The sequence below is a fragment of the Loxodonta africana genome, chromosome 8 (assembly GCF_030014295.1).
Source record: "Loxodonta africana isolate mLoxAfr1 chromosome 8, mLoxAfr1.hap2, whole genome shotgun sequence".
Classification (NCBI taxonomy): Eukaryota; Metazoa; Chordata; class Mammalia; order Proboscidea; family Elephantidae; genus Loxodonta; species Loxodonta africana.
The window spans coordinates 36,395,280-36,646,673 of NC_087349.1; the positions used below are offsets into that span (position 1 = coordinate 36,395,280).

A 251,394-nucleotide genomic window follows, 5' to 3' on the forward strand; every position below is an offset into this window, starting at 1 on the left:
TGTGTTGTAAATCCTATCATTATGATGTTAATGAAGTGGATTAGTGGCAGTTATACTGATGAGATCTACAAGATTAGATAGTGTCTTAAGCCAATCTCTCTTGAGGTATAAAAGAGAGAAGCCAGCAGAGAGACAGGGAGACCTCACACCACCAAGAAAACAGCACTGGGAGCAGAGCACGTCTTTGGACCTGAGGTTCCTGTGCTGAGATGTTCCTAGACCAAGGGAAGATTGATGACATGGACCTTCCTCCAGAGCTGACAAAGAAAGCCTTCCCCTGGAGCTGATGCCCTGAATTTGGATTTGTAGCCTACTGAACTGTGAGAGAATAAATTTCTCTTTTTTAAAGCCTTCCAATTGTGGTATTTCTGTTAGAGTAGTACTAGATGACTTAGACAGACATGTGCCCTTAGTTTGTACGACAGAATTTTCCAAATCCTTCTATTTTCATTTTGCACAGTTCATTTTCAAGTCCATCTCTTTCCTCTTGCATTTTACTATAAGCTGCAAGGAGAAACCATGCAGCCCCCCTACGATCTTGCTTAGAAATCTTATCAGCCTGATATCCAAGTTCATCACTTACAAGTTCTGCCTTCCACCAAACATCTGAACATAATACAGACAAATTCTTTGCCTCTGCATAAAAAGCACTGCCCTCCTTCCATTGTCCAATCACATGTCCCTCATTTTCTTTTCACCAGAAGCACATTTAACATCCACATTTCTAGCGACATTCTGTTGCTGCCACCATATGTATTCTCTAAGATGACAGGGGCATTCTCTATAGCTTTACTCACTTCCTTCTGAGTCCTCATCAGAATTGCCTTTGATGTCCATAATTCTACCAACAGTCTCCTCAAGGCAATCTAGGCTTTTGCTATTAGGCACCTTAAAACTCTTCCAGCCTCTACCCATTTTCCAATTTCAAAACTGCTTCCACATTTTAGGTATCTGTTAGAGCAGTACCCCACTTTTCTAGTAGCAAATTCTGTCTTAGTTATCTAGTGCTGCTATAACAAAAGTACTACTATCGGGTGGCTTTAAGAAACAGATATTTGTTTTCTCACAATTTAGGAGGCTAGAAGTCCAAATTCAGGGCACCAGTTTTAGGGAAAGTCTTTCTCTGTCAAATCTGGAAGAAGGACCTTGTCTCTTCTGAGGTTCTGCTCCTGGGCGATCTTCATGTGGCTTGGCATTGCTTGCCTAATCTGCTCCTTTTATCTCTTGTAAGAGATTGACTCAAGACACATCCTACACTAACGTTGCCTCATTAACATAACAGAAAACTCATTCCCAGTTTGGGAATAGAGGTTAGGATTTACAACACACATTTTTAGAGACACAACTCAATTCATAACAACAGTAATGAAATAGAACCAGTCACTAACATGGATGTAATTTTATATACATAATACTGAGTGCAAGAAATCAGGCCTCAAAGAGCATATATGGTATAAATCTATTTATATGAAATAAAAAATAAACAGAGAGGGCACAAGATAGCTCCAAATAGTCTATATGCTTATCTGGGTGGTAGCTACATAGATGTATTAAAAAAACCCAGTGCCACGAGTTAATTCCATATTTAAAAATTTATGCAGCTATACATTTAAGATTTGTGAACTTTTCTGTATATGTTATACCTCAATTTTTTGAAGTCTTTTTTCAAAAAATGAATGCTTTATTGAGTTGGCCAGCACTGTAGGCAACAGATGCTCAATCCTTCTGGGACCTTCTAGGAGTTGTTTAGAATGAATCTTAAAATTATTCACCTGAGAAATGAGAGAGGGTAGTATTTATCTACTACATCCCAGCCCCTATTGTTTGAGGCTTACCCCATGATGCATAGATTTCCACCCCAACCCCCACCCCCAGCCCGGCCATGCAGGAGTGCCAAGAGGGCTCCCACAGGCATTCACACCATCGACTCAGATGAGCCCCAAGAAAGAAAGCAAGAGATGTCCAGCTCATGCTTAAGATGAGGCACTGGCAACACAGGAGGATGGAAGTCTATACAAAACTTCACCTCAGGGCTGTGGCTGGAATCAGAGGTAAGGCTGAGGAGATATGAAGCTGTGATCAAGAGGTATCTGATCCACATGAACTTCCACCCATGCCTGGAACATCACACGTCAGGTGAAGCATAAGTGCCATGTCTCGATGGGTACAAAAAGGGCAACCTTAGCGAGAATTTTTTTTTTTTTTTTTTTAACGAGAACACAGAAAAAAAATCATAAGACTACAAGATTATGCCTTAAATACAACATATCCCACTTGATCTTGTGATGCTTTAAATTCATTGATCCCCTTTAGAAAAAGTTTTAAGTGTGCAGGGTGAGGCATGGTAACAGGGAGGTAGAGGGGTTGTAGTGCATTCTTCACAGGCTTCCCTTTTTACATTGAGACACTGGTAGGTCTGTAAATGGATGCAGCAAGGTCCATATCAATGGAGATAAACTGACCAATGAGGAGATGCTGTTAATGACAGGGTTAGAGAGCTGAGAAAGAACTTGGGATTAATGTGAAGATTTCCCAATAATCAAATACCCTGCAATGCAGGCACTGAAATTTCATTAACTATTTATGAAAACTCCCTGTGCAGCAAATAACTTTGAGCACTTTGTAACCTTCTTTAGAGAAGGGGGAAGGACTGAAAAAATGTGTTCCTTATCAATGAAATTAGGGATATTTATATAAACTGGTCTGTCTAAGGAACCCCAATTATATCACTGGCTTGACTCTCTGTTAGGACTCGGCTGCTAGAATAACACCTTAAATTCCCTATAGCAAAACTTAGAGTTGACAGAGAGAATAACATAGACTGCATCAATCCATATAAACCAATGTGTGGATATTATTGTTGCCTGACTGCAATCAATCTCCATTTCCTCCTCCTCCTTTCTTGCAGAGAGCCCTTCAATGAGCAGCATAGATGATTCACTTCACGGGTGGCTCTACATGGCTTAACCCAAATACAACATTCCATTCTCTTAGCTTTTGTTATTGACTGGGGAGTCTCTGGGTGGTGCAAATGGTTAATACTCTTGGTTGCTAACCAAAAGGTTGAAAGTGTGACTCCACCCAGCCATTGTAAACCCTATGGAGCGCAGTTTTACTAGGCCACACATAGGGATGCCATAAGTTGGAATCTACTCAATGGCAACAGTTTTTTTTTGTTTCTTTTTTCTTAATTGATTCAGAATCTCATATGACTATGCAGCAAAATCACTTCCTCTTCTTCCTTGGATATTTCCTGGGTGATTGTGAAGCCAGGAACTGTAGCTACCAACTTATTTATAACCTGAGGATGAACTACACACAGGGAGGCAAGTATAGCCAAGAGAACACGGGTGGAGGCAACTCCAAAGCCAACAAGACCTCTGGACTTCGAGACATGGAACCAATGACTTTAGAGGTTGTTTAAGATAGTTTGAACTGGATTTTCTGTTGCTTACTACTGAAAGCATTCTGATTCATGTATTGGGATTTGTTTCTATTCTTAATGACTTTGAACCTTTACAAAATAAAGGCTGGATGAACCAAATATCAATCTCTTCACTAAAAACAAGCAGGGCACCCTGACATTTCTATTCTTTAGTGAAGTTCACTGTCATTTTCTATACTTTTTGTAGCTATATAGGCATTTCAAAAAAAAATTGAAATAAAATACATTTTTTCAGATATACTGGCTTGCTCACTCACTCGTATTCTGTGTAAATATTGTAAGAAATTTCAGCTTCAGTAAAGGGCCTCTGAACCTGCCCAAATTCATTCCCAAACAGCTCTGAGGCCCTAGGTTATAGCAATATGGTGGCCTAGAATTTCATGTAAGTAAAATCAGAAAAGTAAAAGATGTATTATTATTTCTTTTTCCATTTGTCTTAGACAATCTGAGAAACTAAATATAAATAAGCATGATTCTAGATGACATCTGAACTTAAGGTAAAGGAAAATTTTTTCTCCTCACTCTTGCAAAGCCTTTCACTTAGGATTTTTTTTTTTTAATGCTATTAAACTAAATTGAAAAAAAAAAAATTAGAACAAGGACCAAAAAACATCTTATTAGAAAGTCATATTTGTATACAAAACTATTTAGGTTCTTCTGAAAAACACGTATATTTGTTTTACTAAGTGCAGCAGTCCCTACATATTGAAATTGTTTTTAAGTGGATACTCGTTGTCTGCTTACAGGATTTTACAAAATCACTAATTTTCACGTATTTTTATCATGAATCAAAATCTGGTCTTCCACCTGCCTGCTCTGTGTTCTTAAATTTCTAACTGTGCCTTGATGTTTTCATAGAAAAGCAAGTCTTCTTGATGCCTTCAGGAGTCCACAAGTCCTTCCTTCACTTTGGATATCTCTCCCTAGCATGTTTTTAACTTTTCATTCCACTATAATTTAGGAAGGGAATATTCTACTGTAGATTTGTAGCAATAAAAGATTCCTTTGTCAATGGCCTACTTGTCCTTTGCTTTTTTAAAAACTATTCAACACAACATACTGGCATATTCTTGCATATTTCAAGAAAGCTATTGACTGTGAGTCATTCTTGCTTCTGTATGGAGAAAAAGCAAAATCCTGAAATAAATGAACATGCCAGTCATTTCTTCTGCTTTCAACAAATTGTGTAAAATTAGTGAGTATGATTGATGAGCTAAATTTAATTTAAAATAAATACTAATTTCACTGTAGAGCTCAGCTTAAAAGAATTTCCTCTTTGACTTCTCAGAGAAAATACAAGCCACAATTAGATCTTGAATAGACAAGGTTGTGCTGCATTAACAAGCAATCCTAAAATCTCAGTGGTTAAAAAATAAACCAGATATATTTTTCATTCATGCTACACATCCTTGGTCAATCAGTTGGCTCTGCTCTACACTGTCCTCACTCAGGATCTTGGCTGATAGAGTAGCCACTATTTAGAGTGCTGTTAATCGCTTTGGCAAAGGGAAAAAAAGACAGTTCAGCAAATCATCTACTGGCTCTAGAAGTTTCTACCTAGAAGCTTGCTTAAATTTTAATGGCCAAAGCATGTAATATGGCCACTCCAAGACAGGAAGAAAGTATAATCCCAAAGTACCTGAAGGAGAAACTAAAATAACTGGTAAACAGCACTAACTACCACAACACCAGACTTAAATTTTTTCACTTTCCTGCTACAAATCTAAAACTTGCCTCCCCAGCCATTTTTTCATCCTTTTCTACAGTAACTTAGAAAAGAGACCTTCCTCGTGACTAAGACTCACCCCTCCTCTTCAGTCTTTGTCATCTCAGGAACCCAGCTCTATAAATTATCCCCTCTCACCTATGTCTTCAACTCCTTGTGTCCTCCTGGCCCTCCTCGTCAGAGTTCAGATTGGTTCTATCTTAACCCCAAACCTGTTGCCATTGAGTTGATTCCAACTCATAGTGACCCTATAATTGCCCCATAGGATTTCCAAGGAGTGGCTGGCAGATTAGAACTGCCAACCTTTTGGTTAGCAGCTGAGCTCTTAACTACTGCACCACCAGGGCCCCATCTTCTGTCTTAAAGAATAAAAAATAAAAACTTGCACTAAACCTTCCCAATTCTATTTCTTTCCAGCCATCATTATCTCACTCCTCTCTTTCACAGCCTCATGTCTGAAAAGAGATCTATGCATCCCCAGGGTCATTTCCCCACTCCCCTTCATGCCTCAACCCACTGAAACCATTTGGTCTTCACCATCACTTCACCACTTTAGCAAAACCATTTTCATTGAAACCCAGTGACCTCTTTGCTGCTAAATCCAATGAGCATGTTTTAGTTGTCATGTTACTTTCCTCTGGAGTAACACTTAAGTCTCTCCTCTTAAAAATTCTCTTTTCAAATCTTGGCTTGTGTAGTACTTTCTTGACTTTTTTCCTACCTCTCAGAAGAGTTCCATCTCAGTCATTTTTGAATGAACCTCATCCTCTACCTGCTCTTCAAATGTTGATATTCTGGAGCTTTCGTTCTAGACCCTCTTTTCTTTTCACCTGACATCAGTCTCACCCCATTCCCACGGCTTCATTTATCATCTATATGCCAATGACTCCCAAATCTGACCGCAAAGAGCTGATACGGTTTCATAGTCCTCTTGCATAGGACACTTTCTTTGCATTTCTTGCCTATATCCATGTAGTAAAGTTTTGAAACACTGCATTTCCTCAGTAACAGGAACAACAGAAGTGTTTGGTCCTCTGTGGCAGCTCATCCCATCCCTCTCCTGGTCTGCCTTCTTTTTACTGGGCTTTGTCATTCTGCCCCTGACTGCACAGGCTCTGTGCTGAGACCCACTCCAGGAGTATAAGTAACCTGGGGCAATTTCCTTGTCTGTCTCAGTTATCGCTTCCAGCTCTGGTTTAATGAGTTAGTTTTTCCACATAGACTTAGCAAATCACTACTCTGATTCAGACCAAAAATTTGAATTCTGTCATTGAAAAAAAAAAACGGTAGGTTTTCACAAGATCCTATATATTTTGTCACTGCATTTGTATCAAATATATGACAATTTTGAATTTTTGTATATTTTTATGAAATGCAAAAATATGATTTTAAGTATGTTATTGCCATGGATTGAATTGTGCCCCCCCGCCAAAATATGTTTATCAATTTGGCTATGCCATGATTCCCAACATTGTGTGATTATCCACCATTTTGTCATCTGATGTGATTTTCCTACATGTTGTAAATCTTACCTCCGTGATGTTAATGAGGTGTGATAGGCGGCAGTTATGTTAATGAGGCAGGACTCAATCTAGAAGATTGGATTGTGTCTTCAGCCAATCTCTTTTGAAATATAAAAGAGAGAAGCGAGTAGAGAGACAGGGGGGCCTCATACCACCAAGAAAGCAGTGCTGGGAGCAGACCATGTCCTTTGGACCTAGGGTTCCTGAACCTAGAAGCTCCTACTCCAGGGAAAGACTGATGACAAGTCTCCTCTACAGTCGATAGAGAAAGGCTTCCTCCGGAGCTGACACCCTGAATTTGGACTTCTAACCTACTAGACCCAAAACCCGGTGCCTGTAAGAGAATAAACTTCTATTTGTCAAAGCCATCCACATGTGGTATTTCTGTTACAGCCGCACTAGATGACTAAGACAGTTACAATACAGAACAATATTGTTGATGCACTTTTCTAAATAAGATTGGCAACATTGAACATCAAGAAATAAATGCTCTGACATATAACCAAAAAAAAAAAAATCCTGGGCTATACTGGCAATGAGTTTATTATCACTTGTAAAAACAAAAAATGGAATATGCAGTTATGACTTCCATCCCTTGGACACGTAGAATAACAGTCCTAATTTAAATTTTGTCTACATGGAGCCCAGACATGAGGGATGTGACCAACAGCCATTCTGATAAAGACTTTTTGGATTTCGCTCCCATCTAAAAAAAAAAAAAATTCCCTGGTTAATTCTCTAATTAATCTAAAAGGTAGCATATTATAGCTCAGATTTGGGAACTCCTGGTCCAAAGAAAATATAGTTTCTGATGGAACAGCAGCCCTGGGGCCAGATTACCAGAGGAAGCACCAAGCTTCCCAGAGAAAATACAGAATTTATCAGGGAGCATTTATGGGCATACTTCTACCCTTTGGGAAGCCTCCAATCCCAGCAACTGCTGCCTCCACCTCCTCTCCTGTTTCCTACTTGCCTTCCTACTTTGGTCTCTGTCTGTCTATCTGTGTTGCACACACAGACAAACTGTGCCTCAGACTTCCAAGTAAGAATAAGACTGCTAGGAATGAAGACTTCACCTAGTGGTATCAACCACTCCGTGGGTACTGTGTTCATCTAGTACGGTTGAGCCATATACATAGTGTTGGCAAAGTGTAAGTCATTATTGTTATTTATAGAAAGCAAATGGTAAACAATAGGAATAGATTACTTATGATAAACCTGTCCTGCCCCCTACACATAACCCACTTTGTAGGAGAAGAACCTGGTTACATCTCAAAGGGGATCTGTTTATCCTTTCTCCAAATTACCCCATCCATACTTATGTCACTGGGCAGGCACATCGTGGTACAGGTCAAATGCTATGTTTATGTCACCACTGCCTCTGGCTTCCACCATGCCACCTGGGCTTGCGTGGCTCCAGTCATGCTCTGCTCTGCCACTGGGCTTCACTGGGCCTGGTGTCACTGGCTCTGCACTGCCGTAGGAAGATCCCTGCATAGGATTTTCCAAACCCCTGCCCAGGGGTGCCCGGCTTCTCTCTGTGAGCCAACTAGCTCACCATCTTTCTCCGTCTTCAGTGTTACAGCCTTTGACCCATATTATAGCCTTTTATTTGGGTCTGGGAGGTTCTCAGTGAAGGGACTCCAAGTCCAAAAAGACTTATTCTGCTCCAGGCTCTTGATGGTCATGAGGTTCCCAAAAATCTCCGTGCTATTCAAGGCATGGCCCTCCCAGCAAGACCACAAACTGACCTATCCACTAAGCAGTCTGCAAACCACTCAATCCTACTGGATGAATTACAAGCCACTTATGTGGCTAGTACTAAATAGACCAATCATTGTGGCTCTACCAATTATTTTGAGAGAATCACAAACCTAGGGCCAGGAAGGCCATACAAGAGAAGCCCATTGCACCACGATCTCATGACTATATAATTGAGTATTCCATTCTCCAGCCCATTTACTAGCCCTTTTAGAACCTTCTGTTCTTAAGAGATTGACCAGTATATCCCCTTGGTCTCACAAGTGGCTCTGGTGTCCATCCACTTGAAATGAATCCACTTGGCACCAAAATCATTGTGGATGATGTCTTTCCACAGTTGCCTCACCACAGTGCCTCAGGCAGCGGTCATTCATCCCATGACCCCATGACCACTGGAGCTCTTCTGTAGGGCAGCAGAGAGAGAAAGAGGATACTTTATTATGATTGGGTTTGGTTTCAATTTTTTGTTTCCATCTCTGGGCTCTGCTCCATGAGGGAATTGTTTTCAGTCATCCTCCCTCTCTCCCCAGTCAGTGCAACAGTTGGTGGCTCACACCCCAACCCCACTCTCTCAGCCACAGACACACAACTTTTCTGGCAGTGCCCTCTTCCTGCCACCAAAAAGCTGAGCCACTTCCACCCTGAGTCTTGTCAACAAAATTAACATCAGGCTTGTGTTTTCTTTTGTTACTTAGCATACCTTCGTGACTTTCCATTTCTCTAAAGGTTTTCTAAACTCTTTTGTACTTAAACCCATGTTGTAATGTTGCAAGCCATTAAAGCAAGACAAAACAAAACTGTTTCAGGGTGTTGCTTTTAAAAAGCCTAAAGAATGAGGTCAAAACCACAGTTTCCAGAGTGGCTCATTGGGGAGGTTCCGTACCGCTGACATCTTGAAGTATATATACACAGTCACTCCACCTCAGAGAGAGGCATCCCATAATAGCTCCTCTCTCTGCCGCTGTCTCTCCCAGCAGTTGCCTCCCCTGCAATGCTGCCTGCTGCCTTGCTCCTGCATGACCTTGGAGGAGGTCTCTGTCCCTTCCCTCGGAGGCACCCACTTCAGTTGCTGTCTCTCTGTGACTGAGGTGTTCAGCTGTCACTCATTCTCCTCATGTATCCACGAGTGTGATTACGATGCAGTTCACACTTGGAATAAATAATGTAGGTCAGCAGGTTTCTGAATTTGCCCCATGGAGGTCAGTTCCAGAAACATTTTCTTCTCTCCACAAAGCTTCTTTTCTCAGACTTGTGCAAATAGCTACTGCTTACCTATCCCTCTTGGAGAAGGAAGGAAAACATAATAATAATAATAAAACACGTATTGATGACATATCTGAAGCCAAGCAGTGTGTTCGGCGTTGACATATACGTTTTTATTTTTGCAGAAACTGAGTCTCTGATTTGAGCCCTGTGTGATTCCCAAATCCACACTTTTCCCAATACATCATGCTGTCATGTACCATGCAGAGCTATGTCCTTTTAAGAAATAGATGAAGAAACAAGTATGGGATGAGTAGTCATTTTGGGAAAAAGAATAATTGCCTGTGACTCCTCTATGGCTGCTCCAGTCACTCACTGACCTCACCTCCCCACGTCTCTCGTTCATTTATTTTTTTACCTATATATTGTGATCTGAGGAACCAAGTGTCTCATCCACCTTTCCATGCTAATGCCTGAAACTATAGACTTGGTACCCTCCACTCTTTTGGGATAAAGGATTTGTAGCCATTCATAATTATTATTTAAAATAAAATTACTATATAGATGCGAAGATACAGTTGCTGAAACCAGATAGGAATACCTGATTGAGCTAAATATTCATTGGGTTGGCTCGTTGACAGAGTGAACCTCGGTAATAAGATGTTGGATAGCTTAATTTTGATGAGGAAGAGAAAAAAGAAGAAAAAAATCTGAAGCCCCAGGCACTGACAAAGGTGGCCAACTCGGGGAGGGCAGCCAAGGGGAAGCCCAACTCAACTGGTAAAAAACGGGTGGAGGTGAAACCCCAAGGCAAGATGAGTAAGTGGTGAGAGAAAAGTGAACGGTACCAAACCCAATCTTTGCCTAAGGGGCAACTCCGTCTAAGCTGTTTGGGGAGAAGAGCTAGAAAAAGAACGATAAGGAAAAGGTAAGAGGAAAGAAAAGTGTGCACAGCAGTCCCCTGAGCTTATCTCTATTATAGAACACTTATGTTCTCTGCTGAAACGGTCTGTTAATACAGGAAAACCAAAAACCCGGTGCCATCGAGTCGATTCCGACTCATAGCGACCCTAGAGGACAGAGTAGAACTCTACGGGGCAGTTCTACTCTGTCCTACAGAGTCACTATGAGTCGGAATCGACTCGACGGCACCGGGTTTTTGGGTTTTACCCTCCTTTAGATTATGGGCTTTTAGAGAACAGGGACTCTGTGTCTATTTTATTTGTGTAGGGCCAGAGGCTACTGCACTGCCTGGCATGTAGTAGGGGCTCAATTCATGTTAGATGGATGAATGAATGAAATCACTTTCCTTTCTTTTCTATTTCCCATGCATAAAAACTTTGCTATGAGGCATGAGATATACTTCATATATATGCTGCTTCACCTGTGTACCCAGGATTCTCAGAGGTGCTAAGGTTCTTTAGAAGTATGCTGCATTGTGTCATTTACAGCAATCCAAATATCTTTACTCAAAACAGTGGCAAACATGTCCATTATCTAACGAACACTCTTTGGTGATCATAATTGTTATTTGTAACAGGCATTTTATTTATTTTCTAGGGCCCTTATTTATATTTAAGCATGCTTCCTTACATATTATATTTTCATATAAATCATTTAAATCAAACTCTATCTTGACTTGTATTACATTTACTTCCATACATGTAAGTCAGATGAAATATAGCTAATGATTCCAAAATAGTTTCTTTAGCTATGGTATACATTTTAAACTTAATTTAATTTCCTTATGTACCTGGGGAAAATGTATGACTTTTTTTTTTTTCAAGCATCTCTCTCTCCTCATTATCAAAGTATTCATCCTGAATTATTATAAAAAGGCAGCATTTAATAGTCAATCAAATAATGAGAGTGTGTTCTTTCCCAGCAGATTAATAACAATTCTTGCATCACCAACTCTGAATATTCATGTTGTGGAAATGTGTCCTACTTCTATAGATTTCATCACTGTCAGCTGGTGCCACAGCAGAACATGAGGACAGTTAGTCAGTCTTAATACATTCAGGATTTTAGCAATTACCAAATTGTCTTCCCTGACTTATCATCAATAATTCAACCTTTGAGGAATATAATACTGAGAACCAGAAGGCTGACTGATAAATATTCTGCCATTCTTTGGAAAACAGAAACCTACCTGCACAAAAATGTGATATCACTTGAGTCAAGCCTTACTTCAGTTATAGGTATATGACATGAAGACAACTGGTCAATTCCGTGGGGGAAGCGATCGAGCCAGTTTTCTTTTGTTGTTTTTTGCTTTGTTTTGTTTGGCTTCAGGAAAATCAACCTATAGAATATTTGTTTTTTTCACTCATTTCACTTTTAGAACATAGCTTGTCAGTGATCTGACATTCATTATCCTCATCCCTCAGAACATGGATTAATCATGCCTGAACCTCGGTTCTCTTAGCTGTGTGACCTTGGACTGGTCACTTAATCATTCTATGATTCAGTTTCTTCATCTGTAAAATGAAGAGATTAGATTAGGTCAGGGTAGACAAACTTTTTTTTTGTAAAGGATGGGTAGTTAATATTTTAGGCTTTGCAGGCCATATGGTCTCCATCACAATTACTCAACTCTGCCATTGCAGTGCAAAAGCAGCCTTAGACAATATGTAAATGAATGAGCATTTCTGTGTTCTGACAAAACACTATTTACGAAAGCAGGAATTGGGACAGATCTGGCCTTTAAGCCATAGTTCACTGACCCCTGAGATCTTGTCTCAAGTCTTTTACAAATCTACGCATTTATGGTCAGAACATAGAAAGTACCTGAAAATCACCAGGGGAATGAACCCGCCTCAAGTCCCTCGTGACCTAGAATTAAAGGTAAATAGGAATTCCCCTTCACAGAATAATCCTCTGACAAATGAATGAGGCCTAAGTAAATCCAGGTAATTAACAGATTAGCAATTCAATCCTGGCCAGTAAACACACATTTCATCGGCGGCCGTAGGCTACACAGATGCCATAAAATCCAGGCCTAGTTTCCAGGTTGTTTCTGGATTAAGAGAAGAATATACACATTATCCAGCAAGAATAATAGCGTTTCACTGAAGGTTTTGTTGCTTTTGACAGCACTGAAGGAACTGAAGCATAAATATATATATTAAATAAATATTTATAAATATAAATATACATACAGTATATATATATATTAGTTAACATTGTAGCTTTAAGCTTATAGGCAAAGGAGAATCATTTTGCACTTCTGTATACAGTACCTATCTCATTGAGTAGCTCAGACTGTTGTTATTGGATGCAATCAAATCAATTTCAACTCACAGCAACCCTATGTGACAGAGTAGTGTTGCCTCATAGGTTTTTCTAGGCTGTGATATTTACGGAAGCAAAATGCCAGGTCTTTCTCCCACGGAACGGGTTTGAACCACCAACTTTTACGGTTGGTAGCCAAGCTCTTAAACATCGCACCACCAGGACATCTTTGGAGATGATTAGGGCCACAAAAGTCAAGGGTGTGTGCTAATCCTTTGTAAAGGTCTATAGTCTCACTCAGGAGCCTGGATGGTGAAGTGGTTAAGCGCTTAGCTGTTAACCGAAAGGTAGGCAGTTGAAACCCACCAGCCACTCCATGGGAGAAAGATGTAGCAGTCTGCTTCTGTAAAGATTACAGCTTTGGAAACCCTATGGGGGCAGTTCTACTCTGTCCTACAGGGTCGTTATGAGTCAGAATTGACTCAACAGCAATGAGTTTGATTTGGGGTTAATAGTTTCACTCTATTCCACTACTATGAACTGCACATACACATACACACACACGGAGACCACAGAGCTAGAGAATGCTATACACTGTACATAGCCAAAGAAGCCCTGGTGGCACTATGGTTAAGCACTTGGCTTGAAGGGTTGGGGGTTCAAACCCACCAGCGGCTTCTCAGGAAAAAAGACCTGGCAATCTGCTCTCATAAAGATTATGGCCTAGGATATGCTCTGGAGCAGTTCTACTCTGTTTGATAGGGTCACTATAAGTTGGAATGACAGCACACAACAACTTACATAACCAGAGACCTACTGGATAACTGTGTCCTGAAAGATGATTCTGTTACATTCAAAATAAGTTTAAAAGGCTTATACGGGTGTTTCAACTGCCCAAGAAACATGTCCATGTAATAAAGAATCCCAGGATAATAAAAATAATGACAGAGTCCATTTGGTTTACAGCATAGTTTTTCAACCTCAGCACTATTGACATTTCAGGCCAGATAATTCTTTGCTGTGGGCAGCTATGCTGTGCTCTGTAGAATGTTTAACAGCATCTGCAGCTCTACTCACTAGATGGTAGTACAAATAACTCTCCCTTCACCCCCCTCACCCCCTTCACCCCAGCCTCAGCCCCCAGCTGTGACAAAAATGTTCCAGACATTGCCAAATGCTCTCTGGGGACAAATCGAGAACCATTGGCTAGTTGAGATCCATTGGCTTACAGAAACTTAAATTATTTATTTGGCCATAAATTATCTCCCATGCCTCAGGAGTCAAGTAATATCCTAGAAAAAATCTGATATTCACAAGTATTTTTATTACATTGACTTCCTATGTTCCCTTCAACTAATTCTTTCCCCCTCCCATAATATCATAGCTATCCCTCAGACGACAACAAAAAGAAAAGGGGAGGCGGGGCCAAGATGGCGGACGAGGTGGACGCTACCCCGGATCCTTCTTGCAACAAAGACTCAGAAGAACAAGTGAATCGATCACATACATAACAATCTACGAACCCTGAACAACAAACACAGATTTAGAGATGGAGAACGAACAAATACGGAAAGGCAGCGATTGTTTTCAGAGCCTGGAGCCAGCGTACCAGTCAGGCGGCTTCATTAACATCCGAATTGCCTGAGCCAGAGGGAGAATTCTGATAGGGATCTGACTGCATTTTTTTTTTAGCGGATTTTCTGGAAAAACTAGTTTCCCAGTGATGGCTCGGAGACAGCAGTCCATATCAAACCACATAAAGAAGCAGACCATGACAGCTTCTCCAAGCCCCCAAACAAAAGAATCAAAATCTTTCTCAAATGAAGATACAATCCTGGAATTATCAGATACAGAATATAAAAAACTAATTTACAGAATGCTTCAAGACATCACAAACGAAATAAGGCAAACTGCAGAAAAAGCCAAGGAACACATTGATAAATCTGGTGAAGAACTCAAAAAGATTATTCAAGAAAATAGTGGAAAAATTAATAAGTTGCAAGAATCCATAGAGAGACAGCATTCAGAAATCCAAAAGATTAACAATAAAATTACAGAATTAGACAATGCAATAGGAAGTCAAAGGAGCAGACTCGAGCAATTAGAATGCAGACTGGGACATCTGGAGGACCAGGGAATCAACACCAACATAGCTGAAAAAAAATCAGATAAAAGAATTTAAAAAAATGAAGAAACCCTAAGAATCATGTGGGACTCTATCAAGAAGGATAACTTGCGGGTGATTGGAGTCCCAGAACAGGGAAGGGGGACAGAAAACAGAGAGAAAATAGTTGAAGAACTCCTGACACAAAACTTCCCTGAGATCATGAAAGACAAAAGGATATCTATCCAAGATGCTCATCGAACCCCATTTAAGATTGATCCAAAAAGAAAAACACCAAGACATATTATCATCAAACTCGCCAAAACCAAAGATAAACAGAAAATTTTAAAAGCAGCCAGGGAGAAAAGAAAGGTTTCCTTCAAGGGAGAATCAGTAAGAATAAGTTCAGACTACTCAGCAGAAACCATGCAGGCAAGAAGGGAATGGGACGACATATACAGAGCACTGAAGGAGAAAAACTGCCAGCCAAGGATCACATATCCAGCAAAACTCTCTCTGAAATATGAAGGCCAAATTAAGATATTTACAGATAAACACCAGTTTAGAGAATTTGCAAAATCCAAACCAAAGCTACAAGAAATACTAAAGGATATTGTTTGGTCAGAAAACCAATAATATCAGATACCAGCACAACACAAGGTCACAAAACAGAACGTCCTGATATCAACTCAAATAGGGAAATCACAAAAACAAACAAATTAAGATTAATTTTAAAAAAATAATAATAATACACATAACAGGGAATCATGGAAGTCAATAGGTAAAAGATCACAATAATCAAAAAGAGGGACTAAATATAGGAGGCATTGAACTGCCAGATGGAGAGTGATACAAGGCAATATAGAACGATACAAGTTAGGTTTTTACTCAGAAAAATAGAGGTAAATAATAAGGTAACCACAAAAAGGTATAACAACTCCATAACTCAAGATAAAAGCCAAGAAAAACGTAACAACTCAACTAACATAAAGTCAAACACTATGAAAATGAGGATCTCACAATTTACTAAGAAAAACGTCTCAGCACAAAAAAGTATGTGGAAAAATGAAATTGCCAACAACACACATGAAAAGACATCAAAATGACAGCACCAAAAACTTACTTATCTATAACTACGCTGAATGTAAATGGACTAAATGCACCAAAAGAGAGACAGAGAGTCACGGACTGGATAAAGAAACACGATCCATCTATATGCTGCCTACAAGAGACACACCTTAGACTTAGAGACACAAACAAACTAAAACTCAAAGGATGGAAAAAACTATATCAAGCAAACAATAAGCAAAAAAGAAGAGGAGTAGCAATATTAATTTCTGACAAAATAGACTTTAGACTTAAATCCACCACAAAGGATAAAGAAGGACACTATATAATGATAAAAGGAACAATTGATCAGGAAGACATAACCATATTAAATATTTATGCACCCAATGACAGGGCTGCAAGATACACAAATCAAATTTTAACAGAATTGAAAAGTAAGATAGACACCTCCACAATTATAGTAGGAGACTTCAATACACCACTTTCGGAGAAGGACAGGACATCCAGTAAGAAGCTCAACAGAGACACGGAAGACCTACTTACAACAATCAACCAACTTGACCTCATTGACTTATACAGAACTCTCCATCCAACTGCTGCAAAATATACTTTTTTTTCTAGCGCACATGGAACATTCTCTAGAATAGACCACATATTAGGTCATAAAACAAACCTTTGCAGAGTCCAAAACATCGAAATATTACAAAGCATCTTCTCAGACCACAAGGCAATAAAACTAGAAATCAATAACAGAAAAACTAGGGAAAAGAAATCAAATATTTGGAAAATGAACAATACCCTCCTGAAAAAAGACTGGGTTATAGAAGACATCAAGGAGGGAATAAGGATATTCATAGAATGCAACGAGAATGAAAATACTTCCTATCAAAACCTCTGGGACACAGCAAAAGCAGTGCTCAGAGGCCAATTTACATCGATAAATGCACACATACAAAAAGAAGAAAAAACCAAAAGCAGAGAACTGTCCCTACAACTTGAACAAATAGAAAGTGAGCAACAAAAGAACCCATCAGGTACCAGAAGAAAACAAATAATAAAAATTAGAGCTGAACTAAATGAATTAGAGAACAGAAAAACAATTGAAAGAATTAACAAAGCCAAAAGCTGGTTCTTCGAAAAAATTAACAAAATTGATAAACCATTGGCTAGACTGACTAAAGAAATACAGGAAAGGAAACAAATAACCCGAATAAGAAACGAGAAGGACCACATCACAACAGAACCAAATGAAATTAAAAGAATCATTTCAGATTACTACGAAAAATTGTACTCTAACAAATTTGAAAACCTAGAAGAAATGGATGAATTCTTGGAAAAACACTACCTACCTAAACTAACACATTCAGAAGTAGAACAACTAAATAGACCCATAACAAAAAAAGAGATTGAAACCGTAATCAAAAAACTTCCAACAAAAAAAAGCCCTGGCCCGGACGGCTTCACTGCAGAGTTCTACCAAACTTTCAGAGAAGAGTTAACACCACTACTACTGAAGGTATTTCAAAGCATAGAAAATGACGGAATACTACCCAACTCATTCTATGAAGCCATCATCTCCCTGATACCAAAACCAGGTAAAAACATTACAAAAAAAGAAAATTATAGACCTATATCCCTCATGAACATAGATGCAAAAATCCTCAACAAAATTCTAGCCAATAGAATCCAACAACACATCAAAAAAATAATTCACCATGATCAAGTGGGATTTCTACCAGGTATGCAAGGCTGGTTTAATATCAGAAAAACCATTAATGTAATCCATCACATAAATAAAACAAAAGACAAAAACCACATGATCTTATCAATTGATGCAGAAAAGGCATTGACAAAGTCCAACACCCATTTATGATAAAAACTCTCACCAAAATAGGAATTGAAGGAAAATTCCTCAACATAATAAAGGGCATCTATGCAAAGCCAACAGCCAACATCACTCTAAATGGAGAGAACCTGAAAGCATTTCCTTTGAGAACGGGAACCAGACAAGGATGCCCTTTATTACCGTTCTTATTCAACATCGTACTTGAAGTCCTAGCCAGGGCAATTAGGCTAGACAAAGAAATAAAAGGTATCCGGATTGGCAAGGAAGAAGTAAAGTTATCACTATTTGCAGATGACATGATCTTATACACAGAAAACCCTAAGGAATCCTCCAGAAAACTACTGAAACTAATAGAAGAGTTTGGCAGAGTCTCAGGTTATAAAATAAACATACAAAAATCACTTGGATTCCTCTACATCAACAAAAAGAACACCTAAGAGGAAATAACCAAATCAATACCATTCACAGGAGCCCCCAAGAAGATAAAATACTTAGGAATAAATCTTACCAAGGATGTAAAAGACCTATACAAAGAAAACTACAAAGCTCTACTACAAGAAATTAAAAAGGACCTACTTAAGTGGAAAAACATACCTTGCTCATGGATAGGAAGATTTAACATAGTAAAAATGTCTATTCTACCAAAAGCCATCTATACATATAATGCACTTCCGATCCAAATTCCAATGTCATATTTTAAGGGGATAGAGAAACAAATCACCAATTTCATATGGAAGGGAAAGAAACCCTGGATAAGCAAAGCATTACTGAAAAAGAAGAAGAAAGTGGGAGGCCTCACTCTACCTGATTTCAGAACCTATTATACAGCCACAGTAGTCAAAACAGCCTGGTAGTGGTACAACAACAGGCACATAGACCAATGGAACAGAATTGAGAACCCAGATATAAATCCATCCACGTATGAGCAGCTGATATTTGACAAAGGACCAGTGTCAGTTAATCGGGGAACAGATAGTCTTTTTAACAAACGGTGATGGCATAACTGGATATCCATTTGCAAAAGAGTGAAACAGGACCCATACCTCACACCATGCACAAAAACTAACTCCAAGTGGATCAAAGACCTAAACATAAAGACTAAAACGATAAAGATCATGGAAGAAAAAATAGGGACAACCCTAGGAGCCCTAATACAAGGCATAAACAGAATGCAAAACATTACCAAAAATGATGAAGAGAAACCCGATAACTGGGAGCTCCTAAAAATCAAACACCTATGCTCATCTAAAGACTTCACCAAAAGAGTAAAAAGACCACCTACAGACTGGGAAAGAATTTTCAGCTATGACATCTCCGACCAGCACCTGATCTCCAAAATCTACATGATTCTGTCAAAACTCAACCACAAAAAGACAAACAACCCAATCAAGAAGTGGGCAAAGGAAATGAACACACATTTCACTAAAGAAGATATTCAGGCAGCCAACAGAGAAAATGCTCTCGATCATTAGCCATTAGAGAAATGCAAATTAAAACTACGATGAGATTCCATCTCACACCAACAAGGCTGTTTTTTAATCCAAAAAACACAAAATAATAAATGTTGGAGAGGCTGCGGAGAGATTGGAACTCTTATACACTGCTGGTGGGAATGTAAAATGGTACAACCACTTTGGAAATCTATCTGGCATTTTCTTAAAAAGTTAGAAATAGGACTACCATACAACCCAGATATCCCACTCCTCGGAATATACCCTAGACATACAAGAGCCTTCACACAAACAGGTATATGCACACCCATGTTTATTGCAGCTCTGTTTACAATAGCAAAAAGCTGGAAGCAACCAAGGTCTCCATCAACAGATGAATGGGTAAATAAATTGTGGTATATTCACACATGGAATACTACGCATCGATAAAGAACAGTGATGAATCTCTGAAACATTTCGTAACATGGAGGAACCTGGAAGGCATTATGCTGAGAGAAATTAGTCAGAGGCAAAAGGACAAATATTGTATAAGACCACTATTATAAGATCTTGAGAAATAGTAAAAACTGAGAAGAACACATACTTTCGTGGTTACAAAGTGGGGAGGGAGGGAGGGAGGGAGAGGGTTTTTTATTGATTAATCAGTAGATAAGAACTGCTTTGGGTGAAGGGAAAGACAACACTCAATACATGGAAGGTCAGCTCAATTGGACTGGACCAAAAGCAAAGAAGTTTCCAGGATAAAATGAATGCTTCAAAGGTCAGCGGAGCAGGGGCGGGGGTCTGGGGAACATGGTTTGAGGGGACTTCTAAGTCAATTGGCAAAATAATTCTATTATGAAAACATTCTGCATCCCACTTTGAATTGTGGCGTCTGGGGTCTTAAATGCTAACAAGCGGCCATCTAAGATGCATCAATTGGTCTCAACCTACCTGGAGCAAAGGAAAATGAAGAACACCAAGGTCACACGACAACTAGGAGCCCAAGAGACAGAAAGGGCCACATCAACCAGAGACCTACATCATCCTGAGACCAGAAGAACTAGTTGGTGCCCAGCCACAACTGATGACTGCCCTGACAGGGAGCACAACAGAGAACTCCTGAGGGAACAGGAGATCAGTGGGATGCAGACCCCGAATTCTCATAAAAAGACCATACTTAATGGTCTGACTGAGACTGGAGGAATCCCGGCGGCCATGCTCCCCAGACCTTCTTCTGTCGGCACAGGACAGGAACCATCCCCGAAGACAACTCATCGGACATGAAAGGGACTGGTCAGCGGGTGGGAGGGAGATGCTGATGAAGAGTGAGCTAATTATATCAGGTGGACACTTGAGAGTATGTTGGCAGCTCTTGTCTGGAGGGGGGATGGGAGGATAGAGAGAGAGGGAAGCTGGCAAAATTGTCATGAAAGGAGAGACTGAAAGGGCTGACTCAATAGGGGAAGAGCAGGTGGGAGTACGGAGTAAGATGTATGTAAACTTATATGTGACAGACTGATTGGATTTGTAAATGTTCACTTGAAGCTTAATAAAAGTTAATAAAAAAAATTAAATTAAAAAAAAAAAGAAAAGGGGAGGAGACATTATGTGGAGAAAGTGTACTTCTGTCTTCGTCCTTTGCCCTAAGCAGTTTCCAACCTTTGCCCAATGGAAATGTATCATTTCTAAATTTTACACACTATGTATTTTACACTATGTATCCCACTTAACCCTTAAAACAGTGTTCATCATTGCTTTATCCAATTACTGGTCAAAAGATCTTAAGGAGCCTTAGTCCATACTTCAATGACCCAGCACTAAATCAGCCTTATGAACTTGGACTCTTGAGTCCCTGATTTCTGTTGGCTTCTTTCTTATTCCTATAACACCTAAATCCCTACCTGGCTTCTACAATCTCTGGCTCTGTCTGTACTCCAGACACCATTGCTGGGTCCCTACTACCTGTCACACATTTTCCAACTCATAATCTATTGTTGGGACTTCGTAAGTTCATCTTCCTGCTAATATCTTCCCCTGTCTGCCCTGTGCTTATGGTTCTACCCAATCTCAGTGTTCCATTGTTGGATTCTGGTCATAAAATGTCTACTTATTCATTTTAAAGAATCAGTAATCATAGAAAATGCATGCAAAAGATGGACAAGGCATGCAAAAGATGGACAATGAATAAGGAAGACTTCAGAAGAACTGACGCCTTTGTATTACTGTGTTGGCAAAGAATATTGAAAATACATGGACTGCCAAAAGAATGAACAAATCTGTCTTGGAAGTATAGCCGGAATGCTCCTTGGAAACAAGGATGGAGAGACTTCGTCTCACGTACCTTGGACATGTTACCAGGAGAGACCAGTCCCTGAGAAGGACATCATGCTCGATAAAGTAGAGGGTCAGCAAAAAAGAGGAAGACCCTCAACGAGATGGATTGACTCAGTGGCTGCAACAATGGACTCACGTATAATGATTGTGAGGATGGCACAGGATGGGGTAGTGTTTTGTTCTGTTGTACATAGGGTCACTGTGAGTCAGAACCAACTCAATGGCACCTAACAACAACATCATAGAAAAAAGATGTGAGAAGCAGCTGTGTGGTTACTACAAAAGCATTCCACCTTGAAGAGTTTCCTAGTATAACCTGAAAACCAGAACTCTGATTATGAAAAGAAAAACCATCATAGAAAATATTGTTATGTTGTCTTGCTATGATTTCAGGCTTTGCAGCATTCTGAGCCATATGGGAACTTCTGCTCTCTGACATTTTAGGTGGAGAGAGAACAAACAGAAAGAAATCAGGTGATACCAGTGACCCATTAATGGTCTTTCTCTGCATAGAAAAGAAAAATAATGAAGACAATAAAAAACAAAAGGTAAACATGAGATATTAATTTTAAAAATTGCATAAAATCATGTTTTCCTTCAATTTTCAGGGCAATAAAATTTTGTTGTTGTTGTCAGGTGCCGTCAAGTTGGTTCTGACTCATAGCAACCCTATGCACGACAGAACGAAACACTACCTGCTCCTGAGCCATCCTTACAATCGTTGTTATGCTTGCACTCATTGTTGCAGCTACTGTATCAATCCACTTGGTTGAGGGTCTTCCTCTTTTCCACTGACCCTGTACTTTGCCAAGCATGATGTCCTTCTCCAGGGACTGATCCCTCTTGAAAACATGTCCAAAGTATGTAAGACATAGTCTCGCCATCCTTGCTTCTAAGGAGCATTCTGGTTGTACTTCCTAAGACAGATTTGTTCTTTCTTTTGGCAGTCCATGGTATATTCAATATTCTTCGCCAACACCACAATTCAAACGTGTCAATTTGAATAAATAAATAAAATTAGGTCATGTTTAATTACAAATATAGCCATGTCTATTAATGTACCCTTCCTTCAGTAGTCATATATCTAGGAAAAGTTTATTCAAGCAAAAAGTATGACCAGGAAAATTTTATTTAAGCATGAATGATGATTTTATTTAAGCATGAAAGATGATTTTATTTCATCTCTGAGATGAGAACAAGGAGGAAATCTGTTTACTTGGCTCGTACTACATATAATGAGGCACCAATAAAGAATATTTGAATTATAAATGCCCTAAATTGTGCAGCCTTAACTGTAAGACATGTTGGATCTCCAAAGGCTGGCAGAAGAGAAGACCATGAGCCAGAACATAGGGGGGCAGAGAAGAGGGACAGTTGATAGAGTTGAGGTAGGGATGGTGGAAGCTAACCCAGCTGAAGGTCTACAGCATGAAAGGCTGCCTGCTGTGCAAATCTCAGTGACAAAGAGGATTGTCCCAATGCTCAGGGTAAGGTCACTTCCACAGAGACATATAGGGTAGAGACCCATGGCAAGTGCGACAAGGGTAATGCCACGGTTCAAAGAGGGTCCATCTGGCTGGAAGCACATCCCCAGCCAACAGACCAAAGGGTGTAGACAGAGAAAGGGACAAAAAAGGTGAAGTTGACAAGTTCTGGATTGACTGTCAGGCCTCAAACAAATAGGGTTTCAGATCAAGGCTTGAGTTTCAGGTGCAAGCAGAAGTACAAATCAGGAATAAGGCCAAAAGTCCAAGACATCTATTTCCACAATTCAACCACTGGAAAGTACGAGGTTCTACTATTTCCAAGCCTCTTCCATCCATTCACTCATCTAATCCTTTGTTTAATAAATATATACTAAATACCTACTATATGTGAGGCACTGTGCCTACCCCTGTGGATTCAATGGGAGAAAAATAAACATGGTCCCTGCCCTTACAAAGAACTTTGCTGGCATTGCTTCAGGGTTTGGACAATGAATAAGGGAGACCAAAGAATTGACGTCTTTGAATTATGGCATTGGTGAAGAACACTGAATATACCATAGACTAGCAGAAGGACGAACAAATTTGTTTTGGAAGAAGTACAGCCAGGATGTTTATTAGAAGCAAGGATGGCGAGACTTCATCTCACATAGTTTGGACGTGTTATCAGGAGGGACCAGTCCCTAGAGAAGGACATCATGCTTGGTAAAGTAGGGGGCCAGCGAAAAAGAGGAAGACCCTCAACAAGATGGACTGACACAGTGGCTGCAACAATGGTCTCAAGCGTAGCAATAATTGTGAGGATGGCATAGGACAGGGCATTGTTTCTTTCAGTTGTACATAGGGGTGCTATGAGTTGGAATCAACTCAACAGCACCTAACAACATAACAACAACAAATATATAGATTGAAAAGCTTCATCGAGGCAGGATTGATGGACATTCCCAGAACTAGCAAGACTGAGCTACTGGTGCCCTTGGAAAATTCCACTCCAGCCCACAGGCAGCTGGATTGGTAACAAGGAAACATAGTGGATTTTGGATTCAGAGAAATGTGGTTCTACCACTTAATATGAACATACAAAATACTCAATAAAAGGAGGCCATTATTATTATTAGCAACAGTAGCAATAATAAAATTCCATTAGGATTCAGTCAGGAGACAGAAACCATACCAGTTATTAAAGCAGAAAGAATTTAAGATAAAGAATTGTTAAGTCAGATCAAAGTTGTTAATTGGGCACAGTAAGAGAACATTAAGGCATCACTGAGGAAACAACAAGAAGCAGCTACCATCCCAAGGGCTAGAGGAACACAGGGAGGGAGCTGAAGGACAGCTTCTTATCAACACTTAGCGGCCTGGAGGACAGCCCACAGAGCTGAACCTGTGACTTTTGAGAAAGGAGGAAGCTCAGATCATGCTGAGGCCCTGAGCTCAGAGGGAGGAGGCGGTCCATGGGGCAGGAGCCCAGGCCTCCGAGGAGATTATTCCAGCAGCTGGTGCTGGGGTGTCTACCCATTGCCATGGAGTTGATTCCAACTCATAAAGACCCTATAGACAGAGTAGAACTTCCCCATATGGTTTTCAAGGAGTGGCTGGTGGATTTGAACAGCCCATTTTCTTTCGTTAGCAGCTGAGTTCTTAACCACTGTGCCACCAGAGTGTCTACAGAGGTGCAGAGAGGCTTGTTCTATAAATGTTGGTAAAAACTGAAAACTGGACTCAACTGCTGTTACTGGAACAAACTGCTGTTGCAGGGGTGAAGAAGCATTGCTGGGGCAACGCTCGTGGGAAAAGAAAGCAAATAAGAGGAAAAACAGGGACAACAGCAAACAGGAAGGAGTATGTTCCATCTGCCTCCTTCAGCTTGCCGTCTCCTTCAAACACCCCTACTGACAGAGTGTAACCACCTGGCAAAGCAGAAATGTGATTTGCAAATGCCCATCCCCACTATTAAGGAGCGTTGGTGGCACAGTGGCAAGCAATTGGCTCCTAACTAAAGGTCAGTGGTTTAAACCCATGAGCCAATCCGCGGGGGAACAAAAACCTGGTGATCTGCTCCTGTAAAGATTACAGCCTAAGAAACTCAATGGGGCAGTTCTACTCTGTCCTACAAGGTCTATGAGTCGAAATTGACTTGAAGGCACCCAACAGCAACATCCCCACTATTAAAGAAGCAAAATATAGAAGGGTGGGTATGAAGCTGAGAGAGATAACATAATAACAATCCCGTAATCTAGGGGAAATTCTTTACCTGAGACATGATTCGTCGTAAAATAAGGATAATAGAGATAGTGCCTACCAAAAAAGATGTTTTGAGAATAGGAGATAATGTATATCAAGCACTTCACATAGTGCTTGACAAATAAAATGCATTACTTCTCAACAATTAATGGTTTCTGCTGGGTCCTGATTCATCCTTCCAAGTACATCTGCCACCCCCAGTGCCTTCCTTAAAAAACTTCTTTGTAGAGCCCTGTGTGTGGCCTAATCTTTTGCCGGAATATATCTCAGCAGGAAACCCTATTTATAACGCCTCAGCCAACAGGGAGCTCTTTTAGGTTGGGGACCATGTTTGGATTTTAGATTTTTTACTTTCATTCCTCTCTGTCATCCTGAAAATGTGGCAAAAAATATCACCTAGGTCCTACTTTTTCCTTACCCCCTTCAACCCAATAGGCTAGCTGCCCTGATCCATGAAGGCACATTCAAGTTTCTTCTTTCTTCTCCATGATTAGTTCTAGCAAGACTTCAACTTGATCCGACATCTCCTCACCCTAAAAAATACCTTGTGACCTGGGAGGATCGTATACCCAATATCATGATTGAATTATGTCCCCCAAAAAATGTGTTTATCAACTTGGTTAGGCCATGATTCCTAGTATTGTTTGGGTGTCCTCCATTTTGTGATTGTAATTTTATGTTGGGAGGATTAGAGTGGGATTGTAACACCACCCTTATTCAGGTCACCTCCCTGATCCAAGGTAAAGGGAGTTTCCCAGGGTGTGCCTTGCACCACCTTTTATCTCACAAGAGATAAAAGGAAAGGGAAGCAAGCCAGAGAGTTCGGGACCTCATACCACCAAGAAAGAAGCACCAGGAGCAGAGCACATCCTGTAGACCTGGGGTTCCTGCACAGAGAAGCTCCGAGTCCAGGGGAAGATTGATGAGAAAGACCTTCTTCCAGAGCCAACAGAGAGAGAAAGCCTTCCCCTGGAGCCTACACCCTGAATTTGGACCTGTAGCCTACTAGGCTGTGGAAAACAAATTTCTCTTTGTTAAAGCCATCTGCTTGTGGTATTTCTGTCATAGCAGCACTAGATGACTAAGATACCCAACAAGTGGACATTGGAACGTTTCACCATTTTTCTGATGTTCTCCATTTGGCAGCCACCAGCCCAGACAACAGAAACCTTAGGCCTAGGAAGGACAATTAATGAAAGCAAGACAGCATCAGGTGCCATGTGGCACATTTTAAAATCAAGAGCCACCATGTCCGTGAATAGCCTGTAACAACCACCTCCTGCAAAAAAGCAAAATTTAGAGCTTCTATAATCTTGCCTGATATAATTGGTTCTTACCACAGTTCCTTCCCTTTCTGATCCATGGCTCATGTGATTCTGCCTTTATTTATTTAAATAATTCATTTTTTATTCTGGTGAGTATATATACAACAAAAGCATTCTCATCTCAATTTTTTTTTACGTGTACAATTCAGTGACATTAATTACATTCATCATGTTTTACAACCATTAGCACTACCGTTTCCAGTTTTTTGCCTCACTGTTTGAGACATATATTAGCTTGACTGCTCATTTATCTTTTTTTTATGATTTTATTTTGTCATCGTTGTTGAAAATATACATAGCCTAATCTTGGGAAATTTTCTTAACCTTGAAGCCTCACTTAATTCCTTGTGAAATGACACCCATAATAACTATCTCACAGGTTTGTTGTAAGGATTAGTTTAAAAATATATATATATACATGTGCATCACTCATCACTAGCCTGGCATGCATTGAGCATTTAAATACCTGTGAGGTTCTGTGCGGTTCCTCTCTGAGTCTCCCAACAGTCTCCTGATTTCAGCCTCACCTGCACATGAATTTCTAATCATAGAATCAACTTTTTGTTTGCTTATTGGCCAGAACTGACAAACCCAGCTCCTCTAGGGACTAGGACTCTGCCTCAGCCCCAAGTCATGCCTGGATAACACCCAGCCCACATAGATTTCTCTTCCTCTGAATGCTGTGGGGACTTCATCACGTTTGGTCCAGTACTGCTCCTTAACAATTCTGCATGGGCTCTCTTTATCTTGCAAAATGGAGTGTCAGCTCCTGAACAGAAGGGGCTATGTCTTATATTTATTTTATGTTCCCCCTTAGTGCCCCTTGCAATCTTTGCAGTACCTATTGGCTGGGGTTCTACTTCAAATAAGAGGGACACTGGCAGAGCCAAAGCCTTCCAATTCCATTGCCTGCTCTTGGGTTCCATGTATCACCATCAATCAATCATCATCACTATGTCAGTTAATGCAGAGAGCTCTATTAGATCAGAAGGTAATCATAGGGGAAGACAGGAAGAAAATAAAAAGATATATGACATGATTATTGTCCTCAAAGGTTTACAATCTATTGGCACAGAAAAAGCAAAAATAAAGAGATTGGTAAAGCTACAGGTAAAAAATGACAAGTGTCCATGAGTGTTACAGATAGCCCAGGAGTTTAGGCGGCCATGGGTGCTTTACAGAAAAATTCCACAAGAGGTTAGCTTCAGAAAAACACAAGCACTAGGGTGTATTTTCTTTGGAGTTAAGATGTTTCTTCAGGAAAAAAAAAAAAAAAAGTATCTGCCTACTAACTCTGAGATGAAATTATTACATATTTTTTCAAGATAGTAATAACAACAACACTTCAGGCATTACAACAGATTCTACATACTATTGCTAATGTTAAAAAAATTTTTTAAAGGCAATATTCCTACTTATAGATGAAGAAACAAAGAAATTATGTTACTTGTCTGCAGATATAGAGCTAGTAAGTATTGGATTTGAACACAGATTGGTCTGATTCCAAAGCATGTATTCTTCCTACTATACAACTCATTCAGTCATCAAATATTTATGGACAAGTATTATGCTGAATATATAAAACTAAAAAAAAAAAAGCAAACATGATTTCTTTCTTCAAGTGGCTCAAAGTTGGACGGGGAGACAGTTACATAAAGAGGCCATTCCAACAAAATGTGATGAGTCCAACAATAGATAGATAGTAAAAGAAATGATGTAGGACATAGAAGTTAAACCTAATCCATTCTGACAAACCCTGGAAAGTTTCCTGGGGGAGTAGAATTCTTTGTTCAGTCTTAAGAGATAAAATAACAATAATAGCTTATATTTGTATACTTACTAAACCCGTTGCCATCTATTTGATTCCAACTCATGGTAATCCCACATGTTACAGAGTAGAACTGCTCTATAGGATTTTCTTGGCTGTAACATTTTCAGAAGCAGATCATTGGGCTTTTCTTTTGTGGCACTGCTGGGTGGGTTTGAACCTCCAACCCTTAGGGTAGTAGTCAAGCATAAATAATTTGCACCAGAGGCAGATACCATTATTAGCACTGTTTTACAGATGAGAAGGAGTCCCTGAGTGGTGCAAACTGTAAATATACTCAGTTCCTAATCGAAAGGTTAGGGGTTTGAGTCTACCCGGTCGTGCCTTAGAAGAAAGGCCTGGCAGCCTACTTCTGAAAAATCAGCCGGTGAAAACCTTAGGGAGTACAGTTCCACTCTGACACACATGGCATTGCCATGAGTCAGCAACTGGCCAAACTGAGGCCCTGAGATACAAGCAACTTGCCCAAGCTTAAAAAGTTTATAAATAAGTGATAGAACCAGGATATTAGCCTGTTCTCTCTTAATCTAAATAAGTCTCTTATCTAACGGAGAAGAGATTGACATCATCAAGGATTTCATTTTACTTGGATCCACAATCAACACCCATGGAAGCAGCAGTCAGGAAATGAAACAATGTATTGCAATGGGCAAATCTGCTGCAAAAAAAAAAAAAAACCATTGCTGTCAAGCACACTTCGACTCACAGCAACCCTATAGGACAGAGTAAAACTGCCCCACGGGGTTTCCAAGGAACAGCTGGCGGATTCGAACTGCCAACCTGGTTAGCAGCCAAACACTCACCCGCTGCTCTACCAAGGCTCCTCCTTTTTAAAGTGTTAAAAAGCAAAGATGTCACTTTGAAGACTAAGGTGTACCTGACCCAAGCCATGTATGCGAAAGCTGGACAATGAATAAGGAAGACCATAGAAGAATTGATGTCTTTCAATTATGGTATTAGTAAGGAATATTGAGTATACACTGGACTGCCAAAAGAACAAACAAATCTGTCTTGGAAGAAGTACACCCAGAACGCTCCTTAGAAGCAAGGATAGTGAGACTTTGTCTCACATACTTTGGACATGTTGTCAGGAGGGACCAGACCCTGGAGAAGGACAACATGCTTGGTAAGGTAGAAGGTCAGTGAAAAAGAGGAACACTGACAAAGTGGCTGCAACAGTGGGCTTAAACATAACAACGATTGTGAGGATGCGAAGGACCAGGTAGTGTTTCATTCTTTTGTACATAGTGTTGCTACGAGTTGGAACCAACTCAATGACACCTAACGACAATAACTCTTAATCTCTGCAGTATGCTATATATGAGTAACAGTTTGCCAGGAAAATGGATGAAGAGGAACATTCTTTGCAACAGAGAAATTCAGAGCACAGCACAAAGCAATACATTGGACTGCACGAAACCACATAAGAAAGTCCAGTATGGTTAGAACAGGAAATAACAAGAGATGAAATTGGAGAATTAGGGGCTAGGTCATGAAAGATCTTGTATACTATGCTAAAGATCTTAGAATTTCTCCTATAAACTACAAAAGCACATCTTCAGATTTGCACATTAATAAATGATTATGTCAGCTAACTGGAGGATGCACTTGAGGGTTTAGAGGACAGGGGGTCTGTTAGGAGGCAGTTTTAAGAGTGCAGAAGAGAGAAGCTGAGAGTCTGGATTTGGGCAGAGACAGGGAGATGGACAGGTAGGGAACAAGACGTGTCTAGATGGCAAAATAGGCAGAAGTTGGTGGTGACCTGGATGTGCCTACTTCCCTGGCCGTTAGAGTTTTTGGTTTTCAATAATTTGTTCAGGAAAAAAGGAAATATGAATATGTGCATATATCATTTCTGAAGTGGCTGGGCAGGATGCTAGGCACTGGAGCACTGAGAATGAATAAGAGGCAATTCTCATCCTAGTAGCACCTACAGTCTGGAGTGCAATGGAGGGGAAGGACTTGTAAACAAATGCAATAAAATGTTAGGTGGTTATGCAAGAAACAAGTTACCTGTACTAGAGGCCCAGGGAAGGAGCAGTTAGCCCTAACCAGGGGAGATCAGGGAAGGGTTTAGAGAGGGGATGACCCAAATCAAATCTCACAAAATGAACGGGTACTTTCTAGTGGATCATGTATTACTTGAGCTGAATGTTCCTTCAGTGTAGATACAGTGGCAGAACAAATAGTTTCAATGAATTATGCAGAAGAGGTGAGGGAGGGTGGAATAAATGTGTGAACCCCTGCAGGCATCAAAAGTAGAGCAGGAATTTGTTAGCTGCTAGTTCCTCTATTAAAAAACCTAAGGGAAAACTGGGGCCGCAGAAAGATGGATTTGGGAGATAAGACAGGAGTCTGCCATAAAACTACGAGAAGCGCTATGGCTTTATACTCCTTCCTGTGACCTTGGCATCACACTCCACCTAGCCCCACTGGGAGGCGCAGAGTGGTGTTCATTATGCTGGAGATGTGTATAAGTCCATTAGTTTCACCCTAAACCCTAGCATTACCCATAATCATAAGGATGTCATCTTCAGAGTCCCAGTTAGGGGTCCGTGCATCAGGCAGTTCCTATCGCTTTTCTAGAGGATTTTAAGGTTCACTGATTCGGCCACAAATATTGATCTTTTTGAGTGTAAGTGCCTACTTTTTTGATAAATTTATTTATACGGACATTATTTTCTTCTAAACGCAATGCCCAGTACCAAAAGGACAATGTTACTTATGAATATACACTCAAACTTGAAAAAGTACACCTTTGCTTAACCTGTTTAATATACATCCAGGCGAACACTTTCTAGATCTCAGGCATCTTCCTGGGAATGGCTACCTATTGCTTCTAAAGTCAGATGTCTACAGCTCTCCCTAACAATGAAATAAGAAAAAAGAAAATTCAGTTATTGAAATTGATTGGGCACTTCCTAGATGACTGGGTCATCAAACATGCTCTCCCCAACGCAGCAGCATCAGTTTTAAACCTCGTTCTTACTTGGATTTTGAATACTCTCGGTATTATCTGGGGGAGGATTAAAATTTTTTCCTTAAGAAAAATAATTTGTTTAGCAGAAAAAGCACTTAATAAAGTCACTTTAATTAGATGTACACATTAAAAATGAACTTGTGCAAAATAATTATAGTGACATTTCTCCATTGATCATAATGAAGCCCATAGTGGGAATGGTTAAAAAAACAAACCAAACCCATTGCCATGGAGTCGATTTCGACTCATAGCGACCCTATAGGGCTGAGTAGAACTGCCTTATAGAGTTTCCAAGGAGTGCTTGAGGGATTCCAGCTGCCAACCCTTTTGGTTAACAGCCATAGAGCACTTACCCACTCTGCCACCAGGGTTTCCACTGGGAATGTTTATAATTAAGACATAGTAAACAGATCAGAAAGAATATGAAGGTCAGTGTTATCTGGAGTAATTCTAGCATGATTTAGTAAAGATTGAGTCTCCCAGAATAACACAACAGGTTCTCATTTTGTTACGGTGACTTTTTGGAATTGAGAACCAAAAGCTGTTTATCTCTTGTCATCAGTCAACTCCAGCCTAATCCATGCATCCAGAGTATCAAAATCTCTGATTACATGCCAAACTTCAGATAGATGGTCATAGAGCTTACCCATATTCAATACCTGCAATAAAATAAACTGGAGTTATGACATTAGAAAACAGTAGGTTAAGGTCTATGGTAAGTTAGCCCTGCCTTTTCACACATAACAGTGGGATGTCTATTCATCCCACTGTATTTCTCCAGTTGCCCGGAGGGAAAATACTTAAGTTTCATTTGCGAAAGGTGGCTGATCCTGAAACTTGTGGAGCAGTTCATGAGGGTTTACAGCGCTTTTAGATTGCTGTTTAAATCTTGTGTGCCGGGCAGTGATCAGGACAAAATGAGGCAGAAGAGTTTGATGAAACAGAAAATAAGTGGTTCTACAGCAGTCATGCATTAACATGACAACGGGTGTATCATCAACCTTTACATAAACGTTTTAGCATATGGCCTATATATTTCAAATAATGCAAACAGAAAAGAAAAGGCATTTAATACCAATCGACCAGCTTCAACATTGGAAAAATACAAATTAACCAAAAAAGAATTCAAAGAGAAATTAATAGATCCCATAAATGTCTCAAGGGCAAAAATATTACTTTCTTCTTAACATAGAAAAGAAACAATTTTTGTAATGAATTCTACCAGACAGTATTTTAGTGTCATGTTATTTCTATTGTGTTTAAAAAATGTATTTTTAATTGTCTTACGGATTTCCTTAAGCATTAGAAAAGAAATCAGAGACTCTACTTATCATAGGCTACCCAAACACTGTAACCATTGCTAAAAATATTTGAAATGTATACCAGCATAACCTGCAAGTCAACTGTCCCCCATAAATGTGCTCTCACCATGTTGAGGTGTGTGATGGTTGAGATCGTGTGTTAACGTGGCTGGGCTGTGATTCTCAGTGGTTTGGCAGTTATGATGCAGTTTGGCAGCTAGGTAGTGATGTCATTACCTCCATAATGAGATCTGACATAATGTGATCACCTCCACAATGAGCTCTGCTATAAGCAGCCTACCAGTTGAAAGGGAGTTTTCTTGGGGTGTGGTCTGCATCCACTATATGTGGATTTTCTGGCAAAGCTCATAGGCTTTTGCTCTGGTCTGGATCCTGCATCTGACTCCTGTTCATCTGATCTCCAGTTTTTGGGACTTGAGCTGGCAGTTTGCTTGCTGATCTTGGGATTCATCGACCCCTGCAGCTATGTGAGTCAAGACAAGCCTCCAGCCTAACCCATGAGCTTGGGACTTTCCAGCCTCCACAACTGCGTAAGCCATTTCCTCGATTAAAAAAATCTCTCTCTGTATATATAGAAGCTATATACATTTCACTGGTTTTGCTTTTCAAGAAAACCCAGCCTAAGACAAGATGTTTTCATAAGCAACAGAATTCAAAAGAAATAGAAGTCAGAGCTGCTTTGCAGGTTCTCAAAGCATGATCTACAGAGAAACTCCCCCTCCCTACGCCATGAAGGATGATCGCCACTGAAAGCTGGTAGCAATAATAATACTAGGACAGCATCTGCCTGCACTTACTTAAAGTTATTTAAGTACCTCCCACTGATGTCTAATATAGTGGTCTTTTTTTTTTTTTGTCTTGTTAATTCTAATCAGATCCCCTACCTTCTTTCTTCCCTTTCTTTCACACTTTCTCACTCTCTCACCAGCTTGTCTTTTCTTTTGTTCAATAATAATAACAATAAAATGGGAGCTAGTAAGACCATGAGTCTACATGTACCCCAGCCCTTACCTCAGTCTGCATTCAAAGACCAATGGACCATCACAGAGAATAAATCCATCATCTTTCCACACACTTCACCCCAGAAAAAAAAAAAAAAAAATTCTATTTGTTATCTGGAAATCCTGGTGGCATAGTGGTTAAGTGGTTAAGTGCTGACCAAAGGGTCAGCAGTTCAAACCTGCCAGGTGTTCCTTGAAAACTCTATGGTGCAGTTCTACTCTGTCCTATAGGATCGCTATGAGTTGGAATCGACTTGATGGTACTTGGTTTGATTTTTTGGTTTTTATTTGTTATTTATCTAGGTGCCTACATCAAAAGTGTAGGTAGCAAGAAGGAAACCAAAGACTCAAAGAAACTAGTCTACATGACAAATAGTCTCACTTTTTTTTTTTTTTCACCCTGGGACCAGAAGAACTAGATGGTGCCTGGCTACCACTACTGCCAGTTTTAATCAGGGCCACAATAGACAGACCCTGATAGAATGAGAGAAAAATGTGGAACAGAACCTCAAATTCCTAAAAAAAAGAAAAAGAAAAAAAAAAAAGACATACTGGACTGGTTAAGACTGGAGAATTCCCCAAGACTATTGCCCTAAAATACTATTAAAGCTTGAACCAAAACTAACCCCGGAGGTCACCTTGCAGCTAAATAACAGATTGGCTCACAAAATAATGAATATTGCCCATTCACCCATAAGTATTGTGTTCCTTTAAAAAGTCACCTCTATGAGAACAACAAATGGTCAACAATTACTTTAAAACAAAATGAGAATGTAAGGGGGTAGGGAAACTAGATTAATTGAAACAGAACAACCAGAACAGAAGTAATGAGAATGTTCATGCATTATGAAGAATGTAATTAATGTCACTGAACAACTTGTGTAGAAATTGTTACATGGGAAACAAAACTTCTATGTAAACCTTCACCAAAAACACAATAAAATATTATTTTAGAAAATAAATGTAGGCAGCCTCACCTTTGCTTTTCACCCCCCACAACCAATGGGTTGTCAAAACTTATTATGTATTTTTGCTAAAGGCCTGTCAAATCTGTTAACTTCCCACCATCCTCACTGTCTGCACCTTAACCTGGACCACCACAATCTCCTCCTTGTCTCCTCACTGGTGCTGATGTCCCCACTCTTGGCTCCTCCAGTTGCTCTTCACAGTGCAGCTAATCAACCTAAGATGCAAATCTGGCCAAAGTACTCCTCGGTTATTTCATGGCTTCCCGTGTTCTTAGGATAAAGTCTTACATGTTCAGAGTATAAGTTTTGTCATCAGACCCCTGCTTACCTCTTAACTTCCTTCCTAACTCTTAGGTATTCTGTGTTCTAGTGATCATGAACTGCAGGCATGCTCTAAGATCTTTGCACCCTTTGCCCCTTCTTACTGGAAAACCCTCCCGGCTATCTTACTGCCTTTAAGGTGACTGATTCATGCTCAATTTAAAAGACTCACCTCAGATGTTGATTCCTTTAGAAGGCCATCCGCCCTACCTTGTTTGATGCTGTCATAGAAACTGAATATCACACAACTGTATGGGGTATTCACGTTTAGCTTTCCCAACACATCAGGGACTGTTCCCATGCACCATTGTCATCCAGAGGCCTAGCATAGCACCTAATGCAAACCAGGCCCTCAGTAACCTACACTGAAAGAATGGAAAAATCCAAATCATTTGGTTGTATGACCAGTTTGGTTGTGGCACTTGTGTATAAAGATCAAAGATGCTAACAACAAATCAAGGCGCTCTGTTTTACGTCCCACAATCTAAATGTTTGGCTGCACATACACCCAGGCTATTTTAGCTCTATACTATGAAGGGTTGACCGGGGCCCTGATATCATCAAATCCAAGTCCTGTAAGTGGAAAGACAGGTTGATATTTTCCAGAAAACAAAGGCTTGAGTTTGCTAAGAGAGTTGCCTAGACTTTTTAAATAAAAAATCAACTTTCATTGTTTCAGAATCACCCCACTGACTCATAACTGTCTGAAAGCTGATCAGCTGCTTCCTTCTCACAGTGGTTGGTAACTGCCTGGCTAACAGAGGGTGGAGCACTGCACAGCTCTAAGATGTTTAATATTATCTGAACCTAAGCCAAAGAACTTAGCTAAACAAGTGTGATAACTGGAAGCAAATTCCGTCAAAAGAAATATTACCACTTTCTCAATGATTAACATAAAACTAGTCATATAACAGAAAAATAAGGAGCCCTAGTGGTGCAATAGTTAAGCACTCAGCTGCTAACTAAAAGGTTGATGGTTTGAATCCGCATAACAGCTCCAGGAGAGAAAGACCTGACCATCTGCTCACATAAAGATTACAGCCTAGGAAACCCTACAGGTCAGTTCTACTCGGTCACATGGGGTCTCTATTAGTTGAAATCGACAGCACCCAACAAGAGAAAAATATTTTCAAAACCCATTGAAGATGACTGGCAATTTAAGAGTTCTTAATGTTGATACTGGAAAACCTGGCAGCGTAGTGGTTAAGTGCTACAGCTGCTAACCAAAAGGTTAGCAGTTCGAATCCACCAGGCGCTCCTTGGAAACTGCATGGGGCAGTTCTACTCTGCCTTATAGGGTCACTATGAGTCGGAATCGACTCGATGACAGCAGGTTTGGGTTTTTTTTTTTTTTTTTAATGTTAACATTTAATGTGTTTAGAAGTCAATTGGCATCAAGATAAACTCTGTCTAATTTAGAAGAGTCTCTTGAACAAGAAATCTGCAGTTGAACTCTCAAATACAATGTCTAAACTTTGATTTTGTGTGCAAGGAGTGGAGAAGAGGGTACAGGTAAGGTGTGAATATTCTCTGATTACCCTGGTGATCTAGAGGAAACAGGTATTGGTCTTGCCAAGAACAGGGTCTATAATCCACAAGGACTCACCTTCCCTGCCCAGCTGTTATTCCATACCCTGTATGAAGAACAGGGGAATGCTGTGCTACCCTACCAACTGTAGTTGGTACTGTGACGCTCCACCTGTTTCCCTTCTTCAGGGTTAGAGCACCCATTCCCCAGCTGTTAGGAATACCATCTGTTAACAGCTCACAGTTGTATCACTGAGAAATGCCCTTGGCTGCAAGGAACTACCTCATCTAAAGTTTAATCCACTCTCAGGAAACAGCCCCAGTCACAGACCCACTCAAGACAAGGTACAAAGGATCCTTGCCTCAGTTTGTAGCAACTCAAAGAGCATCCCAGCTCAAAGCTCCCTGTAGGCTTCACTGAGGCTTCAGATACATCTGCGTTTTGGTCACCCTTCCCCTCTGCCCAGTCCTGCTGTGCTTTCTTCCTTACAGGTGCATCTCTGGAAACACTCCTCAAAAGACCTTCTAATGTAACTCTTCATCTCAGAATCTGTTTCTAGGCAACCCTATCTAAGACCCAAGGCAACAATCACTTAGGCAAATTCAGCAGTATACAGTTATCTTGCTAACTTCATCAGTAACTTTAAGTTCTCAGACTTTGACCTTCCATTAGAGGTGTTAATCTATTAATTGAGACAGAGTCATAGTCTAGAACGTAATTCATCCTGTTCAACTGCAATAAAATTTAGGAACTAAGTCATTGGTATTAAAAGTTACCTAATATCTACCATTTCGCCCACATGTCTGTCAGTTTGTCTTACTGTGAGGGCTTGCATGTTGCTGTGATGCTGGAAGCTATGCCAACAGTATTCAAAAACAAGCACAGTGATTCTCGGTGGACAGGTTTCAGCTGAGCTTTCAGACTAAGACAGACTAGAAGAAGGGCCCAGCGGTCTACTTCTGAAAAGAGATAGCAAGTGAAACCTTATGAATAGTAGCGAAATGCTGATATAGTGCCGGATGATGAGCCCCTCAGGTTGGAAGGCGCTCAAAAGATGACTGGAGAAGAGCTGCCTCCTCAAAGTAGAGTCAACCTTAATGACGTGAATGGAGTCAAACTTTCCGAACCTTCATTTGCTGATGTGGCATGACTCAAAATGAAAAGAAACAGCTGCAAACATACATTAATAATCAGAACATGGAATGTATGAAGTATGAATCTAGGAAAATTAGAAATCGTCAAAAAACATGGAAGGCATAAGCATCGATATCCTAGGAATTAGTGAGCTGAAATAAACAGGTATTGGCCATTTTGAATTGGACAAATAGTCAACTATGACGGGAATGACAAATTAAAGAGGAATGACATCTCATTCATAGTCAAAAAGAACATTTCAGGATCTATCCTGAAGTACAACAGTGTCATTGATAGAATAATATCTATAGGCCTACAAGGAAGACCAGTTAATACGACTATTATTCAAATTTATGCACCAACCGCTAAGGCCAAAGATGAAGAAATTGAAGACTTTTACCAACATCTACAGTCTGAAATTGATTGAACATGAAATCAGAATGCATTAATAATTACTGATGATTGAAATCCAAAAGTTGAAAACAAAGAAGAAGGATCGGTATTTGGAAAATATGGCCTTGCTGATAGAAACCATGCCGGAGACCACATGATAGAATTTTGGAAGACCAGTGACTTCATCCCAATATGTTTTTTCAACAACATAAAAGGTAGCAATACACATGGACCTCTCCAGATGCAATATGCAGGAATCAAATCAACTACATCTGTGGAAACAGATGATGGAAAAGCTCAGTATCTCAGGGACCAACTGTGGAGTAGACCATCAATTGCTCACATGCAAGTTCGAGTTGAAGTTGAAGAAAATTAGAACAAGTTCACAAGAGCCAAGTACGACCCTGAGTATATCCCAACTTAATTTAGAGACCATCTCAAGAATAGATTTGACATGTTGAACACTGACAGAAAACCAGATGAGTTGTGGAATGACATCAAGGACAGTACACATGAAGAAAGCAAGAGGTCATTAAAAAGATAAGGAAGAAAGAAAAGACCAAAATGGATGTCAGAAGAGACTCTGAAATGTGCTCTTGAACGTCAAGTAGCAAAAGCAAAAGGAAGAAATGACAAAGTGAAAGAGCTGAACAGGAAATTTCAAAGGGCAGCTCCAGAAGACAAAGCAAAGTATTACAGTGAAATGTGCAAAGATCTGGAGTTAGAAAACCAAAAGAGAAAAACACACTCGGCATTTCTCAGGCTGAAAGAATTGAAGAAAAAATTCAAGCCTCAATTTGCAATATTGAAGAATTCAATGGGGAAAATATTAAACGACACAGGAAGCCTCCAAAGAAGATAAAAGGAATACACAGAATCACTATACCAGAAAGAATTGGTCGATGTTCAACCATTTCAGGAGGCAGCACATGATCAGGAAGTGATAGTACTAAAGGGAGAAGTCCAAGCTGCACTGAAGGCATTGGCAAAAAACAAAACTCCATGAATTGATGGAATACCAACTGAGATGTTTCAACCAATGGATGTAGAGCTGGAAGTGCTCACTCATTTATGCCAAAAGTTTGGAAGACAGCTACACGGCCAACCGACTGGAAGAGATCCATATTTGTGCCCATTCTAAAGAAAGGTGATCCAACCAAATGTGGAAATTATCTAATAATATTACTAATATCACATACAAGTAAAATTTTGCTGAGGATCATTCAAAAGTGGTGCAGTAGTACAACAACAGGGAACTGCAAGAAATTCAAGCTGGATTCAGAAGGGCACGTGGAATGACAGATATCATTGCTAATGTCAGATGGATCCTGGCTGGAAGCAGAGAATACCAGAGAGACGTTTACTTGTGTTTTATTGACTACGCAAAGGCATTCAACTGTGTTGGTCATAACAAATTATGGATAAACATTGCAAAGAATGAAAATTCCAGAACACTTAATTGTGCTCACAAGGAACTTGTACATAGATCATTAGGCAGTCATTTGAACAGAACAAGGGGATACTGCAAGGTTTAAAGTCAGTAAAGGTGTGTGTCAGGGTTGTATCCTTTCCCCATACTTATTCAATCTGTATACTGAGAAAATAATCCGAGAAGCTGGACTGTGTGAAGAAGAACGGGGCATCAGGATTGGAGGAAGACTCATTAACAACCGGTGATATCCAGATAACAAAACCTTGTTTGCTGAAAGTGAAGAGGACTTGAAGCACTTACTGATAAGGTCAAAGACCACACAGCCTTCAGTATGGATTACATCTCAACATAAAGAAAACAAAAATCCTCACAACACTTTATTAAGCAACATCATGATAAATGGAGAAAAGACTGAAGTTGTCAAGGATTTCATTTTACTTGGATTCACAATCTACTCCCACAGAAGCAGCAGTCAAAAAACACAACTCCTAAATAGATCAGAATACAACAGCAAAAAAAAAAAACATGATGTGCATCCCTTTTAAGAAAATATAACAGAAAAACAAAGACTTGCCTTCTGTTTCCCTGAAGTAGTTAGCTCTCTCTAGTACAAGTAAATCCCTGACAGTGGTTTCCTATAACTGAATGACAGGACCCTATTCATGTTGGGAGAAAAAAGCCAATGAAAATGAGGGCAGGAACCCGTTCTTTTATATTTTTGGAGAGCTTGGGACTTCTCAGCAGTCAAGCAGAAGTTACCTGGAAAAGCAATTGGCTCTAGAACTCGAACTGCTTTGGTGCACTTAGCCAGCTTTTCACACTCCCAGGTGATGGAGAAGCCATCAAACTTTGCCTCCTTGACTTCCTAATGCACCAATAGTAGCTCAAGACTGGGACAGGCCCAGGAGTCCACTGCCCCAGTACTCAAGTGCATCCCATTTCCTCCCAACCCCAGGGGAAACCTAATGCAGCCGGGTAGAGGAGCCTGGAAGGTTTCCTGGGCCCCATCTCCTCCCACAGGGCTCCAGGTAGTGGCTGCCACATCCAAGGAGGATTTTTGAAAAGTGCCTGCACCGGGTGCAGTGCCTCCTCTTCGCTGCCTACCCAACTCGGTGCTGCCAGCTGTGGCTTTGAGCCCAGCCTCAGGCATGTTGGGGCATCTGATATAAAATGGAGCCGCCTTTCAAAAGCAGGGGGGAAAGTTACCATTATTGAACAAGGACTTGATTCACCACAGCCTAACCTAGGGTTGACTACATGGACATGTAACCTGTACAGTCACACAGGACCCCATGCTTTGCCATCACTGTCTTTAATGTTCTGCCATCACTGTCTAGAAACTCTTCATAGTTTTTGAACAAGAGGCCCATGTTTTCATTTTGCATTGGGCCGTGAAAATTATGTAGCCAGTCCTGACCTGGCCTTCACTGAGGCCATATTTGGAAAAAATAATTGCCAACTAAACAGATGGCAAAGAACTGAATGGCTATGTGTGTGAGTGTGTGCGTGTGTGTGTGTGTGTGTGTGAGATGAGAAAGTGAAGAAATTTTTGTTGTTTTTGGTTCTGTTTTTTAGAGCACAGAGTTGCTTTAAAAATATATAAAGCACTGTCGTTAAAAAAAAAAAAATCGTTAAGTACCGTCAAATCAATTTTTGACTCATAGTGACCCCCTGTGACAGAGTAGAATTGCCCATAGGGTTTTCTAGTCTGTAATCCTTATAGAAGCAGATCACCTGGTCCTTCTCCCATGGAGCCGCGGGATGGGTTCAAACTGTCAGCCTTTCCATTAGCAGCCTTGCTCTTAACCATTGCACCACCAGGGCTCCTCTATAAAGCACTAGACCAAGGGGTTATAGGATAGGAAATTTTAAACTAACATTCAGTGTCTAACACCCACTTGAAGATCAATCAGAAACAAAGAGAAAGCCATCTTTGAATACATAGTGTAAATCAAAGAGAAAATGTTACGTTATACAGAATCTTTGGCACACACAGCTATATAGGAATGCCTATCTTCAATCCAGCAATGTACCCTATTACTCTAACTTTTAATGGGGCAATAATTACACTTTTTCTTTTTAACATAAGCATTCAAGCTACATAGTACTCCTTACTCCATAAGACAAGCCGTCAATTTTTCATACTACTGGAGAAAATTGGCTAAAGCTAAAAACTTTCAGGATGTGGGAAGAATGCTTGTCCAGGGAAATGCGAGCCTAACTCTGGTAATGTGAGGTTGTGTAACAAAAGGCCTGACAAGATGAATCAGGTGCTGTTAGTTTCTTGCTGGGGCTCCAGGATTATGGCTTGAAGATCCTGTATTAACCTCAACTGTAAGAAAAAAATGTTTAACTTTGGCACTTAGGGGGAAAAAAGGAAGAGATTGAGAAGAGTCAAAGCAGCACGCTGGGTGAACTATGTGTAAGCTTCTTCTGCTTGACTTTATCTCTTTGAAAAGAGAGGCTGTCAATTCCGGACAGAAATTTTTTAGTCATTTAAATTATGTTTGTCTCCCAGTATCCGGGTGTTTTATTTATAAAATGCAAAACATTTCATATTATTCAACAAGGACTGGTCATGTTATTAGTTATATATTACTGATTACTTTGTTGATATCTTTTTTTTAGGAAAATTACTTTTTTAAGGAAGTAGAAAGCCTTGTCCTAAAAAAAAAGGGGGGGATAACAAATGAATAATGAGAGAGAAAAGGAGAAGAGGAAGCATTCTTCTGTCCCAATTATTTGGTAAAAAAAAAAAAAAAAATTTTTTTTTTTTAACCAATTAACTTGGTAGGAATCAAGGATTAAACTGATCCAAAATTAATTTATTCTCGTTTCAAATGTTTAAATTCCCAGAGAACTGCATTTATCCTTGAAGGAAACATATCAAGAACAAACTAAAGAGTAGTGCCAATTAGTATAAAGCAATCTTCAAATTCTGGGAGAAGTAAAATAATATATCTTTTTCTTTCCCCCCCAGTGATTTGAACTTAGACCAGTGTTTCCAAATTATTTGATTATATATCCTAATGAGTAAAAATATTTTAAATATTTGTCTCAGTATTACTGTATTAAAACCGTTAAAAAGTCCATCGCCATCGAGTAGATTCCGACTCATAGCAACCCTATAAGACAGAATAGAACTGCCCTATCGAGTTTCCAAGGAGTACCTGGTAGATTTAAACTGCTGACCTTTTAGGAGCTGTAGCACCTAACCACTATACCACCAGGGTTTCCTTTACTGTACTAGTAGGTACACTTTCAAAATATACAAAAATAGAAATGTTAAAAGAATGAAATAAAATTTATATAACTTGAGTTTGTTTAATGGTCCAAAAATCTTTTTGCTCCCACTAAAATATTCTTAATAATTTTTAAATTAATATCAATGTACTCTAGTATACATTTCTTTTAATCTTGTTTTAACACTTACTGATACTGTAATTCAAAAGTCCAGTTCTAAGTTCATTTATAGGTATCATAAGCTAAAAAACCATGCTGTACAAAGTTAATAGATCCAAATGGGTGAAGCACATCACTGTGTTTATCAAATCATGATATTCATTTTACAATCTTTTGAGTGATTAGTATTATATTCAGTCCATGGTTTCTCTGTGAGAATCTTTGAAATCACTTATCCAGTGGCTTATTTTAGTTAAAACTAGATAGCACAGGGGGCACTGAGCTTCTGTTAAGAGTGATGGAAAAATTTTGAAACAGATACACATAATGGTTATACAACATGATAAAAGTCATTAATGTCATTGAATTGTTCATGCAAAAAAAAACCTGAAATGTCTAATTTTACATGTGTACATACCACAACAAAAATATTTAGAACAAAAAAAAAACTAGACAACACAATCTGTTCGTCCACTTACCCAGACACCCAGGCACTGCAATACATGGCTGTATGCTAAAAGTGAACAAATAAATATGGGACCATGACTGACTCCCACTCTTCCCTAGAGTCAGTTGTGATGTTGGAGAAGAATATTGAATACACCATGGACTGCCAAAAGAACGAAAAAATCTATTGCGGAAGAAGTGCAACCAGAGTGCTCCTTAGAAACAAGGATGGCAAAACTATGTCTCACATATTTTGGACATGTCATCAGGAAGGATCAGTCCCTGGAGAAGGACATCATGTTTGGTAAAGTAGAGGGTCAGTGAAAAAGGGGAAGACACTCAATGAGATAGATTGACACAGTGGCTACAACAATGGGCTTAAGTACAACAACGATTGTGAGCATGGCACAGAACCGGGCAGTGTTTCACTCTGTTAACTCTATGAGTCAGAATCGATTTGATGGCACCTTACAACAACAGCTTCCCTGGAGTAGCTAGGGAACTCTTCAGAACACATGATTGTTTGACATGTAGACAGAGCAAGGTTAAACCATATAATAAATATTAGTAATTATATATTTCTTCCTTATTTCCAGAGAAAAACTAATTACAAAAAGAATTTGAATATTTTATTCCCACACCCCTGGGCAATCCAAGGAGAGCGCCTCTAACCTAACAACATATTTCATTGAATTGCTTAGAAAAGAGGACATCGCAAATTAAGTCTTTGACTTTGTCTTTTTTCAGGTTTTGCTTCCCTAACTAAGTAGGTAATCACAGAGATAACATGATAAGCAGTGTCAACATGCTTTATGATCTCTATACTGCACATATTTTGGTCCCTGGGGGGCACAACAGCTAAGTACCCAGCTGCTAGCCGAAAGGGTGGCAGTTCAAACCCACCCAATGGCTATGTGGGAGAGAGACCTGTCGATTCACCCCCTGTAAAGATTATAGCCTAGAAAACCATATGGGCCAGCTCTACTCTATCACATGGGGTCACTGTGAGTAGAAATCAACTCAATGGCACCTAACAAAAACAATATGCTTAAATGTGAAATAAATTTTGATGTTCAATATTTAAGTGATTTCCTCACTCAGAAATTAAATCAAAGTAGCTATCTCCCAGAAAAGCATAATGTGAAATTTAGAATAATAAAAAATATAAAAATTTACTTTTCTCTAGGGTGAAATTTAACCATCCAGAAACGTACAGTATGATGACTTGATATCCACAAATCTGTTAAGATCATTCTGACTCACGACAGGAAGCACTTTATAGTATTCCATAAGAAATTCGTATTCAGAACACATAATATTCAAAAGCTTGATCAAGCTTATATCTTAATCCTCAGACATGACCCTTGCTAGTTTCGGGTCGGGTAGTCTAAATAAAATATACAGAAATGATTTTTTATCTGTTTGTTTTAGCCTACATGATAGTTTATGAAATAGTATGTTATACAGTGTGATGGTTAAGATTGTGTATCGATTTGGCTGGACTATAATTCTCAGTGGTTTGGCAGTCATATGATGTTGGATCACCCCCATAATAGAATCTGTTGTGAGTAGCCAATTAGTTGAAAGAGAGTTTCCTTGGGCATGTGGCCTGCATCAAATATAAGTGGACATTCTGGCAAGGTTCCTGGGCTTTTGTTCACTCTGAATCCTGTAGCTAGCTCCTGTTCATCTGACCTCTGGTTCTTGGGACTTGAGCTAGCAGTTTACCTGCAGTCTTGCCTGCCAATCTTGGCATTTGTTGATCTTTGCAGCCTCTGAGCAAGAGCCCTGCTCTATGACCTGCCATCTTGGGTTTGCCAGCCCCTGCCGCTATGCAAATTAGGAGAAGCTTCCAGCCTGACCCACAAACTTGGGACGTCCCAGTCTCTATAACCATGTGAGTCATTTCCTTGATTTAAATCTCTCTCTGTATATATTTATATGCTTTACTGGTTTTGCTTCTCTAGAGAACCCAGCCTAAGACATACAGGCTGATGATAAAATATGAACAATATTAACAATATGTATATTTACATACATATATGTATAAATATTAACAAAAGTTTTCTTTTCAGAAATAGAAAAGTGCCCATTTTTTCCTCCCAATTTCAGTTAAAGAAAGATAGAAATTTCTAAGCCTTTGAAAAGATAAATGACAGTGTTTTCAAGACTCTTGAAACAAGCCCTTGTAATGAACACCAGCCTACCAACATAGTATTGGGGATTGAAAGGGGAAGATAAGAGATTCAGAGAATGTCAGCTTCAGAAGAAACCTTCAAAGACACCTAACTCAATCATCTTTTTGAAGTCTAAATACTTTCCACAACATCCCAGCCAAGTCTTCATTAAGCCCACCTACTGATTGATCAAGAGTTCACTGCTCAGCAAGGTAGGCAATTCCCTCTCAAGATATAAGAAAACTTTTCCTTATATTGATCTGACACATATTTCTCTATCACTTCTGCACAATGGCCATGCAGAACAAGTTCAATTTCTTTCTTTTAGAGCTTCTTTTATGGGATGATACACCACCAAAAATAAAAGATAGTCTCATGGAGTCTTCTCATTTACATCCCATAGGCCTTCAACTATGTCCTTCAATTAATGATGCTAGTTCTGTCACAACCTTAGTTAATATTACAGTTTGTTAACACTCATCTAGAAGCGGGGAACCTATAAAAGAACACCGTATTGCTGGGTATGGCTCGAACTGGGAAGAGTAGAGCAGAACTTTCCCTCACAGTTCTAGATGCAACACATCTATTCCTGTAGTCTAAAATCACACTCACTGTTCTGTTGGCTATGTCGCATACTGTTGATTCATACTGAACTTTATGTTGGCTAAAACCTTACAGTCTTAGTTGTTAATTTACTCAACATGTATTTATGGAATGCCACTGCATAGCTATTATAATAGAAAGAACAGTACAAGAAATCAGAGTGATGTAACTAAGAGATGAGACCCTGGATCCAAGCCCCACCACATCCTGCTATAGGTGCATGGCAAGAACACTTGTTAGAGCTATTCAATTTTCATAATAGGATAACTATCCTACTACCTGCTGGTCTCAGATCCAAAGCATATGGATGGGCCTTCGGCCAGCAACTTAGAATACCAGCACTCCATGTTATCCAGCTCTTTTCCAAATACCTAGTGGGAAAAGAAATATTTATGGAAGATAGGTTCAAGACCTTATAAATTCAACTCTTGTTCAATCCTTGGTTAATACTGAATTACCAGAAGGCTATTTCTGATCACCTTCACTGAGTTGCATTTAATGTTTTGCCCTAATCTTTGACAGAAGTTGTTAAAAGAAATAACCATATGAAATTCCAAGTTGCATTGCTATTTTTAAAAACTGAGGATATTGCCCATTTTGTTACTCAGAGTCCCTTTCAAAGCCTAGTAAAGGGTTTGCTTTCCCTGAGGAATATGTTTCTACACATCTAATGAGGGAAATTTTCAGAATGATTTTTTTATGTTAAAAAAATTAAGCTTTAGAAAGAGAAAGGTAAGGTTACAAAAAATTATGAGAAAAATGCCACATGATGAATGAAAAAATAGCAAGAAATATCTACAGTACTCCACCAAAAATTGAAAAGGGATCTAACAGCAAGACAGATAATTCTTATTGGGTCTCACCAAATGCTTATTATCAATTAAGTCAAAGAAAGTTTTTCTTTTGCCCCTATGTCTCCTCTGCCCAAATAATCAGCCCTAATAATTTATTTTTCATCAATTGCATTAGATATTAGATCAAATGAACCTAAGAACTACCTGGAGACTTGTTAACATTTTCATTTTTTAAAAAACTCACCATTGTGTGATTACAATAAAAGTGAACCACAGAACACACTTTGTGACGACTCTTCCAAGTCCAATTTTGAATCACGTGAATCAATTTGGTCATTATTTCCTGGACCCTCTGCTCTTTCTCTAGGTCTTTTCTACAGCCTGGTTACCAAAAATAGGTAGTGTACTCTACCAGGGGTCTTACTAAAGCAGAGTAGATTAAAACTCTTTCATGAACATATTATTTATGTTTGTAATTTTTTTGGTGATGAATTTTTTTTGCTAATGGAATGCATGTTGAACCACTGAGTGTTGGTAATCACTGAGTGTTATGTAATATGGTTTTTTATTAATACTATGTGGTACAGATATATGCCAGTGGACTCTGCAAGTAAGACAGGTAGAAAGAGGCAGGGAAAAAATTATTCTTCTTATCAATTTTCTTGTTGTTATTGTTTTTGTTGAGTGAAATTTTTGAAAACATGAGGTAACACATAAAGGCACCCTACATCATTGCATAACTGCCCTTACAACTGATTGGCTAGTCACATCAGATCACATCTTGGAAGATGAATCCATCATTACATAACTGCCAAACTACATCATTATGTAAATGTCAAACCACTGTGAACCATGGCCCAGCAACGTGGACACACAACTTAAACCAGCACAACAGGATAGTACAAATACCATACCTCCAAACCAGTGTGAGAATACACAAGGAGAGACATATGATTAATTGCAGCCTCCTGTAAAATTGAAGCCCCAAAAGTGCTGTGGTGGGGACATTACCACTGCAACAAATGACCTCTTACTGCAAAGCAAGCCCTTACAGCTCAGAAATCAGAACACAGGCACTTGGTGATTGCACAAAACATATATGCAGTACATCAAGGACGATACAATGTGTGCTTACATTGTATTTCTCCTAAAAACAAGTTTTCCACATGAATATTGCCTAATCCCGAAAATCACACCTACACAATAACACGAAGAAAACCACAAATATCCTTACAAGGCTTATCTCACTGTTCAGAATTCCAAACAGCCAAAAAATAGTTGGTACTTTACATGAAGTATGTCAAGGATGCATGTTTACGGTATATTTCACCGGAAAATAATTTACGCACTTGAGTATTACCTAATGCTGAAAACCGCACGTTTTCAATAACACAAAGGAAGGAGTAAATGTACTCACAAGCCTTATCTCGCTGTACAGAGGAAAAAAGAGGCAAAAGTCATTCACAGTCATTCGTCCCGGCTACAACGCCTCCTGCAACAACCTCTCAGCACAACATGGCAACGATGAGCTTCCTACCGGTTTACGCAGTTAACAGAAGTCCCTGCCCCACTCCAGCACATACTAAAAATGTTACAAAAGCATGCCTATAAACACCAGAGGTGGAAAATGTGAGTAGTACTTATATATACCAGTATACATGAAAGGATTTTAAAGGCTATATCACTGGGTTTGGTTTTTTTGTTGTTGTTGTTGTTGTTTATCCCTGCTTTTACATCGCGCACTCATCCTTAGTGACTACAGGCATGCTCACTCACAAAAGCACGGCCTGATTTGGCTGACTGTCAGATTGAGGTCGACTAGTTACTTTGACTATCCTGAGAAATGAACTTAAAATGCATTAAAATGAGCCACAATCAAATGAAACTGTGAATGGCACTGTATGGGTCTTTTTCCTCATTTGAGCCAGTTGCAATCATTTTTTTAATGCCACCTATTCCACTTTTAAGGAGCCCTGGTCGTGCAGTGGCTAAAGCACTCGGTCAGTTGTTAAAAGGACCGGAGTTCAAACCCACCAGCCGCTCCGCAGGAGAAAGATGTGGCAGTCTGCTTCCATAAAAATTTACAGCCTTGGAAACCCTATGGGGCAGTTCTACTCTGTCCTACTAGTGTCACTATGAGTCGAAATCAACTTGACAGCAATGGGTTTGGTTTTGGTTTGGCTATTCCACTTTTAAAATAATGAATTTCCCTTTAAGTGGAGAATCTGGCAACTTCCTTGGGTAAAATTATTCTTCCAGAAAGTAAAATCTTTTTGTCAATTTTTTTCTGAAAATTTTTAATATTATCAATACCATTTTTAGGATATCTGCAGGCAAGTATCCTGTGGGCATAATGGGCTCAGGGAATAGATTTATAAACAATCAAAATATTACAGGCAGAAATAAAGGAACTTTATTGTCATTCTCCAGTTCACCATTTCATAGGAAACTAACTCATTCCATGACACAGAAACCAATGTTATACCATAAAGTTCTCTATCTGGACCATCGACATGATTTAGCAAAAGGTATAAATTTGGAAACTAAAAATGACCAATCACTTATACTATGTCAACTGAAAATTCACAATAAATCTCTGCCTAAAAGGTTGGTACTCATTCGAGTTTCTAAGATCAAGTTAAAAGTCACTACTTCTCAGATATTGCTTCTCTATAAAAACTCTAGCATTAGACATTCTAATATGACCAAATCAACTGTAGGAAAAAGGTGTTATCAAATGAACAAGGTGAAATATCTGAAGTGGAAATTCAGGGTCTCAAAAATGAGTAATTTTACTCAGAAGATGGCCAGACAGAAATTTTATAAGTCTTTAGACTGAAGGGAAATCAAGCTAAGACCAGCTGATGCATGATTCACTCTCCTATGCTATTTGCATTTTCAACCTAGGATGTTTTCACAGTATAAATTTCATGTAATCTGTCCCCACAATTACTAGCCCTTAATCATAATGGGCAGTTGGTCTATACAAAGGAATTAATATTTCATTATGAATATAGTTAATTATTAATAAGCTCCTTACACTTTGAAGTGACTAGTTCAAGTTCTTGACCTCTAAGACTTTTCAAATGGTCCCCTTTCATGTGCTTTTTGAATTTTATATATTATACAGACTTCAGTGGTTTTAGGATAGTTGATATTTTCCAACATATTGCAATCTATGTTCTTGACATGTAACACCTGTGCCTATCAGTGTTTCTGAGTCTGGGTCAGATATATTTAATTTACACACACACTTTTTTTGTATATATTTATTATATCTAAGTCAAAACCAGTATTAGCATTCACTCATTCATCTGAGGAAAAGCACACAAACACCAAAGACCCCTCAATGACTCTCCACGGTTAGGTTTCCCAAGGGACATTGCCATTGTTGTGCTATTGTTGATGGGTGCCATCAAGTCACTTCCAACTCATAACAAGCCTATGTAAAACAGAATGAAACTCTACCCAGTACTGTGACATCCTTAAAACTGTTGCTATGTTTGAGCCCATTGTTGCATCCACAGGGTCAATCCATAACATTGAGGGTCTTCCTCTTTTAAGCTAACCTACTTTAACAAGTATGGTGTCCTTCTCCAGGGACCAGTCCCTCCTGGTAACATGTCCAAAGTAGGTAAGATGAAGTTGCACCATCCTCACTTCTAAGAACAGGAGCATTCTGGCTCTACTTCCAACACAGATTTGTTCATTCTTCTGGAAGTCCATAGTATATTCGCTATTCTTTGCCAACACTATAATTCAAAGGCATCAATTCTTCTTCTGTCTTCCTTATGGACAATGGTCCAGTTTTCACATGCCTATGAGGTGATTGAAAATACCATGACTTGGATTAGGTGCACCTTACTTCTCAAAGCGACATCTTTGCTTTTAACACTTTAAAGAGGGCTTTTCAGTATATTTGCCCAATGCAATATGTCTTTTGATTTCTTGATTGTTGCTTCCATGGGCATTGGTTGTGACCCAAGTAAAATGAAATCTTGACAGCTTCACTCTTTTCTCCATTTATTATGATGCTGCTTATTGGTTCAGTTGTGAAGATTTTTGTTTTCTTTGTGATGAGTTGTAATTCATACATGTAGCCTTTGATCTGTATCAGTAAGTACTTCAAGTCCTCTTCACTTTCAGTGAACAAGGTTGTGTCATCTGCATATCGCTGGTTGTTAATGAGTCTTCCTCCAATCCTGATGTCTCATTTTTCTTCATATAGTCTGGCTTCTAGGACTATTTACTTGGCATACAGATTGAATAACTATGGTGAAAGGATACAACACTGACACACACCTTTCTGGAGTTTAAAGACTGCCCCTTGCTCTATGTACAGGTTCCACATGAGCACAATTAAGTGTTCTGGAATTCCCATTCTTCACAATGTTATCCATAATTTGTTATAATCCACACAGTTGAATGCTTTAGCACAGTCAATAAATTACAGGCTAACATCTTTCTGGTATTCTTTGCTATCAACCAACATCCATCTGATGTCAGCAATGATATCCCTTGTTCCAAGTTCTCTTCTGAGACAGGCTTGAATTTCTGGCAGTTCCCTGTTGATGTACTGCTGCAACCATTTTTGAGTTATCTTCAGCAAAATTATACTTGAGTATGATATCAATGATATTGTTTGATAATTTTCACATTTGTTGGCCACCTTTCTTTGGAATGGGCACAAACATGGATCTTTTCCTGTCATCTGGCCAGGTAGCTGTCTTACAAATTTCTTGGCATAGATGAGTGGACACTTCCAGCTTTATATCCTTTTGTTCAAACATCTCGATTGGTATTCTGTCATATCCTGGAGCCATTTTTTCCCCAATGCCTTCAGTGTAGCTTGGAATTCTTCATTCAATATTTCTTAGTCATCTAGTGCTGCTGTAACAGAAATACCACAAGTGGATGGCTTCAACAAAGAGAAATTTATTCTCTCACAGTCTAATAGGCTGGAAGTCCGAATTCAGGGTGTCTGCTCTAGGGGAGCCTTTCTCTCTCTGTTGGCTCTGGAGGAAGATCCTTGTCATCAATCTTCCTCTGGTCATGGAGCTTCTCAGCACAGGAAACTCAGGATTCAAATGGTACACTCTGCTCCTGGTGTTGCCTTCTTGGTGGTATGAGGTCCCCTTGTCTCTCTGCTCGCTTCTCTCTTTTACATCTCAAATGACATTGGCTTAAGACACTAATGTTGCAGATCTCATCAATATAACTGCTGCTAATCCATCTCATTAACATCATAGTGATAGGATTCACAACACATAGGGAAATCACACCAGGTGACAAAATGGTAGACAATCAAACAATACTGGGAATAATGACCTAGCCAAGTTGACAGGTATTTTGGGGGAAACAAAACCCAATCCATGACAAGTACCAATAATTCTTGATCATAGGCTACCTCCTGAAATGGTTGAACACTGACCAATTCTTTCTGGTACAGTGACACTGTGTATTCCTTCCATCTTCTTTTGATTCTTTCTGTGTCGTTCATATTTTACCCGTAGAATCTTTCAATATTGCAACTTGAAGCTTGAATTTTTTCCTCAATTTTTTTAGCTTGAGAAATGCTGAGCATATTCTTCCCTTTTGGTTTTCTAACTCCAGGTTTTTGCACATTTTCATACTTTGACTTCTCGAGCTGCCCTTTGAAATCTTCTGTTTAGTTTTTTACTTCATCATTTCTTCCATTTGCTTTAGCCTCTGTATGTTCAAGAGCAAGTTTCAGAGTCCCTTCTTTCCATTTTGGTCTTTTTTTTTTTTTCTGACTTTTAATGACCATTTCATTTCTTTATAAATGATGTGTTTGATATATTCCACAACTTATCTGGTCTTCATTTATCACTGTTCAATGCATTAGATCTATTCTTGAGATGGTCTCTAAACTCAGGTGGGATATACTCAAGGTCGTACTTTGACTCTTGTGGACTTGTCTCAGTTTTCATCAGTTTCAGCTTGAACTTGTATATGAGCAACTGATGATCTGTTCTGCAGTCAGCCTCTGGCCTTGTTCTGATAACACCGAGCTTTTCCATTGTCTCTTTCCACAGATGTAGTTGATTTGATGCTGTGTATTCCATCCAGTGAGGTCCATGTGTATAGTCACCATTTATATTGTTGAAGAAAGGTATTTCCAATGAACAATTCATTGGTCTTCCAAAATTCTATCATGCTCCACCATTGTTTCTGTCACCAAGACCATATTTTCCAACTACCGATCCTTCTTCGTTTCCAACTTTTGCATTCCTCTCACCAGTAATTATCAATGCACCTTGATTGCATGTTTGATCAATTTCCAATTGTAGAAGTTTGTAAAAATCTTCAGTCTCTTCATCTTTGGCCTTAATAGTTGTTGGCAAATTTTGAATAATAGTTGTATTAACTGATCTTCCTCCTTGTGGGCGTATGGATATTATCCTACTACTGACAGTGCTGCACTTCAGGATATATCTCGAAATGTTCTTTTTGACAATGAATGCAACACCATTCCTCTTTTGTCATTTCCAACATAGTAGACCATATGATTGTCTGATTCAAAATGGCCAATATCAGTCCATTTCAGCTCACTAATGCCTAGGATATCGATGTTTCTGCATTCCATTTCATTTTTGACTATTTCCAATTTTCCTAGATTCATTCTTCATACATTGTATGTTCCGATTATTAACATATGTTTGCAGCTCTTTCTTCTCATTTTGAGTCATGCCACACCAGCAAATGAAGGTCCCAAAAACATTTCTCCATTAAGGCTGACTCTACTTTGAGGAGGCAATTTTTCCCCAGTATTATGAGTGCCTCCCAACCTAAGGGGCTCACCTTCTGGCACTATATCAAACAATGTTCCACTGCTTTCGTAAGATTTTCACTGGCCAGTTTTTTCAGAAGTAGACCGCCAGGTCCTTCTTTCTAGTCTGTCTTAGTCTGGAAGATCCACTGAAACCTGTCCACTGTGAGTGACCCTGCCGGTATTTGAAATTTTGGTGGCATAGCTCCAGCATCACAGCAACACACAAGACACCACAGTACAACGAACTGACAGGCAAGTGGTGGAAGTGACACTAGAGCACCTTATTACAAGGAAAATTAAAAGGGTGCTTGATTCTGTGGCCATTTTCCACATAATAGTATGGGAGCAATGATTAAGTGTAGTCTGTCAGATTTCCTGTATTCAAATTCTGATTCTATCACACACTAGTTATGTGATCTGAGGTAAAATAAGGGGCCTCAATTTCCTCATTTGTAACAGATAATGATAATCATAACTATCTCGAAGACTTGTTTTAAGGAGTGAAAGAGTTTGTATTTGTAAATGTGTGGAGTAGTTTCTGGAACGTATTAAGCATTATATAAGTGTTAAATAAAAGTAAGTAAATGAGTATCTTACCACATGTATTATGAAACCATATTCTGTATTTTTTTCCTAATAAATATTTGTCCACTGTTATAGATTGACTTGTGCCCTCAAAAAAGATGTGTTGAAATCCTAATTTCCAGCACCTGTGAATGTGACTTTGTTTGGAAATTGGGTCTCTGAAAATGTTATCAATTAAGTTAAGATGAGGTCATATTTTAGGATGAGTCCTAACCCATATTAGTGATATCCTTCTAAAAAGAAGAGACACAGACACAGAAGGAAGATGCCATGTAAAGACAGAAGCAGAGATTACAGTGATCTATTTACAAGCTGAGGAATGCCAAGAATTGCAAGGAATCATCAAAAGCTAGGAAGAGGCAAGGAGGGATCTTCCCCTAGAGCCTTCAGAGAGAACATGACCCTGCTGACACCTTGATTTCAGACTTGCATTCCCCCAGAACTGCGAGACAATAAATTAATGTTGTTTTAAGCCACCCAGGCTGTGGTACTTCAGCAGCCATAAGAAACTAATACATCCACCCTCCCGTGACTGACTTTAAATTTCCTTTTGCAGCACTTAATAAATATTATTTGATCAGCTAGCCCATGTATCAGAAAGTTCTATTCTGTGGCTAATAATAACAGCACTTACACTGACCGTACTAGGCATTTTACATGTTACCTCATTTAATCTGCATTAGCATTCCTATGGAGATTAGTGATTTTCTCACTATGGATGAGAAAATTTGAATTTCAAGAAGTTATATAGTTTGCACAAGTTCATAGAGTTAATAGGTGGAAGGGATGAATTTTGGACCATGGGGCTGTGATCTTGATCCGCCCATTACCATGGAAAAAGGGCTTTATAGAGAGATTACCTCACAGCTGTCAAAAGTATAAATTTGTCCCATACAGGCATGCTTAATTTGCTTCTGTTTCCTTCTGGAAGCTCAGTAATATAAGAAAAAATTGAATCTGTCTGTGTCTATGGGTGTGGTTCCCCTACTTTCTTAGACACTACAGGTTTGTGTGATTGGTTCTCACAGGTTCCTGAGGTTCAGTGGTACTGTGTCCACATCTGAAATGGGCTCGAGATGATGCCTGAAACTATATGCCAAAAATAACATTTCATAACTCTCCCGTACATCTTTGTAGATTTCTGGCACAAGACATATTTAGCTTCAACAGGCTTTTTTTTTTTTTTTTTCCTGCAGCTGCTGAAGAATTCTGGAAAGTGGAGCTTGCCCCATTCTGTTAGCCTAATGGTTAGGCCTAATGTAATGATCTCAGTGATGAATGTCCTATTATTGATGGGAAATACTAACTAGCTCTGGGTTGTCCTTTTTTTATTGTGATGCTTCCAATAAAATGTTTCCACTCACTTGGCTTGCTCAATTGCTAATCAGGAAATCTGGGTTTTATGAATTCCCTGATACACACCAGTCACTGCAAAACCCTAATATGTGCCAATCCTGCCTCCTCTGATAGATCCCAGAAGTGCCTCCTTCAGGGCCTAGCAATGACTCACTTCTAACAGTCATAAAACAAGCAAAAGCCACTTCTCCTTTCTTCTCTGAAACCACTTCTTGGTAACAACTGACTCGGGAAATTTTGCCCTCCACCACTCAGATAAGTGACTAAAGTAATGTTCTTTGTCTTTGAGTATACCAGTGGCTATCAGTGATCTGTTTTGATGAAGGATGGTATATAGGTTTAGATTTTCTTGACTTGAAAACAAAATTCTAGATTTGATAATACTAAATAATGTCAAAACAGCAACCACATAGAAGCCTGCAGGCACATTCAGACAGCTGGAGGGAAAATCAGAATGTGGCATTGCTTCAGGAAAATGGTGGTTCACATTGCTAGCAGAGATGTTCACAGGCAGAACTTGGAGCTAGCAGATGCTAGGCACAGAAGGAGCTGCTCATCCAGCTAGCACTGCTTAAGAAGCAATTGTCTCTTTTAGGTGAGGGACCACACATCCACAACATGGCAGTTATTGTCCTGAGATATCTAATGGTTCATTGAGATGGATTGAAGGCATGTTAAAAAATCAAAGAGTAGCTTCAGATCAAGGGATTGGAGGAGATTATCATATTCACTATATCCCAGAAATTAATTCCAGTATCCATATCACTTAGTACTGGTACCCCTTGGGTGAAACATTTCCAAATACAGTATATATCATGAACTAATGAAAGCCATTTGTATGATCCTGACTTATTCATTAAAGCCAAATTTTTTTTAAAATGATCTTTTTATTAAGCTTTTGGTAAAATAGATAAAGTTCCTTTATACTAAGCAAATGTGTTCTAAGTAGGGGCTGTAAGAATAATGTATATCCTCTTCAGACTGTGGATGTCACCGAAGCCGAGAACGTTAAGTAAAAGTCTTGGTATCACGTTCAACGCTGTGTGGAATGCTGCCTCCAGAGGTAATACAAAAGCATTTCCTTCTTTTGTGCAAGCTCTGCAATTAATTATCCCATAACAATCTATCAAGAGTAATATATTCCTCTGAGCCCATAAATTTCAATTATTACAATTCCCTTTTAGCAAGGCATCTAACATTGCCTTTTCTTTGATGCAGTTTATGGAAAAAGCAGAACAGAGTTACAGACTAGCTGTAGTAATTAAAAATAGACTTTCAAAGGAATTAAGGCTGTTTATTCATGATCTTATACACAGAAAACCCTAAGGAATCCTCCAGAAAACTACTGAAACTAATAGAAGAGTTTGGCAGAGTCTCAGGTTATAAGATAAACATACAAAAATCACTTGGATTCCTCTACATCAACAAAAAGAACATCAAAGAGGAAATAACCAAATCAATACCATTCACAGTAGCCCCCAAGAAGATAAAATACTTAGGAATAAATCTTACCAAGGATGTAAAAGACCTATACAAAGAAAACTACAAAGCTCTACTACAAGAAATTCAAAAGGACATACTTAAGTGGAAAAACATACCTTGCTCATGGATAGGAAGACTTAACATAGTAAAAATGTCTATTCTACCAAAAGCCATCTACACATACAATGCACTTCCAATCCAAATTCCAATGTCATTTTTTAATGTGATAGAGAAACAAATCACCAACTTCATATGGAAGGGAAAGAAGCCTCGGATAAGCAAAGCATTACTGAAAAAGAAGAAGAAAGTGGGAGGCCTCACTCTACCTGATTTCAGAACCTATTATACAGCCACGGTAGTCAAAACAGCCTGGTACTGGTACAACAACAGGCACATAGACCAGTGGAACGGAATTGAGAACCCAGATATAAATCCATCCACATATGAGCAGCTGATATTTGACAAAGGCCCAGTGTCAGTTAATTGGGAAAAGATAGTCTTTTTAACAAATGGTGCTGGCATAATTGGATATTCATTTGCAAAAAAATGAAACAGGACCCATACCTCACACCAAGCACAAAAACTAACTCCAAGTGGATCAAAGACCTAAACATAAAGACTAAAACGATAAAGATCATGGAAGAAAAAATAGGGACAACCCTAGGAGCCCTAATACAAGGCATAAACAGAATACAAAACATTACCAAAAATGACGAATAGAAACCAGATAACTGGGAGCTCCTAAAAATCAAACACCTATGCTCATCTAAAGACTTCACCAAAAGAGTAAAAAGACCACCTACAGACTGGGAAAGAATTTTCAGCTATGACATCTCCGACCAGCGCCTGATCTCTAAAATCTACACGATTCTGTCAAAACTCAACCACAAAAAGACAAACAACCCAATTAAAAAGTGGGCAAAGGATATGAACACACACTTCACTGAAGAAGATATTCAGGCAGCTAACAGATACATGAGAAAATGCTCTGGATCATTAGCCATTAGAGAAATGCAAATTAAAACTACGATGAGATTCCATCTCACTCCAACAAGGCTGGCATTAATCCAAAAAACACAAAATAATAAATGTTGGAGAGGCTGTGGAGAGATTGGAACTCTTATACACTGCTGGTGGGAATGTCAAATGGTACAACCACTTTGGAAATCTATCTGGCGTTATCTTAAACAGTTAGAAATAGAACTACCATACAACCCCGAAATCCCACTCCTTGGAATATACCCTAGAGAAATAAGAGCCTTCACACAAACAGATACATGCACACCCATGTTTATTGCAGCTCTGTTTACAATAGCAAAAAGCTGGAAGCAACCAAGGTGTCCATCAACGGATGAATGGGTAAATAAATTGTGGTATATTCACACAATGGAATACTACGCATCGATAAAGAACAGTGACAAATCTGTGAAACATTTCATAACATGGAGGAACCTGGAAGGCATTATGCTGAGCGAAATGAGTCAGAGACAAAAGGACAAATATTGTATAAGACCACTATTATAAGATCTTGAGAAATAGTATAAACTGAGAAGAACACATACTTTTGTGGTTACGAGGGGGGAGGGAGAGAGGGAGGGAGAGGGTTTTTTACTGATTAATTAGCAGTAAGAACTACTTTAGGTGAAGGGAAGGACAACACTCAATACAGGGAAGGTCAGCTCAACTGGACTGGACTGGACCAAAAGCAAAGAAGTTTCCGGGATAAACTGAATACTTCAAAGGTCAGCCGAGCAAGGGCAGGGGTTTGGGAACCATGGTTTAAGGGGACTTCTAAGTCAATTGGCAAAATAATTCTATTATGAAAACATTCTGTATCCCACTTTGAAATGTGGCATCTGGGGTCTTAAATACTAACAAGCGGCCATCTAAGATGCATCAATTGGTCTCAACCCACCTGGAGCAAAGGAGAAGGAAGAACACCAAGGTCACACGACAACTAAGAGCCCAAGAGACAGAAAGGGCCACATGAACCAGAGACCTACATTATCCTGAGGCCAGAAGAACTAGTTGGTGCCCGGCCACAATCGTGACTGCCCTCACAGGGAGCACAATAGAGAACCCCCGAGGGAGCAGGAGATCAGTGGGATGCAGACCGCAAATTCTCATAAAAAGACCATACTTAATGGTCTGACTGTGACTAGAGGAATCCCGGCGGTCATGGTCCCCAAACCTTCTGTTGGCACAGGACAGGAACCATCCCCGAAGACAATTCATGAGACATGAAAGGGACTGGACAGTGGGTAGGAGAGAGATGCTGATGAAGAGTGAGTTAATTATATCAGGTGGACGCTTGAGACTGTGTTGGCATCTCCTGTCTGGAGGGGGGATGGGAGGATAGAGAGAGTTGGAAGCTGGCAAAATTGTCACAAAAGGAGAGACTGGAAGGGCTGACTCATTAGGGGGAGAGCAAGTGGGAGTAAGGAGTAAGATGTATATTAACTTATATGTGACAGACTGACTTGATTTATAAATGTTCACTTGAAGCTCAATAAAAGTTAATAAAAAAAAATGCTTATTTCCTCGGTTGTTAGGTTTTGTTGGAATGGCTATAGAGGCCATTCCAGATGAAGGATTTCTTGAGGCCATTCATCCAAATCTAGACTCTTTCAACCATATTTTCAAAACCTGTTGGACCCAGTCTTGTGAATTAATGATGTGACACAAGCTGAGTGGAGAACATGTTTTAAACACAAATGTAACCCCAAGTGGGTAGTTAAGAGTTGAATATAAAAGCCTCATCAAGACAGCAACTGGACAGTTTTCTAACCACAGCTTTAGAGCAACAGGGAAGTGTTTTCCAGTCAAAGGAGCTCGGTGGTGCAGTGGTTAAATACTTGGCTGCTAACTGAAACGCTGGTGGCTCGAACCCACTAGAGGTTCCATGGAAAAGAGATGTGGCAGTGTGTTTCCATAAAGATTGCAGCCTTGGAGACCCTATAGAGCAGTTCTACTCTGTCCTACGGGGTCACTATGAGTCGGAATTTACTCGACGGCAGTGGGTTTTTCTTTTTCTTCTTGGTTTTCCAGTCAGCCTCAACCCAAAGCCTAGAAAGCTTATAATACTTCTCCAGCCAAGGCTTCCACCGATATTTTCTACTTATTGTGTGTGGCAGCAGAAGAGCGCACTCACGATGGAGAGGAGCCACATTCTAGGACCCACATTTCATGGATATGAGTAACAGCAAGTAATAACAATAGTTAATATTTAAAAAAGAGTTACAATATGACAGGCACTATGCTAAACCCTTTTTGAGAATTAACACATGTAATTAATCTTTATAATAAACATATGAAGTAGGTACTATTAACATCCCCATTTTATAGATGGATAAGCTAAGTCTTAGAAAAGTTTAGGACTTACTTATTGTCACATAGCTAGTAATCAGCAGAAGCAGGATTCTAACCAAGCACTCTGACCCCAGAGACCCTACCTCTTAACCACTAACCTTTGTTGTTGTTATTAGCTGCCTGATTAATGGGGGAACTGATAAGTATTGAGCTCTTCTCACTTTTTCAGGTACTTCAGAAACTCTCCATTTAATCCTCACACAACACATTCCACAACAAACAAAACTTAAGACTCAGAGATTAAATAACATACTTTTCACCCAAATCCACAAAGCCGGCAAAGCACAAAGCTAAAATTCTTTACACTATATCACACAACCTCCCTGTAACTTAAAAACCAAACTGAATGGCAGGCATAATATATAAACAGAAATTTTATTTCTATTTGCATATTGGTACTATTATAGGTGCCAAAGGTGCCTGGCAGGGACTCTGATGGAACACAGAAAGAAATCTGTAGTCAGCATAAAACCAAAGAGGAAAGGGATTTAAACACCACCCCAGGACTCCACTTCAAAACTGCTCAGGACCAAATCATCCCTGCACAAATTCCTGCCACTATTTTTCATATGGGTAAGGTCATTAATTGATCTCTTAAGAGTATAATTTAAAGAAATAAGAATTCTTACCATTCCAAATCTCTTCAAACTTAAAACTAAACAATTATCTTCAACATTGACACATTTAGAAACAAGTTGTTAATAACTCTTACTTTAAAATGGTCTGTGTTGATTTTAGCTAATTGAAATAAATATATAGGAAAAAATGAAGTCTCCAAATGTTTACATAAGACTAAAAAGATGTTTTGGAAGCCATGGGTGGCGGGGGCGGGGGGGTTCCTATTTGAAGTAAAACAACAACAATAAGAACAGCAACATTTGAAATACAATTGATTAGAAAGGTATGAAAATAAAAGTAGCTCAAGCCAAACAAAACATTTAGAAAGAGCTTATTAAAATAACCAAGTTTAGAGAAGCAATGCTGACAACATAATTGGGCAGTTATTTTCAGACCTCTAATTTGCCAGACACTTACTTGGTTTATATGGTACCTTTTGGCTTTAGCTTATTGACGTGCCTTTTATTCAAATAACTGTTGTTGTTGTTGTTAGGTGTCATCAAGTTGGTCTCGACGTACAACAGAATGAAACACCCCCAGGCCCTGCACCATCCTCAAAATCCTTGTTATGCTTGAGCCCATTGTTGCAGCCACTGTGTCAATCCATCTCCTTGAGGGTCTTCCTCTTTTTCACTCACCCTCTACTTTACCAAGCATGATGTACTTCCCTAAGGACTGGTCCCTCCTGATAACATGTCCAAAGTATGTGACACAAAGGCTCACCATCCTTCCTTCTAATGGGCATTCTGAAATTGTACTTCTTCCCTGACAGATTTGTTTGTTCTTCTGGCATCCCATGGAGTATTCAATATTCTTTGCCAACAGCACAATTCAAAGGCATCAATTCTTCTTCCATCTTCCTTTTTTAGCTTACATGCAGCTAAATAACTATTAATGGCCAATATTATTGAGCACCTGCTGGATGGGTGTTAGAATATAGGGGTGTAAAGCTTGCTGTCAGTGTATAAAGACTAGAAATGTGTTAAGAAAAAAAGGTAGCCAGCAATACAAGGTTACATGCTAATTATGGGTGTTGAACTGAATACATCTGCAGTATCTGAGACACTGAGCCAGTGGACCTTTCAGAAAGGTCAGAAACTTCATCCCTAAGACACATCTTTAATAACTAAATGAGTGGGTATGTGCCAAATAAATTGCTGAGTAAGTAATGATGAATGAGTTCAGAAGACCATGTGACTAGAAATGTTCAGTATGGACTTCACAGACTTCAAGAGAGCCTTTCAGAAATGGGTAAGACCTACACATGAAAATAATTTTTGTGTTATGGTTTGAAAGTAATAATTTTACATGTCTTCATAAATATCTGAGGATACTGGGGCAGAGGTTTACAAAAACATGCTCAGAGGGAGGGAGAGGGGAATTCACCAACTACATAGTATACAAGAATCATCTTAGGTGAAGGGAAAGACAACATCACAGTACAGAAGTCAGCACAACTGGACTAAACCAAAAGCTAAGAAGTTTCCTGAACACAACCAAACACTTCGAGGGACAGAGTAGCTGGGGTGGGGGTCTGGGGACCATGGTTTCAGAGAACATCTAGGTCAATTGGCATAACAAAGTTTATTAAGAAAATATTCTACGTCTTACTTTGGTGAGTGGCCTCTAAGGTCTTAAGAGCTTGCCAGTGGCTATCTAAGATGCATCAATTGGTCCCAACCCACTTGGAGCAAAGGAGAATGAAGAATACCAAAGATACAAGGAAAATATTAGCCCAAGAGACAAAAGGGCCATATAAACCAGAGACTCCATCAGCCTGAGACCAGAAGAACTAGATGGTGCCCTGCTACCACCAATGACCACCCTGACAGGTAACACAACAGAGAGTCCCTAACAGAGCAGGAGAAAAATGTGGAGCAGAACTCAAATTCACATAAAAAGACCAGACTTAATGGTCTGACTGAGGCTGGAGGAACCCCAAAGACGTGGCCTCCCGACATTCTGTTAATTCAGAGCTAAAACCATTCCTGAAGCCCACTCTTCAAAGATTAGACTGGACTATAAAACATACTCATGAGCAGTATGCTTCTTAGTTCAAGCAGATACGAGAGACCAAATGGATGGCTCCTGTCTGGAGACAGGATGAGAAGGCAGAAAGGCACAAGAGCTGGTTGGATGGACGCAGGAAATCCAGGGTGGAAAGGGGGAATGTCCTGTCACATTTCGGGAATTGCAACTAGTGTCAGATAACAATATAAGTTTTTATATGAGAAATTAATTTGAGCTATAATCTTGCACCTAAAGCACAATAAAAAAAAAAAAAAGATTGGGAAGGAATCACCACACTCTTGAACTATAACAGGTAAACTCAGAACTCCAGCAACTTAAAGAATCATAAAGAGGGCTTCTGCTTTTAGGGCTTAAACTATTTTTCCTAAACCAGTTTTCCATAAATCACTGTATAGGCACTACAAGTAATTGTAATATTCCAAAATGTTTTATTAAACGCGCCCCCCACCCCCCCGCCCCGCCACTGACTAAAGCCACAAATGCTGTAGGGCACATTCGCAGAATGGTAACTGGAGTTTCCCTGCTTCTGGTTCAAAAACGTCCCAACAGATGGCTCTATTGGGGTTACCGCCTCCCGCTGTTACGTCATCATTTCAGTCCAGGAAAAAAGATAGGTTTGTCTTGAGACAAGGTAGAAAACCTCCCGCTGTCATTTTGTCAGCTTATTTTTAAGTAAGCTTTTGTTAAGTCATTTGTGCAGTAAAGGAACGTCCATGCGGGAAAACCTAGCCTGTTCGCTCCTCTACGTCAGCAGTAAACCGTGACCGTCACTGCCTCAGCCACTTACAGGGTAGCGCACCAGTGCATCATGGGCGTCGTCGGCCGCGGGGATTGTGGGAAATGTAGTTTCCAGACTCCGCCCTCCTCGCCATTTCTGTAATGGCTGCTCCCCGAAAGGTAACGTACAAACTCGTCCCTAAAGGATAGTTAGAGTTCCTCAGTGTATTTGCAAAACAGGGAGCAAATTTACACTTTGCCAGCCAAAGCAGGGATTCTTTTTTCAAATCCTTAACATCAAGTCGTGGAGCCAACTTATCTCTCGGTTCGATTTATTTTAGTGTTTAAGTGTGGGTGAACTGACCAACTTTACGTCTAGTTCCCGATTGGACAAACTACTCTCAATTCACTACCCATTTCGCTCCCTTTCATACAGCCTCCCTGCCCTGCACTGACTGTAGCTGCCTCTTTAAAGTAATAATAATGAGTTATTTTTAAATCCTCCCCTTCCCATTCTGATAATAGGCGCTGTCACGTGGAACCTCTTAGCCTCAGCAATCGGAGCTCCAAGAACTGAGTATTTTAAGTCAGAGTTACATATATATCCGGTTCCTTTGGTAAGTCTTACTCATTCACCACAACTTCACAGAGTTATAGGTTGTGTGACTTTTGCCAGATTTGTCTGCATTTCCGGGGTGGGAGGAAACCCTAAGAAAATGTAATTTTTAACACTAGGATATTTTAAGTGGTCAAGTGAGTGTCTTGTGCATATTCTGTTCTTAATTATGTCCTGCTGTTTCTTTTCTGTTTGGTTGATGCACACGTAGTTTACATTATAGTTTCCATTATAGGGTATGGAAAAATTGCCGGGGTGAGGGGGTTATCATGACAAGGGGAGATTATCCTCAAATGGCCACAGTTAAGTACCTCTTATGTATGCTTGCTTTTTCCGTCTGTGAAATGAGAAGTTGGGTCTAAAATGATTTATAAAGTCATTTAAAAAGTTGGGTGTACTATTATTTGTCATATTCATATTGTCATTTGAAAATGTAGGGATTTTAGCAATTTTTAATGGTTCCTTTTTGTGTTAATGTTCTAACTTCTAGGAACCATCAGCCCTAAAGTCCTAACCAAGCGAAGATTCCAGCATCATGACTTCAGTTTCCACACAGTTCCTGTTCGCCCTCATTTCACTGCTTTTGCTGCTCCCTGTTGTTGAAGCAGTAGAAGCAGGAGATGCAATTGCTCTCTTGTTAGGTGTGGTTCTCAGCATTACCGGCATCTGTGCTTGTTTAGGGGTATATGCAAGGAAGAGAAATGGACAGATGTGACTTTGAAGGGCCCCCTGGATCAAACCTCACCCTAAAAACCTTTGTCCTGTTGAAGTTAAAACTGAGCATTGATGTCTGAAAGTTCCTAAGCAACAGTGACTAGGGTAGTTTGGCCTTTAAATGTTTTCCTCTAAATGGGAACAAATTGATGTATGTTAAATGGGGAAAAATGTTTTCTTCTCATGAAAAACGCGCTAAAAAGTGCAGACTGTAGTTTGCATTTGCTGATTAGAAAGGAGGTGAAAGAAATAATGACTAAAACTGGCTTCAGAAGTCCCAGACCACATGAAATAGGAAGAAGGAAGCCCTTGTCCGGAATCCTAGGAAACCGCCATTGTTTGGTTACCATTGCGGCTTCCTGAATCACTGAAGAGTCTGTTCTCCCTGTTTTTATTGGATTTGTGTTTTGTTATATCCTAAGTTAGTATTGTACTTATATATCAAATTTAGTTAATCAAAAATTGAAATCTTTAATTCTTTGGGGAAAAAAATAGTTTAGAAAAATGTATTCAATGTATCTAGTATTGAAATGGAGAAATTATTTAATGTTAAAAAAACTTTATATTGAACATTGAAATGGAGAAAAATATTGTTTAAAAAAAATAAATAAAACCTTTATATTGATTAACTGACTAATACCCTGATAGTGAGAAATTATATATTAAATATAAACTCATTATGTTGGAAGTAAATGTATGGTATCTGTGTTTATTTTGGGCTGCTTTTTATATGTGTGGACTAAATTTTTACATAAGCTAACTGGAGAAGAGCAGAATGGCTTACCTAATCACACGAGCTTGAGAAATGGGCAGCCTAGGGGTTTCTGGTAGAAAATCCACAGATATGGAAGGAAAATGTAATGGCACACCAATCTGATGAGATCTTCAGACTAACTACTCAAAGTTTCCTCCAACCAGCAATGTCAGCTAGAGACTTTAGAAATACAGACTCTCAGGGCTCACCCAGGCCAACTAATTCAGAATCTACGTTTGTATCAAGAGCCCAAGATAATTTGTAGGCACATGAAAGTTTAAGAAGAGTGCTAGGTAGTGTTTTCCAAACTTCCTTGAGCCCAGGAATCACCCTAGGCACTTGATAAGACTCAGATTCCCAGACCCCTCTTCTGAATATTGTGCTTCAGTAAATCTAAGGGCCGGGGGGCAGGGGTGGTTGGAACTATGTGTTAACAAGGGCCTCCAGTGACTCTTAGATTCTGTTGGTGCAGAATGCATAGTAAATCAGTCTACAGTCTGAGTAAATCTGCTTTGGGGTCTCACTGGAAGCAGGTAGTTAAGTTTCTTCATAAAATAATGCATTATCCAATCTCTAGTCTCTAGGTGACATCAGGAGCCTCGGTTTTGATCTGGAAACCGGCAGCCACAGCCTACAATCCTTTTTACAATGCAGTTCTGGTGTGAGCTGACCTGGCTTGCATGAGATTTGGTAGAGGGTACAAGCAGTGAGGGACAGACATGTTATAAAAACATGGAAACTGCATGACTTTTTATCATAGCTGTTTCATTTTTTTCACCAGAGAAAGCACTAATATTTTGGGGGACCCTAGTGATACAGTGGTTAAGGGAAAGGTCTCTAACCAAAAAGTTGGCAGTTCGAACCCACCAGTGGAAGAAAGATGTGACAGTCTGCTTCCGTAAAGATTACAGCCTTGGAAACCATATGGTGCAATTCTGCTCTATCCTATGGGGTTGCTATGAGTCAGAATTGACTCAGTGACAACAGGGTTCTGTTATACATTGTGTAATTAAGAGAACTTGATTTTGTTTTTAAGGAGGAAAAGGAACACAGGTTGTAAGACACTTGTCATCTATAAACTAGCCCATTGGAACTGATGTAAAAAGGCTGCTGTTCTGCCTTGCGGATCGACTTTTGCATTAGGATTGGGAGAAATCAAACCTAAAGTACATTTTAAATCACAGTGCATTACTCATTTAGTCATCTTCAGGTACTATTTTTAAAATGTTCAAAATAAGACTACAGGCAAACATTCTTTAATAAACGTGTATTTCCAGAAGTGCTTGGGAGGGATTAAAAAACTGCCATTTTCGTATCTTCTCCTTAACAATAAAAAATTCTCTTAAAGTGCCATTCAGGAGTTTTGATGTGTGTCATGGATTGAATTGTGTCCCCCAAAAATGTATGTCAACTTGGCTAAGCCATGATTCCCACTATTGTGTGATTGTCTACCATTTTGTCATCTGATGTGACTTTCCTATGTGTAGTAAATCCTACTTCTATGATGTTAAAGAGGTGGGATTATCAGCAGTTATATTAATGAGGCAGGACTCAGTCTACAAGATTAGATTGTGTCTTAAATCAATCTCTTTTGAGATATAAAAGAGAGAAGCCAGTACAGAGACAGAGGGAACCTCATACCACCAAGAAACAAGAGCCAGGAGAATAGCACATCCTTTGGACCTGGGGTCCCTGGGCTGAGAAACTCCTAGATGGGTGGCAGGGGGAGGGGAGACTGATGACAAGGACCTTCCCCCAGACTGACAGAGAAAGCCTTCCTGTGGAGCTGGCACCCTGAAATTGGACTTGTAGCCGACTAGACTAAGAGAATAAATTTTTCTTTGTTAAAGCCACCCAGTTGTATTTCTGTTATAGCAGCACTAGATAACAAAGATAATGGGTATGACGGGGAACACCTCTAAAAATAGCCTCATTTCTCATCTAAGTTAGATTTTATGATTTTACCTGAAAGAATAGAAACCCTATTTCTTAGTGTTTCTTAACCTTTTCAGGACCACCAGCCCCTTTGAAAAAATGCACATGCATGTTGGCTTTTTTAGATTAACTTCAGAGAGTTCACAAACCTGAAGACCATCCATGAATGCCAAGTTACAAATTGCTGTTGAGTTTCCTTTTTTTTTTTTTTGAGGTTCTTTCTGATTCTAGAATCCCTTGATTTGCTTTAAGGCGTACACCTGCTGTGAAGCAGTTAAAGCAAGAATGGGACTGACAAATGTCCCAATTTGTCAGAAAATACTGATACTTGGGAATCTAGTAAATGCTCTGTACATACTAGATTGGTTTGAGTTCAGCTAGAAAGGTAGAAGACAATGGGTGAAATCAATAAGGACTGAAGAATTTAAGGACTTTGACAATTCTTAAATTTCTATTTTTTTGTTATTTTATGGTAACTCACCTAGTACTCTAATGCCAATAATGCTTGCATTGTTTCTCTCTGGCTCCTTTCAAGAGTTTTTTCTTTGTCTTTAATTTTCGGAAGTTTGACACTAATGTGCCTTGGCATGGATTTCTCTGAGTTTATCCTGTTTGAGATTCATTCCGCATCTTGAATCTGTAGGCTTAGGTCTTTTACCAAATTTGGGAAATTTTCAGCCATTATTTCTTCAGATACTTTTTCGGCCCCATCCTTTTTCTCCCCTCCTGAGACTTCGGTGACTCAAATGTTAGATCCTTTTGTTACGGTCCTACATGTCCCTAAGGCTCAGTTTATTTTAGTCTATTTTTTCCCAGTCTGTTTTCTTTGTTGTTCAGACTGGTTAATTTCCCTTGTTCTATTCTCAAACTCACGGATTCTTTTCCTCTGTCCTCTCTATTCTGCAGTTGTATCTTTTAGTTCTAAAATTTTCTTTTTTTTTTTTTAGTATCTTTTTTTTCCTTTGCTGAGACCACCCATTTCTTTGGTGAGACTTTCTGTTTTTTCATTTGTTTCCAGGGTATTTGTAATTACTCAGTGAAATACTTTCTTGATGGCTGCTTCAAAATCCTTCTCAGATGATTCTAACATCTGTGTAATTATAGTGTTGGCATCTGCCCATTTTCTTTCCTTGTTCAAGTTGAGTTCTTCCAAGTTCTTGCTGTGATGAGTGACTCTCAATTGAAACCTAGACATTGTGGGTATCATCTTAAAGACACTGGATCTTATTTAAATTTTGTGCTTTAGCCACTCCTGCAGGGGAAGAGAGGACACTGCCTTGTTACTGCCAGATGGAGATGGAAGTTCAGGTTCTCCATTCAGCTTCTTTTGACACCCAGGAGGAGAGGGCTCAAAGTTACTGCTGGAGACGGGGGATGTTCAAAATCCCCAATAAGCTTCTGTTTATCCCATTCTGTATAGAGGAGAAAGAGTGCTTTGTTACTGCTACCCACATGCCCTTCACTGTCACCAGGGGTGGGTGGAGAGAGTGACCTGGTTGCCACTGAGTGTTGTTGAAAGTCCATACTCTCCACTAGACCTTTTCTGATACCACCTCCAGGAGAACGTCAGTGGCACTTCGTTATTCCTGGGTTGGCAAAGAGGTCCAGGCTTCCCGCATAATGTCCACTGATACCACAACAGGAGGTGAGCTCACCACTCTGCCTTCTCTGGTACCACCCCAGTGAGAAAGTTGGGGCATCTCATTACAGCCTGATGAAGGTGGAAGTTTTGGTTTTTCTGTGGTGTCTAGTTGCAGTGGAACAGTTACTGTCTAAAGCTTTCTGTTTCGCTAGGCTGGTATTTTGGCTAGAGAGAGCAGTCTTTTTGGGGGGCTTCTTCTGTCTGTGTTCTTTGGCATTTCTGGGTTGCCAGTTTGTCAAGTACCCAGTCTGAGATATACTGTATGAGGCAAAAAAAAAACCCTCAGAGAATTCACCACTGTGTTGTTCCTCGGGTTCCAAGGTCCCTAGCCATTCTTCTGTCCACCTTTCAGAGTCTTCTTATGCTTGTTTCACATATGAGGTTTGTACTTAGTAGGTTGAATAGGGAAAAGTACCTTCACTCCATCTTCCTGGAAGCAAATGTCTCCTCAGTGCATATTTAAGGAATGAATTTTCTCAGGTACTCCACAGGTAGAGAAAACAACAGGTAAATGATCAAATCAAGGTATTCACACACAGACCTGTGTCCTCTGATCTCCCACTTCTTCATTCCCCTCTTCACCCATCTAACATATTCTGTATTCCAATAAGCTCAACTAGAGAGTGTGACTCACTGTCAAGAATGCCGGTGTGCAGATGATGTTTGAAAAAATAAGCTGTTCCATATTTTGTCTCAGCCTTGAGAGAACAATAGCTGCTTCTGGAAAAGCTGATGTGGTGCCAAATGTGCTAGCTATAGAAGAACTAGCCAGGGCCAGCATTTCTCAGGAGCTGCACTCCTTCACCCTGTTGGGCTTTCTAGGCTCTGCAGAAGCTTGTCAACCTCCATTTCCTACTTTGGGCATAGGAAAAGCGATGTAGCTCAGCTTGCAGCACATAATGAAGGGAAGAATATTCTCTGCATATGACTTATCTCCATCACAGAGACTCACATATCAGTCGGGTTGGTGGCACTGCAATAGGGATTAAGAGCCTAAGCTCTGGAATTCAACAGACCAGGATAGATAACCAGACACCACCACTTAAAATGTGGTCTTGGGCAAGTTACTTAAATCAATTTCTGTCTCCTTGGGTGGTGCAAACATTTAATGTGCTTGGCTGGTAACTGAAAGGCTGAAGGTTCAAGTCTACCCAGAAGTACGTCAAAAGAAAGGCCTGGCAATCTCCTCTGAAAAATTAGCCATCGAAAACGCTATGGAGCACAATTCTCCTGCGACACAGATGGTATGCCATGAGTCGGAATCTACTCTATGGCACCTGGTGGTTGTGGTGGTGGACCTGTTAAATGGGGATAACGGCACCTCCCTCAGAGATAGATGAGGATTACATAAGGTGATGCATGTGGAAGACTTGGCATACTGGACGTTGTTGTTATTATCATTACTATTGGTAGTGGTATTTGGAAATGTTTCCTAAACACACAAAAAACCGAACCCATTGTTCTCGAGTCGATTCTGACTCATAGCAACCCCACAGGACAGAGTAGAACTGCCCCATAGAGCTTCGGAGGAACGCCTGGTGGATTTGAACTGCCGACCTTCTGGTTAGCAGCTGTAGCACTTAACCATTACTCCACCACGGTTTCCTTTCCTAAAGACAGGAAAAAAAAAAAAAAACTTCACCAGCATAAATTTTGTATTTAAATAGAAAGAGGACATAGGTAGAAAGTTATATAAACGAATCCTATATTCATCTGGTCTTTGTATTTTAATTTCGACATTTTCCCAAGGTCTCTTAGACCTTCAAAGATACCCAGTCTTTGTTTTCTTTATCATAGTTCCCCCTCACGCACACCACTATAGGCTTACAAATTGATGAAGCTCAAAGACATTGGTAAAGAAAACTTGGCTACCCTGAAGTTTTCCCAAGTTTTGTTTGTACCTGAGGCTTTTGAGGGAAAAAAAAAAAGAAAAGAATTGATTTGTTGTACTAACTCCTAACATGTTCAACCATGGATCTTTCCTGAGTGACATAACAAAAGCCTAGTAGCAACTGCTAAGGAGATGCGAGAAGTTTGGTTTTGCCTGCCCAAGAAAACAGCCGATCTGGTCCACATTCCACCAGGAAAAATACTCTGACGACTACTTATCTCATTAGAAGTCATAAAGACACAAGCCACATAAAATTTGTTTAATGTTTGTTTCCTATGGTGGGATGAAGAGGGAAGCCCCTATCTTGACTTATTAATCCCAGACAAGATGTTCCCCTTTGGTAAAAATAGTGCCAAATCAATAAAAGTGCTTGCAGAGTAACATTAAATTTTTTTTCTACTTTTTAGTAGCTTTTTTCCTAAATCTTTTCTGTGATTAAATAATATAGATCTAATATCTAAATGCAAGAGGCAGAAGCCTGGAAAAACACGTGATTGCTGCAGAAAGTCAAAGTGTACGTTAATTTCTCCTTGATTTGCAGTCTCAGAGCTACAATTCCCCTCTCACACATATTTCCACTGAATACCATTGTACGTGGGTGATTACATTTTTGAAAATATTAGTTGGCACATTATAATCTGAGGTGAAATTATGAAATCGTATATACAAGAGGGGTAATTATTTTTTAAAGGGCTAATCATGTAGTACTTTGTTAAATATTGGGATTGTAAATACCATATTTCTCAATATTAATCAAGATAATTATGCTCTGGATAAATATGCATAAATCATTTTAACAAAAGAATTTAGAAGGAGGCATGATCACCAAGAACAGAAACTATACCATATTCTATTTCAGTTGATTTGTCAGAACAATCCTTTCATTTTGCCACAAAAATTGCCAGGACATTTCTATACCAACATAAAACGGTTTTATAGGTCCTATGATGACATCGGCTAACTTTCACTTGTTTAATCAACACTTTTCAAGACATCATCAGTAATCTTTAGAAAGGAACAAAAAAAAAATTCACTGCCAGGTGATTGACCTTGATCCAGTAATTTTTTTCATCTGTAAAATTATTTTTCAGTAATGTCTAAGAGGCTTCTAGTGATAGAATTTTGTGTCCCCATGAAAAGAGTTTTCCTAATTTCAAAAAATAAGGTATAATGTGTTAAAAATATTGTAATTATCCATTTCAGTCAGCAGCAATGAGAAGCTGCTTTCCTCTTCCAATTCCTCAATGAAAACTATAGTCTAGTCATTTGGTACATTTTTGGATTTCAACTGAGTGAAGCAAGGGCAGCTCATTTTTTGCACTAAATGAGTATGATTAGAGATTGTCTCAAGAAGGAAGAATAAAAACAAGCCATAGCCCTGCCATTCCCACCCACAGCAAACAGCCCACATGCTAATTGATGTCAGTAGGCAGTATCCAGCGACAAAGAACAAGCAGCCTCGCAGTTTCATATGCTCAGTCCACTCTGGCACCACCAGCGAGATTCAGCCGACAGACATCATCATCCCAGTGACCAAGCCAGACATTTGAGAAGATGTATGGCATCTCCCTTTTCCTCACCCTCCACATCTGATCCATCTCTAAGTTCTATCAGATTGGCCTCCAAAATATTGCTAGTATTCACTCCCTTTTCTTCACCCACAGCTCCTACCCAAGTTCAGACCACCATCACCTTGCACCTACATCATCCTTGTAGGTGTTCTTCTGAACTCCTGTGTCATCCCTCTGCAGTCTTTTCTGAATACAGCAACCATGGCAAACTTAAAACCCAAGTCCAATCCTGGTATATCCCAGCCAAAATCCTTAAGTGAATTTCTTCGTTTTTATGAATTCCTTAACAAGCTTTAGAGAAAAAGCACTGTTTGATCTGCCCTATTTCCATTTCTTCTTTCTCCAGCCTCATCTATGACCGTGACGAACAACCTACCGTGCATTCTAACTTCCAGCCATGTTAAATTTTTTCAGTTCCTTGAAAGCACTGTTCTCATTTTCTTCTCTTTCTCCCTCTTTTTCCCCTCTCTCTTCCTCCCTCTCTCTTTTTCCCTTTCCCCACTCTTTCCCTCTCCTTCTCATTCTCCCTCTCACTTCCCTCCTTTCTCTTCCTCTCTAGGTCTGCAGGCTATTCCCTCTGCCTGGAGCAATCTTCCCCAGTTCACCTGACATCTTACCTCCTTATACTTGAACACCACTTCTTTAGGAAGTCTTCCCTGGCCCTTCCTGTTTGGGTTGCATACCCTACTGTGTGCTCACACAGCATTCTTTATGCCCCCCCACCAAGCACGTATTTCCTGTATTGGGACCCTTCAACCACCCTTACCCTCATTCTAGGGTTCTAAACTCTACGAGGGCAGGGACTCACAGCTTCCAGCATAATGTCTGGCACGTACAAGGTGCTCACTCAGTCTTCTGCAGAATGAGTATGTCACTACAGAGCTAATGCAGCAAACAGATGCCCCAGCCTGGGATACACAGTGAATCATGGCATCCTCTCACTAACCCTGGCTGTGCCTTCACCGTCCTCAATACAGCTCTACCAACACTTCAGGTCTTGCGTGGGGCAGGTCTGAGATGCATAGTGAGTGTTTATCTTTTTTTTTTTTTGGACATCTAAATTATAGAACATGATTTTAATGAGTATTAAGATATAGTCTTGTTAGTTTACTCGAATAATTGTATGCACTGTAAAAAGCCTGCATTTTTAATGGTTTGTTCAACATTTAATTTGTTCAACATTTAGTTTAGAAGTGATCCACCATTTTGAAAACGATAAGCCAGAGGATGGTTTACTTCTTTGTCTCCTTCGCAGTCTCCTACTCATACTATACTCCAGCAACACTGGACTACCTGCATTACCAAGATCTCATGCCTTGCCATGCCTCTGTGCTCATCCTTCATACTCTTACAGAAGTCATCTCCTCCACAAAGCCTTTCCCAAGAGGATTTAGCAACATCCATCCTCCACAGTCCATACTGCATTGTCTTTACCTGTATTATTTTATTTCATTCAGTCTTGTTTTATGGTTATTTAGATACTTCTTATCCCTTTTCTTCACCAGCCCCCTTGCTTCCTTCCATCCCCTGGACCTGTCATCTAGATCTTAAATTTCTTGAAATCAAGATTGTGCCTTTTAATTATTACAAGTATTAAACACCTAGTCCATGCTGGAAGAGGTCTCAGTAAATATGCTGTTTTTTTATTTGTTTATTGAGTTTAGTTCTTAAAAATTGGAAGAAAAAATTAATATAGTAGCATCAAATAAACAAGTCTCCATGCTGACAGACTGTAATGTTGAAACTAATATTATTGCTTTTTAATAACACTGCAGGTTGGGAGTTTTTCTTTTATGCATGAATGTGCAACCTCTATCTTCCTGAAACCAGCTAGAAATTCCTATTTACTCTGTCATCCATTAAAAAATACCCTTGTGAAAAAACATGAAGACAGCTGCCAACACATTGTAGTTCCTTGATGATGCTAACACAGGTGATGCCAAAGCTCATAGTTCATTCAGTGAGAAGGCTTTATCAGACAAAAAAAGAAAAGATACTTGGAACCCAAAGTCCTTCTGTATTTCCAGAGATGGCTCCCTCAAATAAAGAGCCTCAAATAGGATTCTACTTTCACCATCAGTCATGATGAATGAACTATGAGTAACTGCTTTGTGATTCTAACCAGCTATTATGCTTAATCTTTCTCCCAGGTCCTGTGACTTTCCCCTATGAAAGAGTAAATCAACTTAGAGTCCAGGTGTGACTAAAGGTATAAAGAAGCACTGAAGGTCATTTTTTAAAAAGCAACTTGTTCATCCAAATGTCCAGGCCCTTTATAGAATAACTTCTTCACAGAAATGTGGACTTAATTTCACTGGTGCTGCCATTATTCAAAGCATATTTGGTACTCATATTTGGCCTGTGACACACTCCTTCAAATATTCCAGCAAAGAGAAGTCTTTATTTTTGAGCAGTTAGTTTTTAGAATGAATCAGAAATAATTCAGAGGTAAATCCCATGTGTGAAAGAGGCATGTGACAAGAAATAGAAAGAGCAACCACTGCATGAGCTAATTCTCCAAATGAATGAGACCTCTGTGTTCTTGCTCAATTCTGACATTATCCCCAGTTTAACAGATAAAGATACTAAGGTTTAGAAAAGTTAAATCAATTGCACAAAGTTACACAGTTGGTTAAAAACAAAAGCAAGTGAATTTAATGTAATAAAAACAATTTTTTGTAACTTTAAAACAAAATTATTTCCTTTGTATGCTGTATAATGTATTACTTTAAAAAACAAAATTATATCAACAGCATTAAGTAATGATAATGTTACAACACCAAATGATCCCCACCTTACCTGTCTTCGGCAAAATAATTTTCACCTTTGCTTGCTACCCTCTACATGCATAATTTCTATGAAACTGCCATTAGAGCAAGCATACCATTTTGTTTTCCAGTTTTTGGGTAAACATTTAAACGTTTCATAAACATTTTAAAAACCACATAATAGTCCATCCCATACATTTGCTATCGCTTATTTAAAAACCATCTGTATAGCAATGCTGGAACATTTCAGTGGTTTTCAACTCCTTGGCATTATTGATAAGACTATAAGGAGCCCTGGTGGTGCAGTGGTTAAGTGTTCAGCTGCTAACTGAAAGGTCAGCAGTTTCAAACCAACCAGCAGCTCTGCAGGAGGAAGACATGGCAATCGGCTTCCAGAAAGATCACAGCTTTGGAAACCCAATGGGGCAATTCTACTCTCTCCTACAGAGTTGCTGTGAGTTGGAATCTACTCAACAGAATACAACAGCAACAGCTCACTAATGCCTAGGATATCAATGTTTATGTGTTCCATTTCATTTTTGACGACTTCCAATTTTCCTAGACTCATACTTGGTACATACCATGTTCTGATTATTAATGGATGTTTGCAGCTGTTTCTTTTCATATTGAATCGTGCCACATCAGCAAATGAGGGTCCTGAAAGCTTGACTCCATCCCATGTCATTAAGGTCGAATCTACTTTGAGGAGGCAGCTCTTTCTCAGTCGCATTTTGAGTGCATTCCAACCTGGAGGGGCTCATCTTCCAGCACTATATCAGTGTTCCACTGCTATACATGAAGTTTTCACTGGCCAATTTCTTCAGAAGCAGACTGCCAGGTCCTTATTCCTAGTCTGTCTTAGTCTGGAAGCTCTACTGAAGCCTGTCCACCGTGGATGACCCTTACCGTGGATGACCCTGCTGATATTTGAAATACTGGTGGCAGAGCTTCAAGCATCACAGCAACATGCAAGCCACCACAGTAAAATTAACTGATAGACAAGTGGTGGAAATAATAGGAGAAATAGGCTGTTATAACTAAGTGCCATAAAGGTATTCCTATCCTTTAAACCAGGAGTCCCTGGGTGGCACAAACATTGTTTTTTTCAACAACACAAACAGTGACTATACATGTGGACCTCACTGGATGGAAAACACAGGAATCAAATTGACTAAATCTGTGGAAAGAGAAAATGGAAAAGCTCAATATCATCAGTCAGAACAAGGCCAGAGCCCAACTGCAAAACAGACCATCAGCTGCTCATAAGCAAGTTCAAGTTGAAGCTGTAGAAAATTAAACCAAGTCCTCGAGAGATAAAATACCACCTTCAGTATATTCCACCTGAATTTGGAGATCATCTCAAGAACAGATTTGATGTATTGAACACGAATGATCAAAGACCAGACGAGTTATGGGAAGATATTGAGGACATCATACATGAAGAAAGCAAAAGGTTATTAAAAAGACAGGAAAGAAATAAAAGATGAAAATGGATATCAGAAGAGACTATGAAACTTGCTCTTGAACTTAGAGTAGCTAAAGCCAATGAAGAAATGATGAAATAAAAGAGCTGAACAGATTTCGAGGGGCAGCTCAAGAAGACAAAGTAAGATATTATAATGAAATGTCCAAAGACCTGGAGTTAGAAAACTAAAAGGAAAGAACATGCTCTGAATTTCTCAAGCTGAAAGAACTGAAGGAAAAAAATAAAGCCTCAAGTGAAATATTGAAGGATTCTACGGGCAAAATATTGAACAATGCAGGCAGCATCAAAAGAAGATGGAAAGAATACACTGTCACTGTACCAAAAAGAACTGGTCGATGTTCAAACATTTCAGGAGGTAGCATACTATCAAGAGCCAATGATATCAAATGAAGAAGTCCAAGCTTCACTGAAGGCATTGGCAAAAAACAAGGCTCCAGGAATTGTTGGAATACCAGTTGAGATGTTTCAACAAATGGATGCAGCGCTGGAGGTGCTCTCTCACTATGCCAAGAAATTTGGAAGACAGCTGGCCAACTGACTGGAGGAGATCCATATTTATGCCCATTGCAAAGAAGGGTGATCCAATAGAATGCAAAAATTATCGAACAATATCATTAATATCATACACAAGTAAAATTTTGCTGAAGATCATTCAAAAGCAACTGCACCAGTACATCAACAGGGAACTGCCAGAAATTCAAACCAGATTCAGAAAAGGATATGGAATAAGGAATATAACTGCTGATGTCAGATGGATCCTGGCTGAAAGCAGAGAATACCAGTAAGTGTTTACCTGTGTTTTATTGAATATGCAAAGGCATTTGACTATGTGGATCATAACAAAATATGGATAACATTGTGAAAAATGGGAATTCTAGAACACTTGATTGTGCTCATGAGGAACCTATACGTCCACTAAGAGGCAGTCATTGTCCACTAAGAGGCAGTCATTCTAAAAGAGCAAGGGTTTAAAATCAAGAAAGGTGTGTGTCAGGATTGCATCTTTTCACCATTCTTATTCAATCTGTATGCTAAGCAAATAATCCACCGACTCTGTGAAGAAGAATGTGGCATCAGGACTGATGGAAGACTCATTAACAACCTCTGATATGCAGATGACACAGTCTTGTTTGTTGAAAACAAAGAAGACTTGAAACACTGATGAAGATCAAAGACTCCAGTCTTCAGTATGGATTATACCTCAACACAAAAAAGAAATCAAAAATCCTCACAACTGAAATGTTCTACATCTTACTTTGATAAGTAGCATCTGGGGTCTTAAAAGCTTGTGAGAGGCCATCTAAGATACTTCACTGGTCCCAACCCATCTGGAGCAATGGAGAATGAAGAAAACCAAAGGTACAAGGGAAAGATTAGTCCAAAGGACTTATGGGCCACAAATACCACAGCCTCTACCAGACTGAGTCTAGCACAACTAGATAGTGCCCAGCACCAACTACTCTGATAGGGATCACAATAGAGGGTCCCAGACAGAGCTGGAAAAAATGTAGAACAAAATTCTAACTCACAAAAAAAGGACCAGACTTACTGGTTTGACAGAGACTGGAGAAACCACTTGTTGAACTCAATACTGAAGTCACTTCTGAGGTTTGCCCTTCAGCCAAAGATCAGGGAGGCCCGTAAAACAAAACTAGACTAAATGGACGCACCAGCCCAGAGGCAAAGATGAGAAGGTAGGAGGGGACAGGAAAGCTGGTAATGGGGAACCCAAGGTCGAGAAGGGGAAAGTGTTGATATGTTGTGGGGTTGGCAACCAATGTGTTGTCACAAAACAATGTATATATTAATCATTCAATGAGAAACGAATTTGCTCTGTGTACATTCACCTAAACTACAATTGAAAAAAAAAATCCTTACACCTGGAACAATAATCAACATCGAGATAAATGGAGAAAAGACTAATGTTGTCAAGAATTTCATTTTACTTGGATCCACAATGGATCCCCATGGAAGCAGCAGTCAGGAAATCAAACGGCACATTTCATTAGGCAAATCTGCTGCAAAAGACCTGTTTCAAGTGTTAAAAAGCAAAGACATCATTTTGAGGACTAAAGTGCACCTGACCCAATCCATGGTATTGTCAATTGCCTCATATGCTGTGCAAAAGCTGGACAAGGAATAAGGAAGAGCTAAGAGGAATTATGTTTTTAAATTATGTTGTTGGCAAAAAATATCAAATATACCATGGACTGCCAGAAAAATGAACAAATCTGTCTTGGAAGAAATACTGCCAGAGTGCTCCTTGGAAGCAAGGATGGCAAGACTATGTATGTCTCACATACATTGTACATGTTATCAGTAGGGACCAGTCCCTGGAGAAAGACATCATGCTTGATAAGGTAGAGAATCAGCAAAAAAGAGGGAGGACCCTCAATAACATGGATTAACACAGTTGCTGCAACAACGGGCTCAGATATGAAAATGATTGTTAAGGATGGTGCAGGACCAGGCCTGTTCTGTTATATATAGGGTCCCTATCAAAAAAAAAAAAAATTTTTTTTTTTTTATGAGTCAGAAGTGAGTGGATGGTCAGATTTTATGAGTCAGAATTGAGTGGATGGTAGCTACCAACAACAACAACTATAGTCATGCCAGAAAACAACTACTATAAATCACATACCAACTGCCAATATACGACGCTGTGATTCAGGATCAAATAAAGGAGAAAGGCAAGCCTAACCGAGCTTCTACTGGATGAAGTTGTATACACCCAGCCCCATTCATCACTACCTTCTCAAAGTGCACTGCCACCCTCTTGAGAGTCGTTGGACGCATTTTTCTATGCTTTTCTTGTTCCAGAGATTATAAACTGTATCATCAGCTCTGGCCTTTGTTCAAGCTAAGAGGACTTAAAGGGTGATTTGGCTGGTAGCTTTCTTATTGTATTCAATTAGTAAGATGAATCAGCACTATTTAATATAAGAACTTCTTATATTCAGCTCTAATTTATGCCTGATAAAGAAGGAAAAGGAATATCTTCTAAAAAGAAGATAAAGAAAAAAGCAAGACAAGGTAAGCCTGATTTTTACCTATGAATAACCATCCTTGTGAGGTTTCTTTTCCAAGCAGCTAAATAGCAAGTTTCTGTTTCAACCTCTTTTCTTTCTGTCCTATTCATAAGTATGAAAATCCACAGGCAAAATTAGAGGAGAAAATATTCACCATGTAAAAATTTTTTTTAATATTTTCGAGCTTTTTTAAAGATGGTTTCATTTTTTTTTCAAGACACACCACACTTAAAATTTAATGATCATAAGTCTCAAGTTTGATAAAAACTGCAGATATTTTGTCATGTAGCTGAGCATGAGGTTAGGAGCTCAAAGCATAAAACATCTGCTCTTGGATCATAATCTGCATGACAGACATTAAGTTATTAGAAAATGGTTTGAAATTACTGAGTAGTAAGGCAAATAAGGACTAATGTAAATGCTAACGTATGAAGGCTAAGAAGCAAATAAAATTCCCCCAAATCCATAGTAAATCCTTGGCCGGGAGAACTTTTGGGCCCATAATACAAATAATTATTCAACCTTATTAAATTAAGGAAAACAGAGTTTTGTTGGAGCCTGGATCACTGTCTGGTTTTTTTATTTTCTTTTTTTAAATCCAACCCACAGTGCCCAGCACAGCAGCCCTCATATATTGCTGTTGTTGCATGCTGTCAAGTCCTTTCTGACTCATACCCACTCCTACTGCCATCGAGTCGATTCCGACTCATAGCGACTCTATAGGACAGAGTAGAACTGCCCCGTAGAATTTCCAAGGAGCACCTGGCGAATTCAAATTGCCGACTTCTTGGTTAACAGTCGTAGCACTTAACCGCTACGCCACCAGGGTTTCCTTCTGACTCATAGTGATCCTATGTGACAGAGTAGAACCGACCCATAGAGTTTCTTAGGCTCCAGCCTTTACCAAGTCTTTTTTGCTGTGGAGCTGCTGGTGGGTCCAAAAATATTGGTTATCAGCCAACCACCTAACCATTACACCACCAGTGATTCTCAGCCCTCATACACAAAAACAAACGAACCCGTTCCCAAGGAGTTGATTCCAACTCATAGCAACCCTTGAGGACAGGGTAGAACTGCCCCATAGGGTTTCCAAAGAGCAGCTGGTGGATTCCAACTGCAGATCTTTTGGTTAGCAGCTGAGCTCTTAACCACTGTGCCACCAGGGCTCCAGCCCTCATATAAAAAGCCGGGTCAAAATCACCCATTCAACAAAAATGTGCTAAATGCCTACTATGTGCCAGGCTCTGTTTGGGCACCAGGGAAGAACAGTAGAAAAATAAGACACCGTTCATGTTCTGATAGGGCTCATATTCTAATGGAGATCAGGATGTTTGTTGAATGAGTGAAATAATGTTGCCTCCAGGGCTTACCCTTAACAATGTTTTTAAATGTAGAATGAGGCCCAAATGTTAATCAAATTAAAGAAGTAATCATATTTATGATTGGGTGGGGTTTTAGTTTTATAGTGTTGTTACTCTGTAAAGAGGAAGTTATAAAGTTTAAGAATTAGGAGAAATGAAAGTGGAAGTGCTAATCAGAAAATCCAAACACAGGATTAGACAGTCAATATTGGAAGGTCTTAAAGTAGAATCTAACATAACATTCTTTACTTCCAGCCATGTTATAATTATCCCCATTTGTCAAAATGCTAAACACTACAAAAGCTTAAGTAACCAAAATGTCCTTGTATTATCATATAACTAGTGCTCAGAATAATAGCCTTAATAAACTATAAGATTGCAGTAACTTCTGAATAATCCAAGGGGAAAAAAATGTCTGATACTTTTAGGGTTTTAAAAATTATATTGCATTTTTATTTTGTGAAAATTTATAATCCATGTAAGATATCTATGGCTCTCCATTAACCTGAATATTAAATTAACTTCCCCTTGCTTAATCACTTTACCAACACTTGCTCCCCCTCTCTACCTATACCCCCAACACACACACACACACACACACACACACACACACACACACTCATGCTCACACCATACCCATGTGGGTCACTTTTCTCTGTCGCAGTTAAGACTAACTTCATCTAAAAAAAAAGGCAAAGGGGAATGAGACAACTTACAATATTTTAACACACCACAGGCTTTTTCTCAATGCTCTAAAATTTTACCAGGCATTAGTCAGGAAACTTGCAGTTGGTCTCTGCATACGCAGGACCACATTTAGATAATCTGTAATTAAAGAAGAGTTTTGAAGACTTCTAGAAGAAGAAGGCATACTGTAGGTATTTAAATAATTACCACTTTGTTTATAAAACATCAAGGAATTCATGAAAACCTTTATCACTAAGGCAATGTTGTCATTAATAGCAAAATAGTTTCTTAGCCCAAATTACAACCCTTAAACCCAAGCCCCTCATTTGTTAATCCTTTGTAGCCTGACTTGATCCTCTGAAACTCCTCTCCTAAAAGTTGCTAACGATTTCCTCATCACCAGGTCCAATCATGTCTTCTCATCCCTCCTCCTTTTAAGCCTCCTAAAGAGTTGACACCAATTGCTACTCCCTCTCTGAAATTCTCTTCTCCTCTAGGGTCGATGACACTGGTTTTCCTCCTTCCTTTCAAGTTGTTCTTTCTATGATTCTTCCATGACCCTTCTTGTTTCTTAAATGTCAGCATCCCCTTAGTTTTTCAGTATGGACTTGTTTGTTTAACCATCTTTTCTCTCCTCAATCTCTCCCACGGCCATGCCATCCAGCAGCTCCTGGAGCTCCACCATCACCTACAGGTATGTCCTGAGTTGTGGCTCTCACATCCAACTGCATCTAAGACATCTACATATGCATACCCCCACCAGCATTTCACAGTCAGTGCGCCTAAAATTAATTCATGATCTTCGTTCCCAAACCATCTCTCCCCCTTTTAAAAATTTTTGCTATCTCTGGTTAATAATGTCTCCTAATTATCCTGCCTCCCAGTTGTCCAAGCTGTAAACCAGAGACTCATTTTTTACTCTTCAATCTCTTTGCTTCCCTTATCTAACTACTTGATAAGAAATATGGCTTCTACCTCCTCTTACCAATCAGATGCATTCTTTTGTTCTCATTCATTTCATCCCTCCCTCTTCCACTAGTTCGGGCTTTCCCTACATTGATGCAACAACCTGTTCAAGGTCCCATCACCTGATTTTTACATTTCTTGCAGGATTTACACATTTCTTGCATTATGTAGGGTAAAACCAAAACCAAATCCACTGCCCTTGAGTCGATTCCTACGCATAGCCGTCCTATAAACCCTATAGGACAGGGTAAAACTGCCCCATAGGGTTTTCAAGACTGCAATCTTCATGAAGCAGACTGCTATATCTTTCCCCCATGTAGCAACCGGTGGGTTCAAACCTCCGACCTTTTGGTTAGCATCCAGGTGCTTAACCACTGCACCACCAGGGCCCCTCTCATGCAGGGTAGCAGCTCAAAAAATGTTTGTTGAGTGAATTAAATAACAAGGGATAAAGCTTTAAAGTTTTTAGACAGAAGGGAATTGTCAAAATAAAAGTCGAAAAAAGGTAAATGGCTACATTTTTCAAAGTCTGGGTCTTAAATTGAGACGGAAAGTCCTAGAGATGCTAGCATTAAAATTAAAAATCAATTATGTTAACACTTTGGAAACTGTTTTTGAGGCAGAGCAGAGAGGAAAATTTTGACAAACAGACCTTTCATCACTTGGAAAGGAAGATGTCAGATTCTTAATCTTTTTAAAACTTATGAAAAGTATAAAGAAATCTTACCATTTAAGATGTTCACAATTATGGTTATTCCAAACTTCTGAGACATGATTTTTAAAAGCCAGTGGCAGTAATTTACGTTTAGTGTATTCTTTTATTGTTCTTTTCGTCAAGTAGTTGGAGTACAATGCCCTAAAAACTTCAGTTACTTAGACCTCCCTGGGAAAAGGTCACTTTTTGTAGACTAGGTGGTGAAAACCATTATCAAAATATAGAAGCATATCTCGTTTTGTATTGTCATCTATTCCAGGTTAGTGAAAATTTCTGAATAATTTACTAGAAATCCGTTCTATGCCAAAATTCCTGATGGAAGTCTTTGTGCTAAGATCACTTCCGGAAATTGTATAAAAAGGCTTTTTCTCATATGTAGCTTTAGATTTGGTAAGAGTTGAGAACACCACAGACACGTTTTTGAAGCTTTAATGACAAACTTTAAGTGATAAAAATGACATTTTAAAAGAATGATTAGAAGTCTTTTCTTAGAATTTTTTTTTATTATTATTCTAGCCTATAATTCTCTGCATTGGCCATGGATTGTTTATTTCCTGACACACATTTTCACATAAACAATGCTATAGAACAAAAACATTGCGTAAGCCCATCATGAGGCTGTGAATCACTTAGCAAATATCTGAAATGTCAGGTTAATTTTGAAAAGAAGATAATTGCTTGTTTAAAATAAAATTATATATGTATGTATATTTTTTAACAGAAAACAAAGTAAACAAATTGCATCAGTCTTCTTAATACGCTGATCAAGATAGTGAATATAATATGCCAAAGAGCTTACAAAAGTTTAGAATCCTTCAAACCCGTGGTTTTGGATGTGTAGCATTTTGTTGGTATTTTTTGCTTTGTCCCTTTATTCTTAACCTATAAACTTTTCTAAATTTTGCTATATATGGAATCAAAGAAAAAAGCTAAGGTATCATAAGGCTACGGTCTGAAGTTTGAGGCAATCATTTTAACATGTGACAACTTGTAGATGATATGAAACTTGTGTCAGCTATTCAACGTATTTTTTAAAATCTCTGTTGAGGAGGAGATGTGGCTCCAATGTTTTCTCCAGTAGAATTAATGAACTAAAGGGAAAATGTCTCATTAATTTCTTGAGACCCCTTGTGAGGCAAGAAAATGACATTCTCATCTAACAGCTGGTAAAACTGAAGAACTAGTGAATATAACTGCCTTCAGCTGCAAAGGGAAAAAAAAAGATAGCTCTAACATGTTGTGAGATGTGGTTATGAAACAATATTGTATACATACATACCTCTCCCCCCTTATTTTTAAGGAATCAATATCTACTTCTTAAGTATAAGGCTAGTTAAACCCTTGGATCTTGGCCCTATACCTTTTGGCAGAGTAAATTATTGCATCATGGCCTGGCAGTGCAGTCACCCTTTTAATTTGCTTTTAAATAGCTTTTCTCTAATCCATACAACCTAAGATCTAGCTAGTCATGAATCTTAAGCAAACTTATTTAAGTCACTTATTCTATAGATTTTTTTAACTGTAAAAATTCAGGAAATAATAACTGCAAATTACAGTGTTTTCACATACTAAATTGGGAAGTAAAAAAAAAGAATGAATCGAACTGATCTGTAGTTTCATAAAAATGAATTTGACATTTCACTTAGAAGTTGCAACTGTCATAGTTTTGAGTTCTTCTAACTTCATTTATTTTACAAAAAGTTGAATGTTCTACTTGAATGGAAATGACCTCAAGTTACTTCCATGATTGCTGAAGGGTTGTTTTTTTTTTAGGCTAAGAGAATGCCAAAGTTTTGTGCCTTATATCTATTTCTTTCTTAAGCAAATCATTCTCTACTTTTAATGAGTTTAGAAAATCCAAAAACAAATTGGGGAAATGTAACATCATTTCAATGTTACCAACATGGGGCTTTTGTGTAATGACTGTGACATCATGACAGTGAAGCTTTCATTTTTAAGCTTTAAACAGAGAAAGCTTCACCTCCGTGTGTCCAATAGGAATACGATATGTAAATTAACTCATATTATCTGTATGCTGATTGGCTTGAGTTCCCCCAAATGTCACAATCTCACCACCCAGCCATGAGGTATTTTACTGCTGTCTCGAGATCAAATTATTACTGTAGAGAAGATCTTTATTTTTTCTGTGTTTCATTAACAGATTATTATAAAGCAATAAGCATGCAGGAAGGAAAGCAGACGCTTTACGTTGGGAATTAATGAATGCATGTCTGCTTGGATTTTTTTCTTGGCACGGTGGGAGGAGGAGGGGGAGTTTAAAATCTTATACCACCCGCACAAACAAAACTCTTCGGAAATGGTGAAATAAGGAAATGCAGGATTCAAGAGGCGTCCCTAAGCACCCAGGTGTCAGGCTATGTGGTGTCGGTGATATCATCGGACCTTTTGGACGGGTGTAAGTTTTATGTATTCGTTATTTTCCTAGTGTTCTTCATCCGTACTAACAAAGGGAAAAAAGGAAACACACAAACACTTGCTTTGACATCTCCCATCCATTGGTCAGCTGTACTTTTAAGAAGGAAGAAGAAAGGCTGCTGCTTGGCGGTGTGGAATGCAAGGAGTAGTCATTTAAATGTTTTGTAATTCTGATTCTTGAGTCATTTTTTTTAAGGTAGAAGGGACATAAATCATTGTGCAGTTGTCCCCTGAACTTCGCTTCTCCCTAGTTGAATGCATATTTGCGTGCATTCGAGAAGAGCTGACTAACAAAGACAGGGCTGTCCTAACCTGCTTCCTTCTTCTCCATTGACAAGATTTTTCTCGACTGTGCTTTTTTTTTTCCTCCCTCCCCCCGCCCCCCTGCCCCAGCTAACCTGCATATCCAAAGGTCAGCTGGGGAAATCATTTAAGAAGAAACCTAAAGGAAGCTTCCAATGTTCTGGACCACCCTAAAAGAGGAAGGAAGAAAATGCTGGGGGAAGGCAAGGATTCCGGGAAGCAGGAGAGGGGGCGGGCGCCACGGACACGGTGGCTTCTTCGTGCGCTGCCCTAGGGGAAGAGGATGGGCCTGAGGTCCTGAGCCAGCTTCTCCGAGCCCCTACTTCAAATGCGGGGAGGGAAAAGTTCAGAAGCAGCCACGAGGGGACAAAAGCCTAATTTTTGTCAGTTGAACTGGATGGGACATTTCATCAATCCAGCCAGCGCTGGGAACGGGCAGGAGCTCCTGTTGGCTCCACAGAGGCTGGAGCAGCCCCTGCCGCCGCCCTCGCCACCGCCGCCGCCGCCGCGGCCCCTGCGTTACTGGGGGAGACGGTGCCGCTGCGACAGGGGAGGACGCGGCTGGAGCTCAAGGAGGCTCCAGCGCGCAGGCGCCGCCGAGCCCTGCCTGGTTGCTCAGTCAAGGCACTAAGGCAAAAAAAAAAACCCAGCAATTTATAGAAAGAAGAAGCTATAGTCTGTCGGGATATCCAAGGCCAACAGGTAGGAGGATATACTCTCGGTTAAGTTTGGGGGTTGGGGGGGGACTCTCAGTGTTGATGAAACTGCAGGTTCGCCGGGAAAAGAGCCCTCCCTGAGGTTTTTTTGGACAATAAACTGCATAATGGAAGTACATTCAGACAATGCATCTTCAGTAGGGCTTATCGAGAGCTCCGTTTCTGGAGAGCATTGCAAGACGGAGGAATATCAGACTGCGAATCACCGGCAACGGTTCCCTTGCAGCACAGAAGCAATCTCTCTCCCCATCTTCGCGTATGTAATGCATGTCTCTCTCCCCCTCCCCCTCCTCCACTCACCCCCCCCCCATTATAAATCCAGGGGTGGCGGATTTCAGGTTTCGTAATGTTGCATGATGCGATCGGTATTTACCCAGGGATGTACCGGTGGAGAAATTAAAACCATCGAACGCAGCTTTGCCTGGCCTTCCATCAGCATATTCTGGGCAAGTGAGAAGTGGCAAAGGAAACACGCTTTATGGGAATAACAGAGGAACCTGAGTCCCTTGGTGTGGCTCCCAGGCACCCGGGAGACAATGTGCATTTTGTTTTAAAATGAAGCCACTTGCAATTTGCAACAAAGATCATCAATGTAAATGGGAAAGGTTTAATTGCCCAAGAAATCCAGGTTCATGCTATATTCATTTGAATCCAGGCAGCCAAGGTTTACAAATGGAAGTGCATTATCCCTCTGGGTGTGTTTCCCTGGCCAGTATTTACATTAACCATTTTTAATAATCACGTGGGCTTAAAAGAGACAAGATTTGCCAAAGAGAGGGGTGGGGTGGAAAGGGAGAGACAAAAGACACAGCAAATCTTTGGACAAGTTCCTATTAATTTCCAACTCTAATGTTGAAATTATGTTTTAAGATGAATCAACAAATACTCTTCTGTTGTTATAATATGCAGAACCAATAGTGGGACTTGAGTTAAAAGGCATGTATTTTACAGGGGTTCTTTGGATCCATATCAGCAGAGAAGCTGCTTCTAAAACACTGAGAGATACTAACAGACGTCCAATAAATGTAGGTAATCTCCTCTCTGTCCCTTGTTAGCAGCCTTGTAGATTCCATTGCAACACTAGTGATTAATTTCTGGACTGGCATATCATACAATTATGGAACATTTTACTCTTTCTGCCCTAAAGTTACCCAATCAAATGTCCGTTTTCCAAAACGGAGGCATTTTTTAATTCATCTAGCTCAGAAAACTAAACAAACCAATTCTCTGAAATCTCAAACAAAAATACTTGTTAAAGCAAATAATAGTATTCCAAATTAAAACTTTATTTGCTCCCCCATAAATGAGTGGCTTTATGTTAGCACTATCTGACATCATTGCTTGTTAACCTAAGAACTGACAGCTCAATTTTTTTTTTTTCCTTCAGATGTTCTGATGGCAAATCAAATGGAAGAAAAGAGGAAGCATGACTGCAGACCAGATCAGTTCTCTTTGTGGATTACATTTTCAGTAAAATGTACGGATATATCTTTTCCTTGTTCTTATATTTAGATCATGAGACTTGACTGAGGCTGTATCCTTATCCTCCATCCATCTATGGCGAACTATAGCCATGCAGCTGACAACATTTTGCAAAATCTCTCTCCTCTAACAGCTTTTCTGAAACTGACTTCATTGGGTTTCATAATAGGAGTCAGCGTGGTGGGCAACCTTCTGATCTCCATTTTGCTAGTGAAAGATAAGACCTTGCATAAAGCACCTTACTACTTCCTGTTGGATCTTTGCTGCTCAGATATCCTCAGATCTGCAATTTGTTTTCCATTTGTATTCAACTCTGTCAAAAATGGCTCTACCTGGACTTACGGGACTCTGACTTGCAAAGTGATTGCCTTTCTGGGGGTTTTGTCCTGTTTCCACACTGCTTTCATGCTCTTCTGCATCAGTGTCACCAGATACTTAGCTATCGCTCACCACCGCTTCTATACAAAGAGGCTGACCTTTTGGACGTGTCTGGCTGTGATCTGCATGGTGTGGACTCTGTCTGTGGCCATGGCGTTCCCCCCAGTTTTAGATGTGGGCACTTACTCGTTCATTAGGGAGGAAGATCAATGCACCTTCCAACACCGCTCCTTCAGGGCTAATGATTCCTTAGGATTTATGCTGCTGCTTGCTCTCATCCTCCTAGCGACACAGCTTGTCTACCTCAAGCTGATATTTTTTGTCCATGACCGAAGGAAAATGAAGCCAGTCCAGTTTGTAGCAGCAGTCAGCCAGAACTGGACTTTTCATGGCCCCGGAGCCAGTGGCCAGGCAGCTGCCAATTGGCTAGCAGGATTTGGAAGGGGTCCCACACCACCCACCTTGCTGGGCATCAGGCAAAATGCAAACACCACAGGCAGAAGAAGGCTTTTGGTCTTAGACGAGTTCAAAATGGAAAAGAGGATCAGCAGAATGTTCTATATAATGACTTTTCTCTTCCTCACCTTGTGGGGCCCCTACCTGGTGGCCTGTTATTGGAGAGTTTTTGCAAGAGGGCCTGTAGTACCAGGGGGATTTCTAACAGCCGCTGTCTGGATGAGTTTTGCCCAAGCAGGAATCAATCCTTTTGTCTGCATTTTCTCCAACAGGGAGCTGAGGCGCTGTTTCAGCACAACCCTTCTTTACTGCAGAAAATCCAGGTTACCAAGGGAACCTTACTGTGTTATATGAGGGAGCATCTGTACATCTTTAGCCTTGTGAAACACTAACCTTCTCTGCTAAGCAATTGTGGCCTGTAGCCATATCTTGAGAAGAAAACCAAGAATGGGATCAGCGGTTATAAGGATTTGGGCAACATTCTGCAGTCTTTGCAATAGTTCACCTATAATCCTATTTTAAATCTCAAAGTGATCCTGCTGACTGCTGGTGAAGGTTTGTAATTAAGAAAGGACTAAACCACTGCCCTGAGTTTCTTTATGTGGTTGAAAACTAGATAATGAAAGTAGCAGGTGCTAAGTATCAGTGCTAATGCTGTGTATATCACTACATATGATAAAAACATCAAAACCAATTAGCATTGGACATCTTAATAAAGTTGACATGAGGTAAATGTGTTGATAAAAACTAATTTTAGAAGTTTGAAGACTTTAAAACATTTCATACTATTATTGTTTTGCAAAGACTAAAATATTTGGGAACTTAAAGTACTGTAACCCACTAAAGACGTGCCATGAATTATTGGATTATCGCACTAAAAAAAAATCGCCTTGTAAGTTTTGGGGAGCATTCCAAAAGCAGTATATATTGGTTCCAATTAGAGTTTTATTTATTTATTTATTTTGTATTACTACAGCACTATTTCTAAATACCATTTTCCTTACCTTCTAGTGAAATTGCTAGCATTGAACTGTATTATGTGGTTTTTGTTGATTTGGTATAAAGTTTTTCCAGTTCATTTATATTTTACAAATGCTAGATATTGGTCTGGGAGGCAACATTAATGGTACCAACTGATCATAACTGAGCAGCCCTAATAATGCAGAATAAACACGTTGCCTTAAAGGGTTATCTAGTATCTTTCGTCTGATTTAGCATTGGAGCAAATAGTCAAGAGAAATTGAATCAGTGACTGGTTATGGTCAAGCATCTGGAAGTGCATGGAAGATCATTTAGTACTCTTTTTCCTTTTTCCTCATATGGTTTGAAAAATCAAGGTGCACGTCACTGGGATAATGAGATTTTCTTGCGAGGTGTGCTACCCATTCTAGTGTGTTCTAAGAAGCAGGCAGTTGATAAACGTTTATATTTTAAGTCAGCTGTCAAGGGGAAGACCACAGCCTTAGTAGGACATCCTGCACAATTTGTGAAGCATTTATTCTACGGAAGGCACAGTCTTGTTTATACTTTCTGCACATTCAGTGTATTGGTCGTTTAAATTATTTCAGTTTTAACTTGTGAAAGCTTATAATATGATTTCTGGTATTTTAGAAATACATTAGAGTCTGTGAGTCTCATTCTTTAAGATACAGATGTGTGAATTTCAATATAAAGTTGCATTTGCCAAAATTTACCCGTGTAGCCTGTTAATTTTCTTGGAATAAAATTTTACATTTTTGGCATTTAACTTTTTTTTTTTTTTTTTGGCCTGTGGCACAAACACAAACTACGAAGACTAGCTTTATTATAGTTTTGTGTTTTTTGATTTTTGATTTTTTTTAGCTGCTACACCCTGGAACTGGAACTGTATGGATGATAGGGAGCTTAAAGTTGATACACCGGTAAATGATATTATCTACAAAAGCATTATTTGGTAGCTTCTCATAATTATCCCTCTATTTATTCTTAGATACTAATTATATTTAGAGATGTATGCCTGCTTAGCTGGTTGATTCAGAATTTTAATACAAATATACATCTTAATTTGGGGGTATAGTAGAAATTTTTGGTTCTAAATATATAATTTGTAAGAAGAGGGTTTAAAGTAATGTCGTGACAATCCAGAAAAAGTTGTTATTGTTTTTGTTTTCTGTTGGGTTTTTTGTTGTTGTCATTTGATTTGGTTTATGTACTTGGAAAATAAGATTAGGAATGTAATAGAACAGAAGTCTTTATTGCTATAGTGCTTCTCTAAAGAAAAAATCAATATAAATATAAATATAAAAAAGGGGAAATAAATCACTGAAATGTTTCAATGATATATGCAACTATTCAGTTTTGCTCCTATAAGGACAGCACAAGCCATGATTTAGAGAGCACTCTGTTTGACCTCATTTTTACTTTAAACCAAAGTTGATTGGTTTTTTTTTTTTAAGATAAACTTAATGCACAACAGAGAATTGAATCTAGTAATAAAGGCCTCTTGTTGGTACTAAAATTATTTTCTGAAGTACAATAAAGGAAATGTTATCAAAAGATGTTTTGATAACATATGTTTCTAGTTCCCAAAAATCACAGTAGAGACATAATTACAACAATTATATTAATGGAGAACCTTACTTAGAGGTTCAAATATCATCAGCAATCAGTAGAAAATTCAGCAATAATCTCAAGACCAGACAGACCAGGTTTTGCCAACACTAGCCTTCACTGGATGGACAAAAAACCTGAAGCATGGATTAAGCATGAATTAAGGAGGCTGAAGAGTCAAGAGCAAGGGCCAAATGAGGCTGCCTGGTTACATCTATCTATGTGGAACAGGGAATTCCAAAAATTTTGGTGAGTGATCAGCACCAGTAATTAGTGAGTGGTGCTTAACTATGCACCACCACCACCCATTGCTGAGTCAATTCCAACTCATAGCGACCCTATAGGTCAGAGTAGAACTGCCCTATAGCGTTTCCAAGGAGTGGTTGGTGGATTTGAACCACCAGTCTTTTGGTTAGCAGCCATAGCTCTTAATCACTACGCCACCAGGTTTCCCATCTAAGCCTATTCCTAACTAAATTGGCATTTGCAAGACAAGGGGCAAGCAGTGGTAAGATTCCTCCTCAGTTAATCAATGTCATTAGAAAGTCCATGAGTAATCGTAGTATCACACAAAATGAAAGATTCTTTTAGTGTCTTCATGACCAAATCATATTATTTTGTCACTCATTCCAAGTATTTAAAATAGTTGGTAATTAATTCAACTTGAAAATGATACTAATCTTCAACCCTTAAAAAAATCTACCCCCACTGGGAAGTCCAACTTCCCAGTGAGAAAGATTCATTATCAATAATAGTGTGCCCTTCTTGGTATAATTACACATCTAAGTTGAATAGTGTTTAAATTGTTTTCCTTAATAGTGGTGATACATTTGTATGAATACATCTGTATTATCTTGTCTGGTTCCTTTCGTACACAGTGGGTTTATTTGTGAGATGCCCGGCTGGAGTTAGAAATGCAGTCTGTGACTGTGGAATCCTATGCAGATATTAACTGAGGCAGAAGGTGAGTAACTGGCCCAGTTCCCCACAGCAATTCCCTTTAAATAACACAAAATGAGCCACACTGATTAGAGGGTAAAATTATTTGTAGAAAGGGCAGACTATGGTCTGAATTAATCTGAAATCTTTTTATCTTTCTGATTTCTAATTGCTGTTTTTTTATGATTTCTAGTTGTATATTTATTTTGACATTGTACTCTGACTCACAGCAACCCTATAGGACAGAGTAGACCTGCCCCATAGGGTTTCCAAGGAGCAGCAGTGGATTTGAACGGCCAGCTTCTGCTGAGCAGCCAAACTCTTAACCACCGTGTCACCAGGGCTCCTCTTTGGATATTAGCTGGTTAGATTTCAACACCGGCACTTCCCATTAAAGTTAGCTGATTTGTCGTTGTCAAAGCACGAATAGGGCCACTTATCCATTGGCCTCCCTTCCTCTGACTGCTACTGAATAGGTCATTTACTTTTTCATTCATTCGACAAAAATGTGTTGGGCACTGGGCTTGGTGCTGGCAGCACAGTGGAAGGCAGAGCAGACCAGTCTTTTGTGGAGATTTCTTAGTCTAGTGGAAAAGACAGGCAATTAAATACGTAATAGTAATAAGTAATGAATGTTAAGATAGCAAATGTTTGTAAGATGACTTAGTATTAATGGCTATAAATTTACTGTTCTCCATTCTCCCTTCGGTGCCTTATCTCCCATCTTTTTCCAGTGTTCCTTGGAATCTCTTATATATCAGATCTTTCACTCAGACGGAACCCCCAGTCTACTCAAAGCAGTGAGAACCTTTCACCCACACTTTTACTTAGCTGAATCACCATGTTATGGTTGGGAACCCTGTGTTCCCATGTGGTTAATGCTGTGTACAAAATAAAAGCAAAACCTGAGTGCCAAAATTCCTCCCATGTTCTGACTGTCAACTTCCATAAGAGAGATTTCAATTCCTTCAAGAGACATGGAGTTTTGTTTTTTCTTCCATCTCATACCTTCCATCAAGTTAGCATGAGAATGCCTAAGTGAAGTGTAATCAAAGCAAGGACTTTCTACATGTATTTTAGTGATGACTCCCAGGAGACTTCCCATGGTGTGGCAGGCTTTGGGGCCCAAGCAAAACGGGGACTAACTTGTGAAAAAGGGTGGATATATTTTATTATTCAAGCATTACACCTTCAACGTTTTTATTGCTCCTTATTAGGTACACAACAACTCTCTAATCCCCTACCAGCTGAAAAGCTTGTTTGGCCTCCAAAATTTAGTTCTATTGCAAATACAATGAAACATTTTTTTAATTACATAGACATATGCCTTTTTAACTAAGCCATGTGGTAACATATTGCGCTACAACAGGGATTACTGTAAAAACAGTTGCAAGGAGAGCTAAAACTCCATTTCTGGGTATTCATCATTAAATACTCATACTTTGTTCCATCCTTTATTTTATTCTGCATGTAGCACAGACTGCATTGTCATCAAAACAAAAAGCAGCTTACATTAATTCCATATTAAAAAGAAAAGAATGAAAGCAACATGATAAATGGTAATGTTTCAAATACTGGCTAAATACATTGATCAAGATAGATGGTTACCAGAATTGTGGGTTATTTACGATTCCAAAATCTTGTAATTTTTCTATGCAAAAATACTTTACATTCATGTTTGTTAATATTCTCTTATAAATGTTTTGAATGTAAATTGCAGGATCTACTCAAATCATTGTTTATTGCTGAAATTTTTGTTGTTCTCAACTGTGGGCATGTTAGTGTTCTGTGACTTTCCCAATTCCCTCAGAAAAAACTTTTTACACCACATTAAAATTATACAACTGCTCAATTTTGATGAACAAGTTCATAATTAATCTACATAGTGGTTAAAATGAAGATGGCATTTGTAATTGTATTTAATATTTTTGACTATCAGTCAAATAAGTTAAAGGCATATTGAAAACTGGAACAATGTAGGGAAGATCTTTTGGAGAGGTAACTCTTCTGCAATGTAACAGGCTCTTAAAAATATATTAAAATCAAAAGCTTTTAACTTTATAAAAAGATTATGTAAGACCAGGTTTTTAAAATGGGAAGGAGCTTTTACATCATCTCCTTTTGCCAAAGGGAGTATGTCCATTAGCAGCTCAACCCCTTTGGGTAAAAAGGCTTTTAAAGCCAGTTTTTGTCCCACCAGATCAGCAGTCACAAACACAGGGGCTGTAGCCCTAAAAGGCTCTCAGAAGCTCTCGGAGGAAAACAAAGAAGAATGTGTTTCCCTTTGCGTGGTTGTAGAGAAACTCCTCAAAGAACCCGTGGGTGGTTTGGTGTTTGAAGTTATTCACACCTGGTATTCACATCTAACCCCCAGCTCCCTATGGTGCACAGGATAACATTATTCTCAGAAACACATAGACTTCCAAGCTTGACTTGAAAACAGAAAGCAGTTATTTTCTGTTTTGAAAGTAATACTCCACACAAATATGAAAATTGAGTAATTTTTAATGCATGTTCTGGTGTGTTAGAAATTTTGAATAGACAACAAAATGTCATTTAACTTATATGGGTATTAGAGATCATGAGATGAGGAAGTAAGTCATTCATTATACCGTGGGGAAAAGTCCTTATAATATTAAAAAATCAAAAGGCTGAATTGATTACTGAGCTTGAACTAAAAAAAAAAAAAAAACACCAAATCCATTGCTGTCTAGTAGACTGCTCCACAGGGTTTCCAAAGAGCGGCAGGTGGATTCAAACTGCTGACTTTTGCTTAGCAGCTGAATTCTTAACCACTGGCTTTAAGAAAGAAAAACATTACTAACTAGATAAAAAAATAAACAAAAGATTTTGTTCTTTCTCCTCCATTTAAAAAAAAAAGTTTAAATTGAAAGTTCATTTTCTCCTTTGAGAAAAGGCATTTTTGATCATCTTTTAGTAAGCATTTTTACTTAGACATAATTCAATTCAACAATCATTTATTATGTGCCTACTGTATATGTGATCCTGGGCAAGTTACTTAACCTTTTTGCTTCATCAATAAAAAGGGGATAATACATGTGTTTTGGGGCAACGCAAAGAGTTAAGCACTCGACTACTAACCAAAAGTTTGGCAGTTCAAACTGACCCAGAGATTCCTTGGAAGACAGGCTTGGTGATCTGCTTCCAAAAGGCCACAGCCTTGAAGACCCTATGGAACAGTACTATTCTGCACACTTGGGGTCACCATGAATTAGAATCCACTCAACAGCAACTAACAGCATACATCTTAAGGTTATTGGGAGGAGACAATGAGTGCATCCTTTTGATCCCCTTAGAAGAGAGCCTGGCAACTTAAATAGTTTTACTTATTACTATGTGTAATCTTTTTTTATGTGTAAAGGGCTGGCTCTTTCGTAGTTCACCATCTAGAAGCAGAGACAGGCAGATTATTCAATAGACAAGGTAAACACGGTGCTTACCTTGCTAACCAAATCATCTGTAGTGAACAATTTCACATTTTCCTTACCACATCCAAGATTCTGCTTCTAGATATGGCTGGCAGCTGTCTCTCTCCCAACCTCACATCACCTTCCTACAAAATCAAAGCCTCTTTTCAAATTTACAATCCCTGACAGGGGCAGATGACCCAGTAAGCAAGGTAAGCGTGGGCTTACTTGTGCTTACTTACTAACCTGTAGTGAACAATTTCACATGGGTTTCACCACATCAAAGATTTTTTGTGAAACTATTCACTACAGATGATCTGGTAAGCAAGGTAAGCACCAGGCTCACTTTGTCTATTGCATAATTCATCCCTGAGCAGAGACATAAGCAAATTATGGAACAATGTGATAAATGCTGTAATGGAGATACATGAGATAAGTATTAAAGGAACACAGACAAGCAATTAACTCTGTGAAAGTGATGGAAGGAAGGTGAGACAGGAAAGGTGGCAGTTGAACTAAGTCTTGAAGGGTAATTTTAATATCATCTGCTTGACAATGTTAGGAAAGGCATTTCAGACGGAGGGAATAAGAAGAGCAAAACACAGAGACTGGAAAGCTCACTATGTGTTCAACATCCCATAAAACCAAACCCATGCCGAAGAGTCAATTCCGACTCACAGCGACTCTACAGGACAGAGTAGAACTGCCCCATAGGGTTTCCAAGGAGCACCTGGTGGATTTGAACTGCTGACCTTTTGGTTAGCAGCTGTAGCACTTAACTGCTATGCCACTGGGGTTCCCGTGTTCAGTATAGTGATCCACTAATCAGAGAAGTTTAATGTGGGGTAGCTGGAGCTTATGTGTCCCTGGTGGCACAGTGGTTAAGAACTCACCTGCCAACCAAAAGGTCAGCAGTTCAGATCCACCAGCTGCTCCTTGGAAACCCTGTGGGGCAGGTCTAGTCTGTCCTCTAGGGTCACTATGAGTCAGAACCCACTCTGGCACTTAACAACAATAGCTGCTGAAGCTTAAGTGACCGGATGGGGAGAGCCAGCACAGCATAATAGTTAATAAGTGCAGGATTTGAAGGTTTAAATCCTTATTCTGTCCTTTACTGTTAGTTAAATTCTTTGAATTTCAGTTTCCTTATCTGTAAATGGAAACCCTGGTGGCATAGTGGTTAAGTGCTATGGCTGCTAACCAAAGGGTCAGCAGTTCAAATCCACCAGGCGCTCCTTGGAAACTCTATGGGGCAGTTCTACTCTGTCCTGTAGGGTCGCTATGAGTCAGACTCGATGGCGCTGGGTTTCATCTGTAAATTGGAGAATAAGTAGCAGCAACTATGACTTGTAAAGATTTGCTTTGAAGATTAAATAAGATAATAATAATAAAATTATTAATAATTTTATTATTATTATTATCTATTTATTAAGTACTTATTTTTTTTTTTATTACATGCCGAACACTATTCTAATCATTTTGCCTATACTAACTCATTTAATCATCACAATAGGTAGATACTATTATTATTCTATTTTACAGAGAGGAAACCAAAGCATAGAGAAGTTAAGTCACTTGCACAAGGTAAGTTAGTAATAGGCAAAGTATGAATGTAAGACATCTAGTATAGTACCATGCTCCTAGTGAGCACTCAATAACTGTTGGCTATTACTCTTCTTGCTGCTGCTATTGTTGATTTTAGCAAAATAATTGAAGAAGATTAGAGACAAAAGGAGCTCTGTCTCTTGGAGCAGAGACAGAGGTTCAAGCCTTCAGCATGCAGCTCCACCTTACTATCACGTCCCCCTTTTCCCACTGAGAATAATAATAGATTACCTAATGCCTCTCCCTGCTTTCACACAGGACCCTATTACCACAGAGGCTCCATACGAGGCTGTATCTGACTTTTTTTTACTTAGAAAGACACTGCTCAAATTTTAAGTGAATAACAGAAACTCACCATGTGGAGAGTTTTACCTACATCTGGCTTATATTCTTCAGTCCTAAATCAGTTTTGTCACATTCTATGTAAAATGCAGTTTAAAGATGGATGATCATCATTAAAAAAAAAAAAAAAATCATAGGCTGCTTAAAATCCTTTCGAACAGTCTGTCGTCAAGTCTCCCTTTTAAGGTCCACCTTCCAGAATCAGCATACTCAATTCATGTCCCAACCAGTTACACTTATTTCCCCTACCCTGAAATCTCTCCATACCCTTCTGTAAGTCTAGCGTTCATAACTACAGATAAAGGGCATGGTCAGTGGAGAACAGAGTGACAGATTTACCTCATGCGGCCTGCTTGCTTGGTCTTTACGCATCTACAAAGTCCCCACGCTTTTCTAACACCTGACCATCCTTCCCTGTGTTTTTTAAGCTGTTGTTTTGCCCATTTGAACCTCCCAGCTTTCATCCCAGGTGGGCTTCATTCTTTGTATTTGACCTCTTACTTTATCAGTAATGGTAGCGAGGTAGGAGTCCTGGTGGTGCAGTGGTTAAGGCACTCAGCTGCTATGTGAAAACTCAGCAGTTCGAACCCACCAGCTGCTTTGCAGAAGAAAGATGTGGCAGTCTGCTTCTGCAAAGATTTACAGCCTTGGAAACCCTTTGGGGCGGTTCTACTCTGTCCTACAGGCTAACTATGAGTCAGAGTCAACTCAATAGTAGTGGGTTGTTTTGGTATCCATCTTCTAAAGTGATAGCTGATGTCATTCCCCCACTTCAGCTGGACAGTGTCTGTGGCTCAGGCAACATTTGTTGTTGTTGTTGTTGTTAGGTGCCATCGAGTCATTTCCGACTCATGGCGACCCTATGCACAACAGAAAGAAACACCGCCCAGTTCTGCACCATCCTCACAATTGTTGCTATGCTCGAGCCCGTTGTAGCCACTGCGTCAATCCATCTCATTGAAGGTCTTCCTCTTTTTTTTGACCCTCTACTTTACCAAGCATGATGTCCTTCTCCAGGGACTGATCCCTCCTGACAACATGTCCAAAGTATGTGAGACGAAGTCTCGCCATCCTTGCTTCCAAGGAGCATTCTGGCTTTACTTCTTCCTGTGCAGTCTGGGAATCAAGAGCTGGGCTGCTGACAAACTGCAGGGCAAGACCAACTCACGTGACCTCTTTGCACCTCAGTTCCCTCAACTTAAAATGCAGGGGTTGACCTCTTAAATTTCCTTTTGGCTTGGAAAAATCTATAGTTTATTCATCTGGGTCACTGATGTCCCCAGGACATTAATGACATGGTTGACCCTAACCAATTTAGCTCCCCACAGCTGATATTGGTCCACTGAGAGCCACCTACGCATAATATTTCAACTAACTAGGTTCCTACCTAAAAAGTTGTAGGCCCAAGCTGATCCTAGCTTGTTGACATCAACATTGGAGAATACCTACAGCACATTAAAATAGTCTTTCACTGGGTTTCTGGCTTATTCATGTGCTAACTTCATTATAGCACTTTTAATTTTAATCAGACAGACTTGATGCTCTGTTTCCATTTCAAATGGCCAAATTATGGATATTTGTGCATTTTTATTCCTTTTTATGTTCTATCCTCTGTTATAAATAATTCATGGATTTCTTTTAGAGGGCATCAAACCTGTTTCAAGTTACTCTTTCAAATCTATGAAACATAAAATTTAGGGAGATATTTCAGTACCTCCATAGTCTGCAATTATAGAATGATCCATCTTTGAACGGGTACTTTATAAGCACCTACTGTGTACAGGGAGTTGCACTGGGTGCATAATCAATACTTCAGTTAAATCTGATATTGACTTAGGCTTTAGTTTTAAAGGCATAAAATGAACATAATTCTAGTTTCCTTTTTGTAGCTGCCTTTGCTCTATCTTTCATGAATGAAAATATTGGCTTTCAAATTCAACTAAGAGCAAAAGCGTTCTCCTATTCCTGTGTTTTTAGTCATATCCAAGGCTTGGATTTAAATGGCTATCCTGAATGGTGTGTTCTTTATTTACAATTTCTGATTTACAGAAACAGCAAGATTTAATCATAACAAGCCTTTTTTTTTTTTTTAATATTTTGAGTCTTCAAATACTTTAGGTATTTGTGACTTGCTATATTTTAAAAGAAGGAACTAGATAAAATATTCTTAGCTTGGTAGTAACTTTTTAGCTACTAATAAAGAACCTGGTAGGTAGCACAGGAAAATATTCATGCATCCCAGTGTTCACAGTTCAAGGAAACAAATGTTTCCATTTTTACATGGTCCCGATTTACCCACAGTGCATTAGGGATTCGATAAAATTACTACACCAATGTTTTTAGATATGGTGCCACTCAGTTTTCCGATGCGAAAGAACCTGTGTACTTCTCTGTGGTGCTATTATTTGTTATGCCTGGAAGGTCTTGAGCATTTTCTGCAGTGCCAGAGCTCCAGTGCTTTGTATTTCCATTACGGGCATGAAAAACTGTCATTTTCAGGAAGAAAAAATTAGGAAAAAGAAACACATTTTCTACTGTATTAAGTCTTGCTGCAGAAGATTTGCTCTCTGTTATAATTTTAAAACCAATTTAAACTGTATGTACATGACAGAATAGATTCTCATAAATATATAACCATTCTATTTTCAACCAACTAAAACTCTACTTATATTGATAATCGTCATTAATTATAGAATGTTCATCATGATGAGCAGTAGGGACATTTAAAGGAAATTGCAAGCCCAACTTCCTGCTATAGATACTTCTCTATGGTGAAATACAGTAAAAAAAATATAGATGAATACACTTCAACATTAGCAGCAGAAACTAGGATGTTTGCAATGTATGCAATTACCAAAGAGAAGCTACATGTATGCAATTACCAAAGAGAAGCTACAGAAGAAATGAGAGAGAATAGTAAGGTTGCTCAATGATGGGAACCAATGGCAATAGGAAAAAAAAAAAAAAAAACCCCTTCATGAGTAGGAAAGTTTGGAAGTTTGGAGGTAATAAAATAAAGGATGGGGCCAATTTTTTAAGTGCTTTAGAAACTGATGCCACTGTTCAAGAATTTTCAATGGCTATTTTTTTTTTTTTTATTATCTACATGGGGTCAAATTCAAAACCCATGATTAAAGACGTTCTATAATAGAGCTCTCTTCTCATCTACCCAGATTCTTCTTTCATTTTTTCCTATTCTCCATCCCTTCTCACCACCCCATAAACACACACACACATACACACTCTTCCCTTCAGCACATAGGCACATATTTCTCTCTCTTTCCCAGCCTATCACTCCAACTCAATCTACACAGCCCGCTCAAGGTTCCCCTTTGATTACTTTAACCTGCACTAATTTCTTAGTTCTCTGCACACCTAGGTTATGTGTAGCCTGTGTGTGGTTTTACATGATATGATGGTGTTCTTTAATTGCTCTAGATTTCTCTAATAAGAGAGCTCAGAGGCCTTGTCTTCTACCTATTTTCTACTCTGACAAAGTACCCTAGCTTTGTTGTGTGTGCCGTTGAGTCAATTTCTACTCATAGCGACCCAAAAGGGACAGAGTAGAACTGTTGCACAGGTTTTCCTAGGCTGTAATCTTTACAGGAGCAGATCCAAGTCTTTTCTCCCGTGGAGCAGCTGGTGAGTTCAAACTGCCAACTTTTCAGTTAGTAGCTGAGTGCTTAACCAATGAGCCCCCAGGGCTCCCTACCCTAGCTTAAGCCAAAAAAACCCAAACCCGTTGCCATCCAGTTGATTCCAACTCATAGCGACCCTGTAGGACAGCATAGAGCTGTCCTGTAGGGTTTCGAAGGCTGAAAAATGTTTATGAAGCAGTTTATTATCTACTAAAAGGAGCCCTGGTGGCACAGTGGTTAAAGCGCTGGGCTGCTAACCAAAAGGTCAGCAGTTCAAACCCACCAGCTGCTCTGTGGGAGAAAGATGTGGCAGTCTGCTTCCGTAAAGATTTCCAGCCTTGGAAACCCTATGGGGCAGTTCTATTCTGTTTAATAGGGTTGCTACAGTCAGAATCAACTCCATAGTGGTGGGTTTTGATTATCTATTAAAAATTTTTACTAGCACTCTCTTTGCCCTCATTCCAGTTGAGGTGTTAACTCAAATACAATTTCCAAAATAGTTAAAAGAGAAAAAAGATACAGAAATAGGGAGAATCTGTAATCAGCGTCTGGATAATCTCGCCCTCTCCTTTGGAAATGGAGACGCTATTAATCTTTAATGGGAAATGAATTTTAGTGGTGATGAACTTTGATGTTTTCACACTTTCTCACTTGGTTCCTTTGTGACCAGTTTCAGACAAAGGCCCATGTAATCAAAGAGGAGCTGTGTGATGTTTTATTAAAATTCTACAAGCAGCAAGTTTTGAACTTGCTAAGCAACATTGAAGCTAAATTTTCAAAATTTTGAAAATTTAATTTTGTCTGGGAGCACTCTTCACTTTTGTCATCATGCCTCTTCACATTGGACGATATTCTCAGGTGAGGTACACTGTATTTCTCAAGGAGAGCTCTTAATCAATGCTTCTATAAGGATCTAAAATAGAGTCTATTTAGTACACTACTCATCACAACTTCAAAATGTCACATTTAGAAGTCACTTAAGCTGTTTTTTTTTTTTTTAAGCTGTAGGGAAATTTTTTTTTTTAAGTACACTAATGCATTTTACAACACTAAGGACAAGATCAAAAACAAGAATTAGACCTATCGAGTATAAACAAATACTGTTTTAACTTTGGCGTACTTTCCCCAATAACTAAAATACATTTATAAAATGTATTATAGAGTAACCCAATTTTCATCAGATGGTTTGAATGTAGTGGTTAAAAATCCCTCTTAAACATCATTAAGAATTTGAGCCTAAAAAAAAAGAATATGAGTCTATAATTTTATATTCCCTTTTCTATATACTAAGTATATTAACTTGTAAGAGCAACTGAATTTTTAACCTATATTCAAGGATACTTTGGGGTAATTTTGTTTCATTTCAAATAGGTTATAGACTGTTAACAACAGTTGTGCTGTTGAGTTTGGTATATGAAGGCACTTATTATTTTATTAAATTATTATTTTCATAAGCATAGCTATTTTAAATCAAAATAAATGGGGATGATTTGGGTGTCAGTGGACATAGGCATAAGAAAGATTTGCAGTCTCATTAGATTGTCACAGAAGTGAACACTGGGTATTTATCAGTGGTAAATAAAACTAAATGGCTGGATTTATTGTCCTACTATAGGATGATTTCACAATTATTTTTTTAAAAAAGAGAAACAAAAAAAAATTGATTTGTCTAAATAAGCCAAATTCTATAGCTAATTTTTTTTTTTACTAAAACCTTCAGTTCAAAGGTTCTCCTGAGAGTTGAATAATTATAAGGGTCATGGACAAATAATTATAACCTTATTTTATTAGCCCAGAAGATTGAAAGTAATATCTTTCTCTAGGTCATAAAATATGCAAAACTGAATTTGGCTCGTGGTTTGTTTCTTAAGGAGGGATCATAAAAAAGATTGTTTCATTATTTTAAATCACTTTTCAAGAGAATTCACTCATTTATTCACTCAACAGATATTAATGCACCACCTACTATGTTCTCCTGTATTTAGTGCAATGATACAATGGTAAGTAATTCACAAACACAATATCTGTTGCCTATAGCACTGTTTTTATAAACATGGAAGAACTATTATGTATATTTTATCAACCTGCAAAGTTGATTCAGTCATCTCCAAAAATCTTATCATTTAAAAGGCACTGACATAGTTAATGTTCTCACCCTTACTTTTAGATTTTAATGACTTAAAGGGAAAAAAAAATCCCATACCTGAAATAGCTGGTTTCCCAAATCAGGGAACCAAATGCTCCATCCTACTAAACATAATTGAATTCTGGGCATTTTAACTTCAGTAAAAGATTAGTTATATCATAAAACTGCATTTCACAGATAACAGGCACGGCAGGGGGAAAGGGACCATTAGCGTCTAAGCTTACAGAGGTTCACAACAGGGTGGTGCATGGTTTTGTGTAATGACAGTGAAGTCATTTTGCTGGTCAGCTCCCAAGCTTCCTGGTAAAAGTCAAGTTTCAGCAGCATAGCAAGAGTACTCATCTATTATGGCTGTGTAATTTAGTATATTTTATACTTAAAAGGAAGGAAATGAATTATTTTTGATTTGATTGGCATTGGTTTTTAAATTGCAAAGAAAGGTGCCAAAAAATGAAGGACAGCATGGAATTTTTTTTTAGCTTTGTAATATTTACCCTGAAGCAACCTTTTTCATAAATAAAGGAAATGCTGGACCAGCCTATGATAGGAACAGGCATGAGACTGGAATGGCTTCTTGAGACAGTCACTGGCAGTACTATGGTACAACACTATGGACTTGAGAGGACTTAAGCTGACCCTCTGGTACTTTAGTCTTCTTCTACAGTTGAGTTTTAATTTTTGAAATTTTAAAAAGCAGACAGTGAAGTGGAGGGTAAGATGAGGAACAAACTGAGCTCTTTGGAAAGCAGAAGAGATTTGCAAACATCTGTTATTTCTCTAGGGTTAGCTCTACTTCTACACTCCACAATTCACCTGCCATCTTTTCACAAAAGGGCTAAAGTCTAAGTCCGGCCTGACTCCATTATATCAATGCCGAACACATCATCAATAACAGGAAATGTTTTTTGAGTTAAGAAATTCAAATAATTGTTTTGAGTGGCCATGACCAAAGTAAGCATTTCTCTATTGATTTGCTTTAAAAAAAAAAAAAATGCATACCTCTATTTTGCACAAATTTATATTGCTTTCATGTTGAACTTCTATATTATTTCAGAACTTTCCATGTGCATTGTTTTTGAGAAATTCAGATCCAACTACCTTGCATTCATTTTATCCCCCCCGCCCCCGCATTCACTTTAAAAGAAGGCAAATGAAAAATGCAATTTCCTAGTTCTCTTTCTTTGTTGTCATCGTCATATGGACTTGAAATTGTTAGGTGCTTCCAAAAAAAAAAATTTTTTTTTTTCCCTTTGTAGGGGATGTACCATAAAATTAAAATTTTCAAGCCTACTGGATTTAAATAAAGTCATGTGTGAATGGATGACACAGAAGGGCAAATTGGAAGCCACAAAACCAAGGCTGCCTGCCCCACACTAACCTTTCGAACCCAATGACTCAGTCTCACACACCAACCAAAGACATAGAAGAGCGTATATAAAACAAAATCATGATTCTTGTTGATGAAATAAATGGCACTGTGAGATGAATAATACAAACAGCTGTTTGAAGTCTATGGAAATAAAAAGGCTTTTCTAAGGCGTAAATACCATGTAAGGATGCGTTAATAGGAAAATGGAGTCTGAAAGGCTCTGAAAAAGACAGACCTAATCGTGTCAAAGCTTATGAGTCTATGAATATTCCTAGACGATAATATCACAACAGATTGACTTCTTATTATAGCACATCACATTGTTTCAGTGACGTAAAAGGAATTAGAAAGTCATTGGGTGAAGTGAAATTTCAGAAGGAGCAGAAGGGGTTCGGTTGGCTGTCATTTTTTTATTGACCATCCAGAAAGCCTTCTCAGAAAACATTGTTTTCTTCCAGTTTCTATATGTTAATCTATATGTTATCCATTCACAAGTCACCTTGGCTTTGTTACTAACATAAAGCAAACAATTTCTATGAGGAAAAGTGTCAGCTAATTCATAGGTATTATCTGGCCAAAGCCATATGTATATACATTATTTATATTTTTCACTCTTAAATTTATTATACTGTCACAATTTATAATGCACCTTTCTAAGTACCATAATATACCAAAAATAATTCCAGAAGTTTGAAGGCTGAAATTCTAATTCTGATACTGCCACCAACATACTGAAGGGCCAACCAATTATTCAATCTTTCTTGACCTTAGTTTCATCATTCTTAAAGTGACCACAGGAAAATTCTTTCCGCTCTGACACTCAGTCAGTTTCTTCCACTGTTTCAACTGTGCTCTTTTGATCTAACCAAGATTGTCATGATGAAATTTTAATTTATATACACTACACTATTTCTTTCAGCTAGATTCAAGGAAAATGGACCCATATAATAACCATAAACCCTACTTCCATAAACAGTACCCAAATGACCCCCTAACTGTGTGTAGGGGGTCTATCTTACAACAGGAAGCCCTCACTGTGTGGAAAAGAACTTTAAACAAATTTAGATACACATACATACATTCACATGTCCCAAAATCATACAAGCTATAAATAATAATGAGAAAATATTTTTTATGTTAGGAAGAAAGACAATTTACCATGTCATTTTGATATTTTTAAGGTGACTTACAAGAAAGAGAATGACTGAAATAACAAATTGGATGGAGGGGGCATGTGAACATCCAGATTTATATCCTACTGGGACTTGGGAAGTGGAAGCCAGTTATTTTCTGAATTATGGTTATAGGAACCAAATAGTGGTGGAAACTAAGTGTGCAATGAAAGAACAAGAAAAGTTAGATAACTCAGATATAATTACAGCTTGCAAGGGATTTGCAGCTTAAAATCAATCATCTGTAGTGAAAAAGGAATGTCATTGATCCAGTCATAGAGAACAAAAACATTCCAGCGAAAAGGCTGACTTTTAATATGGACAACTACTAGTTAAGGCTACCTGTACACATACTGGTTGGCTGGCCACCCATGGTGTGTTATTTTGTGGGCCATGTGATTCTTACCCCCAAAATAATTTCTTCACTTTCTTGGCCTGAAATCCCTGCCCTCAAGAGGGATAGCTTCTAGAAGAACACTGGTAAATTGTACATGTATAACATCGGAGATTTGAGGAGTTCCTACATCCCATCTCATCTTCTCGCAAACTTCCTAGAGAACTGGTTCCATTGATTATCCACTCCTAGAACTTTAGCTTTTCCCTCTCTGGTGACTTCTTTTGTTCAGTATTTAGATATGTTCATGACGCTTTTGCCTTAATCCTACATCTCCCTCCAGCTACCATGCCCTCTCATCCCTTCACAATCAAACATCTTTATCTTCTATTCACTCCTCCATCCATGGCAGTCTGGCTTCCTCTACCAATTCTGTTTCCAGGGTTACCAATGCTATGGTGGTTACTAAATCCAATGACACACCTTTGTCCTTAGGTTGCCTGACTTCTCAGCACCATTGGCACAGTTTACCACTCTATCCTTGTTACACTTTCTTTCCTTGGCTTCCACAATACCATGTGCATCTGATTTCCCTCCTACTCCTCTAGCCTGTCTCTCTCAGTCTCCTATGCAAGTTCCTGTTCTTCTGTTTTAAACGTGGTTATGGATTGTTAAAGTGCTATCCTAACCCATCCACTCCTCTCTCTTGCAACTCTCCTTGGGAGATCTCATACCATATAGACAGCATCAATAGCCATTTGAATTAGGGTCACTATTAGCTATTTCAGCACCTTTGAACAAACTAGAAACAGATACTCCTTTCTTGCTTCTATCTGCCGATACAAATCTACAATATCTGTGATGTTAATGGAACCCTTTAGACGTGGCACACTTGTGTGGTGCGCAACTCATACAAATATATCAGTATGATTCCCAAACATACAACTCTAACTTTAGATACAACAATAAACTGAAACCAAATCCGTTGCCGTACAGTCAATTCCAACTCATAGCAACCCGATAGGATAGAGTAGAACTGCCCCATGGCTTTTCCGAGGAGCGACTGGTAGATTTGAACTCCCAACCCTCTGGTTAGCAATGAAGCTTTTAACCACTATGCCATCAGGGCTCCAGATATAACAATAAATGATACTTATTTAGAATTGGTACTTGGAAAATATGGCCTTGGTGATAGAAATGGCACGTGATAGAATTTTGCAAGATCAATGATTTATTCACTGGAAATAACTTTTTTCAACAACACAAATGGTGACTATACACGTGGACCTCACCAAATGGAATACATAGGAATCAAATCGACTACATCTGTGGAAAGAGACAGTGAAGAATCTCAATATCATCAGTCAGTATAAAGACCGGGGCCAAGTATAGAACAGGCCATCAATTTCTCATGTGCAAGTTCAAGTCAAAGCTGAAAAAAATTAAAACAATTCCATAAGATCCAAAGTGAGACCTTAAGTATATTCTCCTGAATTTGGAGACCATCTCAAGAATAGATTTGACACGTTGAATGCTAAGGACTAAAGACCAGACCAGTTGTGGGATGACATCAAGAACAACATACATGAATAAAGCAAAAGGTCATTAAAAAGACAGAAAAGAACAAAAAGACCAAAATGGATGTCAGAAGAGACTCTGAAACTTGTTCTTGAATGTAGAGTAGGAAAAGCAAACTGAAGAAAGAATGAAGTAAAAGATCTGAACAGAAGGTTTCAAAGGGTGGATGGAGAAGACAAAGTAAAGTATTATAATTAAATATCCAAAAATCTGGAGTTAGAAAACCAAAGAGGAAGAACAAGGTCAGCATTTATCAAGCTGGAAGAACTGAAGAAAAAACATATGCCTTAAGTGGCAATATTGAAGGATTCTACGGGCAAAAACTTGAATAACTCAGGAAGCATCAAAAGAAGATGGAAGAAATACACAGAGTCATTGTACCAAAAAGAATTGGTTGACATTCAACCATTTCAGGAGGTAGCACATGATCAAAAATCAATGGTTTTGAAGGAAAAAAATCCTAGCTGCACTGAAGACATTGGCAAAAAAACAAGGCTCCAGGAATTGTTAGAAAACCAATTGATACGTTTCAACAAATGGAAGACAACTACCTGGCCAACCAACTAGAAGAGATCCATATTCTTGCCCATTCCAAAGAAAGGAGATCTAAAGGAATGAGGAAATTATGGAGCAATATCATTGATATCACACACAAGTAAAATTATACTGAAAATAATTCAAGAATGATTGCAGCAGTACATTGACAGGGAACTGACAAAAATTCAAACTGGATTCAGAAGAGGATGTGGAACAAGGGCTATCATTGCCGATGTCAGATGGATCCTGGCTAAAAACAGAGAATACAAGAAAGATGTTTACCAGTGTTTTATTGACCATGCAAAGTCTTTCGACTGTGTGGAGCATAACAAATTATTGATAACATTTCAAAGAATGAGAATTCCAGAATACTTCATTGTACTCATGAGGAACCTATACATAGACTAGGAGCCAGTTGTTTGAACAGAACAAGGGAATACTGAGTGGTTTAAAATCAGGGAAGGTGTGCATCAGGGTTGTATTTTTTCACCAAACTTATTCAATCTGTATTCTCAGCTTAAGTCTAAAAAGCTGGACTACATGAAGAAGAATGTGACGTCAGAATTGGAGGAAGACTCATTAACAACCTGCGATATACAGGTGACACAACTTTGCTTGCTCAAAGTGAAGAGTACTTGAAGAACTTACTAATGAAGATCAAAGACACCTCACCATAAAGAAAACAAAAATCCTCACAACTGAACCAACAGACAATATCATGATAAAGGAAGAAAAGTTTGAGGTTGTCAAGGATTTCATTTTACTTGGGTCCACAATTAATGCCTATGGAAGCAGCAGTCAAGAAATCAAATGATGCATTGTATTGGGTAAATCTGCAGCAAAAGACCTCTTAAAAGTGTTAAAAAGTAAAGAAGGAGTAAGGTGCACCTGACCCAAGCTGTGGTGTTTTCAATCACCTCATATGCATGTGAAAGCTGGACAATGAATACGGAAGACTGAAAAACTGATGCCTTTGAATTATGGTGCCGGAGAAGAATATTGAATATCATGGACTGCCAGAAGAATGAACAAATCTGTCTCAGAAAAAGTACAGCCAGGATGCTCATTAGAAACAAAGATGGGGAGACTTCATCTCACATATTTTGGACATGTTATCAGGAGGGATCAGTCTCTAGAGAAGGACATCATGCTTGGTAGAGAGTCAGTGAAAAAAAGGAAGACCCTCAACGAGTTGGATCATCACAGTGGCTGCAACGATTGGGTTAAACAGCAACAATTGTGAGGATGGCGCCGAACTGGGCAGTGTTTTGTTCTGCTGTACATAGGGTCACTATGAGTCGGCACCTACTCAACAGCTCTTAACAACAAATTTAGGACTTAAATGTGCAAGCACAGTTCTAAGCACTTAACATATATTGTCTCATTTAATCATCACAACAACCTATAAGGTTGGCACTGCTAAACAAAAGGTCAGCAGTTTGAACCCATCCAATGGCTTGCAGAAGCAAAGACCTGGCAATCTGCTCCACTAAAGATTACAGTCTAGGAAAACAGTTCTACCTCATCATATAGGGTTATTATGAGTCAGAATTGACTCAGCAGCACACAACACCATTATCCCCATTGTACAGAAAAAAAGTCCTAGGTATAAAAAAGTAATCTGCCCAAGCTAATACAGCTTATAAATGGGGGTGTCACTATTGGGCCAAAGCAATCTGCATCCAGAACCATTGTACTATACTGAAGAATTATCTTTTGATGTCTCTTGGATACCTCAAACCCAACATGTACTAAGCTGAGCTCATCCTTTACTACCTAATCTTGCTCTTCCCCCTGAATTCTCTGGACATTGGTCTTGCTTTCTTATTCTTTCTCCCCTTTGTCAATCTATCTCATAAAATCTCTATCGCCATCCCCTATTCTAGCTTCCTACTGACACTCATCAATCAGATGACTATAAGGGAAGCTTTCTACTAGAATGTAAGTTCCGTGACCTAGGGAATTGTCTTTTTCATTGCTTTTCTTCTGTGCCAACAAGAGTTCTTAGCACACAATGAATGTTTAATAAATATTTGTGGAATAACTGCATTTAGATGAGTTGGCCTTTTACTTCTTTCACTTGCCTTTTGTTTGACTCCTCCAAGTCCCAGGCACCTCAGCACATGGCCCTAGCCCTTATCACCACCAGATAGAGTCCCCTGCTGGAGGCTGAGACCCTGTCTCTTCCCTTATCCACAATCCCTAAAACCCGGCATAGCACCTGGCATAGAGTCAATGAATATTTGTTGAACGGATAAATAACAATTTAAATAAATAATGAATGGATGGATAATTGCAGATTTTTCCCACTTCTCTGGCTTAAGCCATCTCATTGCTCACCTGAATCACTCCGAAAGCCTTCTGACTGGATGGACTGTTTCCAGTATTGCCCTCCTTCCAAACCATTTTCTGTACTTCAGCCAAAATGAGCTTTCTAAAACCAACCTGATAATGTCTCTGCCCTATTTAAAACCCTTGAATGACTCCCTAATGTTCTTAGTATAAAATCTAAAAACCCCTTGACATAGCTTAGAAGACCATTTGTAACCTGGGCCCTGCATACTTCTATCACCTGATCTGCTTTCAGTCCTCTGTTTACACTTGATTCTACATCCATGCTGAATACTTCCCACTGCCATGAACAAGACATGCCATCTTTGCTCAGAGATCTTGTCCTTGCTTTGGCCTGAAACGTCGACCTCCAACCACTCCTTTCTCTTGGTTAAGACATTGATTCTTCCAGGAAACTATTCCCTATCCCTCAAGTCTGTGTTAGGTGCCCACCCTGTGCACTTCCCATGACAAGGAAATTATTAGCACACAATGTTTTAACTGTCTGCTTACTTTCCTATCTTCCGCTCTGGACCATAAGTACCACGGAGACAGCTATTGTATCCATCTAATTCACCATCGAATTCCACAGTATCTACTACAGTGCCTGGTACCAGTGGGCCCTCCGAACATATTGATTAATAAATAAACACCCTCTAGCTTTTTCTTGTCAGCTCAGAAGAGTTTGTGAAATTAGTTCATTGTAATGTTGAATGGCACAAGAAACTGGACCTGATAGAAGGAAATACTGGAGAAATATGTTTCAGGGGTAATGGTGAGACTGACTAGGACTTCAAAAGCAAATCATTCTGGGTCAAAAGTAGGGTCAATTAGGTGCAAATGGATAGGACAAGCTCAGGGAGTCATTGTTCATGGGATATGGCCCCAGTAACTATAGCAGGACAGGGAAGACTGAGAGTTGCTGGACTTAAAATTATGTTTGCCCATGAGATGGATGAGACTTTGCAGATAGACCTAGCTATGAGTTTGGGGAGGAAATCCAACATGGATTTCAAAGAGGGCCAAGGCAACACCCAATGGTATAAAGCTATAATGAACTTAGCTTCTGGAAGGTATGGGAGGGAGAATTTTTCTGATAGAAAAGCAAATCACAGCAGTGAAGAATCCAGAGGGAGGCAATATAGTACAGCGTGGACTTCCTTTCTTGCATTCTCTCTCCAGATATACCATAAAGCATCAAGTGATTTAGAGCTATTATCTCACAAAATTCTCCATGAAGTAGGCACTATTGTTAATTCCATTTTGCAGATAAGAAAACCGAGGCTCTGAGAAGGAAATAACTTGCTAGTGATAGGTAGTGTCAAAGTTCAGGTATATCATCATGTGTCTTCCAACCCCAGGCTCTTACTCTCCATGCTCTACCCCTTGCATCATAATAAGCACCGTATACTGGTGCTCATTCTCTGCCAGAATAATGGCATTAATTATATCATTTAGGCCTCTCTAGTGGTTAAGCTCTGGGCTGCTAATTGGAAGGTCAGTGGTTTGAACCCATCAGCTGCTCCACAGGAGAAAGATGTGGCACTTTACTTCCATAAAGATTTATAGCCTCAGAAGCCCTATGGGGCACTTCTACTCTGTCCTATAGGGTTGCTATGAATTGGAATCAACTTGACCACAACAAGTTTATATCTTCAATGGGTAAAAATTGAGACTTAAAAGGATCTTGCCTATGACCAAATACGTAACAAGAGTTGGAGTTGGGCTTTAAACCTAGGTCTTCCTAACTCCAAAACCAAATGCTTATCCTCTGCATTGTCATGCCTGTTCTGAAAAATTAATTTTTACCAGAATAGCGGTCCTGGATTAAGGCCACATGATTAACAAGAGTGAGCTGGAGCAGAGTCTCACAGTACTGAGCAAAGAAAAAAGGTCTTGAGTCCTTCCTGTAGCCAACCCTGGCCGCAACAGATCCTAGGAGGGGCCAGTAGGTTTGGAATGGGAGGGTTGGTGGGGAGGAGTAAGGGGAGGCGGCAGGCAATCCAGACAGAGCCTTCCCAGAAGAGCCAGTAGGTCTAGTGATACAGAGCTGAGAACCAGGCAGGCTTTGATATCAAGCCCAGATTGAGTGGCTATTGGGGGGAAAAAGGAGGGGGAAAGGACGGATATGGAGGAAGCAGTACAAAATCATCTTACCCACTTAAAATTTGTTTAGCAAAAGCTCTGGCTATAAACCAAGACACATTTCCACATTTATGTCTGCTCTTTCTGTGTGCTTTATATTCTCTAACTTGTCTTTCTGCAATGTTGCAATGAGACAGTTTTCATTCTCACTGCTGTAATCATTTAATATAAAGCATTTCTTTTAGGTTATGTGGACACAGCCATATACCCTACAGCCTGGTTGAGGAGACTGGGGGAACGATTATTATTATTATTATTTTAAATTCCAGGGAAATACCCACAGTATGGAATTATCTGGAAGAGATTAGCAGTGTGGTGATTGTGATAGGTTTTCTCTCTCTCATCTTGCCTTAATTGTTTTCTCCAATGTTTGCAATGCAATTGGATTATATTAAAAATAATAATGACTGTTAATTAGAACATTTAAGTTAGGCTGCAAATATTTTTCCTTTCTAATATGCTAATAGCCAAAGAGAAAAGTCTACATGGAAACTTACAGGCAAGATCTGCCAAATTAGGAAGAGCTGCCTCGGCGCACACACTAGCAGGCAGTTGCCTCCTTCCTTTGTTTGTTTGTGTGTTTTGTCTCAAAGATTCACACTGGGGTGGGGGACAGGAGAAGTCGACAGATTATATTTTTATTCTCCTCCTTGTAGTGTGTTAGTAAAGAGTGATAGATTCAAAGTCAGGAACATGGGATCAGGTTGTACTTATGCCACTAACTAGCCATGTGACTTTGGGCCAATATTTGGACAAGTTAGAGGGCTGCTAAAGCCCTGTTTATTTCTGGGATCCAAGTGATGCTGCACTGGTTCTCACAGCTCTAATACGTTAGGTATTTAAGTATTGAAATCCAGATTATAAGCCTAGTTAGGCCACACAACAATAATAGTTACGGTAGTAATTCATAACACAGGTATTCCCAACTGGTGACCATTCACACCCCCTTCCTTGTATTCCCAGTCCTTTGCAGTTTCAAAACATAGACTAATGCTAGAATGGAAATGGAAGCCAAATTCCCCACAGCACCCGGAGAGTGGCCCTGTCGCACCTGCTTCTCTTTTCTGTTCATTAAAATAAGAAATAAAATCTCCCATGTCCACCTGGCACCATTCAAAGGTTGCCAGCCTGGCATCATTTATGGGCACTAAATTCACTGGCTCTTATCTAAAACAAATCATATACTTTCTGTTCATAGGCTCAGCATGAATGCAGTCAGCAGATTTCGCTATAACTAGTTAGTGACATTTAATTGCAATAAAAAAAACAACAAATTTCATACAACTAATTTTGCCCTGTGCTCTTCAACACAGGTTACAAAAACAGAAATTTCAATTTTTGGAAAAAACAAGACAATCCTACCAGTGTTTGGAAAAAAAAAAATGTTAAAGGGGCTAATAATTTGAAATCTACTGTTGTACTAAATGACTCTGTTAAAGTGAGACATAAATATACACGATAACTACCAAATCTATAGATTAATAGTCAATTAACTTTAAAAAAAAAAAAAAAAAAAGGAGCCCTGGTGGCTGCTAATCAAAATGTTGGCAGTTCAAATCCACAAGCTCCTCCTTGGAAACCCTATGGGCTAGTGATTATGGCTATATATACAACTTTGGAAGTCTTCATAATTAAAGGGGGAACAAAGAAGTAGGAAAACAGTACATATTCACTACACTAAAGATAGTACCATGAGTATGTATTAGCAACCTAATGAGCTGGTGATATTTTCCTGTATTACAACAAGGCTTAAAAATTTCTGTTCATTATTAAAACACTGTCAAATGTCTATTTGGGCTCTTTTCTGTAAAGTAAAAGTGAAAAAAAATCACTAAATCTTTTGATGGTTCATAATAAACTTATGAGGGTGAAAATTGTGACTAGTTATCTTATTAGGCAGAGTCCCTGGGTGGTGCAAATGATTAAGTGCTCGACCACTACCTGAAACGTTGGCAGTTCAAACTCACCCAGAGGTGCCTTGGAAGACAGGCCTGGCAATCTACTTCTGAAAGATCACAGCCTTGAAAACACTATGGAGCAGTTCTACTCTGCACACTTGGGGTCACCATGAGTCTGGATCGACTAGACACCAACTAGCAACAGCTTATTAGGCAAAAATAAATTTTGGTTCTTTGCTGCTTCCCTTTCCAGTTTGTGCATGTTATCATTCCAGGAGTCATAATTATGCAAGGACCATAATTCATATAACAAATTTAAATTAAAATTTCAGAACATTCCATTTTTTAAGAAGTTCAGAAAATCACCTCCCCTCAATCCAAGCATGTTGTTTATATAATAAAACTACTGTTTATATAATTGAACTACGTTTGTTACCAAAGATCAGTTTATATAATAAAACTACTGCTTATATAATTGAACTACCTTTGTTACCAAAGATTGGTTTAAAGGGGGGAAAGCAGAAAACAGCGGTTAGCACTTATAAAAAGAAACATGAAGTAAAAATTTTAAATAAACTAGTCCCTGAGTTCTAAAACAGTCAAATATATATTATGTATGTTACGTCTTTTTTTTTTTATGTTACATCTTAAGAATTGGTGCTTACTTACTCACAAAAGGTAAAGCACTTTCATAGCAATTTTTATATTAATCTTCCCTAATCATGTAAGAAATGTCAAAGCCAAAAAAAAAAGAGTTGTTCTGTTTCAATGTGACCACTTGCTTAAGCTTAATTTTTTCACTTTGCTACATTTGCTACATATGGATTCTTGAAATATTTTATACAATTAAATGAGAGTCATAATGAGAAAGAGTCTGTTGAAGGGTGAGCTATAAGTAACTATGGGAGTCCCAGGGTGGTGCAAACGGTTAACATGCTATCTGGTTTGAGTCTACCCAGAGGCACCTCAGAATAAAGGCCTGGCAATCTATTTCCAAAAGATCAGCCATTGAAAATCCTGTGGAGCACAGTTTTACTCTGACACACATGGGGTCATTGTGAGTCAGAATTGATTGCAAGGCAATGGGTTATAAATAAGTATGAGAAGGTGACATAGAGATTTGGGGAGAGTTGAGACAGTCTGACAGAAGAGCAAACAGACTGGTATAAAATAAAGGAAAACTGGAAACAAATTTCTGTGGTTTGGGTTCTGGCTTCAACCCTTGTTTCCCTCTAATAATATTCCAGATCTGCAGAATACATCTGGACCCTCTTTACCCCAGTTTCATCATTTTGTAAGGACTATGCAAATGCAATGATCTCTCTGGCTCCTCTTCCCATTCACCTCTGCATCTACATTTCTACCACCACTACTGAGACCGCTGCACTCTAGTCTGCAGTCTCAGCTCTGTCTGAGCTTCTGGGATCCGTCAACCTTACACAGGTAATTTGGCTTTAATTCACCTTGCACAGTAAATCTCAACTTTAGTTGCACATTAGAAACATCTGGGTGATCTCAATGCCCAGCTCACATCCCAGAACAATTAAATTAGAATCTGGGCTGTAACGCTGGAATTGTAGTTAGCAAAGGGCCCCACGTGATTCCACATTACAGCCATGATTGAAAACCTCTGGGCCCAGCTCCCAACCCTGACCACATTTTTCTTCTTTTCAGTAACTGGGTTTCTGGCTTTTTCTAAACTAAACCCTGCCTGCCTGTATTCCAGTTGTAGTGACTAGTTGTCTGCATATCCTTTGGCCTAGAACTCCTGCTTTAATATTCTGCCCAGTAACCAAGTACTTCTAAGATGGAGCTCCTTTCTTACTCTAGTTAACACCATCAAACCTGGACTACAGTCCCTGATCTCCTGTCCTCAGGGGTGGATTTTCCAATACACAAGGTAAGCACGGCGCTTCCCTTGCTTACCAGATCATCTGTAGTGAACAATTTCACATTTTTCACCACATTAAAGATTCTGCTTCTAGGTACGGTTGGCATCTGTCTCTCCCCCAACCCCTCAGCACTTCCTACAGAATCATAGCTTCTCATCAAGTTTACAATTCCTTAAGGGGGTGGATGACCCAGTAAGCAAGGTAAGCACAGGCTTACTTGTGCTTACTTACTAATCTGTAGTGAACAATTTCACATGGGTTTCACCACGTCACATGGTGAAATCCATGTGAAATTGTTTACTACAGATGATCTGGATAACCCGCCCCTGCTTAGCCCCACAGCTGCAACAAAACTTGATGGTTGAGAACCTCTCATTGTATCTCACTCCCCACAAGGCTAATCATAAATATTTTATTTAAAAAAGCATTTTATTATTATAGAAGTAATACATATATATTTGCAAAATAAAAACACCCATACTCTTGGTTCAACAGTTAAAAAAAAAATCAATCATTGTTATTTATCATATCGACAGATTAAGAAAAAAACTGATACGATCATCTCAGAATGTGTAGAAAAATCAACAAAATTCAATATTCACTCATAATAAAAACCCTCTGCAAAGTAGGAGAAAAAGGGAACTGCCCGAGTCTGATGAAGGGCATCGATGAAAAACTCACAGTTAACATTATACTAAGTGGTGAAAGACAATGCTTTCCCCCTAATAATGGGAATAAGACAAGGATGTCCTCACTCACCATCCTATGCAACACTGCACTAGAGGTCCTGACCTTTCTTTTTCCTGGAATAAGGGGGAAAAAAGGCAGAAAAAGAAATGAAATCACCCAGATTAGAAAGGAGAGAAAACTGTCCTTATTTACAGACATCATGAATGTCTACATAGAAAATGCCAAAGAATCTACAAAAAACTACTAGAATTTATAAATGAGCTTAAACCCAGAACCTTAGCAAAGTTATATAATAGAAGGTCAGTATACAAATATCAATTTTTTTTTTTTCTTATTCTAGTGTTGAGTAACAACCCAGCAGCACCTGGACCCAAGGTGAGCCGCATCTCCAAGAGACCAAAGAAAGACTCAGGAATCAGCAATCTTGAAATATGGTTTATTAGGGGAGCTTACTTACAGGACAGTCCAGGGCAGCAGCTGGACCAGGTTAGCACTCCACAACAGCCTAGCAGAAGACACAAGCTTATATACCGTTCCAGCGGGGGCTAAGCCTTATTATTTTTTCTCCCAAGTCCTTGGGCAGCCAGCATTCCCAGAGACTTCACATACAAGCCCAGATGTTTTTCTTTCTTGTTGCTAAGGCATTGCTCAGCCTTGGCCACCAGCCCAAGAGCACCACTCCTGGTCTTGTATCTTAGCCCAAGTTCATCCCCAGCATGCTTCAGGGAAGGGCAAAGCTCCCTCCATTAGGAGGGGGTACATATATCTAAATAGCATCACCCTACATCTAGCAATAACATTTAGAAATTGGAATTTTAAAAAAGCAGTACCACTTACGATAACACCAAAAAAATATTTAATGGTGTCTCAGTTATCTGGAGCCCTAGTGGTTCAGTGGTTAAGAGCTCAGCTATTAATCAAAAGGTTAGCAGTTTGAATCCACCAGCCACTCCTTGGAAACCATATAAGGCAGTTCTAATCTGTCCTATAGGGTCACTATGAGTTGGAATTGACTCAATGACAATGGGTTTGGTTTGTTTTTCAGTTATCTGGTGCTGTTATGAAAACCCTGGTGGCCTAGTGGTTAAGAGCTATGGCTGCTACCCAAAAGATTGGCAGTTTGAATCCACTAGGCACTCCTTGGAAACCCTGTGGGGCAGTTCTACTCTTTCCTATAGGGTTGCTGTGAGTTGGAATCAACTCAACGGCAACGGGTTTGGTTTTAGTTTTGCTATAACAAATACCGGAAACCCTGGTGGCATAGTGGTTAAGTGTTAGGACTGCTAACCAAAGGATCAGCAGTTCGAATCTGCCAGACACTCCTTGGAAACCCTATGGGGCAGTTCTACTCTGTCCTATAGGGTTGCTATGAGTCGGAATCGACTCAGTGGCACTGGGTTTGAAAATTGGTTTAGAACAAATACCACAAGTAGATGACTTTAACAAACAGAAATTTATTTTCTCACAGTTTAGGAGGCTAGAAGTCTGAATTTGGAGCACTGGCTTGAGGGGAAATTTTTCTCTCTGTTGGCTCTGGAGGAAGATCCTTGTCTCTTCAGCTTTTGCTACCTGCCTCCTTGGAGATCTCCATGTGTGTTGGCATCTATCTCACCCTGTCTCTCCTCTGCTCCCTTGTTTAATCTTTTATATTTCAAAAGAGATTGACTCAAGAAACACCCTACACTAGTCCTGACTTATTAACATAACAAAGACAACGCATTCCCAAATGAGATTATAGCTATAGGCATAAAGGTTAGGATTTACAACACATATTTTGGGAAGCATAATTTAATCCATAACAAAGGGTAAAACTAACAAAATATGAGGAAGATTTATTAGCTGAAAACTACAAAGCAAAGAGAGAAATCAAAGAAAAACTAAATACTATATTGTGTTCATGGGCTGAAAAACTCAGAACAGCTAAGATGTCAATTTTCTGAAAATTTGTCTACAGATTGAATGCATTCCAAATCAAAATTCCAGCTTGACTTTTTTTTTAACAAATATAAAAAAAGCAAAAACCTGTTGCCATCCAGTCGATTCCGACTCATAGCGACCCTATAGAACAGAGCAGAACTGCCCCATAGAGTTTCCAAGGAGCACCAGGTAGATTTGAACTGCTGACCTTTTGGTTAGCAGCTGTAGCACTTAACCACCATGTACCAGGGTTTCCATAAATAGATACAGTATTTTTAAAATAATTTGTGAGAAATCAAAAGAACTGAGACAAATCATTTTTGGAAAAGAACAAATTTGGAGGACTCGCATTACCTGATTTTAAGATTTACATAAATTAATTAAGACAACACAGTATTGGTAAAAGGATAGACATAAATATCAGAGAAACCAGAAGTGGACTCACACAACTTAATTTAGTAAGTTGATTTTTGACAAAGAGGCCAAGGCAATTCAATGGAGTAAGAATAGTTGTTTTAATAAATGGTGCTTAATCCATTGAACACATATACAAAAGATGAACCTGGAGAAAACCTTTGAAAACTTAAGTTAGGCAAAGATTTCTTAGATACAATACCAAAAGTACAATCCATAAAAGAAAAAATTGTTATATTGGGATCCATCAAAAATAAAAGCTTCTACTCTATTTAAGACACTGTTAAGAAAGTAGAGATAAGGCAGGCAAAAATTGATTTAAAAAAATACTTGAAAAACAATACCTAATTAAGTACTGACATCCAAAATATACAACTCAGTAATTAAAAAACAAAAACAAATCTCAATACAAAAAATAAGCAAAATATTTGAACAGACACTTTACTAAAGAAGATAAATTCATGGCAAATTAGCACATGAAATGATTCTCATATCAGTAGTCATTAAAGAAACGTAAATTAAAACTCCAATGAGACACCACTAAATACCTAATAGAATAATAAAAAAAAAAAATAGAATAGCCAACCTAAAAAACAAACAAGCAAAAAACTGACAATTCCAAGTGAAGAGGATGCAGAGCAACTGAAATTCTCACACATAACTGGTACAAATACAAAATAGTACCACCACTTTGGGAAAGTTTGGCAGCTTCTTGTAAAGTTAAACACACACTTATATCATGACTCAGCAATCTCATTGCTATGTATTTACACAAGAGAAATTAAGACATAGGTCCACACAAAATTCTAACTGCAAATGTTTATAAGGGCTTAATGATCAACAGAAACTGTAAACAACCAAAATATCCATTAACTGGTACATGGATTAAACAAATTTTGGTACATCCATACAATGAACTCTACTCAGCAACAACAAATAATAAACTACTGTAACAAAGTGGATGAACCTCAAAATCATTATGCTTAATGCAAGGAAACAGAATCAAATGGCTACATGTTGCATGATTCCATTGATATGACATTCTGGAAAAAGTAAAAACTTGTGCATGGGGTTTCCATGTGTCAACAGCAGCTAACAACAACCACCACTCCAGTCCCAGAGGTTTATGAAATTCAGGTGCTCGTTTCCACCTTCCCAGGGAAAGTACTTTTCAAAAGCAAGTTGGAGTTAGAGGGCAAAGTGGGGAAGGAGACAATGAGGTAAGCTTGATTTCTAGTTATGAATCATTAGCATTATAATGACAGAATTTATGGCCAAATGAGACTTGTGGAATTTAAATTAAAACATTATCCTATATTTTCTTAATAGAAATAGAATAACACCCACCATAATTGAGCAACAATTGTGTGCCAGGCACTGTACCATGGGCTTTACACACACTATTTCATTTAAAATCCCCAACAATCCCAGAAAGTATGTTATCACCTCCTTTTTAAAGATAAGGAAATTGAGGCTGAGCGAGGTTAAATAGTTTCCTCATAGTCACTGGGGTAAGTGGTGGGACTGGGATTTGAATCTGGGTTTATTCAATTCAAAACCGCTTGCTCTACTCACAAACAACAAAATGCCTTATCAACTCAACAATGCATGGCTAAAGACTATCAAAAGTAAAGTATTAAGTGGTTACAACCCAAACTCAATTGGGCAACAAAAATAAGAGAGAAGATATTAACAGAAGGAATAGAAGATCCTGAGAGTAAATAGGGAGAAGCCACTCTAGCAATGAGCAGGCATACCTCAGAAAAGATTTATCTAATTAATGTACTAGACACAGTGGCTATTGCTGTGCTTAAAAAAAAATAAAACAATGTTTGGCGTGAATCTTGTTTTCTTAAGTGACAGCACTTTACGTATTGCTACTTTTTTGAGGTTAGACAACACTGAAGTCCAGAATTTATCCTTCTGGTTCTGTATCTGCATTTCCCAGAATTATGTGTGTATCTTGTTGCAGACACGATAAAAGCAAAGAATGTCTACACTGAAAATCCTATGGGAAGCAATAAATTATATCCAGAGTCAATCTACAAAATGTATCATAGACATACACACCAAAAGGGTGCTCATGACAGCTTTGCACACCTTTTCCCACTGACATACAGAGAAAGAAACAGGCCTGTTTTCTCAGTTATCCTCACAACTTCCTTTGAGTTAGGAAATACTTTACAGTAAGAAAAACTAAAGTACCCTGGTTATAAAAAAAAAAAAAAAAAACGAGCTTCAGGTAGTAGATTCCCTAGTGGGTTTTTGTTTGTTTATTTTTATTTTGTTCTTTATAATAAAATAATTACCATCATATTTGTGGAATGTACACCATGGGGCAGGTGGAGAAACACTATCAGCTGGGTGATTAGACATGGCTTGATGGAGAGATGGCATTTGAGTTGAAAGGTAGAAATTATTGATATAGACAAGATGGAGAGTGAAAAATACCAGCAATTCAGAATCATAAAATTTCATTAGCAGAGGCATGGTAAATTTTAAAGTACCTTTGGAGAATGGTATATACCCTACTTGAACAACAGCCTAAGATATGTATAGGAAATATTCACAGAAAAGTACATTTGGGTTCACATTTGGAGGTATGCATTGACTGACTCCATAGATAATAGTGACGAATACAAAGAAGGTTCTTGTTTTCTTTTGTTTATTTTGTTTTCTTTTGTGAAAGGAACATAATGAATTTCATTTTTAGACACTAAAGACACTAAGTCATATTGGCTCAACTTCACCAAAGTAGAAAACAAGATGATTTACCAAGATTTGAGGCGAATTTGGTTAAAGGGAGGATTGAACAGAAGAGTTGCTGTAAAAATACCATAAGGCAAATGTTTTGTTACATATATTTTTACTACAATTTAAAAAAAGTGCCATAATGTCTATGCAGTAGCAAAAGCCCAGCTGAGGTTACATAGAATAAATGGGTATTAGACCCAACAGCCCTAATCTGTCACTTTCTCCAACAAAATTGGAACAGAGAAACAAGCAGTACAAGGAACTTATCATTGATTATTTTTGTGATGGACACGTCAGAAGGTCAAAGATACAAAGAATTTTAGGAGGCCACAAAAGGTATGAAAGAGACACCAAGAGGTTCAGACTGGTTAAGAAGATAAGTGAATCCCCAAGAATCAGTGTCCTGGAAGTCCATGACTTGGGGATCATGCAGGGGAAGAACAAAAACAGTAGGTATGACGAAAGAGAAAAATGGTTGTAGACAGACGAAGGAAAAATCAGAGGCAAGATATTGGCCACAGAACATTATTTCATGATGATGGCTTTCAAAAAATGTTTGTACCAATAATTAGAATAGAAACATCAGTTTTGATTTAATGTGAAAACGATGGAAGAAATACTCAGGGAAGAGTTTTGCAAGGTTTAATGGAAGAACCTAGTAGAGCGTGAAAAGGGGAGGCAGTAAAGTATAGCAGGTGGGTACTAAGTGTCACAGAGATGAGGGTATCCAGAAGTTCCAAAACAGGAATCTCGCTGTAGGTTTTTTGTTTTTTTAATTAAGAAATTTGGAAACTCCACCTGTCCTGGTAAACCAAACCAAACCAAACCTGTTGCCATTGAGTCGATACTGACTCATGGCAACCGCGTGTGTTACAGAGTAGAACTTAGCTCCATAGGGTTTTCTTGGCTGTAATCTTAACAGAGGCAGGTTGTCAGGCTTTTCTTCCGTGGCACCACTGGGGGGGTTCCCACTGCCAACTTTTTGGTTAGAAGTCAAACACAGACCATTTGCACCACCCAGGGACCTACTAGTCCTGGAAGAACAATTGAAATGTGGGCTTAGCAAAATGTTGGTGTGACTGGAGCTGTGAGATCCAGTCTCCCTGGGGGTTAAATTTGGTCTTGAAGTCTTCTCACAGCTTCCAGCAGTGAGGAGGAAGAACATGAAAGGCATTCTTCTGCATGTTTGCCTCATGCAGACAAAGCCTTTGGATAATTGACTGAAGTTTTTGCTTTTTGTCTGGATGTTCAGGCATTCATATATTCATAAATACAACCTGTATGCATATAACTGTCTGCTAAAATGACTGTATACAAGTCATTCAAGTGCAAAGCTTGGAGGTGGAAATAATGCAAGAATGGCAAATTTATAATATGATAGTCCATAAGACAAGCAATTACCATTCTATCCAGAATTCCCACGGTGTTCTCTCTGCAAGAGAAGTTCAGCCTGAGGCCACTAGACAATCAGTATAAGGTTGTTGAGCCACAATTAAAACATGTCAAAATCTAAAAGTTGTTAAAGACAAATAGTCTTTCGCTGAAGATGTTTCTCAAAGATAGAATGGATGATAGCCCTGGGAGACCTGAAATCAGTTCTAGAAATGCCTTAGCCTGATACTCCTCAAGGAAAAGATGACAAGTTTTGAAATGCCAAGGTTTTTAGCAACCCAGAAAAATACTCACCTTTTATACTTTTGGCTTTCCAAGGAATCCCTCAAAAGTAAGATCTAAGAATTTAGTGATGAGAAGACTTGCTGTTTAAGAGTTCTAAAAAATAGTAACAGAAAGATTAAGGAGAAATTTTTTTATAAAATGTCATGACCTTTGAAACTATTTTTGCAGGAATACATGGAAGATGACACCAGAGATTTTACTTTTATTTTTATTTTTCAAATGATTCCTTACCATTTGATGATCCATGTTGTAATTTTAAAGGTGCTGGTCACATTTGTAATTTGACATTTGGAAAAAGAAGATTAAGTCAAAGCATAATGAGCCTAAACTACTCTGCATCTCATCTCTCAACTGGCTAACATCTACCAACCTTCCAGTCTGAGCTGACTTTCTACCACCCCCAATTTAAATAAGATCCCTTTAACTTTTCCTTCAAAATATTAAAGTTCCTACTTATACATGTATTTGTCAAAATTGGCTAATTTCTAGACAGTTGTCTAATTGTCTAAATTCAACACTTCACCAGAACAGGGACAATGTCTTTTTTTGCTAATCACTGTATGCCCAGTCCAACTAGGTACTCAACAAATATTTGCTGAATAAATAAATAAATGAAGACTTTAAGGCAGAAGGCTAGACAGTAAACAATATTTGTTCTATGTTGCTTGACTACTTCTGATAACAGAGGAGAGGTAACAACATGCTTATTTTATAATATTCTGTATAGATTTACTGTTTTCTACATCTCCCATCCTTGCCAGGCCTTCGGTTCCTCAGCAAATGGAGGCGTCTACACCACGGCTACAAAGGACAAGCTTTTAACACCAACACTGCCTCACTGGAAAGCAAGAATTCTGCTTCAATAGCCAGTTGCAGACCTTCCACACAATTTCCTAAAAGGCTGCAATCCCAGTTAGAGCAGCAAAGCTCGAAAGTAAATTTCTTTTCCCAACTCCTAGTAGCTGTGATGGGTAATTTTAGGTGTCAACTTAGCTAGGCTATGGTGCCCTGTTTTTTGCTCTAACACCAGTCCAGATGTTGCTGTGAAACTACTTTGTGGATGTGACTAACTCTGACAATTAGTTGACTTTAAGGAAATTACCTCGATAATGTGTGTGGGCCTCTTCCAATCAGTTAAGAGCAAAAACTGAGGTTTCCTGGAGAAGAACGAATTCTGCCTCAAGACTGTAACACAGAAACCCTTTCTGAGTTTTCAGACTGCTAGGCTACCCTAGGGATTTTGGACTTGCCGGAGGCCACAGTCATGTGAATCAGTTCCTTAAAATAAATCTCTCTCTTTCTCTGCCTATATGTATCTATATATCTATGTCTAGACACAGAGAGAGAGACCCCCAATTGGTGCTGGTCCTTTGAAGAACCCTGACTAGTATCTGTTTAAAAATATAGACTACTCACTAATTCTAGAAATAACACAGAGACTATGTTCACCAGCATCTCAAATAATGTAAGTTTTTGTTCTACTACTTAGGAATATAAACTAGAAAAATAATCTCATAATAGATTCATGTAATTCTTCTCTGGACAAATTTTTGAGAAATGAAATGCCTTTCTCTGTAATTGAAATGAATCATTCGTTTCCTATGGAAACTTCCTACACATCAAATTGCACACGCAGTGATTTTCAAAAATTGATTTCCACCTAAAGAGAGATTTCCACCACTGGAGGTGCTCACTCATTTATGACAAGAAATTTGGAAGACAGCTACCTGGCCAACTAACTGGAAGAGATCCATATTTCTGCCTATTCCAGAGAAAGGTGATCCAGAAAGTATCGAACAAGGTCATTAATATCACACACAAGTAAAATTTTGCTGATGATAATTCAAAAATAGTTGCTGCAGTACATTTGCAGGGAACTTCCAAAAATTCAAGCCAGATTCAGAAAAGGACATGGAACCAGTGATATCATTGCTGATGTCAGATGGATCTTGGCTGAAAGCAGAGAATACCAGAAAGATCTTTACCTGTGTTTTATTGACTATGCAAAGATATTAGTCTGTGTGGATCATAACAAATTATGGATAACATTTTGAAGACTGGGAGTTGCAGAACACTTCATTGTCCTCATGAGGAGCTGCACGAAAGGCAGTCTTTCAAACAGAACAAGGGGATACTATGTGGTTTAAAATAAGGAAAGGTGTGCATCAGGGTTGTATCCTTTCACCATACTTATTCAATCTATATGCCAAGCAAATAATCCGAGAAGCTAGACTATATGAAGAAGAATGCAGCATCAGGCTTGCAGGAAGACTCATTAATAACCTGCGATATGCGGATGACATATGTTGCTTGCTGAAAGTGAAGAGGAGTTGACGCACTTACTAATGAAGATCAAAGGCTATAGCCTCCAGTATGGATTACACCTCAACATAAAGAAAACAAAAATTCTCACAACTGAACCAGTAAGCAACATCATGATAAACGGAGAAAAAGTTGAAGTTGTCAAGGATTTCACTTTACTTGGATCCACAACACCCATGGAAGCAGCCGTCCAGAAATCAAACGATATGCTGCATTGGGTAAATCTGCTGCAAAAGACCTCTTTAAAAGTGTTAAAAAGCAAAGACATCACTTTAAGGACAAAGGTGAGCCTGAACCAAGCAATCATATTTTTAATCACGTCATATGCATACAAAAGCTAGACAATGAATAAGGAAGACCAAAGAAGAATTGATGCCTTTGAATTCTGGTGTTGGTGAAGAATATTGAATATACCATGCACTGCCAGAAGAACAAACAAATCCGTCGTGGGAGAAGTACAGCCAGAATGCTCCTTAGAAGGGAGGTTGGTGAGACTTTGTCTCACCTACCTTGGACATGTTATCATGAGGGACCAGTCCCTGGAAAAGGACATCATGCTTGGTAAAGTAGAAGGTCAGAAAAAAGAGGAAGACCCTCAGAGATGGACTGACAGTGGTTACAATGATGGGCGCAAGCATAGCAATGATTGTGAGGATGATGAAGGACCAGGCAGTGTTTTGTTCTATTGTATACAGAGTAACTATGAGTCAGAACAAACTTGACAGCACTTAACAACAACAAAAAGAGAGATTTAATATTATATGAACACACACATTTCTGTGCAATGATAATTTGGACTCTGAAGAAAACATTATTCTGTATGGTCATGGCTCTGCTCTAATCTTTCCCTATGCATCAGGAAAACCACTTCGCCAGCCTTGAGAAGAAAAGTAAATGTTTAGGGGAAATGCCTGGTCTTAAGTGAGCAGTCTATATGGAACCTTTGTAATGCAAGCCCAGTAATCTATAGTGATGGTCGGGGGAGAGAGGGGCCAATCAGTTATGTAAAATGGGTCAATGATAACCAAAGGCCAGTAAGTGGCAATATTTCCACTGTGAATAAGTCAGTTGTAATTAAAAATGAGTCATATTTGATAAAGCATTTGTAAGATTCTCATAATATACATATATTTATTATTTATTTAATATCTAGATTATGTTTAATATAATATTATTTTAGTACATGTATGGTAAGAAAATAACTTTTTCCCAAAAAGTCAATTGTCCCAATACCATTGATTGAATTACCTGTCTTTTCCCCGATGAGTTGAAATACCATCTTTACGGAGTTCTAAACTCTTATTAAATTCTAAATTCTTACTATATTATCCATTGTCAGGGTCCCCACTGGGAAATGATTCATGAACATGGAGCTCTAATGTGTTATACTGCAAAGGATAGTGCTGTGTATAACCATTTTAGGCAAAGTTTCCAACCCTTTCTCAAAAAAAAAAAAGATTTGATATATAGGAATTAAATACGAATGGACATAATTTCCCTTTTTGAATTATGACTTTTAATTATGTACTGCAACTGCCTTACCTATAGAATGTTATTATTTAGAAACTTTATACACCACTTAGGCACATTTTGCTTAAATAGCTGAGATGATTCTTTCTCTATTCAAACCCATGAGATTAAATCCTATTAAAGCAATTCACATTAGTGTCATTAGGAAGATAATCCTATTTGGCCTACATACAGTTCATTTCTTTCTTTCTTTTTTTAATAGTACAACTTAGCTATGTGCTTCTTTTCACAAAAGAGGGAAAAAACACAGAAAGAGGGGACTATCTAGAAAACACTGTCTCTCCTGCTATTTCTGCCTTTACATCAAGCATTCAGAAGTGTGATTTTTCACAGCAGCCAATTCCTATAGAATAAATCGATAACAAAGAGCAGTTGTTGTTGTTAAGTATCATCACGTCGATTTAGACTCACAGCAACCCCACATGACAGAGTAGAACTGCCACATAGGGTTTTCTAGGCTGTAATCTTTACAGTAGCAGATCACCAAGTATTTCTCCAGCAAAGCCAGTTGGGTGGGTTTGAACTGCCAGTCTGATTAGCAGCCAAGCACTTAATGTTCATGACACCAGGGCTCCTTAGTTAGCAGTTAGACATCATTTAATAAAATAATTTACCTGCCGAAATTCTATTCTGTGAATAGTGTCATACTCTGCCTTTTACCTAAATAAAGATCCACAGTCTTTTCATACTTTGGAACACTTCGGTTGGTGGGGAAGAAAATGAGTCTGGTTTGAATTTAGGCCTTGAGTCACCTGGAGGAGTCTGAGAGGTGCTGCCAGTCTCTCAAAATGTTTCATGGTTCCTCCATGAAATGAGAAATCACTCTGACCCGTTCTACAGTTAACTCTGGGGTTGGTTCAATATTAGTGCTCTTCCTCCAAATAAAACTTAATTCCCAACTCAATAAATTCTTCAAAATGAAATTCAAAAAAAAGAAAAAGAGGGATGTTTCCAGATATGCTTAATACTTTTCCTTCTGTGAAAATGTGCAGAATAGTTATATCTATATTTTCCTGGATATTACACCAGCTTCCTGACTATGTTGTCATGTGCTAAAACTGTTAAATTAAATCATATGGCAAAAGCTCCACTAAACATACAGTAGTGAGCCAAAGTTGAGGGATAAGAAGGAGAACATTCAATCAATTGCTTTCAAATACACTGAAAGGTCTTAATTCACATGAAAAATGTAGTTCTAGTAAAGACACAAAGGAGATTATGAGCCCTGAATCCAGGCATCTTCTCTTCCCATTCCCCAACCTCCTGGCTCCCTGAAATTTTTATCTCCATCTTACTCATCCATGGTTTCTCTGCTTCAGTATCAAAAGGAAAAAAGCCTCCTCCTACAGAAGACAGCCCACTCTCTGGCACCCTCTATGTGCCAATATGGTAGCTTGCTTCAACAACTCTTGTTCTTCCTACCTACCTTTGCCTCTTTATGGACTCCCTGATTTTGGCCTATAACATTCATGTCCCATTGAAAAAAACTACCTCACTTCTTCCTGTTTATCACACCTTATTTCTGTCCCTCAAGCTTCTAGAAAGAGCTTGTATTCTGACTTCATTTTCTCACCTACTTTTTCTGCGGTTCACTAAAGCCTGTCATTTGTTTTTAGAACACCACTGAAACTGTTCCTGCTAAAGACCCAGTTGTCAAATTCAATAAATTATTTTCTTTTCTTGCATTGTCTGATCTCTCTGTAAACTTTAACACTATTAACTATATGCTTTCTAATGTTTTCTTCCCCGTCTACTTTTTAGATATATATTTTTCTAAACATACATTAAATGAGTATAGTAGTCAGCTATAGCTTGGTCTATCCAACTTTTCTCTTGCTTTCCTCTGAAAACTCCGGCCCCGACATCCTCAGGGAACTTCTGCTCTCCTCCCCTCTTCCGTTCTAACGTGTAATGCAATGGAAGCTGCCACATTTTTACATAACCCACTTTGTACTCTACCGCATGTCATTTGCCCAAGATGGACCATTCAAAATTCTTTTCCTGGAATTTTCTAATCAGACTCAAGGGAGATTTTTTTTTTTCCTGGTAATAAAACATGTAAGATGTGAAGCTGGGAGGTATAAGCAACATGGATTCTGCCTCATGAAATATGTCAAACTGAAACAGAAGAACACAAAATGGAAAGATAGAAAAACAATAAAAGCAACACTCAACAGTATTCATGCCACTGGTTCCATGCATCCACAAAACCAGCTACGTATCTTTTTTCCCTTTCTACATTTTGGTTATAATAAATAGTAAATTTCCCATTTGTGCTTAAACTATGTAAGTTCTGATTTTATCACTTAAAACCAAAAGATTTCTGACCGATGCAATGAATAGAACATAATACTTACCATTAGTTTTAACGAAGAAACAGAGGAGGAAGTTATAGAGTATTTAGTAGAGAGAAGATAAGGCAAAGTCATAGAGGACAGTGTAGGCCATGATAAGGAGTTTGAAGTCTCCGATGGGAAGCAAATTTGGAAGATTTTGATCAGGGATGATACAATATAATTTGCACTTTGAAAAGTTGAATCTTATTGCTGAATGGAAAACAAATTATAGTTGAGGTGGGAGGGGGAAGGGTCAAGTATGAAACATCTGAGACTAGTTACAAAGCTGTTACAGTAAGAGTAGTGGTTTACACTAGGGTGATGGCAGTAAAGATGCCGAGAAGTAGTTGGAATCTGAGTTATTTGGGCAGTAAAACTAATAGAACTTTCTGGAAGAGTAAATTATTTCCTTAGTATAGATTTCCAGGGGTGGAAATTTTGGATTAGAGAATACGAATATTCATAAAACTCTTGGAAAATTGACAAATGTCTATTTTAAATGAATGTACCAATTTGTGAATCCTGCATAAAGAGGCTCATTTCACCCCACTTTTAAACATCACTGAGTATTCTCATGATTTTAAAAAACTCTTCGCTAATTAGATAAGCAAGCAAAAAGAAAATGGTATCTCATGCTTGTCTTAATTGCACTTAATTTGTAATACTGAAAAAATAATTCTCATATATGGACTATTTCCTTTGCACTAAAATTATCAGTTCTTCTCTTTTGTCATTTACCTGTTGGGGGTCTTAGCCTGTATCTTACTGATTTACATGAGATTCTAACGTTAAAGATACCAATCTTTTGTCATATTTGTCGTAAATATTTTCCTATTTAATTGTTTACCTTGTGAGTGTGGCTATATATCTTTTTTTATCTTGTGAAGTTTCAGTTATTATGAATCTTTATCTATCCAAATTTTCGTCAACTGATTTCTTCCTGATTGATTGCGTTAAAGCCTAGGAAGTCCACACAAGAAAATGTAATAAATGCCTTTACATTTTTTTGTTGGTGGTGTTAATTTTTTGGTAACTCCTCTTTTTAGACTATGTTTAGCTAATTTAATCCATCTGAATTCTATTGTGTTTGTGCTGTGAGGCGAGGATTAAAATTCATTATTTCCAAATTGTTCCAAACCATGTATTATATAGTTAGAGAAAGGTTTTTTTTTTTTTTTCAAAGGATAACAAAAGTATGTAGGCATGCAAAATAATTAGTGTTTGGTAACCAACTAAAGGTAGGGAAAGTAATACAGTTGAGATTTCATACTCTAAAGCAATGTTTTAAATTGATGTGTCTCTGAACATCAGTCCCATGTGATGGCTCCTGAAATAAGAATATTGGTAAAATAAATTTTCTGGAGAAAAAGAGAATTCTAGTCAAAACCAAGGCCTTTAAACCCTATGTATTGTACTCCCCTTCCACAATGAAGAGTCACATTAGTATATTAAAAACCTGAAAAGCCTTGCGTGATTAATTTAACTCTAACTTTCCCAAATCATTTTGATAAAATCCTTCTTCAAATAACACCATGAACAACCAGAGCCACCATTGCTTCTCGGGGCACACATTAGTTAATCATTATAATGGTTTCAAGATGTATTCAGACTAGAGCTCAACTTGCTGCAAATATTCGACATCATTTATCATGTTTGCATTCAATTTTATTTCCATATTATACAAACAAGTACCTGTTTACATATAAAAGGAGCCCTCGTGGTACAGTACAGCGGAAACCCTGGTGGTGTAGTGGTTAAGTGCTATAGCTGCTAACCAAAGGGTCAGCAGTTTGAATCCACCACGCACTACTTGGAAACTCTATGGAGCAGTTCTACTCTGTCCTATAGGGTGCTATGAGTCAAAATCGACTCGACGCCACTGGGTTGGGTTGGGTGGTGCAGTGGTTAAATGGATTGACTGCCAACCAAAAGGTAGGTGGTTGGAAACCACCAATGACCCCGAGGGAGAAAGATAAGGCAGTCTGTTTCCATAGAGATTTACAGTGTCAGAAACCTTACGGGGTTGCTATAAGTCAGAATTGACTCAATGGCAGTGAGTCTGGGTTTTTGGGTTACATACCTAAATTTTTAATATTGTAACTTTTTAGAAGTCTGCTGTTTCCGCTCTTTAAGATACAGGATTCAAAACATATACATACAGTGCATACCATTTAATTCAAAATGCTAGTGTATATATTGTTAAAATTGGAGAAAGTGCTCTGAAGTTTTTTTTTTTTTTAACTCCATCTAACATCATCTGATTACTTTTAAGTTAAGGGAAGCTTAATATACAAAACAAATGGTCAAGTAAGACAATACATAAAATGTACTATGTCAAAATGATTTGCTTCCAGATGCATTAGATAGGAACTCTCATTTTCATATTTTTCTAATTACTATTTGCAACTTCCTTAAATTGCTAGAGTCACCTACCCTATCCCTGACAATGATATACAGTACATTTTTACGTGTGTGAATATGAACATTTGAGTTAGTTAAAATGTCACGCAAAGACTGGAATCTGTCTTGTGGATAACACAGCTTCAGATGACTTCATTCTCATTTTTAAAAGCTAAAAATAATCAAACACAATAAAATTTATAGCACCACAAGTTGCTATACAGTGCTCTAGAAATATATCTTGCAGGAGTCTAAGACGTTGATCATGCCTTCTTGGTATAAATGAAGGCTGAGTGAGTAATTTCTATGTGGCATTATTTAGGTCAAACAGAAAATGGAACTAGCAGGAAGATGCTGGAAGCACTGAAGTTAAAGAAATGCAGATTTTGAATATGAGTACTATTCTCAGCGAATCAATTCGAACATGCTTGCTTTGACTATATAATTATTATTCTGCCACATGTCAGCAAATCTTGTTGGCTCTTCCTTCAAAATATATACAGAATTCAACTACTCCTCACCCCTTCCTCCACTACTGTCTTAGAACAACCCACAGTAATCTCTCTTTAACCTAGATGATTGCAATAACTTACTAATAGATTTCCCTAATTGCCCCCTTGCCACCACTGCAGTATATTCTCTACACAGCAGCCAGAGTATATTTGAAAAATATACATAAAATCATGTCACTCTCTTGCTCAAAACCCTTACTTACAGTACAATCCAAAGTCCTTACAGTGGCCTTCGAGCTCTACACAATCTGTCCCCAACACCACCACACCACCAATTTTCATCTCCTATCGCTTTTTATCGCTTACTCCCTGGCTCCCTGTGCTCCAGCCTCACTTGCTTCTTTGCAGTTCCTGGGACACACCAAGAACACAATCTCCTAAGGCCCTTTGATTTCCCTAGAAATTCTCTTTCTCCTGATACAGCCAAATCTGTATACTTCCTACACCTCTCTGCAGACCAGGGTTCAAATTCCCGTACCACCCACCACCAACAGCCACCTGCAATAGTTACATATCCTTTCTTCTGTCTCAGTTTTTTCTTCTGTAGAAATGGAGATAATGCCACACACTCAGGCTTTTGCACTTGTGGTTGCCTGTATCCAACAACTGCTTCCCCCAGATTTCTGCTTAGGTCTACCTCACTAAATTCAGGTCTCTGGTTATATTGTCTCCTTATCAGAAACCTTCTCTGACCACCACATAAACAGCACACACACCAACCCCCTATCTTCCATATCCCTTTACGGTGCTTTATTCTTCTTCAGAGCACTTTCCACCACCTGACATATTATACGAGGGTAAGTCAAAAAGTATTGCTACTAGGGTTTCAGTTCATACATGCACAGGTTTATTCTAAACAAAGCATGTTTAAATATGTCTCTGTAATCAGTGGATGGCTGCAGACAAGTTCTCTCAATAATACATTTATCTTAGTCTCCTTCGGGTGCCTTCAAAAAAAAAGGATACCTTTTGTGCAATGGAAAAAAATGATTTTGAGGTCAGAGCTAATATCAATTTTTCAAGTGGATTTCTTCCCAAATCACTGAAACTTTGCAACAAGTTTATGGGAATGCTGACCCATGTAAAACATTTTTTAGATGGACGGATCAAGCATTTTAAGAAAAGTGGGGAAGACAACAAACATGAGCCAAGAGAGGGAAGACTGATCAGAAGTTTATGACAACTGTTTTTTTGGGATTCCAAAGAGGTAACCTTCATAGATTTTCTTTAAGGACACAGGATGATCACGGGGGCGGGGGGGGGGGTGCGGTTATTGTGAAGAAGTTTTAAGAGAACCAAAAACTTCATTGGTGAGAAAAAGCCCAGGTAAATCATGCCAAGGAATTTTTTTCCATCATGACAGTGCACTTGCTCGTTCTTCGAGGGTAGCAAGGGCTGTCCTATGAGAATTTCACTGGAAAACCTTACCCCATCCACTCTACAGCCTTGATTTTGCCCCTTCAAACTTCTTTTTGTTTTCAAAACTTAAAGAACATTTAAAAGGAACACAATTTGGGTCCCTCAAGGATGCCAAAACTGCTGTTTTGATGTGGTGTAATCAAAGAGCACAGAATTCTTCGGGGAACGGTTAGAGAGATTAGAGAGATGGAAACACTGCCTTTGGAAGTGTATAGACCTAGATGAAGGATATGTCAAGAAACAATAGCTTCACATTTCGGTGTTTTAGTTTAATAAAAGTTTCTATTATTTCGTAGCAATAATTTTTTACTTACTCTCATATATTTACTCATTTGTTTATGATCTGTCTTCCCTCACTAAAACAAAATTTCCTTTTGGGTAAAAATTTTCATTTCTTTGTATATTGCAGTACCTCGACATCTAGACTTGTGCCTGGCAAATACTCATAGCTTAACAAACACTTATTTGCTGAATAAATTACAAAATGAATGAATGTGCATTTAATTTAAGGTGAAGCCATTCTGAAAGTTAATTAGGAAGATTATTATTGAAATACTATATGGATTTCAGTATGTCCCAAGTTTTGCTTATAACATAAACCTACACTATATAGCTGGAGAATGATGTAGCATTTTCTTCAGCATGATTCACACTGTGTAAGCTCATAACATAAACTAGGATGTATGTAGCATAATAAACATCAGTCTAGATAATTCTGGCCTTCAGAGTAGTTACAGAGTGGTTCAGAAATATACGTTTTAATCATCTACAATAATGAAATTATCTAGCAACCTTCCAAAATCTTTACTCCATCTGTATGTGTGAACAGCTTTGGGCATTAAATAAATCCAGGCAGGTTGGTATATTGGCTCAAGGGCTAAAATGGCCAGAGTCATTTTAAGAGTCACTAAAATGACTATGTCAATCCCAGTTTAATTTTCTTTCTGTAGGTCTACCCATTGTTGTCCACGAAAAAACGCTAATAGGTTACACGCCTTTAAGTAATAATTCTTCCCATTCATTTTAACTAACTCCTTTCCATCTGTAACGTGGTCCTACAGTACATGTTTGCAACAAAGAGCCAAATGAAATCCAATTATCTCCAAGATGCTCTGCAACTTTTTTACATTGGAGACACTTTTGTATTAGAAATATATCCTTCTTTGAACAAAGACAAATTTTAGGACTTCTTTTTGTCTAGAGATTATTTCTCAGGCAAAAATAATATGCATTACCTAGCTGCTTTCTCTAGCTGCAAATCTGTAAAGCTCAACTTAAACAGTGTAAAAAGGGCTAGCTTTATTGGATTGCTAAAATAGATAACCTCAAAACTATTTTTTTCTGGAAAAAAATTCTCTAAATTTATTTAATGTTCAGAGTAGACAGCCTGGAGACAAGCCAAATACACTGAGTAATGTACATTAAAGTTTTACCACTTCATTTTTTCTGTTCAATATAACTATTCAAAATAGTTACAATATATTACAACATTCTACAGAGCAGTAGTTTGGGACTGGGTACTTTGCAACATGCTTACTGTGTAAAGTAAATATAGAAAAGAAAAATGATTTTCGTACTCATATAAAATGGAGCAGATGGCTACTAGTTGTAACTTTGTTATATTAATATATACAACATGTTTCCTAGCTGCTATGTCTGTGTAAAAAGTTGGCTTTTATAATGCGAATTCATTGTCAAACAAATCACTTTCATGCTGAAGATGGTGTAGAGAAAATAAATCAAGTCCAAATCAAATGAAACGTTCTTCCATCCTTTCCCTCCAGGAATATCAGAATTCATTTAACTATCCATTTGTTCTAACGAAGTCGCCTGTTGTACTCATAATGCAGGTGAGCTCAGCAGCATTCCCAGTTTGGTCTGCTCTCACAAACCAGAGCAAATGAGCAGAGTGGTGCTCCCACCTGGCTCCTGGGTCAGCTTATAAGTGATTTGACTTTGTTTCCTAGTGTGGAACACAGAGGAGCTAAGCCATAAGGTGCTTATCAGGTCTCTTCCAACTTTAAGTTGGTATATTTTCCCCTTTAAAATAAGTATCTCTAAAAAGGTGAAGAGGAAAGAGAAGTTTTGTTTCTTCAACAATGTGTGTAGCTCTCACATTTTTTGCAAATCCAGAAGAGAATTTTAGAGTTAATAAGACCTAAAAACCAAAAAAAGAAATCAAACCCGTTGCCATTGAGTCAATTCTGACTCATAATGACCCTATGGGACAGAGCAGAACTGTTAGAGATCATCAAAGCAGATTTGATGCTATCATTCACCCCTTACTTCCAGGACTTTTGCCAAAGTTTTCTTTAAAAAATCTAATCATGCCATGTTGTTGTTGTTAGCTGCCATCAAGTAGGCTCCTGACTCACAGCAATCCCACATACAACGGGATTGGACTGTTGTGCTCTATGAGGTTTATGATGACTAATTTTCAGAAGTAAGTCACTAGGCCTTTCTTCCTAGTCCATCTTAGTCTAAAAGCTTCACTGAAACCTGTTCAGCATCACGGCAACATGCAGAGCTTCACTGACAGACATGAGGTGCATTGGCTGGGACTTGAACCTGGGTGTCCTGCAAGGAAGGCTGGAATTGTACCACTGAACCATGCTCTTGATTACGCCATACCTCTGACATTTGCTTCTCCATTTGCTTACCAGTCGATTTAGACATCTTCAGACTTAGCACTACAGACAAATCTCCATATAATTTGGTCCCACCCATCCAATCCTGCCTCATTTCCTGCCATATCTCTCATTTTCCTTACACACCCCAGCAGACAATATACTTAAAAAAACTCTACACCTCTGTGCATGCTATTCCTTCTACCTGCAGTGTCCTTATTCTCTTTTCCCTTGGTAAACTCCTAGCTATTAGGACTCCTCAAGTAGAGTTAGTCGCATGTACCCTCCTTTGAGGACTTACAGCTAATTGCTTATATTTCTATCATAGTCTTTACTACATTGTATTGTAACTTATCTATTAAAGTCTGTTTTACCCACTAAACTTTTTTTTTTTTTTTGAGGAAAGAAACCATGTCTTAGTTATCTTTTGTGTGTGTGTGTGCACTTCAGATGAAGGTTTACAGAGCAAATTAGTTTCTCATTAAACAATTAATACACACATTGTTTTGTGACATCGGTTGTCAACCCTGAAATGTGTCGATGCTCTCTGCTTCTCGACATTGGGCTCCCCATTTCTATTCCTACAGCTTTTCTCTCCTCTCCTGCCTTCTCATCCTTGCCCGTGGGCTGGTGTGCTCATTTGGTCTGGTATACATGGTTGAGCTACATGTATTACTGTTTGTTTTATGAGCCTGCTAATCTTTGGCTGAAGGGTGAACCTCAGGAGTGACTTCAGTACTGAGTTAAAAGGGTGTCTGGGGGCCATAATCTCAGAGCTTCTCTGGTCTCTGTCAGACCAGTAAGTCTGGTCTTTTTTTGTGAGTTTGAATTTTGTTCTACATTTTTCTCTGGCTCTACCCAGGACCCTCTATTGTGATTCCTGTCAGAGAAGCCAGTGGTGGTAGCCAGGCACTATCTAGTTGTGTTGGACTCAGTCTGGTGGAGGCTTCAGTAGTTGTGGTCCATTAGTCCTTTGAACCAATCTTTCCCTTGTGTCTTAGGTTTTCTTCATTCTTCCTTGCTCCAGATAGGGTGGGACCAGTGGAGTATTTTTGATGGCTGCTCATAAACTTATAAGACCCCAGATGCTACTCACCAAACTAGGATGTATAACATTTTCTTTATAAGCCATATTATGCCAATTGAACTAGATGTCCCCTGAGACCATGTTATCTTTGTGTTGCTATCTTCCACCCAAGAGTAACTTTTTAAAATAAATAACATTAATAGGTGATTTTGTTTTCTGATAATAAAGTGAATCATAGTCATTGTAGAACAGTTTTGCAATCAGAAAAATAAAATTATATTTTAAAAAGTTATGTATATCCCAAAGAGGCTTAAAAACAGTAAAAATTATAACACTTTGGCAGCAGAATTAAGTGTGGAACTTTGGGGTGCACAGAAAAATAGAGGACTTTATTATCAATTTGTGAGTCATGTTCTGTTCTATATGATTTTTTTTTTCTTGAGCAGAAAGCAACCACTACCTCTATACCATCTGATATTTTATGTATAGGCCCATCTCTAACACCAAAAAACAGGCATCAGTGGCCAGAAACACTTCTTTATGGTTATTATTCTCTGCTATGATTCATAAGATAATAAATGCATAAGGCATTTTTATGCCAGCAATGCATGTAACAACTTTTCTTGGTAGGTTTCTCAATTGCTTCATTTTTGTTTAAGGAAAACATGGAAAAAATTAGAGTAGCCTCAGGAATGCTCAAAGCTTTTCCTTTATTTGGCGGAAGATGCATCTTTGATTTTACATAATATATCCTGTGTAAAGTGAATAAAAGAATCACTGGTGCCATAACGAAAAAAAAGTTACTAGATGTTCTAATTACATCTTTGTCTTTTTTTAATCAGATACAACAGATCAAAGTCATGTAGGACTTCCTGAACTTGTCCTATGAGTTCTTCATATATTGATCTCCTATGAAATATGGTTCCACTCTAGAATGCTGGAAGGCAAAGCTTCTATAAATATCTAGACAATTAAAAGAGCAAAGTTTCAAAATTCTGAAAAACTTCATATTTAACACAAAATTCACATTATTAATACTGACAATGTGATCATAATGACCTCAAAAATATAGGTATCTTGTAAAAAAAATTATAGCTGATATTAAGTATATATTAAGTATGTTTTAAGATACTAAAATAGAAAGGAATATGCTTATATATTCATCCATCTCACAATATAATGTTGAAGGCAATAACAACCAGCCTATTAACATCCAGCATGCTGTAGGTACAAGATGAATATCATACACTTAAAGTATATTTTCTAAAAGAAACACTTTCATTATTCTTTATCACAAAGAATTAATTAAAATGAGAGAATGGAATTGGTGTGTGTCATATTGTTCAATAATCTGAAACAGATTAAAATTGAACACACTCTCTTTCTCGACCCTACATTCTTCTTGTTGCCTGACCTCTGATTCTTGGGATGTAAGCCTTCAGAAGTCTTCAGCCTACCACCTGACCTGCAGATTTTGGATTGGCCAACCCCTGCAAATTTTTGAGCCAGCAGAAGCCTTTAACCTGTCTTCTGACTGGCAGATTTAAGACTTGCCAGCCCCCACAATTGTGTGAACCATTTCCTTGAAGTAAATCTCTCTATATATATTCAATATACACTTCACTGGTTTTGCTTCTCTAGGGAAGCCAGACTAAGACAGGGGTGTCTTAACAGTATGTAATATTTGAGCTGGTTACCGAAAGAGAAGAGCTTGTTAGAGAATGTAACACCGACAATGTTTTGTATGAAGAAAGAGAAGGAGAAGCTTTCTTACTTTCTCAAACACTGTGGTGTTTTTCTCAGTTTGCCTTAAATCTTGTTTTATGGATCTTGCAAACTCTTGGTCCATTTTCATGTCTACCTGAATATGAGATCTATCATTTATATTCTCTTTTGGAGACCCACACATTTTTAAAAAGGCCCTAATAAATATGAATATTTATTAATTAAAAAAAAAGAATTGAATACCTCTAAATGATGTTTCCAAACTAAACTGGCTTAAAATATACATCTAAATCTATCCAGTACATCCTATATTAAAAATAAAATAATGAACATGCAGTGATACAAGTCATGATAGTAGTTCTAGGCCCTACTTTAAAAGAAAAAAACAAAGTTCAAGTTCAAAATCAAAACCAAAGTAGACTGGAAGTCATTTGATACAGTTGGGCCATTGGTCATGATTAAAGCTATTAGAATACCTAACAAAGGAAAATTTTCACATACCAAAAAAATAATCCCATGGCATTTTTTTGTTAACATCTTTTGATTTCTCTGAAGTTGGTACAGTGAGCTTTATCATTTATATTACTGTACTAAAAGAATTAATCATAGAATGTGTCTTATTTTCAGAGAAACTGTCACTTAACTTTCTTTATCCATCTTATTATATCCATGATGCAGAATCAAATTCTAGATATATCCAAAAATACTTATGGAGAAATATTTTTGTTTCCACCTTCATCTTTGAATATATTATAAACTGGCTACAAAATATCACAGACTTATTTCTGAGCATCTCCTGCTTATGTTTTCTGGTGTTCATATAAAAGAAAGTTTTTGATCTTTTAGGAGTCATGAATCTACTTAAAATCTTCTGATAGCTATGACATTTTCCTTGAAAAAAAATGTACACACTCACAATTTTGCATCGAAATGCAGGGCATCTATGAATTCCAGATTAAGAACAGGTGTTCTATAATAAATACTTGATTTTTCCAGAGGAAATGGCACTAAAATGTATGAAAAATTCTGGACTTATCAAAAGAAAAATAAATCAGTAAATTGTTTGAAAGGGAGCTTAAAAGATTTTGAGGGTTGATTACATACGGTATTGGAAGTGAAGTTTATATATCTATTGAGAAACTGAATGCTTTTATAGGAACAAAAGGGTCTCTACTGGCTTGTTCATCTCTGATGAAATGTCTTCCCCAGGGCTCCCGTCATTGTCAATTCAAGTAGCTCAACGGTGCCTGTGCAACGAAAATGGTTCTCAACAAATCCATTCATTCATTAAAAAGATGTTTATTGAGAATCTCCCGTATGTTAGCATCCTTCCCAGAATACCAGGTTTTGAGGATATAAACATGAATAAGGGATATAAAATCCTCACTCTCATGAAGTTTACATTCTAGTAGAAAGGAAGAGGAACATTAAACAAGTAAGCAGGTAATTTGAGATAATGATAGGTGCCATGAATACTCTAAGAGAGGGCCCTGTGATGAGCAACTGAGGTGAGGGTAAAAATTCTCTAGAAAGTGATATTGATCTGAAATCTCAAAGAATGAGAAAAAGTCAACTGTGGAAAGATTTGGGCAAAGAGTACCAAGCAGGGGGAATAGCAGGAACAAAGGCCCTGAGGTGAGAGCATGCTTGGCTTCTTCAAGGAACATAAACAAGACCGGAAGGCTAGAGTATACTGAGAGCAGGAAAGCTTGGTTTGAGATGAAGTCAGATAGAGCTGGGTATAGATCATGTAGGACGTTGTATGTCATTAAAAGGACTTTGGGTTTTACTCTAAACGTGACAAGAAACCATTAGAGGGTTTTAAGCAGGGAAGTGGGTAGCAAAACCTGATTTATATTTTAAAAAGATTATTTTGTCGGCTGTGCCCTTAGAAGCAATGGGAACAACAATGGAAAATGCAGCATCTTCCATTCAAGGCAGATATACAGAAATTTCTAATGGTAATACCGAACAAAGCATGTTGTAGACTGCAAGTAAGACTCATCTCCTGACTAAATGAACATAATTTTTTTAAACATTTGCTATTAACAATTAGTTTACAATAATGTAAAACTTCAGAAAACTCTGTCTATACCTTATTGGGAGTACAAACTTGTAATTGGATCCCTGGTAGCAAAGTGATTAAGAGCTCGGGCTGTTAACCAAAAGGTTGGTGGTTTGAATCTACCAGCTGCGCCTTGAAAACCCTATGGGGTAGTTCTACTCTGTCCTACAGAGTTGCTATGAGTTGGAATTCACTTGACGGCACACAACAAAACAACTTTTAATTGGTTCAATAAATAGTTATTGAACTACTTCTATATTCCAGGTATGTACTGTCCTAGCCCAGTACTTCTCAAACAATCTGTGGTGAAGGACCACTTTGTTTTTCTTTCTCAATCCATTGTCGATTAATACTTCTATAAAATACAATAAAAATAAGTTACTAGAAAAATCAAATTTAAAATGACATATAAAATACAACCCTAATTTGTTATTGTTAGATTCAGCAAACATAAGATATAATCAGAAGGAACATAAAGGAAAAAGAATTACAAAACTGTACATGTTGTTTAGTAAAATTGAAGATGATTGATACAGAGAATTTTTAATATATTTGTAACTTTTTGTCATTCCACAATAGTAACTAAGGAGTATGCAGGAAATAGCAAATTCCTGTATTAAACACTTATTCATAACACTTTGAACAAACACCAATATATCAATATTAAAACTTTTTAGCATGATAAATAAGTTTGCTTATAGCTTGTTAAATTATCTAATCGAGGCTGGATTGACAACAATGCTGCTTGCAGGGGATAATGGATTTCTAAACTGTTTCTGTTTCGTTTTAGTAACAGAGTAGAGAAAACAATCTCAGAAGGGGAACATTGATGGGAATGAAAGGAAAGATGGGTTTTAAAGCAATTTTGGCAAACTCCGGATGCTCATTTTTAACTTTTATACAAAACGAGGCATATATTTTCGATATACATCTTCAATCCTTCATCAGTAGCCAGCTACAGCAACTTATTGTTAAAGTTATAGTTAAAACCCAAACTGGTCTATAACCTGTTCAATGAGTATAGACTTACAACATGAGTCCACTGATCATAAGCTTGGATATTGAAGCAATTTCAAATTGCTACAAAAGCTTCTAAACACTTATTCTTAATCTCTACACTTTTGTCATCACAGAATAATTACAAATAGTTCTTAGATCCACAACAGTTTGTGGACTACAGTTTGAGAAGCACTGCTCTAGATGACGCTTTCTAAGAAAAAAATAAAGCTGTATGTTTTCAAAATCATTAAATTCACTATACAGGGATGATGTCTAAAAGCCAGAAAAAACAAACCCATTGCCGTCGAGTCGATTCCAACTCATAGCGACCCTATAGGGCAGAGTAGAACTGCCCCATAGAGTTTCCAAGGAGTGGCTGATAGATTCGAACTACCAGCCTTTCAGTTAGCAGCCGAGCTCTTAACTACTGTGCCACCAGGGCTCCGTCACTGTTATAGACAGCAAATATTAGAAACAGCAGCAAGAAAGCCCAGCATTAAACTAGAGGGATTGTTCACTAAATGAAAAAGGAGTTTGGGTAATTTATGCCTCTGACTACCTGGCACCGTTTCTGATGACTGCAATTTGTTCTAACCCAGGGTTTCCTAAAATGAATACTTTTTAGAAGCACTCAGATCATTCTCTTGCCTCATTCCTCCCTCCAAAATAAATAAACTACATTAAAGTAACCCAGCGTTTAGTAAAATCTATTCCAACTTGTTTTAAACTTTATTTAAACCACTCTTATAATTTCGGCTTTTCTTAGGTCAAATAACTATGTATATAAAAGTAATTGTAATCAGTGAGGGGCTGGAGCTGCCTCATACTAGTTGGAGAGAGCTAATTGTGTGAATTTCTTCCCAACTCCATACTCAGTTGGTTAGGCTGGTAGTTAAAATCAGGCCGGGTAGGAATAATTTATACCTGGAAATCAGCAAATGCTACAAATCAAGCCCCCACCCACCCAGCAAGCCAGAGCTGGTTGTGAAGCATTTGGTACTACACCACTGATTACAATTAATGTCAGTTTCAAATTTCTTCAGAGTAAGAATTGTCAAAACGATATTATAATATTTGAAATATTTCAGGTGCCATTTCCAAGATGGTCTCATTCATGGTCTTTCAGCACCCAGCTAACAGCAAGAAAATGTCTTCAGAAATGATATGAGATAATCTAGCATTCGGTATAAATTTATATTATTGTTTCTATGTTTCTCATATAGATACACATGCACCCAATTACAAGCAGAAGTAGCAATAATGCAATAGGTATAAAAGAAGAAGAATTGCGTGTGTGCGTGTAGGCGTATGTGTAAAATTAAAAACGTGATCTAATCATTGCTTATATACTGGCCAGACTTTACTAGCAAACCTCCACTAATTTCTTCTAGAGAGCAGCAAAAGCTAGAGCTAGAGAAAAATTGCTTGAAACTGTGGAAGAAGCAAAAGTCAATGAACCAGTTGAAAGATAATAGCATGAGAGGTAAAACTCATGGCTTGCATCTAAGAGCAAACAGCAGACTAGCCTAAAACAACTTAATTCCATTTCTGAGAGATAATATTATATTTTAAAACAAAATCATTTTTAAAGGAAATGGGAAGAGGATAAATGTAAAGATCCAATAAATGGTTAGATATTGGTGGATGGGTAGACAAATGGTTACCAAGTGAAGGTTTTAAAAAATGAGCAATTTGCCTCTGTTTAAAGTGTGATTCTAATATAGTTAAGGGCCATGTTAGGTCACTGTAATCCATAATCCTAGACTGGACACTTAGTCTGACTGTTGGTCTTGAAAACACATGCCTGTGGCCACAGGAGAAAGCCAGAAAATTCAATGACTCACCATCATAAGCATCATAATTCAAATGCATGTGGACTTTATGGGAGGTAGATAAAATCTTTCTTTTTTAGGGCAATAACCTCATTTGTGGGGGTGTGTGTGCAAGCACGCTTTAGGTGAGAGTTTACAGCGTATACTAGTTTCTCATTCAAAAATTTATACACAAACTGTTTTGTGACATTTGTTGCAGTCCCTACAATGAGTTTAGCACTCTCCCCCTTTCCATTCTTACTTCCCCATATCCATTTGTTGAGTTTAACTGTCCTTTCCTGCCTTCTTGTCTTTTGGATAGGTGTTGCCCATTTGATCTCGTACACTTGATTGAACCAAGAATTACAGTCATCACGTGTGTTATTGTTTGTTTTATAGGCCTGTCTAATCTTTGGCTAATAGGTGGATTTTGGGAGTGGGTTTAGCTCTGAGTGAGCGGGCTGTCCAGGGGCCTTAGTCTTGGGGGTTCCTCCAGCCTCTGTCAGACTACTAAGTCTGGTCTGTTTTTGTGAATTTGAATTTTGTTCTACATTCTTCTCCTGCTCTTTCATGGACCCTCTATTGTGATCCCTGTCAGAACAATAAGGGGTGGTAGCCAGGCACCATGTAGTTCTTCAGGGCTCAGGCTGGTGGAGGCTGTGGTTCATGTGGTCCATTAGACCTTTGGACTAATGTTTTCCTTGTGTCTTTGGCTTTTGGGTTTTTTTGTTTGTGTTTTGTTTTTCATTCTCTTTTGCTCCAGACAGGATGGGACCAAGAGATTTATCTTAGATGGCCACGCGCAAGCCTTTAAAACCCCAGACGTTACTCACCAAAGTAGGATGTAGAACATTTTCCTTACAAGCTATGTTATGCCAGTTGAGCTAGATGTTCCCTGAGACCATGGTCCCTAGGGATCAGGCCCAGTAACTTGGTCCCTCAAGGTATTTGAATGTGTCTAGGAAGCTTCTATGGCTGTGCCTTGGTCAAGTTGTGCCGACTTCCCCTATGCTTGTATTGTCTTTCCCTCCACCAAAGCTAACACTTGTCTACTACCTAGTTAGTGATTTTCTCTCTCTCTCCTCCATCATAACCATCAAAGACTGTTTTTTTTCTGTGCAAACCTTTTCCTCAGTTTTTACAATAGTGGTCTCATACAATATTTGTCCTTTCGTGACTGACTTATTTCACTCAGCATAATCCCTCCAGATTCATCCACATTGTGAGAGGTTCCACAGGTTCATTATTTTTCTTTACTGTTGTGTAGTATTCCATTGTGTGTATGTATCATAATTTGTTTATCCATTCATCTGTTGATGGGCACTCAGGTTGTTTCCATCTTTTTGCTATTGTGAATAATGCTGCAATGATCTTGGGTGTGCATATGTCCCTTGTGTGATAGCTCTTATTTCTCTAGGACATGTTCCCAAGTAGTTAACTTCATCTTTTGATATGACGGGTTTCATAAATCATTAACATCTATCTTGTTTATATTCATTTCTTCTCCTAATCAGGCAAAAATGAAGTGAAAACCAAACTGTAAATAACAGTAATTCCAAATCTTAGAAAAAACTGTTTTTCAAATATTATTAAAGATGTTTACATCAAAAATGTTTAACACATTAGCTTCATCCCCACCTTACAACATTATGTGATCAAAAGAAATCTTAAGGATTATTATTTTTTCCTTGAATAATTATCATTTGTATGTTATTTGAATCTGAGCTTATTTTTACAGCATAGCAAAAACAGCATCTTAGGGAGATGTAAATTCTACTTAAAAATAATGAAATATAGAATTAAGAAGACATATCTACCCTTTCCATTTTGCAAGGATTTTCTTATACTGAAAGATAACTCTTTAGTAACTAGAAATCAAAAGTCCTCTGCTTTTTGAATTAAATGAAGGGATAATCTCTCTATTCTCAGTTTCTTGCTTTCTTTTCTTGTTAAAGGAGGAAAAATGCCATATCACAGTTCTGCTCCCAAGCTGCTTAATATTCTTATTTTCTTAACTGAGCCCTTGATTTCCCCACACCTGCAGCCCTTTAATCACTCTCAGTGATAGCTTAGTGTCCTAACTATTTATATCTTCCTTACATAGTTCTTATCTCCAGAGACAAAATAAAGTTTATGTCAATATTAACTTGAACAATAGTCTTTTAACAACTACACAATAACTTTCTTAAAACTAAAATATGTAGGATGTGCCAAAATGTCCATCAAGGTAAAGATAGAAGACAAAATGCCTTCTCCATTTCCTGATCTTTCAATTATTGATTCATAAATTTGAAAAATTAAAAATAGTAGTGATAAATATGGCACTGTTCTTGAGATTTTCAAAAGGCTGCATAATTGTAGTCAACAGGAAAATAACCTCTTCATTTGAGATTGTTTTCTTGTCACAGGAATTAGAACACACTCACCATTAAGCAACAGTAGTAACTATGATGAAAGATTAGTAAAAATTCTTTTTACTCAAATTTCAAAAGAGGCATGTTCCCAGACATAATTATATATTCACAAGTCATAAACTTAACTTCATCTTTTTCTTCACATTTTGGGAGATAACAAAAGAAGCCTCAGCACATTTAATTAAAAATTGCTGTATTTCTCCTGCATTGTCAAATACCATCCCCATATGAAGAATAAACTATAGTCATGTACCATATAACGTCCATTTGGGTAATGTCTGACCAAATATACATCCATGGTCCCATAAAGATATACAGACAGCTCCTGGGTTATGAATGAGATCTATTCCTAAGTCTGTCTTTAAGTCAAACTTGTAAGTAAGTCAGAACGGGTACATATGGTTCTTATTTAGCATCAGTTAGTCAAATGTTTATCTTCGTATATAGTATATATTTTACTTTTCTATGCATCTAAAATACTTAAGAAACACTTTCAAACTGCAATGTTTTCCTGAGCTTCACAAAGTAATGTGTGTGTTTGTTATTATAAACCATTGTACTTAACTCATATTTTCAATATAATAGGCTTTATGGCCACATAGCTTTATGGCAGTTCGTTTTTAAGTATGAGTTTTCTGTAAGTCAGACATTCATAAGCCAGGACTGCCTGTAATATGGTGTTTGCCTAATGTTCAAATTGTATAATGTCCTATTTCACAGACCATGTAGTGGAAGTTAATTAACCCATGACTGGATTACTATCTGCATTTTACAGATGAAGCAATGGGGGTTAAAACAAAACCAAACCCATTGTCACTAATTCTGACTCAAAGCAACCCTATAGGGCAGAGTAAAACTGTCCCGTAGGGTTTCGAAGCAGCAGCTGGTGCATGCAAACTGCCAGCCAAGAGTTAGCAGCCACGCTCTTAACCACTGCACTACCAGGGCTCTAATGGGGATTAGAAGTAGAAATTAAGTTACATTTGTCCAATGCCAGCCAGTTTATAAGTGGTAGAGATTCCAAATCAAACCTGACGCTTTTCATCACCAGGATATACTTCCTCCTTTAGACAATGAGCAAGAAGTTTTGAAACTAATTATTTTCCCTTGTACTTTAAAAATCCATATAAATACAGTATTTTGGAAATACATGGAAAGAAAGCAATCATAACTCATATGAATAATAATACTTTCCAAACCCATTGCTGTCAATTCCAACTCATAGCAATCGTATAGGACAGAATAGAACTGCCTCATATGGTTCAGAAAGCTATACAATCTTTACAGAAGCAGACTGCCACATCTGTCTCCCATGGAACTGCTTGTGGGTTCAAACCACCAACCAGCCAAGCTCTTTAACCACTGTGCCACAAACACTCCCTTTAATAATACTTTACATGTGTATAATTGTTTACAAAATTGCTTCCACATTATTTCTTTTAATACCATTTTATGAAATCCTTAATTTCCATTTTGAGTGTTATTTTAAAACATCCTTCAAGATAATACACCCAGAAAAATGTTTAGGTTAAATTCTATGGTGCAAGTCAATGGCTTCCTGCTGAGAAACTGCTCTCCTGACAATCTGTACTTCTCTACCCACGTAACTCTGACAAGTGACCTTACATAATCATAAGAATAATCATGAAAGACTAACCAGCAACTTCCAATTTTAAGCCCACAGAGAATGAGCTGTGAAAAGTTTATTGTGACCTCATTCTTCAACTTCTAAAGTTTCAGAAGTTTGACTACAAACTGATAATTCCCAGCCCCATTCTTTGTTTTTATTACGTGAATTTGGCCATTTCAAGAACAGGGAGAAAAACCAAAATCTCTCACTGCTTTCTACAGAAGGGTCAAGCAAGTTCAGGCATTCACCCATCCATTCCATCTCCAACAAATCTGTAGGTAACTTTATTTTTCTTTGCAAACAGGGGAAATAATTCATCTTAACATTATATTTTACATATAAAGAAAGGCAAATAATTACAGGGAAGTATAAGCAACAGTCAAGAAATTAAACGACCTATTGCACTGGGAAAATCTGCTACAAAAGACCTCTCTAAAGTGTTAAAAAGCAGAGACGTCACTTTGATGACTAAGGTGCCCCTGACCCAAGTCATGGTATTTTCAATCACCTCATATGCATGCAAAAGCTAGACAATGAAAAAGGAAGACCAAAGAAGAATTGATGCCTTTGAATTATGGCGTTGGTGAAGAATACTGAATATACCATGGACTGCCAGAAAAACAAACAGATCTGTCTTGGATGAAGTATAGCCAGAATGCTCCTTAGAAGCAATGATGGTGAAACTTTGTCTCGCTTACTTTGGACATGCTATCAGGAGGGACCAATCCCTGGAGAAGAACATCATGCTTGGTAAAGTGGAGAGTTAGTGAAAAAGAAGAAGTCCCTCAGATGGATTGACACAGTGGCTACAACAATGGGCTCAAACATACCTACTATTTTAAGGATGGTACAGAACTGGATAATGTTTGGTTCTATTATACATAAGGTTGCTGTGAGTTGAAACCAACTCGACAGCTCCTAACAACAACAACATTAGTTTGACGTGCTAATCTAATTGGATGGGCATCAACTAAATCTTTGCAACAGTATTTTCTTGGTGTGCTTATTACATTGTGCCCTATATGCAATAAACTGTGACAAAATAATCTAGGTCAGTCTTTAAGATCAGCTCTAAGGGATCAGAGGAATCAATTACATGCATGTAGGTCAATCACAAAGCATTGATTGGACCATCCACTTAAAATCTAATTGATTATTTTGCACTTGACTAACTATATCTGAAATAACTAATATGAGAAAAAAAAAAACCTGTATCAGCAATTTAATACTTAATGGGTAAGCCAAAGTAAAAAGCAGGTTTTTTTGTTTTATTTTGTTTTTATGTCACATAGTTTGCAACTACCTTTAAAAATTTTTTGGTTTCAATGGGTTTGTTTTTAAAAAGCAACTAAAAATAAAATATTTTATCTTATAGAAATTATTTTCTATTGTAATTTATGCATCTTGTAAAAAAAAAATCAGACAATACAAAAAAAGTACATAAAGTATAAAGCTAAAGTCATCTCATAATATGACCCTTATTTCTAGTTTTCTAGGCAAATCTTAATTTACCCTTGTAAGGTTAGCTTTTTAGATGTTCTTCTACTAAAATGCCTAAAAAAACATATACTTTCAAAGTTAAAAATGGAAAAACAGTAAATTGTGATCTTTGGACACAAACAATGCTTGTGGAGAAAGACAGAGAAAACCAGAAATTTCTCTCTCATTTGACAGAAAGTATGTATTGTTTACTTTTCCTTCTCTAATGCACGTGTTTAATATTTTGAAATTCAATTGCTTCAATCCATGACTACTCAGCCTTACAAAAAGTTGTGATAAGCAACCTTTTCAATGATGTTGTTGCTGTTGTTAGGTGCCATCGAGCTGGCTCCAACTCATAGCGACCCTATGCACAACAGAACGAAACACTGCCCGGTCCTGCACCATCCTTACTATCGTTATGCTTGAGCCCATTGTTGCAGCCACTGTGTCAATCCACCTCGTTGAGGGTCTTCCTCTTTTCTGCTGACCCTGTACTTTGCTAAGCATTATGTCCTTCTCCAGAGACTGATCCCTCCTGACAACATGTCCAAAGTATGTAAGAGGCAGTCTCATCATCCTTGCTTCTAAGGAGCATTCTGGTTGTACTTCTTCCAAGACAGATTTATTCGTTCTTCTGGCAGTCCACAGTATGTTCAATATTCTTTGCCATCACCACAATTCGAAGGCATCAAATCTTCTTCGGTCTTCCTTATTCATTGTCCAGTTTTCACATGCATATGAGGTGATTGAAAATACCATGGCTTAGATCAGGCGCATCTTAGCCTTCAAGGTGACATCTTTGCTCTTCAACACTTTAAAGAGGTCCTTTGCAGCAGTTTTACCCAATGCAATGCATCTTTTGATTTCTTGACTGCTGCTTCCATGGCTGTTGATTGTGGATCCAAGTAAAATGAAATCCTTGGCAACTTCAATCTTTTCTCCATTTATCATGATATTGCTCATTGGTCCAGTTGTGAGGATTTTTGTTTTCTTTATGTTGAGGTGCAGTCCATACTGAAGGCTGTGGTCTTTGATCTTCATTAATAAGTGCTTCAAGTCCTCTTCACTTTCAGCAAGCAAGGTTGTATCATCTGCATAACGCAGGTTGTGAATGAGTCTTCCACCAATCCTGATGCTCCATTCTTCTTCATATAGTTCAGCTTCTCGGATTATTTGCTCAGCATACAGACTGAATAGGTATGGCGAAAGAATACAACCCTGGCGCACAACTTTCCTGACTTTAAATCCATCACTATCCCCTTGTTCTGTCCGAACAACTGCCTCTTGATCTATGTAAAGATTCCTCATGAGCACAACTAAGTGTTGTGCAATTCCCATTCTTTGCAACATTATCCCTAATTTGTTATGATCCACACAGTCAAATGCCTTTGCATAGTCAATAAAACACAGGTAAACATCCTTCTGGTATTCTTTGCTTTCAGCCAGGATCCATCTGACATCAGCAGTGATATCCCAGGTTCTACATCCTCTTCTGAAACTGGTCTGAATTTCTGGCAGTTCCCTGTCAATATACTGCTGCAGCCATTTTTGAATGATCTTCAGCAAAATTTTGCTTGCATATGATATTAATGATATCGTTCTCTAATTTCCACATTTGGTTGGATCACCTTTCTCGAGAATAGGCATAAATATGGATCTCTTCCAGTCAGTTGGCCAGGAAGCTGTCTTCCATATTTCTTGGCATAGATGAGCGAGCACCTCCAGTGCTGCATCCGTTTGTTGAAACATCTCAATTGATATTCCATCAATTCCTGGAGCCTTGTTTTTCGCCAATGCCTTTAGAGCAGCTTGGATTTCTTCCTTCAGTACCATCGGTTCCTGATCATATGCCTCCTCTTGAAATGGTTGAATATTGACTAATTCTTTTTGGTATAATGACTGTGTATTCCTTCCATCTTCTTTTGATGCTTCCTGCGTCGTTTAATATTTCCCCCATGGAATCCTTCACTATTGCAACTCGAGGCTTGAATTTTTTCTTCAGTTCTTTCAGCTTGAGAAACGCCAAGCATGTTCTTCCCTTCTGGTTTCCCATTTCCAGCTCTTTGCACATGTCATTATAATACTTTGTCTTCTCGAGCCGCCCTTTGAAATCTTCTGTTCGGTTCTTTTACTTCATCAGTGATAGTTCATTTAATTTAAATTTTTTTAATTACTCATAAGAAAATAAGTATTGTAAGAAAACACAGAAAGCACATCCTCCAATTTATATAAGTTGCTGGACTTAGTTTCAGGAGACTATCTAATATCTCTATTGTGGGGTTCACAAAATTTTGCATTCATCAGAATCACCTGGAGGGTTTGTCAAACAACAGACTGCTGCACCCCTGGGCTTTCTGTATCAGTAGGTCAGAGCTGAGACCTGAAATTTTGTATTTTGAACAGGTTACAGGTAATGCTGATGGGACAAGTCCAGCCAGTATATTTTGAAAACCATCTGATCTGTATAAAGGTATAAACATCACTTCAGAACTCATCTCTCCAAGATTTATTGTGACTGATTCTTGACTTAAATGGAGAATTTATCACTGTGTAAATAGCGGATTTCAGTAAACGCTATTTACTGATCAATTCTAAAATTAGACATGAAACAAATTGGATAACAAACCTACCAGTTATTAAATAATCCATTTTTCCCTTGTTTACCAATTGAGAAAATTTTGGCCTGGGTTTTAGAGAGTAGAGATAAGTAAAATGACCTTTGGATACTGAATCTTTCTACCTATTGAGTTTCTTTTCAACATACTTTTGTTTTATTTACTAACAATAACGATCAACACAGTCATCCTGATACAGGCAATATAGTGGTAGAGTGAAATCTCCTTAACAAAATATTGTTAAAATTGTTGATTCCAAAAAATTTTTTAGAACAATTTTATGGTAATAGTAGATAATGATTTTGGGAACAAAAGAGATCACAGCTTGATTTTTCAGTTTCAGTGAAGCTTGAAGTTCATGTTGCTAAAATCCAAAGTGCCCATTAGTTTGTTTTGATGTTTATCTTTAACCCTGCATGACTAATTTAACCATCATGTTTCTCCTGTTTTTAGGCCTACAGTGAGATGTTTAAGTCCTTTCCCATAGTTCCACAAGATCTATCAAATTTTGAAAGCTACTTGAAATATTGATGACAATGGGAGAAAATACTTAATGATGTTTCCTTTTCCTTTGTCAATATGTTATGGTATTCATATGACTCCCTCTGGTGGCAAATGTAGCATGGACTGTTAATCTTTTTTCAAAGATAATACATGTATGCATTTTTTCTTTATGTAGTCAATGATTCTTTCCCTCCTGTCTGAAGTTTTCTTCCCCTTTTTTCTTGCTACCCACAATCTGATGTTACCATTGAAAGTTGTCACAAATAATCAATTCAGTCAATACAGAAATAGACTGAATCTCTTTGTCAAAAATAAGCCTGGAAAATGGTGTCAAATAGATTATGCAGCCTTTTACCAATCAAACCAGAACAAAAGCATTGTTAAAACAATTAATTAAAGAAAATTACTCACAAAAACCCAATCCCAAATCCTCTAAACATATCAATTCATAGTTACATATCAACTTAGTCTAAGAAAACCTAAGTAGCTGAGTCCAGAAAATGTCCTCAGAGCTCCATACACATATAACATAGAGTCATTCCGAGCTGAATTTGAATTCTGTCTCTGCCACCCGGTAGCTGAGCAACCTAAGTCAGATTACGTAACCTCCATGAGTCATGGTTTTCATAGTCACAGAATTGTGAACTCGTAAGGATTAAACAAGACAATGAATTTGTAGAGCCTACTACTGTGCCCAACATTTAGTACAACACTAGTTATTATTAAAGTTCATTCTTGTGGCACAGTGGTTAAGAGTTGGGCTGCTAACTAAAAGATTAGCAGTTTGAACCCACCAGCCACTCCTTGGAAACCCTATGGGACAGTTCTATTCTGTTATATAGAGCCACTGTCATGGATTGAATTGTGTCCCCCAAAAATATCTGTCAACTTGGCTAGGTCATGATTCCCAGTATTGTGTAATTGTTCTCCATTCTGTCATCTGATGTGATTTATCCTATGTGTTGTAAATCCTAACCTCTATGATGTTAGTGAAATGGGTTTAGCAGCAAGCAGTTCTGTTAATGAGGCAGAACTCAACCTACAAGATTAGGCTGTGTTTTAAACAAATCTCATTGCGATATAAAACAGAGAATTGAGCAGAGAAGAGAGGGACCTCATACCACCAAGAAAGCAGCACCAGAAACAGAACCATCCTTTGGACCTGGGGTCCCTACTCTGAGAAGCTTCTCAACCAGGGAAGACTGAAGACAAAGACCTTCCCCCAGAGCCAACAAAGAGAGAAAGCCTTCCCCTGGAGCTGGCACCCTGAATTCAGACCTCTAGCCTCCTAGACTGTGAGAGAATAAATTTCTCTTATTAAAGCCATCCACCTGCAGTATTTTTGTTACAGCAGCATTAGGTAACTAAGACAGTCACCATGAGTTGGAATCAATTCCGTGGCAACAGGTTTTGTTTTGTTTTTTAATTAATAAATTGGAGCAATGGGAAATAGAAAATCTATATTTCTGTCTGATTTTTATTTGAACCTTTCAGAGCAGCTGAATCAGATGATATGGAATGGTGTTTTTGATTGAATTGTGTCCCCCAAAAAGATATGGAAGACATATCTGAAGATCAGGACATATTTGAAGTCCTGACCCCTGTTACCTGTGAATATGACCCTGTTTGGAAACAGGGTCTTTGAAAATGTTACCAGTTCTACTGCAGTAGGTACTAATCCAATATAAGTGGTGTTCTTATAAAAGAGGAGAAGAGACACAGACATACACGTGGAAAAGAATTTCATGTGAACTACAGCTGCAAGCCAAGGAACACCTGGGTCTACCGAAAGCTGAAAAAGACAAGAAAGAACCTTCCACTAGAGCCATTAGGGAGAACATAACCTGCTGACACCCTGAATTCGGACTTTAGACTCCAGAACAGTGAGGCAATAAATTTCAGTCATTTTAAACCACCTACTTTGTGGTAATTTATTATAATAGCCGTAAGAAACTACGTAATACAAGGCATAAGACTCAGGTCAGGTCAAGCTCACAAAAGTGAAGAATGGCATTTGCAAGTCAACTTCCCTAGTAATAGTCAAGCAAAAAGCACCAGCTGCAGAAATGAGGCTAATTTGCTGTGTCTTGATATGCTAACATATCACACCTAACGTCAGTGGTGAAATATCAGAGAATTCCCCTTTTATTAAAATATGCCTGATAGTTCTATGGCTCAAGTCAATACGTGGGCTTATTTCTGAGCTAAGAGATAATGTGGATCTATAGGAAACAAGATCTTCACGTTCTCAAGGAAGAAATAATTTTAATAACCTTTTATATTTACTGTAACAGGAGAATGGAGTAGTAAAAAGGTAATTTTACATCCCCTAGTGAAATCTTGGAAACCCTGGTGGCGTAGTGGTCAACTGCTATGGCTGCTAACCAAGAGGTCGGCAATTCGAATCCACCAGGCACTCCTTAGAAACTGTATCGGGCAGTTCTACTTTGTCCTATAGGGTCGCTATGAGTCGGAATCGACTCGACAGCAGTGGGTGGGTTCAGAGAAACCTTAAAAAAAAAAAAAAAGAAACCCTGGTGGCATACTGGTCAAGAGCTATAGCTGCTAACCAAGAGGTCAGCAGTTTGAATCCACCAGGGGCTCCTTGGAAACCATATGGGGCAGTTCTACTTTGTCCTGTAGTGTCATTATGAGTCAGAATCAACCCCACGGCAACGGGTTTGGTTTTTTGGTTTTTTTTTTTTCTTAGTGAAAGTTTCTTTTACTTGTTTAACAAAATAATAGACCTGTAAAACATGGAAGATTATTGTTGTTGTTGCTAGGTGCCATGGAGTTTGTTCTGACTCAGAGCAACCCTATGTATGACAAAACAACACTGCCTGGTCCTGCACCATGCTCACAGTCCTTATTATGCTTGAGCCCATTGTTGCAGCCACTGTGTCAATCCATCTCGTTGAGGGTCTTTCACTTTTCTGCTGACCCTGTACTTTACTAAGCATTATGTCCTTCTCCAGGGACTGATCCCTCCTGACAATATGTCCAAAGTATGTAAGACAAAGTCTCGCCATCCTTGCTTCTAAGGAGCATTCTGGTTGTACTTTCTCCAAGACAGATTTGTTCATTCTTATGGCAGTGCATGGTATATTCAATATTCTTCTCCAATACAATTCAAAGGCGTCAGTTCTTCAGTCTTTCTTATTCATTGTACAGCTCTCAAATCCACATGATGTAATTGAAAATACCATGGCTTGGGTCAGGTGCACATTAGTCTTCAAGGTGGCATCTTTGTTTTCAACACTTTAAAGAGGTCCTTTGCAGCTGATTTGCCCAATACAATGCATCTTTTGATTTCTTCACTGCTGCTTCCATGGGTGTTGATTGTGGATCCAAGTAAAATGAAATCCTTGACAACTTCAATCTTTTCTCCATTTATCATGTTGTGGCTTATTGGTCCAGTTGTAAGGATTTTTGTCTACGTTGAAGTGTGATCCACACTGAAGGCTGTGGTCTTTGCTCTTCATCAATAAGTGCTTCAAGTCTGCTTCACTTTCAGCAAACAAGGTTGTGTCATCTCCATAACGCATGTTGTTAATGAGGCTTCCTCCAATCCTGATGCCCCATTTTTCCTCATACGGTCCAGCTTCTCGTATTACTTGCTTAGCATGCAGATTGAATAGGTGTGGTGAAAGGATACAACCCTGACGCACGCCTTTCCTGACTTTAAAGCACGCAGTATCCCCTTGTTCTATTCAAATGACTGCCTCTTGATCTATGTACACATTCCTCATGAGCACAATTAAGTATTTTGAAATTCCCATAACTTAACATAAATTATGTTATCCATATATTATTACGGCCCACACAGTTGAATACCTTTGCATAGTCAATAAAACACAGGAAAACATCTTTCCGGTAGTTTCTTTTCAGCTAGGATCCATCTGACATCAGCAATGATATCCCTCATTCCCCGTCCTCTTCTGAATCTGGCTTGAATTTCTGGCAGTTCCTTGTCAATATACTGCTGCAGCTGCTTTTGAATAATCTTCAGCAAAATTTACTTGAGTGTGATGTTAATGATACTGTTCGATAATTTCCGCATTCAGTTGGATCACCTTTCTTGGGAATAGGTATAAATATGGATCTCTTCTAGTCAGTTGGCCAGGTAGCTGTCTTCCAAATTTTTTGGCTCTTTCGCCTAGGACTGCTGTTTCTTGCCATCAAAGAAGTACAATCCAAGATTTGGATGTGAGTTTAAAGGAGAAAAGGCAGAGGAAGATACTTGGCCTGCTTTGTCTCCAGCTCATGATGTCAGCCAAAAACAAAAAGCACCAACTGCAGAAATGAAGCTAATTTGCTGTACATATATATGGTGTCTTGATATGCTAACATATCACACCTAATTGCAGTGGTTGAATATAAGAGAACCCTATAAAAGGGTCCTCTGCCTGACCAAGAGCCCTGGTAGTGCAGTGTTTAAGCATCAGGCTGTTAATCAAAAGGTCAGCAGTTTGAATGTACCAGCCACTCCTAGGAAACCTATGGGGCAGTTATACTCTGTCCTGTAGGGTCTCTATGAGTTGGAATCAACTCAGCGGCAACTGGAACGGGTTGCCTGACCAGATCTCTTGGCAGCCTTGTAGGGAGGGTTGGAAGGTATTCATGGGTTTTATGCATGGATTACTGGGGGAAAGGAAGAAAGAGTGGGCATAAATAGAATTCAGTGCTTTTCAGTCAATATGTACAAATTATGTAATATAAAATGCCTTTACAGTAATACCGTCGGCTTCCCAGAGTTGGAGCCCTGCTGGCGCAGTGACTAAAAGCTTGGCTGCTAACCAAAAGGTTGGCAGTTCGAATCCACTAGCCACTCCTTGGAAACCCTGCGGGGCAGTTCTACTCTGTCCTGTAGGGTTGCTATGAGTCAGAATCAACCAGACAGCAACAAGTTTGCTTTGTATTCCCAGAGTTAATCATTTCCAGACCTACCCAAAATTGATAGTCAAAATGGCCAAAAATTACAAGAAAGAACATTATCAACGCTGCCAAACATCTTTTACATATATTCAATGGCAGAGCCGTGTTTGATTCCTCCTCTCCATTGCACCACACATGTATTTACCCAGGCCTCTTGCCTTGTCTGTTTTCAAAACACCTCTCAAATGTACTACCTACAGGAGCTCTCATCACTGCTTCCTCTCCTGCATTCTGTGTTGCACAGGAGTCTTTGAATTATGCCATTTTACAATTCCTTGCATCCATTTACTTCTCGCCATCCTCTTGTATATCAGTCAGGGTACCAACAGAAAACAGATGGCACATTTAAACTATATAACTTGGGGTGAGTTGAATAGCAAGAATAGTTACAAAGGAATGAGCAGTGGCTGAAGGAAACCAGAAAGGGATAAAGAAGTATCTTGAGAGCCATCACACCTAGACCAGAAGGGAGAAGAGTAGAGAGTGGTTAGCAGACCCACAGAGGGTGGCTGTATGTATAGAGCCGCCAGACACAAGCTGTAGCCTTTGCTAGAGGACTGCAGCCTATGGCAACCAAACAAGGAGGGAGCCTGGGCGGAATCAACATTTCAGCCTCACGCTTCTCCTTTCTTCTGACCACCTACAGTTATCTCTCCTTGGCCAAACCTAACCAGAAGCTGGAGGGTGAAGGCCCAGTGGAGCAAAGGGAAAAATGCAGAACTGATCTGGAAAGGAAACAAAGGAATTCAAGCAGAAGCCACTCTGAAAAGGCTACATACTGTATGATTCCAACTATATAACATTCTGGAATAAGGCAAAACTGTTGTCATTTGCCATCGAGTCGATTCCGACTCCTAGTGACCCCAGTGGATGGAGTAGAACTGCCCCATAAGGTTTTTCAAGGCTGTAATCTTCACAGAAGCAGACTGCCACATCTTTCTCCCTCGGAGTGGCTGGTGGGTTCTAACTACCGACCTTTCAGTTAGCAGCTGAGCACTTAACCACTGTGCCACCAGGGCTCCTTCAAAACTATAGAGACAGTAAAAGTGGTTTCCAGGGACCCTGGAGGAGGAAAGAAATAAGGGATAAATAGGTGAACCCCAGTGAATTTTTAAGGCATTGACACTATTCTGTATGATATGGTGATGGTGGATTTTTTTGCATTTGGCAAAACCCATACAACTGTACAACACAAAGAATGAACCCTAATGTCCCTAAACTATGGACCTTAGTTTATAATAGTGTACCAATACTGATTCATCAATTGTAGTAAGTGTATCACTTGAATGCAAAATTTTAATACTAGGATACAAAGTGTATGGGGAGAGAGGAGGTATATAGGAATCTCTGCAATTATTTGCAAACCTAAAACTGCTCTAAAAAATAAAGTCTATTAATATTGGGGAAAAGAAGAATTCCATAAGTATGCCATACCATAATTTTGCTACAAACTGGCATCATTTCCTACTTGGATTATTGCAACATCCTCCTAATTATGTTCCCTGCCTCCAGTCTTGCCTCCTTCCAGTGCATTCTACAGATTAGACAGAATGATCTTCTAAAAGCGAAAATGTGATCATTTCAATTTCCTACCAAAAGCCATTTAGTGGTTCCCTGTTGCTTTTGGGATAAATTTCAAACGCCTTCTACAAGGCCTTTGAATGTGACCCTGGAATACATTTTGGAGCCTCATTATTCACTATTTTCCAGCCCATTCCTTACATTCCATACAACGTATTACAGATTGAATTGTGTTCCCCACAAAATACGTGTTGCAAATTCTAACCCCTCTGTCTGTGGTTCAAGGAGCCCTGGTGATGCAGTGGTTAAGCACTCAGCTGCTAACTGAAAGGTCAGCGGTTCCAACCCACCAGCCACTCCATGGGAGAAAGATGTGGCAGTCTGCTTCCTTAAAGACTGTTGTCATTGTGCCAACTCATAGCAACCCTATGAACAACAGAACAAAACAGTGCCCAGTCCTGTGCCATCCTCACAACCACTGTTATGTTTGAGCCCATTGTTGCACCCACTGTGCCACTCCATTTTGTCAAATGCCTTTCTCTTTTCACTGACCCTCTAAGATCTACAGCTGCCAACCAAAAGGTAGGCAGTTTGAATCTACCAAGTGCTCCTTGGAAACCCCATGGGGCAGTTCCACTCTGTCCTATAGGGTCGCCATGAGTCGGAATCGACTGGACGCAGCGAGTTTTTTGTTTTTGGTTTCTACTTTACCAAGCGTGATGTCCTTCTCCAGGGACTAGTCTCTCCTGATAAACATGTTCAAAGTAATATGAGACGAAGTCTCACCAGCCTCGCTTCCAAGGAGCACTCTAGCTGTATTTCTTCCAAGACAGATTTGTTTGTTTTTCTGGCAGTCCATATATTCAATATCCTTCATCAACACCGTAACTCAAAGGCATGAGTTTTCCAGTCTTCGTTATTCATTGTCCAGCTTTTGCATGCATATGGGGCAATTAAAAACATTATGGCTTGTATCAGGTGCACCTTAATTCTCAAAGTGACATCTTCACTTTTTAACACTTTAAAGAGGTATTTCGCAGCAGATTTGCCCAATGCAATACATTGTTTGATTTCCTTACTGTTGCTTCCTTGGGTGTTGATTGTGGATCCAAGGAAAATGGAATCCCTGACAACTTCAGACTTTTCACTGTTTATGATGATGTTGCTCACTGATGCAGTTGTGAGGATTTTTGTTTTCTTTATGTTGAGGTGTAATCCATACTGAAGGCTGTAGTCTTTGATCTTCATCAGTAAGTGCTTCAAGTCCTCTTCACTTTCAGCAAGCAAGGTTGTGTTATCTGCATATCACAGGTTGTTAATCAGTCTTCCTGCAATCCTAATGCTGCATTCTGCTTCACATCGTCCAGCTTCCCTGATTATTTGCTCAGCATACAGATGGAAAACGTATGGTGAAAGGATACACGATTCCTGATTTTAAACCACGCAGTATCCCCTTGCTCTGCTCAAATGACTGCCTCTTGGTCTATGTACAGGTTCCTCATGAGCACAATTAGGTGCTCTGGAATTCTCATTCTTCACAATGTTATCCGTAATTTGTTGTGATCCACACAGTCAAATGCCCTTGCATAGTCAATAAAACACAGGTAAACGTCTTTCTGGTATTCTCTGCTTTCAGCCGAGATCCATCTGACATCAGCAATGATATCCCTCATTCCCCATCCTCTTCTGAATGTGGCTTGAACTTCTGGCAGCTCCCTGTCAATATACTGCTACAACCACTTTTGAATGATCTTCAGCAAAATTTTACTTGTGTGTGGTATCAATGATATTGTTCGATAATTTCCTCATTCCGTTGGATCACTTTCTTTGGAATCGGCACAAATATGGATCTCTTCCAGTCTGTTGGCCAAGTAGCTGTCTTCCAAATCTCTTGGCATAGACCAGTGAGCACCTCCAGAACTGCAACTGTTTGTTAAAACATCTTAACTGGTGTTCAAGTCCTGGAGCCTTGTTTTTCACCAAAGCCTTCAGTGCTGCTTAGACTTCTTCCTTCAATACCACAGGTTCTTGATGTAACCCATAAAGACTACAGCCTTGGAAACCCTATGAAGCAGTTCTATTCTGTCCTATTAAAAAAAAAAAAAAAATAGGATCACTAAAAATTGGAATCGACTGGATGGCTATACCTGTGGCTATAATCCCATCTGCGAATGAGGTTTCTTCGTTATGTTGAGGCAGTATCAGTGTAGGGCATGTCTTAAATCAATCTCTTTTGAGATTTGAAAAAAGAAAGAAAGAGCTGATTAAGCAAGAGTAAGAAAGCAGAGATGGCTTTTATGGTGGAAGATAGATGCTGAGCCACATGAAGGTCACCAAGGAAAGGAAGCTGAAAAGACACAAGGACCTTCCTCCAGAGCCACAGAGAAAGCCTTCCCCTAGAGCTGACACCTTGAATTCAGACTTCTAGCCTCCTAAACTGTGAGAAAATAAGTTTCTGTTTGTTAAAACCATCCACTTGTGGTATTTCATATAGTCCAGCTTCCCTGATTATTTGCTCAGCATACAGACCGAATACATACTGTGGAAGGATACACACTTCCTAATTTTAAACCATGCAGTATAACCTTGCTCTATTCAAACAACTGCCTCTTGGTGAAAGTGAAGATGTTATAAGTCCCTCTAATATTCCCTGCTTGTCTCTTTGTCTACGTGTAGGATGTTCTATTTGCCTGAAATGCCTTTTACCACTCAGTCTGCCAAACAAAATTAGTTATTTAGAACTAACTCCTGGATGCTCACTCCTCTAGAAAGCCTTCTTCACCCTCCCAAAATTAGGTTAGATGTATACCTACACAGCTCCATGTCACTTGAGGCATGCTCCAGACATGGCCCCTATATGTTATGTTACTTGTTTATTTCTTTCTCTAGAATATAAGCTACTTGAGGGCAAGGGATTTTATTGTTCATCATTGTTATCTCGGCACAGTGCTTGGTGTTGAATGGGCACCTAGGAAATTTTTACCGAATGAATAAATAAACTAAAAGAAAAAAAATCCAATCTCTTCATCTTAGCTTCCAGACTCTCCTTAATCTCTCTGATATTACTTAGTCACCCTCATTTCGTATTATCCCATCTTCATTATCATTTGTCTCCTCTCCATCACAAACTAAGGGGGGAAGTTAAAGGTTCCCTTTCCTTCTTGATCCCCTCTTCTGAAAATGGGCTAGGTGGTAAACACTGCACAATATATCCCCAGGGAAGGGCAAGAGCTATTTCTCAATTAAATTATAGTATAAGTGTAGAGAGTATTCCAGAAAATTGGAATGTTACATAAATGTGAAGATGGTCCTTTTTTTACTTTCTTCTTTCTGGGAGACTGGAAAAGTAAAGCAGGGCCTTAATCTGCCCTTTCTGCCTACAAGATGCCAAAAACAGATTATTTGAACTCAAGCATCTAAATCAAGCTGAACTCATTTAATTTTAACCTTGGATTAAAATGCTAACAGTATAATTAAGTGACTGCCTAGAGTAAAAAATTATCAATTCTGGGAAGTCCAGTACGATTAAGATCTAATTGTCCTTCACAATTTTGCATCATTTTCTGGGGTTTTTATGTGTAGTCTGATTGGATCCACTAGAACAGTCTGATATCAACCTTACTAGAACCAATTAGACCATCCAAAAAACACCTTCCACAAAGCCTGAAATACCCGCCAATAGGAACCAGGCCTCCTTCTAAGGAATGTGAACTTTAACGTCTATGTTATTAGGGCATATGCTTCATGAAATAACCCTGCTACTATAATCCATTACCTCTCTGACCTCATCTCCTATGACCCCCTCCACCCAATTCCTCTCACACAGACTATGCACACTAACTCTTTAAGGGCTTTGCATTATCTTTCCTTCTGCCTGGAGGAACACTCTTCCCTCAGATATCTACATGGCTAATCCCCTCCACCAACTGTCAGTTTATTGTTCTGTGGTAGCTTGCATGCTGTTTTGATGCTGGAAGCTATGCCACCAGTATTTCAAATAGCAGCAGGGTCACCCAAGGTGGACAGGTCTCTATGGAGTTTACAGACTAAGACAGACCAGGAAGAAGTACCTGGAGATCTACTTCTGTAAAAACTGGTGAGTGAAAACCTTATGAATACCAGCAGAACACTGTCTGATATACTGCCAGAAGATGAGCCCCTCAGGTTGGAAGGCACTCAAAATACAACTGCAGAAGAGCTACCTCCTCAAAGTAGAGTCGTTCTTAAAGATGTGGATGGAGTCAAGCCTTCGGGACCTTCCTTTGCTGATGTGGCATGACTCAAAATGAGCAGAAGCAGCTACAAACATCCATTAATAATCAGAAAGTGGAATGTAAGAATTATGAATCTAAGAAAATTGGAAGTTGTCAAAAATGAAATGGAATGCATAAACATTGATATCCTAGGCATTAGTGAGCTGAAATGGACTGGTATTGGCCATTCTGAATGAGACAATCATATGGTCTACTATGCTGGGAACAGTGGCTTCACTAGGGTTGGTGTCTCCAGGGCAATAATTCATGGTGTCACCCCACATGCTAATTACCACAACATTGTAGCTAAAACACCAGAAAATTTGACAAAATCAACAACTACAAAAACACCGGTGGCAACAAAAAAAACAGCGTGTGCTTGTAGAGCATACAGAAGAAACCATGTGATTTGAAGCAACACTGCAATTGTGCAATAATGACAGCTCTAATTGGAGCTCATTAGAAGGTCCAAAAAGTAAATTAGCATAGAGTTTCAGCCTTGTAGATATACTGATACATGTAAGCTGGGGTCACATAATTTTTTTGTTGTTATAGATAACTACAGGAATATTTTTATAAAAAAGAATAAATTTCTGCTGAAACATTGCACAAAAAATTTATAGACAGAGATTTTGGTGTCACCTTTTCTGACAGAGCCACCCAGTGCAGTCTGAAACCCCCACGCCCCCCTCCACCCCCCCACATGTCTCCACTGGCCGGAAGACAAACTGGAGGGGAGCAGCATTCCATTCATTGTCAAAAAGAACATTTCAAGATCTATCCTGAAGTTCAATGCTGTCAGGTGATAGGATAATATCCATATGCCTACAAAGAAGATTTGTTAAAATGACTATTATTCAAATTTGTAATGCCAAAGATGAAGAAATTGAAGTTTCTACCAACTTTTTCAGTCTGAAATTAATCAAACATGCAATCAAAATGCAATGATAATTACTGGTGATAGGAATGGGAAAGTTGAAACTAGAAGAATCAGTTGTTGGAAAATATGGCCTTGGTGATAGAAATGACACCAAATATTGCACGACAGAAATTTGCAAGTCCAATAACTTATTCATTGAAAAGACCTTTTTTCAATAACAAAAATTATGACTATACACTTGGACCTCACGTGGATGGAATACACAGGAGTCAAATAGACCACATCTGTGGAAAGAGATGATGGAGAAGCTCAATATCCTTGGTTAGAATAAGGTCAGGGGCTAACTTCAGAATAGACCATCAATTGCTCACATGCAAGTTCGAGTTGAAACTAAAGAATATTAAAACAAGCCCAAGTGAGCCAAAGTACAACTCTGAGTATATACCACCTGAATTTAGAGACCATCTCAAGAATAGATTTGACGCACTGAACAGTAATGACCTAAAACCAAACGAGTTGTGGGATGACATCAAGGACACCATACACAAAGAAAGCGAAAGGAATTTAAAAAGAGAGGAAAGAAAGAAAAGACCAAAATGGATGTCAGAAGAGATTCTGAAACTTGTTCCTGAATGCAGAGTAGCTTTAAAAAATGGAAAAAATGATGATGTCGAAGAGCTGAACAAAAGATTTCAAATGAAGGCTTGAGAGGACAAAGAATTATAATGAAATGGGCAAAGACCTCGAGTTAGAAAACCAAAAGGGGAGAACGCACTTGGCATTTCTCCAGCAGAAAGAACTGAAGAAAAAATTCAAGCCTCAAGTTTCAATACTGAAGGACTCTATGGGCAAAAAATTGAACAATACTGAAAGCATCAAAAGAACATGTAAGGAATACACAGAGTCACTATGCCAAACAGATTTGCTCAACATTCAATCATTCCAGGAGGTAGCATATGATCAAGAACTGATGCTACTGAGGAAAGAAGTGCAAGCTGCACTGAAGGCACTGGCGATAAACAAGGCTCCAGGAATTGACAGAATACCAACTGAGATGTTTCAACAAATGTACACAATGCTGGAAGTGCTTATTCATCTATGCCAAGAAATTGGAAGACAGCTACCCGGCCATCTAACTGGAACAGATTCATATTTGTGCTCATTCCAAAGAAAGGTGATCCAATGGATCATTAACATGACAAGCAAGTTAATTTTTGCTGAAGATAATTCAAAAACGGTTGCAGCAGTATATTTACAGGAAATTGCCAGAAATTCAAGCCAGATTCGAGAGGACATGGAACCAGGAATATCATTCTGATATCAGATGAACCTTGGCTGAAAGCAGAGAATAGCAGAAAGATGTTTACCTCTTTTATTGACTATACAAAGGTATTTGACTGTGGATCATAACAAATTACGGATAACATTGCAAAGAATGGGGATTCCAGAACACTTAATGGTGCTCCTGAGGAACCTGTACATAGACCAAGAGGCAGTCATTCAAACAGAAAAAGGCAATACTGTGCGGTTTAAAATCAGGAAAGGTGAGCATCAGTGTTGTATCCTTTCATCACACTTATTCAATCCGTATGCTGAGCAAATAATCTGAAAAACTGGACTACGTGAAGAACACAGCATTAAGATTGGAGGAAGACTCATTAACAACCTGCTTTATGCAAATGACACAACCTTGCTTGTTGAAAGTGAAGAGGACTTGAGGATGAAGCATGGATGAAGATCAAAGACTATAGCCTTCACTATGTATTATGCCTCAACATAAAAAAAATAAAAATCTTCACAACTGGATCCATAAACTACATCATGATAAACGGAAAAAAAAATTGAAGTTGTCAAGGATTTCTTTTTACTCTGATCCACAATCAACACCCATGGGAGCAGCGGTCCAGAAATCAAACAATATATTGCATTGGGCAAATCTGCTGCAAAAGATCTCTTTAAAGTGTTGAAAAGAAAAGATGTCAGTTGGAGGACTAAGGTGTGCCTGATCCAAATCATATTTTCAATCACCTCATATGCATCCAAAAGTTGGATGAAGAATAAGAAAGGCTGAAGAACTGATGCCTTTGAAGGATGGTGTTGCCAAAGAATATTGAATATGCCATGGACTGCCAGGAAAACAAACAAGTCTGTCTTGGAAGCAGTAGAGCTAGAATGCTCCTAAGAAGGGAGGATGGCAAGACTTTGTCTTATGTACTTTGGACGTGTTATCAGGAGGGACCAGTCCCTGAAGAAGGACATCATCCTTGGTAAAATAGAGGGTCAGAGAAAAAAAGAAAAACCCTCAATGAGTTGGACTGACACAGTGGCTGCAACAGTGGACTCAAACATAGCAATGATTGTGAGGATGGCACAGAACCAGGCAGTGTTTAGTTCCATTGTACATAGGGTCACTGTGAGTTGGACTTAATTCTACAGTACCTAACAACATGACAATCACCCCCTCCAGCTCACTTCTTTCATGTCATCTATGAAGAAAGTTCTTCCATGACAATATAGCAACCTATCTTTTCTTTAGTAGCACTTACTATAATTTGTATTTATTCATTATTTACTTTGTGGGGGGGCTAACTAAAAGTTCTGTGATGGCAGGGACTTTGTTTTGTTTCCCACTATTTATTTAACAAATAACTATTGAATACCAACTATGTGTCAAGCATCATTTTAGGGGACAGTTAAATGAATAAAAATGGAGTCATGTGGTTGACAAAATGGTGGTGGTAGTTGAGTGGACAATGCTCCCAGAGTCTTGTTTTTACCAAAACTTAAGCCTAGTTTGCCTATAAATCAGGCCACCCTCATTGACCAATGAGATTCTGACAACACTTCCACCCTCATTGACCAATGGAATCCTGACAGTATTTCAAAAGTAGATTATATAAGTCAATCAGAAACAAGCTTCTTTGCTTTCATGTTCTTTAATAAAAAGCCAGTCACTGCTGATACTCAGTGACATACCTTTGCACATGTGGTTCGGTGCTAACTGATTCAAGAATCTTCTGCCCAAATAAACCTCATCTATAATAGATTAAATTTATTATTGATTCAGTTCTTTTGACAGGACCCAGATGTGAACAGGGGTTTTATATTATAGACAATTAGATTACAGACATTAAGCAGGTAAACAAGTAAAATAACATAATAATCTCAGAGACTGATAAATACTTTGAAGAAAATAGAACAGAGGAATGCGATAAAGAGTGACTGAGGGTTGTTGTTGTTAGGTTCCATCGAGTCAATTCCAACTCATAGCAACCCCATGTGACAGAGTAGAACTGACCCATAGGGTTTCTAGGCTGTAATCTTTATGGGGGCAGATCACCAAGTCTTTATCCCAGGAAGCCACTAAGGACTAAGTATCCTTTCTTTACCATTGGCATGAATCATATGCCAGCCATTTTTATGTCTCTGAACCTCAAAGGTAACACATTATTCCAGTTCCAATGCTTTTATTGTCAAGGTGGGTCCCTTTGAAATGTGTGAAGCTCAGCAGACCAGAGTTGGAGACTTGTCGTTGTGTAGACTAAGCATTCTATTAGGTGATGTGTTTTAGTTATCTAGTACTTCTTTAACAGAAACACTACAAGTGGATGGCTTTAACAACAGAAATTTATTCTCTCGCAGTTTTGTAGGCTAGAAGTCCAAATTCTGGGTGCCAGGTCCAGGGGAAGGCTTTTTCTCTCTGTCAGCTCTGGAAGAATGTCCTTGTCATCAATCTTCCCCTGGTCTAGGAACTTCCCTGTACAGGAACCTCAGGTCCAAAAGACACACTCTGCTCCCGGCACTGCTTTCTTGGTAATATGAGGTCCCCCTGTCTCTCTGCTCACTTCTTTCTCATATGTGTCAAAAGAGATTGGCTTGAATTGTAGATTAATCTTATAGATTGAGTCTATATAACTGCCACTAATCCCATTTTATTAACGTCATAGAGATAGGATTTACAACACATAGGAAAATCACATCAGATGACAAAATGGTGGACAATCAATCACATGATACTGGGCATCATGACCTAGCCAAGCTGACAGATATTTGGGGGGGGACACAATTCAATCCATGACATAATGTTTATTGCACGCGTTAGTTTTGTAAACTTTTGCTTTTTTCCCCTTTATTTCTGTGAAACAAATCTTGCAGGCATAATTATGGCTTTCCCGTGTGATAGGGAGACCTGAGGGGTATGTTTTGGTTTTTCTGTGTCATATTTGGAAAATCATAGGTTCCCCATGTAACCTAAAGAAAAAGCGCCAACAATAAATTGTCTACCTAGTTCTCAGTGACATAGCTGCCACAGATCAGTGGTGCCAAAGTGCCACTTGCCTCATTGGTGGATTGTATTGCCAGGTCATAGTTCTCAAAATCCATATTACCAACCAAAAATTTAAACACACTTAATTAGTAAGCATGCATTCCAATATTGAAAACACATGCCATCAAAAAAAAAGAAGAAAAAAAGTAGTAATGAAAGGGTTAAATTCGGAAGGCATCTCTGAGGAAGTAGTATTGTGCTGAGACAGGAATTAGATGATATAAGCAGCCATGAGCATTCCAGGGAGAGGAACAGAATGTGTAAAGGACCAAAGTGGAAACAATTTTGACATAAAGGAACATAAAGAAGGCCATTTTGTCTAGGGGGTAATGAACAATAGCAGATAAGGTACAGACTAAGCGGGAACCATGCAAAAGCATTAAATTACTTTGTCTCCTACGTGTAGAATAGCTTATAAGAGAGCAGGAATGAAAGCAACAGGGAGATTTGCTCTGGAAGATATGAGAAGATAATGAATTGGATCAGGGTGATTGCAGTGGAAGTGGAGAGAAGTGGAAAAAAACAGAGATATATATCGGAGGTGCATATCAAGCCTTGCTGATGGACTGGATCTGTACAGTGAAGGAAAGAGAGGAACCAGGGATGACTCCTGGGCTTTGAGCTGGACCCATGTGCATGAGTTGGTGTCACCCAGTGCAGTAACTCATGGTGTCACCCCCCCCCCATGCTAATTACCACAATAGGGTAGCTAAAACACCAGAAAATTTGACAAAATCAGCTACTAGAAAAACACCGGCTGCAACAAAAACAATAGCATGTGGTTGTAGCACGTGCAGATGAAACCACATGATTGGAAGCGTCATTGTAATTGGGTAATAATGATAGCTCTGACAGAGCTCATTAGAAGGTTCAAAAAGTAAATTAGTACAGAGTTTTAGCCTTGTAGGAGTTTTAATCTGGGTTTATGAAAAAAGATTTGTTATAATTAACTACAGGGATATTTTTACAAAAAAGAATAAATTTCTGATGAAACACTGCATAAAAATTTATGACAGTCATTTTGGTGTCACCCCCTCTGATAGCATCACCCCGTGCAATCCATATTCCCTATACCCCCTTAGTGACACCATTGCCCATTTGGTGAATAGATGGTAATTCCATTTACTGAGGCACATATTCAGTGCCTGGCACATAATATGTGCTCAATAGTTACTATGTATCAATCAATACTGAGATTCTAGGTTAAATTTTGTTTGACTAAAACAATTCCTCTTAGGAAAACAAAGGCTGGAAACCATTGTAATTAGAATGATCCAGAGCTGTACATGCAGGTTTCGATGTCACTTGGGTGAGTGGGACACCACAGCTCCATAATGTAACAGTGAGTGCATGCATATGCAGACCTAGCTTCTGGTATGGCCAGGGTAATGCTAGGTTTGAAATGGGTGGTCCTTGAAAGGTAAATTTGAGGATTACCCCTACAAAGCTGAGGTAACCTTGTTGTGAATGAGTTATTAGTTGTGAGTGGCTTGGTCAAACATGGAGGAATTAACTTGTGTGGCCAGAGTTTGGACAAGAAAAGCAGGAGAAATCTTGGTCAGGTGGGTTGGCATGAAAATTGAAAATTCTGAGCTGAGGGCCTCTGCTAGTGTGTTCACTTGGCCAGGGCAGGAGCACAGGCTAAAGTCAAGGGTTCCCCATTGGAACACAAAACCTAAACAGCAGAGGTCAGAGGAGGGAAGAGAAATTGGTGCTGATTAACAAGGAATGGTAAAAACTAGAAAAACAGAGAACAAGCAGAAGAATGAATTTCATTCAAAGAGGATGATTATGCCGAAAAATCTTCCACCCTCCCACCCCACAGGGTAATTTGAGGTTTCCTATACATGCCAAGGAGCCCTGGTGCTAAGGTGGTTAAGAGCTCAGGCTGCTAACCAAAAAGTCAGCAGTTGAAATCCACGAGCCACTCCTTGGAAACTCTATGGGGCAGTTGTGCTCTGTCCCACAGGGTTGCTATGAGTTGTCGGAACTGACTAGATGGTAATGAGTTTGGTTTTTTGGTACACATGCAAAATTTTTAAGTGGTTAATCCCTGGCAATTAGGTGGGAGGTAAGAGAGAGTTGAGCAAAGTATACCAGAGTCCTATTGCTGAAAAAAAAAAAAAAAATAGCTGAGGACCTTGTAAATCACACCACACAAGTACTTACCTTCCTTAATTACTTGTACGGCCACTGTTATGGATTGAATTCTGTCCCAGAAAAATGTGTGTTGTAAACCCTAACCTCTATACCTGTGGTTGGAGCCCTGGTAGCAGTGGTTAAGAGCTCAGCTGCTAACCAAAAGGTCGGCAGTTCAAGTTCACCAGCCATGCCTTGGAAACCCTGTGAGGCAGTTCAATTCTGTTCTGTAGGATCACTATGAGTCGGAATCGACTCGAGGGGAACGGGTAATGGAATATACCTGTGGTTAGGAGCCCTGGTGGCACAGTGGTTAAGCACTAAGCTTAAACCCACCAGCCACTCCACAGGAGAAAGTTATGGCAGTCTGCTCCAATAAAGATTACAGCCTTAGAAACCCTACAGGGTAGTTCTAATCTGTCCTACAGGATCACTGTGAGTTGGAATCATCATCTAGATGGCAATGGGTTTTAAACATGTGGTTATAATCTCATTTGGGAATGAGTTTTCTTTGTTATATTAACAAGACAGTATTAGTGTGAGGTGTGTCTTAAGCCAATCACTTTTGAGATATAAAAGAGATTAAATAAGCAACTGCCAAGGCAGAGATGGGGGGAAGAAAGATGCCAAGCCACATGAAGATTGCCTAGGAGCAGAAGTTCAAAAAAGACAGGGACCTTCCTCCAGAGCCAACAGAGGGAGAGATCCTTCCCCTAGAGCCAGCACCCTGAATTTGGATTTCTAGCTTCCTATACTATGAGATCTAGGAAAATTAGAAATCATCAAAAATGAAATGGAACACATAAACATCAATATCCTAGGCATTAGTGAACTGAAATGGACTGGTATTGGCCATTTTGAATCGGACAATCATATAGTCTACTATGCTGGGAATGACAACTTGAAGAGGAATGGTGTTGCATTCATCGTCAAAAAGAACATTTTAAGATCTATCCTGAAGTACAATGCTGTCAGTGATAGGATAATATCCATATGCCTACAAGGAAGACCAGTTAATACGACTATTATTCAAATATACACACCAACCACTAGGGCCAAAGATGAAGAAATACAAGATTTTTATCAGCTGCTGCAGTCTGAAATTGATCGAACATGCAATGAAGATGCATTGATAATTACTGGCGATTTTAATGCGAAAGTTGGAAACAAAGAAGAAGGATCAGTAGTTGGAAAATATGGCCTTGGTGACAGAAACAATGCTGGAGATCGAATGATAGAATTTTGCAAGACCAACAACTTCTTCATTGAAAATACCTTCTTTCACCAACATAAATGGTGACTATACACATGGACCTTACCAGATGGAACACACAGAAATCAAATTGACTACATCCGTGGAAAGAGACTATGGAAAAGCTCAATATCATCAGTCAGAACAAGGCCAGGGGCCAGCTGTGGGAACAGACCATCAATTGCTCATATGCAAGTTCAAGCTGAAACTGAAGAAAATCAGAGCAAGTCCATGAGAGCCAAAATGTGACCTTGAGTATACCCCACCTGAATTTAGAGACCATCTGAAGAATAGATCTGATGCATTGAACACTGGTGACCGAAGACCAGACGAGTTGTGGAATGACATCAAGGACATCATACATGAAGAAAGAGGTCATTGAAAAGACAGGAAAGAAAGAAAAGACCAAGATGGATGTTGGAGGAGACTCTGAAACTTGCTCTCGAGTATCGAGCAGCTAAAGCAAAAGGAAGAATTGATGAAGTAAAAGAACTGAACACAAGATTTCAAAGGGCGGCTCGAGAAGACAAAGTAAAGTATTAAAATGACATGTACAAAGAGCTGAAAATGGAAAACCAAAAGGGAAGAACAAGCTCGGTGTTCCTCAAGCTGAAAGAACTGAAGAAAAAATTTAAGCCTCGAGTTGCAATAGTGAAGGATTCCATGGGGAAAATATTAAACGACGCAGGAAGCATCAAAAGAAGATGGAAGGAATACACAGAGTCATTATACCAAAAAGAATAGTCGATGTTCAACCATTTCAAGAGGTAGCATATAATCAGTACTGAAGGAAGAAGTCCAAGCTGCTCTGAAGGCATTGGCGAAAAACAAGGCTCCCGGAACTGAAGGAATATCAATTGAGATGTTTCAACAAACAGATGCAGCATTGGAGGTGCTCACTCGTCTATGCCAAGAAATATGGAAGACAGCTTCCCCGCCAAGTGACTGGAAGAGGTCTATATTTATGCCTATTCCCAAGAAAGGCGATCCAACCGAATGTGGAAATTATACAACAATATCATTAATATCACACACAAGCAAAATTTTGCTGAAGATCATTCAAAAATGGCTGCAGAAGTATATCAACAGGGAACTGCCAGAAATTCAGGCCGGTTTCAGAAGAGGACGTGGAACCAGGGATATCATTGCTGATGTCAGATGGATCCTGGCTGAAAGCAGAGAATACCAGAAGGATGTTTACCTGTGTTTTATTGACTATGCAAAGGCATTCGACTGTGTGGATCATAACAAATTATGGATAACATTGTGAAGAATAGGAATTCCAGAACACTTAATTGTGCTCATGAGGAACCTGTACATCGATCAAGAGGCAGTTGTTCAGATAGAACAAGGTGATACTGATTGGTTTAAAGTCAGGAAAGGTGTGTATTCTTTCACCATACCTATTCAACCTGTATGTTGAGCAAATAAGCTGAGAAACTGGACTATATGAAGAAGAACAGGGCATCAGGATTGGAGGAAGACTTATTAATAACCTGCATTATACAGATGACACAACCTTGCTTGCTGAAAGTGAAGAGGACTTGAAGCACTTATTAATGAAGATCAAAGACCACAGCCTTCAGTATGGATTGCACCTCAACATAAAGAAAACAAAAATCCTTACAACTGGACCAATGAGTAGCACAGTGATAAATGCAGAAAAGATTGAAGTTGCCAAGGATTTCATTTTACTTGGGTCCACAATCAACAGCCATGAAGCAGCAGACAAGAAATCAAAAGATGCATTGCATTGGGTAAATCAGCTGCAAAGGACCTCTTTAAAGTATTGAAGAGCAAAGATGTCACCTTGAAGACTAAGGTGCGCCTGACCCAAGCCATGGTATTTTCAATCACATCATATACATGTGAAAGCTGGACAACGAATAAGGAAGACCAAAGAAGAACTGATGCCTTTGAATTGTGGTGTTGGCGAAGAATATTGAATATACTGTGGACTGCCAGAAGAACGAATAAATCTGTCTTGGAAGAAGTACAACCAGAATGCTCCTTAGAAGCAAGGATGGCGAGACTGCATATTACATACTTTGGACATGTTGTCAGAAGGGATCAGTCTCTGGAGAGGGACATCATGTTTGGCAAAGTACGGTGTCAGCAGAAAAGAGGAAGACCCTCAACGAGGTGGATTGACACGGTGGCTGCAACAATGGGCTCGAGCATAACAACAATTGTGAGGATGGCGCAGGACTGGGCAGTGTTTTGTTCTGTTGTGCATGGGGTCGCTATGAGTTGGAACCAACTCAAAGGTACCTAACAACAACATACTATGAGAAAATTAATTTCTGTTTGTTAAAGCCACCAACTTGTATATTTCTGTTATAGCAGCACCAGATAACTAAGACAGCCAACCTTAGATCTGATTGGCTGAATAATCAGGGCCTGAGAGATTATGCATCTTCCAGAACTGCCAGAAAGTTTGGAGCAGGGCCAAGAGTAAGTGCTTTACTTCCTGACTAACACTGAAGGATGAAACCCCAGGACATTAGGTCGCTGAAACCTGGATAATCTAGAAACCTGTTGCCACTCCCACTGCCCTTTGCTGATTAAATAACCAGCGGCAGCCTCATAGCAGTCCAGAATCAAGACCCCATGGGGCGTCTGCAGTTGAAGTTTATAGGTATCATTTCAGTAGCCTCTCTGGAAAGCCAGAGCACCATTTCAATAGAATTATGAGGCTTAATTGATTAGTGCTGCTAACGTTGTGTACCATCTAGTTGTAGATTTTGTAGTCTTAGCTCCATAGAATTGAGTTAATTTCCTCCCAAGGGAGGTATTTTGCAATTTTCTTAAGTGATAGCTTTAACCTAATACCCTCAGTGGTTAAAATCTTGATAGTTAAAAGTTAATGGGTTTTTAACAGGCTGTTCCCGACATATGCATAATTTGTTTTTTCTTTTCCGTGGCTAGCCCCAGGTTGAGGTTGAATTGGCTGAAACGGGAGAAATGCAAATCTCTTCTTCAGATTTGACTTCTAAGATGATAGCAAACCCATCAGATGGCATTTTCAAAAACAGGAGAATTTCCATTTCCTTGAAAAATGCTATCATTTTCTCACTGTAAGGGTGCATGCTAAAGATGAATAATGTAATTGTCTGAGAGGCTTATTAAGGATAAGCAAGCAAATAGATAAAAGCTCTGGTTTCCTAAATGACATGGTAGGGCCAGGTCTTTGACTTGCAGGTTGGCAATAAGATGATGTAAACCTGTGGCTGAAAGTGTACATTCAATAACCCCTGCAACCTCCAGCTACCAGCTAGACGGAAATGTAAGCCTCTTACCCAACTCCATTGCAGAGACAAGGAAATGAAAGCATGACTAAGAAAGAATGCATGCTGTGGACATTCCAAATCTCTCTTTCTTCTCCCCTCAATTTTTTTCTCTGAGAGCAAACATTGCTTTACTTGTTGATAATGTGCTTTAAAAAAAAAGCAATAAAAAATGTGAGTTAATTACAGTAGGTCAGAATACGGAATGCTTAAGAATTCAGTCTCTCTTACTGTACTGTGCTGGATTGGAATGCTGATTCTTTCACTTGCTAACTTAGTAAACGTTAGCAAGTAACTTCATTTGCCTAAGTCTCAGCTTCCTCACATGCAAAATAAGTATAATAATAGCTGTCGTGAATGTTAAATGACAGAATACAAGATTTAACACTGTGTTTAATAGAGAAATATATTCTACCAATTCTTCTTATTATTAAATTTTTAAGAATTGTTTTTATTCTCCAATTAAATGATTGTACATATAGGTTTTTTATTTATAAAGAGCAAACTGATCTCCAAAGCTTGAGCAATGACAGACATTGCCAATGATTTTCAAGTTATTTTCTACTCTTCCTTTGCATCAAATCTGAGTATAATTTATCTGAAAGAAGACCATCTAAAATGAAGTGCCTGTTATCCTGACAATTCTATATATTCAATCTTTTTAAAATCCTAATATGCAAATCATTGAATTCTTCAAGGGTGTTAATTGGCTAAAACATAGCTTGTTTGGTAAAACATTTCCCAGTCTGTATGTATAGAGGGAAACGGCATGTGCTACTGTGTTGTTTTGCTGATTAAAACAACCTGGGTAAAATCCTAACTCTTGCTGCCAAGATAATCTCAAATACTTATACTCAACTCTGGTGTTTAACCAGTATCCACTGCTACCCTGCTATGCTCAAGGCACTAGAGATCCAATGATCAGTCAGTAAGAAACGAGAGGCAGCTTCAATTTCTGTACAGCCTGTCTGTACCAGAAGCTGGATGATCTTGTGACAAAACTGTTTTAACAGTTAAGGGACCTTTCTCAATCTCTACATAAACTATAAAGTAAAAAGAGTGAATAAGTAAATATATATATTGAGAATACACCACCCCCAAAAATCTAAATCGACAGTTAAAACTAACAAAACAATGTTTTTAAAAGCATAAAACGTGAGCCTTGTTTGTATGTTTAACCCTTAAGATTGTGTTAGACTCTATCCCATGCATAACTGGAACTGAGCCACCCTCTGCCACAAAAAACGCAGGGTGCTGTGCTCCTCAGAAACAGGTGAAATTCAAAAGATCTGATGGCAGGAGAAAAATCTTCGGTCGTCTTTGTCCGTTGGACATTGAATAAATTTGGAATAATAAAGTGGATTTTTTTTTTTTTCCTACAAATACTTAGACCAGGAAGGAAAATCAACAAACACTTAAAACTGTAGACTTCCCCAAAACTATGGCCCTGGGGAACCCTGCTAACTCAGAACTGAAGCCACTCCCAAAGTCCAATTTTCAGCTAAAGATTTAGACGGGCCTATAAAATAAATAGTAACACACATGAGGAATGTGCTTATTAGTTCGTCAAGTATACAAGACCAAATGGGCAATACTTGCCCAAAGACAAAGAAAAAGACAAGAAGGTAGGAAAGGACAGGAAAACTGGACGAATGGACACAGAGGAGCCAGGATGGAAAGGTGGAGAGTGCTGACACATTGCAGGGATTGTAACCAATATCACAAAACAGTGTAAAATTTTTTAATGAAAAACTAACTTGTGCTGTAAAATAAAGTTAAAAAAAAAGAACTGTGGACTTGAATATATAAAACTCTGAATATATTAGTGAAAAAAAATTTTGGTAGCATGAAAATTGGCATTCAGTTAATCCCCAAACCTTTTTTCTCTTTAACCAATCAATTTTCTTACTTTTCACAAAATATCTTGTTCCTTATGCTAAATCATTTAGTATAGAAGTGAACAAAGTGTTATCCATAAGTAGGTGATATATTTAATCGTTTTTGTAGATTAGTAAGCCAACTTTCAAGATAACAAGTTAGCCTGCCACAAGCTAACATATTAGCTAGCTGCAAGTTAACAAGTTAACCTGTTACAGGTTATGGATGCTTATATAAGACACAAGTCTCCTAGGTCATAGACAAAGGACAGTTTATTACTCAGAGTGATAATAGTAGGTTTTGATTCCCAGAGCCCCAACCCCTGTAATCATTATGAGAGGAACCCTGAGTTTAGGGAACTCAAATCTTTCACAATGGGCCCCAAGCATGCCTGACCATTGTTCTAGAGGGAGACAGCACCTTTATGTTTCAAGGTTGTAAGCAACCCTGCACTTTGCTCTGGAGGGAGACGCTGTGTCTGTCTTCCAAGTCTGTTTTCTTTACAAACATCCATGAAAAGATAGTCTGGGACAAAAATTAGTCAGTGCCTCACTTTACGTGCAGAAATGAAAAAGACCGGTAGAGGGTTGTATCTCAACAATCCTAAGCAGTGATTTCTGGAGAAGTTTGACAGGAGAGAGAGAATCCTCTCCTGGTGACTTTTTTCACATTAGGGAAGAAAGACCTTTTCAGACTGGGTAGTCTAATGAGAGAGTTTAGGATAAGTAATAACAACAACAAAAAAAAGACCAGTTTGTAAGAATTTGAGCATCCAACAGAAAAAGATAACAGTATGAAAAAATTAAAATAATTCTAGTAAAAAGAGAAAAATTAGTACTATTGTATAGTACCATAAACACCTAATTTATAAGTGATCCCTATATGTTAAGTGCTGGCTAGCCAGTGCTGTGTCTGGGCATGGAAGGACTCCACTTTACTGTTTAGCAGTCCTCAGAGTCCATTGCTAACGAGTAATGGCTGGCACTGGTTTGGAGTTGGAAATAGAGTTGAAATGCAGACTTTCAGTCTCCCTCTCTCCTGAGCTTCCACAGCCACTTGTGGCCTCGCAAGAAGAGAATTCGATCTCCTGATCTTCTTTTCTGCCCAATCTCCCAATATCTTGGAGTATGTTATAGTTAAGGTCTTAGTGCCCTGAGACCTGACTTGGAAATCAATTCCCTTAGAAATAATTTACAACGGCAGTTAGATTTCCCGATTATTCTTCTCACTGCCTTCAATATCAGTTCCCCCAATAGCCTATTAACCCATAATATATCTGATTCATACAGCATTCTGTTTCAACTGCACTGTGAATTAAATAAACTTGTCAGGCTAGCTGGAGACTATGACCACCATTTATGGAGTCTCTAGTGTGGAAAAATGTGTTTTTATTAATGAATATTTAACAAATGACTTTATGGAGTATGCCTCTGATTAAATTGCATTTTTTTAAATAATCATTTATAAAATATTACCAGATGAAGTTTACTTTTGCAACTGTCTATGGACGATGGTGTTATCTTCTGTGGCAGCAAAAAAGTTATCCCAGGTTAAAAGCCTGGAGAAAAAGTAAACTTAATCTCTAACAAGAGTTTAAACAGATGATGAAAGGGCTTCATATTCTCTGCCTAAAAAAGTGTGTTGGCCAAAAAACACATAGTAAAAGAAAAAAAATTTAATGATAATTCACAAGAATCCCTGAAAAATGAGAAGCATATAACATGCCAGGAATAAAAAATCAAGGAATTATGCTTGCATAATCAACACTTGTACACTCGACAAGCTCTCTGTGTATTCCTAGTTTACGTTCAAATTCTCTTGTGTTATGGGGCTCTTGCTATGCAGTAGGCTGTTACCATTTGCCATCAAAATGTTCTCTGGGATATTCCACTTTCAAGTTTATTTTCATTTAATTTCACCCTATCGCACATAGCTATCAAATATTTTACTGTTTTTTCTTAGCTGCATTTCTAGTTAGAACTAATCATTTTTAGCATTTTATCAGTCTTTACCTTTTTTTTTTTTTTTGCAATTTCTGGTTGAAAATTATCCAGTTATTTACAGTTTTCCCATATGGAGAGACTGAATGCAGACTAGCAAAGCCAAGTGTGAGCTTACCAAGTTATAATGAGAAAGACAATCATGATTTCTGTGCTCTAACAGATTGCTGACAATATTTATTAAAGTGAAGGCTTTTTTTTTTTTAGCTTTATCATCTTTAACTGCCCTTTACTTTTGCTGTTCTCATAGGATCTTATTTCATGTTGATCTTGGTTCTTTTGCAATTGTGGTTCTCCTCTTAGTTTATCTTCTTGTTGAATTTGTGGCTTATTTTCCATATTTCTAAAGCATATCTTGAAATCTTACAAAATATTGATATTTTAAAATATCGAGTTACAAAATTACCCTAGAAAATAATTTTGAATATTATGGGAAACCTCTTACATTCCATTTGGTTTATTTATCATGTTTTTCTCATTATAAATCAATTACCTTTTCTATCTTTAAGTGTGCATAGCCAATGATTATACAGTGATCAATTTATAGCAACAAAGATAGAAAGTGGAAGTGGTAAAAAGTGGTTAGATTCTGAATATATTTTGGAGATACAGCCAAAAGGATGAATTTCCCAGCCTTGACCTAGATCAATCTCAACCAGGGACAATTTTGCCCTCCCCCCCAAAGAAGGTTTGGCAATGTCTGAAGATGTTTTTAATTGTCATAACTGCAGGGGTACCAGGGTTGCTGCTAAACTTACATTGCACAGGACAGTTTCCCACAACTAAGAATTATCTCATCCAAAATGTCAATTGTGTTGAGGTTAAGAAACGCTGCTCTAGATGTACTTTGAGCATCACCCTGAGTTTCTATGCTTTAGGAGAGCTTACTATAAGAACTTTGGCACTAAGCTGAAACTATTATCAAAATGTCCAAAAAAGAAGACATACTCTATTCTGCCAGAGGACTCAAAATCTAAACTAGAAAGAAGTTTTCCCAGTGGACGTCTTCTAGGAATAATGAGTAAGTCTGTTTACTGTTGCTGTCGATTCCAACTCATAGTGCCCGATAGGACAGAGTAGAACTGACGGATGGGGTTTCCAAAGCTATAAATCTTTGCAGAAGCAGACTGCCACATCTTTCTCCCGTGGAGTGGCAGATGGGTTTGAATTGCCACCTTTCAGTTAGCAGCCAAGATGCTTAACCACTGCACCACCAGGGCTCCTAGGTCTGTTTAGAGGTGGCTTTATCTTCCAATGCATGAAAAAAAAAAAAAAAAAGACAGAAGGCTAACTAAAATCAGGACTTCTGCTTAGACACCCAGCATCCAGCCTTTTACCACAGCCACTGGAGTCTACTTTTATAAAAATTCCCTTTATTTTCTCTGGCTGAGAGGAACAACAAATGTAGACAAATCTTTACATCATGAGCCCAAGTGGAGGCTGCACAGTTATGCCAAAGGAGGAATTTGTAGTCCATCATAGCAGGGCAACCGCTGGGCAGATTTAGCATTCTAAGGGTTTGTCTAGATGCGTTTCCTCACTCCCTGCCGACATATCAAGCGCTATGGTACATGTCAAATAATTACAACTTGGAGCTCTACTAGAGTAGGTTTTCTGAGGTCTCCTTTTACTTTTAGAAACATTTGATTTGAGAAAAGGATCATTGAATCTCTAAATCACAATCCTAAGAAATAGATCTACTAGATTGCAGCTCATATTTTTCTACTGTCAATAGCACTTTAGGAAGGTCAAAGCCACAAGACTCCTGCCCTGTCTGAGTAGGTGACAAAATTATACGAGTGACTCTTGTTATCCATAGATTCATTATTCAAACATACTAGGCTTCATAGGCAAGTAAATGCAGCATAACGCAAAAATACTCACTGAGGAATGGACCATACATAGAATTAGTTAATATTTTAAAATCCCTTCCTGTTTCACACTAGCTTTTATCCTATCCTACACATCATTTTCATGTCTTTCCCAGTCTATTAGTGAAATTAAAAAAAAAAAAAAATGCAGGCTCATGAAGTCCATGAAAATGAAAACCATTGAGAAATAAAGATCTGATGACAATGTAAATCCTTCAAAAATGGAAGCCCTTGAATATTTTGCAAAGAGAAGCCTCTTAATAAGCACCCTACAAAGTTAAGTGAGAAGGGAAGGATGCCCTCCCTATTGTGCTATACTATAATTTTGTTAGAAAAATTAACCTCTGAAAAAAACCTTTGTTTTATGTTTTATGCATCCTAAAAATTAGCACAATCATATGCAAACTCTAACCTAAAAAAAAAAAAAATAGATGCTGTTAATTAGGAAACAAAATAAGCTTACTTTTATCATTTATAGACTAACATCTTTTTTTCTCAATATGAAAATACACAAGGATTTTCTCCAAATTCCCTTATTCCCTGCAATTGCTACTACTCACATTACAAACTCTGTCCTGTATTAAAGCTACAGTTGGCCTCTGTCTGCTTATTACAGTCTGATGTATATTCTCCATCTTAAGGCTAGTATGCAGAACTTCTGTTCTGCTCTGTGGTTAACTACTGGCTGGATTAGTCACTACCAGTATTTGGACACTTAACTTCAGCGTGCTACAAGGACACTTGTAGGAGCTCCAGAATCACTGCTTCATTCCATTAGGTTAGGTCAGTACCAAGGCCTGTTTGAGAAACTCACTACCAGAATAAACGGATGGTCCCCTCAGAATATCAGGGCCCTCATTCAGAGAAGCACCCAAAGTGGCTGTACTCATTTCCTAGGGCTGCCATGTGAAAATACCACAAACAAGGTGGCTTACAAGAACAGAAGTTTATTGTCTCACAGTTCTGGAGGCTAGAAGTCAAAATCAAAGCATTTGCTGGGCAATGCTCCCTCCAAAGTCTCTAGGGGATGATCCTTTCTTGTCTCTCCCAGCTTCTGATAGTCCCAAGTTTTTTTTAACTTGAACCTGTAGGGTCACATGGTACCCACATTGTGTCTGTCTCTCTGTGTCTCTTCTCCTCTTTTATAAGGACACCACTCGGACTGGTTTAGGAGTCGCTCCAGTATGACCTCATGTTAACTAATAACATCTGGAGGAACAATTTCAAACAGGTACCAGGGGCTAGGACTTCAACACACCTTTTGGGGAGATATAATCCAATCCCTAACAAGAGCAAACCAGTTTGAGACTGAACATTCCAACCAAACATGTCCAAGCTCTAGATGATTTTAATTTGATTTATAATTAGTCAACCCTACTATCACTTCTCAGACTCAAACAAAACCCCCGTTGTGATCCAGAAGAGCTTCTTCCTCTTCCAAACTTTACAGATTGGCCTGGCTCCAGAGTGGCTTTATCCCAACTACCTGACCTGCCTATCAATTCTATCACAACTCCTATGAATCCCCATTTTATAGATGGAGAGGTTTAAGTGTAGAAGAATTAAGTAACTTGCTCAAAGTCATAAAACTAGTAAGTGGCACAGCTGAGATTTGAACCAAGGCAGTTTGATTCCAGAACCCCACCACGTGACCATCCTGCAATATTAACTCTATTGGCATAAGAATATCAGACAAAAATAGGAAAGAAGGCTAGTACTCCAACACACCAGAAAGAAATTTAATAATGATGACAGTCTTGTGGAGAACCTTGGATCATAATTCAAGGCAACTGCCTGCAGCCCTACTATAAATGAACATGAATTCACCTATATAAAAAAAAAAATTTTTTTTTTTTTATGTAGAAGGTAACAAATTTACATCCCTGGAAATTCTTCCCAAAAGAAGGACTGATAAGAACTTTACTTTAAAAAAAGAATGTGGTCTGGAGTATGAAGCTAGACTAAAATTTAAAACAAGCAAACCAACAAAGCCCAAGTACTGATCCTGACTCTTCCTCTAAAGCCTTTGGACAGTCATGAAATCTCCATGCTTTCATATGTCCATCTTACACATACAGCAACATATGTACTAATGCTTGACTACTCCCTCTCAAGGAGCAATGGTTAAGTGCTACAGTGAGCTATGGCTGCTAACCAAAAGGTGGCAGTTCGAATCCACCCGCTGCTCTTCGGAAACCCTATAGAGCAGTCCTACTCTGTCCTATAGGGTTGCTATGATCCAGAATTGATTAGATGGCAATGGGTTTAGTTTAGTTTACTCCCTCTCAATAACACTGTGAATGCAAATTATGAGTTTTAATTATCAATATTCTTTTAGATCATCAGAGGAAGGGTGTCAGTCACATAAAGACAACATGATCTACCTTTTGTTTACTTTTAGCCACTCCTGCTATTTCTACATGCATTTGTATTAAACTCTAATCTTTCTTGCTTCCTTGATCGCTGCAAGTCACTGCTTGAACTCTGCACTACACATATGTACAACTACATAAAGGAGCATATCCATCATTACTAACTTATTAAACAACTGGAAAGATTTCATCTAAGGAGCCAATCCACAGAAAACTAGATTATTTATTAAAATCAGATACAACTATCTTTATGTTATATCAAAGTACAAACCAATTATTTTGTCCTCTGTTATATCATTTTCGATGAAACAGAATAACTATTTTAATTTTTGTCATTTATTATTTAACATTTATCCTGCTTCATTTGGATATAAACTTTTGGATTTTTTTTTACATAATTAAATTTGAAGTGTTTTTTACAAAAGTGTGTTTTTATTTGTGTCTCATTTTCTTACCAGGTGTTTTTGTTGAGAAACCAAAAAAACCCACTGCCGTCGAGTCAATTCCAACTCATAGTGACCCTACAGGATACAGTAGAACTGCCCCACAGGGCTTCTGTGGCTGTAAATCTTTAGGCAGGAAGACTGCAATATCTTTATCTCACAGAGCACTTGGTGGGTTTGAACCACCAACCTTTCGGTTAGCAGCCAACTGTTCAACTATTGCACCACCAGGGCTCCTTTCTTTTTTGACCGTATACTAAATTTCATTCATAAACTCCAAAATGGCCTCAATTAGTCCCGTTTCTTCACCTTTTTTTTTTAATGAGCAGAGGCGTAATTATTCTTTTCCGTTGAAGATTCTTTTAGGGGCTATGGTAATTGGACACCTTCAATTGACTATCTAAAACGTCAACATTTTTATCATGATTAAGCAAATGAGGCTTTTACAAAGTAAAATTTCTAAAGGTTAGGCTCTGCTTTTGCTGTTACAAAAGTTCCATTATAGCAGTGGTTCCCGAAGTGTGGTTACATTTCTAAAACATTCCCAGCTTCAACATCCTCTGGGAATGTTTTAGAAATGTAAATTTTCGCCCTAATCATACTAAACTGAATCAGAAACTGTAGTGGGGAGGGGCCCAGAAATCTGTTTTTGAACAAGCCCTCCAGGAGATTTGGTTGTTGTTAGGTATAGTCCAATCCATTCTGACTCAAAGCAGCCCCATGTGACAGAGGAGAACTGTCTCATAGGGTTTTCTAGGCTGTAATCTTTATGGGAACAGATCACCAGGTCTTTCTCCTGCAGAGCTGCTAGATGGGTTCAAACCACCAACCTTTCGGTTAGCAGCTGAGTGCTTAACCATTGTGAAACCAAGTCTCCTTTAGGTAATTCTGATGTGCACTGAGAGCCACTGCATCATAGAGATTATTTTTAAAGTCTTTGAGAGCATGGATTGTTTCTTTTCATCTATGTATCACTCCCATGAATGTCCAATAAGAGATGCTCCATAATAGTAAATATTGCTTGTAGGAATGAATCTATTTGTCCATCAACCATTTCTAGGCTGAGTTTGACATTGTCTTCTCCTTCGATTGTGAGCAATGCCTGACTGTCTTCTTCACATTTGTCATCCGTAAAATTGAGATGACACTGTAAAGAGGCATTAAGCAAGTACGAACTGAATGTGGCTCTCACTGGGCTCTGTCAGTGTTTCCTCAGCACGATACTCTCACAGTGTCCCGTGTTCATGCTAAGTTCTCCGTGATCAGTGGTTTTTCAGGATGCCTAGAAGTAACTTGCATACCAAGCAGAAAGAGCACAAAGAAACTGCAGGATATTGAACTCTGCAGAGCGCTGCATTACGCTTAAATCATCACATCATCTTATTTCCCTCCATAAAGCAAGAGAGGAAGTCTGTCATCAGATAAGCACTTAGCAGTTTCTGCCACATTGTACCCAAAATATAAAGCCAGGAAGATTAACCATGATATCTGAAACTCCAGGTATAATTCTATGCTCCAGAAGTATTATTTGCCTGACCTGAGAATTATATAAGGAATGTATTTTTTGCTTCCTCTCAGAGAAAAAAAGTATCTTTATGAAAAAGCTATGAAAAATGCTGTATGTATTTCTGTACTTCATGAAATATTTATGGGTAATGACAGGTTTGCAGAAATTATGTAATCAGCCAGTCCTGAATTGGTGCTGTTATAATTAATGTTTACGTGAAAACCCTCAGAGAGGGATGAAGACATGCCTCCAGTTTTGTAATGATCTGAGGTTATTCTCCTGGCTGTTCTTCCAAACACCTGGGGCTAGCACCTATGTAAATCAGATAGTGCTAATGTATGCATATTAATGAAGGTCAAGCTTTACTCTTCCCACAGCTAATTTTTTAAAAACCTAATTTCCTACTTTTGACAGTATTATTACTAACAAATTTTTATCCTTAGAGATCCAAACATAACACTAAAGAATAGAAACCTCCCCCGTCATGCTTCTAATGCCTCAGCTCCCTTATTTTAAGATCTTCTTGATTGTTATCTCTAATACTTTTGTCACACGTGTTCTGAAAAGCCTGCGGTAGTACAAAGAGCCTTGTACTTGGGTTCTGAAAACCTGGGTTTCAACCCTTTAAAAAAAAAAAAGGTAATCACTTCTCCTTTGAATTCCAATTTTCACATCTGTAAAGGAAAGACCATACCTTGGTGAAAAAAACAAAACCAAACCCATTGCTGTGGAGTCAATTCCGAGTAGGACAGAGTAGAACTGCCCAACAGGGTTTCCAAGGAGTGCCTGGTGGATTCAAACTGTCTTGGTGAAAGGGACCTGTAAAAACCCAGTTGCTAAGGAGATAAAAGGCATAATTTAACTTCTTGAAGGGATTTTGTATCAGTCTGTTGTCAATTATTTTCCTTTACTGTGTGTGCATGCGTGCATGCCTGTGTGTGTGTGTGTGTGTGTATAACAGAAGTACAGAAATGTAATATGTATCTATGTATAATTCATTTACGTGGATGATACAGGGCAGTGTTAGGAATTATGTCACAAATCTGCTTCTATTTAAATTAATTCTCAGACCCTGCACTGGAAACATGAGTGACTGGAATATCTCTATGAAGAGAGAACATTTCCAAGATGAGAGAGGAGGGCTCTTTGTCTGCGCACTAATCTAGTCATCTTTTCTGCCAGTCTGTGGGAATATACACCCAGCTATGGAGACCAGGGAGTATACAATGCAAAGGGCAACTGTAGAGAGACGTAGGCCCCATGAGCATTTGGTGGTTATTTGCCAAGTAGCACTCTTCTCCTCCTCCCTTTCTTCTTACAACCTCCTCCCTTTGACCCAGAATTTTAGAATGAAAATCTCATGAATCCAAAAATTAAGGGAAGGAAGTGGCTTTTTCTCAAGGCTCCAAAGGCAACCACTATGACAGCTCAGCCATTCTCTGGAGAATTCAGCAGGCAACAGTCAAAATTAATGTTACTTTTTTCTTGCCCTCCTGGCCATGAAGGGAAAACTAAGGTAATAAGTCAGGCTACAAGAGACAGAAAGGGCCACATGAACCAGAGACTACATCATCCTGAGACCAGAAGAACTAGATGGTGCCCGGCCACAACCGATGACTGCCCTAACATGGAGCACAACAGAGAACCCCTGAGGGAGCAGGAGATCAGTGGGATGCAGACCCCAAATTCTCACAAAAAGACCAGACTTAATGGTCTGACTGAGACTAGAGGAATCCTGGCAGTCATGGTCCCCAAACCTTCTGTTGGCCCAGGACAGGAACCATTCCCGAAGACAACTCATCAGACATGGAAGGGACTGGATAATGGGTTGGAGAGAGATGCTGATGAAGAGTGAGCTACTTGTATCAGGTGGACACTTGAGACTGTGTTGGCATCTCCTGTCTGGGGGGGAGATGGGAGGGTAGAGGGTTAGAAACTGGCAAAACGGTCACGAAAGGAGAGACTGGAAGGGCTGACTCATTAGGGGGATAGTAAGTGGGAGTGTGTAGCAAGGTGTATATGGGTTTCTGTGTGAGAGACTGACTTGATTTGTAAGCTTTCACTTAAAGCACTATAAAAATTATTAAAAAAAATAAGTCAGGCTATTCCTCTTTTCCTTCACAGGTCATTTGAATTGCAAATGAGGTCAAATTTCTCCTCCATTGATTCATACACCACCTCCTCTTCTCTATGCTGCCTCCCACTTTCAGACAGCATCTCCACCCGACAACGTCCTTCTCCTGACTGCTCCACACACTCTGAATATAAACACTACAGGTTCTGAACCTCCCCATCTCCATTTCCCATCCTTCATTCCCAGCAATCAAGGCTTATTCTGTATTAAATCTCTCAGACTGGTAAAAAAAAAAAAATTAGCCTAATTGTTATGCTGGTTTACACTAGGTTTTGATTGTAGATTACAGCTTATCTCCAGAATAATTTCCATTTTAAAACAGCATTCAATGCCCAGACCCAAAGTATTCATAAACCTAAGGTGAGAATCCCAGGCTCTGTATTATATCAGCTTTTTCAGTGCCTTTCAAATCATGCCTAGTGATCAGCTGCCTGCTCTGTTCTACAAAGAGCTATCTCTGCTCTTTCAACTTTACTCGTGCCGTTGTTCATTCAATAATTGCTTTCTAAACCAATGAAAACCCTCTGGATCACAATGGTCTGATTCACAATTGATCATAGGGATGGCGCAGGAAAGGGCAGCATTTTGCACCATTGTGCATGGGGTCACCAAGAGTTGGGGGCCAACTCAAGGGCAGCTAACAATAACAACAAGCCCCTGCTGCATACAGGCGCTGACCCAAGTGCTAAGAGCATTTCCTTAGCTGCCCAACATGTAGCTTTTCCTCACATCTCACTCAAATATCCATAAAGACACAGAAATAAAAGAACTCACAACACAACCAATAATCGAAATGAAAGTCAGACTCACCAAAGAAGAAATACAAATGGCCAACAAGCACATGAAAAAATGCTCAATGTCATTAGTCATTAACCTGTTGCCATAAAGTCGATTCCAACTCATAGCAACCCCATGTGTGTCAGAGTGGAACTGTGCTGCGTGGGGTTTTCAATGGCTGATTTTTCGGAAGGAGATTTCCAGGACTTTCTTCCGAGGTACCTCTGGGTGGTCTAAAACCCCAAACTTTTTGCTTAGCAGCCCAGCTCATTACCTGGTTGCACCATCCAGGGACCATTAGTCATTAAAGAGATGCAAATTAAAACTTCTATGAGACAGCACTTTACACCCATTAAGATGGCTATGATTTAGAAAAAACAAACAAAACAAAATGGAAAACAAACAGATGTTGGTAAGACATGGAGAAATTGGAATCCTCATCCATTGCTGGTAGGATTGTAAAATGGTGCAGCCACCATGGGAAATTGGTGATTCCTCAAAAAGTTAAACGTAGTATTACCGTATGAAATTACAAGCAATTCCACTTCTAGGTATCTACCCAAAAGAACTGAAAGCAGGAATGCAAACAGATACTTGTACACCAATGTTCCCTGCAGCACTATTTACAATAGCCAAAAGGCAGAAGCAAACTAAATGGCCATCAGCAGATGAGTAGCTAAATTCATAGTACAGCCATTAGGAGCAATGAAGTCCTGATACATGCGACAACATGGATGAACCTTGAAAACATTATGCTGCACGAACTAAATCAGTCACAAAAGGACAAATACTGTATGATCCCACTTATACGAAATATCTAGAATAGGCAAGTGTATAAGAGACCAAAGTTTATTAGTGTCCCACAGAGTCTAGAGTGCTTTTGAGACAAGGATCCCACAGAATATTTTATACAAGCAATTAAGATTCGTGACAGAAAGAGTTTTTCTGCGTCAATATGGCCTCTCTCTTCACATGGACATGGTTCTCCAGGCTTCTGCAGGATTCATGTATCTCCGGGTTTAAAATATAGTGCTGTAATAGAACTGATTTTAATTTCTCCATTTTTAAATTATCCTGTTTATTTAATCCCTTAGATTTAAATGATAATAAATTCCACAGTGTTGCCAAATTTGCATAGATAATTGCTTCACTTATGCATTCTCCCTTTTGATAACAGCATTTGGAGGCTGACTCATGTTGAGTTTAAAGTATGCTAATGATGCCAGACCTTACACAGTTATTTTCCAATATCACCACTGAATATTCTACTCCTGTTACTGATTTTCATTGCATTCCATCAGTCCTAGATTTTTAAAATAGTATCTGAAGTACAGAGCAGTTGCACAATAAATACAGATCAAGTAAAATTGATTTTAAAGGGAGAGCACCTCAAAAATGTGGCATAAGTAAAAAGCAAACCAAAAGCTGACCTCAGTTCTCAAGCAAGTTTCACAAAAAAAAACTTTACCTGGATGCATTTGAAATAAATTAACCACTACTGAAGATGACAGCAAACGGCATGACAATTATTTCAATTATTTTACCTGGAGAACAGGACACTCAAGGATGACAATCATACTTTTTTTTTTCTTTTTTTAATTTTTATTGTGCTTTAAGTGAAAGTTTACAAGCCAAGTCAATCTCTCATACAAAAACTTACATACACCTTGCTATATACTCCTAGTTGCTCTCCCCCTAATGCGATAGCACACTTCGTCCCTCCACTCTCTATTTTCATGTCCATTCGGCCAGCTTCTGACCTCCTCTGCCCTCTCATCTCTTCTCCAGACAGGAATTGCCCACAGAGTCTCATGTATCTACTTGATCCAAGGAACTCACTCTTCACCAGTATCGTTTTCTATCCCATAGTCCAGTCCAATCCCTGTCTGAAGAGTTGGCTTTGAGAATGGTTCCTGTCTTGGACTAACAGAAGGTCTGGGGACCATGACCTCTGGGGTCTTTCCAGTCTCAGTCAGACCATTAAGTCTGGTCTTCTTACAAGAATTTGGGGTCTGCATCCCACTGCTCTCCCGCTCCCTCAGAGGTTCTCTGTTGTGTTCCCTGTCAGAGCAGTCATCGGTTGTTGCCAGGCACCATATAGTTCTTCTGGTCTCAAGCTGATGTAGTCTCTGGTTCAAGTGGCCCTTTCTGTCTCTTGGGCTCATAATTACTTTGTGTCTTTGGTGTTCTTCATTCTCCTCTGCTCCAGGTGGGTTGAGACCAATTGCTGCATCTTAGATGGCTGCTTGCTAGCGTTTAAGACCCCAGACACCACTCTCCAAAGTGGCATGCAGAATGATTTCTTAATAGATTTTATTATGTCAATTGACTTAGATGTCCCCTGAAACCATGGTCCCCAAACCCTCGGCCCTGCTACACTGGCCTTCGAAGCATTCAGTTTATTCCATAAACTTCTTTGCTTTTGGTTTAGTCCAGTTGTGCTGACCTCTCCTGTATTGTGTGTTGTCTTTCCCTTCACCTAAAATAATTTTTATCTACTATCTATTTAGTGAAAAACCTTTTCCCTCCCTCCCTCCCTCCCTCCCTCCTTCTCTCCCTCCCTCCCTCCCCGCTCTCGTAACCATCAAAGAATATTTTCTTCTCTGTTTAAACTATTTATCGAGTTCTTATAATAGTGGTCTTATACAATATTTGTCCTTTCACAACTGACTAATTTCACTCAGCATAATGCCTTCCCGATTCCTCCACATTATGAAATGTTTCATGGATTCATCATTGTTCTTTATTGATGTGTAGTATTCCATTGTGGGAATATACCATAATTTATTTACCCATTCATCCATTGATGGGCACCTTGGTTGCTTCCATCTTTTTGCTATTGTAAACAATGCTGCAATGAACACAGGTGTGCATATATCTGTTCACGTAAAGGCTCTTATTTCTCTAGGATATATTCCAAGGAGTGGGATTGCTGGATCTTATGGTAATTCTATTTCTAGCTTTTTAAGGAACTGCCAAATGGATTTCCAAAGTGGTTGTACCATTTTACATTCCCACCAGCAGTGTATAAGTGTTCCAATCTCTCCACAACCTCTCCAACATTTATTATTTTGTGTTTTTTGGATTAATGCCAGCCTTGTTGGGGTGAGATGGAATCTCATTGTAGTTTTGATTTGCATTTCTCTAATGGCTAATGATCGTGAGCATTTCCTCGTGTATGTGTTAGCTACCCGAATGTCTTCTTTAGTGGACAATCATATTTTTAAGACATAAGCAATTATTCTAAAATGTATGCCAAATAGCAAACTCATCCAAAAATTATTCCCATTTATAGATTTAGAAACTGAAGTGTTAACCATTGATAAATACAGGTAGATGAAAAAAACTCTGGTTTTGAGGATTTTTGCTTGTTTGCTTTGGGTCTTGTGATCTAACAGGTGTTCCATTTCTCCATCTTTCAAACATTGCCTCCAAATAAGCAGAATGCAAAGAAAAAGCACATGAAGAAGACCACAAGCTTAAAATGGCACGTAAACAAATGAATAGCTTAGGCACAGCTATGTTCGCAAGCAAAAATTTTGTGGAAGATAATAAGTTATCATGTGAGTACAAAGAGCTAAAGTTGACTCTTTAATGTTACAGAAAACTTTCATTTTACAGTACTTATGTCCTTTATTAAACATTATATGCTATAGCACAGATATAAATCTGACCTACCTTTTTGCACAAGATGGCCCAGGAGAATGCTAGAAAAGTTAAATCTCAGGATTTGCAGAGCAAAAATTAGCGTAGATAAAAATATGAAAAGATATACCCCACATTGTTAACAGTGGTTGCCTCTACTAGATGAAATTGGAGCTGAGAAAAGAGTGGAATTGTCACTTAGATGTCTTATATTTTCTGTTTAATTTCTTTGGTTTAAATTGCTTATCATGGTCATGTGTTACTTTTTTCATCAAAAAAACAAAACAAAACAAAACTAATTGTTGACACATCTAACCAGGTGTCAAATAAGGCTATTTCTCAGTTCAAGGAATTTCTGACTTGAGAAACAGCACTTACTAATGATTCACAAACCTCATTCCCTGACCCTTTCTCCTATCTATTGCAAGCATATCAATACACACAGAAAAATCTGAGAACTACTGCCAGGTAAGCTACTGTAGGGTGCAGAAAAGGGGGAGTACAGATGGGGTTTTTTTGCCAATCTGTGTAATCAGAAGAGTAAGTAAGGAAGAAGTTATGGAAAAGATGAGCAGACCCTGAATCCAGATCCCCCAACAGGACAAGGCATGTCCTGCATGTTCAAATACTTCCTGTTTGCTTTTGTTTTGTTTTTTGGATTTTTTTTTTTTTTTTTTGCACTTCATTTGTTATACACCATAAAATTCTACCAAAAACATCATTCCTTGGTTTACATTTTTCTTTAAGATGCAAATACTATTCACTATTCACACATTAGTAAGTGTTAGTTTAATTTTATGTCCTCATAACCAGTAGCTGGAATTAGCCATGCTGAGGAGAGCCAAGATACCATTTGTAAGTTCATGGGAAAGGGGTAATGGCAATGGGAGACCAGGATGTTGAGCTGAAGAGAACTTGGTGCAACGAAGAGCATGTATTTCTGTCCAAGGACTACAGAAAGGGTCCCAGAAGTCCCAGATGGACACAGGGGCATAAAGGAAGGTGGCAGATAACAAAAATACTAGGGCTACTTCAAAAAACACCCAGGGAGAAAAAAAAAAAAAAACTCTCTGCTCCTTTCACCCTCCCTTCTTCTTTCCTTTTCTTTTACTTCCTAGGATCAAAGACTAAAGCAAATATTTGTACTACAATTCAGTTACATAAAATGGCCTAAATAAGCTTTATAGGAGCCTGGGTGATGCATGCAGGTTGGCTGTTCAAACCCACTCAACAGCTCCACAGAAGAAAGGCCTGGCAAACTGCTTCTGTAAAGTTTATAGCCAAGAAAACGATATGGAGCAGTTCTACTCTGTAACACATGGGGTCTCCATGAGTCAGGGGCCAATTGGATAGCAGCTGACAACAACAAATAAGCTTTGTTGAAGGCTCCCTCCTCCACCCCCAACTCCTTAATGCCTACACGCACCTACCAAACACCCAACTGCTTGTCCACTGCCCAGGACAGGGTTTCAGAAACAATTATTGAAGCCCATCAGTCAGAAATGCATTTTGTCAGTGCTATGAACATTTGACAGGATGAAATTATGCCCCAGAGGGCGCACCTGACAAATTACACACGGCCAATTGTTTTGCCAGGCGGGAAATGCAACCTGAGGGGAAGAGTTGAATTGCTAGTAGTAGTTGAGGGGAATTGAAGGAGTTGGGTGAGGGACTAGAGGAGAGAAGAGGCACCAGTCAGGAGAGAGGAACATGGAAGTGGGGGTAGAGAGTGTGGAAGACTAATAAGAACTGTTATTAAGCTTCTGCTGTAGTGGGCAAGGAAACCCTGGTTTAGTGGTTAAGTGCTGAGGCTGCTAACCAAAAGGTCAGCAGTTCGAATATGCCAGGCACTCCTTGGAAACTCTATGGAGCAGTTCTCTGTCCTATAGGGTCGCTATGAGTCAGAATTGACTCGATGGCAGTGAGTTTTTTTGGTGGTGGGGTGTGCAAGCTGAGTCCTTTTCCCCAATTCCCTGCTAAATCCTTAGGAAAACATCCATTTCTCACTATTGGAATTAGCTCTATTTTTGCAGGTAGAATAAATAGTTGAGTGAGCTAAGTTCAGGTTGAAATAAAGGCTTCCCCTTGAGAGCCTACAACACTCCCGATGCTCGTATGAAATAATCATGCTTGTAATAAAAAAAAAAAAAGAATTGGTTTGATGGGGTGGTGATAATCTAAGTCATTTTTTCTTTTCCATTTTATTATCATGCTATTTTATAATACATACTTTTTTCAAAGAAAACTGTGAATTAATGTGACATACACATCCGTGTACATATTGCAGAGCGTGGGGAGGTTCCACTAAGGTCCCCTTTCCAGCCTGGCCTGAGTAACCTTTCCTTTGCCATAGACTCCTATGATGAGGCTTCCCTCCATTTTCTAGAGCTCTTCAGAACTCAGATGCCAAACAGGCTTATGGATTTTGGGACGAGTGCTCTGTGCATTCCAAAGATGAAGCGCATCAACCTGAAGCAGAGGTGGCTGTGATTTGTAAAACTGTGACTACGAAATTCAGGCAGGAAAGTCAGGCGCAAGGAACTCCTTATGCACACCATCAAAAATGGCTGATAAAGAGAGCTAAATAAACCAGTGACATTTTCCAGAGGTGCTTTCTTGCGTTCCCAGGGTTATTTCTCAATGGAGGAATGAGAGTCACTAATACTTTTCAGAAGGACTGTGAAGATAAGTGAGATGCCACATAAACTGGAGCATTCATGTATCCTGGGAATAGCTGGGAAATACCCACTAATTGGAGTTTTACATAAATAAATACAGCATTTTGAAACAGATTTCAAAAATCATTAATTTAAACCATTTTTGATCATGAATTTACATTTTCTCCTCCTATGTATACCTTCCCAGCTATTTCACCTCCTCATTTTTCTTAGCATCAGTGGGTTAAAGGCACATAAACAACTTGCTAAAACAAAAGCAATAAAAACATTCTCACAGGCAATGGCTTCTATGAAAACCAAATCCAAAGGACTTGGAGAGAAGTAGAGTTTTTGCAGTTTCTTTTGAGAACACAGTGGCTTCTCTTAAAGTCCTTCTGATCCTAACCTGGATTTTTGTATATTAATTAATGCTACCATTTGGAAATGTCACTGTCCATCTAGCATATTGAAGTGATGGGAGGATTACAGCTTAAGTCTCCTAATGGAAAAAGACAAAAATGATTGCCAATTACAGGAATTTTAGAGTAATGGTCAACCTAGAACCAACTGTTGAGATTCAAATTACAGGTGTTCATCTTATTAACTGTTTGCCTGTGGACAAGTTACTTAACCTCTCTTTGCCTCAGTTTCTTCATCTGTAGAGATAACAAGTACCTGCTTTACAGGGTCAGATTAATTAAGTCAATGCAAATTTAAGTGCTTCGGACATTGCTCAGCACAGAGGAAGCCTGCAATAAATTAGGTTATTAGTAATGGAAGGATCAAATAACTCTTACAGCTTAGTTTACCTGTGGTTGTCACTGGAACTAGGAAGTGAGGCTGCAGAAAAAGGCCATCTTTACTCTTGTGATCCTTTCGCAGACAGTTCAGCTTGCAAATGGAAGAACATAATGGTTTCCTAATAATAATTATAACCACTTTCTAATAACAATAAAAATAAAGGCTTAATAATAATAATGGACAAAAATTATAATTTACTTATTATTCACTGAGATTAAATTATCAGTGTAAAAATTAGAGGAAAAATAGGAACAGAAACTTCATTCACTGTTACTCAAGTGAATTTCAGTGCTAGCATTAGGTGCTGGAAATGACTTTCCACTTGTTCACATAACTATACCAACGGCATAAACTTTAAAAGATTTCTGGTCTTGCATAACTTCAGATTCAACCACAATTAAAGGAAACTGAAATAGGAATAAATGTGGATACAAGATAAAAACTGTGCAATAAGAAGACAACAATTTTTAACACTAGAAAAAATCACTCATCTTACCTGACAGTTTAATACCCTACATAAAAGTGAGACAGAACTTAACACCTGCAGGTGAGACAGGAATGGGAAAGGGAAGCTGATATTGGACAATTACACGTAACGACACTTGGCAAAGAGAGAAAACTAAAGAATGATTGCAAATGCTCCACAGCTGGTAATTTTATATTGCAGCAGGAGGAAAATAAAATTAGGGAGCAAAAAGTGGGGTACATGTGAAGAATTGCAGAAATAGGATTAGGAATATGAAGTTGCTTTTAAAAAGCATCAGAAAATTTCAAAACACCTGGACTCACAAGTATTGCTGAACAACAACTCTAGACGGAATGATACTGTCACTTTAGCATGAGTTGGAGGACAGAGAAACAATCTTCCTGGGCTGAACAACTTAAATCGCAACAAGTGGAATTCTGAGGATAGCATTTGGGGTGAGTAATGTCTTAACGAAATAGGCTAAGTTTTCAATGGCTGAATCTCAAGGGATCATCATCAAGGGTTAATGATACCCAAGGGACCGAAAGGGCCACATAAACCAGAGATTACATCAGCCCAAGACCAGAAGAACTAGATGGTGCCTGGCTACAACCAACGACTGCCCTGACATGGAACACAACAGAGAACCGCTGAGGGAGCAGGAGAGCAGTGGGTGCAGACCCCAAATTCTAGTAAAAAGACCAGACTTAATGGTTCAACTGAGACTAGAAGGATGCTGGTGGTCATGACCCCAGACCTTCCATTAGCCCAAGACAGGAACCATTCCCAAAGCCAACTCTTCAGACAGGGATTGGACTGGAAAATGGGATAGAAAAAGATGCTGGTGAAGAATGAGCTTCTTGGATCAAGTAGACACTTGAGACTATGTTGGCATCTTCTTTCTAGATGGGATATGAGAGGGCAGAGGGGGTCAGAAGCTGGCCGAATGGACACGAAAAGAGAGACTGGAAGAAAGAAGCGGGCTGTCTCATTAAGGGGAGAGCAATTAGGAGTACCTAGCCAAAAGCCAGTGTATATATAAATTTTTGTGTGAGAGATTGACTTGATTTGAAAACTTTCACTTAAAAAAAAAAGCACAATAAAATTAAAAAAAAAAAAGTGTTAATGATAGAGATTTAAATGGCATATAACATCATCCCAGTAGAACGCATCAGGGGTTCCCAGTGCTGCATACTTAGTAACAAATGCTCACCATGTTGATAACCCAGGCTAGCTTCCATGCAAGCCTTATCTCTCAATGTGAACCTCATTACTGCCCCTGCTAACGCTGCCTCTACCCCTCTTTCATCCCCAGGAATCTTCTTCCCAACAATATGGCAGCAGAGAGGGATTCTCACTGCAGCTTCCAGCTTTCTTGCTATCCCCAAAGACAAACACACACAGGACTTTGGGTTTCAAGGGAATGGCAAAATCGAAAAGCATGGGGAAATGACAAAGTCCAAGTAATATTATGATGTCCCTAAATTTATGTTTCCTACCTATAGTTGCTGATTTTTTCTATAGTGGTCATTGGAAGCACCACTGGACTTTCACTCTCTAAGACATATTCTTGAGCATGAGCTCCTCAACCTTTTTTCTGTCCGACCCATCTCCAATTCATGTCTCTTGTCTAGTGAAGAGGAATAACAACAACCCTTCATTCAAGAAGGACCCACATACAAATCTCCTCTGCAGGAGGAAGATGTGGCAATATGCTTCCATAAAGGTTACAGCCTTGGAAACCCTATAGGACAGTTCTACTCTGTCCTCTGGGGACACTATGGGTTGGAATCTACTGGACAGCACACAACAACAACAGCATATTTTAATAAGAAAAACTGTTCTACGTGTTGTTAGGTGCCATCAAGTCAAGTCATAGCAACTGTCTTAGTTATCTAGTGCTGCTCTAACAGAAATACCACAAGTGAATGCCTTTAACAGAGAAATTTATTTCCTCACAGTAAAGTAGGCTAAAAGTCCAAATTCAGGGCATTATCTCCAGGGGAAAGCTTTCTCTCTCTGTCAGCCTTCTCATCTATCTTCCCCTAGACTAGGAGCTTCTCTGTGCAGGAACCCCAGGTCCAGAGGATGCTTGCTGCTCCCAGTACTGCTTTCCTGGTGGTATGAGGTCCTCCTGTCTCTGCTCTCTGCTCTCTTTTATACCTCAAAAGATTGCCTCAAGACACAATCCAATGTTGTAGATCAAGTCCTGCCTCACTAACACAACTGCCAACTACCCTCTCTTATTAACTTCATAGAGGTAGGATTTACAGCACATAGGAAAATCACACATTACTGGGAATCATGGCACAGCCAAATTGACACACAAAATTTTTGGGGGGACATAATTCCATCCATGATAGCAACTGTATATACAACAGAATGATACACTTCCCCATCCTGCATCATCTTCACAATCATTGCTATGTGTGAGCCCATAGTTGTAGCCACTGCATCAATCCATTTTGTTGAGGGTCTTCCTCTCTTTTGCTGACCCTCTACTTTACCAAGCATGATGTCCTTCTCCGAAGACCGGTCCCTTCTGGTAACATGTCTAAATTATGTGAGATGAAGTCTCACCATCCTCCTTCTAAGGAGCATTCTCGCTGTACTTCTAAGACAGACCTACCTGTTCCTTCTTCTGGCAGTCCATGGTATATTCGATATTCTTCACCAACACCATAATTCAAAGGCATCAATTCTTCTTCAGTCTTCTGTATTCATTGTCTATCTTTTTCATGCATATGAGGCAACTGAAAATACCATGGCTTGTATCAGGCCCACCTTAGCCCTCAAAGCAACATCTTTGATTTTTAACACTTTAAAGAGGTCTTTTGCAACAGGTCATTTAATTTCTTTACTATTGCTTCCATGGGCATTGATTGAGGATCCAAGTGAAACGAAACTGGATATAGTAAAGCTCAAATTCCAAATTGAACGAAATGATGCTTTGGGGGTTGAAGTAGGAATTACAAGTGCAATATCATAATGAAGTAGGTTTTAGTTGAAATGTCTCAATAAGAAAGTCTGAAAGTTAAGGATCTCCAAAATAACAGACACCTAAATACCAGGGTAAGCTTCTGTTTAGGTCAATCTCACATTGATGTTTTAAATGTACATAATACCTTTATATTTCTGAGCTACTCATCAACACTTCTGTATGCCTCTCTTTTTTTTCCTCATTTAGCTTAAAATTTTAAACAATAATATTTTGGACTTAAATTTTTCCCCTTTCACATTTTTACAATTTTTTAAAATCTGTGCTTCACACTGGCTTGGATTTATGGAAACCTCAAAAATATTTTCATAGTTAACATTGCCCTTATTCACAGAAAGTCTTTGCTCTGAGGTAATTTATAATAGAATTATATTTATATAGATTCAGAGTCCAGAGTGCCAAATGAGTAAAGTTGTACATTCTCAGTTTAGGGAGAGAAAGTAAAATTTTTTCTCCAAGAAAGTAATTAAAATAAGTTGAAAGAATGATTGATGATATTATGGGCTCATTCTACCCTGTGTCATAATTTTATTTTGAGCCAACAGTTTGAATTTGGAAACTTTTATGATTAATGTCATGCAGTCTAAATCAAATTTACCAGTCCAAATTAAGCTATCAATATGGTCAGAAATTTTGGTAATTGATCTTTAGTTTACTGCAGTCATCAAATCATTTACCCATGAATAATTCAGACTAATTCAAAAAGACCGTATCTTTCAGCCATACATTTCCTAAATATGTTTGTTGAGGAATAGCAATAATTATCTAATATTTCATTAATAACATTATTGTATAGTCACATAAAAAGGACTGACATCAAATTGTCTTTTTTATTATCATTCCTTTCTATTTCTCTTTAAAAAAAAAATCAATATGTAATTTCAGCCACCTGTACTCATGGCTATATTTTCTTAATAGATGAATTAATTGATAGGTCCATGTATTATTTAAGACTGCCATCAATTCCTTCTCTTAGGCAATTATCTCTTTAAGGCAGGTACAGCAGATGATTGTCAAAACAATCGAACTCCTTGAGGGCAGATTTGATGTTTAATGTTTCTATGTATCCCTTGGGACAAATAAAATACCGCATGTAGAGAAGTCACTCAAATACTTGTTTATGAAACAATAAAAATCCAAAGCTGAAGTGTTTTAAATGCTATTAAGAAACAGCATGAAATGCCAACATGTATAAATAAAATGTCTCCTTTTGTGAGAAAGCACTGCTAGACTTAAACAGCTGTCCGATAACGGGGCTTCCTATTTTACAAACTCAGGCTCACCCAAAGCTAAGCATCCAATAAGCTTATATCTCCAAATATAGGAATACCTTATATCCATGAAATCTAAATCAGAGAAGATTAACGTGTACTAGATGGGAACGGACAACTCAAACAGGTATAATATTTAATAGAAATTGTGATAGATCCTATCCTGAGGGCATGGAAGAAAGGGGAGGTTGCCAGGGGCACAAAACCAACTGACTGGGCATGTGTTGCTCTCAGATGCTTTATGATACCACTGAGTGCACGAGGGCACACATGGAGGAACATACACAGAGGGTGCAATGATATATGTGCATGAGCTCATTGGCTGTTGCCATGGAGGCAGCCAGTAATGGCTCACAGGGAGCTAACAGCACATAAAAAGAGATGACTATACCACATATACTGAGAAAGAAACCTGTGAAATCCTCTTCTCTCATTGGCCATCACTATGGAGACAGCCTTTAAAAGCCCACAGGAGGTGGAAATTAGATTCTGGTTTAAACACACACATACACATGCACCTCATAGAGGTGAGTATCAGCATGAAAAATATTTGAAGTCAATTTCATAAACTGTTTTCAGGAACCATGAATAACATATAGCAAGTAAAATCCCCCTACACACATAGAAAATATTGACATTATTCAATAGTGATGAAGAGTCTCTTATTCCTGCCCTGGTATTCATCTCAAAAAATTACCCGGTTCATCCAATTTTATCTCTAGGTTGTATGTCAGGTTCCAGTACCACTGGATCCCATTAACAGGTCGCCCCTTCGGGTAATAAATACAACCCCCTACTGCACAGCATGTGCTTAAAGGCCTTGAAACCCTGACGTTTGGCAGGTAGACATATTTCATGTTTTATCAGCTCTTTCTACTTTGGGTAAACGTTTTTCAGTAATGCATTATTAACAAGGTTCCCCCAGTACCCTTTACGTAAAAGAGTCAGTTAAGCTTTAACCTGCTGCTCATGAGGCATAAAGGAAATCTTAAATTATCTTCTGTTTTTTTTCACATTTTAGTAGTTTGCCCCTACTGAGTTACCAGTCTAGCCGTTACCTCTTGAATCTGGTTCAATTTTTCATTTGCTCTAACCTCCTGCTATGCATGGCAGCTAAACTACCTAAAGCAGGTATACCCTGGTTCCAAAATTTTACGTAGGTATATGCAAATTAGCCCAAGGAAAGTGCATATCGCAGGGAAAAAATATAAAAATAGTGCCGTCTAAGAACATGGAAATTAGTTGCTACTTTTTATTTATAAAAATAGCCCCAGCAAATAAAACCATTGAACAGCTCATTATTATGTGGAAGAAATTAAGGGATTTTGTCTTCCTTTGTGACATAAATTCACTAGGTAATAAAATGGAAAAAGAGCTTGTGTTTGAACTTTTCTGAAGCTAGATGTTGAGCTGGAAGTGCCCCTTTGGCTGAATTCTTTAGGAGGTATGGAACAGGAGTGATAATGGAAAGTGACTAAGAGGAGGGAAGAGTGTGTTTTTTATTACTCTTTGCAAAAACAGTTCTAGCCATAGAATGGGGCTTGAGAGAGAGGGATGAAAGAGTCACAGTAGCATAACTCTCTAATTCACTCCTGGCAACTATAAAATAAGAAATTCTACAACAAAGAAGGGCACATGCTTTCATTGCAAAAGTTAAAGAATAGGGATATAAATTGCTGCACTGCAATTGGCAATCCGGAGTTAACCTCTCTAGCTAGGTGGAAGGACTGTGTCTTCTGCCTGAGAAAGAGAGAGAGCTAGGAAGAAAAAGGTCAAAGCAATGTTAGACTGTGCAACAATCCCATGAAACAAGCATCTGACCCTAATCCTTCTGTCCTCCAAAGGCCAGAGCCAAACAATCTAGAAGCTATGGAAACTTAACCGAGTCCTAATTATAAGTCAGGATGCCCTAGAATTATAGATTTTCCTGGCTAAAGATTAAACTGTATTTGGAAACGGTAAAGTTCTATCTATGCGCTTGGTGTCAGAAGCAATCCTGAACCCAGTGTACCTTAACTTTTGTTGAATACATCTGCTCCTAGCTGCCTACACAGCAGTGTGACAGATGAAGAAACGCCAGAGCTGTTAAGAGGATGGACTGGATCTTATCAGTTAGACTGAAAGATGTGCTTACGTGGGCTCTGAAATATTTCATAGTGTCTAATTTTTTATTTATTTGACACCTAAAAAAATGTGATTCAGTCTTCAAGCTTGACTGATTTGGTATTTTTAAGCAGAGGAGAAAATCTAGTTCAATAAAAAGTATCATTATTTATACAGGTCTTTTTATAGTAGTATTTGACCTGAGCTTTTAGCAAGCTGCAGAACAGATTATGAAGCACAGTGTCTCATTCCTTGTTCCTATACAATATTCTCAAAAATTTCATTTGCAAAATAAGTTCCATTTTCAAAGGACTTACTACAAGTAATAATAATAATAGGATTGACTTATTTCAAGCTGTCATAGAGGTGTAAATAAATTAAAAAATCATACAGAAATTGTTTAATTTCCCTGGGGGTCTAATGTTCTTATTTTAGGTTATTACACACAGAGATCATTACTATTGTTGTTTCTGTTTTTTCTTTTTTAGTTAACTAACTTTTCATGCTGTGGCTTTAGTTGTCACTACACAGATTTTCAGTTGCACGGAAAGCCCTTCAGGGGTTATTTTCTCCTACTTATACATTAAATTCCTGTAATTTGCCAACACATGAATGGGAGAACCTGGGTTATGGCCTGACTTCCTATGGGCAAAGTTACTGTATGCTGAAAATATAACATCTATGTATACTCAGTTTTGCTATTTCTATAAAACATTTACTCACAATAGGTATTATATTTCAGCAAGAAATACAACAACATTCTTACAAATATGTTCATCAAATCAGTATGAAAAGATTTTTAAAAAACTCACAATAGTTAAGAAAGAACATGAATGAATCAACAAGTCACATAAGGTAATGACTGAAAAAATGTTCAACTTCATCAGAATTCAAATATGCAAAATAGATGAAGTAATATTTTAGTATATTTTATCTAAACAACCTTAAATATCAAATCTGCTACAAAAGATCTCTTTAAAGTGTTAAAAAGCAAAGATGTAACTTTGAGGAGTAAGGTGCACCTGATCCAAGCCATGGTATTTTCAGTTGCCTCATACGCATGTGAAAGCTGGACAATGAATAACAAAGACTGAAGAATTGATGTATTTGAATTCTGATGTCCATGGAGAATACTGACTATACCATGGACTGCCAGAAGAAGGAAAAGGTCTATCTTGGAAGAAGTACAGCCAGCATGTTCCTTAGAAGTGAGAATGGAGAGACTTCATCTCATGTACTTTGGGCATGTTATCAGGAGGCACCAGTCCCTAGAGATGGATATCATACTTGGTATCTTAGTTGTTTAGTGCTGCTATAACAGAAATACCAGAAGTGGATGGCTTTAACAAACAGAAATTTATTCTCTCAGAGTCTAGGAGGCTAGAAGTCCAAATACATGGCACCAGCTCTAGGGCAAGGTGTTCTCTCCCCGTCGGCTCTGAGGGAAGGTCCTTGTCATCAATCTCTCCCTGGTCTAGGAGTTTCTCAGCCCAGAGACCCCAGGTCCAAAGGAGGAGCTCCACTCCCTGCGTTTCTTTCTTGGTGGTATTAAATGCCTCTTCTCTCTGCTCAATTCTTTCATATCTCAAAAGATACTGACTCAAAATACAACCTAATCTTACAGATTGAGTCCTGCCTCATTAACATAATTGCCCCTAATCCTGCCTCATTAACATCACAGAAGTTAGGATTTACAACACGTAGGACAATCACAGCAGATCACAAAATGGTAAACAATCACTCAATACTGGGAATCATGGCCTAGCCAACCTGATACCCATTTTTGAGGGGCACAATTCAATCTACAATGTTTGATAAAGTAGAGGATCATCGAAAAAGAGGAAGACCCTCAATGAAGTGGATTGACACAGTGGCTGCAACAATGAGCTCAAACATAGCAAAGATTGTTAGAATGGAGCAGGACTAGGCAGTGTTTTGTTCTGTTGTACGAAGGGTCACTATGAGTTGGAACTGACTCAATGGCACCTAACAACAACACCCTAAATATTTTTTAGGAGAAATAAAAATAATCGATTTTAAAGTATTATATAATTTAGAGAAAAGTTTAAAGTATAAATACTTTGGTAAAATTAGAGAGCATCTTCATTAACCCATAAAAAGTATGGATCTTAATCCGATTCTTCTATTCCCTATGAATTTAAACAGACTGTTCTTTTTTTTTTTTCTTCAAGTTTTAGAAGCCCATAGTTCCTCAATTATTGATGTTAAAATTTTCAGCACCGTTTTTCTCATCTTAATAGTTATCTATGATCTTAGCTTATCTTTTCCTGAGCTAGTTTTTTTTAGTGTAGTATTTCCCCAGAGGGTTAACTCCCTCTTCTTCAGGGTTCTAACTTTTCCCTCCTTATTCGATTTGACAGAAAGAGTCCATAGTTGAATATGTACTATGTTTCCCAGTATAACTTTCATGTGACAGCATTTTTCAAATCAGCAGAAAAATTTCCTCTTCTGACCACGTTTCTTTCTTTTTTACACCCATTCTTCTACCTTTTTAAAGCCGGGTCTTATTTAAGCCCTAATTTGTCCTGTATACGTAGCCTCACGCTGTATTTTCCCTTAACAATGTTTATAGCAGGCTTTTAGCTCACTTGTAAATCTACTTGTTTTTGTTGTTACTGCGGTTGTTTTTATTTAAAAGGCAATGCTCTTTTCATCTCAAAACAGTGTATAACATACATTTAAAAAGGTGAATAAAATTGTTTCCTTCTCTATATCAACTAAACGGCCCTCATAGTGGCTCAAAAGCACAGATTTAATCTACTACAAATTCCTAGTCAGCACTCCTAGGAAACAAATTATAATATTCAGAAATTCCACTGTATTTCTTAATTATATGATTAACTTAAGCTTTTAATAAAACAAATGATGTTGCATATTTGGAAACAGATAAAATATTTGTGATATCCACTAGCTTACAAAACACTTTCAGTGATTAAAAGTAAACTCTGTATTTTTAGCAACTAAATTATTTTTTAAATTCCCAGTAATTTAGATATCATTTAATAGTAACATTAAAGATTCTAAACACAATAAATAAACTTGATGAATTCTTTTGCATTTTTGGTTAAGACACATTTTTATTTCCATGGTTACCTTTATTCATATGGAATACTTTCTAATTTTGTTACAGAAAAAAAAAATACCACTTCAGCCTCATTTCCTACTAATCTTTTCCTATCCACCATTTTATCCCTCTGCCTGAAATGGCCTTGGGTTTTTTCTTCACATTTGGCAAATTCTCACTCCTTTTTCAAGACTAGCTCAAAGGTCCTCTGTGAAGCCATCATTCGCTGGAAGATTCCACTATCTGTGATCTCCTGGATCTTTGTCCAGACTTCTTTTGAAATACTTACCATATTTTATTTTAGTTTATCTCACATATGTCCTATTTACCTTTATACTTTCTGGTTCTGGCAAAGTAGCCACATAAATATCTACTGAAAACATAAATCAGTATTGAGATTAGGAACACAGGCAGAGGACTAAGTCTTAAAAGAGCAAAATACGTCTTCCTTTGAGAACGGAGGAGCCCTGGTAAGGAAGTGGTTAAGAGATACAGCTGCTAACCAGAAGGCCTGCAGTTCAAATCCACTAGCTGCTCCTTGGAAACCCTTTGGGCCACTTCTACTCCATCCTATATGGTCACTGAGTCGGAATCCACTCCACAGCAACAGGTTTGTTTTTTTCTCTTGTGTTTTAAGACAGGAGGAAAAGAGGTAACAGTAGGTTATAAATACGGGTATGCTTGAGTTAACGTCCAACATACATTCCGTGACGTAGGACATTATGTGATTTGGACGTTGTGCAACACCGTATTACATACAGGAGAAAGGCAAGCAAGACGGTCACCCGGTGGGCATCGGACCACCCCGCTGCTGCTATGCCCAGGGACTGTACGAAAACTGGCTCTGCTACCACCAGTCCTGCGTGGTTGCCACCAGTCTCCGAGACCTATGCCCAGCCCTGACCTCAGCGAACCCTGGCAGTCCAGCTAGCCACCTCCAGGCACTCCGCAGGCTCCCTTTGCGTCCTTTCTCACTGCCTGCCTCTTCCCCCCTCCCCCTCCACCCCACAAGTGCTTTAAACTCTTCCATCACCACCACCCCCCCCTTCACCTCTGCCTCCTCTCCCAGACGCCTTTCTTGCTCTTCCTCCTGTCATGGTTGCAGCCAGGGCGGCTAGGCGGCCGCCACTGTGGTAGGAGCTGCGGTGTTGGCTGGGTGTGACATGCAGGGTGCCCTGGCCAAGCGGAGCAGCAGCGTCGCAGGGCACCCGCTTTGGTGGCCCCAGCAGTGTCTGTGCAGCCCCTGCCTGAGGCAAGCACAGTGGGACAGGCAGCGCGGATGGCACTGGGACCCCCTCCACCTGCGCCCCAGGGTCAGGGCTGATGCGGACCCCAGAGCTAGTGAGTGAGATACAGGACCTGCAGTACTTAGGAAATACATCAGCTATGCCAGTTCTGCCGCTGGGATTTCTGAACTCTATTATAACTTTATGGGACCATGAACATATATGTGGTCAGATGTTGCACAAACGGACATTATGCAGCACTTTCCCGTACATAGTATTGCTACTTCATGAAGAAGCTTTCTGCATTTCGAGGGTGAAGCAGAAAATGTTGGGAAGAAAACTTGTTCAGATAATTATGAATTCGTGTCCAGGGCATTATACTTTTTGTTTAGCCAAACAACAAATAGATGTGAAAAGATTTCACAAGATGTTCTTGGAGAAACTAAGAATAAATAAAGAACATGATTCAGAAAATTAGAGAATAGTTCAATGGGACCATTACATCCCATTCATCATCAGGCCAAGCTGTCCTGAGGAAGAATACTCTAAGCTTAGTCTTATTATTTTTTTTTTTGGAGGAGGGGTAGTCTTATTTTAAGACCAGGGTTGGAAACAAGAAGGCTATGAAATTTTAAATGTCTGCAACAGTGGTGGATTATCCAATAAGCAAGGTAAGCACTGTGCTTACCTTGCTTACCAGATCATCTGTAGTGAACAACTTCACATGGGTTTCACCACATCATTGAAACCCATGTGACATTGTTCACTACAGATTAGTAAGTAAGCACAAGCAAGCCGGTGCTTACCTTGCCTACATGGGTCATATGCCCTGTCAGGGACTGTAAATTAAAAAAGGGGCTTTGATTCTGTAGGAAAGTGCTAAGGGGTTGGGAGAGAGACAGGTGCCAGCCATGCCTGGAAGCAAACTCTTCGATGTGGTGAAAAAATGTGATATTGTTCACTACAGATGATCTCGTAAGCAAGGTAAGCACCACGCTTACTTTGCCTACTGGATAATTTGCCCCTGGTCTGCAATACCCAAATATACAGCTGTCTTCTTCTTCTACAAGAGCACTGAGTAGAGTCTTTATTCTGTATCAAACATGTGAGTGGGCTAGTAAGTTTTTAGACAAACTAGTTCTTAATTTTCCAAGCTAGTCAGAAGTCATTCTCCAACACAAGCAATTATAAAACTGTGCATAAGGTCTGATCAGAGTAAGCAGAGTGTGAGAGTAAACACATAATATTTTTGCTTAAGTTCCCCTTCTCCAGACCCCTTAAGGCTTTCCGCCCTTCCGTAAACCAACCTGTATTCAGGTCTATGTTAATACCATTATTTAGGCTGTAGCTCCTTTCACATTTAGTCATATTTTAAGTATATTTCTAGGCCCTATTCTTCCAACTTTGAACAATAAAATATCCATAGATTTTCTAACTGTATCAATTAGATGAAGGTTTTAGTAAGTTAACTCTTAGAATTTAACTTTATTTTTCCTAGTTCTGAGATCATCTCATTGTAGCCTTTAGTACACTGCCTCTTAATTCTCAGTGGATTACATTAATTGTATCTGTATATGCAAAATGTGATAAGGTTTGTGAAGTCTACAATTGGACAAAAATAGTGGTCCTTAGGCAACTCAAATAACCATAATCCGTAGTCAATCAACTCCATTCCTGCTGAAGGGGATGATTTTTGCAAAACTTGACATTACCCAAGCTAAGCAGCTTGTTCAGCAACCGGAAAGTGTAGATACCCAATCATCATTAATTAAGGAGTCTTCCAAAATTCATTCTTTCAGCATGGAGTTTCTAACCCTTGGAATTTTTTAATAGATCATGAAACACTTTTCTGGGACTCTAGATAAGGTAACAAGCTTCTTTAACATATCACCCATAAGAACTGTAAAAGATAAATTCTTTTTAAAAGCCCTACATCATCTCCCTTGGGGGCATTCTTGATCCTCTCTTTCTCTCACAGTTCACATTCCATCTCTCAGGAAATCCTGGTAGCCCTGCCTTCAAAATATATCCAGAATCTGACCATTTCTCACCACTCCAGTACTACCACTGGTATAGGCTACCAGGAATTACTACGCCCTGAATTACTACAATTGCCTCCAAACTGTCCTGTTGCTTCTTCACTATAGTCTATTCCCAACACAGAAGCCAGAGAGATGGTTTTCAAACATTAGACTGCTCTTGTCTGCTCAAGGCCTTCCAATGGCTTCCTATTTAACTCATAGTAAAAGCCAAAGTCCTTACAGTGGCCCACAAGGCCTTATTATGATCTGTAATACCCCGTTATCTCTCTAACTGCTTTTCCTGGCTCCCATCACCTAAACCACACTGGCCTCCTTGCTGTTCCTCAAGTGCACCAACTGCTTGGCCACTTAGGACCTTCACCCTATGCCCTCCACCTTCAATTATCCTTTACCTCCTTAAAAGTCTATGTTTAATATCAGCTCTTGGATGGCATCCTTTTTAAAATTGCAAATTTACTCTTTCCCTGCCATTATTAATCTCCATTCTCCCTTATCCAAAAATACCTTCTCTTTCCCATAGCATTTATCATCTTCTAATAAACTGTATAATTAGCTTACCTAGGAAACCCTGATAGCTTAGTTGTTAAGAGCTACAGCTGCTAACCAAAAGGTCAGCAATTCCAATCTACCGGCTGCTCCTTGGAAACCCTATGGGACAGTTCCACTCTGTCGTACTATGAGTTGGAAGTGACTCGACAGCAACGGGCTTGGTTTTGGTTTATCATGCTTATTATTTGTTGTTTGTCTGTCATCTCTAACACATAAGCACCTTGAGAGCAGCTATCTTTGTTTTGTGCAAAGATATATCCCGAGCACCTAGGTCAGTGCCTGGCACATAGGAAATGTTCAATAGATATTTATTGAATGAAAGGATAAATTAATTGCTAATAGCAAAATGTTGCTATTATCAACTGAACCAGCTAGGAATTTAAGGTTATTTGCATGTCACAGAAACATGAGTACTGCAGCTTCTACAGGAGTTCATTTTTTTTTTTTTTTTAAGTAGGGAGCTTCAGTTAGCACAATACTTCTCATGTCTTACCACTCCATTACCCTTAGCATGGAGTTCCTTCCTCACATCCTCAAGGCAGCTTCACTTTCAGGCACTGTGGTGGCTGAGTTTGTGCCTTTCCTGAAAGCCCTGTCTAATGACTTCTGATTACATCTCATTTTATCTGTATGCTGAACAAATAATCAGAGAAGCTAGACTATAGGAAGAAGAATGGGACATCAGGACTGGAGGAAGACTCGTTAACAATCTGCACTATGCAGATGACACAACCTTGCTTGCTGAAAGTGAAGAAGATTTGAAGCACTTACTGATGAAGATCACACATCACAGCCTTCAGTACGGATTACACCTCAAAATAAAGAAAACAAAGATCCTCACAACTGGACCAATAAGCAACATCATGATAAACAGAGAAAAGATTGAAGTTGTCAAGGATTTCATTTTACTCAAATCCACAGTATTTCAACCATAGTTATAAATCCTAAACATTTCAAAGAGTTTGACCACAATAATGTTATAAGTAGCCACAATTCTACTTCTCTTTCATCCAACATTGTCATTTCCTAATAACATACATATCTAGTTTAGCCATTTTTGCTTGAGGTGGAAATAAATTTTTACAAGATACTTTACCCTTTGGCACCAAAGTTTGCAGAGATTCAAATAAATAATATGTAATTCCATATCCTTATTAACCATTTCCAATTAGGACAATCCACAGCACCTTCTTGTGACAAAATATTTTTAATAGCCTAAATTTTGTTTTTAATTTCTGCTATTAATGTTTGTGTGTGCACACATGTGCACATGCACACTTGAGCGTGTATCTAAGGATAACAGAAAACTATTAGAAAGAATTTTAAAAATTCATAAGTCCATGTGTCACACAATTATTGTTAAAAATCAACAGCTTTCCAATATTCAAGCAGAAAATAGAAAATGTAATGGAAAAAATGATACCATTTACAAGAGCTGTATAAGATGAAATAATTAGTTTAAAACTTACAGGAAACTATATGACGAAAGTTTTAAAACTATACTGAGAAATATATAAGCAGATTTAAGGAAATTATAATGCACACTATGCACTTACTTGCACAGGGGGAGAATATTGTAAAGATGTTATTTCTCTCTAAACCAATCTATAAATTGAATGCAATCCCAATTAAAATGCCTACAGGATTTTTTCTTAACTAGTCATAATTATACTATTACCTGGAGAATAAACTTGAAAATTTAGTCATGAAAATTCTAAAAGCAAAGAGTGAAAGGAGTTAACCTTCTTAAGATACCATATAGCTTCAAAAATTAAACAGTTTGATATGTGAAAAGAAGTAGATAGATGAGTGAAACAGAACAGTCAAGATATAGAACAAAATACATACAAAGATTTCCTTTATGCTAAAGTTGTATTTCAAGCCAATGTGAAAAATCTATAGCACAAAAATTAAAATTATAAACAAAGTCAAACAGCACAATAGGAAAAAATAAAACACGTAAAAAAAAGGATTAATTTCCTTATACAAAGAATTCATAAAAATCAGTAAGAAAAAGATGAATAAAGCAAAGGGGGAAATGGCAAAGACTTGAGTATCTTAATAGGAAAGAAATACAAATTACTAATTATAAGAAAAAATTTCAACATCAAATTCATAACTTAAGAAATGAGAATCTAAAAATGTTTCACAAATAAGATTGGCAAAATGAACAAGTCTAATGATACCCAGTGCTGGTGAAGATGTGAGAAAAGGGCACTCTCACACCATTTGTGGCTATGTAAATTGAATCAAGCTTCTTGGAGGATATTTGGCAATATCTACTGAAATTTTGGTGTAGTGGTTAAGTGCTACGGCTGCTAACCAAAGGGTCAGCAGTTTAAATCCACCAGGCGCTCCTTGGAGGCTCTATGGGGCAGGTCTGCTCTGTCCTATAGGGTCGCTAGGAGTCGGAATCGACTCGACGGCACTGGGTTTGGTGTTTTTTTTTTTTTTAATTGAAATTTTAAAGCCACGTACTCCTTGGTCCAGGAAACCTTCTACTTGGAATTTACCCAGTGAAATGTTGACAGAAGTTCAACAAGATATATGTGCTTTATGTGCAGTCCGTTTGGGAGATTGGCTTTAAATATTATGCTACAACCATGTAATGGAATACTACACAGTCATCAAAAAGAATAAAAGATATATATGTTGTTGTTGTTAGGTGCCGTCGAGTCCGACTCATAGCGACTCTACGCACAACAGAACGAAACACTGCCCAGTCCTGTGCCATCCTTATAATCATTGTTATGCTTGAGTTTATTGTTGCGGCCACTGTGTCAATCCACCTTGTTGACGGTCTTCCTCTTTTCCGCTGACCCTGTTTCACTGATCTATCTACTTCTTTTCACCTATCAAACTGTTTAATTATTGAAGCTATATGGTGTCTTAAGATCTAATAAGGTTAACTCCTTTCACTCTTTGCTTTTAGAATTTTCATATATATATACACTAATAAGACGAGATGTAATTCTAAAATATATTCTTCAACATTTTCAGTTGTGGAATATGTATAAAATATGACCATTTTGTGAGGAAAAAATAGAGAGGTAGAAATCTGATCTTATTTTTTTCTGGAAGAAAGCAAAATAATGGTACTTATGGTTACTTAGGGAAGAAAGACTACGGTTATGAGTGAGAGAAAGTGTTTGGACGGAGACAGAAGAGAGGCTTTCACCTTTCAGTTTTGTAAAAATGGTGTGGTGGGGACATCTGACCTCCTTTTCACAAGAGGGAAGGAGAATCAAGATCAACAACCCAAGGTTGATGTCTATGAGGCAGAGGTCAGACATGCCTCCTTCCTTTCCCTTTTCTACCAATTCTGATACCAACCACTTTCCATGGCATGCTCTACTTCTCTTCTGGCTTCGATAATTCATTGCAATGGCCACACACAACTCACAGACAATACTGACGATTATGAAGTTTTTTAGGGAAGTAACGGGTTACAATTCAAGTTCAGGAACACTTAGGAACGTTCTTCAAACAGGATAGCCTCTTCTCAGTGGTGCCCTTGGCCTCTTGGCCCCTTGGCCCAGCCTCTGCCCTGCTCCAGCAAGTGTTACAAAGCTCTTTTAGCTCTGCTGATAAGTGCCCAGAGGTATCCTACTCTGGCAGGAAGCCTCCTGCCTGAAGGTGCTCAGGTCTCTCACTCCATGGGTCAACACGCACCCTGTAACCATCGTGCACCATGGACCAGGAAGCCCATCGTGATATCTCCTGCCAGTCTCCTGGTTCGGCTGCTTCTGCTGCTGCCGTTTCCCTGCCACTGCTTCTCGCCATCTCTCTCTGTCTCTAGTGTCACAGCTCTTTTTCTCTCTCTGTCTCCTGGGTCTAGGAGGTCTTAGCACAGGGATCCCAGGTCTAGTGGACCCACTCCACTCCTACCTCTTCTTTCTTGGTGGTAGTAGTTTTTCTGCTACTCTGGGATTGACCACTCCTTTAAGCCTAGCAGGGCAGCAAAACTGACCAATTCCCTCATTAGGGTTCCATACACTTTATTTGCATGGTCCCACCCCCACAAGGGTGCCATGCACCTTATTTATATTATTAGCAAGCTATCCACTCCCCTTGGTGGGCCACAAGGCCCTCATTTGGATAGTACTCACTCAGTTATTTGGTGGGAGTTGCGAAGACTATGGCTATCGTTGTTGTTAGGGGCCATCAAGTCGGTTCTGACCCAAAGCAACCCTATGCACAACAGAATGAAACACAGCCTGGTCCTGCACCATCCTCACAATTGTTGCTATGCTTGAACCCATTGTTGCAGCCACTGTGTCAATCCATCTCATTGAGGGTCTTTTTCTGTTTCTCTCTCTATCAAGCATGATGTCCTTCTCCAGGGACTGATCCTTCCTTATAACATGTCCAAAGTATGTGAAACATAGTCTCGTGTCCTTGCTTCTTAGGAGCATTCTGGCTGTACTTCTTCCAAGACAGATTTGTTCATTCTTTGGGCAGTCCATGGTATATTCAATATTCTTCACCAGCACCACAATTCAAAGGCATCAATTCTTCTTCGGTCTTCCTTAGTCATTGTCCAGCTTTCACATGCATATGAGGCCACCGAAAACACTATGGCTTGGGTTAGGTGCACCTTAGTCTTCAGGGTGGCATCCTTGCTTTTCAAAACTTTAAAGAGGTCCTTTGCAGCAGATTTGCCCAATGCAGTGCATCTTTTGATTTCTGACTGCTGCTTCCATGGGTATTGATTATCGATCCAAGTAAAATGAAATCCTTGACAACCTCAACCTCCTCTCCATTTATCATGATGTTGCTTACTGGTCCAGTTGTGAGGATTTTTGTTTTCTTTATGTTGAGGTGTAATCCATACTGAAAGTTGTGGTCTTTAATGTTCATTAGTACATGCTTCAAGTTCTCTTCACTTTCAACAAGCAAGGTTGTATCATCTGCATAACGCAGGTTGTTAATAAGTCTTCCTCCACTTCTGATGCCTCATTCCTCTTCATATAGTCCAGCTTCTTGGATTATTTGCGCAGCATACAGATTGAATAGGTATGGTGAAAGGATACAACCCTGACACACACCTTTCCTGACTTTAAACCACACACTATTCACTTATTTCGTTCAAACAACTTCTTCTTGATCCAAGTACAGATTCCATATGAGCACAATTAAGTGTTCTGGAGTTCCCATTCTCTGCCATGTTATCCATAATTTGTATGATCCAAACAGTCGAATGCCTTAGCATTGTCAATAAAACACAGGTAAACATCTTTCTGGTATTCTCTGCTTCCAGTCAGGATCCATCTGACATCAGCAATGATATCACCAGTTCCATGTCCTCTTCTAAATCTGGCTTAAATTTCTGGCAGCTCCCTGTCGATCTACTGCTGCAGCTGCTTTTGAATGATCTTCAGCAAAATTTTGCTTGCATATGATATTAATGAAACTGTTAGGTAATTTCCACATTTGGTTGGATCACCTTTCTTGGGAATAGGCATAAATATGGATCTCTTCCAGGCAGTTGGCCAGGTAGCTGTTTTCTAAATTTCTTGGCATAGACAAGTGAGCACTTGCAGTGCTGTATTCGTTTGTTGAAATATCTCAATTGGTATTCCGTCCGTCAGCTCCTGGAGCCTTGTTTTTCACCAGTGCCTTCAGTGCAGCTTGGCCTTCTTCCTTTAGCACCCTTGGTTCCTGATTATATATTACCTCCTGAAATGTTTGACCGTCAACCAATTCTTTTTGGTACAGTGACTCTTCCATCTTCTTCTGATGCTTCCCGTGTCATTTAATATTTTTCCTGTAGAATCCTTCAGAATTGCAGCTCAAGGCTTGAATTTTTTCTTCAGTTCTTTCAGCTTGAGAAAAAATGCTGAGTGTGTTTATCCCTTTTGGTTTTCTATCTCCAGGTCTTTGCACATGCCATCATGATAACTTTGTCTTCTGGAGCTGCCCTTTGAAATCTTCTGTTCAGCTCTTTTACTTCATCATTTTTTCCTTTTGCTTTAGCTACTTGATGTTCGAGAGCAAGTCTGAGTCTCTTCTGACATCCATTTAGGTCTTTTCTTTCTCTCCTGTCTTTTTAATGACCTCTTGCTTTCTTCATGTATGATGTCCTTAATGTCATTCCACAACTTGTCTGGTCTTCGGTCATTAGTGTTCAATGCATCAAATCTATTCTTGAGATGGTCTCTAAATTCAGATGAGATATACTCAAGGTCACACTTTGGCTCTTGTGGACTTGTTTTAAGTTTTTTCAGTTTCAACTTGAACTTGGATGGTCTGATCCACAGTCAGCCCCTGGCCTTGTTCCGATGGATGATACTGAGCTTTTTCACTGTCTCTTTCCACAAATGTAGTTGATTAGATTCCTGTGTATTCCATCTGGTGAGGTCAATGCATATAGTCGCCATTTATGCTGGTGAAAAAAGGTATTTGCAGTGAAGAAGTCATTGCTCTTGTAAAATTCTATCATGTGATCTCAGGCATCATTTCTATCACCAAGGCCATATTTTCCAACTATGGATCCTTCTTTGTTTCCAACTTTCCCGTTCCAATCCCCTGTAATTATCAATGCACCCTGATTGCATATTCAATTTCAGGCTGCAGAAGTTGGTAAAAATCTTCAGTTTCTTCATCTTTGGCCTTAGTGGTTGGTGCATAAATTTGAACAATAGTCATATGAACTGACAGCATTGTACTTCAGGATAGAAGACTATGGCTAGAAGGACCATGTTAAATTATTCACTGCACCTCAGGCCACCCCCTGGCTCTTCTAGCCATTGGCCTTTTCATACTTGAAGGAATAGTTTCACCATCCCAATCATTTTACCAATCCAAAACAGTCATTAACAATTTGTCCTTCAGTAGGGAAAAAAGTCCTCAGGGTAAGGTTACTCAGATACCTGCCATTCAGGTCTGCTGCAGATATTCATCTGATCTGGTCAGGTTCTCCAAAATTCACCTCAGCTTCCCCCTCTCTGACCTCTGATAAAATTTAACTGAGAGAAGATTATTCCCTTGCTCTAAGTCTTTCTCGCGGTATCAGCACAGCAAATCCTTTAATGGGATTCAGGTTCAGCCACTGTACTCCAGTCCAGCAGTGCCTCCCCTTAGTTCACCTTTTCACAGTTACTGCTTCTACAATTACAGTTTTTACAATCACAGTTAACCGGGTTAACAGCCAACACTCACAACGGAATCATATAATCCTATCAACATCTTCCCCCACCTTTCTTACCCAGACCCATCAGGAAGAGAGGACACTATTCAGTGGGGATCCTCCCTTGTCCCTCTCATTTTGAGTGAAAACATGTAAACCAGCCACTTTATCTCCCCCCATTTTAGATAGCCAATGTTTAAATTGCCGGTCCCTATCAAAACAGCACTCTGAGGAGACAAGCATGTTCCTTGATCTGAAGAACCTTCTGTTCTGGTGGGAAATTTGAGCATCTGCATCTATAAGCAAAGTCCAGTCTAGAGCAAGCCATCAAATTGTAGCAATTCAGTATCAAACAACTTTCCCTTCATTCGGTCAGGTTGTCGTCAGCTCAACCCTAGTCACTATGAGCTAGGTCAATGTGTACCATGTGTAGGCTCAGAAGTCCACACAACTCCCTGTACTTCAGACTAAAAAACCAGCTTTTTTTCTCTCTCTTATCCCTAGCCTCACGGGCTAGGTCAATGGGTGCCAATGGAACATGTCCAAACTCAGCCCCTCTCTTCATTTCCATACTTCCCCCACTTCCACTCATTGAGAGGACCCAGGTTGTCAGCCAACATACCAGACTGTCTACTTGCTGGCACCCTTTAACTTCCAGTCCTAGAGGGTGGTTCTTCTAATTAAAAAAAAAAAAAAAAAAAAAAAACCTCAATGCACCCAAAGGTAAACTGTTTGCTTGCAATTCAAAAAGCAAAACAGTCTTTTTTTTTTTTTTCCTTCAAGGTCCTTCCTTCAAATGCAAATCTCCTGCTCTCCCAGCAGCTCTAGGTGAGTCTTCAAGTCTTGTCTTTTCAAATGCAAATTTTCTGACTGAAAAGATTCTGGGTAGGGCTCAGGTTTTTTATCTAATCCCCCAATACTCTATACACGGGGCCATTGCATTCACAGGAGGAGTCTGTGTTTCTTTAGAGCAAATCCTAGTTCCCCTTTTAGCATACCCAATCAAGTGTTGGTGAAGGTGGAGTTTCATGCTCTCTGTTATATATAATACCCAATATTTATTTCTATCATACATTTAGGCCTGCTTTACAACACTAGGTAGGAGAATCAATTTTTTTTTTATCCATAGTACATTAAAATAAATTTATAGCCCTTTTTAAAAACATTCCAGTTTCATCTTCCCCACCCCTTGACTATCTTTGCATTAATATGCATATGGCCTTGGGCCTCTGCCTGGGTGGAACAAGAAGACCCTGGTCCCTTATCAATCATTTTGTTTAACCTGCCTGGGGCAAATGGCCCTAAGCCACTCCAGATGCAGCCCCTCAGTTGCAGCATAACATCTCTTACTTTCCTTTCAGCCATTACAAGTAACAACAAGCAAAGTAACCATCTAAGAATCAAAAGTTTCATTTCCCACACCCCTTTATTCTTTCTCTTACACGGTCTCATGCTTCCATGAGTATGGAGCCATTAGAACAAATCCTACTTCTGATGCCAACTGTTAAAATGGCATGATGGGGATGACTAACCTCCTCTAACTGTGCAAGGGGGAAAGGGAATACTCAGGATTGTGAGGTTTATTAAGGAAGTAATAGGTTTCAGTTCAGGTTCAGGAATGGTCAGGATACAGTTCTTCAATCATGAGAGCTTATTCTCAGCCGGGCTTCTTGGCCCAGCCTCTACCCTGCTTGTGCAGTGTTACAAAGCTCTTTTAACTTCACAGATAAGTGCCTGGAGGCACCCCACTCTGCCAGGGAACCTCCTGCCTGAAGGCATTCAGCTCTCTCACTCCATGGGTCTGCACGCCCACTGTAACCACCTCACTCCATGAACCAGGAAGCCCGCTGTGCCATCTCCTGCTGGTCTGGTTTGGCTGCCTTTGCTGCCACCATTTCTCTGCTGCTGCTTCTCACCATTTTTCGCTGTCTCCACTGTCACAGATGTTTCTCTCTGTCTCCTAGATGTAGGAGGGCTCAGCACAGGGATCCTGGGTCCAATGGACACACTCCACTCCTAGCTCTTCTTCCTTGGTGGTAGTGAGTCCCCCTCTGCTCTGAAATTGACTGTCCTTTTAAGGCTAGAAGGATGGCAAAACTGACCAATTCCCTCATTATAGTTCCATACACTTTATTTGCATGGTCCCACCCCCACAAGGGTGCTATGCACCTTATTTACATTATTTGCAAGCTATCCGATCCCCCTGGTGGGCCACAAGCATCTCCTTTACATACTCCTTATGCTGTCATTTGGTGAGAGTTACAAAGACTACGACTAGAAGGGCCATATTAAATAATTCACTGAGTGCAAGTTTGTATCTTTCCATATTGCATGATTTTTCTAATTATATTCAAATATGTAGGCATATATATATATTTAAGATATCAAAAGTATTATCTGGGTGATGGAATTTTAGGCCATTATTTTCATCATTGTATTTATCTATATTAAAAATTATTAATACAAATTATTATTTCAATATTTTAAAGAAATTGTGTTATTGTTATGTATGCTTTCAAATCACATCTGATTCTGTAATACTCTTAAAACACATATGTTTCAGTCACTATTATGCATGCTTCTATAATGCTTTTACACTGTTATGATGTTTTCGTAATATTTTTAAACACCTATGTACAAGTCACTCATAATGTGAAGCTCTATACTTAGAATTTTTTAACTTAGAAACAGAAACATGTATTTCTATAATATCCTGTAACTATTAACTTTTTTAGTTTTTTTTATTAACTATTGGTTGTTAGAAAGTTGTTCTAACCTTGAAAATAAGATAATAGAAGTATGTGAAGTAGGTCATAAACAACTTTCTGTAATTTGGCTGTACACCTGCACTCTGTGATAATAGAATGTAACATTAATCAAATATCTGTAAATTAGCAAAGCATGTCACTAAACAATTCCCATAATTTTTAACTCATTAACTTGGCCTTGAAACATGTAGTAAACAAGAATATAAATATGTCATATAACAATTCCCTAATTGGCAATAAAACATAATATAAATTAACAAAACATGAATATGTCATACAATAATTCCTTAACAGGCAATGAAACATAACAATTGTAGTTGAACGTGACAGTACGCATGTATATAAACTCATGGATTTCTACTCATTTTCGAAGAAGACAGAAATAAAATGTCTCTCTGACTATCTGAAGACTGAGAAGCCTGCTGAGATACCGCTCACCAAAACTGACATTGGACCCTAGCTACAGGGGACCTCCTCTGAGTTTGAGGGTTGATCATAATTTCTCCCTGAGACCACTGGCTAAAGGTAAAAGCCTGAAGCCTAAAGATTGGGACCTCCTCTGAATTTGAGGGTTGATCATAATTTCTCCCTGAGACCACTCGCTAAAGGTAAAAGCCTGAAGCCTAAAGATTTGGACTAACGTTTAAACTAACATTGTAGTTGTTAATTCTGATCATTCAGTGCTAAATGAGTATCTTGAGGTCTTACTTGCATGCCTTGCCATGACTGCCTTGCAATAAACTAATCAAGTTTATACATGACAAATCTGAGCATTTCTTCATATATTACTAAGATAAAATCCTCCAGGATAGTTACTTTGTCTGTAATTTACTTTAAAATATTCCAATACTGACAGTGTGATAAGTAAGTCTTCAGTTTAATCTCATATTCTGTTATACTAACAACAGCTAGCAGCAACTAACAACAACAAGAGCCAGGTAATTATCATCTGAACTATCCTAATAAAAATACCAAAAACAAACCCATTGCCATCAAGTCAACTCTGACTCAAAGTGACCCTATAAGACAGAGTAGAACTGCCCAATAGGGTTTCCAAGAAGCACCTGGTGGATTCCAACTGCCGACCTTTTGCTTAGCAGCCAAACTCTTAACCACTACACCACCAGGGTTTCTACGTATTCTAACAAGGAACACATACTTCATGGGTGGTTAGTTAGCTTTGAATAGCTAAAACCAAAACTTTACAGTCCGGAGGCTGCTACACTAGCCTTTCAAGTACCTTTATCTCCAATCAACACTAGAGGCTTATTTGATATTAGAAGCATTTTTCTCAGGTGAAATTAATGGTATTTATGATGTATGCATTGGCTAAAAACATTGTACAGGTTTTCTACCTTTGAATGAATAGGCTATAAGTATCTAGGTAACAAATCTTTCTTAGAAGAAATACATATTCCTTAGAAGCAAGGACGGTGAGACTTCTACTCATTCCTGACGCATCACCAACAAAGACCAATTGCTGGAAAAGGATATTATGTTTTGTAAAATAGAGGGTCAGCAAAAACAAAGGAAATCTCAATAAAATGGATTGACACAATAGCCATGACACAATAGCCACAACACTGGGCTCAAACATACCAAAGATAATGAAGATGGCACAGGACTAGGCAACATTTCATTCTGTTATACATAATGAGTTAGAGCCAACTGGACAGCAACTAACAACAGTATCTAGGAAATCCAATATCCTTATCCTAGACCCTTTAGAGTAATAATGCCCTAGTTTAGGATTATAGGTCCCTAGGTGGCACAGACCCTCAATAAGATGGATTTGACAAAGTGGCTGCAATGATGATCTCAAGCACAACAATGATTATGAGGATGGTGCAGGACCCGGCAGTGTTTCGTTCTGTCATACAGAGTTGCTATGAGTCGGAATGAACCAATGGCATCTAACAACTACAACAGGTGGCACAAACAGTTTGCTCTTGACTCCTAACCTAAAGTTTGGTGGTTCACATAAACCCAGCAGTACTGTGGAAGCAAAGGTCTGATGATTTGATTGCATTATGATGGAAGCCAAGAAAACCCTATGGAGCAGTTCTACTTTGTAACACATGGGGTAGCCATGAATCAGAATTGACTCCACGACAACTAAAAACAGCAGTTTAGGATTATAAACAAATTATTTGGTTCCATAACAAGGGATTTTTGTCACCTGACTCTAACTAAAAGGTTAGTTGTGTTTGACAACGTAGGAGCTCTGGTGGTACAGTGGTTAAGCGCTCAGCTGCTAATCAAAAGGTCGGCAGTGTGAAACCACCAGCCGTTCTGTGAGAGAAAGATGTGGCAGTCATTTTCTGTAAAGGTCACAGCCTTGGAAACCCCACGGGGCAGTTCTACTGACCTATAGGGTTGTTATGAGTTGGAATCGACTCGACAGCAATAGGTTTGGTTTTGGGGGTTTATTTGAAAATATAGTCTCATTTGTCTCTATTAAAGCTAACATGCAAGGTCTGTCAAGTGCCTAAAATGATGCAGTTTACAGAGTAACTTGTATGACTGTTCATTCCAATAAACACTACTAAGAAATATTTGAATGTGTGGAAAATTCTGAGACTTGCTTTCATTGTAACTTACCACCACATAGTGAAGTTATGAGGGAGGAGACCTATAAAAAAAAAAAAGCCTCACATAATTGAATTAATGGATGTCGCCATTGTCTACCAAAAACCTAATTATTGTGAATGACCAAATTGTTTTTGTCAGATTGCAACAAATTTATAATACGGGTAGTGGAGGTAGGAATAGCAAGCAGATAGCTTGGAAACAATATGATATCATCACTCCCAATTAGCATACCTAGTCACCAGGAATATAGACACAGGACTCAAAATATAAGACTTAATCATGGCATTGACATGGGCCTTTACATTTCTTTATTAATGCTTGTCTATCATCCTCTTAATTGTGTCATCCAAGATCAGGATCACATTCCCAATTCTCTACCCCAATGAGCCTTTTACCAGGAGTCTTATCAACTTTTCTCTGGAGATACGCAAAATAGTCTGCTGGTGTCTCAATTTGCAATACCCAAGGGCTTGTTTAGGGTTTTTGATCACTCTGCTAAAAGCCTTTACATAATCTGCTGACTGCATAAAATCCTGAATTAGCGGTCAAAATAGACTCCTTCATAATGTAAGATTTCTCTGTTTTCATTTCAGTTGCCTACATTTAGCATTGCCAGGCTACCAGCATTACCTGATAGAATAGTCCCACATCTGGACAGTTAATTTTCTAGTCAACTTTACTTTTTTGACATGTGTCACTTTTTAATTCTCTGTACAAAATTTAAATTACCCCATCCCTGTTTTTATCATTGGTAAATCAACTCTTGAAATTTCTTCCCATTTAGATGTTTAAAAAATATTTATTCTGAAAATGGAATATAGTTCTCAAGAATGGTTCTTATAAATTTGAATACCCTGACTTTGTAAGTGTAAAACTTCTGTGTACTTAATGGATTGTTTCAGTCTTGGTATCACTGTGGCATTGCAAATTTCAGTTATACTCCGAAGTTTCTCAGTCTCATATGATCCTTCCCTATGTTCCTTAACAAATTTCTCACTCAAAGGGTTAATCTCATATTCTTTCATCCTCAAACAAGATGCCATCTTCTAATTTTGAATTAACTCCTCAGTTGGGAAAAATTACTTGAGGCTATTGAAAATTCTTTTCATCTGGAAATAGTTCACTTTGTCTTGCCATGATTTGTACACTATGCCCTCAAATCACCTGTTGTCTGTGAAAACAGAGACATAAAAGTTACTATAAACTCTAAAGATCTCAGAGATCATCTGGTTTAATACCCTTATTTTATAGGTAAACTATGTTTCCCAGAGAGGTTTAGCAAGTTGCTCAGTTATCCAGCAAGTCAGTGACAAATTTAAAACCAGAACACAAATCTGACACCCATAGGCCATTTCTCCATGGATACCAGATCACTTCCTTGTTTGGTTACTTGACTAAGGTTTTCTTACTGAAGGTCTGGAAAAGCCAACATTTCAACAGTAGAGAGTATGATGAACTTGAAATAAAATCTACGTGGAAATTTCAAACTCCATTGCTTAGATCTAGATACATACCCAAAGGAATAGCAACATTAGTTCTTTGTCACTTTTTAACAACAACAACAATCCTTTCTCTTTTATGTTCTTTCTCCTTTATATTCCCAAATTTTAGAAGCTGGGGACGATCTTACTCCTCTTTGATCTCTTTGAGGTCATCATATAAAATTAGAAGCCCCTAAGATCTTGTTCTGATTGAGCTATTCCCGAAGCATCCTTTTCATGTTTCATTCTTTGTGTAATAATTTTCTTCTAACCTCAAAACTGTCAGCTTCCTTCCCTGTCCTTTCTTGAATTCCCAGAGGAGTAGCAGATAGGCCCATATATCTGTGAGAATATAAAGTCCTTTCTTCCAAACTGAAGCCAAGATGTTTGTTCAATCATATACATTTAATGTTTCTGATAACTGGCAAAGAACCTGAATGGTTTTGCAGCCAAATAAGTAACTGACTCCATAGCCTCAGAAATATGGTAGTAATATATGATATGTTACCCAGAAAAAGCGAAGGTCTTATATCTACTAAATTGTGTATAAAATCTAAAGTCTGCTAGAGCCATTCAGCGTGAAGTTTAAAAGAGAAAAAGAAAATTATATTAGTCAGGTAAGATATACAATATCTTGGAAATGCTTAGATAATATTGAATATTGCTGATTAAATTTTTAAAGATTTAGCTTTGCATTTTCTTGTTTCCTTTGACCATATGTTTTTGCATTGAACTTCTTAGTATCCTACTTTAAAAAACTCAAGATAATTTTGCTTTCCAATCTACATTGTCAATGCAATCCATTTTTTATTAGGTGTATTTTTAGTTTTTTTAAGTACCAGAAATAAACATTTAACATTTATACCAGAAAACTCTATCTGTATTTCTACATTGATGGGACATGATACATTGAAAAAATAACTATCAAAGAAGAGTTTTTATACCCAAATTCAGATATCAAGGAATGAGAGCCACTGGCAATTTTGAAATGCGGTTGTGTTTTTTACTTCTTTGAGGCGTTATCTCTGTGATCAGCTTCTCTGAACCTTACTTCCTTCGTGTATGAAATAGGGATGTTAAAACGCACAACCTAAGATCTAATTATAGGAAATTTAAGCAGCCACTTCAGTGTCTATATCATGACCTAATACAGTACTATTATCAGGTAATAATACTTCCCAGTAATTTGTTATCTAGCAAATGTACCTCCTCTTCCATGTCACATGCCTAAGCTCAGGTTTAGAATAAACATTCTAATTATAGAATTTTCCCACTATGGTGGGAGGTCTATAGAAAAGTGAAGCCATGCTCTCTTTCATTATAAAATCCCAACACATGTGATATGATACACATAGTGATAAGCCTAACCCCCTTACTACGGAGTAGTCAACATCTGAAAGATGAAATAAGGTCAATGTTCTCTGAACTTGCATTCATCTACTACATTTAAATGCCCTTTATTCCCTTTAGATTTTTAACGATTTCCTTTGTGTGTCTAAAGCAGGATAAAAACTGACATTGAATCAACATTATGCTATACCATATAACGGAATACGGAGTAAGTAAAACAGAATACATTGCTGTTATAAAAATTTATAAAATCAATTACAGTGTTCGGTTATAAATTCTTGTGATAAAATGTTCTTTTTACTTAGCAACACAAGCAGCCTAGTCATAGGCACTGAACTAGAAGCTAAAAATGTCCCCCGTTGACAAGAGTAAACACAGGGAATGATGCTGAAAGATTCCTTCGTCTACTTGCCTAATGTTTGGATTTCAGTGACACTTACCTCTGAAAATAATCTTGAGTGCTGCATGTGACATTATCTGAAGCCAAAGTAAGTTTTATGCCACATTTTGAAATACAATGACTGAGATGTTGCAGTTCACTGTCAGGTTTTCCATTTTTCCACAGAATTTCAGAATATTTCAATAAATCTAAAGAATCAGGTCCTTCCTTCAGATTTGATTCTAAAGCAATCTATTTTCTTACTTGTGAATATAAATGATTTAAAAATAAAGCAAAGGTAAAGAGAAAATTTAAGGAAAAAACAATCTTATCTGGTCAAGGAGCTCTAAATAGCTACTGGTTATAAATCCTAGTAATTAGTATCACAAATTAATAATCTATAATCAAGAAGAGGTAAAATTTGGTATCTATTGGAAGTACTCCAAAATATTGCTTTCCCTACTTCAATCAAGTTAGCAATATATTGGTATAAGATGTTTACTAGTTGTAACAATCACAGGAGGTTTATTCTTAATTAGCGAGGACATCTCAGCATTCTCATATTTTTAAGATTTCATCCTCTACTCTCAGGGGGGAAAAATGCAAGAGCATTATAACAGAATTCAGTCAGCAAATTTATGTTGAAATGAGAATTTGGCTACTTTCTTCATTAAACAATCTCAGGCCCCCCTATTGGAAATCTTCCTTCCACAATCCTTGATGTCCTAAAGAGGGATTACAAGAAGAGAGCATGTATAGGGAAATTTCTCTTTGTGATAATGGTAACAGTCCTCAAGTAGCAGAGTAGCCACTATCAGATTAAATCTCTTGCAGGTATCAATTCCAAACTCTGGGGAACAAAAATACAAACACACACACTCAACTATTTGAAGGCACTATAGAGTGATCAAAACTGGGCAAGAAGTGGAGGGGAATTTCACCCTTAAAATAAAGAAACTGTACTCAATTAGATTCACATTTATACAACTTTTCCCCTGAAGGGATAGAGCAATTACAACACAAGTAGAAAGCCACAGTCTTATTGTCCTGAGTTATCAGAGGACAGAACTTGGGGCTCTCAAAGTAACTGGAAATTTAGGGGTAGAAATCAGAAAAGAGAAGACTATAGAGGAACAAGTCTCCTGATCTTGATGTAAACCACCCTCAAGCCCTAGGGTGCCTCTAAAACTGCACATGTACAGGGCAGGCTCCAAGGAGCCTAGGGAAAAACAACTAGAGGATTAAAAAGGCTGAGCAAGGAATTCGGATGTTAATTTCCTCTGGGAAAACAGAGTTTGTAATTTGAGTCCATTCAAAGTTTCCACTGACCTTAGAACAATGATGATTTATGATTAAAAGACTATTTTCCAGGAATAAATTATTTATCCTAAAACTAAAGGCAAAACCAAACCGTAAGACTGAGAGAAAAACCCTTCATAACAAAAAAATAAATATCAAGCCTCCACAAGCTCAAAGTGATCAGCCAATAACTTAGCTGCATGCTAGCACAAAAATCAATACATTTATATAAAAAAAAAAAAATCCAGTCTTTAGAATGCATCATCCACAATATCCAGTGTGCAATCAAAAGTACTAGACATGCCAATAAACAAGAAAGTATAACTCCTAGTTAAAAGAAAAAGGAGTGGAGTCAATAGAAACAGATTTCAAGTTGACATAAATTTTAAAGTTAGCAGGCAAGGACATTAAAGAAATTATTATAAAGATCTTCATGACGTAAAGAAAAAGATGATCAAGATGATGGAATAGATGGACAAATCTCAGCAGAGACATAAAACTACATAAAAGGACCAAACTGAAATTTTAGAACTGAAAGTGCAAAGAACATTACTGTGGGTCAAATTGTGTCCCTCCAAATTGTGTATGTCAGTTTGGCTGGGCCATCCCAGTATTGTGTGATTATCCACCATTTTGTCATCTAATGTGATTTCCCTATGTGTTGTAAATCCTATCTCTATGATACTGATAAGGCAGGACTCAATCTACAAGATTTAGATTTTGTCTTAAATCAATCTCTTTTGAGATGTAAAAGAGAGAATTGAGCAGAGAGACAAGGGGAACTCATACCACGAAGAAAGCAGTGCCAGGAGCATCCTTTAGACCCAAGGTCCCTGTGCCTGAGAAGCTCTTAGTCCAAGGGAAGACTGATGATAAGGACCTTCCTCCAGAGCCAATAGAGAGAGAAAGCCTTACCCTGGTGCTGACGCACTGAATTTGGACTTCTAGCCTGCTAGACTGTGAGAGGATAAACTTCTGTTTGTTGAAGCCATCTACTTGTGGTATTTCTGTTATAGCAGCACTAGATAACTAAGATAAACATAGAAAAAAGTGTTCAGTTTTATTATTCATCAGAGCAATGCAAATTAAAAACACAATGAAATGACAGTCAAAATTTACTTGACGACAATGGGTTTAGAATAGCTAGAATTAAAAAGGTGACAATACCAAATGTTGACAAGGATAGAGCTACTGGAATTTTCATACATTGCCAATAAAGAGTGTAAAATGATACAGGCACTTTGGAAAAAATGTTTTTGGCAGTTTCTTATAAAGTAAAGCATACATCTATCCTATGATCTAGCATTTCCATTCCCAAGTATTTATTCAAGAAAAATGAAAACCTATGTCCACACAAATATTAATAACAGAAACAACCCAAGTATCCACTGACAGGTAACTCAATGAAATAATTATGATATATTTATACAAAAGAATACTACTCAGCAAGAGAAAAAAAATTATGTAACAACTTGCATGAATATAAAAGAAATTATGTTGTTTGAAAGAAGTCAGACACAAAAGAGTACAAACCATATAAATCCTTTTATAAGAAGCTCAACAACAGGCAAAACTTACCTATGGTGATACAACTAGAATAGCAGTTGCATATGGGGAGTGTCCATTGACTGAAAGGCTCACAAGATAACTTCCTGGGGTGATGGAAATCTATGTTATGTTCGAATTGGTGCTTAGATGGCTGCATTCACCCACTGAAACTCATCAAGCTGTATGTACGTTTTACCTTAATTAAAAAAAAAAATGGTGTCAGAAAGTATCTATAGACTACTATATTCATACACAAAATTTAAATTCCTCAACATCATTAGAGAATATGGTCCTATTGCATATAATTATTCTCTGTGAAAATCATCACTGTATACAGTTCTCTGTGCAATCAAACATAAATACTAAATATAGAAAGCAATGAGAATACAAAACATATAAAGGAACAAGAAACTTTCCAATCTTACAACACAGTGTTTGCTTGGGAAAGGGAAACTACAAAGATACTTTCTGTTCCTTGTTAAAAGTCTTTGTGCCCTCAGGATTCAAATTTACATTCTAAATAGAAGATAATTCAAATTGGCCCATTTTTCTGAAATGGTTTCTGTGTCTAGCTAAGCAGAATAAAGCATATAACATAGCATTTTATATTGCGTAACCATTTTACCCTAAAATCTTGTAAACTAAAAGCAAATAGTGACACATCGAAAAGCTACCTTGTGTACACTCTGATAGAAAAAACTACAGCAGAGGTGCATCGTTTAAAAAATAAACAAGAAAGTAAGCAGTGTGTCTTTCTAAAGCAACGGCTCTCAGTCCCTGCTGTGTGTTGCAATCACCTAGGCAGATTTTTAAATACTCTACGCCAGTGCTCGCGTCTCAGCAATTAAAGCAGAATCTTTGAGGTGATATTTTTACTAAATTACTGGCTGTTTTTCTTTATAAGCCTCATAAGGACAGGTTTTTGTTTTTTTTTTTTTTCCCTGTTTTCTTCATTGTTATATCCCCAGAGTTCAAAAGATTGATTCTCATTTAGAACAGTGCCTAGCACAGAGTAGGTTTTCAGTGAATATTTGATGAATGAATGAATAAGGTACATACTAGTTATTACAAGCCAAAGAACTATTTTGGCCTTGTACGTGATGGCAGAATTCCTCTAGACGAGGCAGAACACATCAGTGCCAAGCAGTAATTTCGCACAAATGTTTGATGATTTGTACTCAGTTTAGCTGAAAATTGCCAAGCTTTTACTGAGCATTTCTTGTGGGTCAAGCACTGTCCTCAGAGTGAGGTATAGAAATGTCTTTAAGACATGGTCTTGTATATGAAAAGTTCCTAGTCTATTAGGGATTAGAGGTACCCAAAAAGTCTAGCATATAAACATTTACCAGTTTACTTTTTGCTCAACACTTTTTTACTAAGTACTTACTGTGTGCCCTGGACTATGCCAGGATATATCATGTCAAACAAAACAAATGTGGTAACTGTCCTCAAGGAGCTCACTGTCTAGTGAATAAAAACAATAATATCCAAGTAATCAAATAATTAAAATTTGTCAGAAATGTTATGAAGGAAATAAATATAATGTTATGATGGGGAATGATGGTCAGGTAGAGAGTACTATGTTATACTGGATAGTCAGGAAATACCTGACATTTGAGTCGAGACTTTAAAAATGAGAAGAAGCCAGGAATGCAAAGTGCTAAGGAAAGAAGGCTGCAGGCAGAGGAAATAATTTGTTCAAAGTACTTGAGGTCAGAAAGAACTTGGCATGTTCAAGGATCTGAAAGGACCCAATGACTGGAGCATAGGTAGAGAGTAGAACAAGTTGAAATTGGAATAATAGGTGGAGTTGTATAATTAAGAGTCCGGTAGGCCATGGTAAAGGGTTTGGATTTTATTCTAATTGCAATATGAATCTATGAAATGGTTTTAAGCAAGGAAATGGCATGACACAATTTGTATATTTAAAAGGTTCTTCCCTTTTCCAGATGTAGAATGGATTGTTGTTGTTAGGTGCCATCGAGTCAGTTCTGAATCATGGTGACCTTATGTACAATAGAAGGAAACACTGCCAGATCCTGCGTCAACCTCACAATCATTGCTGTGTTAGAACACATTGTTGCAGCCACTGTGTCAACCCACCTCATTGAGGGTCTTCCTCTTTTTTGCTGACTCTCTACTTTACCAAGAATGGATTATACCCATTGCTATTGAGTCAATTCCAACTCATAATGACCGTATGGGACAGAGCAGAACTGCCCATAGGGTTTCCAAGGAGTAGCTGGTTGATTTGAACTGACAACCTTTTGGATAGCAGCCAAGCTTTTAACTACTGCACTGCCAGGATGAAAGAAAAAGCTTGAAAGAGCACAATGCTCAAGACAGACGTTCTTTACTAGTTAAGCTGAACTATTGTTTGGTTTTGAGTAAATTTCAGGGGATATTTTTGGTTTAAGGTTTAAAGGTTATCTCAGGGCAATAGTATCAGGAGTTCATCCAGCCTCCATGAGTCTAGAAATTAAGGATTCAATGAGAATTTGAAATTCTGTTCTTTATTTTCCCCATTTCATGAGAATCCTTCTATAGAATCTTTGATCAAAACGTTTAGTAACAGTAACATGGCACCATCCAGTTCTTCTGGTCTTATGCAAAGGAGGCATTTGTTCACAGAGGCCATTAGCCACACATTCTATATCCTCCTCCTATTCTTGATTCTTCTTCTTCCTCTCTTGCTGCAGGCAAATAGAGATCAATTGTTGTACCTCGAATGGCTGCTTGAAAACTTGTAAAACCCCAGGCACTGTCTATATGGGATCGAATTGACAACACCAACTCAAAAGATTAGATAGAAACCTTAGAGGGCAGCTAATTTATGTTAATGGAGGAGGAACAACTCAGAAAAGGAGGGTGAGAATGGCTGCACAAGTGAAAGAATGTAATCAATGTCACTGAACTGTACATATAAAAATTATTGAATTGGTGTATGTTCTGCTGTCTATATTCTCAACAACAAACAAAAATAAAATAAATTATTAAAAAATAAAGTAAAGCCTTGGAGACTAGTTAGGAAACATTTGCAGAAGTCCTGGTGAGAGATGAGAGAGGCAGTAAATTAGAGTGGTTACAATGGAGATGGAGAAAAGTGGGCAGCTCTGAATATATTTGGAAACGGAATTGATAAGACTTGGTGAGGGACTGGATACGGGTTAGGGGGATCAACAATGACCCCAGGCTTCTGGCTTCAAGAATGGTGCAACTATATACATATATAGGAACAAATGGGTCGACTCCAACATTTAAAATTTGGATAGAGAAGAAACCATGGAGTACGAGAATAAGTAGCTAAAGAAGAAGAAGAAAACTCCTAGAAAAGGAGAATATTTCAAGAAGGAAGAAGTAAATATATTCAATCGTACAAACTGGCTAAAATGAGGGCAGAAAATATCCACTGGGTATGGAATAGAGGTTATTGGTAATCTTGACAAGCGTGATTTTAGTAGAGAGATTGAAGTAAAAGTCAGATTGGAGTGGGCTAAGGAGTGAATGGGATATAAGGCAGCTGAGGAAGCAGGAGTAGACAATATTTTCAAGAAGTTTATCTTTTAAGGAAAGCAGAAAAATGGAATGAGAGTGAGTAGAAATTGTTGGATGAAGAGGAGATGCTGTTGTTGTTAGGTGCTGTTGAGTTTGCTCTGACTCCTAGTGAACTTATATATAACACAAAGAAACATTGACCAGTCCTGTGCCATCCTTATAATCATTGTTAGGCTTGAACCCATTGTTGCAGCCACTGCGTCAATCCAACTCACTGAAGGTCTCCCTCTTCTCTGACCCTCTACTTTACCAAGCATGATGTCTTTCTCCAGCAATTGGTATTTCTGATGACATGACCAAATTAAGTGAGATGAACTCTAGCCATCTTTGCTTCTAAGGAGCATCTGGCAGTACTTCTTCCAAGACAGATTTGTTCATTCTTCTGGCAGTCCATGGTATATTCATATTCTTCACCAAAACCACAATTTGAATGAGTCTATTTTTCTTCAGTCTTCCTTTTTCATTGTTCAGCTTTCACATGTATGCAAGGTGATTGAAAATACCATGGCTTGGGCCAGAGGCACCTTAGTCCTCAAAGTGGCATCTTTGCTTTTTAACACTTTAAAGAGGTCTTTTGCAGCAAATTGCCCAGTGCAGTATGTTGATTGATTTCGTGACTCCTGCTTCCATGGGCATTGATGATTGATCCAAGAAGAATGAAATCCTTGATAACGTCAATTCTTCACTATTTATCATGATGTTGTAAGGATTTTCATTTTCTTTATGTTCAGATATAATCCATACCTTTACCTTCATCAGTGTTTCAAGTTGTCTTCATGTTTGGCAAGCAAGGTTGTGTCATCTGCATATCTCAGGTTGTTAATGAGTCTCCTCCATTCCTGATGCCACATTCTTTATATAGCCAGCTTCTTGGATTATTTGTTCAGCATATGTTGTTGTTGTTGTTAGGTGCTGCTGAGTTGACTGCAACTCATAGTGACCCTGTATACAACAGAACAAAACACTGCACCATCCTCACAGTCTTTATGCTTGAGCCCACTGTTGCAGCCACTGTATCGATCCATCTTGTTCACGGTCTTCCTCTTTTTTGCTGACCCCTCTACCAAGTATAATGTCCTTCTCCAGAGACTAGTCCTTCCTGACAACATGTCCAAAAAATGTGAGATGAAGTTTCATTATCCTTGCTTCTAAGGAGCATTCTGGCTGTACTTTTTCCAAGACAGGTTTGTTCATTCTTCTGGCAGTCCATGGTATATTCAATATTCTTCACCAACACCACAATTCAAAGGTGTCAATCCTTCGTTCTTCCTTATTCATTGTCCAGCTTTCACATGTACATAAGGTGACTAAAAACATCACAGCTTGTGTCTTAGTTGTCTAGTGCTGCTATAACAGAAATACCACAAGTGGATGGTTTTGACAAACAGAAGTTTATTCTCTCACAGTCTAGTAGACTAGAAGTCAAATTCCCAGTGCCATCTCCAGGGAAGTCTTTCTCTCTCTATCAGCTCTGGGGGAAGGTCCTTGTCATCAATCTGCCCCTGGTCTAGAAGCTTCTCAGGTGCAGGGACCCTGGATCCAAAGGATGCATTCTGCTCCTGGCACTGCTTTCTTGGTGGTATGAGGTCCCCTCGTTTCTCCACTTTCTTCTTTTATATCTCAAGAGAAATTGACTTAAGACACAACCTAATCCTGTAGATTGAGTCCTGCCTCCTTAACATCATAGAGATACAATTTATAACACATAGGAAAATCACATCAGATGACAAAATGGTGGACAATCACACAATACTGGGAATCATGGCCTAGCCAAGTTGACACACATTTTGGGGGGACACAATGCAATCCATAACAGCTTGGGTCAGGTGCACTTTAGTCCTTAAAGTGACATCTTTGCTTTTTAACACTTTAAAGAGGTCTTTTGCAGCAGATTTGCCCAATGCAATGTGTCGTTTGATTTCTTGACTGCTGCTTCCATGAGTGTTGATTGTGGATCCAAAGTGAAATCCTTGATAACTTCAATATTTTCTCCATTTATCACAATATTGCTAATGGTCCAGTTGTGAAGATTTTTTTTGTTCTTTATGTTGACGTGTAATCCATACTGAAGGCTGTGGTCTTTATGATGATTTGCTCAATTCAAACTGATTTTGTCATTGCACTGGGTTGGATTAAAACTAAAGGACTGACAAAGCTCCAATTGAACCATGAACTCCTGACTGCCAAATATCTAGAGATTGCCTTACCTTTACGCAAATCAATTCTGTGGCCTTTGATGGAGGTAGATCCAATGATATTATATCCCATCTTTATTTTCACTGGTTCTCATGGCACTGTCTTTAACGATTTCTCCTGCCATCTTTCCTTTTTACTCTATCTCAGCTCTCAGACATATGACCTTTTTGCCAATCTCATTAAAGCTTGTGCTCATTTTCTCAAGTTTCCTATCAATCGGGGTAATTGCTTCCTACACAAAATCCAGCCTCCTATTAACTGGCTCATTACCTTGAGTTAAAAGTTCAGAAACTTCTCCAAATGAAATCACTGTAGTGTTCTGAAAAGAAACTACTTTTGAAGATGCTGACACATCTGTAAACCAAGATATTTTTGGATTTGATTCATTGTTTTACAAATCCAACTTATTTCTTAGCAAGTTGTGATTTGTGCCAGTTTTCCTCCCTCACTGTAATGGTACATTTAGTCATAACACTGGCAAACATACAAGTAGCAGAGGTAAAAAGTCAGTTAATGTTGTTGATCACAGCCTTATCTACGTTGACAGAGATAATGTGATTCAGAAGAAATGCCATTAAAGTTTCTCTCATTCTATCCCCAGTTAAAGAAAATTAGGTTAATAAACATTTCTACTCATTATTTCCATGCTAACTAGTTTTATCTTTGCATTTTCTAGGCTCACTTCACTGATGCTGAGAATTCTAAAAAGTTTCGCTTCTCTGAGTCAGCTCGAAAGACCAAGAAATATGAAGTAAAACACAATATTTTCATGTAATAAATATTCTGAACTCATTATCCTAATGAACAATTTAAATTCTTCTGAGTACAGATAAACGTTTTCTCAAATAGATTATTAAAGCATCTACATATATACCCAAGGTCTATATGTCTTTAAGTGGAATAATATCTCCTAAAAAGAACTAAAATGCCTCAGTGTACAATTGCCCTCACGTCTGAGATTCATCAAGCATTTAGGACACAGTAGAACTGCCCCATAGGGTTTCCAAGAAACAGCTGGTGGATTCAAACTGCTGACCTTTTGGTTAGCAGCTGAGCTCTTAACCATTGTGCCACCAGGATTCCAAACATTTATTTACTGCATATTACATGCTGGGCACTATGACATAGAGATGTGGGCCTTGGTTTGAAGAGAAAGGGTATGTTATCCGTAGAAATATCCTATGGATATTCAGTGCCAAACCAGTAGTACAGACAATAAGAAGCTATCAAATTTCAAAAGGAAAGAACAATCATACCAATATGGAATAATTAGAAAATGTTTGATAAAGTAAGTACTCCTTGTGCTGGATCATGGAGGAAGTATAGGAAGTTATAAGTAGATTAGCCACAGACATAGAAGAAGGCATTCTAGGAAGAGGAGATAGCTTAAGCAATAGTCCGGAGGTGATATAGAAGTGCTTGAGGTATATTAGACTAATATGGCCTCAAGAAGGCCTGGAAGCTTCCTCTTTTGTGCTTTGGGAGAAGTTAGCTACCAGCTAAAAGTCTTACTACTCTGAACCGACCATGCTGTGAGCAGCCCAACCTACACATGTGGGGAAGCCACAGAGAGAACTAAGGTATCTGACCCTGAGATCCTAGCTAAAATAGATAGCACCAACAGGTCAGCCACGAGAGTGAGGCAATCTTGGCAGTGAATCCTCCAGCCGAAGTTGAGCCACCCAGCTGATGCCACTGTTGAAACCTTAAATTTCAGAATTTTGAGCAAATAAATGATTGATGGTATTTTAAATCACTAAATTTTGGGAGGAATCACTGTCTTTAAATATCAGTTAAAATTGTGAGGTAAGAAAAATTTATCTGTGATATTCTCTTGTTTCATTATTTTTCACTTTGCCAACCTAAAAGTCTTCCACTTACCATAACTGTTTATCCTTAAAAGCTGTGTCATATAATGAATGGCTAATGAAAGACGTTCCCCATAGTATGCTTTTTCTAAAAACATATGATATGAACCATAGAGTAAAACAAAAAATGTGTACTTCTCATTAGCTAGTCCGCTACTACTTCTCTTTAACATTTGTCAGTGAGAAATTTTCTTAAAAAAAAAAAAAACATTTTCCTAAAACCAAGTAATAACATATTTTAATTCAACACAAAATTCTTTGTAATATTTTCAGTTCCTTTGGGTTACTAATAGACCACTATCAACTGTTTGAATTAGACCAAATTAAGAATTTCAAACTTTCTCTAATCTTCTACTTGAAAGTCATGATGCCTGTTGCCGTGCAGTGGATTCCACTCATAGTGGCCCTATGCGATAGAGTAAAACTGCCCCATAGGGTTTAAACCCAGTGCCATCGAGAAGGCTGTATATCTTTACAAAAGCAGATTGCCACATCTTTCTCCTGTAGAGCAACTGGTGGGTTTGAAGTACTCACCTTTTGGTTAGCAGCCGAGTACTTAACCACTGCTCAACCAAACCAAACCCATTGCCACAGCGTCGATTTTGACTCATAGCAACCGTATAGGACAGGGTAGAACTGCCCCCTGGGGTTTGCAAAGAGCAGCTGGTGGATTTGAAGTGCCGACCTTCTGGCAAGCAGCCAGGCTCTTTCCCACCGCACCACCAGAGCTCCTTAAAGTCATGATAAACCCACTGCCGTCGAGTCGATTCCAACTCATAGCGACCCTATAGGGCAGAGTAGAACTGCCAGATAGAGTTTCCAAGGAGCGCCTGGCAGTTTTGAACTGCCCACTTCTTGGTTAGCAGGCATAACACTTAACTACTATGCCACCAGGGTTTCCAAAGTCATGATAAGACACTAATATTCAAGAACTACTTTATGTCTCTCTCACATTTATTTGCTCAGTTAACAGATGTTTTCTTGTTAAGTTCACACTGAACTGATTTACAAAACAAAACAATCATCACAGTTACCAAATTTCCACTTAAATGAGAATTTCACTGGTCTTCATTTAATAACTAAAAACTCTATGAGGTTTTTTTTTTTTTTTTTTTGGCCTCTGTAGCCCCAATGCCAAGCAGAGTATCTGGCTTATAATGAATGCTCAATACATTATTTTTAACAACTTTATTGAGGTATACTTAACATACAATAATGTGCACATATTTAAAGTATACAGTTTGATAAATCTGACATATGTGTAATCTCTTCAAACCATCACTAAAATCAGGATGATAAACTTATTACCCCCCAGCGTTCCCTCTTCTTATACCTTAGAAATCCTTCGCCACCTCTTCCCATCTCATTCCCATATAACCGCTGATCTTCTCTCTGTAACTATAGATTAGTTTACATTTTCTAGAATTTTATATAAGTGAAATCAAACAGTATGTACTGTTTTCTGTCTGGCTTCTTTCATTCAGCTTAATCATTTTGAGATTCATCCATTTTGTTGCATGAATCAACAATTTATTTCCTTTTATTGCTGACTAATACTTTATTATATGGTGTAATGGATTGAATTATGCTTCCCAAAAATGTGTATCAATTTGGCTGGGCCATGATTCCCAGTATTGTATGGTTGTCCTCCATTTTGTGATTGTAATTTTATGTTAAAGAGGATTAGGGTGGGATTGTAACACCCTTACTAAGGTCACATTCCCGATCCAATGTAAAGGGAGTTTCCCTGAGGTGTGGCCTGCACCACCTTTTATCTTACAAGAGATAAAAAGAAAGGAAAGCAAGGAGAGAGTTGGGGACCTCTTACTGCCAAGAAAGCAGTGCCAAGAACAGAGCATGTCCTTTGGACCTGAAGTTCCTGCACTGAGTTGCTCCCAGACCAAGGGAAGACTGATGAAAAGAACTTCCTCCAGAGCCGACAGAGAAAGAATGTCTTCCCTTGGAGCAGGTGCCCTGAATTCAAACTTCTAGCATATTAGACTGTGAGAGAATAAACTCTTTGTTAAAGCCATCCACTTGAGGACTTTCTGTTATAGCAGCACTAGATGACTAAGACATATGGTTATGCCACATTTTGTTTATCCATTCATTTGCCGATGGACATTTGCGTTATTTCTAGTTTTGCACTATTACAAATAAAGCTGCTGTGAGCATTCATGTATAAATCTTTGTAGAGACACATGCTTTCATTCCTAGAATACCTAGAAGTAAGATGGCTGGATCATATGGTAGGTGTATATTTAACTGTTTTCCAAAGTGGTTGTACACGTTAACATTTCATCTGCAGTGTATAAGAGTTCTAGTTCCTCTGTATCCTAGCCAACACTTTGTATGGCCAGTCTTTTTAACTTTAGCCATTCTGATAGGTATGTAGTTGTATCTCACCATGGTCTAAATTTGCATTTCTCTAATGACTACTGATTATGAGCACTTTTTCTCACACTTGTTTCCTATCCATATGTCATCTATAGTAAAGTGTCTTCGTATCTTTTTTGTAATTAGGGAGGAAGAGGCAAGGGAGTTGTTCCCTTATTATTGAGTTTTGAGAATTCTTCCTGTATTCTGAATACAGGATATGATTTTAAATATTTTCTCCCACTCTGTGGCTTGTGTTTTCATTCCCTTACCAGTGTCTTTCGAAGCGCAAAATTTTTAATTTTGGTAAAGTCTCAGTTATCGATTATTCATTTATGGATTATACTTTCATATCATATCTGAAAAACTGTTGCCTAACCAAAGGTCACAAAGATTTTCTCCTATATTTTCTTCTAAAATTTTACAGTTTCAGGTTTTGTATTTAGGTCTATATTCCACTTTGAGTTAATTTTCACATATGGCATGAGGAGTGGGTTAAAGCTCTTTTTTTTTTTTTTTTTGCAACTGTACATCCAATTGTTCCAGCATCATTTGTTGAAAAGACTATCCCTTTTCTACTGAATTGCCATTGCACCTTTGTCAAAAAATCAGTTGTCCATATTGGAATCAACTCTACAGCTATGGGTTTGGATTTTTTATATATTATCAGGAGGGCCCAGTTCCTGGGAAAGGACATTATGCTTGGTAAAATAAAGGATCAGAGAAAAAGAGGAAGACTCCCAATGAGATGGATTGCCACAGTGGCTACAATAATGGGCTCAAGTATAACAACGATTCTGAGGATGGCACAGGACTAGGCAGTTATTTTGTACACAGGGTCGCTATGAGTTGGAACTGACTCAACTGCACCTAACAACAATATATGTGTGGGTTTATCTCTAGACTTTCTCTTCTGTTCTATTCATCTATTTGCTTATCTTTATGCTGATACCATGCTGTCTAGATTAATGTAGCTATATACTAAATCTTGAAGTCACATAGTGTTAGCCCTCCAACTTTAAACTTTTTCAAAACTGTTTTGGATCTTCTAGTTTCTTTGTATGAGCTTTAGAATCAGCTTGTTAATTTCTACAGAAATTCAGTTGAGATTTTGATTGAGATTGAATCTCAGGGTCAACTTGGGGAGAACTGACATATTAACAATACTGAGTCTTCTGATCCATGGCTCAGTACAATTTTATTGAATAAAAGAGGAATTCTTGAAGTTTAGTTTTGGAATGAAGAATTTTCAGCTCTAAGTAAAATGGAAATATTTGTTTATTAAAATATTATCACAAGTATTGTGGCAAGAAATTTTTATCCGGCTTTTCAAAAAACATTTATTCTAATTATAAGAAAATTTTGGTAGCAATAGCTATAGTGATTATATCATACCTTGACATATAAAACCCTATAATTTCAGACCTAATACGAGATATTTTAGAGCATGTACCACCTTCAAAGAAAAGAAAATACAGGAGACCATGGTTTCAGGGAACATCTAGGTCAACTGGCTTTATAACAAAGTTTATTAAGAAAATGTTCTCCATCCCACTTTGGTGAGTGGCGTCTGTGGTCTTAAAGGCTTGAGAGTGGCCATGTAAGATACACCAATCGGTCCCAACCCACCTGGAGCAAAGGAGAATGAACACCAAGGACACGAGGAAAATACTAGCCCAAGAGACAAAAAAGGCCACAGAAGCCAGACGCTCCATCAGCCTGAGACCAGAAGAACTAGGTGGTGCTTGGCTACCACCAGTGACCGCCCTGACAGGGAACACAACAGAATGTCCCTGATGGAGCAGGAGAAAATTGGGGTCCAGAACTCAAATTCTAGTAAAGAGACCAGACTTAATGGTCTGACTGAAACCAGAGGAACCCCAGAAGACATGGCCCCCAGACTCTCTGTTTACCCAAAACTAAAACCATTCCTACCCAAAACATGAACCATTTCCAAAGCCAACTCTTCAGACAGGGATTGGACTGGACAATGGGATAGAAAATGACACTGGTGAAGAGTGAGCTTTTTGGATCAAGTAGACACATGAGACTACGCTGGTATCTCCTGCCTGGAGGGCAGATGGGAGGGTGGAGGGGGTCAAAAGCTGGCCAAATGGACTAGAAAAAGAGAGAGTGGAGGGTAGGAAGGTACTGTCTCATTAGGGGGAGAACAATTACAAGTACATAGCAAGGTGTATATAAATATTTGTATGAAAGACTGACTTGATTTGTAAGCTTTCACTTAAAGCACAATAAAAAAAATTTTTTTAAGTTAAATACATTAAAAAAAACATATTTCTGAAGCCAACTCTTCAGACAAAGATTAGACTGGACTATAAGACATAAAACTCTATAGGGCAGTTCTACTCTGTCATATAGGGTCGCTTTGAGTCAGAATCGACTCCATGGTAACAGGCTTGTTTTTTTTTGTTTTTATAAGACATAAAATGATGCTCGTGCAGAGTGTGCTTCTTAGTTCAAGTAGATACACGAGACTAAATGGGCAGCTCCTGTCTGGAAGCGAGATGAGAAGGCAGAAAGGGATTGGAGCTGGGTGAATGGACATGGGAAATCTGGGGCAGGAAGGGGGAGTGTGAGGTCACATTATAGGGAAAGCAACTAGGGTCACATAACAATGTGTGTATAAATTTTTGTATGAGAAACTAATCTGAGCTATAAACTTTGACCTAAAACACAAGAAAAAACGAAAATATGGTGAGATAATTGCAAACTATTAAAATATAAAGGGAGCCTGTCTTAGTTATCTAGTGCTGCTATAACACAAATACCATAAGTAGAATGGCTTTAAACAAAGAGAAAATTATTCTCTCACAGTCTAGAAGGCTAGAAATTCGAATTCAGGGTGCCACCTCCAGCGGAAGGCTTTCTCTGTCAGCTCTGGGGAAAGGTCCTTGTCACCAATTTTCCCTGGTGTAGGAGCTTCTCAATGCAGGGATCTTGGGTCCAAAGGACACACTCCACTCCTAGTTCTTCATCCTTGGTGGCATGAGGTCTCCATTCTCTGCTTGATTCTTTTATATCTTAAAAGAAATTGACTCAAGATACATTCTAATCCTGTAGATTGAGTATACCTCATTAACATAACTAACTGTAATTCTGCCTGGTTAACACCATAAAAACCAAAAAAGCCAAACTTACTGCCTTTGAGTCCATTCCAACTCATAGCAACCCTATAGGACAGAGTAGAGCTGTCCCATAGGGTTTCCAAGGCGTGACTGGTGGGTCCAAACTGTCAACCTTTTGGTTAGCAGTCAAACCCTTCACCACTTAAAATACCAGGGCTCCCATTAGTATCATAGAGGTTAGGATTTACAACACATAGGATAATCACATCAGATCACAAAACGGAGGAAAACCAACCACACAATACTGGGAATCATGGCTTACCCAAGTTGATATGCATTTTGGGAGGCACGGTTCAATCTATAACAGAGCCTACTGAACATTCAACAAGTCTATATTTAGCTTCCTGCATCTAGGATATTTTCACTTTTTTCAGGCCCTTTTGAAACAAATACCTATCCCATTTATTTCCTTTTGAAAATTTTTAAATTATCAAAGCACTTCCAACCCATAATTTCTTTTTATGTTTACAATAACTTCATGAGGTAGGGATGGCAAGTCATCTTCATTTGATAACTCAGGAAATCAAGAAACAGAGAAGATAACAGATCTGCTAAAATCACAGTGAAAGCTACTGGAAACTGCTTCCAGGTCACCTGATTCTCTTCCCAAATGTTTCTTCACTAGACACCTCTGTGCAAAAAATAGAATTCGCTCTAGCTAGTTCAAATAAAAAAGCATTTATTAAAGGATATTAAGTGGCCCCAAATCTCCAGAAGGACCAAAAAGGCAGATTTGGAGACTACCAGCCAGGAGCAACACCTAAATCACTCCCGATGACTACTCTGGGGAAGACCACACTGTCTCTGTTTCTTGGCTCATAATGCAAATGCTGGCGCTGGAAGATAGAACCTCTATGACTGTAATCTTAAAAGTCACACACCTTCACTGTCACCCCTAACAGAAAAAAGATTCCCGGCAGCTTCTGTTTCACCCTGTTGCTCTCTTCTGAATGGAGAGTTCACCAAGGGGAACATGACTAGCTGAGCCTAGGTCACCTATCTGAGCCTGCATTCATAATGTGGGAAATTCTCTAAACATAAGAATGGTGTTCAAAACTTCAACATCAAAATCACCATGAGTCACAGAACTATAGTGATTTGGGGGCTGAAAATGATCTTTCAGATTGCCAGTGTCTTCCAAACTGCAGGCCATGACTCATTGCTGTCGTCGCTAATGTGGCTTCAAGTTGATCCTGACTCATAACGACCCTACGTACAACAGAACGAAACACTGCCTGGTCCTGCACCATCCTCACAATCCTTGCTGTGTCTGAGCCCATTGTTGCAGCCACCATGTCAACCATCTCAATAATGGTCTTCCTCTTTTACGCTGACCCTCTACCTTACTGTTTTAGTTATCTAGCGCTGCTATAAAAGAAATACCATCAGTGGATGGCTTTAACAAAGAGAAATTTATTTTCTCGCAGTCTAGTAGGTTACAAGTCCGAATTCAGGGCGTCAGCTCCGAGGGAAGGCTTTCTCTCTCTGTCAGTTCTGGGGGAAGGTCCTTGTCCTCAATCTTCCTCTGGTCGAGGAGCTTCTCAGGCGCAGGGACCCCATGTCCAAAGGATGCGCTCTGCTCCTGGTGCTGCTTTCTTGGTGGCATTAGGTCCCCAACTTTCTGCTTACTTCCCTTTCCTTTTATCTCTTGAGAAAATAAAAGGTGGTGCAGGCCACACCCCAGGGAAACTCCCTTTACCTTGGATCAAGGAGGTGACCTGTGTAAGGGTGGTGTTACAATCCCACCCTAATCCTTTCAACATAAAATTACAATCATAAAATGGAGGACAACCACACAATACTGGGAATCATGGCCTAACCAAGTTGACACATATTTTTGGGGGGACACAATTCAATCCATGATGCTTACCAAGCATGATGTCCTTCTCCAGGGACCGGTCCCTCCTGGTAACACGTCCAAAGTATGTGAGACAAACTCTCGCCATCCTCACTTCCAAGGAGCACTCTGGTTGTATTTTTTCCAAGACAGACTTGTTTGTTCTTCTGGTAGTCCACCATATATTCAATATTCTTCACCAACACCATAATTCAGAGGCACCAATTCTTCTTTGGTCTTCCTTATTCATTATCCAGCTTTTGCATATATATGAGGTGACGGAAAATATCATTGCTTGGGTCAGGTGCATCCTAGTCCTCAAAGTGACATCTTTGCTTTTCAACACTTTAGATGTCTTTGTGGCAGATTTGCCCCCATGATCCATTAATGGGTCATAAAATCAATCGATTGTGCTGTTCTAAAAACTAAACTAGAATTGGAAATACTGCCATGCATTGCACTTAGTGAAAGAAACTATCGTTTGGTGAAATTTTTGTTCTAATTACATACAAATGTGTGCATGTATATACATATATGTGTGTATATCTATATACACATGTATATACACACGTATATATGTATAGGAAACCCTGGTGGCATAGTGGTTAAGTGCTACGGCTGCTAACCAAAAGGCTGGCAGTTCAAATCTGCCAGGAAACTCTACGGGGCAGTTCTCCTCTGTCCTATAGGGTCGCTATGAGTTGGAATCGACACAATGGCACTGGGTTTGGTTTTGGTTATATATGTATATACAAACATATACGTATATACATACGTATACACGTGTGTATGTATACCTATATACATATGTATACACATACATGGGAACCCTGATGGCGCGGTTAAGAGCTCAGCTGCTAACCAAAAGGTCTGCAGTTCAAATCCCTATGTGGCAGTTCTACTTTGTCCTTACAGGGTTGCTATGAGTCAGAATCAACTCAAAGGAAATGGGTTTGGTTTTGGTTATATATACACACATATATATGGAGCCTTGGAGGCACAAAGGGAAACCCTGGTGGTATAGTGGTTAAGGGCTACGGCTGCTAATCAAAAGGTTGGCAGTTTGAATCCACGAGGCACTCCTTGGAAACTCTATGGGGCAGTTCTACTATGTCCTATATGGTCATTAAGAGTCAGAATCAACTCAACTGCAACGGGTTTGGTTTGGTTTATATATATAAATATACATGTAAAAGTGTCCTGAGGCCTAGTATAAAATGTATTTCTTACTCTGAGTCATGGTAAAAAGAAAAAAGATAAAAACACTAGTCAAATCCAATGTCCTCATTTTACATTTGAAAGAGAAAAAAAATGAGGCTCAGCAAAATCAAGTAGCTTGCTCAAGTGGTTAATGGGAAGCTGGAATTAGAATGCTGAAAATCTCTGCCCTAAACTTCATTATAAGGACATCTTCTATCACCTAGAAGAATATTTCCCATTTTCTATCTAGACCTACATTAGTACTGTCACAATTATTAAATGTATATCATTAGTGACTATATCACAAAAATATTTTAATTTCGTATCTGCTGTTAGGATTCCAAAACCAAAGGAAAAAAAACAAAAAACAAAACCCATTGCCATTAAGTCAATCAAGCCTACAATCTTTAGGTTAGTAGATTATCACAAACTATTTGCATCATCCAGAGACCTTCATTTGGGAATGTTGTTGGCTGACCAAGGAGTTGATTCCAACTCATGGCAACCCCATGTGTGCAGAGTAGAACTTCTCCATAAGGTTTTCAAGGCTGTGACCTTTAGAAGCAGATTGTCAGGCCTGTCTTCCCTGGTGCCTCTGGCTGGGTTTGAACCATCAACCTTTCAGCTAGTAGTCAGCACTTAACAGTTTGTACCACCCAGGCACCCAGCAACTCCTATTTGGAATTGTTGTTGTTGTAGCTGTGTGCCCTCAAGTGGATTCAGACTCATAGCGACCCTATAGGACAGAGGAGAACTGCCCCATAGGGTTTCCTAGGCTGTAATCTTTGTGGGAGGAGATTGCCAGGCCTTTTCTCCCACAGAGTTGCTGGAAGATTAGAATCGCCAACCTTTCAATCAGCAGCTCAGCACTTAACCATTGCGCCACCAGGGCTCCCTCATTTGAGATTGTTGTTTTGTGTGCAGTTGAGTCAAATCTGACTCAAATAGACCCTACAGGATTAGGCAGTAATTAATGGTTGTCACTTACTGTAGTTGATACGAATCTTAACACTATTCTCCATATTAACTCTGGAAAGAGAGCTAATCTGTGTCTTATTCTGAGAAATTTTTCATGCTAGCAGATACATTAAGAATTATAGGGGAAACATTGGAATAGTAGATATAAACTGAAAATTTTAAAGTAAATAATCGTATTTTTAATAAATAGATAAGTTGTAATCAAAAAATATATCTGAAAATATTTTTTACTGCTAATTCTCAGCTATGTTTGTGTTTGTGTCTATTCAAACACTAAGTAAATTTTCAAAGAAAATTTCTATGATTTGAAATAAAATATAAGGGAAGAAAACGCTTTTCAACAGTTTCTCTATAATGTGCCCAATTAATAATGTATCTACATTTTAAAAATTTGAGTTAATAGAATAAATTATTTAAACTTCATGGATATTTTTACATGCATGGATAAGGATTATGCAAATAATAGGTAAATATTTTCAAAACAATTTATGCTTTATTTTTTACTTTTCCAGTCTTTACTTTAACTGAATGTCTAAGAATTTTACTTTTAAATAATCATGAATTAAAGATTTGGCCACTTTTTGAATATAGCTCTTTCTTCAAAGATAAGGAGGTTGATAAAGTGTTTTCGCACTGTTGATGTATATCACTGTCTGTTTTATAAACATTAAAAAAAAAAGTTGCAGTTCAATCGATTCCTATTCACGGTGATCCCAGAGCATTTTCAAAGACTGATTTTATAAACTTTAGCTTAATATTAGTATTTCTTTCACACAACATTAAAACTTAATTGTTCTTAGCAGTTTGATGATAAAGAGGGCCAAATCAGAGTTGATAAGAGTACCAAGAATCAGTGAAGGAGAAAAATAAACTATTAATGCTTTAGATAATTCAAAGAATCCTCATTTCTACTACCTAGTCTTCTTTCTCCCACAGAATACTCAATTAAGGCAGTAATAAAATGGGCAACACTTTCGCAAAGGGCTCCCAAAATCCTTCTGTTGGTCAACTCAGTACCACAACCCAGACTTTGACCTGAATTTCAAAGTTTACTTTTCATTACCAATTAATATTTTTGAACTCCTGAAAATAGAACCTACTTTATTATGACAGTACGTTGACTCTTTATCTGTGAGAATTTGCTTTCCTAATAATGTAAACAAAGAGGAGAAGTTATTTGCCTCCACACACAAAAAAACATTTTCCTTACACTGCGTGGTTTTTTGACACAGGAAGTTCACTCTGGCACACCAAACGTGCATGGAAAGAGTGCAGAAGTTTGCAGGTAAGAAAAAGAATGAGGATGAGAAGTTTAGTTATGTGGGTTTTGTGTAGCCATTAGAAATGCCTCTTCCTCCCAGACTGGTTTGTCCTGCTCAGTGAATACTATTTTACTCCAACATCCCCTTTCCCTAACACCCATTTAAAATAATAATGAGTGGATTAAAAAAAAATTAAGATACAGTAAATGAAAACCTGTCCCCACATGGGAGGAAAAGTGCTGGTATTTCCCTGGGCATAGGATATGCTTATTGGTATGGCACCAAACCTACTTCCTTCAGTGATTCCCTTTCATCAGTAATTACAACAGTTATTTCACTTAAATGGAAAATCCCCTTACAATTCTTCTACTACCCAACAGACAGAAGAAAACTTTTGCAATATAACTAATCACACTGAAGGAAGGTACTCATAAATTCCCTGTTATTCTGTGGTCTTAGGCCAGTTGCCATAGTCTTCTTAAAAAAACTCTTATTAGTGTTTCTCAGGGCATGTTGGTTCATGCCTCTTTGAATTCATGCAAATTTAGAATGAAATCCAGCTGTCCAATTTCAATTTTGAGGTGGCTTCTAGAATGTGAATAGTTTAGTAAATGTGAAATCAAAAAGCAAAGTGAAAATGTGGAGCTCAATTTGCTTAAAAAATGGCAACTAGATGTTCTTCAATCAGTTTATTAGCTCTTATATTAATGTTTAATGTTAACCAGAAGACCTAGTTAAGAAACAGGAAATTCCCACATATTTCTTTAAAATAGAGATCTTTAAAAATCCCATTTAAAAAAAAAAACTCTTTAAATTATATTACCCAGATTTGGTAACCAAACCAAACCCATAGCCATCAAGTCAACTGCGACTCATAGCAACCCTACAGAACAGAGGAGAACTGTTGCACAGGGTTTACAAGGCTATAATCTTCACAGAAGCAGACTGCCACATCTTTTTTCCCATGGAGCCACTGGCAGGTTTGAACCACCCACTTTTTGGTTACCAGCCAAATGCTTTAACCACTCTGCCAACAGGACTCCTATATACTGCTAGAGGTGGCATAAACTGCTATTGTGTTTCAGAAAAGGTGCCTTGACAATATAAAAAACTTTAACACATTTGATCCTTTGATTTAGAACTTCTATTTTTAGAAATTTGGCCTAATGAAATGCATAATCAAAGTAATGGACAAAGATATGTGTGCAATGGTGTCCACCACAGCATTATCTGTAATTCAGCAAAAAAAGGAAACCAGATAAACATACAATAATGGAGGCTCAGTTAATGAAATGATAGGCTATTCATTCAATAGATTACCACACAGCCATCAAGAAATCTGATCCCATGTGAAATAAGTATATACAAGCAAAGAAAAAGATGTTAACAGTTGTTACCTCTCAGTGTTGGTTTTCCAGGTGACTTAGTGGCACAGTGGTTAAAACATCTGGCTGCTAACTGAAAGGTGGGTGGTTTGAACCCACCAGCCACTCCTGGGAGAAAGATGTGGCAGTCTGCTTTCCTAAATATCTACAGCCTAGGAAACCCTATGGGACAGTTCTACTCTTCCCTGCAGAATGCCTATGAGTCAGAATGGCAATGGATTTTGCTTGGTTACTTTCTTTACTCCGTTCTGTACTTTTCAAATTTCCTTCAGTGTGTATCTTCACTTTTAAAAAAGCCTAAAAAATTAATTCACTAATTGTAGTATGGAAGAAGTTAAACAAAATAACTACAGTTCATTACAAATGAAATGTAACACTCTCTTTACTGTTGGTTTAACTCCCAAATATTTGCCCCTCTTTTTGCCTCCCACATCTACTAAAACATGGAAAGAGCCAAAAGAGATGTTCCTTCAGGGTCACCTTCCTTCTCAAAGGAAACTCCCCCCCACCCCCATACAATTACATTCTCAATTTATTAGGTGGTTCTGTGTTATTTCTCCTCATAATTTTAATGAGCTGTTTTGAAGTTATGTCCCTGTGTCTGTTTGATCTGCCTCTCCACTGTGACAGTAGGGACACATCTTCCACCTTTAAGTTCCATCACTCTTCTCCTCTCACCTCTCCCTTCCAGTTCCTCCTGTGTTCTGGAGTGTGTATAATGCTTTGTTCTTCAGGTCTTCATCATTCAGAAGGTGGCCTATACAAGCTACATAATGCAAACCATACCCGTTGCCATCGAGTCGGTTCCGACCCATAGGGACCCTTTAGGACAGAGCAGAACTGCCTCACAGGGTTTCCAAGGAGCAGCTGGTGGATTCGAACTGCTCACCTTTTGGTTAGCAGCCATGTCACTTAACCACTGAGCCACCAGGGCTCTAAACCAAGCTATGGTCATATTTATAAAATCATTGATCAAAAAGTTCTCACTGTAACAATTCCCAAATAATGTCATGTAACCAACATCTGCAGTACTCTACAATCTAATACTATTCATTAAAGGCTTTCAGTCTAGTTGAATCCGGCACTGCAGCAGTCTCAGCACCACTTCAGGAGCTAACGCAGAGTCTACCTCTCTCTGGAGAGCAGTGTTCCACCTTTCTGGGACAGGAGTCTGCAAGCACATTCTCTCTGAGCTTCCCACGAGAAGAGGAGGTATAGGGCAGGAAGGAGAGCAGGCTGCCAAATCCATTTGAGCACGCTTCACACAGGCTAACCCGAGTGGAGTAAAAACGGCCAGAATTCTGACGCAAAATAGACTAAGAGCAGAACTGCTAAGTGACCGGGGCTTTTGCAAACTTCTTGAGGGCATCTGTTGTGGGTTCTCTATCTTACCTTCTCTCTCCCTCGCATCTCCTATTGCTTTTCTTGGCCCTCTCCTTTCCCCATTTTCTGTGCCCAGCACTGGCACTAAGAGCATTGACCCCGGCCCTCACACACAGTTTGCCGGCCGGTGAATTTAACCAGCGCTTCGTAGCCAGACCTCTACGTTTGGGCTGCCATCTCATAAACGCTTCTTCAGCGCTGCGCAGCTAAAGGGAGGCTACACTTGACAGCGTGCAGCAGGGGCTCAGGTAAACGACCCAGGCGACGTACCAGATTACAACCCGTGGGGGTGGGGAACGAGCGGGGGAGGATGGCAGGACGTGAAAAAAACGGGCAGGAGAATGAAGCCCAAAGCAAGCAAACGGCCGCGCAAGCGCGTCGCCAGCAGCACGTCTCCAGCGGCCGCACCACGACGCCTGCGCACAAACGCCAGAGAGGGGAGGGGAGGAGGATGGCGAGGAGCACTTCGGCTCAGCACTCCCACCGCCTCAGCGCCCCTCGGCCTGCAAGCCC

The 251,394-nt window shown here is 38.7% G+C and overlaps 2 protein-coding genes and 1 long non-coding RNA gene across 12 annotated transcripts; 2 read left to right on the forward strand and 1 right to left on the reverse strand.

Moving 5' to 3' along the window:
• The first annotated feature begins 64,087 nt into the window (after window positions 1–64,087).
• Window positions 64,088–67,448, forward strand: SMIM30 (small integral membrane protein 30). Its single transcript, XM_023544566.2, has 3 exons — window positions 64,088–64,191; window positions 64,537–64,628; window positions 65,118–67,448. Exon 3 carries the CDS (start codon window positions 65,163–65,165, stop codon window positions 65,340–65,342), a length of 180 nt encoding a protein of 59 aa, XP_023400334.1. The 5' UTR covers window positions 64,088–64,191; window positions 64,537–64,628; window positions 65,118–65,162; the 3' UTR covers window positions 65,343–67,448.
• A 19,120-nt stretch (window positions 67,449–86,568) lies between these two features.
• Window positions 86,569–132,253, forward strand: GPR85 (G protein-coupled receptor 85). 10 transcript variants are annotated; one of them, XR_010322644.1, is made up of 8 exons: window positions 86,569–87,587; window positions 88,553–88,626; window positions 88,989–89,078; window positions 93,385–93,470; window positions 117,216–117,411; window positions 117,799–117,868; window positions 118,891–118,925; window positions 126,074–132,253. XR_010322644.1 is itself a non-coding variant. In XM_010587365.3 (3 exons), the coding sequence occupies exon 3, from the start codon at window positions 89,159–89,161 to the stop codon at window positions 90,269–90,271; it is 1,113 nt and encodes a 370-aa protein (XP_010585667.1). In that variant the 5' UTR covers window positions 86,569–87,587; window positions 88,553–88,626; window positions 88,989–89,158; the 3' UTR covers window positions 90,272–91,691. The 10 variants fall into 10 exon arrangements, 2 of the variants coding, with proteins under 2 accessions (XP_010585667.1, XP_023400333.1); XR_010322643.1 differs by lacking the exon at window positions 126,074–132,253 and adding an exon at window positions 103,129–103,316 and having other exon boundaries at window positions 118,891–123,062; XR_010322645.1 differs by lacking the exon at window positions 126,074–132,253 and adding an exon at window positions 120,019–123,062.
• An 18,000-nt stretch (window positions 132,254–150,253) lies between these two features.
• LOC135232223 (uncharacterized) lies at window positions 150,254–231,211 on the reverse strand. The gene is made up of 2 exons (XR_010322651.1): window positions 229,726–231,211; window positions 150,254–163,273 (listed from the first exon to the last, which is right to left on the reverse strand). It is a non-coding gene; the product is annotated as an uncharacterized LOC135232223 (long non-coding RNA).
• Between the last annotated feature and the right edge of the window lie 20,183 nt (window positions 231,212–251,394).

What these genes read in the sequence shown, in the direction of transcription:
- SMIM30 (XM_023544566.2), top strand. Translation starts at nt 65,163, where the DNA reads ATGACTTCAGTTTCCACACAGTTCCTGTTCGCCCTCATTTCACTGCTT.
- GPR85 (XM_010587365.3), top strand. Translation starts at nt 89,159, where the DNA reads ATGGCGAACTATAGCCATGCAGCTGACAACATTTTGCAAAATCTCTCT.